This window comes from Psittacula echo (assembly GCF_963264785.1).
Source record: "Psittacula echo genome assembly, chromosome: 1".
Classification (NCBI taxonomy): domain Eukaryota; kingdom Metazoa; phylum Chordata; class Aves; order Psittaciformes; family Psittacidae; genus Psittacula; species Psittacula echo.
In genome coordinates, this window is record NC_137735.1 from 83207761 (window position 1) to 83496118 (window position 288358).

The following is a 288358-nucleotide window of genomic DNA, read 5'->3' on the forward strand; positions in this document are numbered from 1 at the left end:
AGGACACGGGTGGCCCTGGTAAACAGGTGGGATAAGGACACGGGTGGCAGTAGGACACTCCTTCTCAGGGACATGGGTGGCACAGGGACACAGGTTGTCAGGGATGAGGGTAGCAGAGGGACACGGGTGGAATACAGGCACAGGTGGCAGGGAGACGCAGGTTGTCAGGGATGAGGGTGGCAGAGGGACACGGGTGGAATACAGGCGCAGGTGGCAGGGAGACGCAGGTTGTCAGGGATGAGGGTGGCAGAGGGACGTGGGTGGGATACGGAGACAGCTGGCACAGGGACATAGGTTGTCAGGGATGCAGGCGTCAGAGGGCACGGTTGGGTGCAGACGTGGATGGCACTGTGATGGCGGTGCCAGGCCCATATCGCTTCCCTTGGTGCTGGCCTGCGTGGTGCTGCAGGGATGGCTGTTGGGCACAGGGGGTCCTGGGGTGTGATGAGATCCTGCCAGCCTGCATCGCTCCTGTCTTATGTCGCCCGTACGGCAAAACGGCCTCTACAGTGGCGTGACTGCAGGCGCCGTCCATGCTGAGGGCACCCGTCCCGCCGCTGCTGACTCGGGTGAGCTTGGGGGGAGGATGGGATCGGATCTTCCTGCCACTAACAGCGGCTCCAACTGTTGTCTGCCAGCAGAGCCCCGCCGCAGTCCGTGCGCCAGCAGGACCCGCTGCCGCAGGACCGGAGCCCTGAGACCGTTCCCCCACCGGTACGCTGGGACAGATGATGAGAGAAAATCTCTTTGCTGTGCTGGCACCTTTTCAGCTGGAGGCAGCAGCGCGTGTGGGAGCCCTGTGTTCCCACTTTGACACAGGTCTCCTCAGCAGCTGCTGAGCTGTAGTAAAACACTGCTCACATCTTGGGCTGGGCTTGCAGATGTGCGAGTGGGACGTAGTCGTGGCTGATGGAGCTCTGCAGCTGTGCAGTGAAAGGTTTTATCCCGGGTGGGTCAGTAGGGAAGGGTTTACTCTGGCTGGGCCAGCAGCGTCCTCCCTCCCTCCCTCCCTCCCTCCCCATTGCCTCGGCCAGTAAAGAGCCTGGAGGCTGCTTGCTCCCAGAGCGGATTCAGGTTGAGGTGCTCAGACTTTGCCCTCCACAGACACCGCAGAGGTAAGTTGAGCAGTGTTGAAGCAAGAGAGGCTGTGGGCTCAGTAGCCAGCACCTGGGAGATGGGATTTACTCTGTGATGAGCAGGAGAAAGGGAGGCTGTGCTCCCCTGAACCAAATGAGTTACTCCTGGTCTCTTTCCACATGCCAATAGAAGAGGATGTGCGTGAGGGAGTCCCCGCAGTCTGGCCCAGGATCCTGCTGCGAGGTGCCACTTTGGACACGAAGGTAACGTACTGCTCATCCAGCCGGTGCCTGCTTGTCAGTGCCGGCCAGGAAGAGAGCAGTCGCTTTCCCAGCTGAGCCGGTGCCCAAGGCCTGCTCTCCACCGGAGCTGGGACATTCCAGGCCCGTGAGACATGGCTGCTGGGTCACCCAGTGGTGGGGAAGCTCCCTTGTTGTGTCCATCAGCATCCCTGCTGCCTTGTGCCCCTGCGGCGCTGGCGGCAGCGCTGACCTGCACCATCCCTGCCCTGCCCGCAGGCCGGGTTGGAGCTCGAAGGGCTCAGACTGCTGCAGCGGTGGCGTTGCCCTGTGGCACTGGCATGTCCTGTCCCAGCCTGGGGCTGACCCTAACTGGCTCTCTCCCACTTGCACAGGGAATGGGAATTGTTGCGACCGGAAGACCGTGCTCCAGGAAGAGCCAACAAGGCCGTGCAGACCGAGGAAGGTGAGTGTAGGTGGGGCCCAGCTCTGTGCCGGGCTTGGATGGGCCCCTGGCTTGGGCCTGCTCACATTCCAGGCGGAACTCATGGCAACACTTCCTCAGCCGAAAGGGAGAGGAAACCCCGTGTGCCCATCGCGGAGAGGGTCCCGTGGCACAGTGCGAGATGTGGGCCCGTGTGGCAGTTTGTGTGGTTTGTGGTTCGGGTGGGCAGCGTGCAAGGAGCGTCTGTGGAGGTGGGAAGGGGCCGCCGGCCCGTGGAGCCCCAGCAGGCTCTTGTGAGAGCTTCCCCACGGATCTCTTGTGGCCAGCGTGGCAGCGCTCCCAACAGCTCTTGGGACCTAAGGCTGGTAAGGGCAGACTGGGAATGCGAAGGGCACGGCAAGGAGGAGAAAGCCACGGCCTGGGCTGGCAGGGTGCAGCGCAGGCCGAGGAAGCTCCTGGGCCAGTGCTGCCTGGTCCTCGGGTCTGATGCTCTTCGAGACTTGTGAAGACTCGGGACGGAGTCCTCGTGTCCCGCAGTCCCCAGGGTGGTTGATGGGCGAGGTTGCCCAGGGCCGGAGCTGTGAGCTGTTCAAGCTGGGAGGCTCTGCTAAGGGGTAGTCCCGTGCGGCAAGTTGCGGGTCCTGATTTCTTGCTCCCTCCCAGCAGCCATCACCCAGGGCTGCTCAGGCACCAGCCACACACAGGCAGCATCCACGACCACAGCATCAGTCGTTTCTGGGCAAGCGGCTTCCACCACCACCGGCTTTCCTGACACCACCCAGTCCAGAAGCAGGAGCGCGCCCGTCTTGCCAGGTGAGTCGGGGTGGACAGGGCTTCTGCAGGGGTGAAGGGCAGGGCTTGATTTAGGCAGCAGCTTTCCTGCCGCACCTGGCTGAGCTGCCTGGGCTCAGCAGCCCTGAGGGGCTGGTGCTGGGGCTGTGCAGAGCCTTGCCGTGCGAAGGAAGGGAAGGTGCCTCCGTCACTCGCTGCCCCAGTCCCCAGCCCTGGCGGGTGGAGGGCAATCTGAAATGCTGCTCCTTGCCCCCTCTGGATGCACTGGATGCATCGGCTCCTGCGGCTGCTGCCAACTCCCTAAAAGCCAGGCTCTTCCTCCTTTGCCGACCCCGGCTCACAGTGGTGTGCTGCTTTCCAGGGACTCCTGCGCCCTTCTGGGGCCAGCGCCCATCAGGCCTCGGACGAGACCCCGCTTCCTCTGGTATGGACGCAGTTGGTGCTTCAGGCTTGAGGAGCTGATGGGTGGTGGTGTCCCCTTGGGCTAGGGGATGGCGGAAGGGCCGGCTCGGGTGGTAGCTACTGGCCTCCAGGGATGCAAAACCTTCCATTCCCCCCGGGATAGGGATGGGGGTAGCCCCGGTGCCAGCTCAGAGTGCGGCTGCAGAGACCTGAGCAACAGTTGTGCTTCCAGGTTCGTCCACCTCTTCCAGCCGGGCAAGATCCAAGGACGGAGCCTGCAAGCGGCACAAGGCACGGATCCATCATTTCTGCAATAAGTAATGGCCAGTGCTGCTGGCCCCCACCTGTGCGGGCTGCGGTCCAGAGCAGCCCCGAGGCGGGACCAGAGTGATGGGGCCAGGCCCCGTTTCTGCTGCCAGCAAGAAGCCGTGCTGGGTGGCAGCGCCTGGGGTGGGACAGGGGGAACTCTTCCTACTGGAAGAGCTCCCCAGCCGGGGCTGATGAACCTCTGTGCGTCTGTGCAGCCTTTCCGTCCTGGCTTTCTTTTGCCACGTTTCCTAAGGTGTAAACTTTTGCTCCAGCCCTGGCAGTCTCTCCCCTCCCTTCTTATCCCCTTGCCCATGTTGGGGTGCTCTGGAGCCACTGGGGGACTCCCGAGCAGACTGGGGTCCTCCCCCTCCCCAAATCCCCATTGCTTTTCAGTTGTGGCTCATCCCCACCTGTTTGGGATTTACCAGCTCCCAGGACCTGCGGTGCTGTCTCCCCTGGTGCTGTGCAGTGGGAGTGGGGCAGAGGCTGCTGGAGCCAGGGGTCACCCGAGAGCTGCTCCCCCCTGCCCGTGGGGTCCTCACCACCCCCAGGAGGCCTTCGCTGCTGGGTCTTTTACGCCCTGAGCCCTGTAATTGTGTGTGTTGGCTGCAGTCTAAATTAGCCAAAACCCCACAAATATTGAAACCTTCTTTAAGGAAATCACACTTTGTTTTGATATTTGAGCTGTTACAGCACCTGCTTCCTTCTAAATTGCGATGTACATGGGTGGGACTAAACCTGTTCTCTTTGGTTTTTTCACTTCCCGAAGGAGGAGGACCGCAGAGATGCCAAGTGGCCTTTTAGGCCACCAGAGGCAAAACGTCGGCGTCTATGATGTTTACTGAAGATTTTTATTGTTCTATGTTTGGTCTATGGCTGTTGTAATATTCTTGTTATACTGTTGTTGTTTTGTTCTTATACTGTACTTGTTTTGTTGGTTTATTGTAGCTTCTGGTTGTTATACTGCTGTTCTGTTGTTAACACTAGTAAACTAGTATTTTTACCATAATTTTACTATCATTTTAGCGTATTTTTTTACTGTCAATATACAACTTCCACCCCCCCCTACTACATCCCCCACCCCCTGTTTTTATGTCCCCCACTTACAATAAACAGACTATGTTCACATCTGCCTTCTCTGTGTTTGATTCGTGGGCCGGGGCACAGGTGCCACTGTCCAGCACCCTTTGCTTGACCCATCACTAAGCATCCCCTCTGACTGCAGATGCTCCCCATGGTGCTGCAGCACTCAGTTTACAGAAGGTCAAGGACAGAGAAGTGCCTTGGCAACGGCAACCAGAGGGGTCTTTACGCTCTTGAGCAGAGGTGGATGGGCTGAACGAAACACCTAGGGTGCTCCCCAAGCTCAGGGGTGGCAGCGGCATCCTCCGTATGGCTGGGAGAAGGTAGGTGGGGAAGCTGGGGGGGCAAGGCGCAGGCAGGATGGGGCAGCCGCAGGCTGCACATGCCAGAGCTCCTGCCCTTGCATGACCTTTTCCTTTCAGTCACCTGAAATAGTTCAGGGGATCCTTCCCCTGACGGTGCACCTGGGCTGTCCCCACAGTGATGGCTGTGTCCCCCTTCTTCTCCCATCCCCGCCATCATTAGGTGTGTGTTTGTGGCTTCTGCAACCTATTGGCTCATTTGGCCAAGTCGGGTGATGCCACCTCGGGCTGGCACTGCCACCCCTGGTTTCCCCTGCTCCCTCGGTCCCCAGATAAGTCTGGGCTGGGGAAGTCCACCCGGGCCAATAGCCTCTTCCTGATAGGCATGCGCAGAGGCCGCAAGCTGCTGAACGCTGAAGGTGAGGAGGGGAACAGTGCCAGGGATGGGGTGTCCTGGGTGGCTGGGGTTTGGCACAGTCCCGTGCTGCTCCTGAGGGGGCTGCAGCCCCTCTCCCTTCCCAGCCGGGCTCCTCCGGGTCTCCGATGCTGCCTGCAGCAGGCTGCCACCTGCCCAGAGGTGCTGGGGACGGCTCCACAGCAGCAGGGGCCCCTCCGCCTGGCACGGGCACACTCACAGGGGCTTTGGCCTCACTGGGGAAACAAGAGGCAGCTTCTGGGACTCCCAGAGAAGGCAGCTCCCCCCAGCAGCACAGGAAAACAAAGTGCTGTGGAGCACCTTCAAGGTGCAAGTGACCGGTATCATTTTCCCATGTTTCTCGTCCCCCCACCCCTCCGAATTAGCATCACTGCATCTTTTGCTTTTTTAAGGAAAATGTAGTTTTGTGAAAATAGACGTGATTATAATACAATGTGATATTAAATAAAAACGTACCGTATCACCAACACTCTGGACGCTCTGCTGGCATCATTCACGTACCGCAGGGAACTGTCCTTCTCAAAACAAGTACCCCACTGAAATATGCAAAGAAAGTAACGCTGACAAGAACAGAAACCCTGTAGTACAAAGCTCTCTGTGGCTTAGAAAGGGATGTGCCTGAACTCGGAGAACACACCATCTCAAATGAAAATAGCTGCCATCTCTCCATCCCAGCTCTGCTTTCTAAATGCTCCAAGTCGGGAGCAGCCCACTGAAACAGCCAAAGAAAACTGTGACCAAGGCAGACACCAACCAAGCAAATAAATAAAGAAATGAGAGTAATAATAAAGAACGAAATCAGGCGGAGTCCCCAGCCAGTGTGCAGTCAGGGAGCAGCAACCACAGGAGCAGCTTCCAGCAGCCCGCTGGCTCCACAGGCAGAGGTATGGACCCCTTCAGGGTATCGCTCCTCCCTGCACGGGAATCCTGGTGCCAAACAGGACTGAGGCAGTGTGGGATGCTCCTAGGCACAGCTGCATATTCACAGGTTGACAGAACAAAGAACTCACTCCTCAGCCCAGAGACAGCAAAGAGGATTCACGGGAACAGGGAAGTGCAGATTCTCCGTGCAGGAAGTGAAGGAGTTGACACAACCTCCTTTGGACCAGAGAAATACCAGCGTGTGGAGGACAAGGGATCTCTTCCTCCAGGGCCGCGGCTTTGCTGGGAAAAGCCCTTCAGCAAACTTACAGCCAGAATATAAGTTCTAATTTAAAATATTCCCAGGCACCTGGTGCCCTGAGGGCTGCCAGGGGCAGGACGCGCTACTGTGGAGGTAGCTGTGTCCTAGAGCTGAGGCCTCACGCACCCCAGTGCCATGACGCTGTGTTCAGAGCCACTGCCCACACTGGGTGGGCACCCACGGCCGCGCTCTCAGCAGAGATCACAGCTCACAGACCCACTGAAGAGTTTTCTCTCTCTTCAACGTGCATTTTTCCCCTGTGAAAACACTCTAGAGTCAGCTTATTGCAGAGGGCTTCTCCTGAATTGGCAGTCTCTGTGGGCACTGCACAGGCAATCTTCACAGAACAACAAATCTCTTATTAACTTCTCTTACTGGACCCACGTGTTTTGAAGAGCTCTTTTCCTCTGAAGAAGATGCCTCTCTTCTCTTCACTCTGACCAGCTACAGGACTGCATCTCAGAACAGCCAGCAATGCCTGCTCTGGACACTGCCCGCCCAGGCTCAAGGCAGGAGGGTGGTAGAGCAGCAGGAGTTGGTGAGGAGTTGCTCTGCTCAACAGACCCACCTGGATTCAACTGAGTGCGAAAAAGAGAAAACAAGAGAAAAAGGCACAAGTTAGAGCTGGTGAAGGACATCACACCAACAGACACCTCAGTTAGAGAACCCTGCCTTCTCCCCAACAGCTGCCCCTCACCCTGCATGGCTCAACTCCCCTATGCAGCTGCAGATCCAGTTAGGAAGTTTCCAGGGGATTTAAACTGTCTTGTACCCATGACCCAGACGCTGCCTGAGCTCAGACATTCTGAAATGCCTTAACTTTGGGCCAAGGACAGGACAGCAGAAAAGCCCCACTGAGGACACCGTGAAAGATGCCGAAAAGGAAGCATCTCCTGAGAGCACAGACGAATGGCTCCTGTTGCATCCGCGTACGGCTCCCTGGGCCAGGGGGTCATAGTGGACTCCCAGCACACTCTGGGGCAGAAGGCAGGGCATTAAAACCAACCTAATAAGAACAAGGGCTGTGCAAGACCTTCCGAAGTTCAAGGAGACTCGCTAAGCTGGGAGGCTTCTGCAGCGGTGGCCATGATGAGAAATTCAGCATCTTGCAGGGCATCCATCAGATCTCGCCGCAGGAGAGGCAGAGATCAAAGTCTGATGCTCTGCAGTGGCACAAATAACAGAGAAGTTCATGATGGAGCAGGACACGGACAAGTCCTGGATCAAGTGGCATGCAGCAAACGACACGTGTTCCTAAGTCACCTGAGCATTTGGGAATGTTAACTGGACTCCACGGTCCCAAATAACAAGCTGTACGCTGCCCCTTTTGGAAAGAGCTTTTAGAAATCAGAAAGCGTCCTGGCCCTGGGCTCGGTTTCCTCTTCCCAAAATACCAATGGCAGGTCAGTTCCAGCAGCAGCCTTCTCTCCATGATCTCATCGCGCTGGGTTTAGGCATCTGGACAGGGACCATTTCTGACCTGGCAGGACAAACTTTCCCAAGAAGCTGCAAAGTTTAGCAGGGAAGAGGCTCTGTGCTTCTGAGGCCTTGGAGACCACTTGTCCCACTGCCTTCTCTTCCACACAGCTTTCACACACCAGCATCTTCCAAGCTCCCAGCTGTACATCCTATGCAAAGACAGAAAAGTTCTTTCACTGATGCTGAACTTGTCTTTAGCAGAAAGAGGTGCAAAAGTCATCAGAATAACATTTGCTTATTAGCGGGCTGAGATTCTGCATTGTTTTATTGTATTGTAAGAAGGAGCTGGAATTTACCGAGTTGCTGAATTGTGGACTGTGGGCAAGCTTTGAAGGTCAGGTTCTCACACCTGTGCTTAACCAATTCTGCATTAGTTGTTAAGGGCCTTAAAGATATGTATCCAATCACAATGTGCCAAGTTACTGTAAGCTACATTAAGCAATAGTATATAAAGAGTTAGTTTTCTATAATAAATGGCTTTTGTCTGATCACACTGATCTCCGACTGAGTCCATTCCTCGACAGAGGGGACCTTGGTTGCTAAAATCACTTACTTCTCGGCAAGTGAGATGACACCGTGACACCAAGTAGTCCTGGCAGTTCTGTGTACTCCTTGGCTTCTCAGCTGCTGCTTGTATTGTGCCAGAGATGCTCAGTGCTCTGTGTGCTGCTGTCCTTCTCTGGGTCCTGTGAGGGACCAGCAGAAGCAGAAGAACCGGTGCCAGACCTCCCAGGCAAGGAGTTATCTGTAGACACGAGCAAGGCTGGTTAGAGCAAGGGTACCCGTGGAGTGAAAAGTCTACAGAACTTCAAATTCAGCATTAGAATTACGGATTGGAGAATGCAGCCATGCTCAGAAATGAATGTAACTTGCGGTTTGTAGGTCATTTTTGTAAAGAAGAGTGGCTTTGGTGATGTATGGTGTCTTTAGAGGAAAAAAGACCTCCCTCTGCATCATACAGATACACGACCGCTCCCTCTGATTCTGGAGTAAAACATGTGAAGAAAGAAAAGTGAATGAAAAGTTGGCTCTTTTCTGTCCCAGCCACATGAATAAAACCCTGCAGGAATTCCTTTAGCTTTAATCTGCTTTCTGGGCTCAGACTTGGCTGCCTGCTTTAATAAAGAGTATGTGTCCAAGGCACAGAAAAACCCTTCTCCTCTTCATCAGACACTGTCAATTTAACTGAAAGAGGAGAGGGAAGGGCCAGTTCTTCTTTGGGAGGATTTAATGGGGGGGTTCTTGACAAATTTGTCAAGTAAGCAAATATCCAAAAGCTTTTGCCTTCCAAAAGCCAGAAATAAATTACCTACCCCCAGGCACACATTTCTTTTGGAGTTGATTCAATCGTTTATTCCAAGCCCAAAGGTTTTCGGAGTTCAGATTCTCTCTAACAAATGCTGAGGGGAAAACAAAGCTGATTTTTCTTCAAGGTAACTACAGAAATAAGCCGAACCAGCTCTATTTCAACATGTTAAGCAAGGGACAAATGCTTTTGCAAGAGCCAATCCAGACATACATCAAAATAGATCTGATCAAGGCTCAGGGCATATCGAATGCCTGGTGTGGTCAGACGGAATTCCAAAAGGCAGGTCAGTTACTAGCAAGAAAACCAACCTTCCCACTGGAAGGAAGAGGTAGAAGACAGACAGCATCGCGGTCCTTTTTCCTTCCTCAAACAGGTCTGCAATGATGGTAGGTGCTATTGGGGAATAACTGGCCATGCCAATGCCAACTAATCCTTGTGAAAGAAAGAATATCCAGTAATGCTGCAGGGAAAAGACACATCACAGGCCAAGATCGCCCGTGCGAGAAAGAACGTTTGCTGTTAGAGAGATGCAATTTAGTGAATGAAATGTACCAGAGGAAACAAGAATTAACTGCCTTTTGCATATCTGCATTCCCTCCACTCGCACCTGCTTCTGCTTCTTCCCACAGCACTGGGACAGCATCCCACTGCTGTCCTTTCTCCTTTCTGCACTGTAGTGATTCCTTAGACGGACACCCAGAGGGAATGACAGGATATGGTCAATAGAACACAAGCTTGCTGAACAAGCTGCAACACTGGAAGGTCATGGTCAACAAACATTCAGGACAAAACTAAGATCCCATCAACCGCAACAGTAACGGGGGGCTTCTCCATTGCCTAGGCTGGACTCCAGCATCCCATTAAGCTTTCCTGCACAAAGTCCATTTAATCCAGGCTTGGGGAGCAAGTGCTCATCGATAGCTTTTCCAAATGCAATTAGATAAAGACTAGTGACTCCTGCAAGACATACGCAGATTATTTTCATAGGACTACAAAAGCAACTTACCAATTCACTGATGAAGGAACTGCTTCATGTGACACCAGAGCAGAAGAAAATGCCAGCTCCAAGGACGATTTTCCTACCGTACCGGTCACCAAGGTACCCAAAGACGGGGGCAGCCAGCATGTTACACAGGGTGAAGACTGGAAATCCAAGAAGGATCAAAGACAACATGGGTCAAATTATTTTCCTTCTACGTACTCCTCACGCTTCAAGCAAACTCAGGTTATTTGGGGGGCAGAGGTTAAAGGCTGAGTTTGTAGAACTAGTAGGTAGATCGATATTTAGAAAAAGAGGAATGTAGATTAAAATATATATATATATATATATATACAAAAATAAAACATGTGGGAATTGCTCAAGTTCTGTATTTCTTGAGAAATTGCTTCATCTTTAACAATTTCACACAGTGTGGGATTCCTGAAGCACACAACTCCAGTCTTCCCTGAACCAAAGACATTCAGGCTTGCATTAGAGTCAGCCTGCCCACAAGTGGAAGTGAGCAGCACCACATGCAAGTAGGACCTAGAAGAAATAAGTAAGTAGCCTGCGGTTTAGGAACAGGCCGCGTAGATGCAAGGCAAAGCAAACTATCCAAACTGAAGAGATTTTATTACCTGTTTGCAGCAGACCTGTATCCCCATCACTGAGCTTGAAGTATTTCTGTATGTCTAACAGGATCCCTGCAACAAACACTCAATGACCCTGCTCATTCCTTGTTATTCCCCTCATTTGCCAACTCAGAGATTTATTTCAAGAACAGGCCTTGCAAGAGCTGCTGCACACAGATGTAAACCATGACTCTACCACAAGTACAGATACACAGAGAATTAAAAATCCTTACCCCTAGAGATAAAAGTCACAATCTTCCACTCCAGAAGTCTTACAAGAGTCACTTGAGCCACCGTTTCAGTTACAGCTGTTCTGTTTCTTTTGTACCATGAGTACAGAAGCACGGAAACAACTTCCAGTTCAAAGCTTAATTGACACAAGTGGAACAAAACAGTAGCAAAGTTTTGCAGCCAGCTATCACCATGCAGCTAATCCAAAACCAGTATTATTGTCCTTCAAATGTTAAGATGAATTGAAATTCCTTCCGTTAAGAATAACTGGTAAGAGTTTCAGTATATACAGTATTTCAACATATAATAAATAATATACAAATTAGTGCATGTTGGATATGTCAGGATGCAAATGGCTACCGCCTTCATTAGCCAAGGGTGGCTGAAATAGCCCATGGCCAGGGAAATACTATTGGAATTCACATAGTGGTCCCAGTTGGGTAATTCTGTTCATATCTCCATGACAATTTTGCAGAGATCGGATGAGATACAGATAACCGGATTTACACAGGAACATTTAGTGGTGACAATGACAGAGAAACATCACTAAAAGCAATCATTTCTACTGGTGATAAAAGGCTGACAGAAATCCCATCTTGATTTCTAACCATTCCATAGCTGTGGAGAAAGGTTGCAAGAGTTGTCCAAAGCCAGAAGTCTCTCAGAAGAGAGTCACACAAGCAACAAACGGATGGAAGATCCATGGGTCTGGCACTCATGGTTGCATGAATGCTGTGAGACAAAACAGTCATTTTCATCTCTACATCCTGCCAAGGCTGCAGATCTGCTGCCTCCCCTAGCTTCCATTTCTGCACTATAATCCTGGAAACAAAACACCAGAAGAAACTGCTGTAAATAAGCATAGTTCTACTCTGATACTGAGCCATATAAATTAAAAAAGAAACTTTTTCTCATGCAGCTTCAGTTTTGCCAAAATAGTCAAAATCAAAACATTTTTAAAAGGATGAAGCCACTCCTTAAGGAAACAACTTGTGTGTAACCTGTCTGCTTTGCTCCCTACAGCTGAATCTGCACACAACAGAGGATGTTAGCGGGAGGTCCCTGCTCTACAGTGCCACAGTGTATTTTACACTCCACTGCACAGACAAGCGGCTTGTTTTCTGCCTGAAGATGGATGCAAACTCTGTCAAAGCCTGGGAGCAAAACTGCCCGGAAACCACAAGCTCGGAACTGCCACCAGCTTCCTCTTTAACAAATACTCAAGCCTCTCCCTCACTTCCCTCTTCACTTACATTCAATAATGCGCTCATCCATATGGACAGCCAAGGCTTCGACACCATCCCCACCTCTGCTCTTGAGTGAGGTACCTGTCCCTGAAGGTACCTCACTCAAGAAACTGAGCTTATCAACGTAGGCACTTCACAAACCACCTGGAAAACTCTAAGCTCTTAGCTTGTACAGGAACTAAACAATAGTTCAAAGCTTGGAATGAGCCAACTTAATACTTCCTCCCAGCAAGCCTGTTCTTGCTTCAAGATAGTTTCAGCCTCTCCTGTCCCTTACCATTCACCCAGTCACTTGACAACAGAACTCCTGCACTGAAGTTTCTCACTAACAGGCCTGTAGTCTCATTCAGCATGCACTCCTACTTGTTTCCTTCCCTCTTACGTGTGTGGTTAAGAAGTATCCAAAACAAAATAAGCTTCAACTCCTAAACCCACCAGCCTCTCAATGTAGAGAAATATTCAGTCTTCAGTTTCTGAATGGTCTTAGTAGGAAAAAAAAAGAGTGAGTATACTGTCACTCCATATTAATTCCACATTTAACAATCCATCCATTGGGTTTTCTCCAAAGCTTTGAAACCTTTATGATTTCCAGGCCACTCGGAAGTAAAATATAGCAAGCTCACAACAAGTGTTTCCTCTTAATTTACAAATCAGATCCCTGAAAGCATGGTACATGCTAAGGGGAGATGCTAAACCTGAGAATTGACACAGACCACAGTTTACAGAGAATCCCAGACTTGTTTGGGTTGGAAGGAACCTTAAAGCTCGTGCACTTTCAACCCCCTGCCATGGGTAGGGACACTTTCCACTAGACCAGGTTGCTCCAAGCCCCATCCATGGGAGGGAAAACTCAGATTCCCCACCAGTTTACAAGCAGCAATGCCTTGCTCTTATGGCTGGGTTTTAAAATAAAATAATAAAAAAACCCCTAAAAATCACATTTTGGAAGAAGGATATTATTTATTAGAAAACAAGGTGTAAATTTAGTAGGTGACGCTTAAGGAAGTGGATCTTCATCCTCTTTACGCTCTTCATTGCAGAAATCACACCACTGTCAGGTCATGAGGAAGTGAAGCTTCCTCTAAACAAACTTGCACAAAGTCAACGTAGCTCTTGCCCTTTTAACAGGGAGACTGGCATCACTATTCTGTCTAAGGGTGGTGAGGCACCCGAATGGGTTGCCCAAGGAAGTTGTGAATGCTCCATCCCTGGCGGTGTTCAAAGCCAGGTTGGACAAAGCCTTGGGTGCCATGGTTTAGTGTGAGGGGTCCCTGCCCATGGCAGGGGGGTTGGAACTAGATGATCTTAAGGTCCTCTCCAACCCTAACAATTCTGGGATTCTATTCTTCACATAAAGGAATGCCATATCTAATCTAGTAGAGCCAAAGCAGGCCTGGTAAGTTGCAGTATACAGTAAGGGGAAGCATCTTAGTCAAATCTCTGTAGAATCCAGACACAAAAAGAGACCAGTTGCTCTCGATGCTAAAGTCTGTTTGGAAGAGACTAAGGTTTAAAAGCATGAATCGTAAGTATTTAAGAGATGTGATGCTTATAAGCATTCTACTAACCATTAGAAAATAAACCATCACTTATTGGTCTTTCTAGATTTATAATTGCACATTTAATTCAAAGGATGACCAAAAGACTAATGCAGATAAGTGAGAAAGATCAAAGTCGGGAAGCACAGCCTTAACTTTAGAAAACATTTGTGACTATGGCATAAGTAGAGCTGTTGAAAACTTACCTTTCTTTTTTGCTCAGAAGCAGAAAATGGGCTCTCACCTGGTACAAGGCACCAGTCCGTGAAGTTGATCAAATTTGTGTAGCACAGCACAGCAGCTATCAGGTAATCTCTCTTTGCCGGACTCTTCCTTGACACAGACACGACTGGACCTTGTCTCCCATGTGCTGCAGCAGCTCCGTAACTCTGCTCCTCGCGAGGTGGCTGGGACTGCAAGCTTGTGCTTTCATGCGCCCTGGGGTTGTGCTTTTTTCCCCGCGCACAAAGCTACCATAGATGAGGTATCGCCTTAGCTCGCCAAGCTATGAGTCAGTTTTGGTTTGGGGCTATGAGGAACTTCAATCACGACGCTCATTTCTGGCCATGAAGCCCAACCACTAAAAACTGAAAGGAAACGCTCCTTGCGGTCCCTGCTTTACAAGGACTTTACAGAGGCAAAAAGCTGCAGTCCTGTGTTTTTGCAAAAGTGCTGAAGTGCTATACCCTGAGGACAAGGAAAAGTAAATGGAAACAGCAGCAAAATATTCCATTGTGCATCCAAGATCCCCAAGGGCACGACTTTGCACGGATCTCACAGGAATTGCATACGCCAAATCAGTAATAAACTTCACTAATGTCTCAGTCAGCTGTCAGAGCTAAAAACGGCCTTCCTAGAGAAGAGGCGTTTGCTAGACAACGTACCCTGGACAGTCGTTTGCTTACACACACTACTTAAGCTACCTAGCCTTGTCCTTGTCACCCAACCAGTCACTTCTTCCTTTTACCACCACCTGCGTTGCACTGACCAGATCTACCCCAGAACAAAATCCTTTCCAGCAAGGTCCTGAGTTTTTAGGTCAAATCAGCAGTTTAAGCAGAAGACTTACACTCCAGACTATTTGCTCGTTTGGGTTTCTTTCAATGGAGGGAATACCAAACAAAAAAAAAACCTAACCAAAAAACCAACCCAGAATGTTACAGGGAGAGATGGAAACAAAACCATCCTTCTTCCTCCCTGCTGGAACTGCGCACATTCTACAGTTCTGAATCGAGCAACAGGATTTTTTCCCCTTTCTTCCCAAAAAAGGGGCCTGAAAGGAGAAGAAAGGAGGATGCAGGAAGTCATTCTTGCTCTTTCAGGGTGTGTAGATACCTTTATTCCTTGTCTTTAGTCGGGCCACTCAGATTTGAACAAGTACTCTTACTTGATTCTTCCAGCATTAGTTTCCCTATTATATTCAGTATTTTTTTAAACACAGAACTGGTCCCACGTCTTTTGAGCCATTGTGTGGATTGCAAACTTCAGAAGGTAATTTGGTTTCTTGCACCTTTTTTGGATGGTTTAAAGTGAGAATTGAAGAGAAAACTAATAGCTTCATAGGCAGCTAATAGCAATGAGCTCTGATTGCAGCGTCTGACTCATGCATGAAGACAAGAGCCTATGGTTGGAGTTTCTTTTAAGGAAGTGTGTTTCACACGTCAGACTACGCTGAAAACAACAATAGCACCTACTATTCTTGGCTATTTTGTCAAATGAACACTCAGCACTCTAGTATTTCATTCTACCTCCATTTCATGAACATTTAGTTGCTCCTGAACCAGCAGGCATGTTTAATTTCATCATGGGTAAGTCTATACAAATTTTATTTCCGGACAGGTCTTATTTTGAGCAACATCTTACCCCTCAGCTTTCTAAGGGACGATTTAGAGACAGATTGTGGGCATCTCTCCCCACTCCTGCTCATGGTAGCTCTACATGGAGAGATTCAGGCTGGCTGTGAGGAAAAACATCTTTACAAGGAGGCTGGTAAAATACTTGCACAGGCTGCCCAGAGAGGTGATAGATGCACCATCCCTGGAGATATTTAAGGCCAGGCTGGATGTGGTTCTGTGCAACCTTGTTAGAGGAGGGTGAAATTTTCAGGAACCATTCTAGCAGTGATTATATTTGAAAAGTTTGCAGTTTGCAAAGAAAGCCTTTGTACATAGGTTAAAATTTTGTAACTTTGCTGTTCTGTATTTTAGACACTATTCCAGTAGGTGATTGTGTTTAGAAATCATAAATCAATAGAGAAGCTTCATACACTGAATGCTGCAATTGTGCTGGTTTGTATCCTAGCTACTTTATAACTAAACGCTACAATGGTGACTTTAGGAATAGAAACAAATATAACCTTGTAAAGTAAAGGGAATGTAGAAAAGAATATAGTGAGAAACTCCAACTTAGCAGAACCAAAGATTAAGCCTGAACCACATACCAAGGGAAGATAAAAGAATGCTGCATCCACATAATGGTTGGGATTTGTCCAAAGAACAAGGTAAAAAGAGGACAGAGTGAGGAAGACTCCTTACTTCATCAGGACGACCACCAGAGGGGGCCGCGCAAGCTCAGGAGAGGCTGATGTCGTAAAGGACTGATGAAGTAATCCCCGATACCTATTGCGAAACTTCTAACGTATAAATTGCGAACACGATGTGACGGGGTTAGAACCAGATTTGGGTGCGTACCCCTGGTTCTCGGCGCCTTAATAAAGCACTTCATATAACCATTCCGATGGTTATGTGTTTGTCCTGACGCTAACAACCTGATCTAGTTGAAGATGTCCCTGTTCATCGCAGGGGGTTGGACTAGATGAGTTTCAAAGGACTCTTCCAACCCAAACTATTCCATGATTCCATGATAAGTCAGCTAGAGTCTGAACACATTTCAGAGGGCGTCAACTTACTATTAGGAAGCGACTTTTGCTCACTATTCAATATCATCACTACTGCCTTTTGCGCTGCTACAGACCACAGAAGCTTCACCGAGTCAATGGCACATTCTCTATGCATCCCACTGCTGTGTTAAACCAAGGAAGTCAAGAGGTGACTACACTCACAATACAGAGTGAGCACAACGTCGTAGGGATTGAAAACTTTACCTACACCCACAACGGTGGATAAATAAGTCTGAAAAGAATGTTTCAAATCACGTTGAAGAATTACAGGGGGGAGGCGCACGTGCGCGCTGCTTTAACTCCATTCCCAAAGCAAGAGCCGACGGGAACCGGCGGCTCCCGGTGCCGCGCCGCGCCGCGCCGCTGGGTGGCGCTCAAACACTGGCGGCCGGCACAGCCTCCGCGCGCGCGCGCACACACGCACCCCTCGGGCGCTCGGCCCCAGCAGCGCTCCGCCTCCCGCCTCAACCCGCCCGCCCACCGAAACGGAATGCCATGGGAAAGGAAACCCGACAGCAACAGGCGGCAGCGGAGCCTGAGCAGGGAGTGGGAGATTCAAACTCAGAGGTGTCCGCTGCTTGCGCAGGGAGCTTCGTTAGCAACAGGAACTGAAACAGCCCAAGCTGTGCTATCGGTTTCCATGCCTGTTCTCCTCGGAAGCTAGGAGAGCTGGCCTCTCTGTCCTTCGGCAGGAATGTGTTCCGTAGATGATGCCCAGACAACATCTCAAACCTCGTGAGGAACGCCCCACACGGCAGCTCATCAGAATTTAACTCTCACTCTGGGCAGCTTAAGCATCTCTTGGTCTAAATGTTCGCTGAGTTCCTGGGGCACGGCTTATGTTCTTCTGAACTCCTGACACCTACTGCCAGGCTTGATGTTTACAGCCAAAAGCAGATTTCTAACTATAGCTAGTTCCTGTACCCCTAAGGTGCTGTTTTGCTGACCCCTTGAACTGCTTCTGCCTTTAACATCTTTTTGGTTCTTTTAGCTCAAGCTTACTTTTGTTGGTGCGTCTGATAACTACAGGTCTTGCATTTTAGGATCGTGGATGCTCCTGCCACAATTATAAAAGAAAAGGGCTGTGAAAACCTGCCTGGCTTCAGCAAGAAAACTGTGGAATTAAATGGCTGTTTAACCTACGTTTTGACCTTTCTATCACACTGAAACATCCATCCCCAGAAGAACCCTTAGTTGACCACTGCAGACTTCACTTTTATACACCAGAGCCCTCTTCATTAAGAAGACAACATAAGAAATAAGGAATCATTTGTTATGAGTAATGCCAAGCAGACAGGTACTGGCAGAACAAAAACGGAGGCCTTTCCCTGTGGGGCCTTTTCCTTCCCAGCCTCGCTAGCTCCAGACTGACAGAAGATGCAAATGAACACAGTATTTTAATCACAACCAAGAATGCTAAGGTTAGGGTTAACTGAAACCTTGAGTCAATCGAGATTTAAATTAAGAAGAGTCTAGTTTAGTATTGAGAATGTCTTTACTTCCCAATCTGGCTGTCCTGCACAGGAAAAGAAAAGGTCAGACATTTCAAAGCTCTTACTTACCCTATCCCCAGGATGCTGACGTTTATGACAGTTACTGGGAAGTTCTTACAGGTATGAAGCAATTTAGGTAGGAAATTGGGATTAAAATATATCCATACTACCACGGATAGGTACCCAACTTAGGCAGAGGGCAGCTTCCACTCCAACAACAAGAGAACAAAGGCAGAAAGCAGCCAGAGTCACTCTGTCCCTGGGCATCTTCTGTTTGATTTTAATCAGGCAGTGATAAAGGAGTCTGTAGAAACCTTGGCCAGTCAAATGGATGCTTCTGATGAAACAAAACCAAAACAATCCAGGGACATGGACCAAAACCTGTAAAGTGTGGGAATGACAGCCTCAGTAACGTTGATAATCTGGGAGAGAAGAGTTGGGAAAAATTCCTTGCTCCGCTATGACTTTCCTTTCCTAAAACAAAGGGACTTCAGGTCCCCAGCTCTAAAGCAAATGGCACCATCAAATCCTTAAAAGAGAGAAAGAAAACAACAAACATTAAAACTCTGAGGCAGTGCTTCTGTAATTACTGTGTAATTCTGTCATTACACAGTGTTTCTGTAATACTTAACATCTGATTTTTGTTAAGGTGCAAGATGTTTTTGGGCTTCAGCCCTTGGTTCTTCAGGCTGTGTTTTGCACACAATATTCTCCACAAAATCTGCAACCACAGTAATAAAACCAGGATACAAATCACTGACATTTATTAATTACTTAGCAATCCTGAACTAAAAAGTAGGCACATCTTACACTTCTATCTAGTCATTTCATTCGGAAGCTCCTTCCACCCACTCTTTATACTACCTGTAATTTCTCCTGGTCTGAAGATAGCCTCAGAAGATCTTCCAAATGAAATTAAAAGGCGTATGAGCAAAATCTGGCCTTTTTTGCTGGCATTTGCACACTTGACACACTTTCAAGACAATAAAACAAGACAGAATCTCAGCCCGCTAATAAGCAAATGTTATTCTGATGACTTTTGCAGCCCTTTCTGCTTAAGGCAAGTTCAGCATCAGTGAAAGAACTTGTCTGCCTTCGTCCCTTTGAGCCAGCAACCAGAAGTCTCTACTCCACACTTCAAAGTAGCTTTTCAGATGCCTTTCATTAATAGTCAATACTTACTTTTAATCATGTTCCCTTGTTATGTATGACTGTGTCAAGAAAAATATATACAGAGCAGAAAGTAATGCTCGAATAATGTTACAACCCTTACCAAGAGGAGCATTAATGTCAGCTGGTATATTTACTTGAAAGAAAAATGTTAGGAGAAATTATTATGTGTAAATCCCTAAGAAGCTCAGAACTTCTTTTCAAAGCCTAAAACAGTTGCAGGACTTTAAGAAGCTTCAAGAACTGCAGTCATCCAGGTTTCCAAACAGTACAAAACCCATCTTCTCTGCCTCACAATGAGGCTTATGTCAATAGCATGTTTTCCAAATCCATTCAGATGCTTCCTTAAGAAAGAATTACAAAGTACTGAATAAGGATGGTGTAAGTCAAAGTGATGAATCTGATCAAGAAAAACCAAATAGAACTCAAGCCACCTGTGTTTTCACTGGCTCCATTCTGCCCCCCCCCCCTTTTCTCCCTCTCCGAGTCCATAGTGTACTCCTAACAGAGACACAAACCAGTCACACAGAGCAAGACATTAAGATCAGAACAAGCCAGCACTGTAGCAGGATCCCAGCAAGAACTTACCCGACGCCACAGGTCACAAACACCCCTGCCCTTAGGCACGCACCTCTTCCCAGCCACAAGCAAGATCTGTAACCCCACCCTAAACGCCCTGGGGCAGGGCTGGGGCGAGCCAGCAGCTGGGAGAAAAGAGGCGGGATGAGGAACGGCTCCGCTTTCTTTTTGTGTGAGGTCTGTAGCACTCCTGGCTGCTCGGGACTGGCTCAACAGGGCTTGCGTTTACTGAGCCTGACTTCGGAGAAGAGGTTTCTGTTCACCTTGTTCCAGGAGTGCTTTCTTCCTGGAGCAAAGTGCCTGGACTACAGCAGCGTGACTGCAGCCTACAAGGGGAGGAGAGGTCACAGCTGCTGCTTGTGCTCTTTGTCACACAGGAGGTGGGGTGATGGAGCAGTGCTGCTTTTGCTTTCACCCCAGGAAACTTTAAATAAACCGGCCCACAGCATGTAAAGTTCAGTTGTGCTGTGGCTCTAGCAGTCACGTTCTGCCCGTGCATCACTCCGGCCAGTGCGCTGCAAGCAGCTGCTGGGGGTTCTCCTTCATTGCCTGTGCAGGAGTGACATCTGTGCTCTCAGGAATGCTTTCACCCCAGGCAGAGCATCCTGCTGCGCTGTCACTAACATCTTCCCTGTTGGTGCACTCCCCGACGTGGCTGGACGCAAGCAGATTGATGATGAGGGCAGAAGGGTTCCTGAGGAAAGCTTTTCCTTGGAACAGCTGCAGCCCCTCTCGTGTTTTGGGGAACACCAGCATAGGATGTACAGCTGGGAGCTTGGAAGATGCTGGTGTGTGAAAGCTGTGTGGAAGAGAAGGCAGTGGGACAAGTGGTCTCCAGGGCCTCAGAAGCACAGAGCCTCTTCCCTGCTAAACTTTGCAGCTTCTTGGGAAAGTTTGTCCTGCCAGGTCAGAAATGGTCCCTGTCCAGATGCCTAAACCCAGCGAGATGAGATCATGGAGAGAAGGCTGCTGCTGGAACTGACCTGCCATTGGTATTTTGGGAAGAGGAAACCGAGCCCAGGGCCAGGACACTTTCTGATTTCTAAAAGCTCATTCCAAAAGGGAGGGTGCCCACCCAGTGTGGGCAGTGGCTCTGAAGGCAGCGTCATGGCACTGGGGTGCGTGAGGCCTCAGCTCTAGGACACAGCTACCTCCACAGTAGCGCGTCCTGCCCCTGGCAGCCCTCAGGGCACCAGGTGCCTGGGAATATTTTAAATTAGAACTTATATTCTGGCTGTAAGTTTGCTGAAGGGCTTTTCCCAGCAAAGCCCCGGCCCTGGAGGAAGAGATCCCTTGTCCTCCACACGCTGGTATTTCTCTGGTCCAAAGGAGGTTGTGTCAACTCCTTCACTTCCTGCACAGAGAATCTGCACTTCCCTGTTCCCGTGAATCCTCTTTGCTGTCTCTGGGCTGAGGAGTGAGTTCTTTGTTCTGTCAACCTGTGAATATGCAGCTGTGCCTAGGAGCATCCCACACTGCCTCAGTCCTGTTTGGCACCAGGATTCCCGTACAGGGAGGAGCGATACCCTGAAGGGGTCCATACCTCTGCCTGTGGAGCCAGCGGGCTGCTGGAAGCTGCTCCTGTGGTTGCTGCTCCCTGACTGCACACTGGCTGGGGACTCCGCCTGATTTCGTTCTTTATTATTACTCTCATTTCTTTATTTATTTGCTTGGTTGGTGTCTGCCTTGGTCACAGTTTTCTTTGGCTGTTTCAGTGGGCTCCTCCCGACTTGGAGCATTTAGAAAGCAGAGCTGGGATGGAGAGATGGCAGCTATTTTCATTTGAGATGGTGTGTTCTCTGAGTTCAGGCACATCCCTTTCTAAGCCACAGAGAGCTTTGTACTGCAGGGTTTCTGTTCTTGTCAGCGTTACTTTCTTTGCATATTTCAGTGGGATACTTGTTTTGAGAAGGACAGTTCCCTGCGGTACGTGAATGATGCCAGCAGAGCGTCCAGAGTGTTGGTGATACGGTACGTTTTTATTTAATATCACATTGTATTATAATCACGTCTATTTTCACAAAACTACATTTTCCTTAGAAAAGCAAAAGATGCAGTGATGCTAATTCGGAGGGGTGGGGGGCCGAGAAAGATGGGAAAATGATACCGGTCACTTGCACCTTGAAGGTGCTCCACAGCACTTTGTTTTCCTGTGCTGCTGGGGGGAGCTGCCTTCTCTGGGAGTCCCAGAAGCTGGCTCTTGTTTCCCCAGTGAGGCCAAAGCCCCTGTGAGTGTGCCCGTGCCAGGCGGAGGGGCCCCTGCTGCTGTGGAGCCGTCCCCAGCACCTCTGGGCAGGTGGCAGCCTGCTGCAGGCAGCATCGGAGACCCGGAGGAGCCCGGCTGGGAAGGGAGAGGGGCTGCAGCCCCCTCAGGAGCAGCACGGGACTGTGCCAAACCCCAGCCACCCAGGACACCCCATCCCTGGCACTGTTCCCCTCCTCACCTTCAGCGTTCAGCAGCTTGCGGCCTCTGCGCATGCCTATCAGGAAGAGGCTATTGGCCCGGGTGGACTTCCCCAGCCCAGACTTATCTGGGGACCGAGGGAGCAGGGGAAACCAGGGGTGGCAGTGCCAGCCCGAGGTGGCATCACCCGACTTGGCCAAATGAGCCAATAGGTTGCAGAAGCCACAAACACGCACCTAATGATGGCAGGGCTGGGAGAAGAAGGGGGACACAGCCATCACTGTGGGGACAGCCCAGGTGCACCGTCAGGGGAAGGATCCCCTGAACTATTTCAGGTGACTGAAAGGAAAAGGTCATGCAAGGGCAGGAGCTCTGGCATGTGCAGCCTGCGGCTGCCCCATCCTGCCTGCGCCTTGCCCCCCCAGCTTCCCCACCTACCTTCTCCCAGCCATACGGAGGATGCCGCTGCCACCCCTGAGCTTGGGGAGCACCCTAGGTGTTTCGTTCAGCCCATCCACCTCTGCTCAAGAGCGTAAAGACCCCTCTGGTTGCCGTTGCCAAGGCACTTCTCTGTCCTTGACCTTCTGTAAACTGAGTGCTGCAGCACCATGGGGAGCATCTGCAGTCAGAGGGGATGCTTAGTGATGGGTCAAGCAAAGGGTGCTGGAAAGTGGCACCTGTGCCCCGGCCCACGAATCAAACACAGAGAAGGCAGATGTGAACATAGTCTGTTTATTTTAAGTAGGGGACATAAAAACAGGGGGTGGGGAATGTAGTAGGGGGGGTGGAAGTTGTATATTGACAGTAAAAAAATACGCTAAAATGATAGTAGAATTATGGTAAAAATACTAGTTTACTAGTGTTAACAACAGAACAGCAGTATAACAACCAGAAGCTACAATAAACCAACAAAACAAGTACAGTATAAGAAAAAAACAACAGCAGTATAACAAGAATATTACAACAGCCGTAGACCAAACATAGAACAATAAAAATCTTCAGTAAACATCATAGACGCCGACGTTTTGCCTCTGGTGGCCTAAAAGGTCACTTGGCATCTCTGCGGTCCTCCTCCTTCGGGAAGTGAAAAAACCAAAGAGAACAGGTTTAGTCCCACCCATGTGCATGGCAATTTAGAAGGAAGCAGGTGCTGTAACAGCTCAAATATCAAAACAAAGTGTGATTTCCTTAAAGAACGTTTCAATATTTGTGGGGTTTTGGCTAATTTAGACTGCAGCCAGCACACACAATTACAGGGCTCAGGGAGTAAAAGACCCAGCAGCGAAGGCCTCCTGGGGGTGGTGAGGACCCCATGGGCAGGGGGGAGCAGCTCTCGGGTGACCCCTGGCTCCAGCAGCCTCTGCCCCACTCCCACTGCACAGCACCAGGGGAGACAGCACCGCAGGTCCTGGGAGCTGGTAAATCCCAAACAGGTGGGGATGAGCCACAAATGAAAAGCAATGGGGATTTGGGGAGGGGGAGGACCCCAGTCTGCTCGGGAGTCCCCCAGTGGCTCCAGAGCACCCCAACATGGGCAAGGGGATAAGAAAGGAGGGGAGAGACTGCCAGGGCTGGAGCAAAAGTTTACACCTTAGGAAATGTGGCAAAAGAAAGCCAGGACGGAAAGGCTGCACAGACGCACAGAGGTTCATCAGCCCCGGCTGGGGAGCTCTTCCAGTAGGAAGAGTTCCCCCTGTCCCACCCCAGGCGCTGCCACCCAGCACGGCTTCTTGCTGGCAGCAGAAACGGGGCCTGGCCCCATCACTCTGGTCCCGCCTCGGGGCTGCTCTGGACCGCAGCCCGCACAGGTGGGGGCCAGCAGCACTGGCCATTACTTATTGCAGAAATGATGGATCCGTGCCTTGTGCCGCTTGCAGGCTCCATCCTTGGATCTTGCCCGGCTGGAAGAGGTGGATGAACCTGGAAGCACAACCGTTGCTCAGGTCTCTGCAGCCGCACTCTGAGCTGGCACCGGGGCTACCCCCATCCCTATCCCGGGGGGAATGGAAGGTTTTGCATCCCTGGAGGCCAGTAGCTACCACCTGAGCCGGCCCTTCCGCCATCCCCTAGCCCAAGGGGACACCACCACCCATCAGCTCCTCAAGCCTGAAGCACCAACTGCGTCCATACCAGAGGAAGCGGGGTCTCGTCCGAGGCCTGATGGGCGCTGGCCCCAGAAGGGCGCAGGAGTCCCTGGAAAGCAGCACACCACTGTGAGCCGGGGTCGGCAAAGGAGGAAGAGCCTGGCTTTTAGGGAGTTGGCAGCAGCCGCAGGAGCCGATGCATCCAGTGCATCCAGAGGGGGCAAGGAGCAGCATTTCAGATTGCCCTCCACCCGCCAGGGCTGGGGACTGGGGCAGCGAGTGACGGAGGCACCTTCCCTTCCTTCGCACGGCAAGGCTCTGCACAGCCCCAGCACCAGCCCCTCAGGGCTGCTGAGCCCAGGCAGCTCAGCCAGGTGCGGCAGGAAAGCTGCTGCCTAAATCAAGCCCTGCCCTTCACCCCCACAGAAGCCCTGTCCACCCCGACTCACCTGGCAAGACGGGCGCGCTCCTGCTGCTGGACTGCGTGGTGTCAGGAAAGCCGGTGGTGGTGGAAGCCGCTTGCCCAGAAACGACTGATGCTGTGGTCGTGGATGCTGCCTGTGTGTGGCTGGTGCCTGAGCAGCCCTGGGTGATGGCTGCTGGGAGGGAGCAAGAAATCAGGACCCGCAACTTGCCGCACGGGACTACCCCTTAGCAGAGCCTCCCAGCTTGAACAGCTCCCAGCTCCGGCCCTGGGCAACCTCGCCCATCAACCACCCTGGGGACTGCGGGACACGAGGACTCCGACCCGAGTCTTCACAAGTCTCGAAGAGCATCAGACCCGAGGACCAGGCAGCACTGGCCCAGGAGCTTCCTCGGCCTGCGCTGCACCCTGCCAGCCCAGGCTGTGGCTTTCTCCTCCTTGCCGTGCCCTTCGCATTCCCAGTCTGCCCTTACCAGCCTTAGGTCCCAAGAGCTGTTGGGAGCGCTGCCACGCTGGCCACAAGAGATCCGTGGGGAAGCTCTCACAAGAGCCTGCTGGGGCTCCACGGGCCGGCGGCCCCTTCCCACCTCCACAGACGCTCCTTGCACGCTGCCCACCCGAACCACAAACCACACAAACTGCCACACGGGCCCACATCTCGCACTGTGCCACGGGACCCTCTCCGCGATGGGCACACGGGGTTTCCTCTCCCTTTCGGCTGAGGAAGTGTTGCCATGAGTTCCGCCTGGAATGTGAGCAGGCCCGCGCCAGGGGCCCATCCAAGCCCGGCACAGAGCTGGGCCCCACCTACACTCACCTTCCTCGGTCTGCACGGCCTTGTTGGCTCTTCCTGGAGCACGGTCTTCCGGTCGCAACAATTCCCATTCCCTGTGCAAGTGGGAGAGAGCCAGTTAGGGTCAGCCCCAGGCTGGGACAGGACATGCCAGTGCCACAGGGCAACGCCACCGCTGCAGCAGTCTGAGCCCTTCGAGCTCCAACCCGGCCTGCGGGCAGGGCAGGGATGGTGCAGGTCAGCGCTGCCGCCAGCGCCGCAGGGGCACAAGGCAGCAGGGATGCTGATGGACACAACAAGGGAGCTTCCCCACCACTGGGTGACCCAGCAGCCATGTCTCACGGGCCTGGAATGTCCCAGCTCCCGTGGAGAGCAGGCCTTGGGCACCGGCTCAGCTGGGAAAGCGACTGCTCTCTTCCTGGCCGGCACTGACAAGCAGGCACCGGCTGGATGAGCAGTACGTTACCTTCCTGTCCAAAGTGGCACCTCGCAGCAGGATCCTGGGCCAGACTGCGGGGACTCCCTCACGCACATCCTCTTCTATTGGCATGTGGAAAGAGACCAGGAGTAACTCATTTGGTTCAGGGGAGCACAGCCTCCCTTTCTCCTGCTCATCACAGAGTAAATCCCATCTCCCAGGTGCTGGCTACTGAGCCCACAGCCTCTCTTGCTTCAACACTGCTCAACTTACCTCTGCGGTGTCTGTGGAGGGCAAAGTCTGAGCACCTCAACCTGAATCCGCTCTGGGAGCAAGCAGCCTCCAGGCTCTTTACTGGCCGAGGCAATGGGGAGGGAGGGAGGGAGGACGCTGCTGGCCCAGCCAGAGTAAACCCTTCCCTGCTGACCCACCCGGGATAAAACCTTTCAGTGCACAGCTGCAGAGCTCCATCAGCCACGACTACGTCCCACTCGCACATCTGCAAGCCCAGCCCAAGACGTGAGCAGTGTTTTACTACAGCTCAGCAGCTGCTGAGGAGACCTGTGTCAAAGTGGGAACACAGGGCTCCCACACGCGCTGCTGCCTCCAGCTGAAAAGGTGCCAGCACAGCAAAGAGATTTTCTCTCATCATCTGTCCCAGCGTACCGGTGGGGGAACGGTCTCAGGGCTCCGGTCCTGCGGCAGCGGGTCCTGCTGGCGCACGGACTGCGGCGGGGCTCTGCTGGCAGACAACAGTTGGAGCCGCTGTTAGTGGCAGGAAGATCCGATCCCATCCTCCCCCCAAGCTCACCCGAGTCAGCAGCGGCGGGACGGGTGCCCTCAGCATGGACGGCGCCTGCAGTCACGCCACTGTAGAGGTCGTTTTGCCGTACGGGCGACATAAGACAGGAGCGATGCGGGCTGGCAGGATCTCATCACACCCCAGGACCCCCTGTGCCCAACAGCCATCCCTGCAGCACCACGCAGGCCAGCACCAAGGGAAGCGATATGGGCCTGGCACCCTCATCACAGTGCCATCCACGTCTGCACCCAACCGTGCCCTCTGACGCCTGCATCCCTGACAGCCTATGTCCCTGTGCCAGCTGTCTCCGTATCCCACCCACGTCCCTCTGCCACCCTCATCCCTGACAACCTGCGTCTCCCTGCCACCTGTGCCTGTATTCCACCCGTGTCCCTCTGCTACCCTCATCCCTGACAACCTGTGTCCCTGTGCCACCCATGTCCCTGAGAAGGAGTGTCCTACTGCCACCCGTGTCCTTATCCCACCTGTTTACCAGGGCCACCCGTGTCCTTATCCCACCTGTCTACCAGGGCCACCCGTGTCCTTATCCCACCTGTTTACCAGGGCCACCCGTGTCCTTATCCCACCCACATCCTACTCCCGTGCTCACCCGAGGCAGTTGCCGCGGGGAGGGGTGTTCAGACCTCGGCCGATCACAGTGGCCGGTCCGCCGTTACTGGCCCTTTTCCTCGTCAGGCGCCAAGCAACCTGGTCCCGAGTGGTTGGGAAGCGGGCGATCAGGCTGCGCCTGGGCCTGTACGAGGGCAGCCGCAGTCGGGGAGGGCGCTGGGGGAGCAGGAATCGCGCTGGAGAGCGCCGGGACGCAGGGCGCCTGGCGGGCGAGCGGGACCGCAGCGCACAGCAGGCACCCCCTGCGCCCAGCGCCGCTGCCAGCAGCAATCCCTGCAGCAGGCAGGCGACCGCCACCGACAGCGCCACTGCCAGCGCCGACGGCCAGCAACAAGGGCAGCGCCACGGGCCCGGCAGCGCCATCGCTCTCGATCGCTCTGCAGCAACGGCCACCGGCCCGGAGCGCGCTGCGGGAGCCGCGCGGCGTTACCTCGGCAGCCGCCGCCTTCTAGAGCTCGCGGCCCTGCTCCACCGGCCCCGCCGTTCCACCCGCCTCCTACTGACAGCCCTGTGCCACCCCAAATTAGCCTGCGTGACCCAAGTGGTTGGTGGCTCTGTGTAAGAAGCAGCTATTTGGCCATAGACAGAGCAGAATCCAAACAGCTCTGGGGGTACCACGCTTTTAGTATTACTGTTGGGGTGATCCAGAGCAGAGTTTCTGTCTCTCCACTGTCTTCAGCAGCACGTTTGTGCAGTCTTGCCCTCAAATTGCAACTGCTCAAAGGAGAGGCAAAGTGGAGGAAAACTAGTGAAATAAGAAGAAGAAACAGTAATAATAATAATAACTGTTGTTCAACCACGCAGCTGAGTTTGAACAAGGGAAGCAAGTACCCACAAGCAGAGGCTGCTGGAAAGCTACACCCTGTGGCCTGGCCCAGGAATCAAACACAGGGAAGACAGACGTGAACACAGGCTGTTTATTTTAAGTGTTATTATTTAATTGTTATATATATTATTATTTAATTGTTATTTTTAAGTTTTGCCCTTGGTGGTGCAAAAAGGCCACTTGGCCTCAGCATCCCGGGAAGCAAGGTAGTACAACATTCACACCCAACTGCCTTCACAAGAAGCGTTCACAGTCACATCCTACCTTCTGTCTTTAAACAAACTGGCATTCAGCCCTGTGCAGTGTTCCCAAGGGTGTTTCCACAGGCGTGTGCACCTCACCTGTTAGATGAATTGCATGTCTCTTGGAGGCACGGTGACACAGTGCCCTGGACAAGCTGAGCCCTGTAAAGAAACAGCGGTACCCACATTCCCACAGCTCCAGTAACAAAGGCCATGGCAGTCAGACCCAGTGAGGACCAGACAAAACTCCAGCTGAGAGGCAAAGAAGGAAATGAGAGATACTAGAAGTAGCAGGGTGTGACGAATAGGGCAGCCTACCTCATTTAGACTTCTTATAATCAAAATGCACTCCCTTGAAGATATGAACTTTGATGAGGCTTTATCTATGAACAGGGAAATCCTAATTAGTGTGAAGACTACCACCCACTGATTTCATGTTAAATTCCACTCCTGTTACCTGCAGATTTCATTGCCAGCTTTTGCTAAAACAATTGCTGTGAAATTTTGGATAGGAGAACTACGACAGCTGAGAGTGGGCAAAAAAGGTAGCAGATGAGTAGCTAAATGGAAGTGTTCTCTGGGCAAGTCTAAATGCCCCAAGATGGTTTTGTCTGTGTAACCGATACAAATGAGAGTAACATCTGGGTTTTCCGAACTGTTCAGATGCAGCAGCTGAAGCACTCCTTAACTCTGCCCGAGTCTAAAACCCAACTCTCAGTCTGCACAGCGAGTTAGCAGACAAAAGTTCTCCTTTTTCAAAACTGTCCAAATCTTGCCTCTTTCCTGCCCTGCTCTAGGAGAGAATTAACCTTTTACTGGCCTCTTTCTGCTTAGTAGTTTAGGAGAAAATCCCCTTTGAGGTCAATACGGAAGTCTGAAATCTTAAAACTAAGGTGCTGCAAATCACCAGGTGACCATCAAACTGGTGGATTCAGTAAGATATGAACCTAGTTCTTCATCTTCTAGAGATAAAGGGCTCTTGGACTTGATTTGAAGTGGAACCATCTGGGCTTCGGCAGTATGTCCTTATGCTTTGGAAATCCTTCGCTAAAGAAAAACTGAAATCTGTTTCTACTGCATTGCTGGAGGTTATAAGGAACATCTTTGCAGCAGAGCAACTTTGACAGTAGTCTAGTTGTTGAACTGTCAGAGATGTTCATTTATGACTCAGGAAACTTCCTTTTTTACTCACTTCAGCCTTTACTGCCTCCAAATTGTGATCCAACTACATCACTGGTGGACTTGCTGTTCCGGCTGCAAGCAGGATGCAAATCTGATTGTCAATTAGAATCCCCTACAAGAAGCACACTCCGCAGACAGCCACGGTCCCAGGAAAGCAAGTGTTTAAACCAAAAGCCTTTGAAGGGGAGCCCGGGGAGCAGCCTGTGGGCACCAGCAGTGCAGAGCCGGGTCTGGCGCAGCTGCACAGCGGCACCTGCTGTTCCCAAACCGGATCCCGCTCTCCCTCCCTGGCCCTGGCAAGGACTTTTCCAGGCTGCAGGATGACGCGAGAGGGAAATCTGCTGCAATCCGTATTTGACTTTGTCCCGCAGGGCAGCTGATGTTGACCTTTGATTTTTGTATGGTTAAAAACAAGAGGCCATCTGCCAGCCACAGGTTAGCTGCTCAAAACACACACGCAACTACTTTAGAAACCAGGTTCCAGTCCTACAGGCCTTGAGCTTATTCATCAGAGGCACAGCAGGCTCACAAACACCGCAGGAAGACTGCCTCAACCATGCTGATCTAACCTTCCTCGAGCACTAAGAATGGCAGAGAGAGTCACACTGCGAATTGTGCTCTTTTCCCAATCTAGTTTACCCTAACGTGTTAAAGCAAGAGGGAAGGGGAAACTTAGTAGAAAATAAAGCTGGATTTCAACAGGAGCACCCTCCCATCGTAACTCTGCCTCCTTCCCCCTCAAAAGAGGAGAATAACAGACACAAAGAAGTTTTTGATCTCCTGTGTAGCATTCCTGTAAAAGCGTTTATGGTGTTTCAAGCAACTTGTACACAACATGCGACACAAAGGAGCTGGGTGGGATGTGATGACCATATTCCCAAAAAGGGAATGGTCATTCTTCAGGGGAGGGCACCCTGGCTGCTAAAATCACTTACTTCTTGGCAAGTGAGATGACATCGTGACACCAAGTAGTCCTGGCAGTTCTGTGTACTCCTGGCTTCTCAGCTGCTGCTTGTATTGTGCCAGAGATGCTCAGTGCTCTGTGTGCTGCTGTCCTTCTCTGGGTCCTGTGAGGGACCAGCAGAAGCAGAAGAACCGGTGCTAGACCTCCCAGGCAAGGAGTTATCTGTAGACACAAGCAAGGCTGGTTAGAGCAAGGGTACCCGTGGAGTGAAAAGTCTACAGAACTTCAAATTCAGCATTAGAATTACGGATTGGAGAACGGCAGCCATGCTCAGAAATGAATGTAACTTGCGGTTTGTAGGTCATTTTTGTAAAGAAGAGTGGCTTTGGTGATGTATGGTGACTTCAAAGGAAAAAAGACCTATTAGATCCTCCCTCTGCATCATACAGATACACGACCGCTCCCTCTGATTCTAGAGTAAAACATGTGAAGAAAGAAAAGTGAACTGTAATATTCCAGCTACAAATGCAAGAATCATGCAAGTCATGCAGACATCAGCGTTACCTGCGTAACTTCAGACTCTTATTCCAGCAAACATTCTTCCCCCCTCATCGTGTACATGCTAGTTAATTTTATAGAGAACTTGGGAGGATCTGACAGGGTACTTCCAAAGCACTTGGTGTTCTCTGTGGAGAAACATCATGATGACGTGACAAGAACAGAAGATACCTTCACATTCCTCTATTTCAGGAGGTCTTGATGCATCCAAGTGTCTCCTCAGGTAAGAAGCACATCAGCGCCTGCCCTGGCTGCTCTACAGTTTAACCTGTGCCTCTTCCATTCTGCAAGAACTAGGCTAAAATCTTTCCCTTGTCCTGCAGGAACAAGGGAAAACACCAAACTCATGATCAAGTCCTCTAAAACACCAAGTTCATGACCAGTCAGGCAGTAGAAGGTCCTTCCACTGTTCACCTTTGGCATGACGAACATAAGTAATCCCAAGCCCAGGGATGGGTCTGATTTTACAGTGAATGGCTCAGCCACTCGAGTGACAGTGAGGAACTCACCCTGAAGGCCCACTGCCAGTCACGACAGACCTGCCATGCCAGCTGCCAGGACATAGCCAAGACCACCGTAAGCAACAAAAAGGAATAATCAGTAGGCACCAAGGAATTCTTGCTGCCCAAAATGACATCTTGCCAGCTAAGGAGAGCAGAGAGAACCCAGACCAGACAACCCATAAAGCAATTTATTATTGGCTCTTTTCTGTCCTAGCCACATGAATAAAACCCTGCAGGAATTCCTTTAGCTTTAATCTGCCTTCTGGGCTCAGACTTGGCTGCCTGCTTTAATAAAGAGTATGTGTCCAAGGCACAGAAAAACCCTTCTCCTCTTCATCAGACACTGTCAATTTGACTGAAAGAGGAGAGGGAAGGGCCAGTTCTTCCTTGGGACGATTTAATGGGGGGTTCTTGACAAATTTGTCAAGTAAGCAAATATCCAAAAGCTTTTGCCTTCCAAAAGCCAGAAATAAATTACCTACCCCCAGGCACATATTTCTTTTGGAGTTGATTCAATCGTTTATTCCAAGCCCAAAGGTTTTCGGAGTTCAGATTCTCTCTAACAAATGCTGAGGGGAAAAAAAAGCTGATTTTTCTTCAAGGTAACTACAGACATAAGCCTAACCAGCCCTATTTCAACATGCTAAGCAAGGGACAAATGCTTTTGCAAGAGCCAATCCAGACATACATCAAAATAGATCTGATCAAGGCTCAGGGCATATCGAATGCCTGGTGTGGTCAGACGGAATTCCAAAAGGCAGGTCAATTATTAGCAAGAAAACCAACCTTCCCACTGGAAGGAAGAGGAAGAAGACAGACAGCATCGTGGTCCTTTTTCATTCGCAGGAGCCAATGCATCCAGTGCATCCAGAGGGGGCAAGGAACGGCATCTCAGATTCCCCTCCACCCCCCAGGGCTGGGGACTGGGGCAGCGAGTGATGGAGGCACCTTTCCTTTGGTGATGACCAGGGCTGGTTTCCTTTTAGTGTCCTGAAAGTGCAGAGAAATTCAATTCAGAAGATCTTTAGAACTATGCATATTGAGGCATAAATTGTTCAAATAGCCAAACAACTATCCTGTATTAAACCCATCTCTCCTAACAGGTCAATCTCCCCAAAACACATAGAAAGAGATAGTAATTACTTTGCTTGTGAAACTGACTGGTGAAGGCTAACAATCTGATATGGATGTAATGCTGAAAAGATAAACAATAAAGCAGTGAAAAGAACACAAGCGGATCAGCCTACAAGGCAAGACAAAACTGGATGCTGAGAAGACAGACACTGAGTAAAGGGCTCCCCATTGAGAGAAACTGGCTCTCCCCATCACTTTGAGGTGGGATTGTCAGCTTGTATCTGTGCTGCATATAGACAGGCTCTCAGGTGTTGAGATTTTCATGACAAGGATAAAGTGACTACTTATAAAAGGACAAGTAAAACTTCCCTCTAAAATATAAACGAGATGAAATTAGGTCTTGTGGAAAGATGTTAGCAAAGAGTTGAACAACCTCCAAAGCAGTTCAGCTCTGCAATAGCTTTGCAGACCTCAGAATTAAATCTCTATGAATTTTGATACCCAGATTTCTGTGACTGACTTTTTAATAGAACACAGATTACCTTCAGATAATTTATTAAAGGAAACAGACATTGAAATGCATGTGAAATATCTAAAAGTTAGACAACCAACCTATAGCTAGTGTCACTGGGATGGATGGGGTAGGTATCCATGGGAACATTCTCCATTGAAACGTCTGTCAACAAGAGAGACTTCCTGTGCTTTAGGCTGCAGCGACTTCAAACTTCCTCAGACACTGGCAGCAAAGCTAAAAAGCCAAAGAGAGTCAATGTAAGTTTTGCAGAGAGGCAACGCTGAAGGTAAGCAACATTCCACCCACTTCCAACTCCTCCTGTGTGCATTGCAGTGCGGAGTGGTTATGTCCCAGTGGTCGTCTTTGTTCTGATTCAAAGCAGGCCATTTAAAAAGAATGCTAATCCCCATCCAGTCACAATTACATGACTTAAACACTTGCCCTCACATGGTCACAGTTTCTGTTTGCAGATCACTAGGAACTGGCACACTGTAAGGCACACACTGCAAGGCTTAAATCAAGAAACCTTCAGCCTCCCTGAAGCGTTTCCATTGCTGCACAGCAGCTCCCCTGTGGGCAAAGCCTTCAGCCCCCCAAACGCTGTCTCTGATGCACCCCAGCCTGGCCCAGCCCCTCGTCCACCCCCAGTTACAAGTGTCCTTCACGCTGGTACAATTTTATCAACCTAAACCCATAAGAATTCCCACAAGAATCCATTCGTTTTCAGTCAGCACAAACTGAGAACAACGCTGGTTTGTCTGCTTTTACCTGCCAGGTAAGTCACGCACTGGGTGTTCACCTCAAACTTGTCACAGTTCCTGTGCTTGTTAACCAGAGCTAGTAGTGTGTGTAAAACCCTCACAGTTCTTGCTACAGTGGTAGGAGAAGGGTGCCTGTACCCTAACAAGTGGGGTTAAAAACCGAATACTGTATTTAATGGTCAAGGCATATTTACGAAGCATTAGTATGTTCATTAGCAAGTTCTCAGGACACTTCACACGAAGGGTAAGGAAGCACAACTCTAACAGGAGATGCAAGATGTGTTCTTACCCTTCAGGAGGTGTCCCACTACTGCAAAGTTGAAGTTGGAGTTGAAATTCAACCCAACAAAATGGTCCATCTGCTTGCAGTGCCACTCGAGGGGTCTCCTGATCTCCATGAACACCTCTTCCGGGCTCTGACCAGGAAAAAGAAAACCCAAGAGCTGCTCATGATAGCTCAAGGTGTTCTTTTGACAAGTGACAGAGTAATTTTAAGAGCTTACACTGAAATACCAAGCACACCTTTGAACACAACACACCTGTACATTTCTGTTCCAGTTCAGAACGCAGTTACGTACATCGCAGTTTTACTCTTGGTAGTACCCAAGTGGAACAATTCCTAATGCAAATTGCTTCCCCAGTGTCCAGCAGGACGAGAGTTGTGGTTTTTTCCTGTATCAACAGATGGAAGTGCTCACACAAACCCAGTGTCAGTCAGAGCTGGTCGCTAACAGCTCACCTTGCCGTTGAATATTCGAAGGCTGTCCAGGGTGTGCAGATTCTGCTCAAGCAGGTCTGTACCTGCTGAGTACAGGTTTACTTCATCCAGCTGCAGCACTGCCATGGCTACCCAGAAGAGGGCCTTGTGCATCGGCAAGTCCTGAAGGGAAAGAGAGAAAGCCACGATTTTCAAGTCAAGAAATCCATCACTGAACATTAAATTCCTTAATCACATTCATTAATTTCATAGGCAGAGCCTGTTAAAAAAGGACAACCAATGTAATGCTTGTGAGGTGGGCCGATGCCAACCTCATGAAGTTTAACCATGCCAAGTGCAAGGGGTCCTACACCTGGGTCGGAGCAATCCCAGGCACAGCTACAGGTTGGGCAGAAAAGAGATTCAGAGCAGCCCTGCAGAGAAGGACTTGGGGGTGTCGGTCGATGAGAAAACGAACATGAGCCAGCTTCAGTGTGCGCTCGCAGCCCAGAAAGCCAACCGCATCCTGGGCTGCATCAAAAGTTGCGTGACCAGCAGGTCCAAGGAGGTGATCCTGCCCCTCTACTCTGCTCTCCTGAGACCTCACTTGGAGTATTGTGTGCAGTTCTGGTGTCCTCAACATAAAAAGGACATGGAACTCTTGGAACAAGTCCAGAGGAGGGCCACGAGGATGATCAGGGGACTGGAGCACCTCCCGTATGAAGATAGGCTGAGAAAGTTGGGGCTGTTCAGCCTGGAGAAGAGAAGGCTGCGTGGAGACCTCTTAGCAGCCTTTCAGTATCTGAAGGGGGCCTACAAGGATACTGGGGATGGACTATTCATCAGGGACTGTAGTGACAGGACAAGGGGTAACGGGTTCAAACTTAAACAGGGGAAGTTTAGACTGGATATAAGGAAGAAGTTCTTTACTGTGAGGGTGGTGAGGCACTGGAATGGGTTGCACAGGGAGGTTGTGAATGCTCCATCCTTGGCAGTGTTCAAGGACAGGCTGGATGAGGCCTTGGGCGGCATGCTTTAGTGGGAGGTGTTCCTGCCCATGGCAGGGGGGTTAGAACTAGATGATCTTAAGGTCCTTTCCAACCCTAACTATTCTATGATTCTATGAATCTTAAGGTCCTTTCCAACCCTAACTATTCTACGATTCTATAATTCTAACTTTGAAGGGAAAGCAGACACTAAGTTCACGGGTATTATACATGTGGAACAATCACAGCTTAAGGAGCATCTGCTACCTTCGAACGAGCTGTAAGGTTTTAAGGTTTTTCCCATTCAGCTTTTGAAGAGAGGCCAGAGACGATTTTTTGCTTTAAAGCTACAGTATTTGTCATTATGGCTTTTAATAACCCTGCCTTTCACCGAGATGAGGTATGTGTTCCTAGGGAAATGGTAGGACATTGCTAGTAGTCAATCCACCGAGCAAGGCCTCTTTCCACCAGAGTTCTGTTTATGGACACCACCTAAAGGGAGGTGAAAAGAAAGAAAACAAAATGTAGAAAGGTGAACAAACCACTAGAGAAAAAACAATCAGCAAGTTCCTAATCAACAACAGGAAGCCTGCATCAGCATCGATTCCAACAAAATAGGTACGTCAACACACGCACCTCATTGCCCGTCAAGTTCCACAGCTGTATCACAAACCATGAACGAGACAACCAGTGGGCTCCTTTCTGTTCCAGGACTGCTGATACAACACGGGACACTAGCACAGTAATCTTTTGTCCCAAGGTGAATTTGCAAGCCTCTTCAGTATTCATGACAACCGCTGCCACAGCCCTTAGGCATCCGGGACATCCTTTGCTCGCTTCATCCAGCTGTTTCGAAAAGTATGCCACTGGCCTTTTATAGGGTCCTAGTTTCTGAGCAACTATTCAATTTAGTCAATAAGGTATACAGATTAGTTACTACTGGATGAATATCCTCTACAATTTTGTTGATTGCTCTGAGATCTTGAACCAATCCGCAACTCTTCCCATCATATTTCTTTACTGTCCAGATAGGAGTATCATATTCCAATTCACATTCAATTAATAATCTATATTTTAAAATTTAACAATGATTTCTTTGATTCCCTTTGATCTTCTACTTTTAAGGGATATTGGTTTATTCTAGTTGGGCAGGCCCCCCTCTTTTTATTTCCACTATAACAGGCAAAGCATTTTTCGCCTCACCTGGACCTTCAGATGCCCAGACTCCCACAGATATACCCGATTAAGGATTTCTTCTATTTCAGGGAGGTCTTTCTGTTCACTTTTCTGTTGAATTAAAGATAAACTCAAAACTGTAATTAATTGATCGGTTTTAATTCTTAATTCCATTTTGCCTTCTTTAAATGTTGCTTCTCACCCCTTGTGTCTTGTAGGACCCAAACCACAAGATGCCCCCTGCTTCTTGTGGGTGTCCACCAGCAGCCAGATATACACCTTTACCTACCATCCGTGCTCTTTACCTCGCATAGGACATCTCCTTACGACTGATAGGTATCCCCTTTACCTGGTTCAAACATACCTGATGATTCACTAGGGACGGTCCTTGTCTGCCCCTGCGGTGATCTGAGTCAGTGGGGGAGTCCTCCCGAGAAACCTCAGGGGCTCCCAGAGGAGTCTCCAAGCTAACTGATAATTAGAAGGATGGTCACTCATTCAAAGGATGGAAAGAAATAATTCACTCATGTTAGTAAGACCACTAAATTCTGTTATCACACCACAGACTTACAACACAAACATTGTTCTCTCTCTTAGACCTAGAGTTAAAAGTATCTTAACCCTATGTTTTCCAGGCACTTGCTTTCCTTATATCAATAGAAGGTTAGAAATGTTTGCAGCACAACTTTCACAGAGAAGCCAGATAATTCATTCTCAAGGTCCGAGAGTAGAGTTCAGCAGGCACTTGCTCCAGATTTCCAGGGCTTTCCACACACAGGAAGGCCTGCTCTGAGGGCAAGCTGCTTCCAGTCTCTAGAAGAAGGGAGACAAGGGCAGTTCCCAAATGATGGAGCCCACATTCCCTGCAGGGACGTTCCCCACAGCGTTGCTGGTCCCTGCCTCTTCTGCTTCTCTCCTGCTCCAGCACTCGAGAGGTTATGCTTCCAAACCCCAAAAGCAGTGGAAACCGAGGCTGGAATTAAAGACAAGCAAACAAGCAGGCAGCCAAATTGGAAATGCAGCTTCAACAGCAGAGACAGGATGACTCTGTGCAGATCCTATAGTTACTGATAGAGCACTCAGGAAATAAATCCTACCTGGGTGAAAGAGAACTGGACAAGGCTGGCAGAGTTCAAACTAAATGGGACCACGTGGGCTCTTAAAATTTTCCATGCTAAAAATAACCAGTAGCACATGCTCTGCCTTATAGGAGGCATAGGAACGGGAGTTGACAAAACCCTAAAGAACTGGAGGCCACACCTTTAAAAATCAGTTATTGCACAGAAACACTTATTCGACCTACCCTTGCCATCAGGTGTGTTTTCCCTGAAAGCTGAACCGGTGCCCGTGTCCCCAGGCTGCAGGCCCCGGCACGGCACACTTTGAGCACCAACCAGGCTGTATAGCCTTCCTATATACCTCTCTCTTTGGTGGGGCAAGCAACCATCACCCAGAGGTGGGGGCCACCAAACATGACTCAGTAGCTGCAAGCACACAAAGACAGGAGCCAGGCAAGCAAAGTCTCATCTGGATGGCACTTTTGAAAAGAACTGAACAGGTAAGTGTCCCTATACTTCAATAATTAAAGGTAAGGGTTGTGCATCAATTGCTGCTGCTTCAAACACCAGTACTGCGAGACAAGAACAGCAGGAGACTCCCCTTAAGCAATACCACCTTTTCACAGCCCAGTTAACACAGGCTCCTCTGTGAATGAAAGCTACCAGTGAAGCCACTCCACAACCTTGAACTATTTAAGAACTCAGTCTTACGTCCAGAGGGGTAAATTATGACATAGGTAAAAGGCTGAAAAAGCTGGTTGTTGGAGAGCTAAAAAGTAGGACTGTGGAACAACAAGTGCTACCACCCCCAGGCTCTCTTATCTCCAAGATAAAAACCTGCTCTTGATGTTCCTAAAAGAGCTCACCCCCCACCTCTGCAGCTGAGGCTGCTTTGCTGATGGCCCAGGCTTTATTGGTATTTCATCTTATAGTCACTTCTTCTGTATCCTTCTCACACCCCAAGCACCAAACATTGGCCCAGCACAGCTCCACACTCCAGCAGCACCACTTCTGGGCCAAAGCAGAACCCCAAAGAGTTTCTATGTTATATTCAGTTTACAATGCAAGTATCAGCCTAGTTAAACTGCAGCAGGCTTTTTCCTGATGTTTTGGAAATCACCAAGGAGCACCTGTATACACTAACACCGACCACCAGCAACCCTCCCAACAGGCACTGATCACCCCTGAGCTCATCACTCCTGCTACACAACTCATCACAGGCTATCCTCAGTAGTTAACATTAACCCTATCAAGTTCCTTAATGCATGTTCTACCCTATTACCTTCCTACTCCAATCATTTCATCATTTATGGTTTCCTCCCTGTGAATCCTCTATTACAGACACCACTTTGCCAGAAAGGTGTCTCAGATGCAGAAGCAGACTTCAGAAACTGCTTTTGCACCACTTCACCAATAGCACCTTTATCTTTCTTGGCTGTTCCTCAGAATTTGGTGGAAGCTTGTTGCTGGCTTTTTTTATTTTGCCAGCTTTGGTGTCCTCTCCAGAAACAGTCAGCTCAAATGTTCTGCCTCAAACCATCCAAAAGGGTTTAGCCCACAAGCCAGAGGCCACACGGCCTTTCTGTTCTCACCCAGCTTTAAACTGCAGTGAAAGTCCTCTGATTGAGGCTAAGGCACTCTGTGCACAGGTACCCCTGACTGGGGAATCAACACCACTTCTAAAGCCAAGGGGGGCTGGAACTGATGATCTTTCAGGTCACAAACAACCCACTTAATATCACTTGTTGGGGCTCTTTCCAAACAGCTACCTCCTCAACACACCTTCCAGTCCAGACTCAACTCTTTTAAAAGCATCCTCTACGATACAGGCAAAGCAGAATTTCACAGAAACTACATCCAATGCTTAGCATTTTCCATTTGCTTCTCCACAGTGAAGCTCATGCAGCCCTTGCTATGGGCAGTAGTGGACTGTCCACTACAGGGCAGCTTGTAAATTGAAATTTCAAAGCAACCAGCTACGTCAAGTGCCCAATATCCAGATCAATTCCCACAAAACAGGCATGTACAACACTCTGGAGCAGAGACTAAAGAAAGCTAAGGCTTCCAATATTCTCTGCACGCAAGGCAAGAACCAGACTTGCATTTTCAAGGAGACAGATTGGCAAGGTTTAAATCACAACACGCTGATACCACTGTTAAGAACAGCGAGAAAAGAGGCAGCACCGACACCAAGCAGGTATCTGGAGAACAGCATCAAGACCTACTCACTAGATTTACTGTGCACAGCAATGAGAGCCTGATAAGCAGCTCCTCAAAACAAAAGCTGCACTAGACATAAACAGAAAGCAAGGAGTAGTGGTTTTCAGTTGGAAGTCTTGTGCCTGAGGCTTGGCTTGCTGAGAGCAAGTAGCAGAAGCACCCACAGAAGAAGAATAGCAAATATTAGTGGAAGAGGCACTTTATATTCCTCTGCACTAGGAAGGAACTGCAGAGGCTCCAGAGAGTCATCTGGACTGAATGAGCAGGGACATAACTGGTATGCACTGAACCAGCTTGCTAACAGAAGTTACACAACATACTTGAGACTGATGAGAGGCCTGTTTCACTTTGATCTGTATTACAGTAGCACCGACGAGCCCTTGCCCAAATTACACCAGGGGCTGTTCTCAGAGACAGAAAGGCTTCCCCTCAAGACTGCAGGCTGCCTCCCTGCCTCGGCTTTGGCAGCCCTTCCTTTAAAAAGCAAAGCCAAGGCAGATTAAGTCACCTTCCTATGGTCACATCAAGATGAAGGAAAGACATGAATGGCAAAGAGGTCCTCCAACTCGAGAGACAGGAGCCCATTCTCTCACCAGGCAAACAGAACACTATACTCCAACTTGGAATACTTTAGGGAAGTGACGTGCAGATTTCTTTCCTGCACCCCTGAACACCCAAATATTTTCCTTAACCCTGCATTTCAACAAGAAACGGAATACAAGTCCCAGCTAATAACAAACAAGGCCCTAAGGTTTATGGAGACACACACTCCAATCCTCATTCCATATTCCCAATTCCCAGATTCATCCCTGTGCAAAGCTAATGTCCCCAACACAAGAGGCACATGCAGATCATGAGCTTTTGCCAAGAACTGCTGCTGTTTATACATAGGAGTCAAAAATCAGCCACAGCACATGCTAAAAGTTTCTCATCCTCATTGCCAGGTGGCAGCAGAGGTCAAAGGCAACCGGCAGCTCTTCAGGTCTACCAGCAGTGATTTGTCTGCTGAGGGAAGGATTTTCAATGATCTTCCATGAAATACTCAGCTCTGCCTGCAGTAAGGTACACGACCCATAAATTCAGGGCCAGCTTCCAGCCAGGAGCAGCAAAGTGAAACAGAATCCATGTAGCGGACAATAAAACCCCACAGTAACACAGCTTAAGACAATCATCTACAGAAGCAGCCAGTGACACTCAAACTTGTCATCACCTTCAGCAAGCCCTACGAGAAGCAAACTCAACAGCCTTCATTTCAGGAAATATTAAGCACCTGCTGGATAAAACAGCTTCTTCCAAGTATCTGAAAGAAGCTGCCTGAAGTTAATCATCACTTCATGAAGTTTAACCAGCCATCTGCATTCACAGCACTGTAGTTAGAAAACAGGATTTAAAAAAGCCTGTCATTAGAACTGAAAGCTTACACAATCAAAAGTAATCAGTTGTTTTAACTTTTCCTACTGCTTCTAAAGGTTGCCTCGGACAGCTCATCTTATTACAGTCTCCCTGGACACTAGAAATATGTTAAATAACTGACATCAGGTAAGTGCACATGAAAGATGAGAGCCACGGATAAGTGCAGTTTGTTGCTTTGAAAGCATTATGCTCTTCAGCTAAACCAGCACACTCCACTGCTGCACAAGTATGCATGGACATACGCATGGACTGAGAGTCAGGCTTCTTTGGCCTGGAGAAGGCTCCTGGGACACGTTACTGCAGCCTTTAAGTACCTTGCCGACAAGGAATCTGGAGAGGGGTTAGAACTGGATGAGCTTTAAGGTCCCTGCCAACCCAAACCAGGCTGGAATTCTATGATTTAGTGCACTAGCAGCACATGCAAGCAAACCAATTAATCAAGAACTAAACTGTGCCATCAAGATACATGCAGAGAAGCTGTACTATCCTGTATCAGGAGCACAGGTACACAACATTAATAGATGACAGGTACCATACAGTGCACAGTATCTCCACCCTTTGCTCAGTTAGCTCTTTAAAGAATGAAGAGTTGAAGTGACTTGAACCAGGTCACACGGCAAGCCCTGGAGGAAGAGCAAACTCAGCTACATTGCTCCAACAGCTCCGGTCCATGTGCTTCCAAGAGAAAGCCATCCCTCCCTCACGAGTTGTACCACACTCCAGCACGCCACATGCTCCTCCTTGGCTACACCGCACACACACGCTGGGCTGCAGCTCAGTAGATCATTCACAGGACAGGAGAAAAGGAAAGTTACCATCTACCACTACTGCCTTCCCCAGCAATAAGCCATTTCCTTTCATCTGAGACAAAGTCCACAGAGGCTCTGATAACACTCAGCAGGCACAACCACCAACCCCACAGAGGCAGCACAAGACCTTGTGAACATGCAAAGCCAGAATTACTTCCATTCTGCAGCCCCTTACTTTCCTGTAGCAGACTGGCTGTGGTCAACCACAGCTTTTGCTGCTAATCCTTACTACTGCAGATAACTCTCAGTAAAGGGTGCCCTCACCAAGGTGCCTATGCATTTTGCATTCCCTGCTTCATGATACAACTTACCGGACTGTGTGTGATAAAGCGCTCAGCCAGGCATAGACCAAGCAGCCCCATTCTGGAACATGAGTAACTCGGATCTCACTCGCTTCAAGAAGGGGGAAGAAGAATGAAAAACAAAAGATAAAAGTCAAACAACAAGGCCTCTTTCAGGGAGCAAGGCTACTGAAACATTCCTTCCTCAACAGCAATACAAGTTAATTCCTTTGCTCTCGAATGTGTTCCATGCTGGCTTACAAACAAGCAGAAGTTACTGCACTATACGAAAAGCTTGCTAATAACAGTTTTTCTCAATCGTTACCATAACATAAGCAAGCCTTGCCCTACCAGACACACAAGAGACAACACAAGGCACCCTTAATCTTTACTACCTCGTCTGCCACTCTTACGTCATCTCCCGCTTTCCCTTCTAAGTAGCTACAGGAGAGTTCATAGCGAGAGCGAATCACATTTAACACCAATTCACACACTCCTCCGGCCTGCACAGCCGCTTCCCTCAGCAATGCCCAGACTTTGCTATTGGCAAGTGGGAAACAAGCAATAAAAACCACCTAAAACCAAACCTACCACACGTAAGACCCCAAAACTACCACAGGCCACTGAGGAGGCCTTGGCACCCCACTGCCTGCTACACCGCCCGGCGCACAGCACCCCTCAGCTGCTGGGATTCTGAGGCCCGCTTCCCGCCGCAGCCCGCCCCTCAGCCCTAGGACCCCGGTAACCAAGAGCCCCACCCCCGCCACGGGTGACCTACGGGCTGGACCGCGGCGGCGCTGACCTTGGACGTGGCGGAGCCGTGCGAGGGCCTGAGGAACGGCTGCCCACGGGGCTGACAACGCGGCAGCAGCACCCCGGTCCCCTCAGCCCCACACCGAGCGATGCCGCTGACAGCTCGCGGCCCGCTTCCCGCCACTGTCTGCGGGGCCTGGCAGCGCCCCGCCGCGGTACTCGCGGCCTGTCCAGCGCAACCCCACGCTCCCCACGCTCCCCGCGCCGGGGCCCGGAGCAGCTCCCGGCGGCACAGCATCCCCCGGCCCCGCTGCCACCGCCCCGCCCACGCGCAGCCCGGCCGGGCCTCCGGGCTGCGACTGGCAGCGGCTCCCGCCGCCCCGCCCTCCCGGCACGCCCCTCTCGCGAGAGGCGGAGACGGAGCTCTCGCGAGATCCCGTCTCTTCAGACGCTGTGCATGCGCCCTCTGCACTGCCCGGTGCCTCGGGGGGTGGTACCTGAGGTGAGCAGTGCGGGTGTGGCTCTGGTTCCCGTCTGTTCTTTCTTGTTCCGTGCCCTGGGGCGGGCTGTGGCCGCCTCCATTCCTTGCTCGCTCCGCGCTGCATTTGGTGGGGAACGCACGCCCGCTCCTCATGAGGCGAGCGGAGCGGAGCCGCTGAGGCCTAGTCAGCCCTGGTGGCAGCGGCCGCCCCTGTGGTGTCCCTCGTCTTCCGCCCAGGAGCAGCGGTAATAGAGGGTTCTCCGCTGCTGGCGTGGCGCGGCCCGGCCCGGCCCGGTCCGCGGTGTGGGGAGCGCTTCCTTCCTTTAGCCCTCCCGTCGGGGCGTTTTGCCCCGGTGTTCCTACGTTGTAGGGAGCTGCCTCCTCTCACTGGCAGGACCTGCTGTGTCCTGTGCATCGGCCAGGCCTTGGGCACCTGAGTCATCTCTTCAAAGGGTTAGGAACGGCTGTTTCATAGTTCTTAGAGGCTGCGTCTGAGCACCCTCATCCATTCCCAGCTGCTCAGCCCTGTTCTCTGCTGGGATCCTAAGGCTCGTCTGTGCCCCAGAGCCAAAGCGCTTGATTGTCTCTTTACACAGCCAAACGCTGCTGGCCTCCACCTTGCTGTTCAAAGAAGTAAACAGAGGTGAACCTGTGTTATACAAAGCTTTAGTCATGCTACGAATGCTTTGCTGGTGACGAAACACGTTAGTAAGCAAGTGCATTTGGCAGCAGGTAGAGCAGTGGAGGACTGGAGCTGCCAAGCCTGAGCCAGAGTGCAACATGAAAATCTGTGTTTGGGCAAGGTTACTGCTTAGCTGCAGTAGCACCAAGTTGGAATTAATGGAGACTTTTGTGTTCATTTTATTGTTAAATACTCGTGATGTTAGCCACACACACTCTGGTTTCTCCTTGTGTGCAGCAGAGAGGAGACTTAGTTTGTCACTGGACCTGTCTTTGTGGTAACAGAGATGGCTTTGAATTTACAAATGGAACAACTTAGGCTGCTTTTGTGTCTTTTGGAAAGTCAGAGGGGAAAGTCAGAGGGAAAAAATGGGCCAGAGAGAGATGGCTCAGCAAAAGGGCTTTGGGGCAAGAAGAGGTAGCAGGGAAGAGCAGAGCAAGAAGTGAGACCATAAACTTCCTTGCTCTTTCCAGTAACCGCCTCCTTCTGCAGAGCCCTGTGAGCTTGCCTGGCTGTGAGCAGCTTGCTCTACACTATGTAATGATGCAGCAAATCTGCTGTAAACACCTTAACAGCAGGACACCAGGCTGCCTGGAGTTAAGCCCACTCAGTTGTTTATTTACACATGTATGCAGCAAGCATCACGTTAGAGAGTGTCAATGAGTAATTTAGGAAAACCACAGTCATGTTTGAGCAGGATTGGCCTTCCAAAATTAGTAATTTGTGGAAGTATTTTTCTATGAAAAGCTCCTGATTTGCCTTAACATTTTTGTTTGGAGCAGGCAGAAATTACTAACAAATTCTGCTTAAAGACCAGAAATTGTGCCACACATGAAGCAGAAAAAATGCAACAATGCTCAGACTTTGCCCATTTGATGTCTTTAAAAGGAAGAGCTCAGAAGTTTCTGTTAGGAATTCTGCTGACAGCCTTACTTGACTGTTACAATCGGCAGTCGGGGTGTTGGTGGCTCCTGACTGTAGGCTGTTAGGAGATCTGGCCAAGGTCACAGGGGTTGCCTGTGTCAGACACAGGGTGACCATCAACATTTGAAGCTCTTGGGACAAACTTGGTGTCATGCTCCGTGTGCAGTGCGCAGCCAAGCTCTTGGAGCAGTCAAAGGCCATAAGCTTTACTACAGTGGAAAGAAAAACACATTCTATTGAGTACTAATAAAATGACAGTGATGTCAAATAAAACAAAGACTGCTATCAGAAAACAAAGACTGCTTCCAGGTCTGACAAGTCATGTTCTTACCGAAACAGTTCATGGGTCTGAAGTTTTCCTGAGTGAGGAACAGCTTTCTAACCTGCTAGTTCAAATTTCGTGGTCATTTATAAAGCAAATACATGTTCCCAGCAAGGAAAATTGGCAGCCTACAAAGGAAAAGGATGACTAAAATTGAGAAAAGAACACGTAAGGTATGTCAGCATCCTGGAGGCCAATTTATTCTTCGTTGTTGTAAATTAGAGGTGTAGCGATTAACATCTCAAAGAGAGCTGGCAGACTGAGGCGAGCAGAGGTGTACTTGCCCAGTTGCTTTGCAGGGGATTTGAGCTGTAATTTTTCTCTCTTTCAGGAACTGTGTGAGACCAGGAGTTCAAAACAAGGATGGGCCTGGCTGGAGGGGGAGCAGGGAGTCAGCCCTGGAGAACAAGTGCAGGCTTGGAAAGGACAGTGTCGTGGAATGGACTCAATCCATTCCTTCCTAGTGCAGAGGAATATAAAGTGCCTTTTCCACTAATATTTGCTATTCTTCTTCTGTGGGTGCTTCTGCTACTTGCTCTCAGCAAGCCAAGCCTCAGGCACAAAACTTCCAACTGAAAACCACTACTCCTTGCTTTCTGTTTATGTCTAGTGCAGCTTTTGTTTTGAGGAGCTGCTTATCAGGCTCTCATTGCTGTGCACAGTAAATCTAGTGAGTAGGTCTTGATGCTGTTCTCCAGATACCTGCTTGGTGTCGGTGCTGCCTCTTTTCTCGCTGTTCTTAACAGTGGTATCAGCGTGTTGTGATTTAAACCTTACCAATCTGTCTCCTTGAAAATGCAAATCTGGTTCTTGCCTTGCGTGCAGAGAATATTGGAAGCCTTAGCTTTCTTTAGTCTCTGCTCCAGAGTGTTGTACATGCCTGTTTTGTGGGAACTGATCTGGATATTGGGCACTTGACTTAGCTGGTTGCTTTGAAATTTCAATTTACAAGCTGCCCTGTAGTGGACAGTCCACTACTGCCCATAGCAAGGGCTGCATGAGCTTCACTGTGGAGAAGCAAATGGAAAATGCTAAGCATTGGATGTAGTTTCTGTGAAATTCTGCTTTGCCTGTATCGTAGAGGATGCTTTTAGAAGTAATGAGAAGACTAAATGCTTTTAAAAGAGTTGAGTCTGGACTGGAAGGTGTGTTGAGGAGGTAGCTGTTTGGAAAGAGCCCCAACAAGTGATATTAAGTGGGTTGTTTGTGACCTGAAAGATCATCAGTTCCAGCCCCCCTTGGCTTTAGAAGTGGTGTTGATTCCCCAGTCAGGGGTACCTGTGCACAGAGTGCCTTAGCCTCAATCAGAGGACTTTCACTGCAGTTTAAAGCTGGGTGAGAACAGAAAGGCCGTGTGGCCTCTGGCTTGTGGGCTAAACCCTTTTGGATGGTTTGAGGCAGAACATTTGAGCTGACTGTTTCTGGAGAGGACACCAAAGCTGGCAAAATAAAAAAAGCCAGCAACAAGCTTCCACCAAATTCTGAGGAACAGCCAAGAAAGATAAAGGTGCTATTGGTGAAGTGGTGCAAAAGCAGTTTCTGAAGTCTGCTTCTGCATCTGAGACACCTTTCTGGCAAAGTGGTGTCTGTAATAGAGGATTCACAGGGAGGAAACCATAAATGATGAAATGATTGGAGTAGGAAGGTAATAGGGTAGAACATGCATTAAGGAACTTGATAGGGTTAATGTTAACTACTGAGGATAGCCTGTGATGAGTTGTGTAGCAGGAGTGATGAGCTCAGGGGTGATCAGTGCCTGTTGGGAGGGTTGCTGGTGGTCGGTGTTAGTGTATACAGGTGCTCCTTGGTGATTTCCAAAACATCAGGAAAAAGCCTGCTGCAGTTTAACTAGGCTGATACTTGCATTGTAAACTGAATATAACATAGAAACTCTTTGGGGTTCTGCTTTGGCCCAGAAGTGGTGCTGCTGGAGTGTGGAGCTGTGCTGGGCCAATGTTTGGTGCTTGGGGTGTGAGAAGGATACAGAAGAAGTGACTATAAGATGAAATACCAATAAAGCCTGGGCCATCAGCAAAGCAGCCTCAGCTGCAGAGGTGGGGGGTGAGCTCTTTTAGGAACATCAAGAGCAGGTTTTTATCTTGGAGATAAGAGAGCCTGGGGGTGGTAGCACTTGTTGTTCCACAGTCCTACTTTTTAGCTCTCCAACAACCAGCTTTTTCAGCCTTTTACCTATGTCATAATTTACCTCTCTGGACGTAGGACTTAGTTCTTAAATAGTTCAAGGTTGTGGAGTGGCTTCACTGGTAGCTTTCATTCACAGAGGAGCCTGTGTTAACTGGGCTGTGAAAAGGTGGTATTGCTTAAGGGGAGTCTCCTGCTGTTCTTGTCTCGCCGTACTGGTGTTTGAAGCAGCAGCAATTGATGCACAACCCTTACCTTTAATTATTGAAGTATAGGGACACTTACCTGTTCAGTTCTTTTCAAAAGTGCCGTCCAGATGAGACTTTGCTTGCCTGGCTCCTGTCTTTGTGTGCTTGCAGCTACTGAGTCATGTTTGGTGGCCCCCACCTCTGGGTGATGGTTGCTTGCCCCACCAAAGAGAGAGGTATATAGGAAGGCTATACAGCCTGGTTGGTGCTCAAAGTGTGCCGTGCCGGAGCCTGCAGCCTGGGGACACGGGCACCGGTTCAGCTTTCAGGGAAAACACACCTGATGGCAAGGGTAGGTCGAATAAGTGTTTCTGTGCAATAACTGATTTTTAAAGGTGTGGCCTCCAGTTCTTTAGGGTTTTGTCAACTCCCGTTCCTATGCCTCCTATAAGGCAGAGCATGTGCTACTGGTTATTTTTAGCATGGAAAATTTTAAGAGCCCACGTGGTCCCATTTAGTTTGAACTCTGCCAGCCTTGTCCAGTTCTCTTTCACCCAGGTAGGATTTATTTCCTGAGTGCTCTATCAGTAACTATAGGATCTGCACAGAGTCATCCTGTCTCTGCTGTTGAAGCTGCATTTCCAATTTGGCTGCCTGCTTGTTTGCTTGTCTTTAATTCCAGCCTCGGTTTCCACTGCTTTTGGGGTTTGGAAGCATAACCTCTCGAGTGCTGGAGCAGGAGAGAAGCAGAAGAGGCAGGGACCAGCAACGCTGTGGGGAACGTCCCTGCAGGGAATGTGGGCTCCATCATTTGGGAACTGCCCTTGTCTCCCTTCTTCTAGAGACTGGAAGCAGCTTGCCCTCAGAGCAGGCCTTCCTGTGTGTGGAAAGCCCTGGAAATCTGGAGCAAGTGCCTGCTGAACTCTACTCTCGGACCTTGAGAATGAATTATCTGGCTTCTCTGTGAAAGTTGTGCTGCAAACATTTCTAACCTTCTATTGATATAAGGAAAGCAAGTGCCTGGAAAACATAGGGTTAAGATACTTTTAACTCTAGGTCTAAGAGAGAGAACAATGTTTGTGTTGTAAGTCTGTGGTGTGATAACAGAATTTAGTGGTCTTACTAACATGAGTGAATTATTTCTTTCCATCCTTTGAATGAGTGACCATCCTTCTAATTATCAGTTAGCTTGGAGACTCCTCTGGGAGCCCCTGAGATTTCTCGGGAGGACTCCCCCACTGACTCAGATCACCGCAGGGGCAGACAAGGACCGTCCCTAGGTATGTTTGGTATATCAGGTATGTTTGAACCAGGTAAAGGGGATACCATGGAATTAATCTGGTTTCCATGTATTTCAACCCTTTGCTCACAGCAGAGTCAGCCGGAGCAGGTAGCCCAAGGCTTTGTCCGATTGGATTTTGAGAATCTCCAAAAATGGAGACCCCACAACTTCTCCGTGCAACCTCTTTCTAGTGTTTGACCATGCACATAGTAAAAACATCTTTTTCTTATGTTCAGGTAGAATTTCATGTATTTCAATTTGTGCCCGTTGTCTCTTGTCCTTTCACTTTGCAGTAGTGAGGAGACTCTGGCTTTGTCTTCTTCATTCCCCCTGAGCAAGTTATTTATACACATTGGTAAAATTAATCCCTGAGCCTTCTTGAGAATAGAAAGTCCCAACTCCCTCAGTCTCATCAGGTGTTTCAATCCCTTAATCATTTTAGTGGCTGTTTGCTGGATTCACTCCACTATATCCATGTCTCATACTAGGAAACCCCAAACTGCACACCATATTCCAGATGTGGTCTGAATGATGAGTAGAGGGGAAGGATCACCTTCTCCAAACCTGCCAGAAACACTCCTGATTGTGAATCACCTTGCAATGACACTGGCAAGCTCCCTCACTTCTGATGGATGCATCCCATCAGATGGTTTATCCAGAGACAATAATATATTTTTATATTTATATTATAAGAGACAATATAAAAAAAGCTTTGCTAAAATCCAAACCCAACCCATTTACTAAAATCCATCTACTGGCTTCCCTTGGTCAACTAGATGGGAGACCTTGTCATAAAAGGAAATTTATTTGGTTAAGCAGGACTTCCTGCTCATGAACCCATGTTGGCTATGACCAATAACTGTGTTTCCCCTCAAGTGTTTTTCAGTAACTTCCATAATAACCTTCTCCATAATTTTACCAGGCACTGAAGTGAGACAGTACTATAATTACCGGAGTCATCCTTCTTACCATTCTTGAAAACTGGGACAACATTTGGAGCTTTCAGTTGACTGGGACCTCTCCAGACTTCCCAAAACGTTGAAAAGTAGTGGAGCCAACCAGCTCTCTCAGTCCCCTGGGATAAATCCCATTGGGCCCCATAGGTTTCTGCACATCCAGCTAGATGAGCAGCAAGTCTCAAACAAGTTCAGGGCTGGCTGACAGTTTATCATCCTGCACTCATGGCCTTCCAACACTGGGGTCTAGGGGACCCAGGGCCCATCACTGGTGTTCAAGACAGAGGCGCAGAAGGCATTAAACACCTCTGCTTTGTCTGTGTCCCTATTTTGTGAGGTGACTGACCCCCTCAAGCAATGGACTGATGTTATCTCTGATTCTGCTTTTGCTATTAGTATTTGAAAAAGCCCTTTTGGCCCTTCACAGTGCTGGCCACCTTGGATTCTAATTGAGCTTTGGTCACATGAATTTTCCTCCTGTGGTGGTGAACAGCATCTCTGTCCTCTTGTGTCACCTGCCCTTGCTTCCAGTGTCCACACACTTTCCATGCAAAGACAAGATGACATGCAAAGACAATGTCACTGGTGTGGGGATATTGCAGGGAGCATGTTGGCCCCACAAGAAACCAGTTATGCTTATAGCAGATAGCAACACTTTGCTATCCCCATGCTCTTTACACCAGTGATTGGAAGAGATTGCTGTAGCTAGAGCTCTCACTTCTGACTGTTCTGCAACATTTATGTGCCATTTTTGTAAGTCTGTCCTCATCACAAAGTGCCAAAATAAATGCAAATTTGACTACAGGTCCTCTGACTCTTCATCCAATACTGTGTCCCACTGGGAATACATAAGGTTGCTGAACATTCAGGAAGATCATCAGCATGAAAATTGAGTTCAAAAAATTTGAAAGACAGATTAAAGCAGTAATATTTTTGCATTCTCTCTTGTTCTTGCTTTCACTCGCCAGCCTCAGTATACATGCACACACATGCACTATTTCACGTACATAACCATTTTTCTCCCATTAATTTTTTTTCCCTGGGTTTTCTTTCTCTTGCCCTTGTCTTATTCCATTGCTTTGAGTCATATTTCTTACTAAAAAAAAAAAAAAATCAAAACCATAAAAAAATCATCCCTGAGCTGCTATTTAAGTCACCCTTATATACATCTAGTAATTAGTTGACAGTCAGGGATGCAGTATTGTTAACAGTTCTGTTAACACAAAACCTTGGATTAAAGTATTTGTAGGCCAGCCCTCTTATAGAAAAAACTCTTTTAAAAGTAATCTCCCTGGTTAATGCATAGATAATATTACAGTGTCAAATGTCCAGTCATCCTTTGAAAGCCTAATTTGCAGCAACTGTTCTCAGTTGGGATTACTTTCTTGGATAACTTTCACCAGCTGACAGGTAGATATTGACATGAAAAAAACCCACATGTACTAGCTACTTCGTCACCTGTAACCTAAACACATTACTTAATACGATAAGCTTGCATTAACATATGACAAAGGACATCTGGGGGTACTTGCAAGCTCAGTTTCAAGATGCACTCCATATGTGCTTTAAACATAAAAGAAGAGGTGGAATGGGAAGTGCAGGATAGAAAGGTGAATAAGTAGGTTGAAGGACAAGTGCATTTTATAACTACTGCTCCAAAACCTATGCCTTAAGCCCTGTACAAGGCTATTGCAACTAATGCGGTCTTTCTCAATGTATGTTTTAGGTAAATAGGTGGTCCTTCTCTTAAGGACTCCTTTAAATTATAGAAACCTACTGTGACTACAGTAGAAGTCATACACTCACAGATGAGTACAGCTGTTGCCTTGTTTATGAGTCCTGTATGTAGGTGCTGGAGGTGGGAAGGGTGAAGATGGAGGGGAGTGGTGTGTAGCATTGTCACTGTTTGAACCTGCAAACAGGAAAGCATCAGCCAGGGAAGGTCATGGAGCAGATGATCCTAAGTGAGACCATAAAGCACATGGGGGAAAACTGAAGGATCAGCCTCAATCAGCACAGGCTCATGAAGAACAGGTCCTGCTTGACCAACCTGATCTCCTTCTATGACAAGGTGACCTGCCTGGCTGATGGGGGAAAGGCTGTGGATATTTTGTATTTAGACATAAGTGAAGCATTTGATACTGTCTTCCACAGCATTCTCCTGGAGAAACGGGCTGCTCATGGCCTGGATAAGTGGATTCTTCACTGGATTGGAAACTGGCTGGATGGTGAGAATGGCGGTAAATGGCATCACACCTACATAGTTGGTGACCTGCCACTAGTGGTGTCCCTCGGGGCTCAGTGTTAGGGCCAGTGTTGTTTAGTATCTTCATTGATGATCTGCAGAGGGGATCGACTGCACCCCCAGTGAATCTGCAGATGACACCAAGTTGGGCAGGAGTGTTGATCAGCTGAAGAATAGGAAGGCTCTGCAGAGGAATCTGGATAGGCTGGATCAATGGGCTGAGGCCAGTGGTATGAGGTTCAACAAGGCAAAATGCCGGGTCCTGCATTTGGGCCCCATGCAACGCTCCAGGCTTGGAAAACAGTGTCTGGAAAATTGCAGAGCAGAAAAGGACCCGGGGGTGCTGACTGACAGCTACTGAACACAGAATCACAAAAGCCACCTAGTGCCCAGGCAGCCAAGAAGGCCAAAGACATCCTGACCTGTATCAGAAAGAGTGTGAGCAGCAGGGCCAGGGCAGTGATTATCCCCCTCTACTGGGCACTGGTGAGGCCGCACCTCGTTGAATTCTGGGCCCCTCACTACAAGAAAGACACTGAGGTACTGGAGTGGGTTCAGAAAAGGACGACAAAGCCAGTGAAGAGTCTGGAGAGTAAGTCTTATGAGGAACGGCTGAGGGAACTGGGGGGTTTAGTCTGGAGAAGGGAAGCCTCAGGGGGGTACCTTATCACTCTCTTCAACTACCTGAAAAGAGGTTGTAGTGAGGTGGGGGTCACTCTCTCCTCCCAAGTAACAAGCAACAGGACAAGAGGAAATGGCCTCAAGCTGTGCCCAGGGAGGCTTAGACTGGATATTAGGAAAAATTTCTTCACAGAGAGGGTAATCAGGTATTGGAACAGGCTGCCTAAAGTGGAAAAAGGCCCCTCAGTGATACGGTTTAGTGGTGGTCTTGGCAGCCCTGGGGTAATGGTTGGATTCAATGATCTTCTAGGTCTTTTCCAACCTGGATTTGATCCAGGATACCTTTCCCTCAGGAGAGTAGATCAAGGTTTTTAATGGCAGTAAGCTTTTAAGACTGGTTTATGGTTTAGCAAACTGTGGAATGTTGAGTAAAGTAAGAAATGTACCATAGCACAGACTGAGAGAGTCTATGCTTAGATGTACAGTAGATGGACTGTAGAGCTGGCTCCCTGCCCTCATCAGCTGTACAGTCTAGACAAGTGAGAAGCATTGAAAGTCATCTCCACCTATGTAGACTGCACAAATTCACTTTAATCTTCCTATTATGATCTTGCGTGCTGACAATGGCTTAAAGGGATTAGAGGCATCCTTAAACCACCAGCTGAACTGGCACCTCCTGGAATTTAAGTCACTTAACTCCACCTGGTACCTAATGTATCTAACATCTAGCTTGAATATGGGGGTACTGGGACAACTATTTAAAAATAAGGCTGTATCCTTTTATTTCTGTAGATTTTAACTTTAAACCAAGAAGTCTGTATAAACTGCACTTGTAAATCAACTGGAATGAAGACAGACACTCTCCCAAACTGCTTTAGATGAAATGGTGAGATTTCAGGAGAAATAGCCAAAGAAGAGAAGCCTCAAAAGGCTTCCACTTACACCATGTCTTTACTGCTCCTTAGGTCCTTTAATAAAGTAAAACACTAGAAGAACAACTTTGTAGCAAATTGTTTAACATTTCAGTGCATTTCACTGTAACAGCCCCTTCTTTAGGTTCTTCATGTGTTAAAGTACTCAAGTTTGTTCTTTTCCTATGTACTGTGCCTTAGTCTTTCTACACGTGAAAGACAGTCTTTAGCTTTACAACTATACCAGTTATGAAAACGAGATCTACACAAGTGTCATTGAAAGCTATTAACATGTTTAAAAATTAAAAGATGGCATCTTTTTAAATGCTCAATGTTGGTTTAACTGTATTATTCCAGTAAAGTTAATCTGAACATTGTCTTCAGGAACAGCAAGTACATGAGTACCGAATGATTCTTAAACCCTGACCAGGCAAGAATCAAAGCAGCATGAATGTAACTGAATGCACACACATACTATAACGACAGGGCAAAAATTCTGTAGAATAACAACTCAGGTGTAGGGCACTGGTGATACCCCAACACTAAGCTCAACAGTTATATACCAATCAATTAACAACGACCAGAACTTATGGGCATAATTTCTATCAAAACCAAAGTTCAAATCCTAGTGCAAGGGTTCTGTAATCTTTGCAATTGATGCAAACTGAAGCTTTCAAAAAATGTACCTAAAGTTAAATAGAACAGCTTCAGTGAATGTTATAGCTCCTTTATCAGTTTACTCCAGAGAAATTTTTTCTGTAGGTTTAGAATCCAAACTAAGAAACTTCCAAACACAAAGCAATGTGTACTACAGAACACAGACATACAGACATAATATGCACCGAAGTCCCCCATTTTTGTTGTTGTTCTACAGACAATCTTTACAAAAGATTAGTTTCATCATATGCATACTGTATTACAGGCATATTTCTACCACATGAATAAATACTTGTAATATATTAAAAAAATCAGAACGTAAATCTTGCCTTTGAAAAATTACCAATGTCCAGCGTCTTTAAGGCTCACTAAGCAATTTCAAATTTGTAATGGTATCTACATTTGAAAAATGCATTAATAAAATTTACAGATCTTAAAAAACAGTTCAACAATCTCTCTTAAATGTTTAATAGCCTCCCTCCTCCATAAACCTATGCTAGCTTTTCTTTCACCTCTCTCACACTTCCTGTTTTTTATAGTTGTCTTTACAAAAAGAACATCAAAAAGACACAAACAATATTCAGTTCAGCTGCTTTCAAAGTCAAGAAAATTCTATTAAATACTCAGGGTAGATTTGGTTGGCATCAAAGATAACAAAGATCTTTGGGTTCCAGGTATTATCCACACAGCTGTCGTACAAGTTCACAAAACTTCCATCTTTTGAAGGAGGCCTCATGTATTTTGAATCACCATTGATATAGTCACCAGTTAATACACGAGCAAGAAACATGACTTTATCTGGTCTGTGCAGATGAGGCTGCAGATTCACACCATGAATTTGAAAAGTATCTCCATGCTTCATGTTCTCTTTGCAGAAATGACTGGAATATGATGCATCTCGTGCAAAATAAGTCCCTTTTAAAAAAACAGAAAAAAAAAGTCTGATTATATTGTTATGACAGCTTAACTACTAGAGCATGAATATAGGTATTAGGATGATAAAAGATATCTGTTCTCTTATGTTCATGAGCTCTCATGTTCCTGAACCCTCACCCTCCTCCCCCCTGCACTCCCCAGATCCTTAGGTTATAGCAACATGACCAAATATTTCTAGTGGGAATGTTTTAGTAGAGAGATTGTCTTGTAATTAACGTTGCTTCTACTGCAACGCTGCTGTACACACTCCCTGGACCTACTGGCCAGTTTTGGTAATTACATTCCTTACTGCATCCCAACTTTCTTAAAATACACTAGATGTAAAAGCAGAGCTATATTAAACAGATCTTGAATAAACACAGTCAGTGCATCACAAAGAGCTTAATATGGGGAACACTTCACAATGTTCAACTTTTGAGATGCTGAACTGTTTTATCTGGCACAAATACTTACCTTTTCCATATACAGCAGCATGTATCCCATTTATTCTCCAGTCAAAGTTATGAATACATATTGCTTCAACAAATTCATTACTGGTGCCATGAAATAACATCTGCTCATTAATAGTTGGAACACCTCTTTTCTTCTTTAGTTGAGCTTTTTTCCTACAGAGAACACACAATATAGCATTACAAACATCAGTACAATCTAATTAAGTTACTACTCTGAAAACACTATGGAGGGGACAGACCTAAAATACTCTATACGTTCTACTTTCACTAAATGACTCTAGTTTTTAACAGATGATTCTGTTTTTAAAGTGATCAGAATTCTTAAGGGAAATGTTTTACTTCTGGATGCTGTGGACTATTTTCATAAGTAATTCAAGATTAGGAAAAAAAAGTCTTTATACCAATTTTATCAACATTCTTCACCTGGCATTAGTTTCAGTACAGTAATTTTATGCAGATACATTTTAAAAGAAAAGCATTTTTCTCCCACTTTGTTCCCTCCACCTACTCAAATAGCATGGTTGGAGGGCTAACAAATTTAGTGGATTATAAAGTATAACTACTCAGCCAAACCAACAAAAATATTTAAATTAAAATTACCTAAATGTCAAGGTAAAATTACTTCAATGTGATCATTTCGTAATAGTTTTCCAAATTTATCATTCGCATACGTTCTAAGAGGTAGTATTCAATCCTTTGTGTATTGAAGGATTACATGTATGTAAAATTTTTGAAGAACAAAGCCACATTGTATTGCAGGTGAAACCATATTAGAGTCTCATGGGCAGGCCACAGCACACCTTCAATTAAAAAACAGATATATTTTCTATCAATTTTTTTATGTGACTTTCTCTCATCTGGGTTTTCCTAAGATTCATGAAGAAGTTGACTCTGAATCTGTGTCTAAATCACTCAGCTGTTCATAGTTATGATCCCTTGACTGTCCAGACAAAAACAAGTCAGAGTGCATCATAGCATTGTTCTTGTCTGTGTAGCTGAATTTTCTTTCTATACAAGCTATAGTGCATGGGGCATTGTGCTACATACTTAGGTTTATCAGGCACATACTTATCAAATTAAGCTATCTGCTTATAACAGGAGTGCACACTTGAATTGGAAAAGCATTCACAGGACCTACAGTTTAGACGTAATCTGAAGAAATCCCATCAACCAGGTTCAGGAAAAGAGGCAGCAAAGATTCTTTATCATATTAATAGCATTACATTGCAATTATGCATTATTTATAAATAAGTACATTTCACAGAAGTAGAAATCTTACAGTACTTAGATTGAAAGAGATGTTTATTCTGCTTTGTTGTTCACCATTTTTTTTTCCCTCCTACAGTTTGCAAACTAAAATACCTATGTTTTGGCAACTTTTTTTTTTTCTTTTTTTTGGGTATGTGTCTTTTTTTCCCCCCTACAACTTCTTTCTAAACCAGAAGAATATCAGTAGAATCTCAAGGGCATCTCAGAGGTTTCACCAATAATCTCATTTGTGATGTTTTGTGTCAGAGGCAGAGAGATTCCAGGCATTCAAGTTCTGCTCTACTAGCAATTCAACAAAACCTAGAAGCTAAGATTCCCTGCACACACTACATGTGTGAGGCAAAATCTCTGAGCTAACAGCTAACAAACAATGCTGAATATCTGAAATTTTTCAGTCAACAGCCCTCTATTGCTGGCTGCTGATCTCTAACAATGTACAAAGGTAGCCAAGAATAAGTCCTCCTGAAATAGAGGAACAGAACAAACTTATAGAAAAAGTGAATAATAAATTGTCAAAAAATGTTCTGAAACAGTCCTTCACTATCTCTGACCAGTTGATTTCATAAAAACTATTTAAAATAGTCATTAATATGGGAACTACTACAACAGCTAAATGTGTTTTGACCACTACCATGTTGCAAATAATGATTCAAGTAATGCTCAGATTTAATCATTGATCTTATCAATGAAGCAAGACACTTTCTCAAAACTACAAAAGTCAAAAGTTTAAGTAGCAGTTGTTCCTCATAAGTAGCAGAATATACTGAGCACACTGGGAAGGTGTTTCTGCAGAATGCAGAAATGCCACAGTAGGACTTTTTATAGAATTGTAGGCTTAAATTATAGGTTTAAACCAACAATGATGTGTATGACTTTAATTAATGCAGTAAAACACAACAAGCTGTTCTAATTTGCTGACACGTAGGGAATAAGGAATGTTCAGCTAATGGGGGAAGAAAAAAATCAAGGGACTGGTGACAACTAAGGAGGCAGTAAATAAGACCAAGGATGCCAGCCTTCAAGATAGCAGAGACTGGACCAGAATAAAAGCAAGGACATACCAACTGCTAACTCAGCACTAGGACCTTGTGGGCATGTGCAAGCACTGGGGTCAATCAAGTAAACACAGTGAGGAAGACTAGTGGGGACCACCAGACTGCCAAGCAGCAAGAAAGCCTATGTGTAATTAGAATGCATATCTTATAATTAGTTCCTGAAATATCATGAATATGTAAATAAATTCATGAGAAAGCTGTAAATACTCATGAGTATGCTAATTATATAGTCACTACCAGTAAGTATTAGGCATGTTCACCTTTCCAAAATAAGTTGCATGTGTGCCCAGAGCTGCAGTAAAGAATGCCTGCTTTCTAAAACTCCAAATTGAGTGTTCGAGAGTTTCTTTGACCGACTCTCGTGGTAACAGAATCACAGACTCATTAGGGTTGGAAAGGATCTTAAAGATCATCTAGTTCCAATCCCCCTGCCATGGGCAGGGACAGCTCCCACTAGACTAGGTTGTTCCAAGGCCCATCCAACCTGGTCTTGAACACAGGGGTGGGGCTGCCACAGCTTCTCTGGGCAACCTGTGCCAGGGCCTTACCACCCTCACAGTAAACAACTTCTTCCTTATATCCAACCTAAATCTCCCCTGATTAAGTTTGAACCCATTACCTCTTGTCCAAGCACTAAAGTCCCTGATGAAGAGTTGCTCTCCAGTACGCATACCTGTAGGCCCCCTTCAGATACTGGAAGGCTGCTATGAGGTCTCCACGCAGCCTTCTCTTCTCCAGGCTGAACAGCCCCAACTTTCTCATCCTGTCTTTGTATGGGAGCTGCTCCAGCCCCCTTATCATCTTTATGGCCCTCACTCTGGACTTGCTCCAACAGTTCTATGTCCTTCTTATGATGGGGATACCAGAGCTGAACACAATACTCCAAGTGAGGTCTCACAAGAGCAGAGTAGAGGGGCAGGATCACTTCCTTTGACCTGCTGGTCACGCTCCTTTTGATGCAGCCCAGGATGCGGTTGGCTTTCTGGGCTGCGAGTGCACACTGAAGCCGGCTCATGTTCAGTTTCTCATTGACCAACACCCCCAAGTCCTCCTCAGGCTGCTCTGAATCACTTCTCTGCCAACCTGTAGCTGTGCCTGGGATTGCCCTGACCCACATGTAGGAATTGACTTGGCTTTTTACTGATTTGGAACAGAACTCAAAGAGTCTAAATATTCTAAAAAAACCTAGTCTTAGTACTTTCCACCAGCAGTGACAAGCTAATCCTGCAAAACAAAATTAAGTTAATCCACCAGTCAGATCTCTCATACAGCCAGTTCCACCAATACCTCCAGGTCCTTCTCCATGAGCAGCTTTCCAGCCACTTTTCCCCAAGCCTGTAGCACTGCATGGGGCTGTTGTTGCTCAAGTGCAGGACCAGGCACTTTACCATGTTGAACCTCATATAGTTTGCCTCAGCCATTAATCCAGCCTGTCCAGATCCCTTCGTAGAGCCTTCCTACTCTCAAGCAGATCAACACTCTGCCTAACTAGGTGTTGTCTGCAAACCTACCGAGAGGGCACTCGATCCCCTCGTCCAAGTCATCAATAAAGATAGTAAACAGAACTTGCCCCAGTACTGATCCACTTGTGACCAGCCACCAACTGGATTTAACTCCATTCACCACAACTCTTTGGACTCAGCCATCCAGCCAGTTTTTTACCCAGTGAAATATATACCCATCCGAGCCATGAACAGCCAGTTTCTACAGGAGAATGCTGTGGGAAACACTGTGAAAAGCTTTACTAAAGTCGAGGCAGACAACATCAAGCTCTGTCTCATCCACTACACAGGTTACCTTGTCCCAGAAGGAGATCAAGTTGGTTAAACAGGACCTGCCTTTCATAAACCAATGCTGACTGTGGCTGATCATCTGGTTGTCCTGTACATGCCACATGACGGTACTCAAGATCTGTTCCATAACCTTCCCCAGCACCAAGGTCAGACTGAGAGGCCTGTAGTTCCCCGGATCCTCCTTCCAGCCCTTTTTGTAGATAGGCATCACATTTGCTGACTTGCAGTAAACTGCAACCTCCCCAGGTAGCCAGGACTGCTGATAAGTGACTGCTCAGTGAGCACTTCCACCTGTACCCTTTGGCGGATCCCATCCACTTCCTTCTGTGCCCTTTGGTAGATCCTATATGGCCTCACAGACTTGTGTATGCCTAAGTGTAGCAGCTCGCTGACCCATTTCCTCTTGGATTATGGGGGCTTCATTCCACTCCTTGTCCCTGTCTTCAAGCTGGGTGCCCTAAGAACAACTGGTCTTACTAAAGCATTAAGTACCCGAGCCTTTTCCTCATCCTCTATCATTGTGTTTCCCCCCAGGACAGAAATTCTCCTTAGCCCTCCTTTTGTTGCTAATGTATTTAAAAAAAACCATTTTTTATTGTCTTTTATGGCAGTAGCCAGATTAAGTTCTAGTGGGGCTTTGGCCTTTCTAATTTTCTTCCTGCCTAAGTTATTTCCTCACTGTTTAACTTAGTTCAGTTGGTTTTAAGAGTGTAATACATCTTTAAAACAGATTGTGATATGAACTCCTTCTTAGGGGCCACACAAATAAAACTTTTGTCAAATATGACTGCTTAAGATTGATACTTAAGTGGAAGCAAAACTCAGCACTTCCTACTTCTTTCCAGGCCAGCACAATATAAAGAGGGAAAAGCAGAGAACTTAAAAAAGCTTTTGTAGCACATTAAAGAAAACATGAAAATGTGCTAATTGGACACTTAATTTTGTCCTTGGTTTCATGAAAGTTAAAAAATTTAACAAGCCACAAATATTTATTTGCTTTGTTAACTAAAAATTACAGTAATACAAGCCTGTCAAAGAATTATTTTACAAAAAGCACTGTTAAGTATCATAGGCATCTACCCACATGGACATCCTGAACATCTTTAATGCATCAGTCTTGTCTGTGCTACATCTACACCTAACGCATTACTACAAGTTTTCTTTACATTTCTGCACCTGCAGAAGCTACAGTCTTGAAAATGGAATTCTGAATACAGAGGAATGACAAATATGAAAATTTTAAAAATCTTAAGTTACACATATTTTCATTAATAATAAAAGCAATGAAACATATTTTTGCTGCATGCCTTCAAGATTTGCTCCATTAACAATACTAAGACTGTTGGTTTTAGAAATAATCTCACCTGCAAAAAAACTCCCACAAGTCTAGATTTTGTATTCTCTTAATTCTTTTAATTCGGTGGCTATCCATTGTTTTTCCAAAGAGACTAGAAACTTCATTATATTCATTTGTTTTCTTTTGCAATGGAATAAGCTGGAAAAAAAGAGGTTAGTACAATTTCAATTCAATGCATTATTTCATTATCATGTATTTTTCACCAACTTCCATACCAACTCTTACCTGATATGGCTCATCGGTATTTACATTCTCCCAGTGTGAAGGCATAGGGATAGCCTCATTTTCACAGATGAAACTTCAAACAAAACAAAATAAAACAAAAATAAAGTAAAAATACATCACTTCAAAGCCATGACACATTTTCTTCCTGTCAAACTCTTGCTCAAACCCAAAACCTTACACAAAACTACTTAGCTGAAACAAAGGCTGCTGTCAGCAGGTAAGGTCAAATGCAAGAGGTCTTAATTTGTATTCAAATTCTGGCTTAGTTTATTGTAAGTAAACCACCATAATAAGCAGCTTTAATACATCATCTACAGCAAAAGATATGAAGATAAATTGGAAGAGATGGTTAGAAAGTTCTGCAACCATACAACAAACCCCACCCCCACAAAAATACAAGAAAACAAAAAACCAGAAACCCAAAAGTTAATTGCCACATTATTGTTGACACTCTTCAGAAAATAGCCATCAAAAAAACCAGTTGACACTTCAAAAAAAAACATGCTTTCTTGAATGTCAGTGTAAAAAGGTTACTGTTACATTTCTCACTAGAAGTAACAATTTTCTTTTTGAAAATACAACCAGACTAGAATTCATAACTAAAATTATTTCTAAAGAAACTAGCTGCAGAAAAAAGCCCACATATTCCATATAGTCATTTTTACCTGTGGTGGTATCACTGCACAGATCAATTTAGTGTTTATTGAGTATCAGATTTACATCAGCACAGCTTTACATCTAATGATGGTAAGAAAATTACAATCTACTGCAATTAGACATATAAAACAACCTGGTTGTTATGATGCAAAATTCTTGTAATTTCAAAACATTTTAGAGTAAATGATTAAAACATAGAGGCAAGAAAATATAACTCCATCTTTTTTGCTGTTACAATAATACTAAGAAGTCATTATTAAAATGGAACAAACTACTAAGTATTTTGCTGCTGCTTCTCCACAACAATTGTGATTCAACAGGTATTTACAGGGACTCCAATGGCTAGATTTAGGCACAGCTTTAAGTACCTTGCTAAAAGTTATCAGTATTCAGTATGCCTTGCCTCTCCCACTGCAAGTTCCTTAATTTCTCCGGAGGTAAAAAAAAACCTACAACAACAACAACAAAAACCCAACACCCTAAAAATTCTTTTGGCATTCTTCTCTGAAATGTCTTCCTTATTCAGTTGACTAGCTCTCCCACCTTGGTTCACTTTTCAAATTGCTTGATGTGAGAAGTAAATACACAACAAATATAAAATATATTTTTGTTTCATTTTACTTAGAAGAATCACGAATAAAATTAAAGCATCTTCTTTTTATTTCCTTACCTGAAAGTACTGATAGAAAAGGGAGCTCGCTTTATTGGACGTTGCTTAAGGGTAGTTAGGTTGGTTTGTTTCATCGCTAAGCATAAAACAAGAGTTAGGATGAAAGTTTCTGGAATTCATCTATAGCATATGAAACATGTAAGTGTAATTTTAAATATAACAATACTACACCCAAAGTTGCTTGACAGGAAATCCCATTTCAACAATTAACAAATAAGCATTTTCGATAAATATTTCTAAATACTGGCTTTAGAATCATTGTCATTTACACAAGTTGGCAAAATGCACAAATATTACAGAAAATGTTTATTGTTAAAATACCCATCTAACATTCGGCCCCACTGAATCACTGGCAAAACTTCCACTGGCTTTAATACAACCAGGGTGCCAAAGCATGTTACTACGGTCCTTATAAGACACCATGACCTACAAACAGGAACATAAAAACAGTTCTTCAGCATTGTACTTAGTGCTTTTATTCCAGATGCAAAAAGAAGAGTTTTTTTAAACAGACATTTCAACACAGGTAAACGCAAAACTCACTGTATTGTTACATACTATTTTAACTCCCAGTACATCGTTGTTTTACCCAGTGCCCACTTTCTGTATTTGTAATACTATGATTTTCTTTGTCTTGGAAGAGGCTTATATTTAAGCATACCGCTGTTTCATAATTTAATCAGAAAATAAATAATCTATGAATGGAAAAGCTAAAAAGAAAACCCCAACCAAAACAAAAAAAAAACCCCACCCCAAACCACCCAACCTCAAACCCCAGAGTACAGATCAAATTATAGTTAATATAACCAAGCTCTTGTCAATCTGCTACAGTTTTCAAGCTTACAAGCAGTTGCACATTAAAGAAAAAAATGTTCAAACTCCCCAGTCCCACAGATGTATGGTAAGATAAGCAGCAGCAACATGATGGGAGTGCTACTAAACAAGACATGCTATTTTATTAATAAACTACATTACAAAATTGTAACAGGGAAGTTGCTTCTAAAAACTACTATGTACTTTCCAGTAAAGACAACATTTCCGATCACAAGAATCACAAGTTTTTGCATTAGGTACGAGGACATTAATTTGGTGAATGAACAAATAAACTGGTGTATCTGGCACTTTCTATTATTTAAATTTACTCTATGAAAAGATACACACCTGAAAAGTCTAGCGTGTAGTTAAATTTTGCAGTAGTAAAACAAACAGAACCATGTGGGTTTGTTCGGAAGCTCCTTTCAATATCTTCACTGCTAACAGAGCAATGACTGTTTGAATCAGTCTTCAAAATAAATGAAAAAGCACATTTAGACAAACAGCAATACGTAGTTTGATGCATGGAATGCATCACAGCTAGTGTAACTTCATAGGTATTTACCTGAAACATATGCCATTTACCACACTCAGCCAAATAAAACCAGCCCCACTGAGTATCAGAGGTATCCATCTCTTCAACTGAATTTTCCATCTTTGGAAAAAAAATCTTTTATTGTTCTTTGAAGCATTTCCTGAAACATTCACACACAAACACAAGAAAAGTTTTGATAGTATTTAAAAACTGCATTATTTGAGAAATTTATTTAAAAAATAAAGTGAATTTGCAATCTTAGAAAACAATCAAAAACCAGCAAGTGGAAGGCAGATTTGCTTTCTCTTCTTCAGAGAAAAATTCTCAGATTGCAACTTATCCAATATTATTATTTAAGTTAGTTAAACATTTTCAAAACTCTCTCAAACGTCTAAGTGTGCCAGTAAAGGCAAGAGCTATAGGCTCTAAAAGATCAGAGAGGTGCTAAATGCCACACTGATGAACACATGAGCAAGGCCATTCCTATATACAACATACATACCACCCACAAATGAGGTGTTGGGGTTACATCTGATAGCTTGATGAAAACATCTACTAGGAAAGCAACAGCAAACAAATCAGAGTGGATATCAGAAATTGTTAGGAAAAAAAACAACCAACCAAGCAAAAAAACCTAACACAAAGAATGTAACTAACTGTCCGAGTCCAGAGTTCCTCAACCGCATGCAGTTTGTTTCTCCCTAATGCACCCACTTAAAAATGACACAATAAAATTACCAGTACTCTGTACTTGTAACTACAGAGAAGGTTCACATCAAAAGCCAGCTGCATTCCACAAGCAATTACTACCATAGTTGGGTTTCTGCAGGATGGAAGATAGGATTGAGGAAAGGATATAGCAGATGTCTACAAAACCACAACAAAACCAAATAGAGAATAACAAATCACATTTTCTTCCAATATAAGGAGACACCTATCAAAGGTTGCACATGTTAAATTAATAACAAGTGAAACTTTTTCATAAAACTGATGGCAACCTATGGAACTTCTTTTAATGGTATGCTGTGGATGCTGCAAATTTATGGAAGTTTAAAAAGCAGCTAGACGAGTTCAAGCCTACCACAAGCTGGAATACCTCCAGAAGGACAGTCCTTGACAGATTTCAGCTCCTTCATTTATCAATAAAATCCTGAAAACTCTTAAAGTACTTGACTCTACTTGCACGTATCTCTTAACATGTCGACTTTGACTGTCACATATCCCCCCCAAGCAAAAATTTTAAGTAGGTTGAGAGGAATCTTTCAGAGAAAGAAGCTTGCCCCACTCCCAGAAAAGATCAGCACTTCATCCACTCTAACTGCTTAGCCAAGACTGGCACTCTTCCCAACCATTTCCTCAACTTAACTTTTGCTTCTGAGAAGTGGAACAATATGCTCCAGCCCAAATAAGTCAAATAATGTCCGCTTAATACCTCAAATGCTTCATTAACTGTTTCCTGGACACTTCAACCCAGAAAAAAAAGTAGAGACCTGAGGAAGGCAAATTCCGGAGACTGGAAGTTGGCACCAGGTGGCCAGTGCTACTGGGGCAGCAGTTGAAAGCAAAAGGCCCTTCTAGCCCCACCCTTCCCTCTTACTTTTAACAAGCTAGCCCTGTGTGGTAGTTTGAAAAACAACCCCAGAAACCTCTTCATGGTAACAGCTAGAGACTGTATTCTAATCATCAAAACTCCAAAGCACTACAAAAATCTAGTTGTTTAGAAAACAGTGAAATCAGAAGTGAACTTCCACAACACCTCTGAATTGCAGAATCTGAGGGCAAACATACTTCAGTACAAATGGAACCCTACACAATTCTACATACATGGATAGCTCCCTCACATTCAAGCAGAACTACACTAAAGGGACATCAGCTGCATGGAAAAATATTTTGAAAGAGGTAAGAAAACTCTTATTTCAGATAACATCTGTCCAACATCTCTTTTATTCATCACAGCAATACAAAGTCATTTGTCAAAGTCAAAATACATTTGCTAAGTGTTAAAGCACAACTGGCCAACAACTTTTGATAATAATCTTTCACCTTCAACTTGATTTTTCCTCTCCAATGAGTATTTGGCTATGTTCTCTCCTACAGAGAGAAGGCAGAGGTAGTCTACACTTTTTTTTTTTTTTAAGCTACAAGAAAAGTGAATCAGGTTTTGTCGGTAACATTTTGCGACCTCATGTTCCCGCTGAAACCTCAGCTCCATTGTAATGTTAGTTCAGGGCCTTGAATTTGATGAATCAAATCAGTAATGCCTTTTGAACAAGTTACAGACTGAGTGGGCATGTTTATCTGTGCCCTGACAACACACTTACACTTCTCTGGGGACAACACAGCCTCCAGAATAAACCATTTACTAAAGAGGCAGTTATTTCCATATTTCAAAAATGTTACACTCAATTCACATGTATTGCCCTAGTCACAAATTCTAGGGTAAGCAGGTAAATTCCAGGAGACTTAGAAGTATGGAAGAACAACCCAAAGGCATGAACATGTAAAGCGATAAAAACAAGAGAGCTGTTCTCAAAGGTGATGCAAATCCAAAATTTCTCAACTTTTCACTGAATTTAAAAATCCAACCCACAATATTTATAAGAAGCTTGTTTTGGTTTGGTTTTTGTTTGTTTCTTTGGCTTTTTGGAGGTTTTTTTTGTCCAAAAACTCTGAATGAATGCAGAGCAAGCAGAAAAATCTCAGATTTTTCTGGATGTCAGGATGTCAACTATGAAAGATGCAGCCATCAGAATTTTATTAGCAACGATTTTTTTCTGTTTTTTCTAGCAACATTTTTTCTGTTACTAACAGAAAGCCTCTCAACTCCCATTATCAGCACTGTTTCTACTTATTACCAGAGTTACCAGAGCAGCTCAAATTAAACACAATTACTTTGACAGCAAAAACATCCTCCTAAACAGAACAAATGTTTGTTACACGTTGTACCGTGACTGAAAGGCTTTACTATTACTGGTAATGCGTTGCCTCATTTTTCCAGAAGTACTTTAATGTTTGACTAATAAACATGCTGTATAGTGCACAGAATGGTTTGGGCTGGACCTTAAAGATCATCTTGTTCCAATCCCCCTGCCATGGGCAGGGACACCTTCCCCTAGACCAAGTTGCTCCAAGGCCCATCCAACCTGGCCTTGAACACTGCCAGGGATGGGGCAGCCACAGCCTCTCTGGGGAACCTGTGCCAGTGCCTCACCACCCCCATGGCAAAAAATACAGAAGCATTCCAATGGTCTATTTTGCTTGTTTTCTTGTGCTGTGTACTTCCTCCTGGCAGACTGCACTTTGTTGCTAAGACCCTTTTGCCTGCAAACATCAACTTTGTATAGTTCCCTGCTGGAAACACTAGCATTTCTAACGGACTCTGTCTCTTCCTCAGAGAACAAGGCATCTGAGCAGCAGGACTGGCTGAGGCAAACGTGCAGGAAAGTAGAGGAAACAAGAAGGAAGAACAGCATTAACACTAGCATGGGACACGACCTTAGACAATACCGTCTGTAACTGTATCACTACTTACCCTCTTTGTGCTGCAGGGGGCCACGGCTGCAGTCACCCCCTCTATCGACCCCCTCCAGAGCTGATCCCATTTGAGTTCAGGGACACGGCGGGGAGGTCAGTCTAATCACTGCACCAGCACCTCTCCATTTGGGCCGCAGGCGTCCCCAAAAGATGGTGGCCTACACCTCCCACCCCCTTCCCCAACCTGGCAGCGCTCCCGCCGGCGGGGATGAGAAAAGGGATGGGAGGGGATACGAGAGGAAGGAAGCGGAAGGGAAGCGGCCTGCTGGGCGCACGTAATACGGAGACGGGCTGAGGAGGAAAAAGAGGAAAGGAGCGGCCGTTTCCCCTCTCCCCCTCCCGCCCGCACTCACCGCATCGGCCACCCACCCCGAGTTCGCTCCCCACATACCGCCCGGAGAGCAGGCTGAAGGGGGCGGGGAGTGTGTGTGGGAACGGGAGGAGCACAGGTCGCGTCACTGCTCGGCCTCTGGGCGCTTCCGTGACCGGTGGCAGAAGGGGCGGGGCACCAACTGAACCGGTCGCGCTCGATAGGCTCGTTACAGAGCGGGATGAGGCGTGGGGTGCCTGTGAGCGTCGGAGTAGGAGGTGCCGAAGAGGGGGTGCGGGTTCTGTTGTGCCAAGGGGACCCGCCGGTCCACCTCTGTGGCATCTGGCGGCCCTGTGGCTGTGACTGTTTCCTGTCAGTCTCTTGGGCTTGGGCTCGGGCTCGGGCTCGGGTTCGGGCTCTGGCAGTCTTGTCGGTGCTGCACGGTGTAGGTAGCGTTTTCGCGATGAGAGGCTGTGGTGCAGCACCCTTCACTGCGCTGTACCCCGCAGTGGCTTTTAGTTCTTCTGATTGTTGGATGTTCTTCTGGATAGCAGTGGATTTTACCAAGGAATTTTTACAACCCATAGTTTTCCAGTGAAATAGACACATACTTGAGCCAGTCTATGCATTTTATTCTGTACCCATAGTATTTTAAAGAGCTGGTACCATGTTAGTGTCAGGCAGGGCAGCAGAAGTGACCATTCACAACAATCATGAAGTGTGATTCCTAATGCGAAGAGGGAATAAGAACTGCAGCCTTTTGCAGGCATTCATCAGCTGGGCCTTTGGGGCCTGCATGCAGCTTCATGCTGCAACTGAGATCTAGAAGAAGCAGCAGCTCTAGGACTGCTTAGTAAGAGAGGCCATGGTCATGAGTGCAGCTCACCCCAGACTTTTGGTGCACAGACTGTAGAATGAGAGCTGCAGAGTGGAAAAGCAGGCAGGATGCCTGCTTAAAGCAGTAAGCCAGTGGGCTCAAATTCAGAGGGAGTATCAGGAAGAACATGTATCCAGACTCTGGCTGTGCTAACCTTGCCTCTGAATACAGAGTTAGAAAAGGTTATTTTTCTGAGTTAAAAAGTTAAGCAGCCTGTAGTGAATCACTACGGGTATTTTACTGGCATGAACATGATGCTTCTGGAATACAGGCGTTTTCTGGAAGCAGGATTATCTTTCTCCAGTGACGGTATTTGTATCAATATTGTTGGAAAGCACATAAAGATTGTGAGGACTTATTATGCCTGTGTTGCCTTGCTTTATGAATCTATCACAGGGTAGAAGTAAGGGAGTATTCTGTTGCCACCTTAGCTATTGCAGAGCGTCTGTTGAACATTGTTTTTTGCTTGAAGAGATGCTGTCAATGCTTTATGTCTAATGTGGGCTTCTCTGAGTCATCTATTCCTGTTGTTAATACTGCCCATTGTGTATTTTTTAAATAATGGTCAGGCTTTTTGTAGAATTTGTGTAAGTATATCTGAAATTACAGTAGCACAACCATAATGGTTTTGGCTGGGATAGAGTTAAATTTCTCCCTAGCAGTTGCTACAGTGCACAGGTTTGGCCTCAGTCTGAGAGTGATGATCTTAACACACTTAAGATATGATAACATACTTTCATTAATGATAATGAAATATAATTCTGCTGGCATTAACTGAAAGTAAGCAGAAAACAATGTTTTAGTTATTGCTAAGTAGCGCTTACTTACAACAGCCATTTTTAAAAAGAGAAAAAAGAAAGACTCAACTACCCGGCAAGATCATGGAGCAGATCCTCCTGGAAACTATGATGAGGCAAATGGACAATAAAGAGGATTATCGGTGACAGCCAACATGGCTTCACTATGGACAAATCCTACCTGACAAATCTGGTGGCCTACGATGGGGCTACAGCATTGGTAGATAAGAGTGACTGACGTCATTTTACGGGGACATGTGCAAGGCATTCAACACTATCTTGCACAGCATCCTTGTCTCTAAATGGAGAGGCATGGATTTGATGGGTGGACCGCTCAGTGGATAAGGAATTGGCTGGATGGTTGCACTCAGAGAGTTGTAGTCAACAGCTTGATGTCCAAGTGGACACCAGTGACAAATGGTGTCCCTAAGGGGTTGTTAGTTGGTTGACAGGCTCAAGAGGTGGGCCAGCACAAACCTCATAAAGTTGAACAAGGCCATATGCAGAGTCCTGCATCTGGTTCAGGGCAATCCCAAGCACAACTACAGGATGGGCAGAGAAGAGATTCAGAGCAGCCCTGCAGAAAGGACTGGTGGGGTATTGGTTGATGAGAAACTGAACATGAGCTGGCAATATGCACTTGCAGCCCAGAAAGCCAACCACATGCTGAGCTTCATCAAAAGGAGTGTGGCCAGCTGGTTGAGCGTGGTGATCCTGCCCCTCTCCTCAGCTCTCATGAGGTCCCACCTGGAGTAGTGCATCCAGCTCTGGGTCCCCCAACACAAGAGGGATGTGGACCTCCTTGAGCAAGTCCAGAGGAGAGCCACAGTGATGATCACAGGGCTGGAGCACCTCTCCTATGGAGACTGGCTGGGAGAGTTGGTCTTCAGCCTGGAGAAAAGAAGGCTCCAGGGAGACCTTATAGCAGCTTTTCAATGCCCTACAGAGGGCCTACAAGAAATTTGGAGAGTGATTTTTTACAAGGGCGTGTAGCGACAGGACAAGGGGGAATGGTTTTAAACTGAAAGAGGGTAGATTTAGATTAGGCATTGGGAAAATACTGTTTACTATGAGGGTGGTGAGACACTGGCACAGGTTGCTCAGAGAAGTTGTGGCTGCCCCATCCCTGAAGTGTTCAAGGCCAGGTCGGATGGGGCTTTGAGCAACCTGATCTAGTGGAAGGTACCCCTGCCTATGGCAGGGGGGTTGGAACTAGATGATAACTTCCAACCCTAACCATAATTCTATGATTCTGTGATACCCATTTGGCACCTCTCATTACAAGCTCAAGTCTTCTGTCTCTTGTCCTTCCACCATGCACCACTGTGAAGTGCCTCGCATGGTCTTCTTGATATCTTCTGTAGGTATTGGGAGATTGCAGTTAATTCCTTCCACCCAAGACTTTTCTTCAGGCTGAACAAGTCCAGCTCCATCAATTTCTCCTCCAGGGAGAGTGTTCTCTTGCCCTCCAGGGCAAGTGTTCCATCCTCCTGACTGTCTTGGGCCTCATCTGCTGAACTTGCTCCAGTTCATCACTGCCTTTCTTGTGCTGATGGGTCCAAAACTGGATGCAGTATTCTAAAAGAGGTTTAACAAATGCTAGTAATCCTTTCCTTTGAACTACTGGCTAGGGTGCTGCTATTTTACAACCAAGGATGCAGTTGGCCTACACTGCCGCCAGGGCACGCTGCTGGCTCACATCCAGCTTTCCATCCACAGGATTGACTTCGAGAAGGGCTCCTCACCATCTGGTCATTTCCTAGCCTTTATTTTTGCCAAGGTTCTTTCAATTCTTCCAAGGTGCAGAACTTTGCTTTTGTCTTTATTCAGTTTCATAATGTTCCTCTGAGCCTATTTCTCCAGCTTGTCTATGTCCCTCTGAATATCTGCTCTTTGCCTTTGAAAGCATCAAGTAGGATAAGACAAGGAAGATAAACTGCCATTATACATTCTCTTAGAGGAAAAAGTTGTGATTTTTTAGTATTTGCCATTTCATAATAGATTAATTTTTAATAATATAATGATGCATTCATGCAATTGAATGATAATGTAAACGATAATGAAATATAATTCTGCTGGCATTAACTGAAAGTAAGCAGAAAACAAACAGAACAACTGTCCTGGGTTCAGCAGTAGCAGTCATTTTTTTCTCCTTCTTAGTAGCTGGTGCAGCGCTGTGGTTTTGAGTTTCGGCCTGGGAACAGCGCTGATAAAACCGATGTTTTTAGTTACTGCTCAGTAATGTTTAGTCTGACCAAGGACTTTCTGATGAGCCTCATGCTCTGCCAGGGAGGAGGGGAAGCCGGGAGCAAGCAGGGACAGGACACCTGACCCAAACTAGCCAAAGAGGTATTCCATACCGCAGCACGTCATGCCCAGGATATAACTGAGAGTTACCTGGAAAGGCTAGCTCACTGCTGGGTGGGGGCGAGGTATCGGTCAACGGGTCGTGATGTGTTGTATTCTCTTGCCTTGTTATTTCCTTTATCATTATTATTATTGGTGGTAGCAGTAGTGATTTGTGTTATACCTTAGTTACTAAACTGTTCTTATCTCAACCCGTGGGAATTACATTCTTTTGATTCTCTGCCCCGTCCCTCCGGGAGTGGGGGAAAGAAGAGGGGGGGGGAGTGAGAGAGAGACTGCGTGGCTGATTAATGGCTGACTGGGTTTAAACCACGACAACAACCAAAGAAGGAATACATTATAAACATTCTGTGCAAAAAACCCCCGCCAAAACATCTTGTGATATCCATAAACTTGTACACACAAAAATACTGTTGCCCAGAGGGAAGAGAAGAGAATGAGGAAATACTCTGCTTATTACAAAGCATCACATGTGGAGGCAATGGCTGTCCACCTCAAATCGGCATTGATCTTGAGATGTGGAGGAAGCTGTAGAAGCAATCATTATGCATTCTTTCCTTGAAAGTCTACATCATCCTGATTTGTTGTTCAAGGAGCTGTTATATGCGTTAGGTGATCTTTCTTAACCCAACTCTTCTGCATCCTTGTGCTGAGATGCCACAAACCTTAAAGAGAGATTAAAACACCCCCAGAAAACCCAGCTGAACTTCAGAAAGTGTAGAGGGGAGCAGATGATGAGAGCAGAAAGACTTAAAGTGATCCAAAGTCACCTCAGTGAGAGGAATGAACAGACCAAAAGCCTAAAAGGCAACCACAGCAGCTTTGAAGAGGTGAAGGAAGTGGAGAGGTTGAGAGAGTCTCAGAGATATGTTACGGAGCCTGAGGGACTAGAAAAGAGACTGAAAAAAACTCTGAGAAGACAGAGTAGTCTCAGAGATGGTAAGAAAATGGCATAAAGCCTGCAAATGTGAAGGATAAAAAAGACTAGCCTCAGAAAGGTGGAAAAAAGCAGGCAAGAAAGACACCCAGAGCACAGAGTAGCCTTGGAGAGGTGAAAAAAAAATAGCAAACAGAAGGAATGCTGAGAAAGCGGAGAGTAGTCTCACAGAGACCAAGAAAAAAGACGAAATGTTGAGTCCAATGAGAGCAGATGGTATGACTGGAGAGCCACAAAAGTGGAAGCCAAACTAGTATAACTGCACTGCAGGTAGAGTGTATAGGGCAGTGAAGAAACAAGCAGATAGGCTCAAAAAGCCTCTGAAGACAAGCAGAGTAGCTATCTGAGTGAGAGGGACCAATAGGGAGAAGTTTGAGGTGGGTTGAGAGGAGAGAGGAAGGAGCCTGTGGCAAAGCATGACCATGTCTCTTGACCTGTGGTCTTTAATAAAGAAGGCATTGAGCACTACTGGCTCAGGCATCAATCTCCAAGAAACGGAAATAAATAAACTCACTACCAGTTAGTTTGAACAGCTGGCCACAACTCTTCAAGCCCAATAGTCCAGACAGTTATTCGGCCACCTTATCTGTCATGTATCCAAACCGTACCTCAACCATTTTCTATGGGGGACTGTGGCAAAGAGCTTGCTTAAGTCCAGGTGAACAACACTCACTGCTCTCTGCTCATTCACACGAATAGTTGTCTCACTGTAGAAAGCTATGAGGGTGGATGGGCATAAGTTGCCCTAGGTAAATCTAAGCTATCTTTGCCCAATCAGTTTCTTATCCTTTGTACAACTGGAAGTAGTTTCTGTGAGGAATTACCCTGCAATCTTCCAGGGGCAGAGAGTAGGCTGACGAACCTGTAGTTCTCAGGGGGCTCTTTCTTGCCTTTAGGGGGAGATGGCTGGGGGGAGGGAGGGTGTGCTATATGCCTCTTCAAATCATCAGGAACCTCCCCTGCTCACTACAACCTCTCAAAGACACGAGCAGCTTTGTAGTGACTCTCGTCAGCTCCCTCAGCACCACTGGCTGCATGTCAGGTGGGCCCATGGACTGTTGCTTTCCATGCTTCTCACTAGGTTCAACTCCAGCTGAGCTTTGGGCTTTTCAGATTCCACCCCGCCATACCCACGCAATGGCTTTATTCCTCCAGAGCAGCCAAGCCCCACTTCTGTATTGCAGGTCTTAGGTTCTTGCCTCTGTAGGAATTCTTCAAAGATCCTGTTAATAAGGATGAGAGAGGATATTGGGGGGGATCTTTTCAGAGATGCAAAACCTTCAAGAACTTGGACTTCAACTGCAGTGGAGTCGGAATAGGTTTCTGTGAGTTATCTTTTGGAATGTTTGTTGTCCCCTTTTGGTTTTGGTGGTAGTTGGAGTTACAAAAGAAATAAGCTCAAGGAGGCACCTTTTAAAAAATCCTTTATTTTTATATTATCCTAGTAAAAATCTTTTATATAAAGGCGAATGTAAGTATTGCATAGAAGAAACACTGGTGCAAACACCACCTGGTGGGAATGGCATGTTGTTTCTTAGTGTCTACTATCTACTGCACAACAGATAGCTAGCCCGTAGGCAAACATCTCCAGGTTTCCTCATGCCAGCTACAGGATGAAGCTGCTTAACTCTATGGAACAGAAGTTACATCAGAATTACGTGTTCCCTATTCTATATTGCTCCCAAGAACCATCTGCTGGGAAAACACCATTTTCCTCCTTGCCTTTTCTACACTTGACATTGCCCTCAAAAGACCATGAGGATCAGTTCCTCTGACTTTTGCTTGCACCTTTCCTGTGAGATTGTATTATTTCATGCATACAAATGGGGGGTGGACAAAGGATAGGAGAGTTGGCCTAACGTGACCACAGTCCAGGAACTCAATGCATAACATATACAAGGCATCTTCTGTCATCCTGGAGAAATCTGTGCCATTGTTTTTATCATCTCACATGCTACTTAGCTATGGGCACTTCTTTTGGGTGCCATCCACCTGGGCTTCCTATAACTAACAGCCTTGGTACTACCAGGAGGGAACAGAATTCACTGCTATCACTTCAACAGCTTTCAAATAGAGCTTCTTCAAGCTGTTCTCCTACTATGTCTCTGCCTAAGTTCTGCTGTAGCTTCCAAGCATGAAGCACAGTGAGACAGTGAGTATGCTACAGTCTGAAGGAACACCCAGAGAAACAGCACTTTCAGACATTTGAACTGTGCTTTCATGAATTAGAGATACAGAGAGGTATGGATTTATACAAATCAATAGTTGTGTATATTAAAAATACTTTTACTCAGTATCTGTTTTTATTTAAAAACATGCTAAAAACTTATATTTAAATAATCAGTGTGACATTTGCGGAAAACACACAGACAGCCACCCACTAGCATAAGCAAAAAAAGTGCATACATACATGAGCCAAAGCAAGCTCCCTTTGACCAGTTTACAGGACAGTTAGTGCCTTCTCTAACAAACTGACTGACACAGACTCACACCTTCCAGAGCTGGTTTTTGTCACCTGGAAAATGGCATTACTTTCCTGCGCCTTTCAGGATGTCTGTCATCACCTCCCACATCAGAGAGTCAGGTAGAGACACAAATTAGTCCTGCTCTTCACTTCCTTCCTGTAGGTGGCTTCATGGAGATGAACATATGAAGCTTTTATAACTATCTCAATACTGTGCTTAAAATAGCAAAAGTAGTCATTAAAAAAAGATTTCAGGATCTATGCTGCTAGATCATGAAATGGAATGAAGCATTCTAGAAAAATAAGTTTGGATGGAAGGCAAAGTAGCTGAGTTTGCAACTACACAATTCATCTCTGAGTTACTCATAAACATTTTTTATTTCCTTATTAATTTCACTAATATATTTTTACCATTTTTTGTACAAAAACTGACTGCAGATTAAAATTTAAGATGTGGCAGGTACCACTGTGCGACCAAAAAGGACAGAGATGATGATCCTGCTCAGGCCTGCACTCTGCTCTTTTTGAACACCAGAGAAAGCTAGAGAAAGCTAAGCACCTCTGCCCAAAGAGAGAATGCAGTAGAGCCATCAGATGAAAATTGTCCTGTCTTTTCTTGCAAAAATGGGAATGCATTTTAGCAACTTCAGATACAGTCTTACACGTAGCAGCAAGTGCAGTGGGCATCAGAGCCCCTTCTTCAACATGGAACATCCATCTCCAGTAGGGCTCAGATGCTCCTGGTCCCAATTTTTGTGAGAAATGCAAGTAAAACTGGATTCAGTTTCTGTGCTTTCCCTCTGCTTCTTCCCTGATTCTTTCAAAGGCAATCCAATTGAAATAGCTGAACCCATATGGCATTGTCTGCTTCAGTAGGAAACAGCCCTGTGAAACTTTGGGCATTGTGCTCCTATGGGCAAGGGCCAAACTCTCAGAATAGTAATCTTCTTCAAATTAATCTCTGTCTCCCACACATTCACACTCCTCCCTGTCACACTGTTTTCACAGGAACTTAAAAAAGTGACACACAGGCCATGCAGAACACTGTTGCTGCGAGAAGCATGAAGGACCTACTAGGAAAATAAATGGGACTAAAAACTCCCAGATATGAGACAGCTGTTTCAGCCCACAAGGCTGAATGACACAATGCAAATGGTATCTTTTAAGAGTTTAAATATTCAACTGGACATTAAAAAAACTTGTTTACCAGAGGAGCAGTTTGACATGTTATGGCTCTGAAAGGCACAAAATCTCCATCCTCTGTTTTGGAAATTGCCCTTTTCCTGCATCATCTGGTCACTATTAATCAAACCATCTTTTCCAGCTCAGGGAGACAGCTGTCATCTGCCTGAGAAGACCCCTTCCATGAAGGGCACGTCATGACAATGTTGCCATCAAACTGTCATCCCCTTCCCTCATATCCCCCCATTGCCATGCCTTGGGCAAACTTTTTGAAACAGGCATCACAGTTGTGAAATCTGTTGCCAACTAGCCAGTAGGCCAGACTGCAGTCTCTTTCCTTCATGTCAGGGAGCAGTAATTTTCTTAGTTAGTACTTTTAGCTTTCATAGTAGCATGCTACCAAAGCAGCCAGACACTGCTTTGGGTGAGTAAAGGCATTGGAACTTTGCCTTACAGGAGTAGGAAGTTCACCATCTGGTGCAAAGGAAAGGCATTGCATTCCATCTGAGGATGTAACAAAGGTGGTTCCTTTGTTACAGTAAGGACATCAAGACCTTGGTAAAAGGTAGATGATGCCTCCCCATGGACTTAAAAAAAGTTATGTCTTTATTTGCTTGCACCGTCAACTTTGAAAAACATGCCCTCTAGAGATCGCACAGTGATTCCCAAATTAATGTACAATAAATGTGTAAAACCAAACCCAGTAAGAAGTTATAAGTCAGGCTACTAAATTCTAAGCTATATCCATCATAATAATCATCATCATTATCATAATAAAAAAGTATACACCATAAGGTACAAGAAGCTGCAAAGCAGCTCCAATTCCTAGGACTCTCAGAGTGGCTTTTCTGAGTCTTCCAGTAAATTAGGCAGGAGGGTTGAAAACTTAATGGAAGACTTGGAAGACTTCTGCCTTGAAGTTGAACACATGTAATTTTTGCACATACAGCATGGATTAGTAGAGCAAAACATTTTCTTAACGTTAAGAACCATTCTTACGATTTTGTGTAGAAAATCCATACTTTGGGGGAGTTTCCCCCATCTTTGGCAAATAAATGGCAAATGTGAAAGACAAAAATGAGTCAATAAGTTGTGGTAATAACTGGACAAATAACGACAAAGTGGATCAGCCAATGGGATGGATTCCTTCAGCAAGGCTAGGCTTGGTACTCTGCCAGTCCTTTTATTAATTTTTATGATGAGACAGAAGGGTTGATGTGATAATGTTTCAGAGGCTTTAGGCATCATATTTTTTGCCAGTCCTGTGAATCTGCTGGAAGAGTGTCATGGAGAAGGCCATGCCAAGAATCTGAAGGAAAACAAACAATAAAAGCTTCAGTATGGTGAGGCTGCCAAGTCTTCACTGCCACCTCTGTTTCATTCTCTAGCTGTAGTTTTAAAAGTCATTCTACACTAGCCATATTTCTCAAGTTTCAGTACTGATCAGTAAACTTGGATGTATGTTGTTCAGGCACATGGTGATGTCTGGAGATGCATCTGTCAGAGCACAGATGGAGGCAAAAAGCTCTCAGGGCTCTTTGTCATATGTGCAACAATTTTTCAGAATACACATACAAGTCACTCTTCCTTTTTACCCAACAACTCGTGCTTGTTTAGCCAGATAAGTGAAATGTGACTGAAATATCAGATTCAGGTATTCTCCCTGCAAAGTACAACAGTGATACAATAACCTCAAAACCTTAACAGATTACAACAGTGCTTCTGCATTTCTTCTTTAAAACACATTAACCTACTCAGTGGCTATGAATTTACTAATTTTGGCAACTTCTAGAACTTGCTTCCAAATTTAAAAAAACCCAGTTCCCTAAGGGGCAGTGTAACAAATGGCTAAACATGGGAACCCCAGAGTGGTGTTCTGAAGTCAAAAGGCAGGTAAGCAAAACCCCACTGTAGCATGCCTTCTTTGCAGGACTGACTGACCTGCTTCCTTTCTGAGGAGATGGCTTTACATGAACTCACAAAACAAATCTGTAATTTTTGAAATCATGATGAAACTCAAAGTGGTTGAGTACCACTTTTCACAGAGCAGAATCAACAATGCTGATGGCAAATCAAAGGCATGTTGACAAACATCATACCGGTATTACCTGCATTATGAGGATGCATATCCCGATCGAACCAAGGACATGCTTATTCTCATCGAACCAGGTCATAACTCTCTCATAACATCCCTGAAATGGTGAAAGAAGAAAATTGAAATCCCAAGGTCATATTTTTTTTCACATGCATTCTCTCTATTTTCTTCCTTCCTATGCCTCCCTAACCCTTGACCTGGACAAAAGCAAGCCTTACCGTTTTCCACACCAGTTCGGTAGAGTTCCGTCCACAGTCTTGGGAGTTTTCTGTACAACATCGGTCTGGGACAGTGTTTTCTCCCAGCACTGGGTACCAATCCGTAAAGTCATTCACACCACAGCATTTCATCTGTGGCAAAAATAAGGATTCATAAATTAAGTAGCACAATTCATGAATCAGGCACAAGCGCAAACTTTTACTGCTACTAAGCTACTGTATATTTTCAAAAGGGCTGCCAAAACAGTTTTGTATGTTAAACTGCTTTGTGCTCAGTGATCACTAAAATCAAATACTTAACAACATTTAGAAAAAAACCCAAACAGAAATAACAGTCCCATCCCAAGCTATGTTAGCCTTCTTGTCACAGATACATGAACCCAAACACCAAAACATTAGGTAATCTGCCCGCAAGTGCCGAACAGCAAAAGCCTAGCTGCCAAGGCTCCAGTTCTACCTATGCAGATTTTGCTGCTTCTCTGTTTCAGATCATTTCTGCGCCTGTGGTTGGCACAGAGAATCTCAGAGAGAGGTAAGCATCTTTCACCTTATAGAGTACACTTTGATACTGGATTTCACCATACTCGCTAGATGCTCAAGAGTACAAAATCAGAAATCAAAGTTTGATTTAGCCATCTTTTAGCCTTGGCACAAATACCAAAGTCAATAGACTGCAGCAACCTTTCTGGACAAATTGTGGGGTTTTGTTTGTTTCTTTGTTTCTTTTTGTTTGTATTTGGTTTTGGTTTTTGTGTGGGGTTTTTTTTTTGGCTTTGTTTTTGGTTTTTTTGTCTGGTTGGTTGTTTTTTGGGTTTGGGTTTTTTGGTTTGGGGTTTTGTTTGTCTGTTTGGTTTTGGGTTTTCATTGAGAAAATATGTTACCTCTGCTTGAATGATATTCCATGCATTTTTCAGTCCAACATTATTTTCTGAATTGTATAGCTTCATACCTTCCTTCAAATCTTTCTTTGCACTTTCACTGACCTGCATGATGTAGAAAATACATAAAGTCAATGCACTGCAGTTCAGAGGAAAGGACCAAATGGTACAGACTTGCATATAGAATGTATCCTTCTCACTTTCTTTCACCACAAACTTAACATGGGTAGAAGAGCTCCATCATAGCTTCAAGACTCTCACAAGTCAGTGAGACCTTTCAGCACCTGCCAAATCCTGGCTTCTCCCTCAGATTGCAAAATACTGGATTAATTCTCATGAGATAGGAGACCAAATAGCTTCCCCTCTACTAAGAGACCACCATACAGTCATCATCTGATCCAAACTAACTGAAAAGTCATCAGCAGAAATTTGCTGACATTAATTTTGCTAGAGAGAGCTGTTGGCAATACCACACAGCAGCCTCTCCTGCCTGTAACCTATGGCCTACTTTAATTTGCTGACATCATAAAACCAGAGTCCTAGCCTCTCAAGCTTAACATAGTTATTCCTTGCACAAGTTCAGGCAGGCTATAGTAAATGGCCAATACAAAATCAATTGAGAAAGAATATTATTATTGCTCTCCTTGTGGGGACAGGCTTGTAGAATTTATGATTTTCAAACATGCTCTTCTTTCTATAATGGAGAAAGTTGGAATGCTTAGCAGGAGATCTGAGATGTCCCATTTCTTGTATGAATATCAGTCTGAGCATGGAGTCCTGGATGCAGGATGGCTCTGACAGCAGTGAGCTGGCAGCAGGGAAAGGATTATGGGTCCTGCCATAAGTTTTTGACATCCCGTTCAAAATCATGAGTTCAGCCTAGCTCCCTGAGAGTGGCAGGCATCATGACAATGTGGGAAGAGATACAACTCTGGTAGTATCTCTGTTTTAAAATCAGTCTGGACATGCTCATACTGTAAGGCTCTGTCTTGTGTTTAGCAGAGTTCTCCAGTTCCCTGAGAATTTTTCCAGTCCTGCCTATCTGACAGGCCAGCCAGTTTTTCCTACTTAACTTAGTCTCTGCTGGATTGCAGATTCCCACAGATGGGCCTTATGAGAAGCTGCCTCTTGATCCCTGTCAAACTCTTTAGGACTGACCAGCCAAATGAGAGAGCTGGTGGCATCTGTAATAGCCTATGAATATTCCAGGCCCCTCTCCTCCAGTACTGTTCCAGGGTTGGCCCTAAGGAGCTAACAAGGCCTTAAGCAGGATGTCTCACAACTCAGGTCCACAAGATGATTAGCTTCTTGCAGAAGCTAATCACACAGCTGTGTTGAAGCCTATTTCAGCTGTTAGGAGAAGACTAAAAGGGAGGCCCTGGATTATGGTTTTATTTCAGGGAGGAAATTGTAAAGCTCAGAGGGTTCTTCTCTCCTGTTTGCTCTCTTCATCACTTCCTTTTCTCCCTGCAGAAGCAGCTTACAAAAAACAGCCCAGATCTCAAGGTTAAACCTTCACCAAAGTGAAGAGCAAGGAGAACCCACATATTTCCATCAAACGAAAACAAACTGAACCTGGTTTACGTGCTAGCACAGATAATTAATCTATATGGCATATTTGCTTACCTTGTCCATATAAACAAAGAACAAAATGAGTAGAATCAGCTCTGCCAGGAGAATTATCAGCAAAATGATGAAAAACTAGAACAAAGAAAAAACAGACAGCGTATACACACTTGCTAACTGGAGAGCAAACCTGGGGCTGCTAGAAATTCTGACTACTATTGGTCTTGTCCTCTAAACCTTTACTCTACTGCAAGGAGGAGTTCAAACTATTTAAACGTTTGCAAACTTGCAAAGTTTGATTTCAAACTATTCAGGCATATTGATACTTTATGCCACTGAAACTTCTGTAGGTTTCACCATGACAAAGCTCACTCGCATTCTCCAAGTCTTAGGCTTTGCCTTACTCCTGGTTTGCAAGTTTCAGCAATGCTTTTTTTTTTGACTGCTGTTAGAGCACACAGCCCTGATTGCCAGTTGATTTCCTTCATGCAGATTACAGAACAGATGCTAAACCCATTACCACAAAGACCAATGTGATATGCCTCAGGTAGGCTTTAACCACAGGTACTTAGTTGCCTGTTGAAATAGTTTTTATATTACTCAGCTCTTCTATTCCCAACTCTCTGTAGCTGAAGTATCTCTGCAGGGGCATCCCAAGTGTGAGCTTCAGTAGTTTCTCACTATTTTTCATGTCCACTAGTTTCCTTTATTTACTAGTGGACTGCCACATAAGTACAGCACCTCCACAAAGACAATGGGGGAGGTGTAACATGCAGTGCAGTGCACTCTCCAGTTGGAAACCTGTGATAGTCATGATAGGATAAAAAGACTTTTGCAGAACGTTGTAAGAATATTGTCCTGGTTTTGGCTGGGGTAGAATTTATTTTCTTCCTAACAGCTGGTGCAGTGCTGTGTTTTGGCTTCAGTCTGGGAACAATGCTGATAACACACTGATGTTTTAGTTGTTGCTCAGTAGCACATTGGTCAAGTAATTTTCAGTCTCTCACACTCTGCCAGTGAGGAGGGGCATAAGAAACTGGGAGGGAGCAGACCTAGAACAGCTGACCGAAACTAGCCAAAGTTTCCAAACCATAAAACATCATGATCAGTGTATAAAGTGGGGGGAAGTTAGCTGGAAGGGGCCAATTGCTGCTTGGGAACAGGCTGAGCATCAGTCACTGGGTGGTAAGCAATTGTACTGTGCATCACTTGGGGTTTTGGTTGGAAGGGGGGCTATCCTTTGTCTTTATTATTATTATTAGTAGTAGTAGTAGTATTGTTATGTTGTAATAGTATTAATATTATATTTTACTTTATTTAAATTATTAACCAGTCCTTGTCTCAACGTGCAGGTTTTTACCTTCTTTCCAGTTCTCCTCCCCATCCCACTGTGACAAGGGAAATGAGTGGGTGTCTGAATGGTACTTGGGCTGCTAACTGGGCTTAAACCATGACAAATATAAACATTCTCGAAAAAAACAAACCAAAATTACAGTTTGGGTGGATAAACAACATTACTATTCTCTGTTTGCTTTCTCATCTGTACAACATAGAAAACCAAGCAGCAGATAGCAAAAAGTAGGTGCCAGTTTGTCCTCCAGTTTAATTCTCTGAGGTGGTCTAAGGAATGCTCCCTACCTGTTTCACAACACCATGTAAGGGAGACTTTTACACAACGAAGACTCACATGCTCCTTTATGTCGCAGCACCTGTGATTCAAAACCTGTGATTGAATTGGAAGCAGTCTACTTTGAAAGTCCTCCTCTCACTTTCTGCCATAATACCTCTCTCCTTGGGGTGAGAAAAAGCATAACGAAGCCTCCTGCATGCATGCAAGAGGAGTGACCCACACCGTGTTTTCTGAGAGCAGTTCCCAATCTCTGTGCTTCAGTGCTGGACAAAGGATCAGATTTGGGGTTTTTTTCCCTGTTGTCAAGCCCTGGCAGAGACCATGACTCTTAACTTTGGGTCAGATGGTTTCCACCAACCTCTGACAAAGGCCTTAAATAAAAGCAAAGTAGAAAATAGCCATGAAAGGCTTCGAGTGGCATCCAAAAGTAACTGTGCTTAAGATTTTTCAGTAGATTCTTCTACCAGACATTTCAAAAAGGGTTATCCAGGTTGACCCTACCGTCATGTTTAACCATTCAGAGGTAACTGACAGCAGTAATTTTCTTTGCTATCTAACACATTATGGCACATAGTAACAAGGATACACTTGCTAATACACCAGTTATACTACTGTGATCAAAGCTGTGGGATGTCACATTGCAAGCATACAGAAGACTGAAAGCCAAGGGCAAAATTATAGTGATCCATAAGACTATTTTGCACTGGTCACTCAAATAAAACAGTCACAGGTCTTAGTGAAAAGACGTCATGATGTCTTACACTCAACAGGAGGCACTTGTTTTCCTTGATAGCACCTAGGCAGCCCAGAAAGCCCGTCACCATGATGACTGTACCAATGGCAATGACTAGGTTGGCAGCTGAAAGCGATGGAAAGCTGGGAGAAAACGTGGCGAAGTTTCCTTGTGACACTGACAGCCAGATGCCCACACCCAGCAGTCCACAGCCACATAACTGCAAAATATAAACAAAAGAAAGGTTTTACCATTAAAACAAATGGAACTGGGTCCTTCCCCACACTCTAAAAGGAAAGAATTTTTCAAGCAAATTCTCAGGTAACTGTTCTGCAGTAGTGCTTGCACTGGCTTGGTGATGAAACAAAGTGAAACTGAGTGGTTTTACTTAGGCTTGGTCATGTCACCTGCACTTACAGATCTTTTGAATAAAAGCCACTGGATGGCAGAATTCCCTTTTGAAAGACTCAGCACATGAAACCAGGGCTACCCACTGATCACCCAACAGCCCAACCCAATGCAATTTTTCTGTAGGAAAATAAAAAAACATTATTTGAAAGATTGTTCCATTTAGCTTATTTCTGCAGTCACCTACAATGTCTCAGAGTATCCAGTCCCATATTTCCTCATCAGAGGACAGGCAAGGAATTATTCTGGAGATTATTACAATTAGTAGTATCATTTCAATAAATATGTGTCATAAAATGCCCAGTCTCAGTGGCCAGGTTGGATTTTAATATGAGTTCTCAACACCTTTACTGTTGGTTATCAGTGTTAACTGTCCCAAAAATCAGATTTCTAGGTTTATAATCTTCAGGAAGCTCAACTTCTGCTACTCTGTCTGTGGGAGAACCTGAAGGAAATGCAAAGCTTCTAGATCAAATTCACTTTGATTCTCACTCTTAACAATATCATGTCTGGTTAAAGAAATAAGGTTTCCTACTCTAAATCACAGGGTCCGTCTTTAGAAAAAAGGCCAAGTGTTGCACTACACGGGGCCTAAAAGCTGGCCATATGGTAGTACTTGCTTAAAATGGCTGTTACACAAATTCCCAAAATCCATCCCTGTGATCACTGGCAGTGAAATCAATATTTGGAGTTAGCTGCACTTTCATTAAATTTGTGAGGTACTATTACAATCTCCTGCCAAATCTAGCCTCTAGTCAGAGGAGAAATTCATAGAATCATAGAATGGTTTGGGTTGGAAGGGATCATCTAGTTCCAACAGCCCTGGCTTAGGCAGGGGTACCTTAAACTAGGTCAGTTTACCCAAGGCTCTGACCAACCTGGCCTTGAACACTGCCAGGGATGGAGCATTCACAACTTCTCTGAGCAACCTGTGCCAGTGTCTCCCCACCCTCATAGTAAAGAATATTTTCCCAACGCCTAATCTAAATCTACCCTCTTTCAGTTTAAAACCATTCCCCCTTGTCCTGTCACTATGTGCCCTTGTAAAAAATCCCTGTAAAAAATTTCTTGTAGGCACCCTTTACGGTACTGAAAAGCTTCTATAAGGTCTCACTGGAGCCTTCTCTTCTCCAGGCTTAACAAGCCCAACTCCCCCAGCCATAGAAGAGGTGCTCCAGCCCTCTGATCATCAATGTGGCCCCTCCTCTGGACTTGCTCAAGCAGGTCCACGTCCCTCTTGTATTGCAGGCCCCAGATCTGGATGCACTACTCCAGGTGGGGTCTCACGGGAGCAGAGTAGAGGGGCAAGATCACCTCATTCAACTTGCTGGTCATGCTCCTTTTGATGCAGCCCAGGATACGGTTGGCTTTCTGGACTGCGAGTGCACACTGTCAGCTCATGTTCAGTTTCTCATCAACCAACACCCCTAAGTCCTTTTCCGCAGGGCTGCTCTGGATCACTTCTCTGCCCAATCTGTAGCTGTGCCTGGGATTGCCCTGCCCCAGGTGTAGGACCTTGCACTTGGCTTGGTTGAACTTCATGAGGCTGGCATTGGCCCATCTCCCAAGTGTGTCAAGGTCCCCCTGGATGGCATCCCATCCCTCCAGTGTATCAACTGAACCTCATAGCTTGGTGTGGTGAGGGCTTGCTGAGAGTCCACTCAATCCTACTGTCAAAGATGTTGAACAGGATCAGTTCCAATACCAACCCCTGACAGACACCATTTGTCGCTGGTCTCCACTTGAACATCAGGCTGTTGACCACAACTCTCTGAGTGCAATCATCCAGCCAGTTCCTTATCCTGAGTGGTCCATCTGTCAAATCCAGGCCTCTCCAATTTAGAGAGAAGGATGACGTGCAAAACAGTGTCAAATATCTTGCACAAGTCTAGGTAAATTCACATCACCTTCACTGGAAGGGTGAGTGGAGGTCAGCGCCATCCCACCCACCTCAGTGTTTTGCTCCAATTTACTTGGAGCACTGCAAGGGAAAACTGAAACAGTACCTAATCATTACTCACAGTGGTATCCCAAAGCTGCTGGTGCTCCCAGGTCAACAGTGAGGAACAAGAGTAATAAAAGTTCCTGCCATCTAGCAGGTTTGCCACACCAGGCCACCCCACTGTGCTTGCATAAACTTACAACTTTTACTCAAATGGAAACTCAAGGTCAGAGAACAGTATCTGCACTAAAACAGGGTTCAGTCCTGCCTTGTGAGGAACACCATTCTGGCACGATGAAGAGTAACAGACCTAACTTTTTTGGCAAATACCCCCACTCTGCCTGAGCTGATTTTACCAGCAAGGCAGATAGTTCAGGGTAAAACTGGCTTAGTTTTCACAGAATCATAGAATGGTTGGGTTGGAAAGGCCCTTAATAACATCCAGTTACAACCCCGTGCCATGGGCAGGAACACCTCACCCTAGGCCATGCCACCCAAGGCTCTGTCCAACCTGGCCTTGAACACTGCCAGGGATGGAGCATTCACAACTTAAGCAATCTATTCCAGTGCCTCACCAGCCTCACAGTAAAGAACTTCTTCCTTCAGTCTAACCTGGACTTCCCCTATTTAAGTTTAAACCCATTACCCCTTGTCCTTTTGCTGCTTCACAGAACAGAAAGAAAAACTAGAACAGCATCTTCTTGCATTCATGTCACCTTATCTATATGAGTCAGGCTTACGCTTTCATAAACATATGCAGCATTATTTTGTTTTACTTTCCTTGTGACCCTTCTGTCCCCTCTGAACCTCTATCCTAGGTTGCTTGAAGCTTTTGAAACTGCTTTGCATCCAGGGAGATTCACCAGTTTGGTGAAGAATTGAGACCAGGAATAGACCTTATGCAAGATGCTCACAAGCATTCCCATGGGAGGCAGAATAAAGCCTCTCCCAATGTACCAAGTTCACAAGAGCTAAAATCATGCAAAGCATAAAAATATAGGGTTGTGTAGCAAGAGAAAGAGAATAAGAGATGGAGATTACCTATACTGCATTGGTGGTTACTTCCAGGCCTCCTTGCACCTAAGCATTAGTTCAGCAGTCGGGAAAATAAACCCCCTACAACTATCTAAAACAAGCATATGCACTGGGAAAAACAAGAAATTTTCAACATTCTTGTAAGGAAGCTCGGAAGCACTTCTGCTTCCAAAACTCAATAACTCCACAGCATGTGCTGGAGAGTTTTGTGTCACTAGGTGTGAATAAATTTCACAACATGTGGTTCTTGTAGCAGATCTGGATGCAGCTGCAAAATCAGTGTGTGTAGCAGGAAAAAGTTAAACAGCTACTATTCTTATGAAAAGACTGGTACAAAACACACACACATGAATGTGGCAGGAAAAGGCTACAGGACTTTCATCTCTTCCCCCAGATCTGTCTTCTCCAATTAGTAGTCTTGATGTGATTTCTCATTGCCTTTCATGGTACGTGAATGAAGTCAATGTGAACTTGGAGCACTCTGGGGGAATGCAAAGCAGAGTCTCCTGATCTGCTGCAGGACCCAGTGGACATCACCACAGGTTTAAACTGTCTGCAGTTCATGCAATCAGCCACCCTGTTGCTCCTGCTTTAAATTGAAACTACTCTGTCCTTGAATTGCTGCAGTTCTGGTGACTCAAGCCCTCCCAGGGATCTACTCTCTGGCTCTGCTCATTTAACTGTTGGATGAGAGCTACCTTCAAGTGTAGAAAATCAGGAAAGTGACAAGCCCACTGGTGCTCCATGGGATAGACATGAAGACAGAAAAGGACCAGAGCAGAAGGAGGATCAAAGCTGGAGAGCAGAAATATGAACAGAACTCTACAGAGTCTCAATTTAGGAGACACTATATATACTTCCATATGTATTGAGAGATTAATTCTTCACTTGTGGTAGGCACTACAATATTTTGGCAAACTCAAGAGCAAAGCACCTTGCTGATTTGCTGAAGACTCCTCACTTAATGTACCTTCACCTTTCCACGGGGTGGAAAGCAGGGAAGATGCATTAAACACTTGATATGAAATGTTTGCAACAAAGGTCTTGTGAATTAGCAACACACCTGCGCTGTCCCTATGCAGACTACTATGCAGATACAACTTGAATGCCAAACACATGAACACACTGGGAGAAGAGTCCTTTACAATGTGAAATCAAGTAGTGTGTCAGCTGAGGCAGCAGATATGTCCACATTTGCTCTTTCTTCCTGTAATTCTAATGTCCTGCTGAAAACAACCATGGAATAACTCATTTCCAACTGCTGTAGAGAGTGGATCAGCATGCCACAATGCACAATGGGATTACAGTTCCCTTCAAAGTTTTCTGACAACAAGCATTAGTGTAGTACTAAAATTATACCAAAGTATCTGCACTGATCATGTCCTCACTGTAGCTGACTCCCAGGCCCACTGGGCAAGCTAAGGTAAATTCTCCTTTTCATACTTTTAACCTCCCAAAGTAAGACTTCTGCATTCCTAAACCATATAGAAAGTTCAGATTACATAAAAAAAAAATAATAAAGGTGATGGACGGGCTATTAAAGAACAAGGCTGATCTACGCAAACAGGATTATCTACAGTGACTGAAGATAGTAAATAGGAAGACCTGCTGCAGAATTGATTAAAGATCACATCCTGAAAACTTCCACAAGGTGGCATCCCATACAAATAGCACTATCAGTTTAAGTCAAGATTTTCTCCTCTCCAGAGCTACTTAATTTTTGTGTGTTCTTCTCTGTTTTCATCTCTGTCATTCTGAGTAGCAGCACTGTTGATGCTAAAACCTCTGCTTTAAATCCAGGCCAAATGCTTTTTTCAGTCATGCTTCTTCAAAAAAATCCCATATAATTCCACCGACTTGAGACTTACTTGCATACAACCGTACCAACTAAAGCTACCTAGATTCTAGCAATAAAATAGCTTTCCCTGACACTTTTTTCTCTACCAATCTATTTTTTTATAGAACATGAACACTGTAAAAATGCTCTCACAGCTCTTTATTCTTATAGGATCCACCTCCTTCTGTTTGATACAACTGCATCCTGGAGGGTGAAAGCTGCAAAAATGTATCAAGTCATCTTATCAATTTCTTAATAATATAATGAAATAATATATGCTGCTTGGTAATTAATTGTGTGAGATTGATGTCACTGATATTCCTCCCTCAGGCACATGGTTTAACAGCAGAATAAATTTCACTGCATTTTTCTTCTCAAAAAATGTTGGCTTATTTACCTCTCATGACTGGAAATTATCATCCTCCAAGCAACCATCAAATCTTGCCTTCCCCTCATGTTTATGTCATGAAGGTAACTGCAGAACACTATCATAAAGTCAGTCACATACATGGATACACACACTCTTACTTACAGGGTAATTTAGACAAGCTATGGCACACATATTTTCAGCTTGTGAGCAAACAAAAGGAACACCAACTTTCCTCACAGTTTCTCCCCCACTTTGCTATTTCACTTTCAATGCTTGAATTCTTAGGTACTTCAGCATCTGTTACCAATCATCACTGTGCCTAGGAAACAAACAGCATTCTAGAGAATATTAAAGAGTCTCAAATGCTTCAAGAGAAATTAGAACTCCTGATAAACGCAGAGACAGAGAAACCCCAAATCAAGTCTTGCCCTGACAAAGGGTATCATTAGAGCTGGAAAGAGGCTCTTTTCTTCTGGATTTTTGAGCATTATGTGAAGTAATACAGCAATACAAATTTTTACAATAGAGCATCGCATCCAGGTTTAGTTGCCTTAACCTAGAGAAGATATAGTAAGAGTATACAAGACCCCGGGAAGGACAACACAGATGGGCAGAGAGTTATGCCAAGACTGACATATGGTATAGAAGGAGATCGTCTAGGATTATCTAGCCTGGGAGGAATTATTAGACAGGATGTGAATGAAATATTCACAAATCTAGAGGTCGGTATGAAACCCAAACAGTCTGTCTCTTTAATCTTCTCCAATAATAGAAATGAGGGCAATATTAGCAAACATTATGTACTATGTATACTTCAGGTATATATACTGGTATATATACAGGCTTCATGCAACTGAGAACTAAATTGATAAGTTATGCCATAGGTAATTACAAGAATCAAGTATAGTGGCCACAATTGTAAGGGCTAGATGATTTTATTTATTGCTAACAGCATTTGTTGTTTGTTAGCATATACCCAAATAGTGACAACTCATGCTTCTCAGAGTAAGATATCATACTTCTCAGAGTAAGATATCATACTTCTCAGAGTATGCATGCAGAATGCAAAACTACTAAGCAGGAAACAAGTTGGTTTAGTCAGGTGAAGAAGGGAAAGAATATGCCATTCTTTAAGGATTATTAATAGAATAATACTGATAGATTTACCCTTGGAGAAAGTAATTGAACAGCATCAGGAAACAGGAATCTGATAAGGAACGCACTACCAAGAGGAAAAGGGATGGATGATGTTGACTTTTGCCATCATTCCATCCCATGGGCACAATGTGTGATGGAAAAGCTGCACAACTAAAGAGTGTAAGAGTTTAGTCTTTTCACAAAAGAGTGAAAGAGCGGAGGAAATATTTATACTTTACATTAGACTTTCTACAGCTGGTTAAACACCAGGGAAGCTCTTAACAGAGAATAATGAAATAGAACAGACATAGAGAAAACTAAATACTGAAACACAACCACTAGGGACAAAAAGAAGCAGCAGTCTCAGTTTGTACCTCCATTTTGAGTGACGTGCCCTGGGCCATCTGTGGCCCAGTTACAGAGAACAGAAAACTCCCCACCCTCTTCTGTGCTGTGTTAAAACAGGAAATCTTGCTCAAAGCAAAAATGATATGATGAAAAAATACATGGAACAGCTTAAATACGGTCCCCATTAAAATGGCCAAAAGCACAGGAGATTGGTTATGAGAAATTACTAACTGCACAACTGCAAAAATAAGTGTCAGTGATGGGAACTGATTTCAGGACAACTGCAGTGATAAAAAGACACTGTGAATTAGGCTTTGACAGGCTTCTATTTAAGCAATAAGTCAACAGAGAGATGACCTGAACCAAAAGGACAAGCATGAAGAAGCCATGTGTACAAGAAGAATGCATGACCTAAGCCTAGCACAGAAAGGTTTTTCAGTGTCCAGCTGGCTCTTAAAACCCTCCCTTCTGTTTGGGTCAGCAAAAGAAATCTGCCAGTGATATTTCCCCTCTGTATGGTAAGTCCTATAAGGTAAAGGTTACCTATTTTAGCTCTTCTATTCAACATAGAAAGATTTTCCACCATTTCTCCAACTGACTCTCAGACCAGTCAGTGTGCAGAGAAGATAATGGCCCTCATGAAGCAGCAGTCTTCTCACTCTGTCCTGGGTTGGTTTTGTTGTCTTTTTTTCCCCCCTTTCTCCTTCATTTATGGTCTCTTAATGAGCTCATGGATTTCCAACAGAATCAGGAAGCTTAGAAAACAGTTTGAAAGGCTGTTCTTTCTCACCATGCACGAATTTTTAAGGAAAACTTCTACTAGACATAAATCTAATTAGATTTTTCCAGAAGGATTATCACCACAAATAACAGGATTTTTCAAACTATCACAATGCATTAACTTTTCTGTTGAGAGCACAATATTAATCAAAGCAGGTGCGTGACTTATAGGGGAAAGGGAACTCAAAGGTCAAAAGTAGAGCCGTTCTATTCATTTACCGTCAGGCATGAGTAGTCATCTTCTGCTTTTGCAGTATTCTTCCCTGAGTTACAGATCAGAATGACTGTTCTGGAAGGAGGCAGGGATGGGAACTACATGGTTTCTACCACTTCAAAACAGAGATATACTTTCTGCAAGTTAAATTTTTGGATGCAACTTCCCATCTCTGGATTTGGATGGTTCACCCATCTCTGAAAAGGGCTGGTGCTTAAAGATTTTCAGGTAAGCCCAGGTACGTTTTTCTGCTCTGTCTAGATAATCCACAGGATTAATCAAACCTGGGGTTTAACAACTGGAAATCTTTGAGAAAACCTCTTGCAAAGCAAGATCATCTTCTAAATTTGATCCGAAATATATTAAGGACCCCCAAATTTGAGAAGCTCTTTAGCTATAGACCAGAAAATGAGAAAATAGTCTGGAAGCTGATAAATACACTTAATAATACTTACTTAATACCACTGCCATAACAATATGAAAAAAATTAAACTCATCTAAACATTCCTATGAATTGGACATTGATGCAAGACACAGGAATTATGTTGATGTCTCCTTTGAGTCTAGTGCTGTAACAGCTGTAATAAGAGCCTGTGTGTAATGGAAAGTACAGCACTGGAATCTATGCAAATGCTGAACCTCCTTACTTCATCTGCAAGAAAAAGCAGTTATTCTCTTTCTAGAGTCATACCCCAGCAGTACTGTTGGGATGGTCCTGAAAAAGTGAAATGAGGTATCAGAGACTGTGATTTTCAGTGGGACTAGTAGAGGCTGTGAGAAGCATTAAATTCTGAAACTTTCTCTAGTCTGGTCTTGGAATGTGTAAATTTGCAACCAGACACTTGAATGTTCTTGCCTGGTCACACTGGAGTCTTCAATAAAGGGTCAGTTTTGCAAAAGGAAGTTTTTAAGAGCTGGGTTTGCTTGGTTTCTCAAGGACATCTTAATCTCCTCTTTAGTTAGTTAAAGGGCAACTTGGATAGTTTATGTTTCCCATTAGGAGAAACTGTCACTGCAAAATTAGTACAGCACTAGAAGAAGTTACCAATAAGGTGTCAAAATCTCTATTCTTAGGGGGTTTCAGTGCTTTTCTAGATATGATCGTGGCTCACCTGACCTATCAGTAGCAATGCTACCCCTTGGTATGACTTGCAGAGATTCCTGCCAAGCATCAATTCTAAGATTTTATCATTTTCTCAGCTACCATGTTCTTTCTTATTTGTGAAAAATCCCAAAACCATACCATTTCTAATGAACACAACAAATCTATTACCTTTGGAAACCTTATGGGGAAAGGTCTTATGCCCGTGCTGGGGAATGAGCACACCTGGGTGTTTCTCTCCAATGCCTGTACACGAGTATACTCCACACAGGGAACAAACGGGAGGCATTTCAGTTACATCATCAGTTACATGACATCACTGCAACCACAGAGATAGTGGGATAACTCACACAGCTGGAGTATTGTGATGGATGGGTACAGGCTCTTTAGGCAGGGAAGACATGGAGGGAATGTTGCACCTTATGTGAGAGTGGAAATGCATAGAGTTCTGCCTTGGGATAGGTGAGGAATAAGTCAAGAGTTACAAGTCGTATTAGTAGGCAGACCAATACAGGTGATGTAGTAGGTATCTGCTACAGACCTCATGATGAGGAAGAAGTATATGATGCCTTCATACAACTGGATGAAACCTCATGTTCACAGGCCTTTGTCCTTGTGAAGGATTTCAACCACCACAATGTCTGCTGGAAGGACAACACAGCAGGGCACAGGCAATTTAAGAGATTTCTGGAATGCACTAATAACAATTTCCTGACACAGGCAATTGACAAGTCAATAAGAAGAGGTGCTTTGTTGGACCTGCTGCTTCCAAACAAGGAAGAACTGGCTGGGGACATGAAAATCAGAGGCAGTCTTGACTGTAGTGACCATGAAATGTAGAATTCAGGATCCCATGAGGAGGTAGCAGAAAGCAGGACCACAGTTCCAGACTTCAGGACAGCAGGCTTTAATTTCTTCAGAGATCAACGTAGTACAAGTGTCAATGCTATGCAAGACAGGAAGTGATAAGTATCCCAGTCCCCGCTTCTGCCAGAAATCCTACCCTCCTACCAGCTTGGGGCTACTTGCCCCAGATGTCACTTCTCTCTTTCGGTCACATGGTCTATTGTGATCTGCTAGCAGGACTAGCCACCCCAACAGCTTTACCCAGAAATACATCATACCTGGACAGCCTTCTCCCATACATGCACAGGAAACATTAATTTGGTTTGGCCACCATTTCAACAGAGCATCACCATTTTATGGCAGGGAGATGAAATGCCACTGCTCTGTGATTGACTGCTGGCTGTTTCTTGACACCATCATACCCACGTGTTCTCAGGCAAGTCTTGTGATCAGGTGCTTTCCTCTTTTGCACCCGAAGGTGCTCAGATACAAAAATGGCAAACTGCCAGCACATCTACATAATCAGCATTGAAATAAAGACTGACCAGAACATGCATGTCTCATTTTGCTTTGGGAAGGTGATTGTGAACCTGCCTCTTCAGCCCCAGAAGCCTCTGATATTTTAGGAGACTATGCCAAAATGTTAGTTGTAAAAAATAACAGGGACCCCTCTTGTATGTGAATTATTACAAAGCTCAGGCTGGCAATGGTCTCCCTGGTTGTCAAGGCATTCCTGTAGTGTATTGTGTGTTGAAAGTATATTCCATACCCTGTTTAGAAGGGCTTTTGAAAAAGATTCTGGAAATCACTAAGCCATATGCTAAAAGTACTTCTAAAGATATTGCAAACACCGTGGTTGGATATGTTTTCAAGGTTGTCATGGGTAAGTTGGAAATTCCTTAAAATTGGGATTGGGACTTGCCTATATTAAAATAAAAAGCCTTAAAAGAAACAAAGCTATGTCACACCCCCAGAGAGAAGGTCCACCCTAGCTCTTTAAAAGAAAAAGGAAAGACTGCTAGACAACAATCTGACCAGTAGAAGAAGACGACAAAGAAAAAGCCAGGCCAAATGGTGCAAAACAAACAAAAAACCCAGAGAAAGAGGTCCTGATCTAATGCTAGAAAGAAAATCTATTTTTAAAGGGATGGCTTGTATCACAGCTGCTCAGAAAAATGCACCAAATCCAAACTGTATTTATCTGAAGTGTCCCAAACACAGAACAGCATTGAGAAAAGCCTTTTTTATTGAGGTGCCTCCACCTTCTGTTCTTGTTGAGTTTGCACTTCTGGACTTTTTCATAGCTGGGAATAGAGAAGATTACATAGGTCTGAATAACACCCTACTGTATCTTTGCTGCCAGACTGTAAAAGCTGACAGGTCCAAACTCAGAGCTGATGAGCCCATGTTTCTCATGAATAACCCACTGGCTTCTACTTTCAGCTAGTTGGATGTAACATTGGGCATAAACTAACAAACCAGAGCAACCATTGCTACCCCTACTGTGCTTTCATTGAGTTGCTTCTCAATTAGAGCTGACTTGCTGTCAAAGCACTTCTCCACAGGGCTGTTCTGCTAAGCAGCAGCAAACAGTCAGGTTGGATGACATCAATAATCAGGGGTTCAGGCAATGCTCAGCTCTGATGGCCTAGAGTATGAATTACTGGGACCTCTCTACAGTGATCTGTTCTTTAAAGACAAGCTTTCGATGAATGACGTGGGTGTAAAAATTAAGCTGACATGCAGCAAAGACAGCTTTTGTTTGATGAGCTTGCTGGCATCAAACCCTGCAAGCTGGTTATTATGTTGCTTAGTTATTTGTGAAAAAGGTTGGGTAGTGCTTGGAGCATGTCTGGCGCATGCTGAGGCATTACTTAATAGCCAATACTAAATAGTCAGTGGACGAGGTGGGCATGAAAGTGTTCAGCATACTGGCCAGCAATTGTGTCAGCAATTAGGAAAATTTGTTTCTGAGACAGCTTCCCAAGCTTGTTATTGGCTACATAGATAATGATGCTTTTAGCAGCAATTATGCTAAGAACCCTTTCAACTTTAAACTTTAAGATACAAATTTTACGTTCCTGTATGTGGATGGTGAACAGACGGCATTGAAACCACTGCAACCTGATTTTGAAATGGCTGCTGTGTGAGGGAATACATGCAGCTTGTTTAAATGATCAGCAGGCATATGAAAGACCATTGCCTACTGGTTGACAGGAAAGAGTTTGCCTATGGCTACACACTGCCATTGACCTGTCTCCACACCAAAAATGCACTGATCACTATTCCCTGATTAAAACAGGAAACCTGACAGCAGAAGTACACTTTGCAGGGGCCTTGATCACCATTAATATGGTCATGTACAGTATACTTGACAACATGATAAAAATAAAGCAGCAGAAACACATGTTCTTCAACCAGATGCAAGTACGGACACTGAGCAGCTCTCTTGGGTTTTTTTTCCCTTGCAGATTCTTACAGCAGAGAAGCATTTGTAGGCATTTACCTTCATTACTGGTTTGCTAGGGCCCCTGTTTCTCTCAAAACAGCAAGCATGCTTGTAAATATGCATCCACATAACCAGCCTGGAGAGCATCAGCTAGCAATTCTCCTGGCAGACCAGAACCATGCAGAGGTTTTTGACTTGTATGGCTATCCTTGAAACAGTGCTCTCTGTCTTGAAATCACCATGTCCTGTTTAAAACACAACTCTACAGATACTGCTTCCTAGAGGAAACAACTGCAGTGTCCCCTCTCCAAGGCCTGCAGATACTGTTCTGTTGTTTTCCTACATCACCATAACAATGGATTACATTTTGAACTGCTTTTAAAACTGCATTCTAACAATCTAGTATAAGATGACCAGATGGTGATGTGCTTTGTAAAATATGAAGTTTTCCCCATGACCAGAGCTACTCCAACTATTTTTCAGAAGATACAGACCTGCATCTTTTGTAATGAGTTTCATTACATAAACAGATTCTGTAAATAAAACTTGTAACTTAACCATAAGGCTCTTTGTGTTCGTAAACCCTACCCCAACATGGTTTTTAAATGGACACTATAGATAGCAAAGTTTAAAGATTCTATGAATTGTGATTCTTTTCAACAGTAAACTTAACAGGATGAGTCACTGGACTTTAGGTATCTTTTTCTTTTTAGGTGGTGTGCATCTTGCTTCTTGGTCCTCCTCAACCACTTTTAGTTGTTGCAAAATATTCTGGTTTGCTGCATGACCCATGACAGAAGATGGGACATTTCACCACAGCCATGGATTCAATAAAAACATTCCAGGTGTTCTCAGAATAGAAAGCATACAAATCTGAAAAACACATCAAACTAATTCAAACAAGCTCAACCCCGTGATGAGATCTCCATTATATGCAAAACTTCCCTGGTTGTCCCAAGAAGAAATACACTTGTGTTGCCCTAGCTGACCTAGGAGCTCGTGTGCATTCTTCCACTAGAGTGGATGCACATTATCCAGCAATTCCTCAGCAATGTGGCTGGGGTCCTCAGGAGTCTCTAGGGGGTTACCAACTCCTGACTTGTCTTCTTCCAGAAATTCAAGTGTCATCTTCCCCCTCTCCCGACTTCTCTGCTTCACATGTGCCAGGTACTTCTGAAGAGCTGCAGTAGACACCTTAGCTTTTCTGTAGGCTGCCAAGTCTTGTTTCTGGAAAATGTCCCTCATTTCAGCATGTGATGGGGCACTGTGACAAAGGACACCGAAAAGGCTGAGGTACTTAATGTCTGCTTTGTCTCATTCTTTACTGGTAAGACCAGGTCCCTGAGGCCAGAGAGAAAAATCTTGAGAAGCATCACACTATGGAGCACTTAAATAAACTGGACTTTCGTTAAGTCCATAGAGCCTGACAGGATGCATCCAGGAGTGCTGAGTGAGACAGCTGATGTAATTTCAAGGCCACTCTTGATTACTTTTGAAATGTCATGGCAACTGGGAGAGGTTACTGAAAAGACTGAAAGAAAATGTCACTCCTGTCTTCAAGAAGGAAGATCTAGGGAACCACACGCCAGTCAGCCTCACTTCAGTCACTGGGAAAGTGATGGAGCAACTTACCCTGGAAATCATTTCCTAATACATGAAGGATAAGAAAGTGATTGGAAGTAGTCCCCTTGGATTTACAAAGGGGAAATCATGCCTTCTAAAATGAGGTGACTAGCTTGGTGGATGAGGGGAGAGCTGCCAATGATGTTTAACTCTGCTTTAGTAAGGATTTTGACACTTTCTCCCATAATACCCTCATTAACAAGCTGGAAAAGTATGGGTTAGATATGTAGACAAGGAGGTAGACTGAAAGCTGGCTGAACAGCTGGGCCCAGAGGTTTGTGATCAGTGGCCCAAAATCCAGCTGGACACTAGTCATTAGTGATGTACCACAGGGGCCAATACTGCTAAACTTCTTTATTAATGACCTGGACAATGGGACAGAGTGTACCCTCATGAAGTCTGTATATAAACTAGGAGTGCCTAATACACTAAATGGCAGAGCTGCCATTTATAGAGACCTGGACTGGTGAAAAATTGGGCAGAGAAGAATCTCATGAAGCTCAACAAAGTGGACTGCAATGTCCTGCACCTGGACAGCAGGGATAATGTTATGTGCCAGAGACAGGCTGGGAGCTGACAGGATGGAAAGCAGCTCTGCAGTGAAGGGTCTGGAGTCCTGGTGGACAAGCAGCTGACCACAAGCCAGCAATACAACCTTATAGCAAAGAAGGCCAACAGCATCCAGGGCTGCATTAGGAAGAGCGTTTCCAGCAGATCTGAGGGATGTGATCCTTTCCCCCTACTCAGCACGGGTGAGGATACAACTGGAGTGTTGTGTTCAGCTCTGGGCTTCCCAATACAAGACAGACATAGGCGAATATGAATAAGGGAATGGAGCACATGAGAAGAGGCTGAGAGAGCTGAGACTCTTTATCCTCAAGAAGAGAAGGATCGAGAGGATTTTACTGATCTGTATAAATACCTGATGAAAGGTATTGAAGAAGAGGGCACTCAACTCTTCTCAGGAGTGCTCAGTGATATGACAAGAGCCAATGGGTACAAACTAATCCATTAAAGTCTATGCAAGACAAAGCTGCTTTACTTTTTTTTTTTTTACCTCTGGGGGTGGTCAAACTCTGGAGTAGTGTTCCCAGAGAGGCTGTGGCACCACCTGCGGGGATATTAAAAACCTGACCAGACACTGTCCAGGGTAATCTGACACTGCATGAGCAGGGGGAGGGGGGGACCAGATGATGTCAACAGGTCCCTTCCTACCACACCTATTCTGTGATTCTGCTAAGATCCACTTTCAGATCTCAATCAATAACTCTATTCCAGCTGTATTCTCTACGATGCACACACACACTCCCCTTGTTTTCCCCAGTACCCAATGTCTATGTGAACAGGTAAAGAATAAGCCATCACTCACAGCTTGTGTCCAACACATCACAGCCCTGTTTTGCTAATGATTGTTGTTAATTATGTGACGATAAACATCTTGTTCGTGAAATTCCTAGGTGATAAACTGTCAGTAGTTAAAACATAAGTGTGGAAAAAAGTATCAGTAGAAAGGGACTTGGAGAAACTGGAACAAAAGGATAAACTTAAATGAAGCATACACCTGCAAAATTATATTCCAAAGTACAGACTTTCTACAAGATGGTTTGGGAAAAGTTAATGTAAAAAAGCAAAATGTCAAAGCAAATGAGACATTACTTTGGACTACAGTAATTCTTTCCACAAAACTTCTCAGCTATTTTGAGTGACATGCACCAAGGAAAACACAACAAAATTGTCCCTGCCTGCAACTCTGAAAGGTCAAATTTAGTCGTGCTAATGTCAGCATTATCTTCTTTTTTTTATATATATAACACACAGTGCCCAACATGCAATAGGTAAGAAATCAGACTGAACATTTGAAGGGGATTCAGAAATTATGTACAAAGAAAGATTAAAATGTCTACAACATCATTAAGTCATAGTTAAACTCTGAGGGCAGGGAGGAGAATGGAGGCAGAGCTTGCAAACATTGTTAGGTCTCTAAGAAAAAAGAAATAAAATTAAAAATTACATATCACTACAGAGGCTCCTGAAATCAGGACTGGCAGGACCCTAGTCATTCATCTGCTGGATGGAAAAATATGCAAAGAGCAAATGGAGTTCAAAATATCACAGGTAAAATATATAAAACCCAGAGAATAACTAATGCAGAAGAAGGAATTAGCTAGTCACTCTACAGAGGGGACCTGATCGAATGGGTATTTAACATATAATTCATAAAGGCTATATAATTCATACAGGCTATGTAATTTGTAAAGCCCATAAAGGACTTGGGGTTCCTACAGAAACACTAACCATATGCATATTATTAGAATGTGCAGTTATGCTGTCCTTGATAACAGACTTGATGACAATTGTTAGTTTAAAATACAGTAACTAAGCATTATACATAATCTTCATATTAAACCATTTTCTCATTACTAAGCAATTCATCATAATGAATGAAAATCCATCTGCCTAACAAAGCAGTTCTGAGCATTAAGCCCTATACCCTAAACACACATAACTGTAAAGATATCTTTCTGAAATGTAAATTTGGGGACTAAATTCAGTCGCTCTTTAATTCTTTCAAATGAGCTTTCAGACTGTACAGATTTCAAACTGTAAACAGGCATAAAATTGCAATGACATCATTTAATGCACACTTTTCAAAGCTACTTGTCAGAAGATGTAAATTTAGGTCTTTTCCCTAAATATGAGTAATTGAAAAAAATAAGTCATTAAAATCAAATTAAACCTGCAGAACAGAGTAAGAACAGAATTTTGTTCTTCCAGTTCTTGGAATAATTAGAATATCGTTGAGTTTACCTTTACACTAATTTTAGAGCAGTGGCATTAAAGCCTTTTGAAAACAGAAATATATGGCTATTTATACAATAAATTCCTATGTTACATATTTGCACAAATACAGGGGCATGTATCTGCAGTACTTTCTTCTCAGATGTATGTCCCTACCTATTTATTCACAGACACTTCTGCCCCAGAGGAAGCACTGTCAGATTCTGGTCAGTCCACCATCAAACATACATTTACAATGTTTAGCACCCACTGGTGTAAGTTCATGAAATCTAGGCACCTCTGCTGGTCACGTGTTATTAATCTGTCTTTTTTCCTGAGCCAGTTCTCGTGAAGCCTCTTTATCCTCTTTGTTTATTTTAATCACAGCTGCTTAATTCTGCTCTATCTCTTAATACCAAATAAAAGCAGTAGTAACAAATAATAATAATAATAGAAAAACCCCCAGATATTTCAAGGACTGGGGAGGAGAGGGACAACAGTCAGCAACCCTCACTGAAATTTGTCTAAAATAACTGAGGACCTTTCCAGCCCCAAATAAGTTCCCATGACTTAAAATACTCTCTTGAAGATATACCACAGGTCATAACCAAGAACACAGCATCTCAAACACTTAGTGTTCTCCATTAGCTCTAAAGATGCTAACAGGGGCTTAAACTACATTCTGCAAATCCAGTTGTTATCATTCTCTTTCAGCTGTTGGAGACGCTTCTGAGAAAAGATGCAAGGAATCAGTGTGAAAAAACTACCTACAGGTGTCATTTGTAAACCAATCACTGTATGTGTGTGAAGTAAGTCTTTTCCTGAATTCTGGTCAGCTGGACCATCATAAGCATTTTTCTCTTGGTCAATTTGTATGTCAAAAGAGCACAGAACTCCAGGGGATTCACTCCCCTCTGTAATCCATGAATCTGGCACCACTGATAGCCGACTAAGGAGTAAAGCTGACTTCTAGATTTACTTATTTTATGTCAGTTAGTAGCATGGCTTCTGGTTCCCAGTGATGACCTTGTATTGTTTAAGCCTTCAGTAGAACTAGCATGCCAACACAAAAACACAACCATCAACAGGAACAAAGGCAAGAAAACAAGTTGTCTGCCCTCAGCACTATCTGCTGTTCTAGGTATTTTGTGATAAAAAATAGCAGTGATAATAAAGGGATGAATGGTTTTGTTCAGCATTCATTAGGAAAAGAACAATTAGCAACTATATTAGATCTATCAGGAAAAAACCAAAAAGAAATCAAATTATTGCAACTGACTAATTCAGTGCAGATTTAATTTTTCTTTGATAGTATTCAAAGCTATCCTAACTCTTTCTGTTAGTATGTTCTGTTCTGATGCCACTACCTGGCAAATAACATCTCCCAGTGGACTGGGAATCTTCCTACATATTCTTAAATACTCTGGCAAGAAGACTTCAATGAAAAAGATGTTATGTGTTATCCATCCTTTGCCTGGTTCATCTGTATCTCATTATTTTCAAAGACTTAAAAAGCTGAGGCAAGTGAAACCTTTCAACAGCAGTTTGCCAGAAATACTACAAGGCTGAACCTGATTCTCTTCAGAGAGACTGCTAATAAGGACTGGAATTATAAAGGGACCAGATAAATAAAAAGGGATAGGACAGCAGCCATGTGCTACAGTGAGGAGAGTTCAAAGCATCACAGAGTAGGCAGATGACTCATCAGTTAACTGAATCTCACTTTTCCCTTCTGTCCAGAGTTTCATGTTAGGGAAATGAAAAACAGGTAATCATGCTGGCTCAGGAAGAAACATGAAAATTCAGCCAGTTACCAGTGGACAAATACCTCTGCTATCCCAAAGCAGAGGACAGGGGCATTAGACCTCTTAAATGCATGCTGCAAACTGTTTTTGAGTCCTGCATTGCTTCCAAGAAAAAACATTTTAAAAGCATTCACTGCCTTGTGTGAGAGTGAGGACTGCTTAATGTGGAAGCAAGAAAAAAAAGAAACACTCCAATTCCTATCCAGAATGCTTTAACATGTTCCCACCAAACCCACTACAAGAAGGAACCTGCAGAGAAACAGATACTGCAATGCTTTCATTAAAGGAGCACTGCGGTCAGGACAGGTTTGATCCTGCTCAGCATTGATTAACTTCCATGGTCCACCTACCATCAGAGCAAATTCATCTTCCCATTATATCTGCCTGTATATTTAAAGATACTCCTTAGTATTCCTGGAAGTAAGGCTCATCAAAGACTAACCTTGAAACATTTAGGAATTAACTCATTAAAGAGAACTGTGCCATGAAACTTCTTAAGGTTCCAATTACAGAATCACAGAATCCCGAGGGTTGCAAGGGACCTCAAAAGATCATCTAGTCCAACCCCCCTGCAAGAGCAGGGTAACCTAGAGTACATCACACAGGAACTTGTCCAGCCGGGCCTTGAATATCTCCAACGTAGGAGACTCCACAACCCCCCTGGGCAACCTGTTCCAGTGCTCTGTCACTCTCACAGTAAAGAAGTTTTTCCTGATGTTCACATGGAACCTCCTATGCTCCAGTTTACACCCATTACCCCTTGTCCTATCACTGGACATCACTGAGAAAAGCCTAATTCTATCACATTAAAATAGGCAGAACTGAAGCAAGATAGACAGTACTGCAAAAAGGATGAGAAAGACATGGGGCTGCCTCATCACCATTATGGTATTTTTTTCATATACCATGATGAAACAATCTTCATATCAGAAAAGCTAGGCAAGAAGTCACATATAAAAGCTGTGATGTTGTCTTGGTATCTGAAATGTTGGAAAAAAGAGACTGGGTCAAAATAGTGTCTAGCAACCAGCTCTAAATCTCAGCAATGATTATCAACTCTTGCCATTACTGTAACTAACAAGGAAGTATTCATGATGTGTATACATTTAGTCTTCAGAAAAGCACTGCTAATAAAACAAACAGCACAGTTTGTGATGCAGTGATTTCAGAAGAATAGAAGGAAGTAAACCTAAAAGAGGCAGTCCTAGAAACGTTGAGAGGAAGCTACTAGAACAGGAGGACAAAAAAGGCCATTTGAGAAGTGGAAGATAAGCTCTCTTTTTTTTTTTTTTTCCACAAGCCAGACTGAAGAAGAATTAAGTCAGCAAAGAACAATCCAAGGACTTAAGGATTCACAACTGATAAAATACTAACATGAAAGGATTCTGCAAGTAGTGTGTATGACAGTGACAACTGATGTCCTTGATACCCAGGGGAAAGTGCAAGGATTGGCTGGTTTATCTCTGTTTTAGATTGTCCTTTCCCTAATACATGTTCAGTCTGTTCACACAACCAATAGATGAAATATTTTAGATGGCAGGCATTCTTTGTTTTCTGTGCTTTTAACAATCTAACTGAATCTAGCATGAAGGAGCAAGAATGACTTCCCATTGGAGTCAAATTGTATTTTAGTCTTCCCAAAGACAAATGCAATGGATATAAATGTGCAGGAAAACACTAGAGTGACAGAAGTTTACATTCTCAAATACATCTTAAATAAAAATAACTTGCTGTACAATCTGTCAGGTAAAGTTACAGGTCTTGATTCCCACTGTAACACAAAAAATCACTGCATTCTGCAAGTTCTCCAGACTTGCCATACAGTCTTTTTTTGGAGGCTGGATTAGGTTCACAGAAAATAGCACCACAAGTAAGGAGACTAAGTGAGGCTGCTGTTGGCCCATTCTTTCCTCTTTCAGTGAACCTCTCTGTTCACAGCATAAGCTCAATAAAGACAAAAGCTGCTGTTTTGACAGCATTACATTTGAACATGCTGACAAGACTGCAGTGGTCACAGCTGGGAAGTACTAGGAACTACAGGAGGCAGTTCAGTCTCACTGTACATTCTCTGACAAATGTCTTTGTATTCACTTCTGCACAGGTCAAAATAGTACTGGAGCTTTTACACCAGCCAGACTGAGAGAATTAAGTGTGTTTTATTTTGCAACTCAACTAAAATTCAACAATCAACAGAGAAGGCGATTACCTAATAAGAACCAGTAGCATAAACCTATTTCCTGTAATTTTTGTTGACCCGAGTTACAAAGTGTTCTGAATGCTTTCTTGTTACTAGAAAGAGCAATAAATAAATTAACTAGTGGTAACTATGTTCAGGGAACTATATCCTCAACAATTCATACTCACTTGACTATGGCTTTGCACTCAAAATTATTTTGGTTTACTTTGCGCTTTTACCTGAAAACGGTTTCATAATGTGATTGCAGTTAAAAATGCCCTTGCAACCATCAATGAAGATAGCAAAAAGGACACTTCATTACAAAATATTGCAGATTATTTCTGCTCTGCCACTTTCACACGTGAAAGCCAAACTAAATGTATAAATACCAGAAGTGAAAGGTAAAATACAATGCCCTGCCTCATGGGCGTATTTCACTGCTTAAAAGGCTCAACTACAGTTAATAACACACTGATATTAGCAGCAGCATCGCTATTTGAGAAAATCACTATCTACTACATTATACACACACAGCAAAAGAAAAGCAATGTTCAAATTCCATAATGAGCAAAAATCTGTGCCCACAGGATTCATCTGGGTATGATACAGCAAGACGACTCTTAAGGGCTCAAGAATTCCATGCCAGCACTGACTCAGTGTAGTATTTCCTATGTCAGATTCTTTCCACATGCAAAAAAACCCAACAGTTCTTCAGACTGATTTATTTTAGCTTACAGGAGGAAATATATCCTCAACAACTCATACTTATTTGACTGTGGCCTTATTCTGCCACAGAAAATGTAATGAAACTTGGATTCCTATAGATTTGTGACTTATGATTGGATTCTTGGGCTTCTGATCATTTGTGAACTAATGTTTTTTTAATGCTTGCCCTTCTAGAGGGCAGGTAGAATAACTCGCTCATGTGTGGATTCTTGGACACATAATAAAAGTTACAGTTCATTCTGCAGCCTTTCTCTAAGGGAAGCGAAAAATAGCATAGTTTATTGCTGTGAAGGAAGTACACTTGTCTTTATTGGCTGCCTCAGTGTGCATGTAACAGAACTAGTGGATTCTCTGGAACGTAACAACTCATAACACCCACTATGTAGAATTGTATTTGTTTATGCAGCTCTACATAACAAAAGATAATAGAGCTGTCAACATCAGTTTTTGAACACTCAGTGTCTTACAGTGTATACCCTTCTATACTGTTACTGATCGACTGCATAGCACAAATTCAGGTGTCCAGAAATGGCAATTTCCAGAGTCAAAGGTTTGCTCATCTCTATCTTCTCCTCATTTTGTCTCTGGGCTGTCTTCCTAGTATTCCTTCTAAGCCTGGTATACCTGGAATGTCCTTTCCTACATGGGTTTGCCAAGTCATCAGACTGTGTGCATTACAGGAGATCTGGACAGACCTTGGGCTGTACTGAGACTGGTCATTTACTACACATAAATCTGAGAATTATCTGTGATCATGCACAGACAATACACTCAACAAAGCACAAAGATGAATCACAGAATAACAGAACAGTTGAGGTTGGAAGGGACCTCTGGAGGTGAGCTAGTCCAATCCCACTGCTCAGGCAGTGCCCCCTAGAGTCAGTTGCCCAGAACCATGTCCAGGCAGCTTTTGAATATCTCCAAGGATGGAGACTCCACAACCTCATTGGACAACTTGTCCAGTGCTTGGCCACACTCACAGTAAAAAAGTGTTTCCTGATATTATTTTTTTGTCCATTGCCTGTTGTACTGTTGCAGGGCACCACTGAAAAGAGCTTGGTTCAGTCTTCTTTGCACCCTCCCTTCAGGTATTTATATACACTGATTATATCCCTGAGCCTTCGTTTATTCAAGCTAAGCAGTACTGGCTCTCAGTCTTTCCTCATGTGAGATGCTTCATCGTCTTACCGATCCTTTGTTTGATTCTCTCCCGTATGTCATGTCTCTCTTGTACTGAGAAGCCCAGAACTCCAGGTGTAGCCTCACCAGTGCTGACTAAAGGGGAAGGGTCACCTTTCCTTGATCTGCTGGCAACACTCCTAATGCAGCCCACGGTACCGTTAGCCTTCTTTGCAGCAAAGGCACATTGCTGGGTCCTGTTCAACCTTGTGTCTACCAGGATTCCCAGGTCCTTTTCTGTCAAGCTGCTTTCTAGCCAGACAGCCCTCAGCATGTACTGGTGAATGGGGTTGTTCCTCCTCATGTGCAGAACTTTGCACTTCTTGTTGAACTTCATGAGGTTCCTATTAGCCCATGAAAATCATCTCCACATCATGATCATATTTTAGTTGAAGCAGAAGAAACTCACTTGAAGCTAAATTGAGGCTCTCTGTAGCTAAAGGCACAAACTGTTATATTTTGAGCTAAACTGTAAGGCCCACCAACTAAACTTGTTCTTCCTGCAAGGGCCCAGAGAGACAGGTCTGTCACTCATATAACAACGATTCTGATGGCTTATGCAACCCATGAAGAGTTCATAATCTGTCATGCATAAAAAGGCAGAAGACATAAAGAAGAGCTTCCAGGAGCCACATGTGTAAGCTTAAGCAACACATAAACAAAATCTCCAAATCTGTAAGAATCACAGCGTTTAAACAAACTCAGAAAAGCAGTTCTACTTATATTGGAGGGATGTTTCATTCAACCCATATGCTAGGATTGGTTACCTTCTCATGCAGTCAGAATATCCTGTTAGTACATATAAAACTTGATCTTCCTTTACTAGTTCTGTAGAATTCATAATAAAGCTGACTGAATCTGTGCAATGTAATCTGCCTGCATTAGACAGTTTGAATGAGTCTGTAAACTGAGTATTAAATAAAAACAAGAGCATAAAACAATATTATGTTAAAAAGACTGACAGATCTGCACTTTAGACACAAAGTCTAGCTTTGCTTACTGTGAGCAGCGCATGGATTGCAGCAATGACAGCTGGAGACAGACCTCACCACTCTTACCTAGATGTGGAAAAGGAACATTCTGCTATTTCTACTAGGAACCTTTTGAAATGGCCTCTGTTCTCAAAAATGCTTTTCTAATAAGTCTGGGTCAATGCAGATTGATTTAAATCACAACTATTTAAACCACCAACTTCAATCATAATTTAAATCAAAAGCAAGAAACTTTGAATAAGTAATGAATTTTAACTCTGCATTGCTTTTGTATTTTTCACTCAGGTTCCTTCTGTAGATGTTTAATGCGTATTTTTGTCAGGCCAGACGAGAATCTATGTTTATACACTTAGTCATTTTTAGGTGTTGCTTTTATTATGTCAGAAAGTCCCTTCTCCCCACCCCCACCCCCCCCCCTTTTTTTTTTTTTTTGTTTTATTCATGGTAACTGAATTTTGGTAGAAATTGGAATTCAACCAAAAGCCACAATACAACATTTCAACTTATACACTATTACACAGTACTATGTCGAGTGTGCTGTATGAATAAGAAACCAGGAGAACTGTCAAACCATGGTTTTCATTTTAAATGGATTTAACAGTGGCAGCATTACTTGCAGTTAATGAGCTGAACATTTCTGATGACAAAAATCTTTCAACATATAGAAACTGTAGCTATTATATAGACTAATACCTCACTGTTTTTATGTGTTCAGGAATAGAAAGCGAATTGGTCTGCTTTTTCAGCTACCAGTTTTTCAGTACTGAATGTTAAGAACTAAATGAATAACTTGAAATGAAAGCTACTGCTGTCAAAAACTGGTTTAGGCTTTCAGTCAGCTTTGCTTCCAGCTGCAAAAACTTCTACTAGCTTTTTTACTTGCCTTCTTTGCGGAAACTGACAGCAAGTATGCACTCCTTGAATATTTTAATTTAACTTGTATTTTCAGTGATTATAGCCATAAAATGGGTTGTCAAAATTTCAGTTTAGCTTTTCAAAAGGAGTTAAATGGGCTTAAGTTAAAATATCTCTTTCTTAATCCTCTAGCTTAGAATGCAGATCGTTAACAACTAGCAAAAAAATGGAGAGGACTCTCTTGCCAAAGCATGAAGGAATTATAGACTGGTTTGGGTTGGAAAGGACCTTAACATCGTTCAGTTCCAACCCCTGCCATGGGCCGGGACACCACATACTAGACCATGTCACTCAAGATGCTGTCCAACCTGGCCTTGAACGCTGCCAAGGATGGAGCATTTACCACTTCTTTGAGCAACCTGTGTCTCACCACCCTCAAAAGTAAACAACTTCTTCCTTATATCTAACCTGAACTTTCCCTCTTCAAGTTTAAACCCAATCCCCCTTGTCCTATTGCTACAGTCCCTAACGAAGAGTCCATTCCCGGCATCCTTGTAGGCCCCCTTCAGATACTGGAAGGCTGCTATGAGGTCTCCAAGCACCTTCTCTTTTCCAGGCTGAACAGCCCCAACTGTCTCACCCTATCTTCATATGGGAGGTGCTCCAGCCCTTGATCATCCTCATGGCCCTCCTCTGGGCTTGTTCCAACAGTTCCATGTCCTTTTTATGTTGAGGACACCAGAACTGCACACAATACTCCAAGTGAGGTCTCAGGAGAGCAGAGTAGAGGGGCAGGATCACCTCCTTCGACCTGCTGGTCACGCTCCTTTTGATGCAGCCCAGGATGCGGTTGGCTTTCTGGGCTGCGAGCGCACACTGAAGCCAGCTCATGTTCATTTTCTCATCGACCAACACCCCCAAGTCCTTCTCTGCAGGGCTGCTCTGAATCACTTCTCGCCCACTTGTATCTGTGAAACCTAGCAATTCTCTATGTTACCATTATTCTTTCAAGTTCTTCTCCTTTTCAAAAACCAAAAAATTATTTTAACTTCCTTTATTTTAGAAAAGCTCATCTCCTTTTGTAGTTGTGTTGGAAGGGCATAAAGATAGCTGATCAGATGCTAGGATTTACACTGTAGTAACAATGGAACAATATCTCTTCATATCGTGGTCAAAATAGCAGCATGAAATGTGTATCACATGCAAATTCACTCAGCTATAACAAAAGAGTTAAAATACTTCCATAAAAAGCAGCAACCTGGGAAGGAGAGTAAAGCCATTAGTACATGCTGGTTCTGCAGACACCATGGTCTATTAGGCTCCTCTTTCGCTGTCAGAAGAACACTGTTTCAGTTTGCTCACAGATTTTTGTCCCAGATATAACTGTGATGATTTTGCAGTTCTACCTCACGAGTTACTGTTTGTCCTTAAAACCGCAGCCAAACCAAATGCTCTCAAACACCGTAGCATTTCCACAAATTAGCATTCAGTTAGTCCACCAGTCAAGTTCTTCCTTCTTCCCCATACTGCAAACCTCGTTGCTATTTTAATTTTTTAATTTTGGTTTTTAATATATCCATCCCAGATCCTGCATTAACCAAAAAGAGTTGCTCCCCATATGCAAATAATATTTTACATGCAAAAACACAGCTCATTTTGATCACACAGCCTCTGAACCTGAAAAACCTAGCAGTCGGGACTACTTCGGTGAGATTTCGTGAGGGACTACAAAGCTTATATTTTGTAGTGAGAACAAAAGTAATTAAATAATTTTTTTGCTTTTTTAGAATTCTTGCATTTTTATCATTTTACTAGTTAGGGTATCTCACTTGCTTAATTTATACATTTGATATTAGGCAACTGGTTCTGGGCATAGGAAGCAGTATAAAAGCTGTGGTTACAGGTATGTTCAGGAACAGAAGGGGAAGAAAATTAAAAACTCCAACTGATGGTTCCATCATGCCATTATTAACCAACCGAACACTGCAAACTGCACTGGCTCAACATGTGTAAAAAGAAAAAAGGGGCATACAGGCAAAAGACCTTGTGGGTTTTTTCAAATTACAAAAAAATTGCATAAATAAATCTTTGAGACTTGGTTTACCAACACAGCAGTGCATAACTGAAAATGACACTCATTTGTTTCACAGCATTAATGGAAGGTGCAAATGAAATTTCCTGTGGTTTATCAATGTGAAGGGGTAAATTTTCTTCACAATTTTTTTGTGAATGTTTCTTGGAAGCACCTATTATTGGACACTGAGATGCACGACTCCTTTCCCCACACAAAAGACAATCAGAATCTGGGATATGTCCAGTACATTTTAAGACACTAAATTAAACATCTGTGATGTCCTCTAATACTTTTCTTCCCCTTGTCTATTTCTGTAAAAGGAGGTAGGGTAAGGCTTCCACCACCCTTAGCACTGAGAGCAATTTCCCTTTACACAGTTTAAAATAGAAATACAAACCTTGCCAGAATGATTTGAAAGCATTGGCAGATGGATGAAATATTTCTGAATCTGCATTGTGTAACATTTGGCAGCGAGCATGACTACTGAACAGCTGACTTTTTTGCAATGACATTGTTAATTATAACTTCCTTGCCAAACAACCATCATAACTGTGCATTTTCAATATTCTTTCATTAAGCAGTTCATGCATGTCTGCTAAACTAATCATATAAGTAAGGTAGCTGTCCTGTCCCATGCCTACCAAAAACATCAGCTTGATCCAGCCATACTACCATCTGACTGCAAGAGCTACTATATGCGGAAGACAGAAGGTGGTATGTTCCACCCGTCTCATCAGCCATGGGGCAACATGCATTCTCAACATTATTCCTGGCCTGCCAAGACCACCAACAATGCAGGACAGTAATTCATGCCTACTGACTGGTTTGCATAAAACTCACCTGCAGGCTGAAATTGACATTTTGGACATTTTCCATTTAATGATTTTTTAAACATTTTAATCAGCATAAACATTTCATAAGGCCATGTATGCCTACAGACAATATATTAACTGAGCCCAGTTTTGCACTGTGCAAAATTAACTCAATGAAAAGCCAGCACTTGTTTCAAGAGACAGAAAAGCTGACAGAAGTCATCATGTCCCTAATCCTTCCTGCCTTGAGACTCAATATTGTGATTGGTGATACTTCTTACTACAAGCCAAATATTAAATAGATGAGTAAGTGTCTGCAATACTAAATTCCAACAAAACACTCAAATCTTCTCTGTTCTAAATCCCCTGATACACAGCAGTCAAGTTAGCTGATTCCTTTGACTTCCTTGTTTAACTCATCCAAACTCTCAGCAGTTCTGCTGACTTCTGGAACCCAGTTCCTGGTGTTTGATACTATTTGCTTCACACACAAATTCCTGAGAGCTGTCCTTCGTACTTTGGCTTGAATCTGATAGTCTCCCTTCACTTCCATGCTAATTCCCTCCTAGGTGAGAGGCAGCACTCACCTGATTTCAGAAAATTAGAGCAGCATCTTGCACAGTAAGAGGGCACAGGACACGCAGATTCCTGCCATCGATAAGCCAGGCACTATTGCTCTTACATCTTCCCAAACTACTTATGCACCACAAAGAAGCATCTACCTTCTATTTCCAGAGGAGTAGAGGAAACAATAAGAAGCACAGATACAGTGGCAGGACTCAAGGAATGCCAGTTTTTTACCAAACCATTGGCATTGACCAAAATAACAAGAAATTACCATTATACATTGTGATCAAGACTCCAGGGCCACTTCTCACAGATAAGGTTTGCATGCATCTCTGAATAAAAAGACCATCCACATAGCAAAAAGCAGGAAAAGGGCGAAAAGAATCTACAGTGATTATAGTGACTTCCTGTTTGTTGTTTTAGTGAGGTTTTTTATGTGAAAAAGTGGAAAACTGGAAATTCTGAAATACCTCAAAGTGACAATCCAGGACAAAGGAGAGGGCAGGAGTGCTAAAGGAGCACTTGATTTACACAGTTTGTTGAATAGACTCTCACTTCTGAAACTGAAATTTCCTTACAGATATTTTAAAGGCATGAATAATGGATCATATGGAAGCTGCTACACTGTTCATTTCTGAAAAGAAGCCTCTGTGAAATGGACAACACTTTTTAAGAGGCTGAACTGATAGAACTTATGCTGAATTAAGACACTACACTGATGGCTAATTACATCCCTTACACCACTGTACATATCAGCATGATCTTGACTTCCCATGTTCAAAGGATTTGCCTAGGATAGTTACATTGCCCTAGCCATATTGTGGGCTTAAACTGTAGGTTTAAACTAACAATAGTGTGTGTGCCTTTAAACTAACATAGTAGAATACAGCAAACTGTTCGAACTTGCTGATACTTAGGGAATAAGGAATGTTCCGCTGACAGGGGAAGGAACATCATGGGACTGATAACAACTAAGGAGACAGTAAGTAAGTCCAAGAATGCTAGCCTTCAAGATAGCAGCGTGGCACCCAGCATGGAGTTAGACTGGAACAGAACAGGAGCAAGGACATACCAACTGCTAACTCAGCACTAGGACCTTGTGAGCACGCGCAAGCACTGAGGTCATTCAGTAAACACAGTGGGGAAGGCTATCTGTGACCACCAGAGATCCCCACTCAGCAAGAAAGCGCATGTGTAATTGCAAATATTATAACTAGTTCCTGAAAAAAGAATCTCATGAATATGTAAATAATTTCCTGGAAAAGCTGTAAATATGCATGAGTATGCTAAATATATGGCTGCTTTGGCAAGTAATAGGTGCGCTCACCTTTATGAAACAATTTGCATGTGCGCCCAGTGCTGCAATAATGAATGCTGCTTCCTAAAATTCCAAATTGAGTCTTAGAGAGTTTCTTCAAACAACTTTTACGGTAACATTATAAATTGTGTACTTTATTATCATGATGATAAACTTTATCATCAAGATTCCTCCTTCTGTGGGGCTGAGAAGAACCATACTACACTCTAACAATGGTTTTGCTGTGGTTTTTATTTGCTATTTTGAAATTACATTCACCTGCTGTTGCAAATGCCTTGAAAAACACTAAAGAAAAGCAGCAGGATAGTTCTAAACAGCATTCTTATTTCTTGGGTTCTTGGGAATGCATGAGTTTATCTCTGAAACCCAGTGTTTCAGTTTACAAAGGTGGAATGGAGGAATCCCAGAATGACTGGAATGCATAAATGAATGAATGAATGAATGAATGGCGAATGAAAACACTCTGTTGCTGTTATAGACACACACCCAACTGCAAAGAAAAAGCTATTTAGTCTTAGCAGTCATTTATTTTGTTTTTCTCTGGGAATATTTTAGAAAACAGACCTAAAAGAACTCTGATTCCAGCCCATTGGGAAAAGTAAGAGACAGACAATATTTAATTCTGTCAATGTTGTAGCATTTTTATACAACAGAAAACAGTCCTAAAATGAGAAAGCAGAGAGTAGTCTCAGAGAGACCAAGAAAGAAGCAGAGGAATCTAATGAGAACAGATGGTATGACTGGAGAGCCACAGAAGTAGATGCCAAACTAGAATAACCCCACTGCATGTACAGTATGTAGGGCAGTGAAGAAACAAGCAGATAGGCTCAAAAAGCCTTTGAAGACAAGCAGAGTAGCTATCTGAGTGAGAGGGACCAATAGGGAGGAGTTTGAGGTGGGTTGAGAGGAGAGAGGAAGGAGCCTGTGGCAAAGCATGACCATGTCTCTTGACCTGTGGTCTTTAATAAAGAAGGCATTGAGCACTACTGGCTCAGGCATCAATCTCCAAGAAATGGAAATAAATAAACTCACTACCAGTTAGTTTGAACAGCTGGCCACAACTCTTCAAGTCCAGACAGTTATTCACCCACCTTATCTGTCATGTATCCAAACCGTACCTCAACCATTTTCTATGGGGGACTGTGGCAAGGAGACGAACAACACTCACTGCTCTCCTCTCATTCACATGAATAGTTGTCTCACTGTAGAAAGCTATGAGGGTGGATGAGCATAAGTTGCCCTAGGTAAATCTAAGCTATCTTTGCCCAATCAGTTTCTTATCCTTTGTACAACTGGAAGTAGTTTCTGTGAGGAATTACCCTGCAATCTTCCAGGGGCAGAGAGTAGGCTGACGAACCTGTAGTTCTCAGAGGGCTCTTTCTTGCCTTTAGGGGGAGATGGCTGGGGGGAGGGAAGGTGTGCTATATGCCTCTTCAAATCATCAGGAACCTCCCCTGCTCACTACAACCTCTCAAAGACACGAGCAGCTTTGTAGTGACTCTCGTCAGCTCCCTCAGCACCACTGGCTGCATGTCAGGTGGGCCCATGGACTGTTGCTTTCCATGCTTCTCACTAGGTTCAACTCCAGCTGAGCTTTGGGCTTTTCAGATTCCACCCCGCCATACCCACGCAATGGCTTTATTCCTCCAGAGCAGCCAAGCCCCACTTCTGTATTGCAGGTCTTAGGTTCTTGCCTCTGTAGGAATTCTGCAAAGATCCTGTTAATCTCCTGTTTGTCTCTGTATGGCAGTCTCTGCATATCCCTAACATCTCCTTTTGTGGTAACTTTGTTACTCAACTATAACCACAACCCTGACATCCAACTGCATGTTGCTCTCAGGCACTCTGTTGTCCAAGGCCAGTATGGCATCCGCTTTCAGGAGCTCTGTCGTTGAAGACTCCTGTAAGTCAGAGTAGTTGCTCCAGGTGGTGACTTGGAATGTGTCCTATTGTACAGAGTCCATTGCTGCACAACTCTAGAAAGCCTCATGCTGTCTTGAGCAGAATTTTTAGCCCTCTTTGTATAGATTTAGAATTAGAGTATCTCAAGTTAGAGGGGACTCATAAGGATCATCATGTCCAACTCCCAGCTCCTGACAGGACTAGCTAAAACTAAACTATGTGACTAAACATGTCTACCAGATGCACCTTGAAGCATTGTGCTGTGACCACTTTCCTGGGGATCCTGTTCCAGTGACCAACAACCCTCTCAGTGAGGAACCTTTTCCTAACGTCCAAGCTTAACTGCCCCAACGCAGCTTTGTGTCCTGCCACTGGTCACCAGAGAGAGGAGGTCAATACCTTCCCTTCGAGTGTCCCCCTTAAGGAAGCTGTAGACTTTGATGAGTTACCCCCTCAACCTTTTCTTCTCCGAGCTGAACAAACCAAGTGACCTCAGCTGATCCTCATAAGTCTTGTCCTCAAAGCCTTTCACCATCTTGGTCACCCTCCCCTGGACACACTCTTAATAGTTTGATGTCCTTCTTATACTGAGGCATCCAAAACTGCAACCAGTACTTGAGGTCAGGCTGCACCAGCGCACTGTAGGACAATCAAGTCCCTTCAACAGCAAGCTATGCTGTGCTTGAGGCACCCCACGACGCAGCTGGCCCTTTCGGCTGCCAGGGCACACTGCTGAATCATATTCAACTTGCCATCAATCCAAACCTCACGTCTTTCTTAGTCATGTTGGCATTCTTGCTCTGGCCACTTTTAAGCAACACAAAAAGAACAACATAACTGCTGCAAAGAAACGCAACTCAAATGTCATGGTGGAGGCTATATAGCACTTACATCAAGCACATGGCATTCTTAGACTCCTGACATGTCATACGACCTCAGACTACTGAGTTCATAATCTGAGCTAGATGTATTGCCTTCTTTGACCTGTAAAACTAGAAGATCTTTGTAATAACTCTATCAGCATGTTAACTTCCTCAAAAATTTAATCTATTGCCCCCAAGCTGTACAAAACCAAAGTACAGATGTGAATAGGCACATATGTGGCAGATCATTCAGTCAAGTACAGTCACCTTTGCTTTATTCCTTATTTCCTTCTCTGCACCCCATGCAAGAAGAAAATACAAGATACTTTTTAGTACACTGGTTATACAATGATAGCACTGTCTAGGCAAGCTAACTCTGGAACTGGGGACATGAAGCACCTACGTCCCAGATTCAGAAGAGGCAGCTGACAAGCTAGACCAACTTTAGAAATGAGCCAGAAGGGCTGCGCTGTGTTATAAGTGGACTTCATGGCTCAGACCAGCACCAACTCAGAGGTCTTTTGGGTCTACTTTATTGACCAGGGTAGCTAGCTTGCTGTCGAAAAATTATTAAGGAAAACTTGCTAAACGTTGAGCCACATTTTTGTGCAGTAATAACTTTATTTTTCTGCCTTGCCACTCTGAACTAAACATTTTCCATGGTGTTTTCCAAAGCCATTTTAAAGATTTCTCCATTCATTCTCAGCCTGTATTTTTTTGCCTGTAACCTCTGCAAAACAGATAAAAACTAAAAAATGGCCACTAAGAATTTAAGCTGAACACCTGGCACAACATAAAACACTGAAGGCACATGGGAGGTCAGAAATGAAGCAGGGCTAGTGACCATAAATGAAATATACTTATTTATGCATCACTTGCTTTATGCCTGACAAGGATTAGATCTGTCCAAGTACATTTATAAGGAGGCAGATCAGGATTAATTTCTGGCTAAATGAATCCTTTCTTGGTGACAAGCAGTACATGGTGATGCGTCTGCTGCAGCAAAACTTTCTGAAGGCTATTTCCTCCATAAATTTCAAAGAAGTTTTTAGAGCAGGATGGTTTCTTAGTTAATTTTGTAACAGTCCTGGTAAGAAGGTGAAATGTTTGAAGAACATTAAATATTTCTTTGATAAAGGTGGCAGTGGCTCCCACTTAACATCAATGCAGTCATTTCACTCAATTTTACAATGGCAAAAAGACTTAAGGAATACTTTTGTTAGGAAAAGACTAGTGTTCTTAATAAATACAGATTGTAAATCACTTTACAAACAGTGTTTAGGCAAGCTTTAAGATTAAATTAAGGCTTATCTCACTGAATGCAGAGATCAGACATGTTTTGCGCAGAGGGAAGCTGGCAGAAGTTCATTTTAGGAAGGTACTACATTCAAATCCAGTATTCTAAACTTATTTCTGAACCAGTCTTTTTGATCTTATTGTCACTGCCATATATGCATGCATGTGAAAATCTGTCATGTATACCTCCGTCTAGGCCTGGAAAACGCTATGCAGATGACAAAGACTTCAAAACATTCCATTCATATGTACCTAAATTTCCTCATAAAGAAAAAGAAATTGATCCATTGATTCCTGAATAGCAAGGAACTACAGGTAGAACATTTAGCTGTGACTATAATGGGAAAATTAAGTGGTAAAAGAGGCTGAGCATAAACTGCTTTCTTAAATAGAAAGGATGACATTCTGGCTGCAGTGAAATCAATAGCATAGCATCTGCTGACTTCAGCAGCGTCACAGAAAGAAGAGATGGACGCCAGCCTTCCTGATCCTCTTCATACTAAATTTCAGATAATGCAAAGATACATAACACGAACCTCCAAGAAATTAGACTAGAAGGAGGGGCAAGGACTCTAGCTTACCATTGGCAGCAGGATCAAGGCAATCCCATTGCCCCATTTCTGAACACACAGCTAGGTTCTCACCGCATTAACTGAACTGCTTTTTTTCAACAAAGAGATTATCTGCTGCTCACCACTTTTGAGAAAACAGCCATAAAAAAAGATACAGAAAATCACTCTTACACACCCAGCTTTGAAAATGTAGTTATCTGTTTTCTTCACATTTTAGAGACTGGTGAGCTGAAGGATGTTGCCCCTTGGAGGACTTTTTTTCTAAGCTGGAAAAGGAATCATGGGGTCCAAAATCTTGCTCTAATCTCTACTTAGCATGTTCCTGCCACCTACCAAAAGGGAAAAGCTACGCATTACCTTTTTCGTACTACAATTAACAGCTGGACAAAAGCAAAAGCAGCTAAACCCAGATATTTCAAGTGCAGAGACACAGCCAAAAGAGCAGAGAAGTGCTGATCTACATAACATGGGTTTGCTGTAATATGAGTGCTTAGTGCCACTCAGAGAATTTCAAGCACTTCTGAAGTATGAAGCATTACTATGTATCAGCTCAGATGTGTTAAATAAATTGACAGCTTAAATACAACAGAAAATGACCACATATTCCTATAGTTTCTACCTTTGCAACAGTAATGTAGAAAGAATGAACTTTATGCTAATGCAACTGACAGAAGAGGGAGCCAACTGTTCCACTGGAAAGTGTAACTGAAAGGACAAAATCATACATCTGATCTAAATTTGTTCCTTTTAGGCCTTGTCTTAGTTTATTTCTTCAACCCAGCCCATCAAGCATCCTGCCCCAACCTCATCCCCAGAAGCATTTTTACTTGTGTAACTTCTTCCTTTCAGGGCAGCTGATACTCTTCCATTCCCAATGTGGCTGTTTAGAATATACAGGGAATCAAATTAAAATAGATACTCACATCAATAGTTTGGATTTTCTGGCCCTAAGTGCATGCCCTGCCTAGAGGTGCTAAGATTGGTACAAGATTTAAGAGGATCTTATTTGCAGTTTCCTAATTTTAGATCTTCTCTGTAGACTATACAAGCAGCCGAGGGGTGGACGGTCTTTGGTCATGCCCTACGTAGGCTGCATTTCCAAGTGACCCAAACCTATGGCTCTTCCACATGCACAAAACAGATCCAGAAAGATATTAAAAGCAAACTCTCTTTTTTTAATGCCAGCTAGATAGGAGAATGAGATGTTCTACATTCCAATGTCTACATGGAGAATCAATGAATGAAGAGAAACTAGAAAGAACAGCCTCTTGTTCATTTAGTAAGCATTACAGATGCTTCCAGGCAAATTACATTAACTTTTTCCTCCCTTAATGACTGACTTACATATACAAGAAGAAAACAGAGGAAGTCTACCATCTGAGATTTCCATGTTACCGATACCCATAAATCGCAACTCATACATAATGCCAATACCATATTTATTATAATATTCAATTTCACAGTATGGATTTGGGGATAAAAAAGAGGATCCAGAATCTTCACCAATTCTCACAATGCCTTTCTACTCTTTACAATAGGAATTACAGCACATGTATATAAATTCCACCTATCTCTATTGTGAACACTTTCAACATTCAACAATTTACAGAAAAAACACAATAGCTTCATAAAGGGAACACAATCTTCCATGTCAAAATACTGGCTGCTGTTGGCATTTTTGCTAAGCCGGACTTCAGTTTTTTAAATACTGGGCATTTGGAAGTTTGTTTGAAATTAAAAAAAACCCGTGAAGGTAAGCAGCTCCTTGGTAAATCAAGCATGATGTGCTAGTGGATGTATAAAAAGAGAATAGTGTGACTCTCAAGACCTAGATTCTATCCTCAACATGGTGCTGGTCTGCTGGAGGGCCTGCAAGGAGTGATTTCACTGCTTGTGACTTGGTGTCTCCATTAATAAAATTGGCCTAAGGCTATTCAGCTTATCTGAAAAGTGATTTTTGATCTCTGAACCTTTACAAAAATCAGTCCTGCTCATTTCCTGATTTTGTATTTGTACAATAAGAACCTAACTAGGACTCAAGAGTTCTACAACAATGAAAACCAAAGCAAGTATGATGATAATAATCACCAGGAACAGATTTAATGAAGACAGTCATTGCTACTTGATCGTCAAAAAGCAAACCCCAAGCATCTGAAATCCAGCAGTCCTTGTGTAGATATACCTTAAGGTACAGCACTAAAAGTGAAACATGCTTTTTACAGAATCAATCCATCCTACAGAATCAATTCATTCCCTTCTTATAAGTAGCAAACTTGTGATCTTTTTTGTGATCTTCATCCACACAGCCATCATGACCAAACCTGCTTACTTGCTCCACACAATGAAAAGTGAAGCTGTCAATATAGGTATTGGGCTGACCAATTCCTACAGATCCTCACCAAATCTTTACACTTAGCAGGAGATATAAATTTGATGGCTAACAACTATTTGCTGCTAACAACCTGTGTGGATTTGAAATTGTGACCTGCTGCACAATGCTTTATATCTGTCAGATGAGCAGTTCCTTTCTTCCAGTGTCTCATATGTAGAAGAAAATATTATGGTGGTATTCCTTCATCATAGTATTTCTTTTCTTGCATCTTAACCATATTACTTCTTTTCTTGAATCTTAACCATATTACATAGACATACATCACCCTTTGCTACCATACCCTCAGCCAGATGGCTGTCTCTAGAAAAATGCTCTGGAGACAGCTAGCCAAGACATATATTGATAATAGACAATTTTATGTGCAAATATTAAAGGAATATTAAAGGAAAAAACACAACTAAGTAATATGTGGATATTTTTAAGTCTTTAAATACTAGCAGAGGACTAAAAAGCTGACTTATTACTTAGTCAGCTTATTACTGGTCTTCATTTTGCATTACTGGATGAAAAGCCCTTAGAACATACCATAAAGAGATGTTACACTCCCTTAATACAGTATACTTCTTGCAGTCTATGTAACAGCAGTTATCTCAAGAATCCTTGCAGACCCAAGGACTGCATATTTGGAGTAGAAGGCACAACAAATTCATGCATGCCTTCCAGTATCTGAAGGGGGCCTACAAGGATGCTGGGGATGGATTATTCATCAGGGACTGTAGTGACAGGACAAGGGGTAACGGGATTAACCTGAAACAGGGGAAGTTTAGATTGGATATAAGGAAGATATTCTTTACTGTGAGGGTGGTGAGGCACTGGAATGGGTTGCCCAGGGAGGTTGTGAATGCTCCATCCTTGGCAGTGTTCAAGGCCAGGTTGGATGAGGCCTTGGGCGGCATGCTTTAGTGGGAGGTGTTCCTGCCCATGGCAGGGGGGTTGGAACTAGATGATCTTAAGGTCCTTTCCAACCCTAACTATTCTATGATTCTATGATTCTATGCTATATCACAACGAATGTACATGAATGAATTCTTACTCATTAAGAATCTACAAACCAAAAAAACAGTCCTTTATCTATCAAGTTTCAGTATTTTGCATTCTGTTACAGTGTTATTTATTCAACTCATATTATTTCATTATTCAACTCATTTCTAAGACAAATAGTAGCAGTCTTCTCAGGCTCTTCATACTTGCTGCATCTCTTTGAAGCGAAGGACAGGGCAAACTTTCTCCTTCAAAGTATCATTGAAAAGAAGCAGGATTCTCCCTGTCTACCAAGTGAGAATCTTTTATCCATCCCATTCCTAGTACAGATAAAGCTCGAGCATTAGATGGCACAGCAGAAAGACCAACGTATCATCTCACTATGACACATTCTTGGTCATACATGAACAGTTATAACTGTAATGCCAATAACCTCTGCATTCACCACTCCAAAAGACTCAAAGACAATACAGCGGTTTTGAGTACAAACAAGTGATCGCTACAAACTCTTAAAGATCAGCAGCTTAAAAAAACAAACCAGAAAGCCTGTTATTAGGTTAACCCATACCAAATTGTATCACAGATTGTTTCCTGATTTTTTTTTTTATGAAGTAAAGCTGCTTGGCTTCATTTGCTGACACTCACTGAAAATTTAGAGGACTTTTACAAGGAACTGGATAGTTTATATCAAGGTCATGTGACTCCCTCCCTGCTAAAGCCCATATATCAAAGCATGCAGCTGCTAGCCTGAGAGCAGAGCACAGCATCTATTTTCACATAAGAATTCATGTGTTGCTTGGCAGAATTCTGTTCTATATTCAGTGGGTGACATAAACCACAGCAATGAACCCTGGAAGCTAAATCTCTCTCTCCCTTCTGCACTGCACTCGGAGGTGAATGCCAGCAAAACGAAACCTGTCCTGTGCCAGGGAAGCGTATGCTGAACAAGCATTCTCTCTGCCTTTCTTGGTCCTTTACTCCAACAAAGATAGGCTGTACTCAGCTTCATTAATAATTAAAATTAGATACACATAGATTATGCTCATGCAAACTTATGGAGAGGTTAAGCCAATCAAAGTGAGAAATAATCCTCTAGCAATACATGTTTCAAAATGCTATACTAAAAAACACTGCTCTGTGCTAACATACTGTGCGCTACTGATTAAGAACTCTGTCTGAAATGCAAAATTTTAAAAAGATTAAACCCAATTTCTTTCTCACTTTTAAACTGGCACGAGCCAAAGACCATCAAAAAAAAAAAAAAAAGAATTTAAATTATGCTGCAGGAAGAGTAAGACAGAGCTCTCTGGCAGGAGCAGTGTACACTCAATCTCAGAGCAGATTTCAATCCCCAAGAAAAGAGAGGTTTTGGGTTTTCCTCATTATTTACTATAAAAATTACACCCATCTCATAAAAATGTAGCTTTATAACTGGGATACTGCCAGGGATCTTAGGCTTAACATTCAATCTAGTAATCAAACTGATAGATTAAAGGAGAAGACAGAAATTAATTAAAGTGAACTACAATAAAGACAAATGGGAAGCTATTCACAGTGATTATTCCTTTCTAATGCAGAAAACCAGAATGGGTTAACTGGCTTGGCAGATGTTCTTACATGGACAGATCTCATTGGTCAGACGGTAAATTGATACCTGCATTAAGAAGTTACTGTTTTTATTTCTTTTTCATTAAGCAAGTCTTTCTTTCTTTAAATTAAGCTAATTCTATGCTTCTGATGAGTAATGCCAATGAATGTGAAGTTAGAATAACACAACAAATTTAGAAAGGAGTGATGAAATACAGCTGAGAGGTCTACCCAGAAAGTGGAAGGCTTACTGAAAAAAAAAGAGAAAGGAAGACCTCATTTACCCATTAGTCAATAGAAACAGAATTAGGAATCCAGTTTGACCAGGCTGCTGCAGAGGGTTTACATTTAAGATGTATTTTGTCCTACAGAGGTGAAAAAAAAGTGGAAATAACAGCAACTTCTATCACAGAAGTAGCAGACAATAAGTGCTGGAAAACTGCCGAGCTATGATGACCTCAGTGACCCGAGGGTGAAGCAATTCTGTCATTTTGCAAAATGGGGTGAGGAACCAAGGATCATGAGTTAATAACTGAGCTTTAATCCTGGACACATTTTGAAACATTTGGGGTTTTTTTTCTTAGAATGATAGTGCTATTTTTTCATAGATGACAGACAAAAAAAGCCAGCAACGAAACAAACCCTAAACTAAGAATCCAGGATGTAAAAAACCCTGAAGTACTAGAAGGATTGGGAGTGCGCGGTCTTTTGGTCATATTATATCTTCCTTGTATGATCCATGCTTCACAGCACACAATTACCTTTTAGCCAGACTTCAAGTGCTCACCCAACATGTTCCCTGCCAAGCAGCCAACCTCTTCACTAATCCCACAGCTTGCTCTCATCACCAAGGAGGTGAAAAAGGGACAAAGACACAATGGCAAAGGACTCTGTACCAGACTGTCTCCTATATCCTTAGCCCCCAGGGGTCTCACCCTTATCTCAGCATGGTAGGCACTGTTAATTCAAAAAAGGGAGGGGATAAGAGAAAAAAGCAGCTTTCAATCAGAAACAGCTTGCACAAGCCATTCCTTTCAACTCTGTCACAGGATTGTCTTTCACTTCCCAAAGCCCAGTTCTGATGGTCCTGAAGTTAGCGCTGATGTTTTAATGGATTTGTGGCTGCACTGTCACATATGAAAAGTCACCAGCTGACTCCGACATTTCAGCTTCTCATCTGTCTCTGCTGTTGGAACGAGGCCACCCGGCTGCCCATTTAACACTCTCAGTGGAAAATACTCGGCTGAAGCACTCCTTCACCTGAAGTTTCCTGTCTTTCCAGGGTTATAATGCTGCCCAACAACTACAAACCCCACTCCATATTTTGCCAGGGCTCTGACTGTTCACTCCCGAGCAGTGTAAGTGTATATACCAATGACTGCAGTTAAACATTTTTAACAGTTGTATAGGCCACTTTGTAAAAATTCAGTCCAATTTATTTCTTTTTGCACTACCAAACAGCTGCCTTTCAGCACAGATGCTTTAGAAGTGCTTAAGTATAGGATTTAAATGACACACAGATTATTCACCATGAGCAGCAATGACACTAAGAAAGCATACGAGTCCTTTTTTCTTCCATAAAGTAAGTAAAAAGGACATGCTTCAATAAAGAGAGCTTTCCCAGTTAAATTACTATGCATTATTAATGCTCATCTCAGCTTTTTATGTACACATCCAACCATTAGATTACATACATGGGTTATCAGCAAGAAATGGAGAATCACTCCTACAGGTAATTGGAATTACAGGAGAGCCTAGCCAAGAAGATACATAAAGCCAGACAACTACAGCTCGCCCCTCCTTCAATGTTCTCATGTTCGTGTTTGGAGTTTGCCTGCAATACAGAATATAGTTTGTGCATAAGCCAGGATTTATATAATTCTACACTAAAAATCACACTAGGAATATGAACACATACTATCTGCACACAAAGCCGTTTCTTTCATGCAAACAACCTTCCTTTCTTAAAAAAAAAAATTGTGAGTTTTACATTTGATTTTCTACCTAGTCTTTTTTTCATTCCTTTCGAATAAGAAAGTGGTACTAACAATTTGATAAACAATAAATTTATATGCCACTTTGAAAGAGAAGTAAATTTAAGGTATACTGTCTACCTGTGCATCTGACTTGGACTAAGGCAGAAATGCTGTTTTCCTCTCAATATACATAAGCAGCACTGGCACAGCAAGTACAAATAAGTGTTCAGCAATTATACCAAAATACCATGTAATTTGTACCAAACCCTACCAGTGAACTCTGGCTGATAGGACTGTAAAAGGAAACAGTGTCATGCAGAGAGTTAAAAATTGAAGAAGAAAGGAGAGAAAGAGAAGCTAAAGGAAAGACTGAGAATAGACAAAGCTCTTCTCTCAGGCTGCAAGGGCTTGACGTAAGAAAAGAACAACTAAGTCTGGCTGCTTCATGGCAGTAAGCATACTAAGTTGTGAACAAAATGGTTAACTACAGATGACAGCACAAGGATGCAGGTACAGGGAAACAGATAATTCTAAAACTTACATCTTTTAGACATGCCAGAGCTCAGTGCCTGAAAGGGGAGAAGCAGCTGAGAAAATGGTGAAGGAGTCTGGGGGCTTGGAGGAAAGATGAGAGACACAAGAGTTGTGAAATTAACTTCAGTCACAACCCAGCAATCACACCTCCTTTCCCAGCTTTTCAAAAAAGAAATGAAAGACAACTGGAGGATGAAATGAAAATAGTCAATGTGTTTAAACCATCAAGCCAATGAATCCAACAGTGAGGATGCTGGATGCAGCTATAGTGCATAGTTTTCTTGTTAAACTTTATGAGGAGAAAAAAGAATGATGTGTGTTTGATGTTTCCAGTTAGAAGATGTAACCTCAAGGCATGCCAGCCTATCTGTATTATTTCCTGGAGAAGCAACCTCCAGGAAATAATGGGAAAAGAAAGATGTTGACCCCTTCTTTTCTCTTTCCACGTTCTCAGACTCTTCCCAACCCCCTTCTCTTCTTACTCTTATTTTCCCTCCTCTTTTCTTTTAAACCATCCATCCCCTGCAGTCCTCCTGCTATCTCATTATTCTTTTTTTCTTACTGCTCTGTGGCAGTCAACTTCTTCCATTTCCCTTCTTCAATACTACACTACAAGCATGTTGCTTCACTCCTCTGTCCCCTCAACACACATTATGTGACTGGTTTGCACAAAAGAGAATGAAACTGCATTTTACTAGTAACTAGCTAATACATGGAAACATGAGCTGCCAACAGTTCTCAGAAAGGGCAGAAGAGATACCACATGCCAGGTCAAGGAGAGGGGAAGGAATTGCCATTAGGGACTTAACAACTGTGCAATGGACAGAAAGGCAGGCTGTGGCAACATCATCCCTCCCGTGTCCCTCATCATAGACCTGGATTACCTTACTGAATACATCCGTGCTCTTGCCATAGTTACAGTGAGTACTCTTTAGCTGCATGTAGGCAAATGTGTCACAACAGCTGCACTGGTAGAATAACCAGAACATATTGTCAGTGTTTAGCAAGGCTGAAATTAAACTAACTTGGACTACCAGAGCTGAAGCAAGTTCTGCACACATACTAAATCATGAAAACTATTTAATTCTGAAGTGTGACATACCATAGAGGGATATTTTCTCTTCTGTTTTATGTTCTCTATAGGGCAGAGCAGTAATGGCAGTTTTAAAAAGCAAACTAATCAGACCTGAGCTATACTGTCAACCCTGCCAACCCTTTCACCCTCACCCTTCCATTGTCTTTCCTCTAATCAGAATCCTGTGCTTATTCTGGAAGGAACTAGATAATTTTTCATGTTATCTTTGATGGAAATGTTTTGAGATACTAAAATTGAAACATCCTGCAATGGCAAAGTCAAGAAATAGCCACTGTAAGGCAGAGCAGTGTGATACTTCCTGTAATTACTAGAGGAAGAATTTAAAATGTTTAATTCCACACTACAAATTCATAAATAATACCATTTTAAAAGTATCTTAAAGTGGGTGACTAAAATATAAGCCTTTTTTTAGACACACAAGATGGATTTGTTTCTACCCCATCACTGTCGTTTCGTCATAAAAAACTAACTATTAATACAGAAAGCAAGCTTCACTTACATAATACTAACTGTTTTTACAGTACCCACTTTTGCAATGAGCATTTGACAAAGCTACTGAAAAGGAGTAACATTCCCAATGCAGCTGCACCCATTCAGAGTACCTTTTTTAATTACTTCAGGTTCGCTGGAAATCAACTAGAGTTGAATGTAGAATTCCTACATAAATTCTTTGTGCTATGAGAAGCTTATTGTGTAACTATAATCACATAAATTTGTGGAATGGAAAGTCCTATCTAATTTCCTTGGCTATATTTAATGTAAGGCTCTCTTGCCAAACATCTACTGACAACCTCTATATTTTCAATATGTAAATACACAGTAGAAGCCACTTCTGTAGAGGCAGAAGGTTTTAGGTTGTTTTGTTATATTGAGCTTTCATTGGAAATGATTCATTAACTAGCAAAAACCCACCATGCCCACAAAGACATAGTCTGAAACCTTTAGCTCTCTGAACAATCTTTTATACACAGATGACGTAAAATGAGAACTTCCCATAGCAGTAGGACAGAAGGGAGCAAAACATCTGGAAAGCTGCTGTATACTATAATGACTCACTTAAAAAGTATATGCCACAAATATTAAAAACACAGGTTTTTTGGTGTTTGTTGTTTTTTTTTTTTTGAAGATGCTATATAAATACATTTGATATGCTTCTCTCTCTTCGGTCTTTTCTATCACCATTCTATGGCACTAAAAGCTGGACAAAATTAAGTTGAAAAAAGCCTAAGATGACATTCTAGTGAGAGCTATTAAAAAGGAATAAGAAGTTCATATGGAACCTATTATAGCTAATTATTTCCTCAGGTTTGTAATTCTAACCTGCAAAGAACACATTTACAGTTCATGAACATGATTAAAAATCACAGAATCGTTACGGTTTGAAGGCACCTCTGGAGATAATCCAGTCGAACCCCCTTGCCAAGGCAGGGCCACCTAGAGCAGGTTAAACAGGAAGGTCTCCAGGTGGGTTTTGAATGTCTCCAGAGAGTGAGACTCCCCAACGCCCCTGGCCAGCCTGTTTCAGTGTTCTGCCACACTCAAGTAAAGGAGTTTTTCCTCATGTTGAAGTGAAACTTCTTGTGTTTGACACCATCCTTCTGGGACTCGCCTTTGAGATACTTGATACACATTAAGACCCCCCCTCTCAGTCTTCACTTCTCTAGACTAAACAGACCCACCTCCCGCAATCTGTCCTCATACGAGAGGTGCTCCAGACCTTTGATCATCCTTGTAGCCCTCCACTGGACCTTCTCCGGTAGATCCTTGTCTTTCATGTACTAAGGAGCCCAGCATTGGACACAATATATCAGATGTGGCCTCACCAGGGTTGAGTAGAGGGGCTGGATCACATCCCTCGACCTGCTGGCCACTCTTCCCAATGCACCCCATGATACAATTTGCCCTCCTGACTGCAAGGGCACACTGCCAGCTCATAGTCAACTTGACATCCACCAATACTTCCAAGTTCTTCTCAGATGAACTACTCTCTAGTATGTCTGCCCCCAACCTACACTGGCACTTGGGGTTCTCCCTTCCCATGTGCAGTACCCTACACTTGCCTCTGTTGAGCCCCATTAGGTTTCTTTCCACCAAATTCTCCAGCTTATCAAGGTCCAACTGAATGGCAGCACAGCCTTCAGGTGTATCAGCCACTCCCCCCAGCTTCATATGATCAGCTAACTTGCTGAGGGTACATTCTATCCCTTTGTTCAGGTCTTCGATAAACAAGTTGAATAAGACTGAACCCAGTACTGACCCCTGGGGAACATTACTGACTACAGACCTCCAACTGGATTCTACTCCACTGATCACAACCCTCGGAACTCTGCCATTCAGCCAGTTCTCAATCCACCTTACTGTCCATTTATCTGACCCACATTTCCTAAGCTTACCTATGAGGATGTTATGGGAGACAGTGTCAAAAGACTTGCTGAAGTCAAGGTAGATAATGTACGCTCCTCCCCCTTGTCAACCCATCTTGCCATGTCATCATAAAAGGCTATTAGATTGGTAAAGCAAGATTCACCCTTGATGAATTCATGCTGACTACTCCCAGTGACCTTTTCTTCTACATGCTTCCAGAATGACCAGTTCCACCATCTTTCCAGGGATGGAGGTGAGGCTGACTGGCCAGTAGTTTCCCACATCCTCTTTCTTACCCTTTTTGCAGATGGGAGTGACACTGGCCTTCCTCCAATCATTGGGCACATCACCTGTTCTCCACGAGTTTTTAGAGATGATGGAGAGCGGCAGAACAACAACATCTGCCAGCTCCCTCAGTGCCCTTGGGTGCATCCCATTTGGGCCCATAGATTTATGGGTGTTAAGTCTATCCCTACCTGAACTCTCTACAACCAGCGGGAAGTCCTCCTTTCTCCAGCCTTCATCTCTAACCTCTGAGGTCTGGGACTCCTGAGGGCCTGTCCTAATGGTAAAGAATGACGTAAAGGAAGCATTCAGTAATTCCACCTTGCATCCAATGCATAAACTACAACCACCTGGATGGAATCCACTTGCAAGGCAAGCAGTAGAAACTACAGACAACCATACTATATCTACTGCTTTCATATTTGAGAATCAGAAAGAATGGAGGAAAACATAAATCAGAATAAAACAACAATTAACTATTTCAATGCCTACCTTCTGACGAGCTTCAGCCTATCATCTCAAAAATATACCAAAAAAAATAGTATTTATAGAGAAGACAAACATATTTGTGCTGAATATAAAGCACTAGTGTATTCAGTTATGTATCTGGGAGGAAGATCAGTCAGAATAAACTATATCTTGGTCCATTACACTCAGTGAATTATAGACCTCAACAAGATTTCTTTTTATTCTAAGGAAGTATGTTTGCTATAATTAATTATATTTTTAAATGCATTTGGCTCCTGTTCTAAGATCTAACAAATTAGATTTCGAAATAAAATTACTCACAAAAACCCCTCACTATGTCTATCGATAGGTGGATTTTCAGAATACTTGGGCCATTCCAGCTGTTACCTCTGGATAATGTTACTGCAATGCCAACTGTGAAGTGAATGCCTCCTTCCAAAAAACAAAAACAAACAAACAAAATATACCCCCGTAGTTTATTTTAGTTTGTTTTATTTGCCTTGCTTGCAATGTAGACTGCTTTCACAATTGTTATACCTCAGAATCCCCTGTGCAAAAGGGATTTCTAGGGTACCAGCCTATCTCCATATGTTGAACCACAGCTGGACAGACTGCATTGTACCTAAAAAAATCTTGACACTTTCTACGTGACAGTGACAAGGGATATTTACATGGAAAAGTAAAGACACTCATAGAACAAGTAGCTGAGCCCCTTCCATTCTGGTGGCAGAATAAATGATGATCATAACATTAAACAAATACCACTAATTTGAAAGCTTCCATAAACCATTAAGATTTTATTTGCCTTCAATTAAAAAAAAAAAAAAAAAAAAAAAAGAAAAAAAGTCTGTTGGAGTAATTGTGGGTTTTCTCTAACCTGCAGCTGAAACAAATGGTAAGACTTACAAAAGACAGATTTCACACTCTGTCAACTTATCAGCCAGCCAATTCTATTGGGAAGAAACAAAAGGTTTTAAAGTTCTTTTAATTTTTTTTTGAGTGCATTATTAGCAAGAGGAGCTGTAAGGAAAGCACTGAAGCAACAATCTTTGAAGATACTCACCTGACAAGTAGGGATGAAGAAAAAGCAAAGCATTCAATGGGGTTTTTTTTGCCTCAGTCGTAAATAATACTGATAGACTTTGGGCTTACCAGTCCTCTGAGGTGAACAACCACGACTGTGGGAACAGTGACTTTTAATTAGTGGACACTGAAATTCTAAGGGACCAGCCATTTTAGCTGAATATACATAAATCTATGGGGCTTGATAGGATTCCGCCCAGAGTACTGAAGGAGCTAGTAGATGTTACAGCAGAACCTGTGTTGATCGTCTGCCAAAGGTCTGGGGACGTCCCTGCTGACTGGAAGGTAGCCAATGTTATTCCAACCTACAAGAAGGGCATGAGGAAACTACAGACCTGCTAGTCTAATCTCTTTATCTGGAGTAATTATGGAGAAGATCATACGGGGTGCTACTGAAAGGCATTTAAAGGGTAATGCAATCAGCAGGCACAGTCAACATGGATTCACAGAGGGCAAGTTCTGTCTAACTAATTTGATATCCTTCTATGATAAAGTCACCCAGCTAGTGGGTGAAAGGAAAGCAGCAGATGTAGTCTTTATGTATTTTAGTAAGGCTTTTGATACTGCCCCTCGTAGCATTCTTCAAGACAAGCTGTCCAGCTGTGATATGAGCAGCACTGAGCGAAAAACTGGCTGAAGGGCACAGCTCAGAGGGTTGTAGGAAGTCGGGCTCCATCTGCCTGGCAAATGGTCACCAGCAGTGTTCCTCAGGGTTCAATTCTAGGGCCAGTTCTGTTCAATGTTTATCAAGAATGAGGGTGCAGTTGAATGCATCATTAGCAAGTTTGCTGATGAAATCAAATTGAGAGCTGCTGTTGACTCTCTTGAGTGACAAGAGGCCTTGCAGAGGGATCTGGTAGATTGGAGAATTAGGCAATCATCAATTTAACAAGAAAAAAAATCTGAATTCTGCATCTGGGATGGAGTAACATGAAATAGAAGTTGGGAGAGGAGAGGCTTGCAAGCAGCCCTCCAGAGGGGCCTGTGGGTGCTGGGTTGACAACAGGGTCAATCAATATGAAGCAGCAGTGTGCACTGGCAGCCAAGAGGGCAAACCACATCCTGTAGTGCATCAAACACAGCATAACCAGCCAGTCAAAAGAGGTGATCATCCTCTATATTTAGTATTGGTACGGCTTCACTAAAGAATATTGTATGCAGTTCTGGGCCCCACGACTTAAGAAAGATGTGAAGGGCCTTGAATGTGTCCAGAGGAAGGCAACAAAACTGGTGGAAGGGCTGAAAAGCATGTCCTGCGTGGAGCGGCTAAGGACTGTGGGTTTGTCTAGCATGAGGAGAAGGAGGCTGAGAGGCAACCTCATTTTTCCCTACAATTTCTTGAGGAGAAGTGTAGAGGAAGGTGCTGGTCTCATCTCCATGGTACCCTGGGACAGGATGCATGGGAACGGTTCAAATCCGTGTCAGGGGAGGTTCAGGCTTGACATTAGGAAGCATTTCTTCATTAAGAAAGTTGTCAGACACTTGAACAGGCTTCCTAAAGAGATGGTCAGTGCTCCATTCCTGTCCGTGTCTAAGAAGCGTTTGGACAATGCCCTTAATATTTTGCTTTAACTTTTGGTCAGCCCTTAAGTAGTTAAGCAGCTGGACTCGTTGATCATTGTAGGTTCCTTCCAACTAGAACTTTTCTATTCTTTTCCAAATCAGCCAATGAAATAACTCTCCTTTGGAAACAAAGAAATAGCATATTAAGTGAAATGTATGGTGCTGCTTCCTAGCACCCACACATGTGAAGATCACTGATCTGTAGCATCATAACTAGCTGTGTTGTGAGTGCTTGAGAAATAGGAAGGGAAAGTCTGTGCTTTCATGCATCCAGAAGAACATGCAAGGCATAGGGAGGTGCCAATGGAAGCAAACTACCCACAGCAATCACACCTTTGCAGAATTTCATAGACAGGAATGGTATCACCAGACTATATTTCTATACTGTTACCTTGGGATCACTGAATTCTGCATCAACATGAAGAGTTGCCATAGCTCTACTCCTTATACAGGTATGTCCTTGCATGACAAAAACCATCTGTTTCAAAATCAGGACAAGAAGAATTGTGTAGTGCACTCACTGGAGTCCTAAGTTTGCTTCTTTTCCCATTTGTACCTATCAGTTGTGCCACATTTCTCCTTTTTGAAGTTACCCCTGACAAGAAGAAGCAATAATACATCTGAAAGAGATGTAGTGGAAGATGCACTGCATTTCCACAGGGTTACTAATATGTCTGCTGATCATAACTCCCAGGCTACTATGCCTCACGTCCAGGCAGCTCCATGTTTCCTGAGTGCACTTGGAGCATGTAATGACCTGAAAAGCTGGAAGTCTCCAAATACAGAAAAGCACTGAAAGACTCATAACTTCAAAAGCAATTGAGCTCAGGCCTAAGTGTCATATGCCTTTACAGTGTTTCATAACAGAGTTTAACTTCACTTTTACAAGTTAGTCAGGCATAGGATTAAAACCTCCTTTTTCATGGATGATTCTTCTAGATAGCAAAGCTAGTCTATAAACTATGTAAGCTAGAAGTAATGTATGGTATGAAAGGTGTCAAAACTGCCATTCCAAATAGATCACTTGCATGCTGAATAACACAAGTCTGCGTGTAAATTATGTCACACTTTTCTTATCCAAATCAGAAGCACTACCATTTAAGTCATTTATTATCAGCCCATTAGCTTGCCTTGATTAACAATGTGTATGCTCATCATTTTACAAGTGATTTTACATTGATTATGCAGTCAGTGAAAGATTATTCAGACTTGGTATTTACAGGTCTGACAAACAGAAACCAGCAAAATGTTAGAGACAGACTCTGAAAAGAAAGGAACAGATTAACAGCAATAATCAATGGATGGGTACTCAATTTGATGATAAAGTGAAATATAGTCAATATTTCTGAATTCCAGAAATAAATACACGTATAAAGTTCACATGCTTTTGCCCAAGATCCTTTCTTTTCCCCACCAAAAACAACCTCAAAAAACAACATAACAAAACCAACAAACCCCTCCTTTTTAGTAAGGTTGCATGTTCTAAAACTAAATGATTAACAGATACAATGATAACAATAAAACATAGGGATGATCCTGGCCTGGGAAGAACCCAGAATAACTCTAGATATAGTGTACTTGCTTCATCTTCTCAACTATTAACCATTTAACATTGCTAAGGCTTTTAATTTCAAACTCCCACACCAGGAATTCAAACAGAAATCATTTTGGTAATTTAAACTTTTACAGTCCTGCAGCAACAGTGTGTTTAAACAACTAAGTCTGAGTACCTCCATAACATGGGTACCACTGCACCTTCCCATAAAAAAATCAGAACAGAGCATTCAGTCCAGGTAAAATGCCACAGAAGTCAACTGAGCTCCCCGAAACAGGGCTCTTGTAATTCACTTCTCAGTTCTCTGTCCTAACCAGTAAAGAATGAACATAATGCAATTTATTTGAACATTATCTCCAAAGGCACTGTCCTGAGTTACACAGGACAATCATGCTCATCTTGAAGGTTTTGAGGCAGTAAGCTTTATTAAAACTCAATGGATATATTGGCAGGTTACAATTAACTCTTCCAAAATATAACTTGATAAGTAATGACTATTTTTCAAAAGCAGACAACAGTGAAAAAAAGAGACATAAAACTAGCTTTTAAAATAAGTAAAATGAGGAAGAGGGAAGATACAACACTTTGCAGATTTCTGGGCAGTCTGCTCTCTGAAGAAGGTGCACAAAATCTGTTTTTTCAATTATTATCACAAGGCAATTTCACACAATAAAATTACCCTGATTAACTACCCTAATGTTAAATAACCTAATCTGTATGTTGCAAATCTGGCGCACTCAGTTAGCTGATCCTCCATTCTCCATGAAATTAAATGCTAAACAACCTCAGTAATTCCTTTTTCATCCTCTGCAGTGCTTCAGGTCTCATGCTAGTTGAACACACACAAAAAAGAGGAGAGCAGAAACACAGAAGAAATGAAGAGTAAAGGATGGACTTTTAAATATGCAGATGGTGTCAAAAAATGGCAAAAGACACACCTGAGGAATAGATGGATCTTTTAAGCCCCTGCTCACTGATGACAGACAAATGTACCCAAGAACATCAAAGAATGGCAATTTTCAAACAGAGTAAACCGAAAACTTCCTGACAAGTTTCTTACTTAGACTCCTTCCACTTTTTTAAAAAAAAATACAAATTATAAGTAAAAAGCAGGAATCCTTTCAGCTGATTCACTGAATCATTCCCCACAGCTTTCTCAAGTACAGCAGGAAGAAATGAAGCCATGTTCCATTCAAAACACCTGCATTCACAAACCATGTTTTCATACAATTCTTATCTCACTTTCATGCATTTTTTGATGTCCACGCACAACTTGCCCTTTTTAAGTGTGTTTACTCTTTGTCACTTCTTATTCTTAGTTCAGAAGTTTTGCTGAGGCAATGGTTTAGTTTATAATTAAACAGTAACAAATCTCTGGGTCAACAGCATACACAGAAAGATGCACGTTCCCCTCAAAAAGATGACTAATTTTCCATAAGGAATTGACCTCCCCTTCCTCCCATACCTATCAAAAGTGTCAGTGACTTCTTTCTAGATAGGTTAACTCTATTGGAATTACCAATAAACTTTCTCCTTACTTTCTCTCTTTTGTACTAACACAGAAGTACAAAATAGGAATTACATCCCTGAAAGGAAAGCAATCATTATTGACTGGCACACTTCGGATCCTGCTCTGTGCTTCCCCACATAGAATTAGAGCTGGGAAGCTAGAAGGCCTGGCAGAATGGCTCTCTAGGCAAGTTCTTACCCATGGGCTGTATGCTAGACACTCCACAACTAGACAGGCAAGACAAAATTAAGGAAAACAAAGGTCTTTCCGTTTTGCAGAAATGGAAGCAAGACAAAAAGAGACTAAAATGTGTCCCATTATGCAGCAGAATCAAGAACTCAGTAAGTATTTCCAAGCCCCACCAAAATTATTCTTGACCTCTTCCAACACAATTCAAACCTGAAATAAAATTCAGTACTACAGAAAGAGGTTGCACATCAAATGTGAAGGTCATGCTGAAATCTCACTTTATCTGGGGGACATGAGACAACTCATTTCATGGCAGACTTCCCAAACTTCACTGCTTCTAGAAATAGTGACATCCCATGGAAAGGACTGGGATATCAGATGATGTCCTAGAAGCAAAAGCAGATGAAATAGCAAAGCAATAAATGTATTTTCATTGATACGGTTCACACACTCAGAGGGAACACACTGCATAGATACTGAAAACACATAATCAGCTAATGAAAAGCATTTTCTCTGAGCAGGATGCTTTCCAAAATTTTCCTAGGAAACAGGTATCCTCAGCTGTTTAGAGTCACTGAGTAGGCTGTCACTGCAGCAGCCTTTAACAAGCATGTACAACATACCATAAGAATATCACAATTTACAGCATAAGAGCAATATTGCAACTGCTGATCTGGGATGCAATGCCTGCTTTCTATAACCTTCAATACTTCAAGCTCCATACCTAGGGAAATAACGTAGCAATGAGACAGATTTAGCATTTTAAAATAATCCTAGTATTTCCAGCTTACAGTCCCATTTGGCTGGCAGAATGCCACCAGAGTATGCAATTTAATACAGTCATAGCTGTCACAAGATATATTAGACTGCTCTGTCCATGGGCTGTCTTCTATATATAACTGATAAAAGCTTGCATAATTAAGGTTGCATTTAAGAGTCTCAGCTATGTAACTAACAGGTCTTTGCAGTAAGCTTTCATCATATATGGAACACAAGCTTTTCTCACAACAGTAAATTTTTCTCCAGAAATACCTCAAATGCTTTGATGTACTTCCAATAATCTTTAATATTAACAAGGGATCTAATTTTAAAGCCTGGTGCAATTCCTTTCAACTTTTAAAATTAAACTGCAGATTTTTTTTTCATATTGAACTGAAACATAATTTCATATGAGTGTTAAAACACGGAAAGGTCTGTATATTATTATTACACACCAGTTTGTGAAACAACTGCAGAGTCCCAAGACTCATCAAAAAGTCCCTCTCACTTCATACACAGCACAAAAAGAAGCTGTCAAAAGCAGGAATACTTGGAAAGCTGCCAGTAAGAAGTAGATTTTGTGCAGAGTTGTTGTACTATTACTTCCAAAGGAAACCAAGCACATCTAAACATGACACAAGACTTTCTCTTCCTTCCTAGGCAGTAAGCAAGGTATCACATGAACAAAATTTGAGATGACAAATATAGGAGGTACGACATTTTGAAACAGTCCACAGGATGACTTATTAGTCATCTTTTGCTTATAATTCAGAGGGCTTTCTCCATCAAATGAACTTTAATTTTAGCGCATCAGTTATGCACTTGTATACTGTTCCACAGAATAAACAGAAAGCTGTTCCAAAGCACGGAAGCTAAACAGAGTGAATTCATTTATAACTAACTTTGGAACAGTACAATTTGTTTCCTGCTTGGCACAGGACAATGAAAATAAGTTAGGTATTAAACACTCAGTACGTCTTTTACAAATCAGTGGAATCTCAGCACTTAGCAGAAGAAATAGGCCATATATTTGGTGGTCAAGTAGTTCACCAAAGACATTTATTTTCTTTCAAACAGCTGTGCATGGTCTGAGGTATGCCACAGCTTTACCACTACCTAAGATGCTTTTGAATTTCCTTTCAGCATTATTTGTTCCTCATATTTTTCTAAGAAGTTGACAATAAGTAGTAAAATACCCTGAAAATAAGCACTGGGTCTCCTAACAAATTTCTACAACTACTGGAACAGAATTCAGTTCACCAGTTCTGCTTTATGGTGCATTAGTTATGTACAGGCTTCACTTACTTTCAGAGGATTTCAGGACAATTTCTGGACTGGCTCTATTTTGCTCATTTTTAAATAATGTTTGGAGTGGTCTATTAACCTCAGACAAGCGTAGGCCATTATAACCCTATACATATTTAAAGTAGTTGGGAAATTGAGGGAATTGGATTCTCCATTATGCAACTATATTTATTGTCCAAGAGCCAATAAGACAGAGAAAGTCTCACCTCCTTTCACTTTCTCCCCATGCCCCCCAGGATAAATATGCAGTTTGAGTCTACAGTAATAATCCCTACATGAAAATTGTGACTGTTGTCCAAACCCTTTATTATCACATCCTATGGCATAAATTCCTAGCATCACAGAAAGTAAAATACTTGATCCTTAGAATAATACTAGAAATGCACACAATATGCTCTGTACCTTATAGCTCACAACTAACACTTAAGCATGCTGAGACTTTAAAAAATTATTACAATGAGACATATGTTGTGAGCACCTAGGTAACCTCATCTGTAGGTTGTATAATTTGCATTTATTTATCAATCTAGACACTTATATGGCTCCCTCACTGTATTACTAAGGCATTTCACAGGCAGTAATAAATTTCTCCAGGAAATACCCTTGCAAAATAAGCATGATTATCTCTAGTTGAGATGTGAAGAACTGATATACATAAGAACAGAGTGCCCTGCTAAAGGCCACATTGAAAATCTATGCAACAAGCATAATCAGACCAGAAGGGTCCCAAAATCGCAGGTTGGCTGCGACTCCTCCCATGCTGTCCTTCCTCCTGTGCTGTCTTGCTGAACAGAAAGCCAAAACGAAGCAGTAACATGACCTTTTGCTTCTCAAGTCTGAGACAATATTATTACCTATGACAGAAATAATCTTAAAAAATTAAGAAAGCTAAGATTTTCTGTATCATGCCATCCAAATACCTTAGTATGCATTTATCCCTAATATTCTTAACAAAATGCTTATATTATAATTGTCCCGCCAATCACTACTGCTGCATGTGGTAGCTGTGTCAGAGCTTAATAATAGTGGCTGTTTTCATCATGCATAAATAATTCTGCAGTAGCTATATTGCGTTTATAGCATTTAGAAGCAAAGACGACATCAGTACCATTCCGGAGTTTTTGAGAGTCCTTGTTCTCAATGATCAACTTTTACTAACTTTAAATCCAAGATGGGCATATCTCAAACCTGGCTGCTTCCTAGAAAATCTATGGAAGTGATTTGAGGAAACGCTAAGGATGAGAGGGATTCAAATCTAACAAAGAAGCTGTATGCTCAAAATAATCCCTTTGGGGGGGGGAGGTACCAATTAGTATAGTAAAAGAAATATGTTTGCCTATAAAGTATTGTTTACTGATAGCCTCTGTCTGATATTCACAGTACTATAAATACTGATCTTTGTCAATTTTCATCCTAGACCACTAGAGAAAAAAACAATGTTCATCTTAGACATCCCCACCACAAACAGCTTGGTAACACTGGGAATGACACTAGTAAGCAAGAGTATTTATCGCTTGGTTTTGATGGGCATTTTGTTTCTCTGGGCATATAAAACAGAGACTTCATGGGGTTTTAGTGCTGCTAGAACTGGAAGTCTAGCAGGAAGCTTACTGGTGTGACTTGACTATGAAAGCAAAGTAAACAGAAGCAGAGATTCAGGCTCAGAAAAGAGTTTCCCTGAATCAGTAGTTCTATGATCCATAGGGGTAATTTGCTTACTCTGTAACACTGTCCACTCACAAGGTTCACATGGTCATTTCTGACTATCAATATCCATACTACAGTACAGACCTAAAAATCTAGCACTTTGCTGCAGCCTGTGATAGTTTTTTTTATATTTTTCATCTTTTGTACAAAAGTCATTTAGTTTGTTTCAGTCTACCAGAGTGTTTTACACATGTGGAGGGCAATCTCTGGATGGGTGTTCAACAAGCATTTCTGCACCATGCACATATCACATGTTGCCTGCCTGAATAAGTCTGATAGAGAAAGTGCCTGAAGTGGGTTCACTCTGTCCATACAAAATCTGTCATCAGAATGGCTGCAGAAACAGTACCAAACAGATGTCTAATATAACTTGGAGGATGAAGAAATCTGCGTGTGATTTAAAAATCTGTGAGCTTTCAGCTTTCTTTCCCCCATATGCATCTTTTAATGAAGGAACGTGGATCATCCTTTAAGTTTTTATAGTACTCCATACATCCGTTTGGTGCAATAGTGGATCACTTCTACCATTTTACTTACACTCCCCAGCAAACCTTAAAAGGCTGCAAAAAGGAACAATGCTGAATTTTTTATGTAGACAGTGTCACAGGAGTGATGTAATGTCTACAGAGTAGAACTTTATTAATGGGCATATAAAGACACTGTCACCTGAACTTCTAAGCAGCTTTTCACCTCCGGAGAGGACACCAGAACCAAGAAACTGCACTGCAAGAAAACTAGCAATTACGTGAAGAGTACAACAGCAATAGTGGAAATTTTTCTCTTAGATCAAGATAGAACCCTTTCACTTTTTTCCCCAAGTGTTAACACACAACATTAATGAATTTTTTACAGTTCCTGGCATCAATCAATACTAGGAGTAACAAGCAAGCTGTTTTTCCTCCAGCTGAATGAGAATGAAGAAAGAAATTCCGACAGTGAAAAAAAGTAGTAAAATGCTGATGATATCCTAACATAACTCTACATTTATACATTTGACAGAGAAAATTCTTTAATCTTCATAACAAAATAACTGAGTTGCTGTGCATCATAACTTCAATCTAATACCAAAGTCATAGTACACATATATGCACACACTTCTGTACAGCAAAACTGAGCAACTAACTCATACAGTGATAAAGTAACTTCAATTTGTAATATTTTCACAAAGTGCAGGTGTGTAGATACATAGCTGGGCAAAATGACTTTGGAATCAGGCCAAACCTAAAATTAAATGCTTTGTGACAGCTGTCACTATTTGTCTGTCACGCATCAGAGAACATCAGGCCATACTATGACATCAGCTAAAGAATATACATCCTCTTGTCTAGCTACTGTCTAGTTCAGTGCTTTCATGACAACTCTTGTGCACATTTCTTATGCCTTTAATTCATACCTAGCAAGAGATTATAAGTTAAATTCCATCTGCACCACTTCCTTTCTTCTTTCATATCAGGAGTATAAATACTTACAGGGACTCAGTCAACTTTAAGCTTTGCCAGGTAAAATGCAACAGTACAACTCAGAAGCAATCTTCAGTTACTCAGCACCGACTCCAGAGGCCTTCTACTACCTCTGTGGATTTGTAATTACCATTGTTCCTCTACCCACAGAAGATCCACAACCACCTTCAGAGAAAGTGATATATAACAGCACATTCTCATTTCTTGCACCTTAAACTTTCTTCAATGTGCAAACTAGGCAACTTAAAAAAACAAACAAACAAACCCCTGAATGGAAAATTTGTACATATATCAAATTAATCTACCAAATCACTTCTGACAGTCACAGAAATCAAACCACCATACAGGAGGAGTGGATACTGTCCATTAGACTGAGCAACTTGCTTTGTTAGTAGCCAGGGTGCTACTACGCCAATGTTAGGAGAGCTTGCAAATACATTAATATAGGTATAACAAACACAACTGTTAATATAGGTATAGCAAACACAACTGACTGTATTTGTCCACAACAGAGTTGCAAAAATGGTGAATAGGAGGAATTCAGGGCAAACTGTGAAGTTACCACAGAATACGAAACATTACATCCTACAAAGTCTCAACGTGACCAAAGATTTTATACTTTAAAACAAATGAGGCAGCAGACACTTGGAGACCGGCATCTTAAAAACTGCATTTGGAGGACGAATAAGCAGCATACCTGTTCTAAACAGATAGCTCAGCCTGATGTTTTTTATCCCTCTTTCTATAGTAATCAATTTTAAAAGTTTAAGAACCTATACTGCAAAATTTGTTCAAATTAGCTTGGAAATGGACATGGACTTTAGCTGTAATTGCTTGTGTTTGTGCCAAGTACTGCTGCTATAGCACATTTCTCTTGTTAATGCCTTTAAACTATGAAAACACTGCAATTACTCTGCATCGATTTTAAACACAGGCTTAGCACAATAACATTTCCAATTTGTAAGCAAAACAACAGCACTATAAATCAAACCATTAAAGTCACTGTTGGAGCCAAACATGAGCAAATTAATAGAGAACAAGTATGGAGATCTGTCTTTAGATTTCTATACATTAAAACTGTGGTCTTCAGCACCCTTTACATTGTGTTTTATGTTGTTCACACGGCACAGGAAGAGAACTGCTGAATGAAAGTAGCTTTTTTGCTGTGACTCTCACTGTTAGTCAGCATACACAGAATTGAAGGTGATTTGCAGGTTCTTCATTCTGCAAGGTTAAGAAGTGCAGATACAGGAAGCCATTTGCTTGACATCACAAGCCTTTTACACACAGCCTTATAGTGCAAATAGTATTAAAATCTTCAATCTCCAACCACCATGCTATGAAAGTATGACAGAAGAGCATGCTGCTGAAGAAGCAGATGATAATTACTTGATACAAGATTTGATTAATCTTTCTGTGTAATGGAACAAAGCACTTCATAACAGCACAGATCAAGCCTCCAGTTCACCGTCAGGCAAACAAAACTAGAGAAATACATTATATTTAGTAGTTTCTGGGTTAAAAAACTAGAGATATTTTATTATTAAACTTGTGATGCTTACAATTGCATACATTCAACAAACAGGCAATAAAGAAAAAAAAAAAAGACTCCCACTAAAATTAGGCTCTGACATTTGTCATCTGTACCTGAGCAGATGTGTCCAGCAGACAAATGAAAGGCTTATTTTTAATCCTGCCAGCTTCTAAAATGACACCATGGTTCTAAGACATGTGCTAGGTTTCCTGATTTTCGCTTCATTCATAACAGAGTTGTTAACAATTCCCTTGTCCATGAGATACACAGCTGATCCAACATCACACTGGATCTGCCTGGATATTCCACATGCACTGAAAGGTTGCAGAGGTGCTCTGGACAGCAAGGGCCGTGGCTAATGCACAGCCATGGCTGGAGGCAGGTGCATCTGCTCAGCCAAAACCCTGCTCTGAGAGAAGAATGCATAGAACTCCTTTCTGATTCCCAAAAGGGGAGTTTTGAAGTGTATACTGAAGGCATACTGTAGAGGGAGGATCTTCTTCAGTGGTCCTAGCAAATGGACAGAGAAAGCTGTCCTCCAGAAATGCAGAAGCCAAGGTCCCACCAAACAAAAAAACCAAAACAAACCAGACCAAAAAAAAAAAAAAAAAGAAAAACCAACCTGAAAAACCAACCCAAAGCAACAACAACAACAAAAAGGCCCATTTCCTCTGACCAACATTTTAGTACCAGAATAAGAATCTGCTGTTGCTGCACTCTAACTAGACAATGACTGCAAGGCACTTAATTTTCCAATTAATTAGATCCTAACTCTAAATGTAACTGATATGTCAACACAGGCAAATGAAACAACTCTCAACATAAAAGCAAAGAGTTGTTTCTACCACTCAGCATTGGATGATGGATTCTATCTTTCTGTAAAGAATTACTTCTGTGAGAGGCAATGCCACTGCAGCTCAGCACTCATGCAGTGGCATATTTATTATATAAGATACCTTCACATCATTCCACACTTTTATTGGTAAGACATCCCCACAAAATCCACTACCGTTCTACTTTGGCTGTAGAAACTCCTTTATCATGTTTTGAACATGTATGGTTCTCCTAAGCATTCACTGACACCTTTATCTTCCAAACGCTATTTGCTGACTTCTTTGCCAAACATACTGCATGGAATCTATTCCACACATAAAGCTAGATGCCAGGAGTTCTTCTAAAAGCCCTCACAAAAACAGCAGTCAACTTCCCCCAGTTAGATTGACTGCCACCAACCAAGACTTAAAGCACTAAGAACCTAACACACATTAGTGAACTTGCTACCTGCCCTTAAGTTCACTTTTTGTCTGGGCATCAATCATTACACTCAATCAAATTTCTTAACTATAGTCTCCAAGGGGCAAGGATTGCCTGCTTTGTGTTCATTTGTAGTGACCACTAATAAAATGGGGGACTTGGTGGGTTCTACTAAACCTGATTGAATTAATAAACCTGGCAGAGAGTTACAGGAAAGCAAAAGCAGGTGGTAGCTGGGAAGTACACATAACATCAGAGAAATTCTTCCCTAGCTTTTTTTGTTCTGTGAACACACACACACACACACACACACGTGCACACACATACACAGAGTTAGCAAGCACTATCAAGAATTGTTGTAAGCCTTTTTGTAATGTTAGACTCATTTTTCCTAATCTATCTAAATTACTAGCTTTAGGTAGGAAACTTTGACTAGTCTACTTCTAAAATGCTAGCTGGAAAGTTGCAAACTCACTAGCAACTGAAGCTTTACAAACAAAGATACTCACAAACCCTTCACTTGAGCTATGCAGCTATTAAAGGACAATGTCAATGCGATGTACAATACTTCAGAATACCTGGGTATTCCTATAATTCCACTACCTTGCTCATCTATCATTCCTAATCTTCCTTTAAAAGAAAAACATAACAACTGGATACCAGAAACTGAGTCATGACTGGGGGAGACAGTTTTCATGTAAGTTTAAATGAGGTTCTTAAAGTCACTTAATAAATGTTTTTTGCTTTATCAATTTAGTGCATGAGCCATGAAACCAAGGCACCATCCAGACTTTCAGCATTTGAACCATAAATGCAAACATGCAGGCATGGGAAGGAGCCAGATGGCTCCAGAGATGACAGGCTGGTCAAGGGATATTCCGTCTTTCACCTTGTATCTAGGTCAACAGTTTGAAACAGACCGAAAAACATTACCAGTCTCCATGTTGCCCACAGCAGCTGGCAGCTTTTCTAATGTCTAATCAGCAATATAGGGGATGAACAGAGATGACTTCAGCCAGTTCACTCTGTCAGGGTGGGATGTATAGGTGTAGGACACTTGCTTGACAGAACCCAACTCCTTTGTTCTGCAGCCAAAAACATGCTTACACTAAGGTTAACTTTGCACCAATACTGAAGGCCTCAAAACAGAAGAACAGAAGGGAATTGCTATTTCAAGAAGGTAGAAAAAAATAGCTCAGCCCCTTACCCTGGCAATACCATCTTATTCATATGTTTTTCAAACTCCAGCACACAGCACCCAAGACACATGAAAGGCTGATTCAAGTAATCTCTTTTTTAAACTCTTTCTGAAATTGTCTAAAAGCTCATCCTCCTCTGAAGTTTTTTAAATAGCAGGAAACATTACTTTAGCCTTGTGTAATGGCTCAAGGACCATCACACACTGAATTTCAGCACATACATGGCTCTGACTCCTCTCTGTGCACACACTGGATAGAGGAAGGGTTACACAATGGTTCTTACAAACCCATCTGATTAGAAGCCCCTCTCTGGGCACATATCACAGCAGTCTACAAATGAGTTTGAAAGAGAGCAAATTCCACAAGAAACCATTCCTACAACTCTTAGGCAAAAGTTTATTTCTTCTCTGCTTCACTACCAATTTTGAAACACCCCTTGTTGCAGAGTAGCCAGTGACCAAATTTCACAACCCTACAAGCTGCAAAACTGCAGCTTCTGAATTTATTGGAGCACTACACACCACAGAGCACAGAGTTGGGGGCTGAGGTGGCAGGGGAGGAGGGGAAACGGGTAGAAGCTGGGAACTAACTCACAGCTGGGAGAACAGAAAACAACAGAACAGCAGCAACTTTCCAGAGCCTGCTATTCTAACACACAATGTGCTGACTTTTCATGTAGATCTAGCTCGTATCTTCCAGATATCAGATTCAGCAACTCCCCAAAATATGCTAGCTTGCTCCTTTCTGCACCTGAGCACTGGATTACCCAGCAGCCTGCTTCTGGCCACACGATTAAATCCGAGGCAGTGGCTGAACACGAAATTTATCAGAGCTATGATGCAGCTATCCTGAAGCATATGCATTAGATGCTGGGCAACTGAGTTCTTTCCTAATAATAAGTCTTCCAGAGGAGCAGTAATAGATACATCTTACTCAAAAAAGTACCCAGTGAACAACTGTGGCTTGTAACATGTTTTATCTTCCTGTTAACTCATGTATAGTCGAAGGTGCATACAATCAGAGATAGCTGTTAAAGCAGCTTATGATATAGCTGAATATAAAACCCCATTAAGAAATGTATTTAAAATTCAATCTCTGTTTAAAAACTAATTTCAAGATGCTGCTAACATGCATGACAGACAAGCACTGTATCTGGTATTCAGTACTCTCTATGCTATACACCTCTACCCTCTTGTATTCTCTTAGATCAGCATGGAAGGCAAGTTTGCTCTTTTTGTGAAACAGAGTTCAAAAGTAGCACAGCATAGGTAATGGCTAGGTTCCTGTAAGAAACTCTGGTGTGTGGGGAGAAAGGGAAAACAAGTTCTACCTTACTGGCATTACTGTTTGTCTGCAGTAGCACCCATTATAGGCAAAGCACTGTTCTAAAGCACAAGGAGGCATAACTTGAGCCCCCAAAACATGAAACCAACACTGCAATTTCAAATCACAGAGCAACTAATAAGAACTTGGAAGTATTTCAAGAGAGTGCTGCAGTTACTTGATAAAATCTGCTTCGGAGTATATTGCTTTGCTGTCTCTTTCACAGCTAAAACTCCCTCTTCACCATTACACACAGGAACAATTTTACTGTATTCTAGAGTTATTAATTCACTTTTTTGTATTAACTCCCTTCACTCTGTACACCCTTTTCAACACTCTCAATAAATGGATCCATTTGAGCACTACAGCAAAGTGCTGAGTCATCGCTCAACTCCTACTGAAAAATAAAAGGTGAGCACAATCAGTCCTTCAACTTACCTTATAAGTCTTCCAGTTGTTAAGTTACTACAAGAGAAGCCTCTTTCACTTCCAACTTCCTGCCAATTCCTGTTATTACAATGGCCTGACTACTTGCTTTACAAATGCACACTTCCCCTTTTACTCTTTACTCCCTTTGTTTACAGTAAAAATTAACAGCCAGGTCCCTCTAAAATTCATGTTTAAGAGCATTTTTTAAAATAAAATACTACAAAACCACAATGATTTTTTTTTTATTAAGTAATGTAGTCTACGTTCTTTTTCTGTCTTTATTTTCTTCATTTCCCCACTATACCTTCTGAGTCATGTTTTCAAGCTTTTCTCCTAAATTGCAAGGGCTAATGTTTTGTCTAGTTTTTTGGCTTGGTTTCTTTTCAGTGAGTATTCATATTTATAATACTGTGACTCTGGGATCAAGGTTGTAAGAGAACTCTTGAAAGATTGGAGACTCAAAGTCACAATTCTGGCAATACTGAAATCTTCCCAATTCTAACTGCTAAGTTGCTACCTTACAATTTGCTGGTAAAGTCATCCATCCATCTTACTGGTTTCAAATAGAGCTTTAATTCAGTCAAGGAAAGTAAAATTAGATGCTTTGTATCTACCCATACAGTGGTAGCACACACACTTCATAGTAAAAATGAGCTACTACACAAAAAGAAGATATTTCTTTTGGATCAAGAAGGCAGAACAGCAAAACCAAATGCTGATGAAACAAACAGCTCAGAATGAGCACGCATTACTGCAAGGGTTTAACAGAACTTGGTGTTGGGGTTTTTTTCCCATAACTTAGAGAGACTCTTTGTTGCTTAATTTAGTAAGAACACTATGAGCAGGCTCAAACACCAACCACCAACCTACCACTATTTGTAAAAATCCATCTTTGTCTATTCCCTGCACCTCTGCTCACTGAGCCAAGATACACTGTAAGCATTACAACACAATATATCCTTCTAAAAGCTTAAAACTTAACATTTGCACAACTCAAAACAAGTGGAAAGTTATCTTTTGTGGTCACGTTCGACTGCCCAGTAATGGGGTAACTAAGGAATCATAAAAAACCAAAACTGGAGTCTGTGTAGCTGAAGCAGTGAAAATACATTGGTTTGCCTTTCATCCACAGGAAATAAACCCATCATCTGCTAGGAGGGCTTCTCCCCATAAGGAGAACATAGTGAGATAAAACCACTCAGCAGTCAAAAAATACAGACCTGTGCATTCTGTCCAGGGTTTGTTTTTTGACAATAAAAAGAGCACTAAGAAAAATGTGCTGAGCTCTCTTAATTTAGCACAAGTACTGCAGCGAATAAAGAATTATTCTCTTCCTCAGGCTACGCTATTGCAAATGTCAGTTGTGCTCACATAGGAATGGTGGAGCATGAGAAGCCAGTGGGGGAGAGATCTTATACCTACCTGACTTTCGGCCCATGTGCAGGCCAGTTGCTATGGTTTGCATGAAATGACTTGTGAAAAAAATTTGTATTTTGTATTTGGTTGCTGAAAGACAAGCAATCAGCAAGTCTGCAGGGAATGACTGAATGAAAAATCTACTTTCTCAGGGCTAATTTTTGCATAAACTAGCATCATAAAAGGTAACTACACTCCAGAACACTGACACAAACAGCAGATGCATTTATGGAAGTGTTCCCCAACATCACAAACAAATAATAAGATCTCCACAGTAGCTGGAAGAGTGATTTTGCAAGCAGGTGGTTTGGAGAACAGTCTAGCATTCTCTTCTCAGGACCTTTCCAATTCCTTTTAAAGGAGCAACACTAATCTAAAGCTAAGAGCCCTTTCCTCCCTGCTTTCAAAGATAGACGACAAAGCACAGAAAGTTGACTCACCTAAGCTGCTTTAAAAGTCCTGAACCATTTCCTTTAGTGGCAGAGGAGCTTCACTGACCATAGCAATCACCAGTTACATGAGATACTCTCTTCCAGTACCATTCCATCCTGCACGCTCATGCAACCTTTAGTAGGAAATGAACGAAAAGGCCAAGGTAGGACTATCTGTATTCCCCAAATTATCTTAAATGTAAGCTCTAGAACAAAGTACTATTTCCCGTTTTGCATCCATAGACACTTACACATATCTTCCACAACTCACCCCAAGCCAAGCGGAACTGGGTACCAGGAACCTAGTCCTAGAGGCCAAGCAAAGAGAATGAGTCTCAGCTTGTCCCGTGGTAGGCAAAACGAGTACTGATGATCACACAGTGTTTTGCCTGAAGAGTTCCTTCCATTGTTCCCAATCAGCCACTTGCTTGAACACCAGATTTCAGAACCTGCTAATCTCACCTCTGCTTTACCCAGTTTAGAATCATCGAATAGTTAGGGTTGGAAAGGACCTTAAGATCATCTAGTTCCAACCCCCCTGCCATGGGCAAGGACATCTCTCACTAAACCGTGTCATCCAAGACTCCATCCAGCCTGGCCTTGAACACTGCCAGGGATGGAGCATTCACAACTTCTTTGGGCAACCTATCCCAGTGCCTCACCACCCTTACATTAAAGAACTTCTTCCTTATATCTAACCTAATATTCCCTATATTCTTTGGCCTAGAGGCTCATGAAGTCCCATCTCTTCTGCATTTCTTGTTCCTCCCTATATCTTGTGAATTATGGGACTGTGAGAATGAAGACCTTTGGCCCACTGCAGGAGAGGATCTGGTTCCAGACCATCTTAAGAACCTGAACATACACAAGTCCATGGGACCTGATGAAATCCATCTGCGGGTCCTGAAGGAGCTGGTCAATGAAGTTGCTAAGCCACTGGCCATCATATTTGAAAAATCATGGCAGTCAGGTGAAGTTCCCGACGACTGGATAAAGGGAAATATAACCCCCATTTTCAAGAAGGAGAAAATGGATGACCTGGGGAATTACAGATCAGTCAGTCTCATCTCTGTGCCTGGCAAAATCTTGGAGCAGATTCTCCTGGAAGGCATGCTAAGGCACATGAAAAACAAGGAGGTGCTTGGTGACAGCCAGCATAGCTTCACGAAAGGGAAATCCTGCCTGACCAATTTGGTGGCCTTCTATGATGGGGCTACAGAACTGATGGACAGGGGTAGAGCAGTTGATGTCATCTACCTGGACTTGTGCAAAGAGTTTGACACTGTCCCGCATTCCATCCTTGTCTCTAAATTGGAGAGACATCAATTTGATGGGTGGACCACTCAGTGGATAAAGAACTGGCTGGATGGCTGCATGCAAAGAGTTGTGGTCAACAGCTCAATGTCCAGCTGGAGACCAGTAATGAGTGGTGTCCCTCAGGGATCGGTGTTGGGACCGGTCTTGTTCAAAATCTTTGTTGGTGACATGGACAGTGGGATTGAGTGTGCCCTCAGCAAGTTTGCCAATGACACCAAGCTGTGTGGTTCGGTTGATACACCGGAGGGAAGGGATGCCATCCAGAGGGACCTTGACACGCTTGTGAGGTGGGCTGATGCCAACTTTATGAAGTCTAACCATGACAAGTGCAAGATCCTACACCTGGGTCGGAGCAATCCCAGGCACAGCTGCAGGTTGGGCAGAGAAGAGATTCAGAGCAGCCCTGCAGAGAAGGACTTGGGGGTGTTGGTCGATGAGAAACTGAACATGAGCTGGCAGTGCATGCCTGCAGCCCAGAAAGCCAACTGCATCCTGGGCTGCATCAAAAGGAGCGTGACCAGCAGGTCGAAGGAGGTGATCCTGCCCCTCTACTCTGCTCTCCTGAGACCTCACTTGGAGTATTGTGTGCAGTTCTGGTGTCCTCAACATAAAAAGGACATGGAACTGTTGGAACAAGTCCAGAGGAGGGCCACGAGGATGATCTGGGGACTGGAGCACCTCCCGTATGAAGATAGGCTGAGAAAGTTGGGGCTGTTCAGCCTGGAGAAGAGAAGGCTGCGTGGAGGCCTTATAGCAGCCTTCCAGTATTTGAAGGGTGCCTATAGGGATGCTGGAGAGGGACTACTCATTAGGGACTGTAGTGACAGGACAAGGGGTAATGGGTTAAAACTCAAACAGGGGAAGTTTAGACTGGATATAAGGAAGAAGTTCTTTACTGTGAGGGTGGTGAGGCACTGGAATGGGCTGCCCAAGGAAGTTGTGAATGCTCCATCCCTGGCGGTGTTCAAGTCCAGATTGGACAGAGCCTTGGGTGACATGGTTTAGTGTGAGGTGTCCCTGCCCATGGCAGTGGGGTTGGAACTCGAAGATCTCAAAGTCCTTTCCAACCCTAACTATTCTATGATTCTATGATTCTAATTAACTCAACCACCTCCAGAACGAATTCTGCTCCTCATTCACCAGCAAAAGTTCTTCCTATCACCCCATCACTCCCTCTGCTTGCATACTTTTTTCCCTTTACCTGACTCATTTTCCAAGTGTGTAAGCTCCTAAAACAGACCCTGCCTATAACTGCAGCTACAAAACATCTTGCACAACCAGACCCAGGTTTCTATTAGTCTCTAGACATTGCTCTGACACTTACATTAAAGCTTTTTTCTCCAGCTATACTATTTGGTCAAATAAAGATATCTCTTTCTACAAACCTCAGCACACTAGTAAGAGGACAATAATAAGGGCAGTAAAAGCAACAGCAGTAGCACTGTGTAAGAGCCACATAATCAGCACAAGCAGGGAAAATAATTAACGGTAATACCATGTCTGGGACATGAATTGAAAAGCAGTCTGCCCACTTGGGCACAATGTGGAATTTAAGAAGGCAGCACATAATTACCAGAGCTGGCCTTGGCTAGGATACCAGGATTAGCACTCCAACACTTCTGAAAAGTGGCCAGGAAGGCTGTTTTGCCTCTCATCCAAAGAAAATAAACCTATCACATGCTAGATGGCCCCCAAACTCTATGTGAGGTATCTTTTTTTGTTTAAGAAAACTGTCTTTACTGATCCACCTCAGTGACTTGCAGTATTAATGCATCCCTTAGCAGTTGGCCAGACCAGTATCAACTCAAAAAACCAAGTGCTCTTCCCTGGTTCATCAAGAACACACTCTTTGCTATCCCGATTTTTCTGTAGATTTCTCAGACAGTTACACAGAGACATTAAAGGAAACAGTGACCTAATTCTGACACTGTGGTTTCATAATGTAAAGGTAACCTAGTTCTTCTGTAGTCCCAAAACTCCTCTGCCTGATAGATGACCTTCCCTCTAGAGTATTTAATATTACTTTCGGCAGTAAGAGGACTGAATAGAATATGCAAACTGGAAATTAAAAAGCCTTACTTTTCCTTGAGATCAATTAGGATAACATGCACAAGCACAGAAAAAAAAGTATGAAACATATTAATGTGCAGCTCTGCATCCTAAGATACAGGCAATCAAATCTCTTGCTTCAGTAAGAAGTGAGATCAGGGATCTCATTGAAAAATTGTTTCCCCACCACACATTACAACACTGCCAAATTGCTTTGATGCATAGAAGTTTATTTTAATTTTCTTCAGCAACAACATGTATGGGCCCTAAATGGGGTCATGAAAGGTCTTGGTACAACAATTACAATTAACAGTTAGCAAGTGATGTCTTTGCAAAGAGTTACCAAGTGATTCAGAGTTATCGGGTATCTTTGGCTACGCAAGTGAGTGTAGCCAAAGACATCTGCCAAATAAGAATATGACAGATTCCTACCATATTATTCATCTGACCAAAAAAAATCTCAGCCACCAAGAAACAATTTCAGCAGAAAACTGCACTGAAAAGCAAAACATAGACAAATCAGCCAGGATACAGATCAGCTTAGTATGGCTTACCCTTATGCATGACATGAAAACATAGAGAAGGGTAAGATGGGGAATAGTGATAGACTTTTCAGGGAACAGGCTACCTGTACGGGCTCATTAACCACAGGTGGTGTAATGGAGAAGAGCTTCATTGCAGCACGACACTGCACATGAAGAATCAGGATTCTCAGAAGAACTACATTACTTCAATAAGGAAGTGCAACAGAGGAAGGTTAAGTTTCACCTTCCATCACTCCTGCATTACTATGAACACAAGTAAAAAAGGGGTAACTTCTCTTAGACTAACATTTTACCACTATTACACTTCTGTACACAGAATCTTCACATACACACACTCAACCATGTAGCTATTTACAACCATCATTAAATTAACTGGATTATTTCATAAAAATGCTAAAAATAACACTAAAAATACTTTAATAAAATTATGGCTATCTACCTTTTTGGGATGCTTTCTAGCCAGAATGCTTGGTCAGCATTCACTCTTCACTTTTGCAATCTTCATCACTTTAGAAGGCCACATGTGTGCATGACAGCCTCATGTTACAGTATCTGTGAATTTCATTGCACAAAACCCGATGCACTGTCTTTTAAAAGTACTACTTGTGACTTCCCAAGACTTCTTTCCAATTACAACAGTGGCATACACTCCTGTGTAGTGTAAAGCAGTAAGGTAGAGTCCTCTACCCTGGCCTCCATCAAACAAAATGTTTTTTGAAGTAGAAAGACTGAATGTGCTTCACTTAAGCGAACACTTAAGTCAGCTTGAACAACTCAGCTACTAAAACCAACAGGATGAAACTCCCAAAATCCTCCTGGCTAACACTTCAGTGAGCAGCACCCTCGCTGCAAGGTATACACCATATCTTTTCTCCCTCCTTTGCAAGTACTCTCCAGTAATGTGGTCAGTTTAAATGTGGTAAAGAGCTCCAGTAATGTGGTCAGTTTAAATGTGGTAAAGAGCTACAATGTAATTAAAAACTGTTCTCATTAGTCACCCTCCAAGAATACAACAGCTCGATCTTACTTTTTCTGAGGAGTATGTCCTTCATTTCATAGTAAACAGCAGCCAGTCAATTTCTACAGCAGAGAGGATGGATTGCAGATTCCCTGCAGACAGTCAGAGAGACCATTCCCCAGGCCTGGGAACCCTAGCTTTGGGATCAAGATGGACGCTACTAATCAACGTGTGAAGTTCATCTATCTTCTGGAAGGATTCACAGAATGTGATTCCTATTTCCTTCACATTTCAAGAGTTCTCACCATATTTACATCAACTGCTCTACAATTATTTTTGGAACACAACAACTACAAACTAGTGGGACACTAGCAGGATTATGGCTTTGTAAAGGAACAGATTTGCTGATTCCCCATTCCTGCAATTCATTTCCTCCTCTCCAGCTGGAAAAGGTAGAGAGACAACACAGAGACAAATAATTTTTTTCAAGAGGTATTTACTTTCTGCACTCTACAGGCCATTCTTAGTTCAGCATCACTTCAGAATGAAGACATTGTGGACTACTGGAAGTGACTGCAGAATTACTGGCTTCAAAAGCTTGTAACACCCTAGAAAGACCATTATCATCCAAAGGTCTTGAACATTGAAATTTTAAACCACTAAAATTTCCCATTGTTTTGCATTGAGCTTGGCTTTCTTCCAAAAGGCAATATAGAAAACCAGTAGGGATGTCCAATGTTACAATACCTCTCTATTTTTGTTTTTTGTGCATCAGTCAAGTTTTGTCTCAAGGCTACAGTTCAGTGATAACTATGGCAGTGTTCCTGTCCTGTTGCCTTGCACTGACTGTGGAAAGTCCCCATGAAGTCATGAATAAATGGAGCTCTTTATGCTTTGCCATGGGATCACATGGGTGTATCGGTCCAGAATAAGCAGGAATCTCTTTTACAGAACTCCACTATTCTGATAATAGAAGAATGAACTCATTTAAGCAGGTCTTCCCAATTCAGTACCTTTGAATAAGAACTGCTAAATAAAAGCTCATGTCATTTGTCAGCTGAATTGTATTTTCTATCCCTACTGCTATATTTGAATGACTAGGCTCTAAAAACAACTTTCAAAAGTCTCTTCCTAACTAATAACTTAAACAGAGATAACCTGGAGTCATGCGACTTAACAGCAACTAAATCAAGACGAGAGTTTTTGCTTAATGCCAAAGGCATTTAAATTAAGTCTCCCATTAAATGACAGCTAACTGGGAGTCCGCAAATGGAAACATCCTTGTCATTAATCACTCAGACACAAGGACATTATACTGAATATTGAATCTAAGATCCATTTGCTTTAGCCATCAAGAAAGTAACAATTTAGAAGCTCTTGTAATCATGTTTACCTGTCTGATCTGAAGCATCTACATTAGAACAAGTTCAAACATAGCCTTTCTGTCAAGTATGAGGGAAGCTTTTGGGAAACCTGTCAGATACAGCATCCATAGCATAGATCTTCATAGCAGACATCTTGTAGCATAGATAAATAATTCGGCAAGATAACCACTGTCCATGCAGTCAACAGTGTTTTCAAGACACAAAAAACTCCATCACGAGCTGTTGAGAGCAAGCTTAACAAATCCTCAGGCACTAGCATCTGGCCAGTCACTGAAGAGAGTACCAGGCATTCAGGAGTTTGAAAACTGGACATCGACCCATTCTTCTTTCAGAGAGCTGACTTCACCAGCAGCAAAGCCCAGGCAGTGATAAAAGCTTTCAAAAATCCCACTTTTCATTATGCCTATTTGAGTTCATGACTGAAGTTACTGGCTTGGTGGGTTTTTGGTTGTCCATTTTGTTGGAGTTTTTTGCACTTGAAGGCTCAGGTATAATTTTCTAAAAATGGATCTCAGATAGGACTAGAGTACAAGGCTTGATTTTCCAAGTACTTGCACAAGTGTTATAAAGTAAAAACTTTACTAAAAACCATACAGTCTATTAAAAAGGCATATTTTAACGGGCTCAACTATTGGCAAGTACTCTAAACCAATTTAAGTTAGGCATATTCATAACCAAGAGCAGCCAGTCCACTGTTTTACCCTGGAGAACCAAAAACATTTGCATTCTCTTCTTGCTCCTTCTTCCTGGAGTGACAGGCAAAAGGCTGTGTCTACTTGGTCTCAAAGAGCTGAGCTATGCCTTATTTTTAGAACAATCTCAAACTGTTTTTCTTAACCATTTCTAGATTAAAGCAACAGGACACCTAATTAAAGCAAAACAAGCACCACTAATACTACCTAATCCTTCAGAGGAATCAGGATCATAGATGGTTTGTGTTGAAAGGAACCTTAGAGCTCATGGAGTTCCAATCCCTTCCATGGGCAGAGACATCTTCCACTAGACCAGGTTGCTCAAAGCCCCATCCAACCCGGCCTTGAACACTTCCAGGGATGGGGCATCCACAACTTCTCTGGTCAACCTGTGCCAGTGCCTCACCAAGCTCATAGTAAAGATTTTTTTCCTAATATCTAATCTGAATGAACCCTTTCCATCTTAAAGTCACTCCCCCTTGTTCTGTCCCTATATGCCCTTGTCAAAAGTCCCTCTCCAGATTTCTTGTGGGCCCCTTTAGTATTAGAAGACTGTTATAAGGTCCCCCTGGAGCTTTCTCTCCAGGCTGAATAAGCCAAACTCAACCTGTCTCCAGAGCAGAGGTGCTCCAGCCCTCTAATCATCTTCGTGGTGCTCCCCTGGACTTGCTGAAGCAGGTCCACATGCGTCTTGTGTTAGGGGACCCAGAGCCAAACAAAATACTCCAGGTGGGGCCTCACAATAGCAGAGTAAAGGGGGGGGTAATAATTCAGGGTCCATAAAGCATGGTGATGACACTGTCATGTTTCTGTGACAAGCTCTGTACTCCTAAAGTTTTTCCTTTCAAGCATATGTTCCTGGTTCTGCACACTGCCTTTTGTTTCAGCACTGCTGTACTTATTCTAGCCATAAAGCAGATCTTAAGTCTATATAATCCTAAGCAGCCATAATTCAAATATCCTCTGTTTCCTCTTCATGCCATTGTGTTTGAACGTTTTCTTTGCTAAACCTGCCCACAACACATCCTGTAACACTGATAACCTTGAGTTGACTACTGAGAAAATACATCACTGACCAGACATAAATCTGCACTGATACTGCAGCAGAAAGAGCCACTGCTGAAATGAATGTCACATCAGGTTGCAGTATCAGAAAAACAGACTGAAGTAGGAGACGCTATGGGGCAGAAGCAATGAAAGAAGCCTCCCTCTCTCCCTCAAGCTGCAATGAAGAAAAAAAATTATACCAGAGATTGTCATTAAAGTTGTATTGTAATTACAGCTTCTAGAATATTTTCTCAATAAGTTCAGGGCAGAAAGAAGGTTCTTTAAAAGCTGCTGAGCTTCTTTCAAGATAAAACAGAGAAAAATCTACTAATTATCCACCTAAAAATCTGAAGTCACATTGGAGAACTGTGTGCATGCAGGCACAGTGCTATCAGGTTTATAAAAGCAGTGCCTCACACAAGTACAAATGAACCCACTCAGCTTTCTCTGCTGAAGGCTGGGAAAGAAAGCATATAAGCCAGCAGCTGTTCTTCCTAAGAAACTTGACCATAATCTCATCAGGATCTTTGATTTCCCCACTCAGTTACTCAAATTCTGGACCACTGAAGGGCAGGTATAACAGTATTACCAGCAAGGCTGGGCATGCAGAACAGATGGGCAGGTGTATAGCTAAATTTGGGGCAGCAACAAGTTGTGTGCTGTGGATTCTAACAAAAGAAAGGATGAAAAGACTAGGGGGAGCAGAGGAGAAAAACTGAAGGACACTTTTATCCTCCACATTTTTCTCATATTTCTTTACGATGCATGCAGTAAAGCTTTAAAAGACAAAAAAACTTCTATGTATATGCTCCCACAAATAAGAGAACATATAATTACAACAGTGTTGTTTTCCTCCTTTTATATTCATTTCATGCAAATCCTTCTTGAATATGTTTGTTGGAGAACTCTTTATAGATCCAGAATCAGGATCTGTGGTTGTAGTTCTCTTGAATAATAAGGAAACAGAAACCATCCAGTTCCAAACAAGAAATACTTTCTCCTTTCCATTGCTCTGGCTCCATGCCCCTATCTTCCTGCTGTGCCATCATTCTATCTGTTCTTTCATGCTCCTGAGAGCCTCCCAAGATGCAGGAACTGGGACAGCCAATACCTACGGAAGAGTTAAACACAGAACCACAGAACAAGGTGGGATACCACCAAGAAATACCTACATCAGGCATACAGGAGATAAAGAGAGCCTTAAGGCAGAACAAATTTTTCCCACCTTTTGTCTGTCATCTTCAGATAAAGAATAGGGAATGCTGCAAAGAAGTAATAGTTTCATGAGAAGGACATCCCAGGGTGGGAAGCACAGACAGAGAGAAAAAAAATCAAAATAAAAAATAATCAGTGGTTAAGAACCAGAAAAATTAGAAATAGCAATTCAAGTATCAGTGAAATTTCTGATAATGTGTCTAATAATACCACACAGAAGAATATTCATCCTTAACATTATAATTTGAATTTATCAGAGAGGCATGTAATTCAGTGGCTCTTCAGCCTGTGAAATTCAGGAAGTATTCAAGCTTTTCAAAAGTATGTGCTGCTCCAATCAGAACATACCATTTGGAATAGGTTGTGAGCAACTCATTAAATCAGTTGTTTATTATTCACAGTACAGGAATGTGAATTCTATTGGCAAAATGAATCAATCAGACAGCAAAGAGCTATTCCCTTGAGCCTGTATTAATCAGCCTGACAAGCTGTCACTAAGGATTGGGTCATACTCATAACACAGCATTCAAACAGTGGGGAAAAAAGTCCCCAAGACTGCTCAAATAGGGAACAGTTCACCCATTTAAATGTGTCCCCAGAGGTTTATGTCAACCATTTATTACTGCTCAGACACAGCTGCAGAAGCTTTTAAGTGAAAAACCTGCATTCCAAAACTGTGTGTGTTGTGGAAACATGCTGCTGTGGATCCCAGCTACTTCTGAGAGGACAAGCAAGACAAAGTATCCTGGAAGAAACACTGCTGGGCTGTAACATAGCCCTCTGAAGAAAGCATATTCAGGAACTTGAATTAAAACTAGGGCACATGTCAGAACAGATACAGTGTTGGGAATCACAGAGAGTTGTTATGTAGTCTGCACTTCAATAAAATACATAAAAACCCTAACACCTCTATTTCTACAGACTATTTTTCCTACAGACACATTGTTTTCAAGGTTAAGCTGTTCCCTGAACTCCCTTCAACGTAAGTCTAAAATATAAATTGTCATTTTAAAAAATGCCACGCATGAGAATACACACACAAAAAATTAGCTTTTTTATTTAAAAGCAAAACCACAACCCCCAGCCCTGGTAAAAATCATGAACTCCTAAAATCTCATGATTTGGAGATATACACCCCGTAAAAGAAACTAAACATAACAGAGGAAACAAGCACTAGCTGGACTGCAGGAGTCCTGATCAGACCAGAAATAAAAGCACTGCGGAAGAAAAAAAAAGCAGTCAACAGTTCAGGTAAACATTGTGAAGCAGCGTAACACGTATAGCAATGCATAAAATCAATACACTGTACTAAAGAACACAATAATGCATTGCAGCTGCTTGGATGTGGGAGTGATAAGATCAATGTTTTTGCTCTCGTCAGCACTTGCGCCAACTGTACATTCAAGCTGGATGGAGCTGAAAACTAAGTATGATTTCAGTGACACAGTTACAGGATGGCCTACAAAAACTGCTGAATGGCTCAAAGAAACAGAATTGTTTTAGCTGAAGTGTACTTCAGAGGAAGTTACAAGGGCAAAGCAGTCAGATCCACTCTCAGAGGGAAAAACAATAAAAGAATGAAACTGTTTAATTTCATCAATGTGGTATGAGCGTAAATGCTCAAAGTGAGGAAGAAAACATTTATGTCCACACAATAAAGGCTCTTCATCTCACTAATATACAGAGTGCTGTGCATGGTGCTGCTCTAAATTTGATCTTAAAAGCCACACCACAGTACACCAGGATAATATAAATATTAGTATAAGCATTTAAATCCAGCCCCAGGCTGCATTGGCAGGACTACATCCAGCAAATCAAGGAATGTGATTATTTCACTCTATTCAGCACTTGTTAGACCATACTTGGACTACTGTGTCCAAGTTTGGTCACCCCAGCTCAAGAAATTGGAGACCATCCATCAGAATGCCACCAAGACAAACAATGGACACAGGTTGTTTCAGGGAAATTTTTGGTGTGGCTGTAAGAAAAAATTAGTATAAATAGAATGAGTTGAGAACAATTAAACATTAGAATAGATTACCAAGAGAAATGGTGGAATCTCTCTTGCTATAAATACTCAAGGTTGAGCTTGACAGTGCCTTGGGTAATATAACCTAAAGCCTTGCTTTCAAAAGAAGGTTGGACCAGATGTTCTCTAAAGGCTTTTATCTACCTAGAATTTTTCTATAATTCTATGGTCTAAACATAGGCTATGCTAAGCACTGCTAAATACTACTTTTGCACTAACCTCATTTTAAATTAAAATTTAACTGATTTTTCTGCTCTATTCTCTTTAAAATAAATTTTAAAACCCCAAACAAACAAACAAAACAAAAAACCCCAACAAAACCAAACCACAAACCACACAAAAAACCTCCAAACAACAATAACAACAAGCAGAAAGGGGGACAGATCACTGTTTTTCAGAATATCTGCCAGCATCCATTGTAATTATCAAGCAGTAAGCTTACAAGGAAGCACCCTTCCACAGAATACATAATTAAACAAGTGAACATACTGCCAGAGAATTTAAGAAGTCCACAGGATAAACAACTCAAAGGAGTTCCATGATTTTTTTTCCATTTCTTTAGTGTCTATTAAGCATTCTTGATCATCTACTTTCAAAAACAGGATATACTAACTTTTGGTCTGATCCATTATACTCAGTTTTACATTTGAGCCTCATGAATGGGAGATAAATCAAACAAATAGAAGTCAAACACAGCAGTCTTAACTATCCTAACTTATAACCCCACTACAGTTTATTTGGATCATCAATTTAAATGCTCACAGCAGAATGATAGAAACCTTACCACTAACATCTAAAAAATCATAAATCACAAGAATGATTTATTCCAATTAAGTCATAAATGGAAGAACAGGCTGTAAACAAAACAAGGAGAAAATCTAACAATAGTGCCAGCGTCCATTCCTACCTAAAGAAAGTGTTAAAATTACCAAGACAATGGTATTCCAACCTGTCAAAGTAACAGATAGCTCTATCACACTAAGGTCATATATTGTAGCCACCTCCACAGGTCATTTTAATGAGCATTTTGATAACACCTAAAAAACCCCTAAACACACAAAAATAACAAAACAGGATGAAGGAAAACACTACCTATCTGCATTTTTAAGTACATCCCATGAGACACGAAACCAGCATTGCACTGAAAGACGTATAAACCAACCATCCTCCCAGATGCTGACAGTGGAAAAAAAGAACCCACCAGAGAGGTCTTTTTACATTCCACATGCTGAAAAAGGCATTAGAGCAAACATTTGACAGTAGAAGACAAACATACAGCTTGGGGAGTATGGAAAATAAGAGGATTTGTTACTGACAGACATGCAACAGTAAAGTTTTTTCTCTTCTTATCTCTACCTTCTGTAAGTGTTAAATACAGCATTGGTTGGTTTATCATTTACAGAATTATTTTATTAGCTGGCCTGGTGTCATTCAAAAAAAAAAAAAAGAAAAAGAAACATCCCATAGTAAACTGTTCATCTTGACTGTCATCAGGGTCTCAAGAAGAGAACTTCAGTTTTCTTAGTGACACTTTGCAAGTGTGGGGGAGGTTTAGGATTTATTTTATATGTTATGAGAAAACTTAAAATCTTTTAGGTGCTTCTGGAAGTCAGTGACATACTAAACCTCAGGAGTACACAGCCAAGTAAAAGGGTGATCTACAAATCCTAAATCTGGAAAGAGCTTTGTGCCCGTGGACCATGCTGCACAAGTATATTGAGTTTATAGGCGGCTTGCCTACATCAAGTCCTGTCACAAAGCATGGCACATAACAGATGGTCTGTTGCTTAAGACACTTTAGAGATCCAGATTCAATTTCAGTTTAACTTTGTACAAGTCCCTTAGTAGGACATATCTACACCATGGATATAGTCAGATTTAAGCTGACTCTACCCAGGCTAATCTGGAAATGAAAGTGCAGGGAAGACAGCTGCAAAGACACCCAAGCTCAAAATAGATGATCGGGTTTCTGGGCTCATGGGCAATGCCAGGCAAACTCAACACAAGCCTACCTTCTGAACTACACTGAACTGAACTTCCTAGTTCTGGTCTCCAGTAGTTCTCAACTCTCTACCCTGTGTTCCGCTGCAGACACTCTATTTGTTTTGGTGGCTCAACTTTCCATCTGTATAAGGAGAATAAAAGCACAGCCCATACTTACAAGGTGTCAGGAGGATAAATATATTAAGTGTTCCTAAGGCACTCTGGAATTATGGCCACAGATGTAATGTCAGTTCCTTGGTTTAACATGCTTTGCATCACATGTGCAGCATGGCAGAAACATGTACACAGCAACTAATGCATCTCTGCTAATGACTGGTAATTCGTTAAGCTGATGAATCCCTACAGTTTATAGTCATCTCTTCATAATCTTATCTTCATTCACAGATCATGACTGTCTTACTTCATCTTCTTCACCATGAAAAAAAAAGTAATTAAAAGCCATTAAAACCTACTTATTTTAGAAACAAAAAAGCCCCCAAACCTCATCAGTCACAACTCCTTAAAATCAATAATCTGTAAGAAACAAACTATTAGCATACGAGTTTCTGCTGGTTTTAATTCCTTGCAGCAACTCTTAATACGTGTCATACACTTTTAACAATCAACAGTAATGTGATCATTTCCTACTGCAGACCTATAATTTGTACCTACAGCAGTAGATATTGTACCAGAATGCACATAAAACAAAATTATGAAGAATTCCACAAAAGAAATAAAAGAAAATGCAAATTCAATCTCTGATGCCTCATGACTTGCCACGGTTATAAGGAAATAAAGATATACAGACACTAGTTTACTGTACTTTCAAAACTATGTATCCCTGATGCATTGATTATAAACAGGACAAGGGGTTTTCATTCAGGAGAGTTAGGAGACAGGCAAAAGGACAGGAGTATCAAATGCAGCTTGCAAAGAGGACCAAGAAGATTCAAGAAGGATCCATGGGTACGGAATTTCTTCCCCACTAAAACAGAAGTGGTATTTGCAAACATTATTGATTCTTTTGACACTGAAGAGTTAATTCTCATTTACCCCATTTAACAACAAAGCACAGCAAATACAAGAAAGCAAAGGAAGGAATAAAAGAAATGGCAGGCTAGTCATTCTGTGCTTCAGCTTGTACCCCCTTCCAAGGTATACAAGAGGCAACCAGCAGTTCTGTGTTCCCACACAGCACAGAGGCTCTGGGTGAGATATAAGAGAGCCGGTATGTTAATTGTGACACTAAACACTTAAAAGATGGGTTCCAATTAGTTGCTAAGATTGTAGGGACTTGGTTATATCTTCAGGACAACAACAAACATTGTCTGGATGTATTGTAACCCTGTGAAAACCTACCCGCATTACCTGGGCAGTGACAAAGCTATTGGCCATGGTGCCAAGTTTTGAGAGACATTACTGAAGATAAGCTGCAGACAAGTTGAAATTCAAACTGGCAGCAGGTCCCAAGAATATTCACAATCCTGCTACACTGAATGGAGTAGTTAAATGAAAAAGGTTTGGACAGCCATGTAATCTTTGGCCCAGCTCAAGAAAAGCAAGACGAAAGAAGAATGATCATCCCAGCCAAATTTCCAAACACTTGGATGTCCAGTTATCTCTGCTGAATATAGTCAGCAACTTAAGTTATTCCTAAGCAGTAAGGGACTGAGCTGAATGGAGATGTGAGTTGATTTAAATCTAATTCATTTCAGAAAGTTGTGAAAATGCCCTGAATTCAGTGCTCACAGTCATTTCTGTAAAGTGGTATTAAAATTATTTTTTGTGACAAGTCCCCAGCAATTTCAGTAAATATTAACTCTTTAATAACACACCTACAGCCATACTAGGTTCCTTTATTTTGTTTGGAAGATGTGGTCATTTATTTCTGCAAGATATTTAAAACAAAGCATAAGATATCCTGCAGAATTCCTCCTTTGATTCACAGTTTCCATGACTTGCTGAAAGGTTAGGTAACTTCATAAATTATATGGGATAAACACAAAGGACCTACTAAGTATAGTATACCATCTTATCTGTGGCGACCTGGGAAGAACATTCTTATTTTCTGTACAGCAAAACCCCCATTAAGTGAACTGTATTTTCCACAATTTGACTAGCATCCTCTCGTCTTTTCTACCCAGGTCTTGTTCTGTGTCAGCAGCATTTAAATAAGAAAATTAAATACCTCCTTGGACAGCCACATAATGGACTTACAAGCTCATCCTCTGCTCAGATGAGGAAGATTATATCCCTTTGGATCAGCCTCTCGCAGACTTAACTTACCTGGAAGGTAGCAGGAACAGACAAAGGCTGCATGCCAACCAAGGCACAGTCAAGCAGCTTAATGAAATGTTCTGGATGGGTCTAAGAGGCCATAGGTAAGTAAGAAACATTGCTGTTATAAAGCTTATTCAAAGTTAACAATAATTGTACCCCATGATTACAGCCATCACTTTATAAAAGTTGGTATCAGCATTGTTTTTAAAAGTTAGGGGGATTGAAACACAGAAGGCTGAAGACAATTGCTTCAGGTAACATAGCTGAAAGATACAAGGAATAGAACCTGAGCTGTATGCTTAAAAAAAGATTTAACTCTAGGAATACGGAGGGGCAGGGAGTGCTGGAGAGAAGTAATTTGTTTTCCAATTTGAAATTCTTATTCCACTTCTCACATTCAATTACGATATACCTCCTCATTTACAAATAATTAAACTATGTCCAGCAGGCTTCATTACAACAGATGAATAAAACATACCTGCTTTTTGAGTCATTAATCAACTCATTATTTATCCAAAATAGCACAAACAAATGGCTTTCACACCTGCCTACAGCTAGAGTAAAAACACACACTGAAGGAAAGCAAAAATAATAATAAAAAAATAATAATAATATTAAAAAATAGTCAACATCTCCCCTCCCCCACAAACTGCATAGAATATAATACGGTGTTAGCAAAGAGCAGTTAGTGAGAGGAATGCTGTGAAAAATGCCATATCGGATGTCTTCCCTATCAAGCTGAAACATCTTAGACCCTAAAACTAGTTATGTGGCCCTCACCACCTCGATTAATCAGTCTAACTCAGCCCCAAAGCAAACCTTGCTATTTCAAAGTAAAACTAGTCTCAGGCCTCAAGCAATGTTTGAATATTCTCCAATGTCATCACACAGGTTTTAAAATGGATCTTATTTACATCACATTCATTAGGATATCACTCTCTTTGAACTAAATATTACCTTTCCTTCCACTCCCAGACAAAACACTGACATGCTAAAAGGTTGGTTAGTTGAGCGGGGGTGGTTGGTTGGTTTGGTTTGAATAGTCTTACTTTCACAGGATTGTATTGCAACTTTGACCTCACTGCTGGTTTATGTCATTAGAGTCAAAGTACAACAGAAGTAAATATTGCTATTATGTCAAGAGATCACATCCCGTGGTTACTCACTGTCTCTCCCAGTCATTAGGGTTTCTGTCAGAAAATGGGAAATATCAGATAATGCAGCCGGGGGAGGACAATAAAAAAGAGAATTTGAATGTGTTTCCTGTTCTAAGCTGTCTGTACTTAGCAATTTTGTTCTCATTTCAGGGACAAACTGTCCACCCCTCTTAAACCTCAGAGATTAACTTTCAGTTATTCATAGGGACAAAGCCTCTTCACAACATTTCATTGTCCGTCCAACAGGTTCAGTTAAGCATTAAAACTTTGTACTTCAAACTAAACAGTGCACTACAGTATATGTTCCAGTTTGGCATATATAAATATGGCTTATCTTATATAAAACATTCTAAAATTCTTAGCTGCTTTACAGCAGCCAGACGCAGAGAATGGATATGCTGTCTTTCTTTTAGTCTGATCGAGTCTTTACTAAAAAGTGACCTGCACAGCTACTTTATGCTCTCTGATAAACACACAACATTGTTTTTAAGTCACAGGAAAAAATATTGATTACTCCCACTATAAGACTGAATTAGACAAATTGTTACTGCAGAAAAATCTTCTTCAGGAGCAACAAACTTTATCCATTATTTTAATAACAGATTATCAGTAAAAAAATTTGCTATATTTGACTTTCTGCTGCTACTTCTGGACTAGCAAGTTTCCAGCCCATCTTTTTCCCTTATAGCCTTATGTTGTAGTGAAAGTAAAGCGCTCCCAATCTATTACAAAATTTACTTTGGAACTGAAGAATAAATACCTGAATTGTAAATTTTACTTCATTTAACTTAGATAAACAAAAATGTTTGCTTCTAATCATACCATTAATAGGGATTATTCGTATCAGATTTTTTTGGTAGTATTTTAAATAGAAAAGATTTAACAAGTAGACCACATTAAGGATCTTCTTGACATAAGGAAAGCCTCTTCCTGAAACACAGAAGATGAAAGGTTTAATAATCTTGCCATATATTCCCCTTAACAAAATGCATTTTATATTAAAGTTAAGCAATGCCAAAATCTAACAAGATGCGTATTATGAATGTTCCACTTTGTCAATTCATTAACCTCAGTTAAATTTAACCATGACCACCATCTACTTGTAAAATTCTCTACTCAAGTTTTGATAACTTATTCCTGTCTCTTCAAAATTTCCCTTTTACAACCCTATGAAATTCTCATTTCATGAGTAAAATTTCTTTTAAAAATTTAAATTTTATAAAATCTCCATTTTATAGCCAGTAAGATTTTCTGATACAGTTTGTGACAATAATTATTGTGATCCTTTTCTCTAATAAAACAATTAAGTAAAACCTACCCTAGAAAGACGTAAACCCTTATGTTTATATTTGGTGATTACCTTTTTGACAATTAACCTGCTATCTGTAGAAGCAAAAATTAGTATTCTATTTCTTCTGCAGAGCTATATTAGCTACTCTGCAATCTCCATATGTTTGCACATAAATATTCTTGAAGGTAAACTAAATCAACTAACATTGATAGTTACCTAGTTCTTTGCAAAACGTATTATGCACTTAGGATGAATTCAGTGTAATTCATCATCCTAGCCATACAATTAAATACTATAAGCTTCTTTAACCCTCAGCTCAGACTTTCCTAATCTCTAAAAGAAAGCAATGCCAGATGGCCAAGAACAACTAAGGATCAGAGGGCCACAGAGAAATACCTGAAGCTCTTAGTGATATGCTGGAGAAACACCTTCTATTTCAACTTACCTCTGGGCCCTGCTTAGATCAATTTGCTTTGCAGAACTCATATGCAATCCTTCCACAGTAACTAATATACATGCTACTAATTTTCAAAACCTGTATTTTGTTGTCATTAATCTAATTCACAGAAGCTGAATTCTTGCTGGGCAGAAACAATGCACCACCTCTTTATCGTAGTAATCACAGCAACAATATGTTTGCTACATAACAACAGAGAGAATCTACTAACCACTGCGCTTCTCCATCACCTTCAAACATATATGTGTGTATACGTGTGTATACATATAAATTAAAATTTATATATTCTATATTAAAATAATATGTATATGAGATACATATGTAATTGGTCTTTATATAAGCTGGCTACCAGGCTGAAAGCATAGTACAGCTCACTGCCCCATGAGAGACAGATTAGGTCCCAGCCTTTTTCTCTGCACCAAGAAGCAAATAATGGAAAAGGATTCCTCTTTTTCTATAGAAGAGCATCTTTCTTTGGGGCAACACTAAGAATTGTTCAATACAATAATGCCCAGCTTTCTGGGATGCCAAAGGATACCACCTGTCTCTATTTTCAGAGGAAGCATCTCAGAAACACCATTTTATTATGGCAGAACAACCATACTGCAGGCTCAGAACAATGTAGCTTTGTGGAAAGCAAGCTGGTCAACAGATTCCCTATTGCAGCTGTACAGCTGCTAGACTGGCACCTGTTAAAAGACTCCTTGAAACACAGTTTTTCCACCTCTGTTTCCAGTTGCCTAAACCAGATTCTGGGTAAAACAAAACTAAATAAAACGCTTCTTGCCTTTGTCAGAAGGTAACAGTGTGGCAGTGGTCTCCTTGCCTCTGGAAGAGCAGGAGTCCCATTCTGCTTTGAATTACAGTTTCAGAAAATTTCATGCTTAAAAAGAGCCTTCTCTTTTTAAAAACAAATCACTTCGCATTACAAAGATGTTACTGCTCAAGAGCAGGCCACAAGTTCATGTTTTCGGACATTGGTTTCTTAACAAAAATGCAGAAGAAAGCAATGAGAAGAGGCAAACCTGAGAATGGGGAAAACTGGTTAAGAAGAAATACAGGACTGAAATAGCAGGGAGTGTTCAGGACAGAGTAAGAGTAGAGGGCACTGGCAAGAGCTGTGTGTGGAGCCCACGGCAGGGCTAGCAGAAGACTTCAGGGCAGGAGCGAGAGATACTGTTAAGTGCACAGTGTCAGCAAGGAGCACATACAGAGCCAAACATCCAAAATGCGTTTCTAGTTCAACCATAGCAGAACTAATGTAGATTACAGTTATGAAGCCAGAGGCGGCAAACTACAAAACAGCTGCCTGTAAGCGTGCTTCATTCTAGCTTGAGTTTCCATAAGTAAAAAGAGGTGATAATGTTATTCATGTGAATGGCTCAAGAAAATAAAATAGCCTGGTTCAAAAAAAAAAAGTAATGAGAATTTAGCAAGACTACAGTCCCCTGTCAGATTGCATGGGAACATCAAGGCTGGCTTGCAAAATTGAGTATAAGCCAGCTAAAGCGAAGAAAGAGGAACTTCTGAACAATTTAAACATGTCTGGTAGATCAAATTTCTGTTGAAAACTACTTTGAAAAGTACCTGACATCTTGCATTTAGGATTTTTCTGTAATCTCTTAGATTCACCATTTCACAGTATCATTTTCATTCTGTATAGCCTGGTTCATATGAAAAGCATTTTTAGAATATTAGACAGAGATGTGGTGACAAAGGTTAGTAACAGAAAGAAAAGTCATATAAGCCTCACAACAAAAGACACGGTGTGGAAGGTGCAAAGTGGATTAAGAGGTAAGAGTTCAAGAAGCACTGGGCACTAGAGAACTGTTCCAGATGGTAGGCTAGTTTTAACCTAAGAAGCAATGTGCTCGTTTAAAGTCCAGTGGGAGCTGAGCAAACAGAGATGAGCACACAGATGAGGTCTGAAGTATTTTTGCGAGTTCAAGGAACGGAAAACCAGACTCTGAAGGTCTGATGCATAGTCAAGAAAATTGCTGAATGGGAGGGAGATAAAAGCAAAGAAAGACATTGTCACTAAGGAGGTGAAGGGTAAGAGATACTTAATGACAAAGGACATGAGTAATCAGATAAAAGCTGTTCCAAAGCTAATCACAACATACAGCATATGAAAAAAATACTTTCAAAATGTCAAAGTAATGCACCAATTTGATACAAATCCAGTGTGTTCAAAATGAGTTCTTCTAGGAACAGTTAAGGCAACTTTCTGGTGCAGAAAAAATAAAGAAAAAAAAATGACAAATGAGCTTCAATCAAGGATTCTTCAGTGATATTTCTACTTTCCCATTTAAGTAAGACACCTGCAAGTTCAGTGATTGTAGCATTTAAGTCTATTACTGAAAAAACTTGCTGTTGCATGAGTACCAAATCTCCCATTAACTCATGCTCTTAAAGGTTTTTTCACTAAGTGGGTCAAGATAAACAAAGAAGCTGCTAGTAAGACTCCTAATTTGAACAATGATCTCTCTGCACCAGAGGTAGACATCTGAACTAGACTGTTAATGCCCCTTTCTCCAAAATAAATCCAGGGATGGCATTTTAATTTATATATGAAGCTTACTGCGTGTTTCTGGATCATGATCATGACTGATTTTGTTCAAATGCCCAAGCTATGCAACCATCAGGAAAGCAGTGATCTTTGATTTCAAACTAAGCAAACCATTTCACATTGAGCTATATTCATGCATACTCAGGGTTTCAATTAGCCTGTGATTTCCTCAACAATATTACTCACTCAAGGATGCTCAGCTGTCAGATGACTTAACTTTTCCTTCCTCCCATACACATGACAATACTTTGCTCAAAGTAGCCATTATGCTTTTAACTTGCTTGCTGAGGAATTGTTACAACTCCTCATACCTGTTGGCTGATAGAGGAAAATCAGTTTTGATCCCTCACAAGCAAGTGCAAATCTCTAACTTCACACACCAATGTGGACAACTGCAGCTGAAACTGAATTCAGATTAATTCACCATTTCAGTCATCTCACATTTACGCTGATAACTTCAGAGTTTCGAACATACCTGCTTACATGTTTTGTTTGGGTTTTTGGGGTTTTTTGTGGGGTTTGTTTTGTTTTGTTTTTTTAACTGGAGAAATGTGACAGAACTTTCTCCAAATGAAAAAGCAGTTTGTCAAATGAAGTTTACAAAAAACAAATAAGATTCATGATGACAATGAGAATGTACTTAAAATTTAAATTAACCTGCAGCTTAATGCAACACAATGTATTACAACAGAATGCAAAAATCCTGCCACTGCAGGATCTTAATGCTACAGTAATTGTTCTCTTCCTTAAAGGGGAACAATTCTGCCCTTTCTTAGATAATCTATTTCAAAATACATTTTAGAAAAGCAAGTTTGAGGAATTAGTAGCCAAACTACAGTAATCAGGTAGTAATAAATACATAGAAAGCATGTACATTTTCCTAATAGACACAAGTTTAACACTGAAAATATTCAAAGCAGGTATGAGAGAAATGGAGTGGAGGGGGGGAGTTACAGTACTGCTTCAAAGATGCACTGTACACATAATGCAGCAGTACAGGACACACTAACAAATGAAGGGAACTGAAAAGGCAGTACTCACCCAAAATATTAAATTGAAAAGGAACATCATGTATTTCAAACAACACAGGCAGCCTCTTGCCATGTTGCACTTCTTAAATTCTAAAAGGAAAACAAAGGATAGATCCAGGTAAAAGACCACGTATTTGCTGCCTTTGGGTGCACTGTATTTGTCACTTTTTACGCCAGTCCCAATGCCGGTCCCAGTTCCGAGCCCAGTGCGGCTCTGTGTACGTGATCCAGTTGTACCATAGAAAGCTCCAGCAGTAAAACCTCGACCAAACTGCCTCCCTGAGGTAGAAGGTTTAGCAAAATCTGAGTCTTTGCTATCCAAAGATGGACTCCGGTGAATTGAAGAATCCTCACTACTTGACTTCTCCATGATCTCTCTTTTCACAGTTGTCAGATTTAATGTATAGCATCTCTCAGCATTAAATGCAGTGCCTTGCAAATGCCATAGTATAATAACAGCTCTCTGTGTTTTGCTTCTTTTTCTTCGTACATAAATCAGATAACCACTGCAGAATTTATTCACTGCATCGTTGCTGGCTTTATTTTTTATAACGATGTAGTCTTCACTCTGTCTATCTGTAGCATGGATTTATACATTAATATCCCATGCAAGAGCATACTCATGATTTATCTTGATGAATCAGTTATGCAGAACTTTGATTTTTATTCAAAAGAGCCATAAGCTCTTTCCACTCTTAATCTACAGCCCTCTAATCTATAGGCAGCAGATGGTCCTTGCATCCATTTCCAAAAATCTTCTGCAGTACACCTGGGAGACTCCTCCAGCTAGAGCACTTTCCTTGCTCTCAGCTTCCCTCTCTGTGTCTGACTCTCTCTCTCACATGCTGCCTTTTTCCCTTCCACCCATTTGCAGTATCTCATTCAGTAACCAGCTATCAGACAGCACTCTGTGTTTCAGTGCTGTTGCCGTGAAATCATCGGCAACTGCAACCACTGGGCATTTCCCACAGAAATCCCTGACCTAAGTATCGAGTAATAAATCCACCCTCCTGCTTGCCCCTCCCCTTTGCTTTCCATTGGGCCAGTTAGCAGCAGCCTTCTCCCGCAGGGCACGCCTCCATGACATAATATCTTTAATAGGATTAGAATTACTCTTGACTATACAAGTGCACAACAGAAAATCTCTTTAAATGTCAAGTACTGTTTATGAGCAAGGACTGTGAGGTACTGATACTCCTTTAATCCAATAAAACACTGGAAAAGTGTGTATTAGATAGGCAGGTGCTAACCTCTCCTTGGCTCATTAAATTAACAGTGACTTACATTTTTTTTCTGGCTTAAACAAATGCTATGGGACAAGTAACTGCAATAGATTAGCACCCAGGATACACTGAATAGGCACATGTCTCAGTTATACATGCACCTAATATGACACCATCAACTCTGATATAATTAACCACAACCAGAAAAGCAGAGCTGCTGTCTCTTATGGGGTCATCGCTCTATTCTTAACACTCTTGAAACAAAAGGATATCTGAAACTGCAGCTATTCACATTCTATGTAACTAATATGTCAGAGGTCATTCTCATGTATGGCAATAAGCCATTTTATATCACTGGTAGTCTGTGCATTAGAAACACTGACCCAAACATGACATTTCTTTTCCAGATAGTAGCACAACGTACTTGCTAGGACTCTGAAATGGAGAAGGCACAACTTTCCACATGTACCTGTGTGCACAAGTGCCTAGAGGGAAGGAAACAAAATACTTCAAGTCATGCCTGGTGCTTCCAAATTTGTCATTTTGTCATAAGCATAAAAGTTGCACACTGATGGTGCTAAGGGATACAGGAGATTTAAAATGCAGGTTATTCTTTTCTTTTTGTAGATTAAAAAAAAACATATTAGGAGACCACTATGAAAGAAATATGGCTATCAGGAAAAGCAAAACTTATGCACAATTTTCAACTGACCCTTTCACATGCACATTATAATGCACTGTTAATTATTTTATCAGGTATCTTTGAGAAAAGATAATATAAGATTTATTTAATCTTAGGTATCTATGTCCAAAAGCCCCTTAAAATTCTGTAATTTTTATGTAACATTAGAATCAAAACCTTAAGCAGTGCTGTACCTTTCTTGACAGGTTTTTTTTCCTGAGAAAAGATCCCTCCATCATAAAGTCCTTCCTGCCATGAAATACCCAATGCTTGTACATGTTGTATCTTTCTCTCTTCTCTTCTACTCTAGAATACTATATTAACAATAGGCAGGCCCAAGTCTGTACCAACAGTGTTTGCTCACTTCGCTTTTCAAAAGTAATTTCAGAACTGCCTGCATCAAATGTGTCCATCAGAAAGGCAACTGCAAGACGACCACTCAGCAGTGCGTATAATAGCAGTAGTAAAGGCTACACACAAAATACAAAAGTGAAAAAAGAGAAATTAGCAGTGAACAAAGTAGAGTGGGGCACTTCTGTACAAATCTATGGTGCACAAACTTCAATGTAAGCAGTCATCAAGAACCAACTTTCTCGGAAAGAAACCTGGAAGAGACTTGTAGGCCACAGCCAGGTACCTGCCTCGTACACTGGAGCATGCAGGGTATTCAAACACAACGCAAATGCCCACGTACAGTTTTACAAGTCTGAAAAAACTCTTCTGTTTGCAGTTCACTTACTGGCAGAGTAAAGTTGTGCCACTGCGACTGTACACTGTAGTTAGATACTTTCAGTGGTTTTTACTTAATCACACAAAATTGAGCTCTCTGACAAGTAATTATAAGAATGTTCTAGCATTTGAAAGCATTTTTTTCCTGTTGCACCAATGTGTTTGGTTTACTTTGATGTAGAATAACTACAGCAAACTAAAAAAAAAGAAAAAAGGTGTGCACTTGTGAAAACTAATGAAATACAAGTATCTGCCTTAATTTCCCTTATGAAGTTTCATGACAATAATAATTAATCTGCCCTTCTCAAGGATAAAAACCTGAAACAGAATCATAGCACAGTTAGGGTTGGAAAGGGCCTTAAGATCATCTAGCTCCAACCCCCTGCCATGGGCAGGGACACCTCACACTAAACCATGCCACCCAAGGCTCTGTTCAACCTGGCCTTGAACACTGCCACGGATGGAGCATTCACAACGCCCTTGGGCAACCCATTCCAGTGCCTCACCACCTTCACAGTAAAGGACTTCTTCCTTTTATCTAACCTAAACTTCCCCTGTTTAAGTTTAAACCCATTCCCACTTGTATATAGTATTTTGTAATAAACAAAAAAGTCTCCACAAATTCAGTCAGAGTTTGTAAACAGTGTAAACATTTCTATCGGTGATAAAAAAAAAAAAAAAGAAAAAAAAAATAGAAAAAAAAAAAAAAAAAGGCAACACAACTGTCCCCTGTCCTTCCAAGCTTTATTTTTCAAGTTTTCATTAGCAGACCTTATTGAGGTTTTTTCCAGCTTTCTGTTTTTGCCTTCACATACTACAAAAGATTAGTTTTCCTTGCCATTGCCTGTAATGTATCTTCATTAATAGTTCTCCATGACTGGTCTACATCATAGTTTATACTTCAGAACAAACAACCAGACACACAAGCTGGAGCCTGAAGCCAATAGTCAGCTTCAAAATACGAGCCTTAGCATTAAGAAGCAGGGCAAACACAATTCCAGATCAGCGTCCCCTCTCACTGTGTACAAAGGAAACATATGACTCTCTTACAGTTATGTTCTTGCCACCAGAGAGACTTTACAAGCTCTGCTAACCTTCCACCACTTGAATTTGTGGCCACAGAGCAACTTTTACAGATTAAATGTCACTTCCTCCCGCTGGAACTCTAACTCAGTATTTATATAGCTCAGTTAATAAATCACACAGAACTGCTAATTTGTTGAAAATAATAAGCAGTGAAAAAGCTGTATCCAGTTCATCCAGCTGTATTTTGACTGGCCATTGCACTTACCGCTGCTTCCCATCCAAGACTTCAGTGGTATGTGATGCTACAAGGCCATTCAAGAGCACCTTACAGTGGTCCCACTTGACAGTGTAACCTCAGCACAAGAACAAAAGCATTCTGCTTCACTACAGATCTCACCTGTTAAGTAATTAGGGTATGAAAAACAATCAGAAGCTCACTCTGTACTTCATTAATCTTTGATTACTGAATCACAGAATTTTGCATCTGAAAGATGCATCCACATCAAGAAAATAATTTCAATCCCACACACAAATGCCTGGGACAAGGTAATGAACAACAGTCCATCGCATCTGAAAGGCTCAGCCATGTATTAAGGGCAAGAATTTAGGCCACTTTCAGATACTAGGTATGAAAATGGATGTCACAATGAGTGTAGCAGAAAAATGGAAAGGAAGGGTATTTGTAATAAGGCCCAAACATACAGACTGGTTCTCCTACCAAAACTGATTCCCTTGGTTCCCTTCCGGGAACAGTACACCATAGTCCTCAAAATATAGAGCCAACAACTTAATTTTTTATTGGACATCACAAAATATTTAATATTTTTCTTAGCCCTTAGTTTTATCTCAGCAGAACTTCAGTGCCAATTATGCCCAGCTACAGTGCTCCTGATCCCCTCTGCTTGTTTCCCTGTTTAGCTGGTTTTGCACAACTGGCTTGTGAAACCATGCTGCAAAACAGAGCAAAACCTGACCAAGTTTATACACATATTTATAACCATGTATTTATACAGACATAATACAGATACAAAATGTATTTCAGTAGTATATAAAAATTATACTTATTTTCCCCTTGTAAATGTTCCAAATCATTTTACAAGACATTCCTTTTAAATGATCTTGCTGATCCAGTGAGAGGGAGAAGAACTACAGCATGCAAGAACAGGAAGAAACACTGAAGGCTGAGAAAAAATATCTTAGGCTTTTTTATGTTTCCCTATGATTCCTGAACATGAAATATGAAACTCTTAAGAGTTTTTAAAAAAGGAAAAAAAAATCCAATCACTACAATATATGAGCCATTTTACAACTTATTATATATTTTACCGTGCAATTTCTATTATGTAGGATAGTGCTACTGTTACCATTTTAAATATGGGGAACTTGAGGACCGAGACATTTGCTGAGGATGAATATGAAATTGCTGGCAGAGAAGCAAACCAAATCTGTGCCTCACATAGCCTCAGCTATATACTAGGTGAGGCCATTCTCAAATTAATTGCTTTCAGAAATCATGAGTTTTAGTAACCCTGCCACATGAGTTCAGAACAATACTGAGCCCTGCAGAGAGCCAAACAAATGCATACACTATCAAGTGTTCAAGGGACATGGTTCTTAAACTCATTCTTTTCTTTTGAATGATATTAACCAAGAACTCAATTATACAAACCTTCCTCAGGGTACACTAATCAGACAAAGAGCCCAGACTGCTAAGTATACACTCACTGACTATATCTTTCCAGTCACTGCTCCAAACCCTGGAAAGCCATGAGAAGGAGATATGGAACAAGAATTGCAAAGAATAGCTTGTAACTCTGGCATACAGTTGTATACAGATGAAAACTCAGATTTAAAAAAAAACCCACACAACTGATTTTGGGATAGCTTAAAGGGAAAAGAATGTCTAAAAAAAATCGAACTGAAATTAATATCACATAAGAGATGAAACCATGAAGTTCTCACTTTCATGCTCCTGGTTCTACAACAAAGAGCCTACACTCCAGCAAGTAAAAATACTTGGAGTTCCCAGGGCTCCCAAGGTTCCAGGCTTTGTAACCAAAAATCTGGGTGGTCTTAAGGTTCTAACCCACATGCTGGGGACTTCCAAACTCCCAGCTTGCATCTTGTAAATCCAAAGCATTCCGCCCATCACAGGATTGGACAGAAACAAGATAGGTTTCCTGAACAATTTTGTATCTCATTTTAATAGCCTCAATTCTTACTAGTTTATACTTACATGTACCAATAAGAACAGTTTATCCTTCCAATACAGGTCCTCACTGAATGGATTATCAAGAAAAAAAGATCCTGTTTTATATGAGACTTCCCAATGCCGAAGTCATTTAGTTCCTGGGATTTCTATTAAAAATCATTTGCAGTGCCTGTGTGGCTAAGACTTCTCATTTAGGATTACACACTACAGACAGAATGAGATTCTGTCTCAGAATTGTACAAAGGAATTAGTTATAAATTATATATCAGGGACCTTAACCCACTGTAATCAGATGCTGATGATTACATGATATGTTAATGCACAAGAGACATGGAAGATGAGTGTCAAAGTGCAGTATTGGGTCCTAAAGCTAAGAAATTGTGATTATATCACACCTTCATACCACTTGTCCTTCAGGGGCCTTAAGGCTGAGCAGAAAGAATGTCTCAGTTTCCAAAGCAAAAGAAAAACGTAACTTTATAAAAAAGAGAAATCCTATGATATTTTCAACCTTAAGAACTAAAATCCAGAATCTGAAAAGCCCTAGAAGTCAGACACTTTTTGTGCTTGGCATTGTATATATGGAGATCAAGTCAACCCACACAACAGACCACAGGTAGAAAACAAGACATCAATAGCTGGCTTAGAATAGAATAACTATATTGGACATTTTTTAAAAGTCCAAGAACTACCTTACCATTTCTCCCACTAGCAGGTGGGAGAAAATAGAAAATATGAGAGGCAAGAGAACAGAATGTGCCCAAACAGATGTTTCTATCAATACCTCACCTTTATGAAAGTGAAGTCATTCAGATTCATCAGACCTCTCTTCTTCATTCCTATTCTGTTTTTCCATTTCAGATCCAAAACATAGTCTCTGAAAAGTTCAACATTTCACAGCCTAACAGGAAAACCCTTGTAGTTTTAATTTGCACCTGTAGAAGGAAAGGGAGTTTTCTCACTACAGCAGCATGAGGTTAACATTGGTTACCTGTAAAATCATCAATAAGACCATCTTCAAGTCATAGACTCCTTGTAAAGTGGCCAACATAAGCCAAACTAATCCTTAGCAATCAATGATGAAAATAAATGTGCAGTACCGACTGCTGTCCCCTCCCAATACACGAAAAAAAGAATATTCAGAGAAGTGCTTTTTACTGCACGCACAGAGAAAACAAAAGATCAAGGGAGTAGAAAGCTGTCAACCATGGTCAGGAAGGCAGCAACATCATATCCCTGATAGCCCCCATGGGATGAAATATCACAAATCAGATATCCAAAAGCACACTTTAATAATTAAAAACTAAAAAAAGAGAGCAGGAGTAAGGAAGTGCAAAGGGCTCTTATTTACCACCTATATTTTGCAGAGGTAAGGTGCATACCACTTATATTTTGCAGATGTAAGGTGCATACCACCTATATTTTGCAGAGGTAAGGTGCATGATCTGAGTGTTTCTCTTCCACTTGTACTTTAAATGACAATTCAGATTTTTATGTCTTCCATATTGACTACAAATTAAAGAAAGCTAGCAAACAGCAGGTTTTTGCCTATCATGCAAGATGGCATCCCTTCTTCTTAGATGGTGTAGAAAGACTTCATTAATGCAAGAGCTCTTCTAACCATATCCAGTGTGTACCAGTCAGTCCCTTGAATGAAATCAGATGGATATTCTGTGACCTCTGTTCTAAAGAGGCTGTTTTTCATCAGCAATCTGCTGCTCTGAATTAACTGACAGCTGGTATCTATGTATTAGCAGAACTATTAAACTTTAAAAATAAAAACCCAACCAAACAAAAAAAAAAAAAACCAAAAAAACCCCAAAAAACCCCATACAACTCCAAAAAACCCCAAAAATGCTAATAAATTTTTAAAAAACCCTTTAAAATGGCTCCATGAAAAGAAAGAACCAAGAGAATGATGTGAGCATCCATTTTTAAAAGGCAGCATACATCTCTGAAACCTGCTCAGTTATGTCATGAAAGAACACTTCTAGGCACATTCCTTTCACAATTGAGGGAATTCCTTCATTGCTAAAACATTCATTTTTTGGCACTTGAGCATAAACAGGTGTGACTCCATGAATGAGGACATTTAAAACCACTATGTCAGGGCTGGCAGAAACCCAGAAGCCTACAATGGACAGCAAACTTACACCATTATTTTTGGCTCCCTTCTTCATTAACTCACCACCAGCCCAGCCTCCAATTTAAGACATCACTGAAAGAGGCAGCCTGATTGTCTTACTGGAGAGCCAACACCTCAGAAAAGTGAGAGTTATCAAAGGGCTCTTTACCAGGAGCATTTCCAAGCAAAACTTACTTAATCCCAGATTCCACCTCCGGGTGAAAAATAAACAGCTTTCATAAGGAGATTCAAACTGCCAAATGGATTAAGTACCTGCCCAGAGTCAGTAGCATTACAGCTGAACAATGTCAGCAGAGTAGGTTGAGTTCAAACCACAGCACAAGCTTTTCTTCCACTTGGGGCCCCAGCGTGACCCATGTCTGGAAACAAGGGTGGGATCTAGGCTCTACAGCCTCTTCAGTCCCCAGCCTACTCCTGACCCTCCTAAGGTCTACCAACTGTGGCAACAAGCTACATTGCCTAACAATTTCCCACACATACAGGCTTTTGTCTTTCAAGGGAGACATTCCCGAGTTCATGAGAAACAGTTTTTGAATGATTCAAGAGAACTCAAATGTATCTGAAGTGCCATTAACAGCACTTCTCAAGTTCTGATCATACTACTGCCTAACAGCCACATTTTATCCTGCTGGTTTGGGCTGAACTCTTTCTACGGCTTCTAACAAACTTCAACATCTAGCCAAAGAAAAGTCTACAGGCTCCTTCCTGTCTTGAAACTCTTTGGATTTCTAAAAACAATGCTATCTGAGCATCTACTCTTGCAATAAAGCTTATCTATCCTCACTTCTTGCATGCTGTGTAGTAACAATGTGGGACATGATTAACCTCAACATTTAAAATATGATGTGCCTGTAACGTAACTGTCATGCAATTAATGCTTTTTGCTTTGCCAACAACAACATAATAAGATACAAATCCCAAGAGGAGGCAGATATGTTAGCCACCTTGCTCATCTCACAGGAATGAGGCTAAATGGTTCTCATCTATTCTTCCTGAGATACAAGGACGTGTGTAAAAATGAAACCAAGGTAAATCTCTTACTATAATCCAGCAGGTTTATGTAATGGTGCTGCTATTCATGAGCTTTGTGTTCGTTGTCAGCTCCTATTACAAGTGTGTGAGAGATTTAAAATTACAAAGGAAGAAAGGAAAGGAAAAAGAATCAGAGTACAGTTTGACATGACCCTGTCTGTCAAGCCACAAAAACCCATGCAGCAATTCAAATACCTCATTTACAGTGGGAGCTACTTAACTTTCTACAGTATATTAATAAGTTTTCGTAAAGGCAGAAGCATAACAGCAAAACATAGTTTTATGACCTTATCTGCATTAAGGAGGACTCATTTACACTTGGTAAGAATCTTGCGTGCTAGCAGCAATACCAGGCATTCAGAGCCTAATACGGGGTGTAAAGAATGGATGCAAGCATGTTTGACTCTTTCCCAAAAGCCAAGCCCACATGCACTTGAGTTTTGAAAAAGTTTATGCATACCATCAGTGTCTCTTGGAGATGAGAAAACCAAGACACTCTTGATCAGCAGCCAGAAACTAAGAACCTGGCAAAAAATTCTTCATAGTGGTATCTGACAGAGAGACAAAAAAGTGTTTTTTGGAGGGGAAAACTACTTGTGTCATTCAATCTGCTCTGATCTACTTAAGCATGTAATAAGTATGCGGTAGATACAGTTTGTAGTATCAATTGGCCTTTAGAAGCAGCACTTTGTTAATTCATCACAGGCAGATATTTTCCATTTACAAATTAATTGGGATGCTGCTTTTGTTTCAGAAGCAACCAACATGATGCTTCGTGCTATCCTCTGCAGATTGGTTCAGAAGAATCTATCAAATACATGGCCATAAATGCTTAGTAAATGATGTATAAATGGATGGGTTTTTAAACAACATGAATCAAAGTAAAGGCTTCCAAAATGCAATACCAAGTAAGGGTAGATAGTGCTAGCTTTGGTCCAAATATGTCTTGTAGGAGTCAAATCTGATGCCCGTAGCAATTATACGCATATGATCTTCCTCTGTTCTCTCCTAAATGTCCTAAAATCTGGACTAATTTCAAACCTAACCTAATTTTACTGAAACAGCCTTCCAGACTTCTTCATTCCAGAAGAACAAGTTAATAGTAAATCTGCAATAACACAACCTATGTGGTAAAGTTGTGTTTGCTTTTGTTGTTGTTTTAACCCTCTAATCTCAGATCTATACAGGTTTGGGCACTCTGCTTTCTGAATTTTATCTAGCCTATAGGTTCTCCTTCTATGAGCATGTTTTTCCAATATGCTCATTTCTTATGTCACACTAGTCCCTCTTCCACCAAGCATCTGGCCAGAAGAATCATAGAATCATAGAATAGTTAGGGTTGGAAAGGACCTTAAGATCATCTAGTTCCAACCCCCCTGCCATGGGCAGGGACACCCCACACTAAACCATGTCACCCAAGGCCTCATCCAACCTGGCCTTGAACACCGCCAAGGATGGAGCAACATAAAATTCTATCAGGCCACCCAGACACTTTTCAGAAGAGTTTTATAAACTCATCATCCTGTACCATATCTGTAACCCAACTTTTCTCCCCCACCTCCTTCTGTGCCATTGATTTTATTACAGGACACTTCTGTATAGTACTTCTAAACACTAATAGTGTTTCTATTCCAATAGCATGGAAAGTGTTATATTAAATGGTTATAGTAATGGGGTTACTACCTTCTACTGCAAGCTGAAGCAAGATAATTTGGCAGATACAATAATGAAAAGATTGTATGTTTGTCTCTTTTGAAGAAACGCTATACTCAGATACACAGCTTTAAAGATTCTTACAAGCAAGTCCTGATGCATAAACTACACTCTAAAATCCTATGTTTCTTGCATTCCAAGGATTGCTAAATTAAGTCACCTCAGTTCCCTGTGTTTTCTTCTTTTAAGTCAACTTGAATGCCTTCTGCTGTTTACACTGAAAACAAAGTTTCAGAAATTTTAACTATTGTGAGCAATTTGTCCTGAGACTGAAAATAAAGAAGAAAACTCTCCTCACTCCCTAACAGCTGTACCACTGGAACTCTGCAGGTTTGAAGGAAACAAAAAGCAATAAATGATTCATCAACAGACTCAGAAGTTATGGATCTCTAAACATACAAAGCAAGCAGAGCTGATGAACTGGAAGGTGCAGTTTCTCTTTGTACAAAGAGTATTTTTCCAAACAGAATGATGCTTTGCCCCTGCCCTGTAATTTGATGCCAGGTTTATGTATTATGCTGCAAAAAAAGACTAAGAAAGTGTCTTGATAATTTCAAAGATTATTCCAGTTTAGTGCCTCCCAAAGACTGCCTATTGCTGTTCTGTAGCACTTTTAGGTCCATTTATATAGGTGTCTCAGTTTTGTCCCTACCTAATAGATCTGCTATGTTTATACAGTCTCTCTCATATACTGATGATCTCTGAGTCTAAAAGACTACATCATTACAAGCTGTAGGTGGGAAGGGGGGAGTAATGAATTCTTTCCTATGAATGCTGGAGAGAGTCCAGCGCAGGGCAACTAAGATGATTAAGGGAGTGGAGCATCTCCCTTATGAGGAAAGGCTGAGGGAGCTGGGTCTCTATAGTTTGGAGAAGAGGAGACTGTGGGGGGACCTTATTAGTGTATATAAATATATAAAGGGGGAGTGTCATGAGGATGGAGCCAGGCTCTTCTCAATGGCAAACAATGATAGGACAAGGGGTAATGGGTATAAACTGGAACACAAGAGGTTCCACTTAAACTTGAGAAGAAACTTCTTCTCAGTGAGGGTGACAGAACACTGGAACAGGCTGCCCAGGGAGGTTGTGGAGTCTCCTTCTCTGGAGACATTCAAAACCCGCCTGGACACATTCCTATGTAACCTCATCTAGGTGTTCCTGCTCCGGCAAGGGGATTGGACTAGATGATCTTTTGAGGTCCCTTCCAATCTCTAACATACTGTGATACTGTGATACTGTAATTGTTCCCTAACAAATTGTTCCCAGGCACCAGAGCCTTCAAAATGTCTATCACAGAACTATCTTCATACATTTTAAACATCCTTCATATTTAAGGTCCAGTTATTTTTATTTTAATATAAAGAACAAATACTGAAGAGCCAAAGAATCCAGAACAGATTTCTAAACAGTGTCCTACATTCTCAAGTAGTTAAAAAAAACCCAGACTACTTAAGGCCTGACATGGTACACTACTAGGTTACTGCTGCAAAGTTCTGTCAACCAGATTCCCTCTCAGATGTCATAGGCTGGTCACCAGTAGTTCTTATGCACAATCTGTAAACCTCATTTTTAAAGCAACCAGGGACCTTTCGAAATGAAAAGTCAAAGCACATTATTGATGCACAATTCTCAATACTAGGAAATCTTAAACCACTGACTTCTATTATAGAAGAGAAAAGATACATGCTTAGGGACAGAATTCCAAATGAAGATACCCTCAAGAGATGGCACATGCTATTTTGAAATAAAACTGTCAGCTCATAAAATGTTAATATTAGGGATTTAGGAAGACACTGTGGTCAGGACAGATGCCCTGCCTAACAGCTAAATGACTCTCATTTTCCAGAAAGCTAATTAATGTCTTCCAATAACTAAAAGGCAGTTACAGATGATGGTGGCACTTTGTTCACAAGGATGCGTGTTGACACAAAAAGCAATAGAAATAAGTTCCTCAAGGGAAAATTTGTTCTGAATATAAGGGGGAAAAAAAAAAAGCCTTTGGTAGAAGAAGAATTAAACACTGGAATAGATTGCTTACAGAGATGGTAGAAACTCCCTCACTACAGCTTTCCTACAATACTGTTTCCTTTTTATAGCCCCAGTGAGGAAGAGAGTCCACGAAACTTGGCACAAAACCAATCATTAGAGAACAGGGGAGAGAAAATAAAGGGAAGAAGAAGAAAGAAATATCGTTTTGCTCCCTCAAACCATAGTTGAAGGCATCTCAGATGCTACTGTAATAAGAGTGAATAAAACATTTTGGACAGGAGTCTGACTTTAGCAGCTCTTGTTCCCTTAAGTGCTAAAAGAGCATATGAACAATGTTTATTTGTCTGATTAATAAAACTTTTCATTAAAATACTGAATAAATTACTACTTTCAATGGAAAATGGCAATTTACCAAGCAAAACGGTGCTACAACTGGCCACATCCCCAAACGATTGCTTTATTGTTAGAGCCCTTAACTGTTACAGTCTTGTCCTTGGGCTGAGCCCACCCAGATGTTTCATTCTATAACAGACATACATGGTGTTTATTTTCCTTCGGATTTTAAAGGATTATTATTCACATTATCTCTAACTTCCTTGTCACAAGCTCTTCAAATGGCAAGCATAAGCTTGTCTCTGGAGACATTCAAAACCCGCCTAGACACTCCTGTGTAACCTCATCTAGGGGTTCCTGCTCCGGCAGGGGGATTGGACTAGATGATCTTTTCAGGTCCTTTCCAATCTCTAACATACTGTGATACTGTGATACTGTGAAAACACTTCCTCTGCAGTGTTCTGTTGTATCTTTTACTATTATATTATAAAAAAGATAAAATATGAAGAAAACAAACATGGGTTTGTTCCTTGGGTGCTAATAATGCTGAAGAGCTGTTTGGAGGGAACTCCTGAAAGAATTGAAATCTTTTTAACCTCCAAACTTCCAGTATTCACGTGACTATGAAACACAATTAATTTTGATTATCAAGTTAAAGAATCCTATGCACATACCTTTACAGTGCTGTACATGTCTTTCATTCTTACAAAATCAAACAAATTTTCAAACCCTGACATAATTCATCTTTTCAAGGCTAATATGGGTAGCCATGCAGGTTGACAACAGCTTCTTCTCACAGCAAGTAAGCATATTCTATGTTAAACTAGCATTGGCTCACAGGAAAAACAACTCGCTACAGTCCAAAATAAAAACCCATGGCATAGTTCTTACAGAATTAAAAAAAAGTAAAAAACGAGCAACTCTTCTGTTGCTAATAGGATCGGGTCTCCCTGAGATGTTTAGCAGTCTCATTTCAGCATGTCAGTACATGTAAGTGAACACTCAAAGCTGTTACAAGAGTCAGAGAAGGGGGTGAACACGGAAAAGTTAGCGGAGCTTCCTTTTCAAGCTCTAAAAGAAATACAGTCAGTGATAACCCTAAGTCATTCAGTGATCAATTCTAGTTTATCCTGGTGGCCTCTCTGCCTCCGCACTTCCTGAACAAAGAACAACCAAACAAAAAAAATCTAATTCTTTGCTATAAAGGAATTTGCAACATGGCAACAGCAACGGCTTCTTACCACTCTCTCCCCAGATCACTCTGGATTTCTATAGAAATAAGATTTATGCAACCAGACTATCAACTTCAGTGAAATCTGAGGGAAGGGAAGGGAGCACGCACGGTGCCATGAGTCCTGGAAACTCAACACATAGCAACATGTATTTGGGGTATCAATAGCAGCAAGATGGAACAGTCTGCAAAACTGACCCGGAGCCTGTGTGAAGAACAGGTAGGCACATTACACTGGGCTTGCAGTCTGCGTGCTGTGTTCTTATCCTGCATGGCCCTGTGAAAGGGATGTAAGGGAGATCTTGGAGTCTGGGTGGATGGAACATGGAAAAGGCATGAGAAATCTTTAATGAGGTCAACCATAAAAGTCCAAAAGAAAATCAGAACTGAATTATTCTGCTTTGGCAGAATTTTAAATGATAAAGGAATTGGAGCTGGATGGTCATATCTTCACCCCTGCAGCAAGAAGAGTAACCTCAAGTACATACCACCAACAGTAACAGAAAGTGAATATTCACAAGTCAGGTCATGGTAGTTTGCCAGCTGCACTCATGAACCTTAGGTATGTGCAAAAGGCCCTGGCTGTCTTTTCCAGTGCAGAGCGTTCTACAAGGAAATTTATGGACTCCCATCATAAAGGGGCCATGACTTGACTGAGCAGCAGAATATTCATGTATCAATGACCATCATTTTTATTTTATGCCTATCAGGATTAAGTAAATATGATTTTCTTTTTTGCACACAACTGAACTTGATTCTTAAGATCAGGCACAGGTGTCCCTGGAATCATAATAGCAAGCAGGATAAATTACATGCCTTATCTGAGAGCCAGGCCTCTGAAGCTGAGACAGCTAAAGACATTAGAGGGAGTTTGACTGACGTTGTCAGCTGAACAGCAGTCAACACAAATGCAATAATCAAAGCAGCATGGCTAAGAGGAAATGCCGTAGAAGCTCACTTTAAAGGCTTCCCTCATGCAGTCATTGAAAAAAGGATCCCAAAATGCTCAAAAATTTTCATCATTCCACACACAGCTTTTGCAGCTCTCAGGCAATGCTCAACAACATTCACAGTAGGTTCCGGGGGGTTTTTTGGGTTGGTTTTTTTTTTTTTTGGTTGGTTTTGTTTGGTGGTGAGGGTTTTTTTACTACAACTGTTACATTCTACAAATGCACAAAACCAGGCAAGAAAACAAAGCAATACGCTACACCTTAACAGCACTGAGTCATCCAGTACATAAGAAAAATACTAAGATAAAACTGAAGACAGAAAGTACAAGGGATAGTGCAAGCTATTTTATATATAAAGCTAAAGTCATACTATGATCCAGTTGTATATGCGTATTTCTATAATTCAACCTTGTTTGTGACAGAGTGTGCATGTGAAAAAACAGACCATCTTCACTCATTTCTCTGTCTTCCGTGTTCCCTGCAATATATCCAGTACTGAGAAATCTCTTTCCTGATCTAGTGTAAACAGCAGCAATAGAAAGTGTTTAAAAGCTCAACCAAGGCAGAGCTTTATCTTTAGGCTTTAAGCATACATATCAGAAGGTCTTCCTCCTTTTTTGCATGTATTTACCTTTTCCTGGCTTAGTAAAATCTCAGCCTTCTGAACTGACTAAACTCCTACAGCTGGCTTGCTCCTGTCTGCCCTTCCCTTTCATCCCTTTTGTGCTCCTTTCCCTCAGGCATAACAACAGTGTTTGCATCCTACATCTTTGCTTTTTTTTCTCTTGTATGTATTTGCATTTCCACGAAATTCTAGGTCTGAATTCCTATTTATTTTCTCTTACCTGGCCTGTTTGTGGAAGATTTTCTCTCTGTTGCTCTGCTTAGCATCTCTTTCCACCTTTAAGACTTACACATCAGCTTTTCCTCACTGCATGCTGATGATCCTGTCTGCAACTTACCTGTCTTCAGTTTCTCTAACACTAGGGTAAAAATAGGAGACTTTGGTCAAATGTCTCCTCCTCCATGTGTTAGCCACTTCAATAAGCTGCTTTTCACTTTGCTTAGTTGTTGCTTGATTGCCAAGGTTAGTGCTTTTCTGGTACCTGGCACAGTCCAATGACTCCAGTGGCAACAGAAAATAATAACTAAAGTGGAAGAGGAAGGGACCAACAAAAATCACCTAGTCCAGCTGCCTGACCACTTCAGGGCTGACCAAAAGTTAAAGCAAATTATTAAGGGCATTGTCCAAATGCTTCTTAAACACTGACAGGCCTGGGACACCAGCCGCCACTCTAGAAAGCTTGTTCCAGTGTTTGACCACCTTCTCAGTAAAGAAATGTTTCCCAATGTCAAGTCTGAACCTCCCCTGACACAGATTTGAACCATGCCCATGCATCCTGTCACTGGATAGCATGGAGATGAGACCAGCACCACTTCCCTTCCTCAGGAAGCTCTAAAGGGCATTGAGGTTGGCTCTCAACCTCCTTTTCCTCATGCCAGATAAACCCAGAGTCCCTAGTTGCTACACACAGGACATGCCTTCCAGCCATTCCATCAGTTTGAGGGCCCTTCTCTGGACATATTTAAAGCCCTTCACATGCTTCTTAAGTCGTGGGGCCCAGAACTGCATACAATACTCTTAAGTGAAGCTGTACCAATGCTAAATATAGTGGAATGATCACCTTCTTTTGACTGGCTGGTTATGCTGTGTTTGATGCACTACAGGATGTGGTTTGCCCTCGTCTGCCAGGGCACACTGCTGCCTCATATTGATCGAGCCTGCTGTTGACCCAGCAACTCACAGGTCCCTCTGCAGGACTGCTTGCCAGCAAAAAGTTACTTTTCCCAGGGATTTGTTCCTTATGAGATGTCTTTAAGAACTATTTACTCTTCAGTGAAACACTGCATTATCAACATGCTTGCTACAATATCTCACACCCTGCACGCTGCAGACCAAGGCAAATCAAATATGCTAATTTTCAATTCCACCCAGCCTTTTTTTTTGAGGGGAGGAGCCTTGCACTTGTAGCGTCTTGGAAAAGAAACAGAGAGGGAAAGTATCCTCCTGTGTATTTAAGAACAACATGAAGACTCAGCACAGGGAGGTGAACATAGATTGTGGGTGGAGGTTGAAAATTTCTCAAGGTACTTAGAGGAGACTAGGGAAAACTAAGAATTCTAACTGAAGTTACCATTCTGTAATAGCTTTCAAGCCAGGGGGACCTGCACACCAAGTCTGTGGAGAACAAGGTCTTTGTACTGCTCTGTATACAGACGTTTACTCAACATCATTCTTTCATCACTAACACCGCAGTCTCTTTCTAGGTTGCAGGATTTTGACTACTTAAAGCCATTGCAAATCCAAACTCCTGAGTTGCCCCGCCCTTCCCAGGTACTGGCATTCAAATCTGATCAGTAAGACATTCCAAGAAGCTGAGCTGACCACAAACTACCGCTATGAATAAAGCACCATCAGTATGGCCAGGGCAGCTCCTCAAGGTACTCGCAGTCAGAGGAAAGCATGCTTAAAGGAAAAGGAGGGCAGGGCTGGACCACAGCAATCCCGATTTAAGGTCAGCTTCAAAAGCAGTGTATTCAAAAGATACATACACAGCCTATATATATCTCTCCATTCTTGAAGATGTACCCTGAGGATATTCTTGTACAGCCAGACGTGCTTATTATCCCATTTCATGGATAGCAAAGAGATGCCAAGGCAACTGCCAAAGCTCACACCCGAAACCTCTGGCAGGAGCAGGATGCTGAATCTAGGCTTGTCATGATTCAAGCCTCCAACAACTGGGCCCTGTCACTTGAAGCTATCTCTGCAGCAAAGAGCTGGAATCATTAAGACACAAAGGAAGTGCTGTTCTAAAGATGGGAAGCAAATATCCGTACGAGAAAAGTTCATTTCCCAAAGTCAGCCGCAGTCATTTTTAACCACTGGCAAAAACCACAGTTGACAGAATCACAGGCAAAAATTAATTTGGAACTGGTGCCTACAGAACAGTCCTTGCCTAATATTATAGGATCCTGAAATACAGAGTAACTATTTTTTTCTTTTTTTATTAACCCCGTAAGTCCCTTTTTTCTGATGAGGAAGAAAACAACAGTTTAACAGCCAACTGATGATCACCAGAATACATTCTGAGATTTGGAGGGTTTGCTGCTTTGTTCTTGAGAAGACAACTTCTGGCAAAACCAAAAGCAGCACATGATGAATGATTTCCTATTAAGGTCACAGCGAAGAATGAAGAGACTACAAATGCGTGTATATCAAGTCATTCTATGCCTCATAAGGTATCTGGTTTGAGGTTTTTTATATGTCTATATCTAATAAGAAAAAGACAGGTTCTCTCCTTTAGCTTAAATAAAAATAATAGTACAGTGAAGGTATCTCAATACCAACAGACCCTCTGAACTTCCACCTCTTAGAAACCTAGCAAGCTTTTACATTCTCATTGTCACCTTTGTCAGCTTCTGATGATTCCCATGCTGCTCTATCTATAGTAGTGGAGACAGTGCTTTACCAGAGGCTTTAGATGGTATAAGGAAGCAGGTTATGCAGAAAGCATCTATTTCCAGCACAGGAATGCAGCCTGTAACTATCCCATGACAGGAACCTCTGCTCAAATAGAAAGTGTAAGACCAAGCGTATCAAACGCCAGAAGCACTGCATCCTTAGATACCAGTGGGAAACCGGGAAGGCGAGAAGGGGGGGGTGGGAGTGGGGGAAATGAATAAGCACTTAAGTCTTAAAGAGGAAAGGAAACAGTAAGGCAGATCCTTATGTTTTGTAACAGAGGCTGGAAAGGACCTCACAGCCTTAGACTGAAAGACTTCTTATATAAAATAGCAGAAAAAAAGTCATAGAGAAAAAAATTAGAAAGAAGAGGAAGAAGAAGGAAGAAGAAGGAAAAAAAAAAAAGAGAAAAAAACAGGAAAAGGAAGAAAAAAAAGAAGAAAGAAGAAAAAAGGAAATATTAGAAAGAATTAAAAAGTAAAAAGAGGATAAAAAAGGAAAAATATGAAAAAAAGGATAAAAAAGAAATAAGACAAAAAATACAAAGACAAGAAAAATTAAAAATAAACATGAAAAAGGAAAAAAGAAGAAATAAATTCTCTTTCTCCACACATTGTTCCTCATGTGGGTGCTAGAACACAGGTCCTGGTGAACACCACCATGAAAAATGCTAACTATTTAAGGAAATAATTAACAATTATAGGTTGTTCCTCTTATGGAAGGAGCAAGTAATCATGAAATTACTCTGAGGCTGCAGAAGCGTTCAACAGGTTGGTCTTAGATACTAAAGGAAAATAGGGAGGAACACATAACATTATTAGGAAGTTATATGAATCAACCTCATGAGCAAAGAAGGGACATTCAAAACAACATCACTTTACACTTTATCCTCACGCACAGCGACATTTCAGGCAAAATGTTCCCTAAAACAAAACAACAACAAAAAAAAGGTACTTACAATCATATTATACAGTCAAGGAGAAAACATCACAAGTGAAGAAAAGCCAACCATTTCATAGATACCAGAATCAATCCCAACAGCAGGCTATATTTGCAGTGATGAAAATATCAACAAATTTATTCATAACTATATTTATAAAATGTGATTTGTCTTTACAGGGGCTAAATACCAGGGACATGTTCATGTACCTTCATGTCTGCTTTCCACTTTAAGATGGTGGTTTGTCAAATACTGTACAGAAGGAGTTCTAAAGCTCACCAGAATCGTGTGCAAAACCCAGGTTCTTATACTGAAAGCCCTCAGAAATACCAGTGGCACAGATCAACAACAAACAAGAACATAAATATGAAAAAATGTGTAGAGCACAGACATGTGACAAGGCCAGAGGAGAAGGTGACTAAAATAAAAACCACAGATACCCAAGTCACCACTGAAACTTGATAGTAGAGACAAACTTGTCTTTGAGGGAAGGTGAACTTCCTCCAAGAAAGAACTCACTCCTTACAGGAGTGCCTGTGAGACCCAACTGCCTTTTTAAATATCCCACTGCACAGCTAATAGCTGCAAAGCCCAATGGCAAAGCGACCAACACAGAGGACAAGCACTTAGCAAACAGAAATGGAATAGGCACCATCAGCAAAAAGGGCAGAGATGAGTGCCATGAATCTAGAACTGGCTGCCTACAGACCACGATAGCAGCACAACACATTACGGAAGAGCTGAGTGGGATTAATGTTTGTTTTTTAAAAACATGAGAAATAATAAGCCAAGATCCACATTAAAAGGACGTTACAATTGCTAATTCACCCACTTAAACACTGGGAACCATTATCAGCCCACTGCTGGTCCATTCATACAATTACAGGTTTACTTTCTGTGAAAATAAAAGTGGCTTCCACACTCCAGGAGCACAACCAGCTTGCTCTAGGGAGAAAGCAGTAGCGTGTGCAACCTGATCATCTAACATGTGAGGATACAGGACCTGCAACAGAGAAGGCCTGGACTGCAAAACAGGAATATTGTTCTGCAAGTCAAGACAGTCAACTCCAACATTTACCACAGAGGGTTTTTTTGCAATACATAGCAAAAATCCTCACATAGTTATGTTCCTACTAATCACGTTCCTTCTTTCTTAGTTGTGTTACTTGAGACCAAGTTTGGTCTGCAGGCAAAATGGCCAAGCACTTACAATTACAGTGGGACCTGCACTGTGAACATGGGCTGTGATTTAACACCAAGTGTCCTAAAAAATACAGGGTCTGAAACTGGGCAGCCAGTTGTGTCTAACTCCCATGCATGACAGTGGAGAAAAGGCAACCCTCCACTTTCCATCAAATGAGTGCTCTGAAAAATAAGTCCTAAAATTTTATGAAGCACTGCAATGTCATCACAATAATGTCATTACAGGCTGTCTTCAAAGCAGAGATAAATTTGCATGCACCAATTACAACTGAACAATGAGTAAAAAGCAAAACAGGTGCTCCTTGGCTGTATGTTACAGCACACTCCCCTTGAAGACAATGAGATGCCATCTCAGGGAATGGAAAAGTGGCATCACACTGAACGCACATAAGGCAACAGAACAAGTCACGTACCTTAATCCCACTGCTCCCGTAACTTTCACAGAATCAGACTCACAGCCAAGTAAGGCTCAACAATTCATTTACTATATTCTTCTCTCCAAAAGCAGTATCAACAGATACAGACATCTGCTCAGCAGGAAGCTGTGTCCCAGTTCCAGTTCTGCCAGATGCTGCATGCCACACTCACAGCTGGGGAATGGTAGAGATGTACTGTAACTGCTCCCCTAGAGACCAGCAGAGGAAGAAATGCGCTACCTCTCACAGCTCTGTGGGAAACATCTCATGTCTGCCAGACCCCACAAAAATTGCACAAATACCTACTCACTACCCAGGGCTGTACTCTCCATCTGTGTAGCTTGCACAATCCATGTTCCTACAAGCCTCCAACGCTGGAGGTTCTGTACCTTCTTCACTTAATCTGTGCCAAGGCTGTGTTTTCCCCCAGTGTTAGAACCGCTCCCTTTGAATTTTACTTCATATCACTGCTTAACTTCTGCAACCTCAGTAATGTTCTTTCAGTTTCTTCCTCAATAAACCTTAATAAACCAGTGTAGTTTATTCCTATTACAGGTTTTATTGTATTTTCTTTTAACACCTTCTTATGTGAAAACAATATTGTTGTGCTTGTACAAAGTCTATTTGTAGCTTAGCCCTCCCTTGTAGTCTGTTCTGAAACACATGCCATAATTTTCTGGTCATATAAGTTCAAAAGGAATTCAGTCTCCTGGGTTTCTTTCTGCCCCAGCACTTCTGCTGACATTGCCAAGTAAGGACCAAAACCCTCTGCTCACTAAGGCCTGGAAGGTAGCTCATTTCCCACAGCCCACCAGAAAGCTATCAGTTGGCAACAGCTGGCAGAACTTCCCACCTGGGATGGATGAAAGCCAGTGATACAGATATAGAGAGACTATTACAGACTATTACACAGATGTCATCCAGCCTCTTGGTGTAAGATGGCTAGCAAGAAAAGGTGAGCGGCAACACTCTACAACTTGAAGAATTTAAGAGCAATTCAGGGAACTATCTTCAAGCCTGAATTTCAAGCTTCTAACCAAGAATCTCATCTTGGGCAGCGTGACCCAGAAATGCTCTTTCAACCATCAAGACATATGATTACTCATAATCAGCATTACTTCCACATCTATTCTACCACAACCATTTCTTACTTCAGTACGTGGCTATCAAGGTCACGCGGGAAACAGCTGAAGCAAGCTTTAAACACAACAATCTTATCACAGTATATATTAAAAGGGAAAGTTGCCTTATCCCCTAGGACCTCATCTAAATGCTCATCAGTCTCCTCACATCAGCAGGCTTTTAAAAGAGAGATTCCCTGATGGAGAGGGACCACCCATCAGCTATTCGCTCTCACAGCTGCTCTTGTGCAAAGGTCCCTAAGATTTATTTCATTATGAAAAACTTGGAGTTTACCTTAATTTTTCCAGAAGACAGATAGATGATATTTATGGTTTTAGCTACAGATCACAAAATGAGGGAATAAAAATCTCTCAATTTAACATGTAACAACAAAAATTAAGTTCAACATTCAGAAACTGTACCAACTGTTCCTGAAAAAAACATCCATATTTCCTCTAAGGATGGGATATGATGGCAACTGTAACTGAGATTGATCAAAGCTGTTTGTCTTTTATGGTCTTCATTTGCAAAGGACCGAATATAACTGGATTACTGGTAATATAGTACAGCTCAGAATAAAAGGAAATTAATTTTCTTTGCCTGGAAAAGGCTTTTAGCTTTTTTTGTGTAATTACACCAAAGTGCAAGCCAATTCCAGGGCTACAAGCGAGCAGCCATGAGGAATAAAACACGAACAAAGCTTCAGTAGGACTTTTGGAAAATAATCCTGGCATGTTCAGAATGAGCAACACCACTTTCACCTCCTCTGATGAAAGTTCACACTGCTCAGCTCTACAAAAGCATTTGAAACAGGAGGGAGGAAGGGAATCACAGCAGGATTGAGAGGGAATATGTATTGCCTCTGACGAATGGCACAATGCCCAGGCAGCTGCTGCATGAATGCCAAAAGTGGGACCTTTGTTGCTTCAGCTGGATCCCTCTTGAAGTTTTGAATTACAGATACCTCACTTTATGGGATTCTGCTGCAACATAGCAATGCAGGGACTGCTTGCCACATGTGTCTTTTTCATTCTGAAATTCAAACCCTGATGGGAAACTGGCCTCTGCAACAGCCTTGCACAGCAGCTAAAAAATACATTTCAGCACTTTTACACCAGACCTTGCAGGAATTAACATTATCCCAGATTTCTGTTCATCTTTCAAATGCAAAAAGCTACATCAATATCATAGCTGACTTTCAACAGCCATCTTTTAAAAACAAAGACTGGAAAAACTAAGGTGGGCAGAGTAACTGCAAGAAAATAAATCCTTTAGAATACTGCGCACAACTTGGAGGGTGATTGCTTCACTTTAAATGAGAGCCATGTCATTGTCCTCAAACACAGTGCAAAAAAGAATGAATCATGAATATCTCAAGTTCGAAGGGACCCATAAGGATCATCAAGTCCAGCTCCTTGCTCCTCGCAGGACTAGTTAGAAGCTCATGAACCCATACTGGCTATGACCAGTGGCTGCATTGTCTCTCGATGCTTTAAGTAAATCAGGTATACCTGCAAGTATAAGGCATACATACATTTAATTAAAATGAAATTTCTAAAAATTCCAAGTTATGAAAATTTCCAAGATAAAAAAATTGTTAAGCTAATAAAGTATTTTTAATTAGATAAATATATTCAAGTGTTCCAGGTTTGCCGCCAAATGAAGTATAGAACTGGAGAATGTCATCTTTGACAGCAGCAATATTTTCTGAGAAGCTGCTGTTTTCATTCCAGCCTAATCAACTACTTCTGTTTCATCACCACCTGTTCTGGTTTTGGCTGGGATAGAGTGAATTTTCTTTATAGTAGCTGGTATAGGGCTACTATGCTTTGGACTTGTGCTGGAAACAGTGTTGATAAAACAGGGATGTTTCAGTTATTGCTGAGCAGTGCTTACATAGTGTTGAGGCCTTTTCTGCTTCTCACAGCTCCCCATCAGTGCATAGGCTGAAGGTGTACAGGAAGATGAGAGAGGATACATTTGGGACAGCTGACCCCAGCTGACCCAAGGGATACTGCATACCATCTGATGTCATGCTCAGCATATAAAGCTGGAAAAACAAGGAAAGGAAGGTCATTCAGAGTGATGGAGTTTGTCTTTCCAAGTAACCATTACACGAGATGAAGCCTTGCTTCCTTGGAGATGGATGAATACCTGCCTCCCAATGGGAAGCAGTGACTGAATTCCTTGTTTTGTTTTGCTTGTGTGTGTGGCTTTTGCTTTACCTATTAAACTGTCATTATCTCAGTCCTCCAGTTTTCTCGCTGTAACCTTTCCAATTCTCTCCCCCATCCCACCACAGGGGAATGAGCAAGCAGCATGGTGGTGCTAAGTTGCCAGCTGGGGTTAACACATAACATCACCTCACATGAAGCTGCAAGCTAACAAAACAAACAAACAAATCAATCAAAAAAAAAAAAAAGTATATATGAACAGGGAAAAAGAAGCTTGGTTTCTTCCTATCTAAAAAAATCCCCTTAATTTAATATACAGGAAGAAGTTCCATATTTATACTTTAACACATTGACTAACAAATGCAGTTCAACATACTATAGATGCTTCACCCTAATATTAATTTTAAATGCAAATCATGCTTTTAAAAACATTTTTCTTTAAGCCTCTAGCACAATTACTGTAGTGTTATGTAACCATATAACAAATTTGTATAGTTTTAACTCATTTGCAGATGCCAAGCCATATCCAATTTTGCATAATCCTAAATTAAATATTACACCAGCAAACAAGTAATTTTTGAGTTTTTAACATAATGCAAACCACATGGAAATTAAAATTCTCGGCTATTCAGTATATGATGAGAAGTAGCAAAACCCATTTTCCTATTCTCCCCTCTCCCAGACAAAACTAACACCAAAGTTAACATCCAATCTGTTTTTCCCCAGAGTAACAACTAAATTAATAATGCAAAACAATATTAAATCAGATCATTTCCCTTTTATTTAGATTATCATAAAGCTGGCAATTTCAAACTGCACTACAAAAATAAAAGTACTTTGCTTAACATGCTTTGGACTTCTGGACCTCTCTAATATAGCAGAGTGATAAAATTTTTCACTATTTGCTAAAAATGTATAATTCTGCTGTGGAGCTATGGTTCTTCCATCCTTAAATTTCTCACAGAATTCCAAAGTGGTGGAATTACATTAAAAAAAACCTGGAAAACCCCAAAAAAACAATAAAAGTTATCTTTATGTAATAATTTATTTCCAAATTGAAGCAATTTAAAAGATACAATGACACTACTATTCTATTACTGAAAATGTCTTTTGATGTTTAGCCAAATCTGAGTTTCTATTGTTATGAGTGAGGAAAACATGGAAATAATTTTCCAAGCTTTCTTTAAGCAGCACAAATGAGAGAGGGGAAAAAAAAGAAAAAAAAAGAAAAAAGTGCAGCAGCTCATTTTTCCTTCTCCATAGGTCACCCCACCAGGTCACTCTATTGCAATTGTCAAGCTTTGTACAGTTCTTTCACTTGTTTTAACAAAATTGGAATAGAATTTATCATACAAGAATGCAGCACAGTTCCACAAAAGCCTTTTAGTTCACACACCTCACCTAAATCACCTGAAGACAAGAAAATTTACCTTTCGCTGTTGCTGCTGACCAGTAGTTTTCTGGAAGGCTGGGATAACAGAGCACCAGTATGTATGTTTATATCAACACCCCTCTGTGCTGGCAACTGCTAGAGATAAATAGTTTAAGTATATTTTTACAAAGAATCTTAGAATGTTCAGAATTAGCTGATGTGAAGCTGATAAGATAAACCTATCCCAACTCAAACTAGACAAGGTCACCTCAAACATCAAGTGCCTGAGCTCTTATCAAAAATTTCTAGAATGACTGGACTTGGTTTGTCAGTACCATGCTGACCTGGAAAGTGCATAGCATCAGCTATTTATCTATTACTTCCTCCCGCCCCCCACTCTACTTTTTTCATTTCTCTTTTATGTTCATGATGAGTGAGAAATAGCTGAAGGGGTCACTATTTGCGATGCACTGTAGACTTCTCTTGTTAACACTGTACTTGCACTCAGGGTCCTTATGTAAGGGCATCATGCAAGAAGTCATGGAGTAGAATAAAATCGCTATAATACCAAGGAAGCATCCACTTCCCCTCTCCTCTTCAGCTCCATTGCTTCTTCTGCCTGGGACAACACCAAACCCAGCTTTACACAAATGCCACACAGCTGTAGGATACTAACAGATAACCAATGTGCATTATGACCTAAGGGGACGGGACAAAGCACTGCAAAAGGAAGGACTCCTGAGTGATACTGCTTCTCAATTTGACAAAGGCTTGACACATGGCTTCAAATGAGCCATCTCTCAGCATCATTTCTTTGCCTTGTCAACTGACTGTCCAAGCTCTTTCGTTCCTGAAGGTTACCTCTCCAGGCTGTTCTTCAGAGCAGATGTAACTTGGGTTTGTTGTTTTGTTGGGGTTTTTTTTTTTGGTTGTTTGTGTTTTGGGGTTTTTTTATTCCTTAAATCTTTTTCATAGTTTACAAATATTTTTCAGCTGGACAACAACAGAGATCTCCACAAATTTCAACATTTGTATGAACTGTTTCATCATGCAAGGATGCTTGAAAGAAAGAAAGTAAAAACAATACAATTTCTCCAAAGAAAGCAACTCCCAGTTCCAGTGTTATGGTCTATGACTTGACAGCATTTCATCTTCTTGTACAGGGTTGTTCTATTCTATTTTTTTTAATACAGTAGCATAGTTTTATCTTAAACAATAGACTTAAGTAAAATTCAGTCATTCATTTTCTTATATGGTGCTGCATCATCAGCACCCTATAATTATTTCAGCGTATGAACGCAGTAGTTCAGAATAAAAGTCTTAAATTTATGCAATCTTACAGCACCTTTGGCATAAATTATATGCTCCTAGATAGTTTGCATGATAATTCAGCCTTTACAAAACCTGCCAGCTCTTGAAAAATGCCTGGTATTATAGAGTACCCAGCAGAAGATTTGTTACATTTATAATATTCCTATTATTGCCAGTACTATGCAATTAAATTCAGTATAAATTATCACAATAAAAAAAATAAGATCCAGCTAAGTCCAAGCTGCCATCCAACCAGAGCAAAGAGATCTTACCTTAAACCAGATAGAATCTGTACTTATTATTGTGTCTTACTTCTTGTATATACTTGCCTACCTGCTGTAGTCTCATTTCCAAAAAATACACAATTACAATACCTTCCTTTCTACATACAGGTGTCTAACTGCCAAGGTTGACTAGAAACCTGAAATCCCCACAGTGGTGTTTGTAAGAAGACCATGACTTCCCATGCTCAGGACCCCCATCAGCTACAGGCATCCCACCCTTTCAATAAAGAAAGTTCCAACTCTCAACAGCTGAGGTATGCGATAAGGCTTTCCATCCGACTCAGGCACAGAACTATGGAGAAAGGGGGGTGTCCTCGTTTAGCAGCAGCAGCAGTCATTTTTTCTCCTTCTTAGTAGCTGGTGCAGCGCTGTGGTTTTGACTTTCAGCCTGGGGATAATACTGATAAAACCGATGTTTTCAGTTGCTGCTCAGTAATGTTTACTCTGACCAAGGACTTTGTGAGTCTCATGCTCTGCCAGGGAGGAGGGGAAGCCGGGAGGAAGCAGGGACAGGACACCTGACCCAAACTAGCCAAAGAGGTATTCCTTACCACAGCACAGCATGCCCAGGATGTAGAACTGAGAGTTCCCGGAAGGGCTAGAACACTGCTGGGTTGGGGGGCGAGGTATCGGTATCGGTTGGTGGGCGGTGAGGTGCTGTATTCTCTTCCCTTGTTATTTCCTTTATCGTTATTATTACTGGTGGTAGCAGTAGTGATTTGTGTTATACCTTAGTTACTAAACTGTTCTTATCTCAACCCAACTGGGAGTTACATTCTTTTGATTCTCCTTCCCATCCCTCCGGGAGCAGGGGGAAGAAAAGGCGGGGAGTGAGCGAGCGAGACTGCGGGGCTGACAGAGTTTAAACCACGGCAGGGGGAATCCTCATACATTAAGACTACAGATAATGCACAGCTTTCTACACTCGTGCTTCAACTACACCTCTGAGACAAGACATCATGCAGCCACACCACAGCTAAAAGCTGGAGCATCCACAGAACTCTCTCAAACCAAGCCATAACCCATTTTGTTCTTGCCCCAGCACAGTGCTGTACAATATCCTGACTAACTTGCTGACCGACTCACACAGCAATCCTTAAGAGGGCTGAAAAGTCACAAAAAGACATCAGAAATTTAAGATAATATCCATGATGAATATGAAATACCTAGCACTCCTCAGGTGTTCTACCAAGTTTTTAATGTGGATAACAAATAGATTATTTGGGGTTTTTTAAGAAATTAACCATCAAAAATGTCAAGCAGGAACTCTTTAAATAAACACAGAAACACTTTACCAGTGTAATGGGGGTTGGTAGTGGTCCAAAGAATAACAATACTAACCTTTGAAATTTGTTTGCTTAAAGTTCTGAAATTCATATTTAAGGTCCATTTATAAAACTTTCAGTTATCCACAATCTTGTTAAGAAATCTTTTAATATTTTGGAAAAAAAATAAAAATCCAAACACTTCCAGGTGAGATTCAAGCAGTAAACCTTGACAGAAACAATGACTCTTGCAGGAAACAAAGAAATTACTGCTGCAATAATACTATTTTAAGGTTAAAACCTAGAAATAAAAATTTCCCTTAAGACATGCAAGGATAAAGTGACACTATGCACCTTTAAAAAAAGGTAGCAAAGTTTTATTTCAACACATCCTCCTTTACCCAAATGGCACTGATGCATCACCATACCCTTAGTTGGCTATTCCTAGACATATACAAAGAATACTAAAGAAAGCACCCAGCTTCCTGAGAGTGAGCAGAAATGCAGCAGAGTAAGAAATTTTAGACAGAGCTATTTACAGATATTTTCCTGTGAGAAAGGAATGGTAAGAATGTAGCCTGAACATTAACAAATCCGCTAGAATATCACTCTGCCTGGTGGAGTCAGCAAGTTTGGAGGGGGATTCAGTGGGGCTGGAAATTCAAACTTTAGCTTGTAATCAGAAAAATCCTACTTTAGAAATTTGAACCAGCAGCTAGAAACACGTAATATAATATAGAACTCTCCTGAAAAAGTACAAAGCTAGAGGGATCTTATCCTGTGTATGTGAAACGTATGACTCTTTAGCTAAAAAATAAAAATAATAAAAAAACCCTAATGATACTGAAGCTCTTTAGTATTCTGCAGGGACCTATTAATAAGTGAGCGACATGGACAAAAATCTGCATTTCCTTCCTCTTCTTTCCTTGGGAATGGTGCTGCAGGTCATGTGTGAAATTCCTCCATTCGGATGTTGACAGAGCAGAAGTTAAACCGACGTAAAATACCAGTGACATAGTCTATTCTATTCCATTACATTCTAAAGAGCTACTCATGGAAAATAAATTAGAGTAACTGAAATTTAAAAGGAAATTATTCAAAATGTGTATTCAGATTGTTTATGAAACAATTATTCAGAATGTTTATGCAACAGTTTAAATGAACTGGTTACTAGATACTAATGCCGTACTGTCAAGCAGGAAGGCACATGCAGTGAACTTCTACAGGGAGATCTACTTCACATCCTGCAAATAGCCAAGAATTTCTCAGCCTTTGACATCAGAAGTTCAGTACAATGCAGGAAAAATTAACTACTTCCCTGTTGCTTTATCATAGCAGAGACATGAAAGATCTATTTCATATTATTCTCCCAAAACACCTCCACAGCTCTAAGGAACATCATTATATAGCACTGATTTTCCACAGTACCAGTGGTTCTTCAGAGAACACTGACAAATACATCACACTACACAGAATCTGCTATGTGGTTCAGCCAAGAAGCAGCTCACATGCAAGTCAGTGTAGGCTTCTTGAAGAAAAAAATATTATTTATTAAACAAGCAAATACATAATGAAAACGAAGGAACAGATTTGGGGATTATTAGGGAATATTTATTTGGCAGGAGAAAGCAGACAGGACTTGGTGAGACTTGTAACAGGTAAGTCCATAAAAAACACTGTTAGTAGAACAAACTAGTTAAGTCCACATCCTCAAAGCAAGTTGGCAATCAATTTTTAACATCTGTTTTCAGACCAGTGCTCGCAGAGTTTAAGTGCACTGTTTCAAGTGATCTCCCCACAACCTTTAGGTCAAGAAACACAAGGTAAAAATGCACTTTCAGGATTGCTTACTGTGAACATCAGCCATAGCTAATGCAATTTTCAACCAACAGCATTCAACATCAGGTGTAAGAGGGCTGAGCACTCTGTCCTAAATGGAGCATATCAAAATCACATATGAACAAGTCACAGACTGCTGAAGAAAGCAGCTCCTTTCTGACTAGTACAATTAAAAAAAAAGGGTCAAAAAAAGTCACAAAGCCATATTTATTAAAAAAAAAAAAAATCACATTTCCCTTAACTCAAAATGTGCTGAGCATTCCTCGTGATGTAATGGGAGACAATACCTGCAGCCCTCTGGTCTTCTTAGAGTCTTATAAGGGTTTTCACCTCTTTGACATACAGAATCAAAGGTAAGCATGAAAAGTAGTCACTTGTAGTGTTCATTTCAGCCTTTAAATCAGCAAACACTCTTGTAGTGTAGGACATCGTTCCTGAATAATTAAAATGCAGAAAAGATACATACACTCCTCATCAGCGGGGAATTCTAAAAGCCTTGAAGAGGAGGAACACTCTCTTAAACGTCACACAATGAAAGCATACTGCATCCAACAAACACTCACTCTCCCTAGATCACCTGGCAAGATTCTGCTTTCACACTGATACACAGATACACCGCTGTCCATCACTCACAGGGACCTTGACAGGCTGCAAAAGTGGGCTGATAGGAACCCCGCAAAAACTGACAATGGCGAATGTGAAGTCTTGCACCTGAAGAGGAATAACCCCAAACACCAATATATGCTAGGGGCAGACCAACTGCAAAACACTTTTGCAGAAACAAACTCAAGAGTCTTTGGTGGACAAAGGGTGATCAAGCAAGTGCCCTTGAGGCAAAGAAGGCAACAGTATCCAGGACTATATGAAAAGCAACATCAGCAGCAGCATAAGGAAGGTGACCATTTCCCTCTACTCAGCACTGGTGAGGTTCTACCTGGAGTACAATGTCATATGCTGGGCTCCCCAGTGCAAGACAGACATGAACACACTGAAGTGACTCAAGTAAAGGGCCACAAAGATGATTAAGGTACTGGAATACTTTCCAGTGGAGATATAAAAACCTTGACTGGACACAGACCTGCACAACCTGCTCTAGATGATCTGCTTTAAGGAAGGGGATTGGACTAAAGGATCTCCAGAGGTCCTTTCCAACCTCACTGATTCTATGTAGATACGAAAAACAAGACAGCAAGACAGAGCCAAGGTACAAATAAGTTAGAACTCCAAGCTGACCCTGGAGTCCAAATTAAACTGCACTGCCAGGCCTGCAGGAATCCAGCAGAGAATCTAATTGCAGGAGACTAAGGAAAGAGCAAAGGCATCGCCAGAGTTTTGTTGGGAAGACAAGGTAAGTACAAAATGGATATGAAGCAGAAATTAAGTTAGTGGGCAGAAAGAACTTCACAAAAGCAATTGACTCAAAACACACACATTTACACAAACCTAAAAATCAGCTTTAAAAATAACACAATCGACTGATACATAAGGAATATTAAAATGGACAGTGGTTTCATACCTGCAAATTGTTCTTTTAGGATAAAAGATATCCTAAGATAGGATACAACTGTGACAGCCAACGAATGAAGTGACAGTAAAACTACCAAAAGGAATAAATATGCAGGCATCCAGTGTTAAATCAAATACTGATTAGGCTAACTACAGTGCAAAGGCATCTGAAAAGCAGAGCATGGGAACAAAAAGGCGTAACCATTTTCTGACAGCAAGTCTACAAATCTCACCCTTCAATGTTTCTGCATCTTATGTGTGCCTCTTTCCAAGGAATTCAGCCTTCCAGCAGTTAAGGATTTAAGCACTGCTTTGGCTGCAGATCACCTAACAATAATACACATGCAAAGCACACAAATGACATTCCCCTTAGCACACAAGGGGCTGTGGTGCTAATGGGAAATGTGGCATTTGGAGACAATGATGAAATTCTAACAGCTGCAGCAGACTGGAGGGTGGAGAAGGAAGGAGAAAAAAAAGAGGGGGGGGGGGGGAGAGAGAGAGATACGGGAGTACTGGAGCCAAAATAACAGCTGGATCAAAACCACTTAAGACAACGTATATTTGGAGTTCCCACACCCTTTTCATCCCACTTATATTTCACCAGTTAAGTGAAAAAAGTAGTAGTGCATAAATAAATTACCTAGAATAGTTCTCATCCTTCCTCTCAGGTCATCACTCATCACATCATGGATCTTCTTTATGCAAGCATGAAAACACACTGATGAAGAGCACTACAGAAAACCCTTTAGCAAAAAAAATAGATGAAAATTTGACCAGAAAGCCAAGCATCAACCACTGTCACATACTACACAAAGAGGTTCTGCAGCTACCCAATAGCTGAGAATTCTTGAGTAAGACTCATACAAAAAGAGACATGAGGAAAAAAAATAATAATTTCTTCTGCCCTGTGTGTAAATGATTTGTACACAAAGACTGGTGCCTACTTATTCACCTTCCTGTAGATGCTGATGGTGTAATTATGTTCATAAGCAAACACTCACATGGGAGCTCAGAGAGGCAACAGCAGGTGCGAGAACCCCAGTAACACCTTGAGCAGCTACTCCCAGGGCCATAACAGGAGAATGATAATCCCCTCAAAGGCCTTTATGCACACATATAAACACATATGAGCAAAAAGGCACAGGGACTTCCAAAAACTCAGTCGAGAAAACAGAGCTCCAGCCCTCTGCTAGGGGTATTCCAGGAGAACCATCGGCACCATTAACCAGGTGTGATGCCAATCAGGTAAGTCAACTGGAAAAGCTCTCAGGGTTACCTTACAGATTAAGCAAAGTTACTGCCCAGGAGCATGGGACACATTATGGGATGCAGAGCAAGATCATTCTGGGTTTGTACAAGAATTATTGTAAAATGTTTAGGGTAGGAAACAAAAAGGCAGAGGAAGGAAGGGATCCAGGTAATACATATGTATGCCTCATACATGCCAGGTTGCACTGGGAGACACAGAGCTGCAGCAGCCACATCTCTATCAGGTTATCAGATCTGTCAGTCCCCTAATAATGACCAGGCTTCCTAGGTATCCATACAGAAAGCAGCAGAAACAAGTACACATGCACTGCACATCAAGCAGTGACTATTATGGGTTCACACACTTCCTGCAGTAGACAGTCATCAAGAAATCACAGGCAAATGGCAAGTTTCACTTCTTCTGCCTTGTGAAGAAAAAAAGCGAAAAAACATCTCTTACCTTGACAAGGAGACAATTCAAATGTTTGTGTCACCTACAAATTCCCATGTGTACGCCAATTTGACAACATATTTAAGTAGGAACAGAGAAAACCATCATCTGCTGGTGGAAGAGTAGGAATGGGTAGAAGATGAAAGCGTCAGCTCCAAGGCTACTTTGAATGAGATCAAGCATGCAATACTAGGTAGCCTCAGTGAATAACCACAATTCCTTAGATGCACCAGTACATGTGCCCAGTGTTACCGCCTGTTGTCAATTTTTTATTTGTATTTTCTGTAATACTGTATTTTCTGAAACTCCATTTTTTCTTAATTCTAGTTTACATTAGCAAAGGTAGGAGAGAGGGAAGGGAATGGAGATTCTGGTTCTGGTCTCCAGGGCTGTGAAAAATAAGCTTGTAAGAGTAAACATTAATGGCAAATAAAACAAATGCAAAATAGCTTTAAAATAAAAAAAAGACACGTGGCAAACAGAAGAGACAAAGCTTTTGATGTGCTTCCTACACGCTTACTTCCCACCACTGTTTCCCTCACTTTGTACTAACACCAGTCGCGCTTCCACCATACTGCTGGTGCATCTGCATTTCTAATGTAGAGGGACAAACAATCTAAGTAAACAAAACATGTAAAAGAAACTAACCTTTTTAAAGGCATTCTACACATGATACAAAAGCAAAAAAGAGCCTGGCTTGGGTTTTTAATTCTATCCCTTATTTTCATATTATACTTACTATATGCACTTCAGAGTGGACAAAGAAAGCGTAAAGAAAGCAATCTGACAGAAGGCCATCCGTAAACACATTACTGGTAATTATTTTTTGATTTTACATTTACTGTCTGTTAAATTGTTTCTTCTCATGCATACTTATAGACTAAGAAAAACAGGCTGCAACTGGAGTAGCAGCAGCCACATTTGTTCTTTGTTCTGAAAGGACCAGCATTAGAGTAACACATGCATGTTTTTCCTGCCACTTTTTTTTTTTTTAATTACATTTAATTATATTTTCAGACTATGCTGTCCTGTCCTTTCTATATATACGCTTATGCTATACGAACAGACACAACATCCCTCTGTGTTGCTCTGCATCTTGGAAAACTGCATGCTCCTGATCAAACAATGAGCTGGTGGGAAAGGGAACTGATCTTAACTCACTAAAGAAAGAGTTCAGTGAGACATGAAGATGCACAGTGGGATTTTTTTTTCCAATCTAAGGATGTCAAAATAAGGCTCCAAACGAGCCACTGTCTCACACAATACAGTTTTGTGCAGTGCTCGTTTGTTTTTTTGTAGGGAAATTTTTCTTTCCATCTTATTAATGCAAACTATACACCAAAATAATTTATGTCATATCAGGAGACAAAAACAAGAGACACAGGCAGAGAGTATGCCTCAGCTCAGCCTGAATATGAAAAGGAAATTCACTGAAATGGACAGACACAGAGATTTCAGCAGTGCAGAGGCAGCAGCTGTTGCTCGGACAGTAATTAGACTGGGCTGAGAACCTGAGGACAGGAAACGATAAAGCAGTGAACACAAGGCAAAGGGAGACAGAGTCCTTTCTGAATCAGAAGGTTATTACAAGCTTGGGGGGGGGGGAGGAAGCGAGGAGGAGGAAATAAAGAACAGTAATTTTTGCAAGAATCTAGAATGGTTTGAGTTGGAAAGGACCTTAAAGATCATCTAGTTCCAACCCCCCTGCCACGGGCGGGGACACCTTTAGTATCTTATTTGTAGAGACAAAAGCTTGCTCAAAAGCTGTTAAACAAATAGCGGTGATGACGCATTGCATGAAACAAAGGCAGAAAATGTCGAAGTTAGTTTCTTCTACTCCTTTGCTTCATGTGGACATGTGTTTTCTGCATACTGGCTACACAAAGTTACAATAGAGAAATTCAATCCCTAGTAACTGGCTGTATGAGAGTGTATTTAATTGTCAATTTGAATACATCTTACAAGCAGTATGCTATCTAGCAGATAGGAATACTGAAGCAGAGGCTGATAAAACTACTGTACCAACATCAGCAAGCGGTTTGAAGAACCAAGAACAGAATTACACACACACACAGAGATTATATCCTTTCACACTGGGTTACAGCTGCCTTATATAGCCAACAAACGTCTCATCAACCCAGGCTCCTAGTAAGGCTCTTTGAAGACTGCTGACCATTCTTCTCCCTCTTCCTTCACTCCCAGTTTCTGGAGTTTTCTGATGTAACAGGCACTTTCAAGACACCCAAGTGAGAGTCAGTTGACCACCATCTGGAAGGCAATCAGAAGTTCACTCTAGCAAATAAATATGAATCAGAACATGAATCCCATTCCTGCTTTACAACAGGATAGGAATGTACAGCTGTTACTACATCTCATTTCAGAGGCAACAGAAACTTGACATTCATAACCATCACAAGCACATTCTGAAACTCTGCCCTACTCAGGTCCTCACTGGCAATCAGCCAGGCCCTTGGTGGTGAGGACCACTATGCATAAAACATATCAGACTGGTATATTGCCTTTTGTCATTTCTGGATTAAGTTCAGGAACTGCAACACTTCATCTCAATCCAACTGCCCTCCTACTGCAAATGGAGAAGGAGCTGTAGTCTTACAGAGATGTAGCCAACAGATAAGAACACACCCCAACCTACACTGCATTCCTCTGATTATAGTGACTCTGGGTTACAGAATATGTGATGACACTCCACAGCAGACAAATAAATGTTCACTAAGAAGAAATAGCCCTAAACAATAATTCCTTGCTGCCTCACCTTTCAAATCAAGGAGGTGCTGCTTAGCACTTATGTATTAGTGAAATTCTTGGTAAAAGATGCAATACCCTAGGTCTTGCACATATTTTATTATTAAAAGCAAGATTATAAAAAACAGGAATAAAAGCAGCAGCTAGGTGAATAGTGAATAAACTTTTCATTAGAATTTACACTTTCAAATGAAGGCATGTGGTTTAACAGTTCAAGTAAGAAACCACAGCATGCTAGCTGTAGGAGATTTTTGGCTTCTCAGGTCCAGCAGGGTCTTACTTGACAGGCAGCTATATCAGATCACTTAGTGCTACCAATGTTTTGGGATCCCACATCCAGAAGGGGAATGGCAATAAACACTTTTCTTTATAACACACTTTGGGATCCTCAGTTCTACACATCAGCAAAGCTTCTGTCCTTCTGCTAATTATGAACCGAAGCTCAGTTAGTCTATAGAGAAGAGTGAGGAAAAATTAGGCGAAAATGGGGGGGACACCACATTAAATGTTTAAGAGCTTTCTCTCTCAGCTCTTTGACCACAACATTTACATTGGCTTTTTTTGTTTTCAATAATGTTTTGGCAGTGCCCTATTCCAGCTGTAGTGAGCAAGAAGCTGATGCAGCAGCTTTATTGCTGACAAACAGTTAGAAGTTTTGAGCCAATGAAAACAGCAATGTATGTGTCCACTGTATGCTGGAGAACCAGCCACACCGCAATTATGGAAATGAACCCTTCGGCCAGAGGGTAGGACTTATATAAGGAAGAGAAACACTGCAGTTTAAGTTAAGAGCTCAGCAACATCCCCAGTTTATTGCTGGACATTATTTTCACTACAGACTTTTTCCACTTCTGCAGCTACCCTTAAGTTATTTCATCTCCACTGAGCTTCAGTTCAGTTCTGGTTTTAGTTCAATAGAAAATTCATTTACGAAGCACACCTTGGACCCCTTGGTGTCAACAATACTTACTGTGCAAGGGTATCTCCCAAAGCTCTGTTCATTTTAACACAGAATTGAGATGCTGGACTGTAGCTGACACACAGGACTTGAGATGTGGACTGTAACCAACACACATCAAAGCAACTATGACTGCACCAGGCCACATCACCTCACATCGTCTGAACAGCTACAATCTATTATTATCTCAAGGATCTCCACTCAGAACTGTATTCTGCAGAGCAGATCCAGCCTCCCACATGCCAAACAGTCTTCAAGCCACAGCCTTTGCCCGCAATACCCTTTAACAATGCTTAAACAAGAAAATGACAGAAGCTTAAAGCAAGGCTAGAGCATTAAGGAGCACTAAGTGACTGAACGGGCAGAGTGCAACACTGACCACAAAGCACTACTTTAGCAAGTACTGCCACCAATAGGCCAACGAAGGCCTAGGGTCTTTTCTTGCCAGTATAGACATGCTGTTTGCTTCAATACAGCCCTTAAATTCACATAGACTGCGAACTTACACTGTGCAAAATTCAACTTGCTACTGTGCAACTCTCCACTTAAATAACTGATTTAAACTGCAGCTCCCACAGGAAGCTTACTGATACACCTCTACAAAGAAAGAGACTTACAGTATAATAAATGAGCTGCAATATCAAGCTCCTATAAGGAAGGCTATTAATGAATATCCATACTGCATTTACAGCATTATGCTTTTTATTATTTCCTTCAACTCTTAGCATTCCAATTTGCTTTTTGTGGTACCGAATGGCTGCTATTCCTGAATTTCTTGCCTCCACTTCTTGCACGCAAACTGGTGCTTGTATTTGCTCACTAATCCAGCTGGGCTTGTATTCTGTTACTCAGAGGTGCTTTTATCTGCTTAGCACTTCCCTCACTCTCTTGTTACACCTAAAGTGGACAAACCTGCAAGCTTTCACAGCCTTACTTACTCGGACAAGCTATTACAGTACTAACTATAGACAACAAAACCCTTTCTTGTATACTGCATTATGATGCAATGACAAAGCATCCTGATAGGTCACCATATAGGAAATAAGAAGACCAGAATGAATTAATGAGCTCACCGCAGGAAAAGTCAAGACTGATAAAATATACTAAGCAGTAAACATGGGCATCTTCTTACCATTTGCAAAGCTCACAAAACATAATAGCTACAGGTTTAACATTTCTTATGCAGATGTCTATGTTACTGCTGTTCCTGAAGAGCACATTAGCAGCAGTCACTAACAGCAGGGCTTTAAAGTAGGGAACACATCCATCTTAAATCTTTAGTAAAGAAACACAGGTAATAGAATTTTCCCTAATTTGCTTTTCCCAGCTTTCCATCCACAATAAACAGAAAGTTGATTTCCGCAAATCTATTGTCCTTTACCCTTGAAGTTTATCTACTGTCTAGAATTGTTTTCAAGCTCTTAGGGTTTGCCTAGCTGGATAGGAGGTTGTTAAATGAGCTAGCTATCTCATTTGAAGCACAATACTTCTGGACTTTCTCCTAACAGTGAGGCGATAGAGTGTTTAAATCAGTACAAATCAGGGTGTCACAGTTCTGCATACTTACACAATTAAAGGAAGAGATGCCCAGCAGGCAGGGAAGAGAAAAGAACAGGGACAACGCTTTGGGTTCAGTTCACATCCACTCCAGGTGAATCATGTACAGATCACTGGAAAGCAGAGAAAAAGTGTCTATACTGAATCAGCTATTCCTCTACACACTCTTTACTCTTGGTAACCAGGCATCCAAAAATTTAAAAAAAATCGCACTTACAAGTTAGATAACTAATTTCTTCCTCATCAAAAGCCAGTATCATCACGCTGCCAAGAATATGCCTTTTTGTTAAGAGGGAAGTTCTCAATAAACCTGTCCATCAGTAGAGATTAACTATTTGGGATTTGAGGGATTTCTATATTGTCAGTCTTCAAGGCTGCACTGAAACCTCACAATTTCTCCTACAGGCTCAGCTCATGCAGTCCTGCAGTGGCATAGGTTCAGATATGTTTTTTCAAGTGTTTCAGATTCCAGAAATCATTGTTTCAAAGCACTCTCTGTGAGCTCAAAACCAGAAAATAACCCCCCTTATTTCACCACAGAAACAAAAAGAATCTCTAAGCTGCTCATCACATCAGGGAGCGTTGACTAATACTTTAAAAAAGTAACTAGCACAGCATATTAAAAAACCTTTCCATCTTCAAAGCAAAGCCATGTTTTACGTAAGAAAATCTATTGTCTAGAAGATACATTGAAAAGTAATATAAAGTTTGTCTAAACTATTGTCCAGGCAAAACCTATTTCCTGACCAACCCTTCCAATCTATATCTCAAATACACGCAGCCTCATACTCGGTCAGGGGACAGAACGATGAGGCTGTAGGTCCCAGATCATTAGAAACTACCATGACTAGCAGCTGCACTGGATTTCTTAATGAGCTGAGATCAGACTGTTGAAGAATCATAGCTGAAGCCACAGATGGTTTAGTATGCTCTGACAGCCACTACTACCTCTGTAGAGACTATTTTTAAAATGTTGGAACTTGCTGGAAATTTTTTCTATTAACTTCAGTATCTCTGATCTGTACCTCCCTCCAAACACACACTATGAGGTTGCAACCTATACAAATTACAGATACCACCACTTACTGCTACTCATCTTGTCCCAGTAAAAAGCCAGATGGAGGACTAAGCAAAACCAAATGAAAGATAAGAACAGCTGAGAGTAAGATTATATCCAGAAATACACAATTTAGGTGAAGCCTTTGAGTTCCTGGCAAAGTGCCCATGAGAATGTTGCATCAGGCAACTTGAATACTTCTGACTTACAGATATTTGCAGAAAGACACCAATCATGAAGTGCTGCAGGGTCAAATTAATGGGACTAAATAATTCAAACAACTGAAGAAAAAAACCAACACTGGACTTCAAATTTTACAAATGCTGTGAGTTTTCCTAGCTACAACTGAGTTATTCATGATGCTGAAAACAGTTTGAACTCGTAAGTATTTACTGATTCCCAAATCAATTGTTTATTCAGCATAAATCTTTCATAAAATAAATGAAGAAATTAGAAAGTTTTAATTTGTGGAAATGAAGCAGTTCTGATTTCTTTTGATAGCCTCAGACATATAGACTAGTAAGAGATTACACAGATTTGCTGAAAAGCTCAACCTTACATGTTCTACAAAAAGGGACGAAAAACGGGAGGCTGGAGGGGAGGGAAGGCAACCTCATACGAAACAGCATCCACTGTACTTGCAAAAGTTCATTGATGTTTTCTTTTTTGTCCTCTCTCCCCTCTCCCCCCCACCCCCCTTTTTTTTTTAAATCCTCTCCAAACAGCCACTTTGCTGAGAGGCTCAAAGAACCTACAATCTGTATGTGAACACAGAAAAAAAACCAAAACTATGTACAGCTTGTGACAGACTCTGCCTAGACCTGATCACAGCTCAATTTCAACAGTTTCTACATGAGCATGGTAGGGTGTTAATCTCATCTTCTGTGTCAAGTTTTTCTGGATTTTAGTAAGGCTTTTGATACTGTCCCTCACAGCATCCTTCTAGACAAGCTCATTGGTGAGATGATCAGTGCGCCGAGTGAAGAACTGGCTGAAGGGCAGAGCTCAAAGGGTCGTAGTGAATGGGGCTACATCTGTCTGGCAACTTGTCACCAGCAGTGTTCCTCAGGGCTTACTTCTAGGGCCAGTTCTGTTCAGTATATTTATCAACGATCCAGATGCATCAGAAAGTTTGATGATGAAACCAAATGGGGAGGTGCTGTTGACTCTCTTGAGGGACAAGGGGCCTTGCAGAGGGATATGAATAGATTGGAGCATTGGTCAATCATCAGTGGCATGAAATTTAACAAGAACAAATGCCAGATTCTAGCATCTGGGAGGTTTAGACTGGAGATTAGAAAGTTTTTCTTTACTCAGACAGCGTTCAGACACTGGCTCAAGCTTCCTAGAGAAGTGGCCAATGCCCTATGCCTGTTAGTTTTTAACAGGCATTTGCACAATGCCCTTAATGATATGCTAGATGATCACTGTTGGTCATTTCCAACTTCAATATTCTACTGTTGGGTTTTTAACTTTTGTCTGTTAAGTTTCTTCCAAAGCTTCTGAAACCCAAAGTCCCTGGCAATATATAATCAATACACTGTAAAGTTGTACTATCCCCCTTTTAGCTCCTTACCACACTGTTAGCTAGAACTCCTTATATGCTGTTAGCTCCAGAATAAGTTTTGGATCAAACAGTCCTGTAAGAATGCTATTAGAACAATACATTGGATACTTAAGCAAAACCAAAGTAAGAATTTGCCAGGAACAGCAGGCAACTAGAGGCTATACTGAACAGAACTATTTTTTACTTGCATCTCATTGTACTGCACTGCTCTTCATTGCTGGCCTCAATCACGTCTTGCCACAATGATGCATGAATTTGTCACCTCAAAATTAGACTGCTCTGAAATGGTGTGATCCTGTACAGGCCCTGCATCTGACAAGGAATGCTGAGGCTCATTTATGAGGTGGCATTGTGCCAGTTGAGCACATCGGGCTCATGTTGGTTTTATAAGTTTAGAAAGTCAAAGTTCTGATTTTAATCACTACAGCCAAATTGCTTGAGAATTACCAAAGAGACTGAGACCTGCTGGCAACTGCTCATGTAACAACTTGGCTTTGGAGACAAACTAAAAGAAACTACCAAAGAGCGTTCTCAAAGACAGGTTTTGTGTTTAGTTTTTTCATGTCCACTGAGAGCAGCACAGTTTAAATTCATCTGGACATACAAGGACACTCTTTCTCACTCATTCCAACCTTTCCCAAGCTCAAGGAAAAGGACGGGCTGGACGTTAGGGGTGACTGACAAAAACAAATCCTACAGGATTACTTTAGGAACAGAGTCACATAGTGCAGATGTGCTGATTCACAGGATCACCAAGTAGCAGGTAATACCTGAATGGTTTAGACACCAGCATTACCACTAATGATTTCCAACATTGTTACATATGGGAAAAACACCCAGCAACCATAACTTATGTGCTCACACTTATATGTGAAGAGTACATGTGTGAGGAGTTCATGAACTGTACAACTCGTGTTAAAAACAATTCTTCTTGCAAACACATTTCTTTTGTTTTGTTTTGGTGGGCTTTGTCTGTTGGTTGCATTCTTTTATATTTTACACCCATTGTATATAACCCAGAGTAAAAATCACTACAACTGGATTGTGGGAAGCTGTAACTGATCACAAGTCAAAGCTGAACAAAAATAATAAAATGTGTGTAGTTTTGCCTCATTCTTAGAGAATGACCTTATCATGCAACAAATAAACCTACTGTATTTTCCGTTTTCCAAAAAAAATCCTCCATAAAAATTAAACGTAATATTATGTCTCTTGGAATGTATCAGGATTTATTGCCTGTAAAAAGACAGCTAAAGGCTGTACCAGATGCTTCTTCACTAGAAAACTGAGAGAAACTAGAGCAAGACAGAGGAGGCTTTTGTCATTGCTAATGCTTCCATGTTTGTTCTCAGGAGCTTGACACCCTTAGAGAGGAAGAGGCCATTACATTAGTTCCTCACCGACTTCACTAACTTACGAGGAGAATTTAACCTGCTTGGATCACCAGCCAAATCAATGCAGTGGTGCTGTTACAGATAGCAGTCCAATTCATTTTATACTAAAAGCAGCACAGGGGCAAGCAGTACGTAGTTGCTGCTGCAAAAATCTTCCACTGAGAGAGTATTTCTGAACTCCTGATCTTCTCAGAGATAGTAGGGTAATGCAGGAAAGATCAAGTATTTCACTCCTATGACTTGCTCATACACAGCCATGCCATACTGAATGAAAGAGGAAAAATGGTTATTGGCTGTTCTGCTGTTCCCATCCTACCCAGACAGGCTGCAATGGAGTACAGTAAGATAACCAACATCTTCCTCACAGTGCGCAGAGAAAAGAATCAAGGTAGAAGAAGCCTACCACAGGACTTTTTCACAAGCTTGATTTGTTTCACTCCTGAAAGCCCTGGTCTAGTCTGCTTTATGCACATGGTACAGTGGTGTGCTAGTAAGCAAAGCTCAAACAGGATCAAAATAAAAGCCAGTAGTGGAGGAGAGGTAAATGGTAATGAACAGCACAATTTTCTATGTCAAAAACATCAAAGCTTTATATTTTTGGAAAAGGACTGTTTCCTTTAAATTGTCACATACTAGAGAAAGCTATAATGGACTATCAGAATCTAAATTTCTGTGAGAACTTTTCTCCCAAAAGCACAAAGTAAATGCTTCCAGAATATTACATAACCAGGCAAAAAAAAAATGAAGCAAGCTACTAACAGAGGCTAGTCTTCCAATCACTCATATTTTAAATATGAAAGGAGCAAGGGGAAAATACCAAAGATCATTTGTCTACTAGAGCCTTTAAATATGAAACCTTAATGTTAGAATATAGAAAGTGCCTACTACAAAGTTATTTCTTTGACAAGAACCACATCTGAAGAAGGATGGCCTATTAAGCAGCAAGCTCAAATACAGCCTGCTCTCAAATGTCAACAGAAAAGCACTGTCTTTCCACCAGATCTATTCCTTACATACAGCCACAGATTCATATGTTAAATATAATGATAAAAATAGCCAATGAATGTTTATCAGTCCTTTTTGTCCTACGAAGCCAATGCAGTTCAGAGAGGGAGCAGAAGTTTAGCCTTCACTGTAAGTCATCAAAATAATTTACAGCTGGTTTAATTTCTGCACATCAAGAAACAATGAGATTGCATGGTAACAGTTCAGAGCATAATCAAAATCCAAAAATTAGGCCTCACAGGAAGAAAATTTGGCCCTCAGCAACTTCTCTTCTATTGTTTGTAAGTAAAGCCTACTATAATCTCTCAATTTGCAAGGCCAGCTGCTATGAACAAAATAAAATGCTATAGTTCTGTTCATTTTAAATTGGTTCCTTCCTGTAATCCAGAACCAATACGAAAGAAAAGTGCTCTACTGCTGCATTCCTTTTAGAGTCACTTTTATGGAAATCCAGCTCTTACAAAAGTAGTACTCTGGCACTGTAACAAAGCCAAGAAGCACCGAACTCCATATGAAAAAATTAAGCAAGCATCAACCATTTTCAAAATCTGTTCTATCAATCAGCACAAGCTGGTGAGAATGCTTATGTTATGTCCAAAATTGCCAAGGAAGTGTCAGAGATTACAGATATTCTCTGCACCATAAAAAGGAAGTGATGAGAGAAACTAAGCAAAGGCACAAAAACTGCAGCACAGGATATCACAAGAAAAGTAGATTGTCCTGGGTTCAGCAGCAGCAGTCAGTTTTTCTCCTTCTTAGTAGCTGTTGCAGCACTGTGGTTTTGACTTTCAGCCTGGGAACAGGGCTGATAACACTGATGTTTAGATTGACCAAGGACTTTGTGAGTCTCATGCTCTGCTAGGGAGGAGGAGAAGGTGGGAGGAAGCAGGAACAGGACACCTGACCCAATCTAGCCAAAGAGGTATTCCATACCACAGCACGTCATGCCCAGGATGTAGAACTGAGAGTCCCCGGAAGGGCTAGAATGCTGCGGGGTGGGGGTGAGGTACCGGTTGGTGAGCGGTTGTATTCTCTTCCTTGTTATTTCCTTTATCATTATTACTATTGGTGGTAGCAGTAGTGATTTGTGTTATACCTTAGTTAGTAAACTGTTCTTATCTCAACCCGTGGGAGCTGCATTCTTTCGATTCTCCTCCCCATCCCTCCAGAAGCGGAGGGAAGAAAGGTGGGGGGGGAAGTGGACTGCGTGGTTCTGATTTACGGCCTGGGCTTAAACCACGACATAGATAAAGTCATTCCATCATCAGAGACTCCTGCTCAGGCCTTTCTCTGCTCAAAACTGGGAAAACTGCAATCTATGTTTTCACATAAGTGTTAGCATCACAAGTCTAACCACACAGTCCACTGTCTGAAACCAGTTTTTATTTTTTTCCCTTTTTGCTCTGAAATAATAAATTACATTATTTTTTCTCTTATTGCTTGTACCTACAGCTTAGACATTTCAATTCTTTCCACCTGTGAAAGCTAAAGAAAAGCTTTTGATAAAAATAGACAAGACTTTCTTATAACTGCACAACTCTAGAAGCTTAGCTTGAAAGAGAAAACATTATGTCCTTACTGTCACTACAGAACTGCTAGAGTGCAATATATCCCTAAGAGAGGCATGGGTTACTTTTCAGATCACATAATTTATGGAGAGGGGAAAAAATCATGTGACACCAAGTCAAGGAAAAATCAGATTAATCTCTTATACTAATCGTAAAAGACAAAGAGTTTCTTTCTTAAAGGCATACTGATACTATTTTGTTCCTGTTCCAAACACCATCCAATTTTCAAGTGCAAATAAACATTTGATCACTCAGCTGCTGAAAAATATTGTTCAACACTTGCAGTATAATGTAGTCAAAACAGGAAGAGGAAAAAATAAAACCCAGAAAGATACATAAGCAACCAACTCACAAGACAGAACAGATTGTTACTTTATAACCAGAATAGATGAGTATCATATCTCTGATAATACACACTTAAAGCAATTTACAATTAATACCATGTTTCACTATGTATTTCACCACGTTTTCTTAATAAAAAGTTTAATGTTTCCAGTTTTAGGTTTAAGCCAAGAAAAACTCCTGTGGCAATTTTCAAGGGAGCTCTGAAAATAGTAAGTTTTAACTGCTTTAACCTTTCCTTTCTAAAGAAGTCTTCGCACTGGATTATGTTTTCTAATTGCTGAGAAGGTAGAGTAACATCTGGAAGGACATGAGTTGCTATTTTGAAGCTCTTCTAGGGAAAAAAATATTACTTCAAAGCAAGAATAAGGAAAGGTTAACTCAAGTGTTTTGGAATTTCATTTAAAATTAATGCCAATAAAAATTATAAAATTAATTGGAAGTGCTAGAAAATAACCTTTTACTTTCTTGAGAAAAATAAATAAAGATTTAATACATTCACATCTCTGGCATCTCTCTCCTGGTTTCTGCAACAAGGTGGCTCAAACATTCATCTGATCACACAAGAAGCATAAGCAGTATGTCTTCATAAGCTACTAAAATGCTAAAATATTTTTCCTCCCCGACTTACCAGTCTTAACTGCATGATAGAGCTATAAAGGCACAAAGAAAACTAGAAAGTTAAAAGCTAGATTTTTAGTCTTGAAAAGGACTGAAGGAAATAAACCCAATTAATAGCTAAAAATAAACATTGTTTCATATGCAGTTAGCAAAATTCCTTTCTTCTGGTAATGAAAAACTAAAGCTCCTAAAGTTGGCCTTTTGAAATAACTGAAGTGTTTCAACCGCCCTCTAGTGTTAAAATTAATGCAAGGGCTAGCCAAGAGTAAGACTGATACTTGCATATACAGCTGTAAAGCTAAAAATTAAGAAGTAGAAAGAACAGTGGGCCAATTTTGTCTTGAAAATGAAGGTTTCTCAAGCATTCTTTTTAAAGTGCCATTCTGCCCCACAACAGTTGGCTACATGAAATTATGGAAGTTTTTTTTACTCAGCTTCAGCCCTGTATTTCTGTGAAAACTTAAAACAGAAACTAAGGAAAAGTTCTGCTTGACACTGAAGAAGGAAATTATAAGAATTTTAAGAGAAAAATGAATCGATCATCCACTTCTGTAGCCCAAGCTCTAAGATAAGCAAACATTAAAACTAAAAGCAGAACTTCATAATTCACTTTGCATAAAATAAGCTGTTTATATATAAGCAATTAAGATGAAAAATTCTCATTTTTCTTCCTCAGGGCCCACATATGAATTTTAAATTGAGTTTAACTCAACGCAGAACAAGGAAAACTAAGAGGGAAACCTTCTCTGAAGGTCATAAAGTCCTTTACCAGCAAATTAAATTAAATCCTGAGCACCATTAACAAAATAAGGAATAAAGTTAATACGCCAAAAAGACTAAGCACCTCAGAATATAAAGTGCTGAAAGAAGAAAGATAAATGTTCTAATACATGAACTATATAATGGGCTAAAATATGAAAATGCAGATCAAGGATTTAGTGACTGGGAGTTAAAAAAGCACCACCACTTTTGAATTGCTACATCAAATTCAGCCAGTGTTACTGCTGAAGGAATCAGTGCCCAGTCTAAAGCTGGATATAATGCACATAGCTGAATGGAAATCAACAGATCCATTATTCATGGCTGCGTTTGTTGTATGCAAAGCAGAGGTTTTACTCTGAGCTAGTACTGACCAAGTTTGCTGCAGAGCCAGTAACACTGTGATCACACTAGAACAGTGCTGTTCCTGATCTATCTAATCCAGCTGGGGGATAAGAATGATTATCTCAGTTGTAATACTGTTATAGTACATCAACTCCTCTTTCAGGACTTGGATAATACCTCCATACAATACCAGTTGTACTACTTCAGTTAACAGTTAACTGAGGATTTGCTGAACACAGTGTCTGATATTACATGTGCATTAATGTATTTCCAAGATCAGGGACTGTCTTTACAACAATCTACCAGCAGGCCTGTCACATCATTAAAACCTGTATCACATCTAATCAAGACATGTGGTTTTCAGGAAAGTCAGTTGACTGGTTTGGAATGAATGACCTTCTAGCTCTTAAACCAGGGAAGGAGAGGCTGGCAGTTCTTTGATGGGAACCTCCTTGAAGCACAAGAACAGTCTGTTCCAATACTCAGGAAAATAAGTATACACATAGGAGGTTGGCTTGGCTAAACAAGGAACATAGGACTGAGCTCTAATGCAAACAGGACAGTCACAAAAAATAGAAACATGGGCAGGTTACAGAGAAGGAATACAGAAACCTTGCTTGGCACATAGAGAGTGCTGCTAGGAAAGCCAAATCTCACTTGAAATTGGCAAGGGACGTCAAGGGCAACAAGAAAAGCTACATCACTAGCAAAAATGTAAATGACGAAAACACAGACCTGCTGGGGGATGGATGATATAGTGCCAGCAGATACAGGTAAGGCTGAGGTTCTTAGGATCTTCTTTGCCTTAACTTTTTCCAGGAAGGTCTTGGGCCCCTGCATCTAGAGAGGGTTCAAGGAGAATAAGCACTATCAGTAGCTGAAGAAAATCGAGTGAGGCATCTCTTAAAGAATCTCAACCCATACAGGTCCTCAAGGTCCTTCTCTGAAGAGGTGATTTCGAGATGGTCAGCCCACAGCATGTACTGGTGCATGAAGCGGGTATTCCTAGAACACATTTCTGGGCATATGCAGAAGCTGTTGGTGAGTGAGAACAGTCAACAGATGTACCAGTGACAAATCGTGCCCAACCAACTTGATTGCCTTTTATGATAAAATAACTGGATTTGTGGACAATGGGACAACACTGGATGTCGTTTACCTCAGGCAAGTCTTTAAAAGTCTCTCACAGTGCTCTTGTTATCCAAGTTATGGATACATTACATATGGACATATTACAGTCTGGATGAGTTGACAGATAGATAGGTAAAAACTGATCAGAAAGACAGGCTTAAAGAATAGTGGTTGAAGTGTCACACTGTATGCTGAATGCCAGCAACAAGTACAGTACCACAGAGGTCTACCTCAAGGCATGTCCTGTTTAACGTTGTTATCAATGACCTAGAGAAGGTGACACACTACCCTTTCATCGAGCTTGCAAATGACAGCAAAGTAGGGGATACAGTCAGTATGGTCCAGAGCAGGGACCTAGAGGTCCTAGACAGGCCAGAGGAACAGCCCATCAGCAAAGGACTTCTGCTGAGAAAGATTTGTGGGTCCTAGTGAACATTAGGCTAAACAGGAGTCAGAATTATGCTTTGACAGCAATGAAGGCTAAAAGCTTACCAGGCTGTATCTATAGGGGCATACAGAGTAGGCAATGGAAGTGATCATTCTCCTTTACTCAAGACTGTACTAAATCCAGTTTTGGGCCTTCTGTACAAGAAAGATATTGATAAACTTCAGCAAGTCACACTGCAAAGACCACCAAGATGCTCAGGGAGCTAAAGCACTGGACCTATGAGGAAAGGCTGAAGAAACTGGGCTTGTTTAGCCTGTGAAATCTTTGGGGGAACATAATAGCAGACTTTCAGTTCCTGAGAGGTTACTGAGAACACAGAGCCACGCTATTTATCAAGTGACAGGAGAATGAGAGACAATAAATTGAAGTTGCCACAGGACACTGAAAACATCACTGCTCTGAAGTAGTGGAACGTGTCTGAGAGATCATGGAATCAATACCCATGTAGATTTTCAAGAGTCACCTGGAGAAAGTCAGCATTGATACTGCTTTGACTAGGAGCTGGGCTAGACAATCCCTGGAGGTCCCTTCCAACATGAATGATTCTGCAAGTGATGTCACCTTATAACCCTAACCAAAAGGGAGTCAGGGGTATCACAGATTCAATGCCCTTTGTGATAGTAACATCACAAACATCAAAATTACACAAAATTAAATTTGTTTAATTTTGGGTGCTCACCACTCTGGGGCAAATGCATTTATAAATGCTTTTAAAATGGTATTTGAAATGGCATTAACATCTGGCATATGCCTAAACCAGGGTTTCCTGTCCTGCATTCACAAGGAGTGCTGGCATGTTTGTAGCATTGAGGAATATTTGGGCTGCTCACCTGCAGCTTATGTGTTTAGTTGGCAGCACTTGTTTCAAGAAAATTTAAATCAGTGTGCCCACTCCCTCTGTATGCTTCCTTCAGTGCAAACATACTGATACAGGTACCAAGAGGCATAAGGTTATATAGAGACAAGCTTTTAACCAGGCTGGAAGCAAGTCTGGAAAGTTTCCATGACACAGATGGTGTGCCCTTAGCCTGTGTCTCACCTCTGTAGCACCATTATCCTTACTGTATCTGCTCCATGAGAACCATCATTAGCATGAAGGCTAACAGTTGTAGAACAGTGTCAAGTATCTCACCACAGTAGCCAGCGATGGGATCAACATTTAATGCCATTAATCTAGATTAAACCTTCATGTAAATCAAGACTAGACTCGCTGACACAAGTTCTGAGAGCAGCGATAACCCAGCAAGGCCAAACTAAATTGCTGCCTGGAATGCAGAGTCTGATGTAATACTTGGCTTCGAGTTGCTCCCATGACTCTCAGTTACACATACAGAAACAGTCTCCCACATTGCACAGCTACTTTTGTTCAGCAGTTTTGTGAAATCTGTCAAAAAATTCAATGCTGTTAACACCAGTATCAGCAGTAGGCACCACATCACAGTAAGCACCCTGGACCTCTGAAGCACAGTTAAATATTTAGGACAAAAGATAAACACAGTTTTAAACCAGAGAATTATGTTTATAAATATTTCATAGAAATGTCAAAGTCTTTAAAATAGAGGAGACCAGAGTTCATCAAGTACAGAAGTTTTAAAATCACTTTGCTCAGCTACATACTTTTGTGGCAGTGCTGCTGCTTTACGCACATTCTCAGCATAATATAATTCTGCTGCAAGGGCATGCTCAGATACCACAACCAACACATGTACCATCCTTTGGGAATGTGAGTCAGTACAGCATCTAACCTGGCATCCAACCACTTTTATAAAACAACTCATCTAACCAAGGGCTATTTCCCATCGTTTTTGTTGACGTTCCCACAACTGTGGGCAGACTAATTCTCTAGGGGCATGCAGCCTGTTTCCTTTCTCTCTTCTTCCTGAAACTCCCACAATGCATTCCCATTACATGACAGAAGTTACTGAAACAGAAGGAAACCACCTCAATTTTTGCTGAATAATAAACATGCGTCCAGTTGCATGCAACAGCTTTCCTGGTACATGGTGATACATTGATGTGCCATGTTCTTACAGCACCAGAAGTTCCCTGGTCCCTTCACAGGAAGCTTTTGGGCACTGTGGTCAGATCAGGGCTGACACACCATGATGCACAGCCTGCTGGTGCTTCACTTAAGAAAATATTAGACCATGTGCAGTCTTAAAACACCAAGTGCTATGTTCTCACAGGAATGGACAAAGAATCTCATAGCTGTCAGTAAAGAGAGAACTTGTTCCCACTTGAAAATCTCTAATTGAACTTAATAGGTAAAGAATAGACTTAACAGCTGAAACCAAACATTTAATATACCTCTCCAAGTAGAATCTCTTTAGTATTATATTTAGGTATTTATTACCTAACTGTGCCCCCAACTGTTTTAAATGCACTAAATTCACAACCTCACTATCAACCTTGATGATGACTTCTACAATCTATAATGATGATATGCCATATGAAAAGAAGTACAAAGTTTTCTTTCATTATTTTTCCCAGCTTGGAGTTTCAGTGAACCTCTCCTTGTACATGACAGAAAGCAAAGGTTTTCTTTTACGAATCTTGGAAGACTGTCAAAAGACAGGACAGCATGTATAACAACACCACATGTTTCCAATTTTGAATATTTCATATGTTTGTTCTGATTTGGTATCCATGGAATTATGGCAATGCAAAATAGAACTGTACAAACTGAATTAGCAGATGTTATTGTGAAACAAGAGTACACGTATGTACCTATAGCTTTCTGTAAATTGTGTGCAGAGAACAAAAAGTGGATGAAATCACTAAACAGTTCCAGTATTTCCAGTATTCTCAATGAAAACATTGAGAATTAGTCTCTCTCTTTTACACACCTTACCTTAAGAGAGAAAATGTCTGTGCCCATATTACTTTATTTCTTTTCATTCATCTAAGGTTCATCAGCCTAATTTAATATATTTCACATTGCATAGCTCTGGATGCTTTAACAAACAGGAATTTGTCTGAGCTTGGCTGGATGCCCTCAACTGCACCCTCACCCACCAGTTGTAGATGACTGGTACTAGCCAACTGCAAACCACTGTTCCTGAACAAGCAACAATTGTTATAAAAAACAACATAACGCACCACAACACTGAGTTTAGTCTATGTATTGTTCTGTGCTGCTATCAAAGGAACCACTCGCAGGAAAATACAAAAGCAGGAAACATTAAAAAAGTACATTCCTTGGCTCCAGCTCTTTGCCAGCTTAAGTCTTCATTGCACAGTGCATCATGCAAATAAATAAAAGATGCACTGCAGGCAGATTTAAAGCAAAACCAAACCAAACCCCAAACCAACCAATACCATCCTCCATTTAAAAAAAAAAAGACAAAAAAAACCAACGAAAACCATCAAACTGAAAAAACCCACCAAAATAAAAACAAAACAAAAACCCCCCCAAAAAACCACAAAAAAAGCCAATAAATTGACAAAACACTTGTGAGCTGTATGAAGTCCTAAGAGAGGTCAGTGCTGCCCCTGAGATTTTATTTGAGCCATTAGCTTTGAAAGCCACGCATACAGAAATGTTAGTAAATGTCAAAGGTAAGCAATAGTACTATTGCACAGCCATACTCACGTTCCACCTTTGGGTTTTTTTTTTGTTGATTTTTTTTTAATTAACAAGCTCATAATAACAAAATACAAGGCACGATACCTGTTTTGCTAATGTACTGATTTTCTTAATCAAAACTGCAAAATATACTCAATTCACTCCTGGAGTCCTCTTCCCATCTTGCACATCTCTGAAATGACCCGAACAGCACCAAGTATCATAGGGGTGGCTGGACAAAGAGCCAATTTTTCTGTGTGAGGTTCCCCATACAAAAAACAACTCTTAGCACATCTTTACTTTCTAGTAGGTGAACAGAACTTAGAACCACAAGCCACGAAAAACAAACCAAACCAGTTTAATAATGCATATTTTAAGAAATGCTGCCCACAATGCCTTAAGTTTAAATACATAGCAACCATTGAAAAAATTAACAAAACAGTGCAAAATACACGTCTCAACATGCACCCTTCACTAACTTCTTCCGTCTGTCTCTTTATTCTTTCTAATATGTACAAGGCACGGCAGAAAGGAAATGCCTTCAGAGAATCATGTTAAACATTAAACATTAATTAGATACATAAACACTATTTAGGCTAAAAACAAATCCCTGGAGACAATATGAAGTAATGGTTAAACTTTATCTTTTTAAAAGTGTGTTTATAAAAAAAAAAAAGCGAATACATTTTAAAATCAAAACCATTTAAAAAAAATTACACCTGAAGCTACCCAGTTTTCTGGTTTCACTTTAAATTGCAGAAACAATTTTAAAAGATTACAAAAATTAATACAACAAAAAAATATATGTCATGATATCAGTTTTGCCCAGTACTGGAATTAAGATACCTATTATTTTCAGTAGCGTTGTATGACAAGTCCATCACCCTTCAGCTTGTTTGGATTGAGAACAATCCAAAATAAGTACAGTGTCAACACTGTGTGTGAACACTCATATGAGAGACGGAGCCCCTGCAAAGTCCAATTGTGCTTTGAGCTTACTTTCTACCCAAATTCAATCTAACTTTTCTGTCAAGGTAAGTTCATGCTTTTGCAACCACTCCACACAAATCTGTGTCATCTGTCCTGTTCACAATCACAGGCACTGAATTCTGTTTCTGTTATTAGCCACACACAGTTCACTCTCCATACCCACAGCATCTCCTGTCATTTTTACCACTACTACTAGCAATTCAAGTAGTACTACTACAAACAATATACTATTACTACATTCAAGCCTGATTTAATGTGCATCCCTGGAACAGAAGGTAAAAATAAACACACAAACACAAACCAAATGCTAGCAACATCGGGTTCAAATTTTATCAATCCTGCATAGCATCAAATAGGCCAGTTCAAAATGTTTGCTGTTTAACCTCTTACTGGTGAGTTAAGTTGCGGAATTTCTTCATAAGCCTCTGAAACCCACTATTAAGGGAAAATTAAAGGAAATACAATAGGCTTTCCATCTCTTACATACTGAGCTTTATAAAGCAATAGTGCATTCATGCCATACTTTACCTATTAATAATACTGCTTTGTGTTATCTGTCCCCAGATGTCGCACATCACATCCTACCTAGCTGACCATTTATTTCTTAATTCCTCCATTTTCCTTCTTAAACATTCATTTAAAACAGGAAAAATTCTACAATACTAGGTCAATCAATCTCCATGTCAGTCTGAGGGCAATATAGAGACAGGCAGTGAAGGAACTGGCAGGATAAAAAGATAAAACAGCTTAGTGAAGTTTAGTCAAAAACAGCACTGGGCTGAGAACAAGCTAACAGTGATGCAGTGGGAAGAGTGATTAATTACCTTGATAGGAGGGAAATAACTAGGAATAATGGCTATTCTTGTTACCTACATACACTCAACTTTTTTTCAAAAGCACTGAACTGTCAGCCCAAGCCATGGGCTTGGCACAAAAACCTTGGCAATAACTTCTACATAATGATACACTATACAAAAAGTATAAGGTGTGTCACAAAAAGACTTCTGTGCTGCTGCCTGAGGGGCACTCAGCTGTCTGAAAATCTTCAACAACTGAACCAAAGTGCCAGGAAACAAAATTAATAGGAAGCAATTTGATATTGGCTCTACAGAGGGCCGGAAAGTTTAATATTTTCCCCTCACTGCCATTTATAACCTCTGCAATATTCTACAAATGCTTCTGCTGAGTGACAGAGGTATCCCTTTAAAAATGATGGGGTGGAGATCAGGGCTTCTAACAAAGAAAGTAGGTGGGTACTCCAGGAGCTGCACTATATCCACATGGAGCTACAGCTATGTGACCTCATTTCTCTCCTACAATGAAAGATTATAAAGGCAATAATTTTTTGCAAAAAGAATAGAAAGAAAGAAGAATCCAATGATAATGAAACTTTTGGTACTCGAATAAGTTCATTTTCTTGGTTCCTTAAGATAACTACACCTAACCACACACAGCCTTTCTGCAGGGGAGCAGCATGAGCATGATGTAGAGCAAACATGAACAGCTGGATCAAGAATTTAAATACAGGAGCCAAAAAAAAATCCAGAATTCAAAGTGGGTTTGAATTGACTCTACAGAGCAGAAAATGCTTAAGGTCTGATAATAGACTGAAAACTACTGCTTTTAAGAAATTGAATTTAGTTCACAGCTGTCCAGCTGTGAATAGGCTAGCATTTGAACTATTCACATATTCATAGTGATAAGAACATATTACTATTGAAATGTGGCCCTTCCACTTCATCACAGAGATGCAGACAATATGTTGCATGCAGCAAAACAGGCCTCATGGACCAGTTAGGACCAGAGAGAAGCACTCCCCAGTTGCCTTCAGAGGCAGCCATGCTCAAGAACTGCTGTATGGAAGGAAGCTGGAGACCATAGCTCCGCAGGAGCTTGGTGACAAAGAAAGAACACCACTCTAAGGAAGAGCAGAAAATGGTGCTCTATCAGCCATCATATTCCTCCATGCCCCCTCTCACATGACAGACCAGTGAAAGACAGCCTTACCTTATCATTCATAAGGGGATCTGATTATACATGTCACTAAAGACTAAAGTGAAAATTTTCCTCTGTATTAAAATACTTATATAAAAATCTACTTGTGGGAGAAGGCCACAAATCTGATATTTCAAGAGAACAGAAGTACTAAGAAAACATGTTTCCTTGGTGACAGTGGTTAGCACCAAAGAGAACTTCTTAATTAATAATGGGGGCATATATTCCAGGCTCAAGCAACCTAAAAAGAGCTAGAGATTAACTCTTAACAACATTTCTGGGACAAATAATTTTCTTTTCCCCTTTACAAATTTATGTTTCACCAGTGGGATGCTCTCCTATATGGAGATTTAAGTTTATGGCACATTAAAGCTTAGCTATATAATATTACTTAGCAACTTTCAGTACAGATCATTTACAATTGTGCCTCAAGGCCTCAGAATCCAGTTTAAAACAGAGATCCCTGTAAAAGAAATTACACTGATCTGGCCAAAGGCCAACCCCAGGCTGATGCCCAGAGGAACTTTCTTTTATTCATGCTACCTTAGCAGGACTTCTAATAATGTTCCTGAAGACCTGATCTAACATTATCCATTTAATTGGACAAGCTCTTCATATGGCCAAGAACAGAGACTGATGCCAAGAAGTCACCCAAATCAGACACATACTAGGTGTTGGCCCAAATGTGGAACACCCCAGCATGTTACACACCTATTATAAATACGTATCTTTGACACAACCGGGTCATCATGTTCTTTCTGTAAGAGAGCCAAATAAGCTAACTAAATCTGTTCTCATAATTCTCTTTCTCACCTTTCTTGTCTGATCTCATACTTCTACAGCATTTCCCAAGCCCTCCTCTGCAATTCACTCTTTTGGGCACAATACAAAGAATAAAAACAGACCTGCCCCAATGAGGTATTCAGGGTCACCCTAGAAGATCTCACAGTCCACAACATGGATAAGGCATAGTGCCAACATGCCCCCATACAATAGCACCTCAAACATTTAAACATCATTATTCGATACATCCCATACGTTAAAATACCCACCTTCTTTAAAATCATTGCCTGCCAAAAACATACCAAAGCACATCACACGTCCCTTTTGAATCCATGACACAACAGTGAAAACAATTAGGGCTCACAGTGCTTTATGGACATTAAAGAAAAAAATAATCACAGTAAGTGGTGGATTTAAGATATAACTGAAGACCGTCTCCACTAATCAGTCTAGGTCTGACTTCTCTAATAAGCAGCTTCCTACAATAGCTTTTGCAATACAATGCATTTAATTTTCAGTGATGCGCAGGAGCTTTTCACTCAACTTCAGCACCACTCACGAGCAAGGCATTCAATCATTTTATTTTCACAACAAAACTATTGTTCAGATATTCGAAATTCAAGTCTGACAAGCTTTTTAATATGCATAAGTATGAGTATGTTTCATGGAAAGCAAAAAGCACATTTCCCATTCTGCTAAGCATGACAAAGTCCTACCTTCCTAGCAGAAACAGACACCTTTGAAAAGAAAATCCCTGAAATACAGTAAAGGCTATCTGAAATCGAGTAGCTAACACTGATCAGTAAGGTAAAGAAAGTGAGGTAATTTCTAGGCCTCTGTTAAAGATGGGATACTAATTTTTCAATCTGCTTTTTCAAACAGATTTTAATAACATAATAGAAAAGGGAGAAAACTGCACATTACCATGCATGCAAAAAAAATCTTTTAAATGTCCTGTTTATCTTCTCTCTCCAAGGGATATGGGTTCTTTTGTACTCCTTGATGATGTGCACATCAGCATTCTGGGAATCAAACCTATGCCCATTTATCCATGTAATATGATCATTTAGTATAATTAGCATATGGTATTTTGACACTGTCATGGACTTGGACCAGATCTGAAATGTTAATATTTGCCTAACAGTACATCTTAGTGCCCAGTACTACATAATGGTGTAACTGAAGACACTGACTTGATGTGCTTTCTCTTCTGGGGGCAGAGTTAAAGCTGCTGTGGGAATTCTCACTTTCATAACATAAGGCAGTTTAAACATTATAGATAATGTTACACTAATTTCTGCAGTATCATATTTTAAAGGAGTGGAAGCAAGATCAAAGTGCTCACAATACAGTAATCATTTCAGGTAGCACAAGGATGAACAGAAAGAAAACTCCTGAAACAATTTCAAGCTTCCCCAACTATCTTTTCCCTAGTATACTCCACCAACCAAGGGTAGAGCCCAGCTTCCCTAAGACATAGGAATCAACAGAGCACCATTTGGTATGATTCACAGCACAGCCCACATGCAAAAAGTAATAAAAAAAAAATATTGCAAGATGTAAACACACAGCAACTTATAGGAGAGACATTTTATGCCTAAGCTGAGGCTTTTTACAACTGTCTTAAATCTACAGGATGAAATTTCATAGGTTCTTTATCTTACATACTGTAACATTTTGCCTCATCTACTGCAAATACAAATGTTACCTATATTAATGCCTAACCACCCCAACTATCTCTTTGTTCTTTTTCTTGGAACAGAAATATCCAGACGCTATTCAGGTCCACTAGCAAATGCACAGGTTATAAGCTATCTGAACACCTCTTACTAATACATCTTATTACTAATTTTTAGTCTCAGGAACATACAGGTCCAACAAGTGAAATTTTCCACAGCAGTTATACAACAGAACTACTGCCTTGACACTGAAAAATCCCTCTCAGTATACTTCTCTGTTTCCATTACATAAACGCTATCCCCAGATCAATGTGTCTTTGCCGTATCCCCAGGACTGAGCCATTGTGTGGCATCTCCTGAGTATTTGCATATAGCAAAGAGAATTACTGACCTCCTTTGCTACATTTCCTTGGGTACCTACAGCAGCGCTTGGGAGACAACTCCATGAACCACTCCATTACTTTGGATTCTCTGAGCATTTGTGGCAAGAAAATAACAGATCACAAGAAGGTTTTGTAAGAGCTCAGTGTTGGCCCAATTTGTCTCCCCATAACATCAACGTAAACAGGCAGCATTAAAGCTCCGACTGACTGAGTCCAAGTATCCTTCAGAAAAATCTTACTTACTTGAGGTAACTGGATGTACACCAATGGAAAAGTCACAGATCAAACCTGTAGAGATGAAGAAGACCAAAGTGAACTTTGTTGCTTTTTGGACCCATCTCCCATCACAAACATAATCACCTCAAGAAGACAGAAAGGAGAGACTGGAGTGTCAGAGGAAATAAGAAATCTATGTCAAATTCTACCTGCTTCTCAACAAAATAAGTTAAGCCTACACACTGGTCTCTAGGGCATAATATACTGATTCTATTTGGACTTGAATTTAAATAACGGCAATAGGTAACATATTCAAACAAAAAGAAACTAAAGCGAAAATAGAGATTACAAGGGAAAGTAAAACTTGCATGTAAATTAAATCAGAAATACTAGTCAGAAGAATCCAATGCTTCTTCCCCTTTGCATTTAGGTCCCCAGTCACCACCAAGACACCAGAAGACCGGTTTACAGCCATAAAAACAGAAATAAGTAAGACCTTTCCTGCTGAACTCTCCAGCACTACTCCCAGTTTCTGACTGGTCTCATCTTTGCATCTAGTGCAACAAATTCCTGCCGGAGTGAAAATCACACAAAAACAACTAACATAAAGGTACCCCACTTTCTCCAATTCAGGTTGGTACTTCCAGGGCTGTAACAGCACCAGGGTGCCACAAAAGTAGCAAACTGACAAGACTGAGAACTAGGACTTCCTCCAAGAGGAGAGACACAGAACAGTACCAAATCCAGCGTCTAAAAGTCTATCAAATTGCAAAAATTGCAGCTGCAGACAAAACTTAGAGGCTGAGTATTAAAAAAAAAAAAAAAAAAAAAAGGCAATTATTCACCAAACTCTGTCAACAGAAATGCTTCCATTATTCCATTGCGGCTGTTGGTTTCTAAATTAATGCTTTCTCTTAGCCCGCCTCACTGCATCAAGACTCTGAAATAATGTTTTCAGAGCCCAGAAGGCGCACAAAGTACTCAATCAGACCCATGAGAAAATAATTAATCTTCAAATCGTTCTTACATTTCCAATAGAAGGCATTTCTAAAGGTCAATAAGGAAACCTGATTTCAAGAATTATGTTTTTAAAACTAAACACTACACCTTTCAGAACAGTAAACGTGGAGCTAAGTTGTTGCCTTCATTTTCAATCTTTTTACATCCAGTCTTAAGAATTAATTTACCTCAAACCATTGCCTATGTTGCCAAGAGGAAGTCTTGTGGATTTGGCAGTTCACATAGTCTATTTACGATACCTTCTAGAGCACATGGACACCTCAACATATCATACACATCAGTTCTATGCATCTTCCATAAAGTGAACTAATACTATATGAACACTACACTCACTAATGATGTCAGCTTGTATGCACGCAGGCAACCAGCCAACCAAGCTAGCTCCTTAGAAACACAAGAGACAACATTTTCAGCAACTGAATTCATCATATTGAAGTCAAATGTGGCTTAGCAAAAGATTAAAGTATTTTTAAAAATCAAAAATTAAATAATCCAAGTTTCCCCACAGTTCCACTGCATAGATATTAGTTAATCAAACTGATGGCACACACAGTACACTGTCAACTATATATAAAGATGAACTTCATTCACCATTGATGTAAGCCTGTTATGAACACAGCATGACCTGTAGCAAAGGCAGAGATTGTCTTCAAATCACGTTATCCAGTGCCAGGTAGTGGTCCTAGCCATATCAGAGGGATGCGGCTTGGCCTGACGTAAGCCAGGTTTATACAGTAAAATTAAGAAAGGAAAATCAAATGGTCACAAGAAAACTGCTACAGAAAAGAGTTCTTCCTATCGACCAGGGCAAATGCTGACAACAAACTCAAAGAAACAGCATCTTCTGGCAGACCAGAACTGAGACAAAAAATTTCACAGGCAGATGCAATTCAAGAGCACAATTTATATCCCCCAAGATTCACTACAGGGCTCAGGCAGGTACAAGGTTGTGGCCACAAATAATGGCGCAAATCTTGCAGAAACTTGCTTCTTTCACCATGTTGTCTGCGTGTGTGGTGGGCTGACCCTGGCCGGACACTAGGTGCCCACTAAAGCCACTCTACCACTCCCCTCCTCAGCTGGACAGGGGAGAAAAAAATATTACAAAAGGATCATGGGTTGAGATATGGACAAGGAGAGATCACTCACCAGTTGCCATCATGGGCAAAACAGGCTTGACTTGGGGAAATTAGTTTAATTCATTACCAACTAAGCCAGGGTAGGATAATGAGAAATAAAACCAAATCTTAAAAACAGCTTCACCACCAACCCCTCCCTTCTTCCTGGGCTTTACTCTCTAATTCTCTATCTCCTTCCTCCCTAGCAGCACAACGGGAAAGGTAATGGGATTACAATCAGTTCATCAAACATTGTTTCTGCTGCTGCTGCTTCCTCCGCAGGGGGAGGATGCATCACACTCTTCCCCTGCTCCAGCGTGGGATCTTTCCCACAGGAGACAGCTCTTCACAAACTTCTCTAACATGAGTCCTTCCCACAGGCCACAAACTGCTCCAGCGTGGATCCCTTCCATGGGGTGCAGTCCTTCAGGAACAGGCTGCTCCAGCGTGGGTGCCTGCCATGGGGTGCAGCTCTTCAGAAACAGACTGCTTCAGCATGGGTCCCTTCCATGCGTGCAGTCCTTCAGGAACAGACTGCTCCAGCATGGGTCCCTGCCACAAGTGGAGATCTGCTTCACCATGGACCTCCACAGGCTGCTGGGGCACAGCCTGTCTCACTGTGGTCCGCATCACGGTCTGCAGGGGAATCTCTGCTCCGGTGCCCAGAGTACCTCCTCCCTCCTTCTGCACTGACCTTGCTGTCTGCATAGCTGTTCCTCTCACATATTCTCACTCCTCTCTCCAGCTGCAGTTACTGCTGCACAACAACTTTTCCCCTTTCTTAAACACATTATCCCAGAGGCACTACCGCCATCACTGATGGGCTCAGCTTCGGCCAGTGGCAGGCCTGTCTTGAAGCCAGCTGACATTGGCTCTAACAGACAAGGGGAAAGCTTCTGGTAGCTTCTCACAGAAACCACCTCTGTAGTGCCAACACGCACACCAAAACTTTGCCAGAAACCCAATGCAACATGAGTGGGGAACCGCACTCAACAGCCAGGCAGTCTGTCCAATCGACTGTTTAGAGCAGAAGCAGTTCAGGAGACAGGGCTGCCTTCCAAACCAGAAGTTTTATAACATGAAGGCTAGCAATACCTAGAAGAAAATGTAGATCTTTTCTCTCCTGACTGGTCTCCTGATAACTGCCAGGTACATTACCACACTTGGTCCTCTAAAATAAAGCATACTTATCTTTCAGTTCCTCAAATCACGTCCCAAGAGCAAGCAAGCAAGCAAGCAAGTCTGCTTTTGTAAATGGATGCCTTGCACTAATGCCATCAGCACGAGGTAAATGCCTACTTTGGCTGTCACTGGCAAGTTCAAGTTTGCTGTGGGGTTATTTTGCACTTGAAGCACGGGATTTAAATCCCATGAAGCATTTAAATCTGCATCTCTAACCACTTTTCAGATTTGTGAAACAGTAACAGGGCTGTCTAGTGATCAAAGCAGAAACAGCCTGATAGCTATCTTCTTCTACTGACTTAAGGACATCAAGCGAAGAACACAACCTCTAAATGTCTCTTAAGAGTAAAGGAGAGGGATGCCTTAGCACCTCCAAAAGACAAATGACTTAAGATGATTTTGAGAAATTACACTGAAGTTCAAAAAACAGAGGAATTAAATACTCTTTCCTAAAGCCGAAAGAATGGTGGAGATTCCTGCATGAAGCAACATTTCTCTCTAAAGCTCTTTAAAAAGCAGTTCAGAAAAATCAGTTCCATATCTAAATTACTTTAAGTGGGTTTGTTTCCCTTGTTGGGGTTTAATGTAAAAACAGCAAGGAAAAAATGGACTACAGGCCACAAAACAGAATGTGTGGTTCTCTTATCACAGAATAACTTCCTCAGCTCTTCAAAGAGGAAGTGATGGAGAAGAGAATGAGAAGGAAGAGTTGGAGAAGAGAAAGAAGCGAGGTGGAGACTACATAGCTGGGAAAATCATGCTATAATGAGACATAAGCAGGATGTTTTGCTTTCATAAAAGCAATTGCTTGAGGGTCCCTGGAAAGTAGGAAACTTGAACTGGCAGAGTAAGAAAAGGAAAGCATAAGAGCAAAAAAAAAAAAGAAAGAACCTTACAAAGGTGATTTTTTCAGGAAAAACTGACATTTACAAAAGGTATCTTGAGGAATTATTTTACGAATGAAAAGGAAAGGGTTTCTTGTATAACTCTTGGCAGCTATTTTGTGGTGACTATCCAGCAGGAAAGGGTGGAACAACATGGAACTTGGAAGACTGAAAGCTATGCTGATGAATTTACACTGATGTGGGAACTTAAGACTCTGCCCTCATTTCCTCCTCCCAGCTCTCCCTAGAAGATCCCTCCTCTGCTTCACAGTCTTTTTCACTTTGTCTTCTATATTGGATAAAGAACACTTCCAAAAAGTACCTGTTCACAATGACTTCTTCCTCTCTTTCATATCCCTCTACAGACCACTGGTCCCAGCAACTACTCTACCATGGCTTACTGTCTACGACCACATTCACCTGAAATACTGTCCTGCATCTTCCCTGTTACTCACCTGAAAAAGGAGAAGCTTCACAGTGTAGAATCCAGCCTGTATTCCATCCCAAGTGGTTTTGAGGGGTAAAAGTGGGAAATTTTTCCAGAGTTGTAGTTCTTTCCCCTTGTTCTTCATCTTTTATGGTACCAAATAGCCCAAAAATAGTTGTCTACATGATTTATATCCTCCCCACAGCTGCTCTGCTGCTGTCAGTAGTGTCCCAGGTGCTATGAAGTGCAAGTCTTGCCTGTCCTGCTGCTTTCACCATTGCTGGGTGTGGAATAATGGGGGAAATTAAGGAGTACCCCATCCCCCAAATCCTCAAAGTTGTGTTACAATGTCAAAGAAACTTTAGGGTAAAATGTAGCTGCTACTTCTGTGATGGAATGCGGTTAATATGCACATAATCTACCCTACAATAGTTCCCCAGGCAACCTTGGCATATGCAGAGATAAACTTGATGGAGAGTAGAGCAGAGTGAAGACACCACAACCAAGCTCTGGTTTACTCTCTGCACGTGTAGGAACGTGAAGATCCCATGCACTGATAAACTGCCTAGCAGCTGACAAGGGTTGGAAAGTGAGAGAATTTTACACCAAAATATGTATGAATTAGAGCCACTCAAGCTCTACAGATACATGCTCAAGCTCCGTGTTTCATTTAAGCTCCATAATCATATATTTAAGCTATATATAGTTAAAATTCCAAAGGTATTTAGGCAAGAGATTAAGACTTGTATTACTGTGAAAGAGCCTGAACAGATACAAGAGCCTCTTAAAGGGTCAGGAGACCCGAGAAATAACAGTTATTTACAACGAGAACTGATAGCTGGAGAGGCTTTGGCCTTGTAGGCAGACTGAGAAAATCAAGACTGAGGAAAAACATGATCGAGAAAAACGGAATTGAAGAAAGTAAGACTGAGAAAAGTAAGATTAACAAACCTCTAATCAAGAAACACTATCCCTGAAGTCTGCTACATCCTGACAAAACCTAAGCAATCATCAAAATATGTTTTTCACAACTGAAAAAAACATGATGAAGTGTCCTTTAGTGAACTTTCCTCACTATAATCCCATTTTAATACCAAAAATCACACCCATAGGTCAAAAGACCCCTGTCCAGGTCAGGAAACCCTCCCCTGAGCTTGCATTTAATTAATTTAATTATGTAGTCCTTACACAAATTAGTTGACCAATTGGTAGAAGGTGGGAAGCTTATGTGGAGTTACTGATTCAAATTAGATCATATAAATACGTGAAACTGGGGAAGGAAAATGAGAGGGAAGATCCCATTATAACTGCCGGGATTGGTTGATGGGCTGAACCCATCTTCTATTGGGTAAGAGCTGTACTCTGTTCACATTTACTGACAGATTTTTAGTCGGCTTTATGTATTATTTTCATGCTTGTTCTTGCAGTTTGTGTATTAAAGTCACCTTCAATCTTCAAATCTTAAAATTGTCATGAAATTAGAAAATAAAAATTCTCAATTAAGACGTATTTTGTGTGAATTTCCAGAGACTCAAACTGACTTAAAATTGGCTTAAAAGCTTACTCAAAAACTTTGTTTAACTTGGTGGTAAATCTGCTATTGTATACACTGAACAGAATGGTCAAATCACTTTCCGATACAGTGTGCTGTATGGTGGAACCCCTGCAGAGGACTCTGACAGGCTAATCAGACTCAAGGATCTGTTCAACGGTCTCAGGAAGGACTCAGGTCTTTCCAGGGGCTGTAACAAACCCATCAAACTTACAGGTGAAGGGGTGAAATCTTGTCTCTTATGGGGGAGTGGGGTGGTAAACCCCTCGCTGGGGTGAAGACCTCCCTTAACGCATGACACTGGTAAACAGATCAGTAAGAGCCTTCTTAATACTCAAGAACCACTGTTACTTGGCAAAGCTTTGTGAGACAGCACTTGGAGAGATCCAAATGCTCTGCTGTGTGAAAGAGAACCACTATTTATATTTGGAAGGTTTCCTTTACAGGTTTTCAAGCCAGCCATTTAGGTTTTTATTTTACAAAGAGACATGCTCCTGTCTGCTTGTTAGTGCAGGCATCTTCTTTTGCCAGACTCATTATCTCATTCTCCTGATGGTATTTTGTCCACATGTATATTAATACATATAAACAATACTCTGCACACAGCCCTCCAGTGGAAATGCCATACTAGACATTCTTAGAACATTGTTTTCAATTCTTCACAACTTCATCTGCACTTTCTTCAAATAAAGCACAGGAACAACCTTCATTTGCTACAGTCTTAACATGAAATGCAATGCAAAGCTGATTTTGGGGTAAGTACATATTTGAGAAATCAAAGAACTGTTCACAATAAAGTTAGTTGAACATCCTGGGCAGAACCACCTTACGATGAACTGCTTGCAGTTATGGCTAAAAAACCAGCACTAGACAAAGAGAAAGGAAAATACACTTTCAAAAGCAAGCCCTCTGCTCTCTGGGATTTGAGTTGATGCCTGTTCCCTAGGTCAGAGTCAGAAGATTTTGAGCTAAGTCTCCTTCAAACTTGCTGGATGTGACATTTCAGTGCTCTGTTCAGTGTACCACCTCATCTTTCCTTTTCAGTCCTTCCTCCCAGGGGAAGGCCACAGACTTCCTCACCCTTACCCTACTGCCTTCTCAAGACTTCTGCATTTTCACTTACACCCCCCTGAGCTCCTTCTCCAGTCTAGCCCTGCGTCCTCCCAAGACATGCCACATAAGGATAATACAACAACAGTGATCCTATACCTGCATGAGGTTGATATACTCCATCATATCCTTATTGCGAATATACACAGACCAGTCCAAGCAATTGTAAACCAGTGAAGACTGTCCACAGTAAAGGCAGGTCTACTTTAACAGTATCCATGTCAAAACTAAAGCTCAGTTAACAGAGTCTAGCTGATTCTAGAGACGTGCAGTGACTTGGCCTCAGAAGTATTATCAGCTTTTCACTAGTTAATGCAGTTTGTTTCCTCTTTTGCATTTATAACAGGGATCATGGAAATAAACACCCTAGCTATTAGTCACTTCCACCTTCAGAAATATCAGGCATTCGAACAGCATGACAGAGGTTGCATAAGAATGTTGACAGCAAAAGGAAAAAGCACTTTCAAAAAAACTTAAATAAAAAGGTCAAAGGAGGTGATCCTGCCCCTCTGCTCTCATGAGACCCCACCTGGAGCACTGTGTGCAGTTCTGGTGTCCTCAACATAAGAAGGACATGGAACTCTTGGAGCAAGTCCAGAGCAGGGCCATGAGGATGATCAGGGGATCAAGCACCTCTCATATAAAGACAGGCTGAGAAAGTTGGGGCTGTTCAGCCTGGAGAAGAGAAGGCTGCGTGGAGACCTCATAGCAGCCTTCCAGTATCTGAAGGGGCCTATAAAGATGCAGGGGAGGGATTCTTCATTAGGGACTGTAGCAACAGGACAACAAGTAATGGGTTTAAACTTCAACAGGGGAAATTCAGGTTAGATATAAAGAAGTTCTTTACTGTGAGGGTGGTGAGGCAGTGGCACAGGCTGCCCAGAGAGGTGGTAAATGCTCCATCCCTGGCAGTGTTCAAGGTCAGGTTGGACAGAGCCTTGGGCAACATGGTCTGGTGTTAGGTGTCCCTGCGCATGGCAGGGGCATTGCAACTAGACAATCTTAAGATCTTTTCCAACCCAAACCATTCTATGATTCTATGATTCCTTGGTATACTAATTGCAGCCCTTTTAACATAGCCCTGCACAATGTCAGCTGTCTTTGCTTCCAAGGCATACTGCTGGCTCATGCCCAGCTTCTTTAAAGTGTTCTCATCTCTCTTTTATGCATTGATAAATGTAGTGACATTCTTGCAATGTAAAAAATTAATGGGACATCAGTCACTTGCAAACAGCACAATTCTGAAATGACAAAAATTAAAATCTGAGATAGGTTTTCAATTGTGAAAACCAAATGCAACAGTAATATTAACATACTGCTTCTAAAACAAGCAGTCTCTTCGGATCAAGGCCCAACTACCTCCATACCAGCTCTCGCAGAGTAATATTGAGAATCTTGGATTCTCTAGTGCAAACTTGATGGTTTCACATGTGCCACAAATGTGAAAGTAACTCCTCCAACCAGCGCTGCAGCCTCAGTGTTGTTCTGCTATTTTATCTGGTGCTGTTCCCTTTTTTCACGTTTTCATTGCAATATTTTAGTCTGTGTATTTGGAGGGGGAGGGTTTAAACACTAAAAATAGACACTTGTGTTGGAAATACCCTCACGGACAGGCTGAGGTTTGGCATGCTTTGGAAGAAAATAACTTAAAATAGCAAAGAAAGCAAAGACTGTGGGATATGCATCTCAGATGGCTATTTTCTGTTAAAATAACCACAATAATAACTAAGATAACACCAACAGTCCCTGTTAACCCTCTACTGTCCTCAATAGAGATTAACAGGATCATTCTAACCTCAGAGCAGAGCTTTGTCTGAATAATGCAAATGATGTTGCATTAGCTATGTTCTGACCCCAAGGTCTTCTCATGCAGCTTTATTCATGAGAGTGAGCTTTAAAGAAAGTGCAGATGCCCGAAACCAAATTCACCATATGTTCTGCAGCCCTATTATAGCAGAAGCCTTGTCTGTAGGATTTGCAATTTGAACGTTAGAGGTCTAAAAATACAAAAGGGAAAGATCTGGAGGCAGAAGCTACATTAGCTACATCAGTTTTCATTCTTGGAGCTCAGAAAAAATGCAAAAGGGAAGCAAAGGGCATAGAACTATGACTGATTCTTTTTTCCTTGGTGTTATCAACCACATGCACATCACATTGATAATTAATCTTTCGGGATTTTTTAAATTACTGAGTGCTCACTTTGGCCCCACATTCTACACCAACACAACTCATATGAACACAGTTCTTCAGCTGCTATTATCCTTTGTCATTATATGCCCTGGCTATAAAGAACTTCATCTATCAACAAATAAACCATTAAAACTACCTTGGCACCTGTAACTAAGATCTTTGCTACATTAACATGTTAAGATTTGACATCCACAGGTAAAGTTTAGGCCCATTTAGGAGTAACAGCGCAAACAAATTGCACAATTTGACTCTCATGGCTGTTCTGGAGAACATTCCAGTCAAATCCCAGGTGATTCACCCCAGAGTACTAAGGTAAGTTCATGCAGTCAGGTAAGAAAATTAGATGCCCCATTCCTAGCCCTGTGGTCCAAACCACAAAACTACACAGAGTAAAAGCACATAACATATCAGTTGATAAAAGAAATAAGTAGAGAAACACAGCTTTATTCACCCTTGCAGTCTAGTTTTTCGCCCAACACCGCATCCCCATACCACATCCCTTCTCTGCCAATCAGAAACCTCTGGAGCTGAAGGCCTTTTTGAGAGGCAGAGCTCACAGAGCTGCCACCTCCCATCAGGAGCACAGTGACAAGCAGATACCCAAGATTCCGAAAAAGTTTCCAAAAGCTTGAACAGGAAGAGGCAATGCCAGAGTCAAGTTCTACGTAAGGAGGAAGGCAGGAACTGTTGACACCACCTCTGCGGAGCGCTGCCAAAGACAGCTGTCAGCCCTCCGGCCAGCCGTGGGCTTCCTCCCGCACTGCCCCTGGACCACAGCTTCCCTGCTGCCACCCAGGCTTCCCTCCCGCGGTCTTCTCCGCACTCCCAATAGCTCCGCTCGGCGCCCTCGCGCCCTGCTGCAGCTTCGGGAGGTGTGCAAGGGGGAAAGAAAGGAAACCCCCGCTTGCCAGCAGCGCTGCTCCAGGAGTACTTTCCCCGGCAGCGAAAACCGCTCCAAGCCGAAGACATCTGCTCCCATCAGAGATGGGCAACGCGGGCTCTTCGGCGGAGCGCAGGACCGCGAACGCAGACGCCCCTGGGCTCGTCCCGTCTCTCTGAACTAACTTTCCTGTTTCCGCAAGAATTACACAGACGCAGGGGGGCGGGGGGTTATTGTTTCCATCACACGCTCCACGCTCCTCGCTCCTACAAGCCACCCGCACCCCTCTCGCACCGGCACCCCTCCGGGACCCAGCCGCTCCCCGGTGCTCCAACCGCCAGGCTGGTGCCCCTGAACCCTGCGACTGCCAGTCCCTGGCACCACCGCCACCGGCTGCCTCCCTGAGCCCCGCTCCTTCCAAGTCACAAGGCCGGGAAGCGCCCGCAACTCCCCGCCGCCCCCCGCGGCGCCGGGTCTCACCCGCACGTCCCTGGACCGGGCCGGGCCGCGCCGTGCTGGATGAGGCCGAGTGGTGGGGGAGCTGCAGCGGCACGGCAGAACACGGCTCCAGCTCCTGCCAGCGGAAACAGGGGGAGGGGCTCGGACCAGCGCTACTGAGCGGGGTGGAGCTGGGGGCGCTGCCCAGGGGAGACTCCAGCCCCGCGGAGGAGGGACGGGAGAGCGGCCAGCCGGGTCCTCCGGCGCGCCTGACGCCGCTCGGAGCCGGCCCGGCTGAGCCCGGCGAGAGAGGCTACCGCCATTCTGCGCCGAATCCCCTTTCTAAAAGCTCTGCCCTGAGTCTGCTCGCCCGAGGCCCGCCCCGCTCCCTCTGCCGCCCGCGCACTCCCCGGGCCCCTCCTGGAACGCTCTGGGTTGGACGGCAGTAGCATCCCCCGCCTGCTGCCTCCCAGAGCTGGCGGGCTGAGCTGGGGGCATCTACATCCTCCACCCCTCAGCGGCCTCCCCTGCCCGAAGGGGCCTGGGGTTAAACGCAGGCTGGGGCAGTAGCCGCGCTAAGCCGTGAGCCGGCGGGCTGGTATGGATGCAACCCGCAGACGCCTAGACCGATGCTGCAAATCGTAAATGCATGGCTAAGCTGCTCCGTGGTCCCAGCCTGCTTCTGCCAGCATATTGCTGTGGCTTCTAGCACGGAGGATGAGCTTGTCTGAGTGCTCTGCAGGAGACTGTTGTCTGCACAGTGTGAAAGAAAGCCATGGTCCTACAGAAAGTCCCCGTCTGCCTTCCCGTGGGTGTCAGTAGAAGCACAACAAAAGTTAATGGAGCCAACTTCAAACCATCCAGCAGAGGTGTCTCTCGAGTCTTAGCACAACTAGCGATGGCTCTGGCGTGTACCATTAAGCAAAGTGCTGCGTGAGGGCGAGGTGGCCCAGAATTGGGGCAGAGATACCTACAGGAATAGACCAGTGCAGTTATGGACATGGGCCTCCTGGGAGGATTGTATTTTACAGTGTATGAAGAGCAACTCAAGGCTCTGTGATAAATATTTCTGCAGAAGGAAGAGCTGTTTCACATTCCTAGGTCCCCTGTGTATTCTCATTTCCTTCTCTGGTGCAGGTGCTGTTGTCATGCTTCTCAATTCAAGGGCATGTTCACATCAGATGTATTCTGTCATACCTTCCATTCTATTTTATGTGGATTTTTATAAACTGCTTGGTTCAACAGACTGTAAGCATCCTGGTGGTAGTGCTGCCAACACAATTGCTGCATGTTTCTTCTCCCCTTCCCCCCCCCCCAGAAGAGAAGTATGTGCATCAACTTTCTGTTCTTTAAATAAAGAACAACTTTTGTGTACAGAAGCACACAAATGTTGCTGTGTGTTAACCTTAAAGCAAGCAATGAAGGAAATCTGTCTTCCAATGCAGCAGGAGATAAAGAGATCTGTGGAGAGAATTTGTTTCTTTGGTTCTAGGCTCTGAAAAAGGTCCATCTCCTGGATGTTGTAGCTCTACTGCAGTAACTCCCATTGTACCCAAAGACTGAAGAATCTTCATTCCAGAATTGTTGAAAATCTTGAAATAACTCAGGCTCAAACGTTGGAGATAAAGAACCACTTTCTCAAAAATAAGTAGTGCGGAAAGCCAGGAGATAATAAAGACAACTTTGACATTTTGGTGGTGGCGTTTGTTTGTTTTCACAGAGACGGCGTGATGCTGGGTTCTTTACCTGTTGGCATAAGCGCAAGCAGCTTTGTATCCAGGTATACGGGGTTTCTCTAGTTCAAATCAATATGAAAGATGAATAGGAGAAGCCAAGTCATCATTCGGAGTCTTCCTTGGAAAGAAAGTAAAAAATGCTTGGAAAGAAGATAAAAAATATATGGGAGCTTTGCATGAATCTATGGCATCTGACCAGCAAACATAAAGGCTACCTACAGCTTTTGAAAACCACTTAGAGGAGGTGTATTTTTGGCATCTAGAAATGGACACGCAGTTCTCCAGTGTGATTCACTGGATATACCCCCTCTACTGTAACAGACAGACTGCTCTGGGTTCCAGCCACCAATTTCAGATGAAATAATAGCATGGCAACAGTCCTGAGTACTGTAGCGAAATTGGGGAGGCTGAAAATGAAAGTGATTTCATTTTCTTTTCTAGATCGTCCATCTAGACTCCATAGTTTTGCTGTATTCAGGTTCTTCCCATCCTTATTGCTATATTGCCCATTTGAAGGAGGTGAGATGGATATTTGATGATGCACTGCTTATTTTCTTCAAGATAAGCACCAGTATTCTGTGGTTCATTTAAAAAGCCAACAATGCTATGGATCACAGATCTGACAGCTTGAGTAGCTGCTGAATCAGCATATTAAATTACCCAAATGCAGGCAAAACATTACTGCCAGCATAGTAGATCTGGATCTGGTGTCCAAGAGGAGGATTATCCAAAAACCCAGACCTTTGCAAGGTGTGGGACACACCATGATGGGAGGCAAAGCTGCTCTTGGGGTCTTGAATGTACTGATAGGCTTCAGGTGCCTTGACTAGCTTTACCTGGGGGTTCCATCTGTGCACCCACTGCTCCTTAGCCAAGCTTTATCTATGCTCAGGTCTGGGAACTATCTTGTAGGTCTGTATGTAGTCCTAAATTGACTTCAGCCCTGACTCCATTACAACATCTGTGTCTGATAGTGACTGTACTTTGCAACCCTTGCTCTGCTCGCCTGCTTAGATGCTATGGGACTATAAGACAGTCTGTAAGGTTACTGACAGAATTGTGGTCAACCTAAGCTTATAGATAGCCTTCCCTTGTAGAGTAGCCCTGCTCTTGCTGTTCTGTTACAAGCATGCCTATTGTCTGCTACCTTCCTACTTGGCTTTGATGTAGACTGTACTTGCAGTGATTCATGAAGCAACATGACTCCTTGGCAGCTTCTTGGAGGCTCAGCACAGGCTCTCTGCCTCTGCAATAGCTTTAGAGCAAGTTTGAGGGTGTTATTGCCTGTCTGAATCAGTTCTTACTCTTTGCTGTCACCACTCAAGTTCTTCAGCTCCTGCATCTGGTCCAAGATGCACAACTGAGGGCTGATAAACTGAAGCATGTGGGTTAGAAAAGAAAGGAGCCACACTTGAATGGAAACTTTTGAGCTGCTTTCTTATAAAGAAAGCATGGATATTTAGAATCTTGTTTTGTATCTTCTAATGTCTCAGTGTTATGGTTGTAAAATGATCAGGAGAATCAGTTTTTGCTGGTTTGTCCTTTGATTTTACAGGAAGTTCTTACAGGCTACAGTTAATATTTCTAGTATTTCTGCCTTAACAGAAATAACACTTGTAAGACACTCTGATATCCTCCTTTATTGTTGGTTGTCTAGAGTTCAATTTAGCTCTTCCTCTTGAAACTAGGCTAGCTCTTTTTTAACATACGCTGCTTTTGGGTGTTTGCTTTCTTTAATTTCAGCAAAATTGCAACTGGCTCTTAGTTCTGATGTACTGGCTGGTTTCTTCTAGTGAAATTCCAGAAAAGGAAGCCTTGGGGACAGAGATCTACAGTCCTTCCAGTCTTTGCATGGATCTCACCCAGTCTGCAAGAGGACAGAGCCTTTCAATCCAGATCAAAATTTCCCATACTCCTTTTGTCTCACAGCTTTATTAAGTCTTCCTCATCTGGTAACCTCTATAAAAGTGAACTCTCCCAGATCGATACATGAATTTTCTGTTGGTTTCTCTGATGAATTTGAAAGGTAGGTACATGTTTCTTGCTGACCCTGGTTATTGACACCAAGGAGCTGTGAACTCAAAGATCAAGAGCAGAAAGGAACAGTGCCAGAGATAAGAATTCATTGTACTAAATGTAAAACAAACAAAAAAATACCTGCATGAGTGTCCCTAAATCAGCTGTCCTAAGATTTCATCTGTTCTTCAGCCTGTTGGTTTGTATTCGTCACTTTGATAACATCTTAAAATTGTGCTAATGTGGTCTTATTCGTGATCAGCTGATGTACTAAGTAGACTTCTAGGGCTCATCTCCTCTGGGGACTACTCTGTGGGGTCTGCTGTACTGGTGTAAAGCTGCAGTGGATGCATTCAAGGCGCCAGGCTTATGTTTGTAGAAAAGTACTAACACATATCACAAGCAATTTTCTATCGCTGGGGACTAGACACTGCCCTTTCTCTGTACAAGCTTAATATCAAAACATATTTGTTTTCTGTGTTGACAAAAATGCTTTTCCCAGGAGTCAGTCTTTTTTCTCATCAATGAGATTTTATTTGATCTGTTATCTGCTCTACACATGGTTCAGAGATCAAGCAGGAAATTGCGTAGGACTGAAATAGGCAGGTGCATGCATCAGTAATGGACTGTAGTTCATACCAAAATGGCCAAGTGTGGGGGCTGCTGGTTTACAGAGGAGTAGTTAATTCAGTCCCAGATGATCATCTGTAGCTACCAACAACACACAGTGGGTGAGTGGGACTGTGCTTGCATGAGGTTTTCATGTGTAGCACAGAACAGAACAAGATGCTGTTTTCTAGGTGTTCAAAGTATTTGACTTGTCTTTCTCCAAGCTTCACTCATTCTGGTTACCAGCCATACAGATCTTATGGAAAGCTGTTGTCATCTGTGTTCTGCGTTGCTGTTTTGAAGTCAGTTCTTGAAGGCATTTGTCTCAGGGAGAGTAGCCATGGGAACTTTGTGCACAGGAAGGTGCAGATTTTGCTTAATAGGTGTAAAAGGTGCTTCTGTACCTTACTACTTTTGGGTCCTGCACAGAGGTGAACAGCACTAGCCCTGCACAGTCCTTAAAAGCAGATTGGGGGGAGGGGGGGGAATACTTTGTTATATGTAAAAAATAAAAGGAGCCCTTTTCCAATAACAAGATCCAAACCATCTTTGGCCAGCTCTTGACTTCATGGCATCATCTTTGCTATCCTCCTTACCCACATCCTTTCCTTCCCATGCTGCAAAGAACAAGTTATGACCTGCAGGCCATGAGCAGCCAAGTGCAGTGTGCATTGCGGAAGCAGTATCATGTCAGCTGCTCCACAGTAATGTCTGGGGAAGACTCATCCCTCTGAAGGACATGCAAATAGAAATCTAAATTGGACAGTTAAACCAGATCAACTGGCATGCAATAGCTTAATGAGGAAATGAGTAAATTATTCCCTGTTCCACATCAAATTGATTTGTCCAAGCCCACATGGATTCCAGTGGTGCAGGACTATGTGTTTTAAGGCTAGTCCTGGTGCAGATTGTGTTTACCCTGGCACAAACATTGGAGGTCCCTGCTGACTGGAAACTAGCCAACATTATTCCAACCTACAAGGGGTGTGTGAAAACTCAGGAAACTACAGACCTGTTAGTCTAACCTTAGTACCTGGAATAATTATGAAGAAGATCATATCAGGTGCTACTGAAAGGCATTTATAGAGGCAATCAGCAGGCACAGTCAACATGGGTTCACAAAGGGAGAGTCCTGACTAATTGGATATCCTCTGATAAAGTCATCCTAGAGCGCAAAGGGAAGGCAGTGGATGTAGTTTTTCTAGATTTTACCAAGGCTTTTGATACTGTAGGATGAGCAGGTTCACAGTGTGATGAGTGAAGGGCATAGCTCAGAGGGTGGTAGGAAATGGGGCTATATCTGCCTAGCGACTGGTCACCAGTAGTGCTCCTCAGGGTTCAATTCCAGGGTGCAGCTGAATGCATCAAGTTTGCTGATGAAATCAAACTAGGAGCTGCTGTTGACCCTCTTGAGGAACAAGAGGGATCTGAATAGACTGGAGTATTGTGCAATCATCAATTTAACAAGACATTTAACAAGAACAAATGCTGGATTCTGCACCTGGGATGAAGTACAGCCTGGAAGAGGAGTGGCTAGCAAGCACCTCTGTAGAGAGCTGCTATGGGTCTTGGTTGACAACAAGCTCAATCAATATGAGGCAGCAGTGTGCCCTGGCAGACAAGAGGGCAAATCACATCCTGGAGCGCATTAAACACAGCATAACCAGCCAGTCAAAAGAGGTGATCATTCTACTACATTTATCGTTGGTACAGCCTCACTGAAGACTATTGTATGCAGTTCTAGGGCCCACAGATTAAGATGTTAAGGTCTTTGAATGAGTCCAGAGGAGGGCAATAAGGTTGGTGAAAGGTCTGGAAGGCATGTCCTGTGAGGAGCGGCTGAGGACTTTGGGTTTGACTAGTTTGGAGACAAGGAGGCTGAGGAGTGACCTCACTCACTCTCTAGAGCTTCCTGAGGAGGGGGAGAGGGAGGTGCTGGTCTCTTCTCCCTGGGATCCAGTGACAAGATGTATTGCAGTGGTTCAAAGCGGTGTCAGAGGAGGTTCAGGCTTGACATTAAGAAGCATTTCTTTACAGAGAGGGTGGTCAAACACTGGAACAAGCTGATGCCCCATGCCTGTCAGTGTTTGAGAGATGTTTGGACAATGCCCTTAAAATATGCTTAAATTTTGATCAGCCCTGAAGTGATCAGGCAGTTGGACTATATGATCACTGTAGGTCGCTTCCAATTGGAACTATTCTATTTTAAACTACATGTACACAAAGCTTATTCAGTAGGGCTTTGCAAGTAGACTATATTCTGGTCTTCTGCTTGAAATCTCTTTAGAAATGGAGATTTTTAGGATTCCTTACATGCTAGGCTAAATAAACATCCTTTGTACGGCCTGACATCACCTCTTCCATCAACAACTAAACTGTATGTTTGTTTCATATTCTGAAGGGAAGGAATGCCATCCAGAGGGACCGTGACACACTTGAGAAGTGGGCCAATGCCAACCTTATGAAGTTCAACCAATCCAAGTGCAAGATCCTACACCTGGGTTCAGGCACAGCTACAGGTTGGGCAGAGAAATGATTCAGAGCAGCCCTGTGGCGAAGGATTTGGGGATGTTGGTCAATGAGAAACTGAACATGAGCTGGCTTCAGTGTGAGCTTAGAGCCCAGAAAGCCGACCGCATCCTGGGCTGCATCAAAAGGAGGTCCAGCAGGTCGAAAGAGGTGATCCTGCCCTTCTCTCTGCTCTCGTGAGAACCCACTTGCAGTATTGTGTGCAGTTCTGGTATCTTCAACATAAAAAGGACATGGAACTGTTGGAACAAGTCCAGAGGAGGGCCACGAGGATGATCAGGGGACTGGAGCACCTCTCATATAAAGACAGGCTGAGAAAGTTAGGGCTGTTCAGCCTGGAGAAGAGAAGGCTGCATGGAGAAGCCTTCCAGCATATAATGGGGGGCTACAAAGATGCTGGAGAGGGACTGTAGTGATAGGACAAGGGGTGGTGGGTTCCAACTTAAAACAGGGGAAGTTCAGATTAGATATAAGGAAGAAGTTTTTACTGTGAGGGTGATGAGGCACTGGAATGGGTTGCCCAAAGTGGTAAATGATCCATCCCTGGCAGTGTTCAAGGCCAGGTTGGATGGAGTCTTGGGTGACATGGTTTAGTGCGAGATGTCCCTGCCCATGGCAGGGGGGTTGGAACTACATGATTTTAAGGTACTTTCTGAGTGTTTTTCATTAATAAGAGAATGGGGAATATTCAAAAATACTTGTGAAAAGGCCCTTAAGACCTTTAAGTACTCAAAGGATCCATAAAACATTCTCCAGGAGTGGAAGATTTAAACTTTGAAGGGAGTTGAGATTTGAACGTGCATGAAACAAAATCATCAATCTGTGAGAAGACTCCTGGAATACCATGTAAATAAGTAAAACTTACAATTTCAAATACAGAAATGAAACATTTTACACGATAGGGAGATGGTTAGGAAGCTGGATCAGGTATGTAAATCTGCAGCCTTCTACTTATGCTGTGGGAAGAGTTCTACACTATTTTTAAGGAATCCATCAGAGCCCTTTAACCAGCAGACTAGAAGCTGTAGAAGGGAGTACCAACAAGCTCATGAGTTCTTGAAAGCAGCCAGATTGTATCTGTGTGTGGCTGAAGCCCTTACCTTCTGGCATTCTAACTCCTGATTTCTGATGATCCCTCAGATTCCTCAGGTACCCATGAGTACTCTACGCCAAGAATGCAAGGATGGAAACATCTGCAGTAAATGAGAGATGTTTCCTAAGGTGGTATGATGCATTATGGAAAGAGATGTAACACCATATAGCCAAATCTGTGCCATAGGACTGTGTCTGGCCACCCAATAAATTGCCTGTTCAGTGCCTGCCACCATGCAACCCACCTCTTTCCCTCAGAGTAACATACATGACTAGATCTTCCCCCACATCAGCAGCATTGTGGGGAACAAGATTGCATCTCAGTGACTCTTAAGTAAACAACCTGAGGATGTAGGAAGGCAGCTAGGATGGCTAAGGCCTCCTTAGAATTATATCTGGCAAGAGGGGTCAAGGACAGCAGAAAGAGCTTTTTCAAATACATAGCTGATAAAACTAACACCAGAGGCAAGGTTGGCCCACTGGTGAATGGGATGGGTGCCCTGGTGACAGAAGATACAGAGATGGCAGAGTTATTGAATGCCTTCTTTGTCTCAGTCTACTCTGCCGGAGGCAGTCCTGAAGAGCCCTGTACTCCTGAGACCTCAGATGAAGTCAGGTCACTGGAGCAGTTTGCCTTAGTCGACGAGGAATGGGTTAGGGACCAGTTGAGCAATCTGGACATCCATAAATCCATGGGTCCAGATGGGATGCACCCGCGGGTGCTGAGGGAAGTGGCGGAAGTCATTGCTAGACCACTCTCCATCATCTTTACCAAGTCTTGGGAAACGGGAGAGGTGCCTGAGGACTGGAGGAAAGCAAATGTCACTCCAGTCTTCAAAAAGGGCAAGAAGGAGGAGGACCCAGGTAACTATAGACCGGTCAGCCTCACCTCCATCCCTGGGAAAGTGATGGAACACCTTATCCTTGATGCCATCTTAAGGCATGTCAAGGATAAGAGGGTTATGAGGGGCAGTCAACATGGCTTTACCAAGGGGAAGTCATGCTTGACCAACCTCATAGCCTTTTATGAGGAAATAACATTGTGGATGGATGATGGCAGAGCGGTGGATGTGGTCTACCTTGACTTCAGCAAAGCATTTGACACAGTCTCCCACAGCATCCTCATAGCTAAACTGAGGAAGTGTGGCCTGGATGATCAGGTAGTGAGGTGGACTGCAAACTGGCTGAAGGACAGAAGCCAGAGAGTTGTAGTCTATGGGGCGGAGTCCAGTTGGAGGCCTGTATCTAGTGGAGTGCCTCAAGGGTCAGTACTGGGACCAGTATTATTTAATATATTCATCAATGATTTAGATGAGGGAATTGAGTGTACTATCAGCAAGTTTGCTGATGACACTAAGCTGGGAGGAGTGGCTGACACGCCAGAAGGCTGTGCTGCCATCCAGAGAGACCTGGACAGGCTGGAGAGTTGGGCAGGGAGAAACTTGATGAAATATAACAAGGGAAAGTGTAGAGTCCTGCATCTGGGCAGGAACAACCCCAGGTTCCAATATAGGTTGGGGAACGACCTGTTAGAGAGTAGTGTAGGGGAGAGGGACCTGGGGGTCCTAGTGGATGGCAGGATGACCATGAGCCAACACTGTGCCCTTGTGGCCAAGAAGGCCAATGGCATCCTAGGGTGTATTAGAAGGGGGATGGTCAGTAGGTCGAGAGAGGTCCTCCTTCCCCTCTACTCTGCCCTGGTGAGACCGCATCTGGAATATTGTGTCCAGTTCTGGGCCCCTCAGTTCAAGAAGGACAGGGACCTGCTGGAGAGAGTCCAGCGCAGGGCAACTAAGATGATTAAGGGAGTGGAGCATCTCCCTTATGAGGAAAGGCTGAGGGAGCTGGGTCTCTATAGTTTGGAGAAGAGGAGACTGCGGGGGGACCTTATTAGTGTATATAAATATATAAAGGGGGAGTGTCATGAGGATGGAGCCAGGCTCTTCTCAATGGCAAACAATGATAGGACAAGGGGTAATGGGTATAAACTGGAACACAAGAGGTTCCACTTAAACTTGAGAAGAAACTTCTTCTCAGTGAGGGTGACGGAACACTGGAACAGGCTGCTCAGGGAGGTTGTGGAGTCTCCTTCTCTGGAGACATTCAAAACCCGCCTGGACACATTCCTATGTAACCTCATCTAGGTGTTCCTGCTCTGGCAGGGGGATTGGACTAGATGATCTTTTGAGGTCCCTTCCAATCTCTAACCTACTGTGATACTGTGATACTGTAACCTCAGTTTACAAGTAAAGAAAGCAGAGAGGCTCTGTTTGACTGCCTTGGAAACATGGCACACTGACCTTTTTTCACTATTCTTTCTCATCCTTTTCCTGAAATTTGATGGCCAAATGGTATTTTTTGCAATACTTGCACGCTCACTGTCTGAAACTAACAGGTGGAAGAATGTGATCTCAGTAAACAATTATTTTGCTGGTGCACAAGAAAAGAGCAGAGTCTAGCTCCCTGAGCAGTCTACCTGTACAGGGAGAACAAGCAAAAGCAGCACGAATCATTTTAGTCATGATTTAACACACCCAATATTCTAAGTGTAACTTCATTTAGAAGGCAAAAGAAAACTCGGTCTCTCACTGTCATGCATGGAAGAGAGGGAAATAGTATCCAGCCTCTAAAAGGAGGAAGGTTGAAGGAGCTTGTGACTGCACACCTGCTAAGGCGGACTGCTAGACAGGCAGATATGTGTTATATGTGCAACCTCTATACACATGCATGTGCCCACCCACGTCTAACTGACATCAATATAGACGTATGGCAAGCATGTCTGTGCTTGACGTTGTATTGGCCTACAAATGAATGTGTGTGTGTATATATATATGTATATATATGCACACCCTCAGACCAGATGTAGCATGAACATTTTCAACCTGAACCTGTTCATATGTTCTCAAATTGTGGAAGCTGCTGCCATTGTCCTACCTGTACACTGAGGTGCATACCACTCCTTTCATGTGTATGATCACACCCTACATGTGCTCTGTGGGAAATACATTGCAGAGAATGCTGTTTGTGGTGACATCCTTAAGCGTTATGTGCCTGTTTGACTCCACGTCTTTTTCCCATTTGCACAAACCTGCAGATACGAACTTATTTGACTCTGTCAATCACACAACAGCTCAGAGGTGCTTTTCTGAAAATACACAATATATGCAGTTTATTTTTCAGTTTGGTATGAGAGGCCAGGGGTTGTTCAAGCCCAGGCTTTTTTCTTAGGCATGCATCCCACGGATGACTCAGGGCTGAGAGTCTCTAGTCCTTCACCAGCCGGTAGATGTGATGCTGGGCACCATGGTCACTAGTTGACACCTCAAAAACATATGCTATGCACAGCAAGGTCTCCTGTGTGTCCCTGTTTGTGACAACCTAGACAGAAAAGGAGAAGAAACTGAAATGGCAACTGCTGTTTTTCTGCTTACATATTCCAACATATTTCATGTAGAGCAAAAGGTCAGTAATAGGCAAAGAACAGGAATGATACACAGCTCAGCCACCACAACACCCAGTCTGTGTGCCCACACACCCAAGCAGAGCACTTTTGCATCAGGACTACAGTGCAGTGAAGAGACAGGGAGGTGAGCAGAGTCCACTGTGGAGAAAAGAATGCTGTGACCAAGCAGTGCCCGCATAAATGGGAGTGGGTCCACTAGGTCCTCTACTCCCCACCCCCAGTGTTGCAGATTTCAGCAGACAGAAGGTGTTTCACAGAAAATCTCTTTTTGCTTTGTTTGTTGGGTATAGAGAAGCCACCTCCTGTGGTACAACCATTCTTGCTCAGGTATATGTTGATATATCACAGCCATGAACAGTTTTCTTTGCCTCCATGTGCTCCTGCTTGTCAGTGAGACAAGGACAGACTACGAGCATTATAGAATATAACTCATTATACCGGAGATGTATAGGTTTGACTCCATTATGCCTCCCATTCCATATGCTGTAGATGTCAGAAGAAGGATGGCTGGCTGCTACATTTGTGCATTCTTTCAGAAGCTCCTTTTTTCCATTTCTTCTTCTATGGTCCCTCAGGAACCTTAGCTTCTCTGAAATGTGATTCAGTGTCGGCAGCATGATGATGGAACAGTGTTGTCTAAGTTTCAAAAGCATGCACTGCCTATACTACATGGCAGGGACAAGCAAAATAATGCACCCAGAGCTCCTAGCTCAGCTTTGCCCTGTCACTGCACAACTTTGCACATTCTTGTCATCTGAGTTTGTGTCATAGCTAAAGCTTCAAGCAGTCCTCTCCTGCCGGAGGTGATATATTTTTATCAGCAGTAGCACCAACTCAACTGCAGAAGAAAAACATACCAGGTGGAGGCTTGAACTGTACCAAAGTCCAACCATTCTTGTGAAAACAGGAATAAAAAAACCAGCCATTATCAAACTTGCTTATTAATTTTAGCAGCCTGGGTTTGGTCTATTCTTTTTTCTTTTCTTACTTCATGAGCATACTTTGCAGCCAAACTAACTCTTCTCCTTTCTTCTGCAGGCCATTGTGAGTTATACACATCCAGGTATGTTAAAGCACCAGAGCCTTTTCTGAAAAATGGGCTCTGAAATCTTGAAGGGCTAGATCCAGAGCAATGTGCAAAGCAAGATCATGCTTGTGAGACATGGGGTATCGAAGATCATGAAAGGGTCCAGAAAAAACATAACTAGACTTGTCTCAGGAGTTGGTAGTGGGGACTGAGGACTACCAGTGTGCCTTACCTAAGCAAGACCATTTTTCAGCTACTCAGTACAGACTGGGGGGTAGAAAATTCTCAGCCTGCTGCTCAGGGAGCAGGACTGCAAGGCCATATTAAAGGCTGTGCCAGCATGCATGAGACATGCCTCTCTGTGACATGGGATAGAGGAAGGACATGAAATTACTCAAAATGTAAAGCTCCAGAGGAAGTATAAATGTGTAACAACTTTGTTCATAGAATTTATAGCAAGTGCTGGAGTGACTGAGGGATATTATTAACCTTGTGTTTTACAGCTGCAGTACCTGAATCACAGAGCAGTAAAATGAGTTGTCTGAAGTCCCAAAGGATTTCCAGAGAATGGAATGAAGACCGCTTGATTTCCATTCTTTCATACAGCCACTAGCATATCTTCTACTTACCCAACCACACCTCCTCTGGGTGAAGATCTGTGATGCATGTTGTAGAGGCAAGCACAGAACTCAGCCCAAGGAAAATGCATCTTTTAAGCTGTCTTTGCTCTCTTCCCAAATTTGGGCAACATCTGAGCCTGGAAAGGCTCCTGCTATAACACAGACACTAATGCAAATCTAGTTGCTATAGCCTTTTAGTACTGCCCTATCTAGAGGCTGCAGTAAAGGCTTCAGAGGCTTCATGGAGGGGTCACAGAGCTTCCTGCAACATGGCCCTTTATGTGCTTCCATATTTTTTCCTGGATCAGGATAGTCCTGAGGAAGCAACTTTCCCTTCTCACACCCCACTCCAACCTGGTCAGTGAAGAACTCTTCCCATGGCAAAATTATGTAGCCATGGGAAAACAAGAGCACTTAAAAAAGTGCTCTTGTTATTTTTTTACCTGCAAAAAGGACCGGGGCACAGAAAGGACCAACATTTGTCCAATAATGGAATGAGCATTTCCTTCACTGACTTCTGTATCTTTTTCCTTTCTCTCTGCCTCATGAGTTCTCCCTTTATCTTTCTTTTTATCTCCATCTTAACTTGGGTCTCGCAAATTCTTCTGCTGCTTCTCTGCATGAGTTACTACCTCTAGAGCTCCATAGAAGGTCTTGAGATGCAATGCACATGAGCGATACTAAATTCAATTAGATGCTGAGCTGTAAAAGGCAATCTGCTTTGACTCACAACAGTGAACTCCTGCATGAGGCTTACAGGTTTCCAAGCTCCAACGAAAACAGTTGAAAGTCCCACCTGTAAGATAGTAAAGTTCTCCAGCACACTGTTCATCATATACTTCTCAGGAAGGTGCTTGAGTTTATGAATGAAGTTTATCATGTATTCGCAGAGAGGGGAACGGTGAATGCGATAGGAATAGTATCCATTTTCATAGCGTGCATACTCTGTCTGCAATGCAAAACATGAAAGGGGCACATGGGGCTAATGATGTCACATTAAATAGCATTAATTATACTGACCGCTAACACAAGAATACCTGGTGTTCTGCATATAGCTGCTCCTCCTGCACCTAAAGGCCCCTCAAGAAAGAGAGCAGCAGGAAGCAGGTCAGAGCAGCTCTCTTAGCAGCTGAATATGGCATCAGAAAGAATTTCTTTCAGTGCCAGATACAGGCATAATTATGCAGCTCCACTGTTACACAGTGCTGCAAGTGTACAAGCACTAGGATAAGCTTCATAAAACCTTAAGACTATAGTCTGTAAATTATTAGTCTATTAATTAATGATGATAGTGTATAAATGACCTGTTTAAAAACACTGATGAGAGTGAGATCTTGCTGATTTGTTTTCACGTTTCTGGACTACAGAACAAGTGTCAGGGTTTCCTATAGCTTTTCTTTGCTCCCAAAAAATCCCCAGACAATCACCATAGCTGAGGCTTACATATTCATATATCTTCAAAACTGAGATTTAGGAAAAAAGTAATAGCAAACACTGCCAGTGTCCTGAGAAAAAGCCATGCTGCAGGCTGGTGCAATCTTATGCCTGCATGTCTCAGAAATAATAATCTATGGCATTGATCTTCCTGACAACAAGAATTGGAAATATTTTGCCTTGAGATATACACAGGATGCAAATACTTGAAGTGACAAAACAACAGCCAGAGAGAACCTTGCACCCAGGCGTCTGCTCCCTACCTCCACTTTCTCCACCACCTGCTTTCCAAAGGAACACACTTTGGTGGAACAGGTAATGACCATGTTTTCTCGGCTCTCATATTGGCTGGAAACGCCATAGAAAGATCTGGATTCATCTTCAATATTGGTGTTCAAATCAGCCTGCCAAAACAAAACAAAAGAAAACAAAAAAAACAAAATAAAAAAAAAAAACAATCAAAACAAAAAACCCACACAAAATAAAACAAACAAATCCAACAACCATCAAGAAAAATAGATGGTTATCAATAGATGGTTGTGGGTTTTTTCGCCATTACCTTGCATAGCCAGATTGTGAAGTATTGGAGTGTCCAAAGCTCCTTAAGCAGACCAACATGCATCAAGCAAGCAGGGGAATCTGAAGAGTATGCACTAAAATCCAGTTCCCGCTTCAGAAAAATGTTGGTGGGGGTTTGCATACACCTTGTGGGAATCTGGTGGAATATCCTCTTAACAATTAAAAGCATATGACAGTCCTTTTCCTTAGGTGGTATTAACCATAACTGGTTACCAGTGTATCGAGATAATTACCAGTATATTTACCAGTATATGGAGGTACTCACAAAGCATGTGGAGAGCAGACAGAAAGGCACTGTAGAGATAGAGCAATGCAACCAACGGCTAGGTTGGGCTGCTTCACTAAGGAGGAAAAATAAGGGTACAGTAACTCAAGTAAAGCTTCTCCACCCTGGATATGTAGGTAAGGGGAAAGAGCCAGAACAGAAAAGAGAAATGTGTGAGCACACGCACACAGTTTAGACTCAGGAGCTATGATATGAAGAATATAAGTAAACAGGATGCAATGTAAGGAATGTCGGTTGCTGATGGATCCAGCCTAGTTCCACCTGAATACAAACCCATCTCCATTAGCAGTCCCAGTTTTCACATGCGGGTGCCTATGGCTGGCCAATTGAAGCCTCATGATGGGACCTAACTCCTAAAAATCCTGGTTGTGTGAAGTTTCCACCAGGGGTCACTCAAAACACACTTATTTGAAGAGGAGTTCCCTTAAGCTCCTTAACTGGCGTGTAGGAATGCCCAGCTCGGCTTCCTTGCTTTCAGAACTAAAACGTTACAGCTTCTCTGTTCTCCACAAGCCCAAGCGCTACCTTACATTCGCAGAAAAGCGGAAAATGATCAGTTCCCGTAGGCTACTTCAGACTATTTTATTCTTCCTGCTTAACTCAGGGAAACGGGAAACTGAAGAAAGTGTATTCCTGTTACTGCGGATACAGTGTGAATAGGACTATATTAGGTGCTATTGCAGCATGGTTTTCTTAGCCAGTGTCAGTGAAGGTTTTTTATTCAAGATCTAGAGCAACACTTAGGACAAGAAATGCAACACTTGGAACTGGACCACCTCAATAATGAATCTCTCTTTTCTTTGCCACGCAAAATAACTTGCTTCTTTGCCACGAGATAAACAGTTAGCCAATTTCTCATAAGTAGCAACTTCACAAGACGCTTAAGTCAATCTAGAAAGTTGCCAGTCCAGCCTTCTGCCCATCTGTAGCCGCACAAGCTTACTGCTGCCTTGTGCCACTGTTAGCAATCGTACGACTGACTCTAGCCAGATGAGAGAGCTGATACCAGCCAGAAGAATTTTTTTTGGGGGGGGAGTTTGGTGAGTTATTTTTCAGTCAGAAAAGGAAAGCTCGCTTGAATCTCCACTAAGCTGCAGAGGCTGGAAGAGGCGAGAACACATACAAAAGTTGAGGGTACAAAGACTACCTATTTTGATAGCAACATGTACTCAGGTTGGCTTGCACCTCAAAGTTATAGTTTGGTAACACCAGGCTGGTCCTGCCACCAAGAGGAGCAGTCTTACTGTCCCAGAGCAGTTTGTGCCTCCCCATTCCTCTCCTGTACTGACACAAATGTTTCCCTAGCTGTGTAACAAGACTCCCTGAGGAATTGCTCAGCTAGTCCTCAACATCAGTTCCCTGATCTGATTCCGAAGCACTTGGGTGTGTTCAGACAAAGAACGTGTGTTGAAAGGATAGGTTACAACAGGGAAAGCAGAAAGCAGGACTACTTCTAGAGAATGCTGGGTTTGAGTAACTACAGCAGTAACTACTAGAAGCCATGCTTTGCTGTAATTCCTTTCAAATTAAAAGTTTTGCCCCTAGACAGCTAGGCTGGGCCATCTCCCTACCACAACACTCACCAGCAGCTCACATCAGACAACAGTGATGCCAAAAGTGCTAGCAGGAGAAGCAGCCATGTAATAATCTGCAGTATTTCCATTCAATCCAGTTCCCATGGCTGCTAACTTGCCAAAAATTCAGGTGTGTGAAGGAGGTAGCAAAGGAAACAAACCATGTCCCCATTTATTTCAGAAAAATCAGTTCTTTTTCCACTTGGCACAACACTGGGACATTCCTGCCATTGTGTTATTGTGCACACATATTTCCACATACAGAAAAACTACCACCTGCGTTAGATAAATGATACCATAGATAAATACCAATAAAATCCAATGACTATATTTTTTTAAGTACAAACTCAGAAGCAAGTGAAAGGCAGATTTCGGATAGGTTTTTCATGAAGTACAACGGGCAATGTATCTCCTGGGGTATCTCCTAGACTAGCAGTTACAGCATTCAGATAATCCTAGTAGGACGAAGATGAAATCTGGGCAAGATGACAGAATGCATCAACACTAGCAGCATCCGGGATGGACATACAGCTTTCACTCTGCTCACACTGCTCTCAAAGGAGAGCATAACAGCACAGTATTTAAACACATCGTCATGAATCACTCTTCAAAATGACTGTGTTGTTTTGTGTAATTTCTAAAAAAAAATCCTTAAAAGTTGGATCATCTTCATCAGAGATTATGAATGAAAGAAAGTCTATTTGTCAGAATGGCTTGTTTTCTTCTGTGTGACTCCCCCGTTCAAGTATAATCCTTCCCTCTGAAGTAGTGGCAGATCTTCAGCCCTTGTATATATGCTTGGCTCTACATGTGTAATACATTCATACCAGTTTACACCAGCTGTGTACTTGTCCCTTTGTTTTCCTAAATTTGCCATCTCCTGCATATTATATATTTAAGAGCATCCTCTGATTTATCAGGAGATAAAGCAGTCTAGTCTCATGTTTGCTTCTCCTCAGAGGGTAGCTTCACAAAACAATTTATCTAGCTGAATTGGTTCCTGACTTCTCTAAACAATTTCTCCCTTTTTGCCCCCATAGTTTTCTGTCTCCTCACTGAGCTAAAACGAGATTTGGGTGGATTAGGGTGTTAAAATATATCAGTAAAACTATTTGGATTTAAAGCTTCTTTAAAAATCATTTTACATCACTCACATTTGCACCACTGAGGTAGTGCTAACTTTTGCACAAGACTTGGAAACAATAGCAGCAGGAAGACTGGAAGCTTTTACATTTTCATGACCACCTAAATGACTCTAATGCAGTTTGTCTTCACTGGAGTACCATATGTGGTCAAATCCAGGCTAGCTTTAACTTGGTAGCACAGGTAATAATAGCAATAAAGCACAGGCATTACAGACTTAAGAGCAATTCAGGTTGCCAAGTGAATTATTTTGGTCCTAGAATCATAGAATATTTTGGGTTGGAAAGGACCTTAAGATCATCCAGTTTCAACCCCCTGTCATGGGCAGGGACGCTTCACACTAGATTGTGTAGCCCACGGCCCTGTCCAGCCTGGCCTTGAACGCTATCAGGGATGGAGCATTCACATCATGCTGAAGTCCTTTGCAGTCAAATTTTCCCCACTATAGTTAATGCAGCTATTTTGTTTGTACCACAAATGTACAAGTATTAGAGAGTATCAATGCTACTCTATTCTGGTTTAGGTTTTTACTGAGTTACTGTAATTCTCATTTACATGTCAATGCAATAAACTGTATTGTTTATTTGACCCATACTCCAGCTGTCTGAATAAAGATTAATTCTTTCCCATCTCCAAAGAGGAAATAACTAGGAGTCCTTCATAATATTGTTCAGCTATTTCCCTTGGGGATGATAAACACAATGTATGGACCCAATTCCACTTTTACAAAGAACTTGTGTAACTGAGTAAAAAGAACAAAGGGTCAAGGCTACAGGAGCTTGGTCAGACCACTGCTACATACACATAGCAGAAGTTTGCACTGCAGAACCAGAAAAACATGTTCAGGGTGTCACTACTAGAGTTAAGATTACAGTTTCCTAAAAACCAAAGCACCAGTTATCTAATCTGTTAGATTTCCCTGCTATGAAGATTATTATCTTGATCGGAGACAAAGCAGAAAATTTAGGAAGAACACTGTTATCTGCCATAGCCAAATTACCTTGTAAATGCCAACTGGACACTGAGGTAAATTGCTAATGGAAGCAGTTAAACTTCCCAGAATTGCAGCAGGACAAAATCATACTGCACATCACGGGGTCTGTAATGGTTAAGAGAGTTACTGCTTTTAACTTAACATCTAAAAATGGTGCTGCCTCCTTGTCTAGATTCTTAGGCACTCCTCACAATACCTAGGCCATCAAGACTAGAAACCACATTGCTGCTTTGGGGAAAGGACTCTTCCTTTCTTCACTTTCACAGTTTTTTTCTTTAAAGAAAACCTTGTGTCAAAGCACACTCAATCCTGGGGTGAGCACCTGAGGTGAGCAGAGAGGTCTGCTTTACTCTGTCCACTACATTCCATCCCTCAAAGATGCAAGAGAATAATAGTGACTATGACTTAAAGGAAATTCATCTTCCCAGCACTTCATCAAGTAGGAAGGCTAATCTTCACTTTATAGTCTGGGAATGCATGAACCTGTTGAATACATAACTGAATGTGATTCTGACTTGGAGACTAGAACCTAGGTGCCTAGGCTCATCACTGGCAAATACACTGATATGTTCAATAACAAGTGAGATAACTCTTCAATATGTTCCTTACCCCAGCCTAGACTGCCAAAGGAGACATAGTCAGGATTTAGGAAAGTCCATAGTCAATGTACTGAGTCACTTCACTCCCCAGGCTCCTACTAGCCAATCCTAGCAGCAGGATGAGACTGCAGCAGGGGCAGCAGCAGCATTCAGCTGGTTGGGTGGTGTGCAGCATTCAAAACCAGCTGTTCTCCATCTCTTCAAGGGAAAGGTGTAAGATCAAACAGATGAGGCATATTACAAGCTAAATCTGAGTTATGAGCCGCCAACTGGACGATACTACTTTATCTGACAATCAGGGTCTTGCTTTCTGCTCAAGAAGTTCTAGATGTGAAAACCTGAGCACACTCTAGCGTAAGAGCAATCTGATATGCCTGGGATGCATTTAACTTACTGTGCAAGCTCAGCACAGATTACATATTTGTCTATACCTTGCCTGATGACTTCCAGACATGCTGAAACTACAATCACTCAGGTATCTGTGATCTAGCACATCTTGGAGAGCTGATCTGCTTGTTTTTGGGGAAACAGCTGAGAATTCCTCCTTTCCAAGGAAGTAAGCAGAACTTTTAAATACTTACAAGCAAGATTTCTAGACAGAAGAGAAGGGATTTGTTCAGGGAAGGGCAAGTAACCCTCAATGAGCTAGTACTACTCTTTGGGTTTTTTTAAAATCATATTGGTTATCTGAATCTCTTAACAGCTTTGCTGAGAACAGCTCTGCCCAGCTCGAGTGTTATCACTCAACTTCTCAACCCCAACAAGGAAACACAGAAAAGTTGTCATTGTGCACTGTCCTAACCATATATTAAGCCACAGTTTGTCTGATCTTTGGTGGGAATGAGTTTCACAACTGCTGACCAAGAAAGGCCTCATTCCTACTAGGATGAGGCTGTGAATCAAAATTTCTCTGAAACTCTTCACAGAGGGAAATGTGACCTTCAAGATTCAGTCTTCAGCTTATCTGAGGCTTTGAAAAGCAGTGATTGGTCACAAGTCCAAATGGCATTAAGTGCCATAAGAAACCATAGCTTGCTGGTATCTTGCACACAGGTCCTACATGGTTAATTGGAAAGCATATGCTGAACAATTATTTCAAAACAGTCAAAAACTTGTGGCTCTGCAGCTTCAGCCTTCCAGAAAGAGGGAAAGGGAGAGTTTCTAAGCTAGTCAAAGATAGCAGAAAACCTTGCCAACAGTATGGGTAGCCGCAACTTAGCTAGCTCCTGCCCCCCCGCCCCGGATTGTGCTATTTTGACACTCAGCAGACAAATTCCCACAGCAATTCAGTCTTTCAATCTGCTTTTTGCTGATGGCAATCTCTATATTGTTTAACACTGTGGGCAATAAATTTGGTGAAAGAAATGCCATTGACAGAGTTTGCTTCCATAAGGTAGCAAGTGGTAGGAGGTTATGCTGGTGTCTGCAGGTGAAATTAATGGGCTGTCAGATCCATTCTCAGTAAAAATGTGCAGAAGTATAACATCTCTGTTGCTAGCTGCCCAGAAGGAGTGCCAAGGAAAGAATGGACATGGAGATCAAATTAAATCTCCTTGCTCTCCAAGCAGTTTCTGCCAGGTCAGGATTGAAGGCAGGATGCCAAAACGAATTTGCACTGCTGCTGTTTTGACTGAATTTGCTTGGGACAGAAGAACCCAAGCATAGGACAGCAGTCCCCTTCCACAAAAGTATAATTCATTTACTCAAAGAAAACAGTGAGTTAACTGGTTCAGTTTGCCTATCGCCAAGGAGAAGAAATTAGCACATACATTCATCATTTGCAGGAAAGGTCCTGCAAATTCCCCTGATCCACCCCTCTGCAGATGAAGTACTACCTGTCCCGAATTCCTGGTTTGTCATTTTCCTTCTGTCTTCTACCTAGAGTCTCACGACTTCTGAAAGCTTTAAGATGCAAGTGCACCATTCTACTAATGTGCAAAGCCCTGAAAACACCACTTCCCCACACTATTAATAACGATGCATATAGGAGTAGTTCATGGGGAGAGCCAAGTAACAGGTGGTAGAGATAATATTACACTGGAAAAGAGCAGAGCTGATACTGCCCATGTGTTGGGAGGCTAACATCTCATATTCATTGTTGTGTGCTAGAATGCACTTGGAGCACATAGAAATGTCACACAGATGTCATACGCAACCTCTTAGCTATTGTATAGATAATATAAAGCACCATTGAACAAACAGGAACACCTCTTTCTCAGTCACACTAGATCCTAAGTGCTATCAGTGATGTCAGGAAAACCCAATCCTGTCGTTTAGCATTAGGTGTCTGGTGCACAAGAGATCATCTGGTACATTCAGTGCTTAGTGCAGTAATGGCAGGCTCCTGCCTCAGGTTCTTCAAGCCTAAAACTACAAATAAACAAATCCAGTTTATTCAATTACTTGATTTTTTTAAGTCTTTGTCACCTGCAAGCACCACTTCAATTTAGAACCTTTGAAAACTCAATCATATCTTCAAGTCCCAAAACACCCCTTCAGGTATTTAACTCTACTTACCAAATTTAAGGGTTACTGTTAATTTCTTTTTGGATGCTACTTTTATCCTAAAAATCATGCTATAAATTCAACAGTGCATTTGTATAGCTCTTTAGACACCAACACCTCTTCAGACTTCCAACAGTGCATTTGTATAGCTGTCCAGATCAGTCAGGCAGCAAAATGAAAAAGCAATCTTGCATATACTGTTAACAGAGGTATGAAAATGCAGATGGGCATAAAAATCTCAGCTGAAATCTAGTTTTCCTGTGCTAAAACTGTGGGGTTTCTGGGTTTTTTTAAATCACATTGCCTTATCTGTGGTGGAGGGGTTGCACTACACACATCTATTGCAATACACCATACTCCAGAAGTCCCATGATGCATGTAGCACATTGCATGACAGGCATAGCTCACATGCTTTGTTTAAATGTGAGACTGCATTACCATAATATTTCAGGCATGTTGAATACAAAGTTTTGCAAAAAAATTACAGTTTTTCCTTTAAAATGTCCAAATTTTATGGAGCAGAAGTGGTTGTTTTTTTGGTGTTTTTTTAACTGCTTTGGTTATATTGCCTTAGAGATCCTAGCTGAAATCTTGTCACAAGATTAATCTAAGTACTCATGTGAAACTCAGCATAAGTCATAGAAGTGCCCCAATCCTTTCTCGTCTAGAATATGGCATCAGGACTGGTGTTTTTATCCCCTACTGCTGTCTACACTGAGAAACAAATACAAGACCAGACAATTGACTTCTTAAAAGCCTTAGAAGCTTCCATTCAATCAATGACTTCACTAAGTATGCTTAGCTTAATTCTAAGTGACAGCCTGTAGTGTTTCCACCAATAAAACCTGATGTTAACTTCAGATGGCATTCAAAAATGCAAGGGTATCAAAGAAAAAAAAAAAAAAGGGGTAAAAATATTATTAAACCAAACCCAGAAATATCACTTTCATTCTAAGTATACAGGTGCAGAGCCACAGAACATCATATATATGTTAGAATAAAAGTGTTTCAAATCCTATGTCACATCTCTTTATACAAGCCAAATTTCAGTGAGTTGATACCCTCTGAACAGCAGTCACCTCATGTGTGCCAGAAAGAGTCCAACTTCACGACATCCCACCATGTAAATCCTTCAGAAGCTTAACTTACATTGGTCTAACATTATGCATAGGCCACATTTACCCTTCCGATATTAAAAAACAAACACACACAATCCCCAAACCCAAACCCACAAGCACAAAAGAACACTAACGGTTTTTATAAATAAAATCACAGTTGCATTAGATCACAATTTCATTATGATTTCCCTCTCCTTAAGTCAAGAAATCAAAAGTGTTTTATTCTTTCCACCTAACCTCTCCCTCTAAGCCCTTCTTTTTGGTTCCAAAAACTTCTGAAATACTACAGAATGATACCAACACAAGAGCCGGTGGCTCTTTACCTGACATGAGGAGTTTCCTGGGATCCCTCATCCATGGCAGGAAGCAGCTCTTGCAACTCATACTTCTCCAAGGACCATTCTTAGAAGCTATCCCCTCTTACTCTTTTTGTCACATCAGCCTTCTGTTTTGCTTTCCAAACAATTATTAGTACAGCAATCACTACCCAGATTTTGTCAAAGGATACCCTTCTCAACAAGATGCTTGCTGTCTCTCTGAAGTATTTCTCTTCCACTTGGAACAGGCCTGGTCTTTTTTTTTTTTTTTCACCTTCCCAAGCAAGACTTTGTTGTACTCTAAAACAGGCTAAACCCATGAGGGGCCAGCTCAGTAGCACAGTCTGTGGCTAGTAAAATTACGTGTCTCCAAGAATCACCAGCAACTAATACTCAAAGCACCAGACATTTGAAAAGGAGACTCCCAGCCAACATTCTCTAACTCAGTTCTGGAAAGGCTAAGGTTTGGGACAGCTGGGAAGCTGCATCTCAAGGCGCTTAAGTTAACTCTTCCCTATCCTGGAAACACCAGTGAAGAGGCTTTCTAGTGCCAGTTTGCGTGAAGAGTATGAGATATGAGAGCTCATTTCTCATCATCTCACTCCTTACCTGGAGTTGAATTATAAGAGGCAAACTCAAGGTGACAGGCTCCAAATCCCATTACACGCTCCCCCAGCCATCTAGCATTCAACCCCAAGCGGTTATTATTTTTAATCTTGTAGTACCTATGATAATATTGATCGCCAGAACTACTTTCTTTGTACCCTGAAGCACAATAGCACAGTTTTTTGCAAATTTCAGCTAACTCACAAAAATCTAAATTGAGTGAGTAGGCTTTTGCCAGGCTGCTTTCTGCCAATTTACCAAAAGTCATTTCAGTAATATATTATCACTATAATCCAATTTCATCATATGTCTCATCTTTTGTCTGTCCTTGTGCCTGCAGTAAATATGCCTATATAAATGCTTGGATAACACAAAATGCAGCTACTGAGATAAGAGAAGAGATGGAAAAATGTTGTCTCTGACTGAGAAGTTACTCAACACAGAGAAGTGAACACAATGTGAAAGATACATCTTGCCCCAGGCCAGAATGGGTGCCTTGTGGAGTCAGGGAAAGACCTCACTTACAGTTGTGGGCAGCTGTGCAGGCAACTTACTACAGTTGTGACTGTAATAACTTCCCTGCACAGGGAAAATTCTGGGAGGTGGCAGTCTTCTAACAGCTAGCAAGGCCACCACTTTTCAAGTGGGAACTTCATAGCAAATTGTTACTCTACAAAGAGTCCTTCCCTTACCCAGAATTTGACAAGGAAGAAGGCATTAGCTGGCCCCTTTTCAAAGAGCTCCTTCAGGCCCCCTTTTTTCTCAGGGAACTTGTCATAGATCTGCCGAATATCCACTGCCTCGAGGTAGGGGTCATTGTAGGTGGCACTTGACTGCCCAATGTGCACAAACAGGTGTTTGTTATACTGCAAGAAGAGGAAAAACATGAAATTAGGAAATTGCTCAGTACCTACTGAACATTCATGGTTCTTCACAGAAGACTCCTAGAAGTTACTGAAGATCTGAGAGCATTTTCTAAAAGAGCATAAGTATTAGCAGAAGTATTGCTGCTAATAGCAGCTCATGCTGGTTTTTCTTTCCTATCAATACATTCACACTTACTGCTTCTTCTGAAATATTTTTGCTCTTATATTCACTCCTAAATCATTGCCTCATGCTGCTGCTATATAGTCTGAAACAACTTGAGACACAGAACGTTACCTGTCGCAGGTTACCCAGTCTCAATGCTCCTGTCCTACAAAGAGCTGCCTGAAATCCCACAGCAAGGTACAGGGCAAATACTACCATCTCTTCTGAACTCTCCTATCTCAGACAGAGGAAATGTAACTGGCGTATCACAAGTGTACATCTCAAGATGCAGTATCACAATGTTCAGTGATACTGCATCTTACTACCGTTTTATAGATGACAGCATGGAAACACATTAATGCAAATTCATCCCAGCTGCCCCCAAATTTAACTTCCCAGCACAACAGAGAAATACACGGCTTCATGTGATCTTACCATCATGTGATTCTGAGTCTATCCTCCTAGGCTGAACAGCGCAGCTAGAATAGACGGGCAGGGGCTGTACCACTGTGTGGCACAACCTCAGTGCCTTAAGGTATGTAAACATCCATGATCCTGGAAAGGTAGGCCAGAAGCACATGGCACAGAACTGGCTGTATCGCTATAGGCAATTCTATTCTCTAAGAGAAGGATATCTTGTTTTTCCCAAAGATTGCTTTCTGTTCCAGTAGAGCAATGAAGCAAGTATTTCCATACATATATAATGGTATAACATATCCACAATGAACAGGAGCTACCTGAAGACCAAAAATTAATGGAGGGGTGGAAGTCAGGTGTGTATCTTACTGTGTCTTGGTCTTGTTGTTGTTCCAAGAATGCAGAGAATTCTAACATCCAAAGTTTGGAGCTAGCAACCCTTCGTCCTTGCCAAGCTGGTGATGACGAGGAAGGCGAGAGGCCAGTAGGAGACTCAAACCCTAAGCACACAGGATTTATATAACAAAATTTAGAAAGAGAAAGGTTGGCAATATCTTTCCAGTAGAGCACCTGTTGTCAAAACTGACTCATTACATTTTCTTATGCCTTCATTCATCATGCAAAAATACCATTCACAAGGGCTTCACTCTACCTGTGCTCTAAATGGCTTCTCAATGACACTCTGCTAAGACAGCACTGTCAGGGCTGGCAATGTAAAAGACAACCTACCCGGTTTTGATACCAGAGAAAGCCCATTCAGCAACTTTAAGAGGATCTAGACTGAGCCCTAAATAAGCAGTGAAATAAACTGCTTTAGTATCAGAATGAAGCATCACCATTAACATAACCATTAACCTCTCAAAACGGGGAAACTGAGAAGGGAAAGACATTTGTTGTTCCACTTAATGAGAAATTAGAAAGGCAATCATGGAAAACAGTGTTCTAGTACATGCACAATGGTGGAAGAACTGTAGAGATATGTAAACTTTCATTTTCTGCTGAGCCAGAAGAAATCCCAAAACAACCAGCCTAAACCAGGAAAAAAAGTTTTGTTTTCTTAATAAAGCAAAATTACAAAGCTTGAGCTCTCTCAGTAAAAGCATAAGAACAGGTAATAAATAAGGGGAGATAATATAGATTCATTTTGGCCTCACTGAAATATTTCAATAGGTTAAAATATTTTTTAATTAATTTCTAAACTTTAAGTGTTGGCTATTCTTGAACTTGGAATTTAATTTCAAAACAAGGAACTACATTTCCTTACCTACCTGGTAATGGTAATGGAGGCTGTACAGCATATGGTTGTTGAGAAAAAGGTTTCACACTACAGAAGTACACAAAGCGAGATGGTTAACAAAAGAGAAAACAAGTAGTTCTTGGCTAACTGTTTACATAGATCATATCAAGTACTTCTCCTGAGAGAAAAAGTGGCATAAGCATCTTTAGGAAATTATCTTTCCTTGTGGGCAAGAAATGGTCATGGAGAAAGAGTCAAAATCAGTAAGAGACGAGGACTGGACTGAGTAAGATTTCCCTGCATGTGTTCAGTGGGCTCTTCCTACAGCCTTGTTATTCAGAGATCCTGTCAGCCTGTGAATACACGGGTGAAAACTGATTTATCCTTTCTTTTCAACCACAAATAGATTTAAATTTCTGCAAGTGGATATACCTCAGGGCTGGGTGCCTCTCAGACTTTCATGCCCAGATTCAGAGATGTTCAACACCCGTAAGTGAACCCAGCTTTCAAGACAGCTCAGCTCCATTTTAACAACACTGTAAGAAAAATCAGGATCTGGAGACATCATCTGACATCAGAGATGGGAGATACTTCAGACTTCTTAAAGAACCTCTCACATTATGCTTCCTCGTTCACTTTCAAGCTAAAAGCATAAAATCTATTTTTATTTCTTCTAGGATGGTTTACATTCTTTTACTAGCCATTTTTCCTCACAAGATATTTTAATAGTATCTGTTGCCTGATCTGCTCCACAAGCACTAGCAATAACACCACAAGACAGCAGGAACACATAGCTTGGGTGAAGAACATAAACCCTTCCAGCTGCTTGTCCTTAAGTTGGCTTTAATTGCTCCTCTTAGGTTCTGTGATAAAAAGTGTGTCTCCATACAAAGCACAGAAGAACAATGGCAGACCTGAATACTACTCTGACACAACTACACCCAGGGCCACCACTGGTGAAGGATCAGCCCACCAAAGGGTCATCTCTTTGGTGTCAGTAATGCAGTCAGAGAAGCAGAGCCCGTGCAAAGGCCCCTTCCAGGGCTGCCAAAGGAGAGCCATTAGCTATATTGTCCAGGTGTGAAACAAAACTAGTGAGCCAACCTAGGAGGCTTACAATCACTACAAACTGAGGGGGTTATTGCTTTGATGGCATAGGACACATTAGTGAATGCAAGGGAAGAGCACTTTGGGATCGCACAAGATTTCTTATGTTGACATTTATGGCTGCTTGAGTCATGGGACATATTAAAGAGGTGCAATTTGTGTTGAAAGTACCATATGAAGACACAAGGTTTTATCTATTTGAGATTCTCTTATGTCTCTCAGAGGCATCCCTGCACATGGCAGAGGAGTTGGAATTAGATGATCTTAAGGTCCTTTCCAACCCTAACTATTCTATGCCTATGGGCCTCAAGTCTCAGATCCAGTCAAGGAATCTTGTCTTAGCATTTTATAAATCTTGTAAGAGCTAACTGGTGTTCCTCAGGAAGCATAGAGGAAGCAGCAGAAGCATCTGCTTTGGATGTTCATATGAAGGAATACTCACTCTTGGGAAGATCCAGCTTGGCTTGGCAAAGCTCCTTGCCAAAACTGCAAGAGAAAACATACAGGCAAAAGTCACCACTCTTAGGAAATGTTGTGGTTTAACTCCAGCTGGTAACTAAGTACTACACAGCCACTCACTCACTCCCCTTCCCCCTCAGTGGGATGGGGAGGAGAATCAGAAAAAAGGTAAAAAAATCTTGCGTTGAAGTAAGAAAAGTTTAATTAAACTACTAAAGTATTAAAGTACAATATAATACTAATAATGAAAAGGGAAATAATGAAAAGAGAGAGTGAAAACAAACAAACAAAAACCAAACACACACAAACAAAAAACAAATCACAGCAGGGGAAAAAAAAAAAATAAGAAAAAAGAAAAGAAAAGAAAAAAAACCCCAAACAAACAATAGTGCTGCACCACACAATGGCTCACTGACTGACTGATACTCAACCAGTCCCTGAGCAGCAATCAGTCCCTTCTGGTTAACTCCCCCCAGTTTCTATACTGGGCATTACATGCTGTGGTATGGAATACCCCCCCTTTGGCTAGTTTGAGTCAGGTGTTCTGTCTCTGCTTCCTCCTGGCTTCTTGTGCCCCTCCTCACTTGCAGAGCATAAGACTGAAATCTTTGATCAGGGTAAGCATTGCACAGCAACAACTAAAAACTGTGTTATCAGCACTGATCTCACACTAAAGCTGAAACACAGCACTGCACCAGCTACTCGGAAGAAAATTAACTCTATACCAAGACAGGACAGAAATTAAAAGCAAGGCTTGCTTCCTTCTCAGGAAAGAAACTGCAAGCTCATGGAGTTTTAAAAATGTGACTGAATTTTATATCTGCTTTCAATGTTCTCAGTTTCTTCCTTGTGGAGGTGCTGATTGGTCATAGTTTTCTTTCTACACACTACTATCATTGACATACAAGCAACTGAACTAATAGTGGTTTTAATGTTAAACACTATGTATGCACTTTGTGCCTCTGTCTTCAAAGCTTTAATGATGCTCACCCTCTTAGAGGGACTAGTTTCCCCAGCAGGGCTCCACACGAGTATTTCAGCAGAAATCAATGCTCAGCAAAAGCTCATTAGGCCCAGCTCATAGGTTAAGGGATGCTGACAGGCCTCATCTATTAAGGATTTTATGTAAAGGTCATCAATTTGTGACCTAAGCACTTGGGAGGAGCTTGGAAAGGATAAACTTGAGGAAGGGTCATGATGGCTCAATTTAATCCAACAAGATCCTGGACTAAGAAAGTGATACAGATATCTAAAGATATTTCAGGCAGCTAAAAACCCAAAGGATCCGATTGTTCTCTCACTTGTGTATATAATGAAACTATATTCAGTGGGAGCAAAGAATCAGACTCAAAATATTGAAGCCACATGACAAATTTTTGCCATGTGCTTTGTGGCCTATTCTTTCTAATACTCTCAGGATTTTCATGAGCAGATGCCAACATCCTTTCAACTACTCAAGCGTCTTCAGCCCAACTCTGCTGAGACACTGATTCACTCACCCCAGAAACAGCAGGGTAGGCAGGTCGTGGGAGACCAGGCAAGGCCATTTTACTATGGAAGGCAGTTGCAGAGATAATCTGGGCAGATGACATTGTAGCCATACTCTGCATGGCTTTATCTTTAGCTGCCTGATCCTATGGGCAAGAGTAAAAAGAGAACAGAAGAAACCCAGAATTATTATAATGATAAACAAATTGCCCAGTCTAATGCTGCACAACCAGGATTCTCATCAGCTTCTTTGCAGGGAACAAGCACTTGGGCAGCAGGCTTACCAATAACTATCCTAAGAACAAGTCTTTCACCCACTACTATAGCTTCCGATGTGATTAACCACCCTTTCTGAAATGCTGGGATCACTGGTTAGAGACTGCTAAGCATTTATCCTTTCTGTCTGAAGGCTTTCAGCTGCAGAGCGGAAATGTTTTGTTAAGGAAAGTACAACCCTAATTGACTTTTGTTTTTAATAAATGGTAAGAATATTCAAAAGGAAAGACTCTTGCTTAACAAAAAAATCCTCTAAAAACAAATTCACAAAAGAAGTTTGTCACCATCACTGCAAACAGGCTACCTGCTGTTTCGGACTACATTAGACTCGGGTAGAGTTGACCATTTTATTCCCATCCCTGGAGAAACAAAAAATCTTAAGATGCTCCCAGGGTACATATGCAAGGACATTCCATCTTGTTTAACAGTGCTGTGGAACTCCACACATTTTTACAGGTAATGATGGCACAGCAACTAAGTGGTATGATATATGTTTAAAACAAATAGCATTCTTAATTTCTTCTTCCAAGGAATAAATATACGAACAGAAGTGCTTCCCCAAATTCTTCCTTTCCTCCTGCATCCTCTACAAATAATCTTCATCCTTCAAGCACTCCAGGTTTATCTGTCACATTATAATTACAATGGTGATGCCACAGATGAATTCATGACTTGAAGAAACCGCTGAAAGAGATAACCTCTGGCTGTCTTCAGGGATTCTCACCTCCTAGTTGCATTCATTGAAATGCAGTAAGTTCTCACCCTCGGGTCTCCATTCTTTCTAACCCCTCCACTTTCTGCAAGGTTTTCTAAAGTTCAGAGCCCAGTGGTTCTGATGTGTCTAGCACAGAAACATTTGGAGGAGGCATAACAAAAGCTCCAGAATAAATCACAATCTTTAAGTGGAATGATCAGTAGGGGAAACTTACAAATCTTTTCCAAAGACTCCCTGACTCCTGTTGGTACCATTTAAGTGAATGGAAGGGAAACATTTTGACTGTTGAGAAAGCGCCCAAGATCCTCCAAAGATATGAGAAAGTTTTTTCAGAATCCAGTTTATATGATGTTTTAGAGAATGATATAAGGATTACCCACAACATTTTTTAAGGTAAGGATTCTTTTGGGTTTTGTTGGGTTTGTTTTTTTTTTCTTGACATTGCCATTTTCTTGCAGTTGCCATTGCAGAAAAAGATTTTTTTTCTCCCCTTACTTTCTCGCTGGAAAAATCATGTTTGTCTACCTGAGTTTATGGGAAAGAAGCATTTACCTGTGCAAGTATTAAAGTAGACAAAAAACTTTAAGCAAGCATTTGCAATTTTGTATTTTATTTTTCTCAAAATGCAGAATAATAATAAGGATAATAGTATCACCACTATTTCCCTCTTTTTCCTTAGTACACGTTATCTGTTAGCCACCCAGGACATAGAAAACTACTGACTTCTGGGAACAGACTTTTCTCAAAGCTTTATCCTACTTTCCCACCTCTATATGTTATAGGGAAATATATCTGTTAGAGAAGATATGCCAATTTGTCTGAAAATAGTCGTATTATGATAACTGCTCTGAAAAGTCAGCATGTAGCTGCTCTGATCTCTAGGATATAAATATGAAAACATATACTTGCTATGGAAAATGAACAGTGGTAGTAGAACACGCTGCTATCAGCAGGAACCTGGGAGAAAGGCAGCAGCTTTTGTGATTTCATTTACTTGCTCTATGAAAATGACTAGCAAAAGCAAAGAAGTAAATGAGTTGAATCAGTGCTATAGACTTGCCTCTGCAGGCAGAAAGGAACAGTCTGGTACTGGGGAATGGTTCACTGCAGGCAGCTGGGCAGAGCTCACAGCATGGCCTGGGGTGATGTAAACGGAGAACAACCAATGGCTCCATAGAGCTCCCTGAGACACCTTCATTCCCTGAGAACAAAAACAGCCAGCTCCTGTGTGCTAAGTGGAAACAGGCTCGACTGACTGGCTTTTCAATCATGCCAAATCCCAGAGCTGTAACATGCAAGGAATGGAATCAAAGTTACAGATATAAGTAGCAGTAAATCTTTTAACACCGCAGGCAGTTGTTGTTTCCTACTTGCTCTAACTCGCCTCTCAAGTGAGCCTCCACCTGAACTGACCACTTAACAGCACCACAGGTTTCAGGCTTAGGCAGCCCTACCTAGAAGCACAATTAGATAGTTGTAATTTGTGGCTCCTTCTCTTTATCAGAGCAACTGGAAACACAACAGGCTAATGACAGACACAACACCATTTTCTAAAATGGAGCTGGGGATGGGATGTGGAGGGTGCAGTCATGACTTAGAGGTAATCACTAGTTGCAATAGAGATGCATGAACTTCAGCACTGGTCAATACTGAGTGCTAACAGTTCACTCACAGACAGTCCACTTCTCTTACTGCCCAGTAAGGAGTTGCCCAGCCAGCAAAGAGGAAGCACATACTAACAGCTATCCACTCAACAGTTAGGGATGGACTGGGCTGTCAAGATCCTCACCATCACCTGAAGCATGAAGCAAACACACTTCTTTCTAGATCATTTATTACCATAGCAAATCGGGAAGGTCAGCATGCACCTTCCTTCTCTGGCTGTTTCAGTAATACATAACAAGGACCAGGCCTCAAATCCTGCTCAGCAAGCCCTTTCTGAATGGCTCATATTCTAACAGGGGACACCCTCTTGTGCAATTATCATCCATAAACTCAACCTTCTTGATATTTCTTGCAATTCAGTCTAAGAACATAAACCATCTCTCTGCTTCAAATCAGTGTAAATAAATGTCAAGAGGCATCAGTTCATTACTGTGATCTCAGAGCTCTTCCTATAGAAAAAACACAGATTTGCTCAAGCTAGTAGTCAACCAAATTTTCCATCTCATTAGCTCAAGTCTCTTCAAATCAGGTCTGAATTAATCAAGGTGCAAAGTCTATTCAGCTGGCACCATTTTACCTGAGAAAAAGCCAAATGGCTTTATTGTTTCCTCTCAATGTTTATGCCAACTAGGAACACTTTCTCACAGACAACTCCACATCACTGCCACTAGTAGAGGTGGAACTAGCACTGTAGTAACTGTAAGGCTACCTTTTCCCAGGGCTGCCACAAAACCAGGGACTGATTACTGGTCAGTATTTGTAACAACAAACCCCTTCTTCTCAGGTAAACACTCTTAGCATACTCCCAAGTCTAAGGGTCTTTCAGACTTGGATGACAGCAGCTTTACTACAACTCAGCAGTTAATCTCATCCTTTCTTAAAGCTATTCAAACAGCGACTGGATGAGGGAAGAACAGCTGACTCAGGGGGCTTGTGTGGTGTGTTAAAGGATACCCATCATACCTTGAGCTTGGCTTGGATCTCTCTAGCTTTCCGCCTTGCCAGGACCTGGATGTGACTAGATACCTGCATTGAAAAGACAAAATCCATCTTCATTTCAGAGGAGTACTTGGTAGCTGCTTGCAGAAGTAAACATACTTTAGGCACCCTTTGCAATAGGGAGCTATTTAGGACTGGGGGGAGAGGGAGCTGGAGATAGGAATGAGATGCTTTTCTAAATATAACTTAAGTGTCATTAAATGAGGTGGGGGATCAGCAAAAGTCCCATTTAAGACATTTTCCAATTCAGTGGCTTTATCAAGTCAGAGACCTCGTCTAAACTGAAGAGCCCATCCTTAAATCGGGGGACTGACAGGTCTGATCTCTTTGTTCCCCATCTTAGCCTCTTCTTGAGAGAAGGGAAAACCTTGTTCTATATCCCTTGCCACTACATAATGACTTTCAGAACTTCCCCATATCTAACGTGGACCAAAACGCATGACAAAATAATTCAGGTTGGAAGGAACTTCTGGATGTCATTCACCAACTCCCTGCCCAAAGCAGGCCTAGGCTGCTCTGTGCTTTGTCCAGCATAGCCTGGACTATCATTCCCAAATTAAAAAGATTCCTTTCACATCCTGTGCCCTGGGTATTTTCACAATCACCACAGCTGTCTATCTGTTTGGGCTGAACAAGATTCTTCATATAGAGGACTACTGATATTCACTGAAACATTCATTAGTAAACCAAACAAATGAAATCACACACCATTTAATAGCAGAAAAAAATTCTCTTTCAATGTAGTTGGGAGACAGGAGCATTACGATCCTACTGTAAAATGCCTGAGCTGACTCTTCCCACCATTCTTATTAACCAGCGCAGCACAACCACCTCTTTCCAGCAACTCCAGAAGGTAATAACAAGTGAACAGCAAGGTATTTGTTCTCATAAGCCCTCATCGTGTCTAGTGGACCCACAAAACTAATGTTTACAGGGAAAACTTTACAGTTACCTGTTTCCTTGTGCGTGTTTTCCCTGTTCTCAGCTTAATATAGCGGGCAATCAGCTCATTTCGGCCTGGAACAGAGAAATAATGCAAATACAAGTTTAGAAAGCTATGACCTCTCGGAAAGATGCATTATGGAATTAGCTGTCTATAGTCACCAGCAGTAGGGTGATACTCCTGTCAGTCACAGTATTTTCTGTCTTTGAAAGGTACACATTAGGTCACATGGTCTGAGTTTTAGGAGCAGAACCTTGGACTGCAAATTCTATTTCCCAGCTTGCATCTCTATAGCTTAAAAGTATCAATAAAAAGGAGAACCATGTGCTTTGCTTAATAATTATATTTCCACAGTGTGTAGAATCTGTAAACATGGATCAAAATTGCCAGTTCAAAGGAGAAAAAGGAAAGCCTCTCACCCTACAACATTCAGAACAGGAAAAAGGAAGATCCAGGAAATTACAGGCCAGTCAGCCTCACCTCAGTCCCTGGGAGGTAATGGAACATGTAATCCTGGGAACCATTTCCAGATACATGAAGGACAAGAAGGCAATTGGAAGTGGTCCACAGAAATTTACAAACTGGAAATAATACTTAACCGACCTGGTAGTTTCTGCAGTGAGGTGGATGAGTACAGAGCTGTATATATTGTGACTCTAGTAAGGCTTTTGACTTTGCTTTTCATAATATCCTCATAGGCAACCCTGACAAAGTATGGGTTAGCTAAGCGGACAAGCAGGTGTATTGAAAATTGACTCAGTGGATGGGGTCCTGGTTGAGAACAAGCAGACAGTGAGCCAGCAATGAACCCAAAGGCAAAGAAGACCAACATCATCTCAGGTTATTGCCAACAGGTCAAGGGAGGTGATCCTTCATCTCTACTCAGCACTGCTGAGGCAACATCTGGAGTATTGTGTCCAGTTCTGGGCTCCTCAGCACAAAGAAAGATGTGGAAATACTGGATTGAGTCCAGCAAAAGGTCCACAAAAATTATTAAGAGACAGGAGAAACCTTCATACGAGTAGAAGCTGAGAGAGCTGAGACTGTTCAGCCTGGAGAAAACTCAGTGGGAGTTTTTAATCTATGCATATAAATACCTGATGGGAGGCAATGAAGAAGAGAAAACAAGCCTCCTCTCAGCAGTGCCAAGTGATAGGACAAGAAACAAATAGGCACAGACATGAAATTCCATCTGAAAACAAAGCAGAGCAGAGAGAAAACAATTTTTTTCTTGCTGGAAAGGCAGTACAGGCTGCCCAGAGAGGTTGTAGAGTTTCCATCCTTGAAGAATACTGAAAACCTGACTGGATACAATCCTCGGCAACCTGCTGTAGCTGACACTGCTTGAGCCATAGGGCCAGACTAGACAATTTAAAGAGATCCCTTCCAACCTAAATGAGTCTGTCATTCCGTGAACCTAAGTACAAGAAAATGAACAAAAATGAGGAAGTACATGGAAACAACTATACAGAATTTATCAGGGTGACATGATATAGGAAATGAAGACAAGTAGCTTTATGTGCGATGTGAGAGGAGAGACCAGTGCAGAGATGCAAAGTAAAGATGGTCATCGTGACAGATGAGGGAAAAGGTGTTACGAACAACATGAATTAAATGGATAACAAAACCTGAAGCTACAAGGTCACTGGTACAGAATTTTAAATTGCTTGGAATGAAAACGGAAAACTGCAGAAGACTCAGGTCCAGGATTAAAAAAAAACATCAGGAAGAGAAGCAGAAAAGGCTGAACTACCAACAACTTTAGCAGTGAATAGGAAAAGTGAGCTTAGACCTTACTGACAGCTAGCACCACAGAACTGTTTGAATGGACACCAAGACATGAGGCACGCTATACAGGCTGCAGACACTGGCTCCCATACATCAAATCTAAGACACTCAGATTTTGTTCTTTTCCTGGAGATGAAGGAATAAAGAGCAAAACCAGAAAAGCAGCAGCTACACATCTGAACTCTGGGCTGATTCAAAGCAGAAACCATGATAGAAAGAACAGTCCCAGCAAAATATAATATTTGTGGTGACCACACTAGTAGCAATACAGAACCTTTATGAAAAATTGGGAGTGGGAAGTGCAAGGCTGTGAGACATCTTATATGGCTGCAAATGTTTGAGGAGTTAAGTCAGAATAAACTGGAAAGCAATGCCACAGCTCTTGTGAAATCTATTTATAACAAAATTGTAATATCCCAATTATTTTCTGTGGAATGTTTATGGGCTGAATAGAGAACTTGTGTATTAGGGCATTATAGACATCAAAAATGCAAGCAGTGAAAATAGATGCAAAATTTATTCCACTAGTTTAATATTCTATGAAAAGGTTGACACTTGTTTGTAGTTTAAAACCCCTGTACAACCCAACCCTGAAAAAAGCTGGATGCAATGAAAGACTGTGCTAGAAATTGAACACCCAACCCTTTAGAGAAGGGCTGGCAAAGCTACTAATTCCACCTATTTCTGAAACAGAAGAATGTAAATGTCAATGACCAGATTTAGTTCATATTCATGAAACAAAACCAAAGCTTACACAGAGATAGGAAAGCATTTTACATTTACAGATCTTAATCTTTTCCTAATACTGTCATTACAGAAGCTCTCCTCATTCCCCTGGGAGAAGAGATCAGGTCTGTAGCTGAGAAAACAGCTCCAGCTTCTTTACACACAAATTAGAAAACACACTGTGCCAGTAACACAATGCCCAGCACGTAACCACTGACCTCTTCAGTTACACAGTTTCAGCATTAGCACAGTGACATGCCCAGGAGTGTTTGATGAGAGTAGATGCTGTCATGATACCTTCTTCCTGTCTGCTTTTCCAACCAATGCAATCATTTTTACAAAGCCGACACCAATTACTAGCAACACATACACACACCACCTTTTTCTAGTCCCGGGAATAATATTTATGGCTTTTCAAAGCCTCCATCAGTTGGAAAAGGATCCAAGTTGAAAGGTAAGAAATAAGTGGAGTGATTCTTCTCGCACAGATGCCAGCATGTGCAAGATTTCAGGATGTTTTGACTCGTGTCAGAAGTAGGAAGTTTGCAGAACCAAACCAGGTGCTCAAACCCCATTGTCTATAAAGAAAAAGAATGAAAATTTATATACACCATAAGGACCCTTTGAGGGGCAAAGGGAATGAGTTAGTGGAAGCAAGAGGAAAAACTAGCCTTGAGAAGCAGTGGATGTGGTGAGTTTCAGGCAAACTTTTGAAGGGTGAATATTGGGATATACTGACAATTTGAACACACGGAAATTCCCAAAACATTGTCTCAACTAGGATCATCCTTGTAAAACGAATTACAAAGGATTCCCAAACAGATAATACATGTTATAGAGCAAGTTTTGCTTTGTTCTGATTCCATGAATGTCAAGAAATTATACAGACTGAGTAGTCTGACAGAGCACTATTCTGCTTCAGCAGCAGAATGCTGCAGGAGTAATCTGTGTAACAGGATGCCATGAACAGCTCTGTGCCAGTCACGGTCAGTTCCAGCCATCTCCAAAATGCATGAAAACAACGACTCATCAAAACCCTTGACCCAGTCAGAGGAGCTACCCCTATTCAAATAACTAACTAAATAGTATTTTGGAAAGGGCAATAGCCACTAGGGGCAGGAGACACACGAAGAGACACACAAAAGGAACCACAAAAAGGACACACATGCAGATGCACAGAAAAGAGAAATGCAAGACATATAAAAAGACACATTTGGACAAAATGAAGAAAAGGAGACACATGGTTGGGGACACTGCTGGGGACATGGCTGGAAAGGTGCTCTTGAAAAAAGGTGCTCCATGGCAGAAGAAGTACACTTTGATGCAACTGCAGCCCATGGAAGACACATGGCAGAGCAGGGACAACACTGAAAGGCCTGCACCCCATTGAGAACTCACATAGGAGCAGAGAAGCAACAACAAACAAGGGGCACCAGAGAAAACAAAACAAAAAACAAACAAACAAACAAAAAAACAAAACCCAAAACCCCAACAAACTAAAAAGCAAGGGGTAGCAGAAAGAAACCTTTACACAGTTATCCCCAACCTCCTGCACCATGCAGCACCTGAAAGGAATTAGGAGGAACTGAATATTACAGAGAATAAAACAAGGGAAGCTGAGACCAGGCAGTGGGGAGGAGAGGAAGTAAATTGTAGACAGTCCGGGAAAGTGAGAGGTGTTTCCCTAAGAGTGCATTTAACTGTTTGTCAACATCAGCAAAAATTCCAATGCTATCTCAGGCAATGCACTTCACTGGAGAAGACTAGAGGGAGGGGAGACTGTTGTACAAACTGTATGTATTAGAAGCTGGTATAGAAATACTCTAGAGAGAAATTCTCTAGAGTATTCAAATGTGGATCCTCAAAATGTCCAGCTTTAGAACTCACTTCCCACTTCCCTCCACCTCTCATACAGCTTTCTTCTTCCAGAAGCATGTCCCCACAGAGCCACGGAAAAAACAAGGTGGCAGGGTATATTAAGTTAATAGAGATACTAGTAGCAAAAAAGAAAAAACCCACATCACTCTACAAAGACATTAGCATCACAGGAATTATTAAATATAGAATTATACAAATCACCAAGGCAAATAAACTGCAGCAAGAATGTGTTAAATTACCAGGAATCAAAACTGCAAGAGAAACAAGTCCTAAACATCTTTTGGTTTCCTTATCAAGAGTTAGATGTAAGCAGGTATTACACAGATAGAAGCCTGTATGTTTGCAGCCTCTGGAAAACACTTTCTTTGTCTCACAACCCTGGCTGCAGGGTCAGCAGAGACCAGCACACTCCTCATTTGGCTGGAACAGGCAGAGCTGTCATAAACTGTCAGATGGTTCATTTTTTAGAGCTATGTAAAGTGTCCCTCGGTAATCTGATCATATGTTGTATTCTCAGAATAACTCCCGCTGAGGCTTGCCATGGTCACCAGAACCTGCCAACAGTTGTGCCCCCTCTGTCAAAACCACGCATTGGGTTTCATGAAGCTCTAGCCAACATACCAACTGCAGCACAGCACCTTTATCCTCCCTGCAGCCTTCCCCTTGGAAACATGGCATGAAAAAGAAGTAAAGAGATACTCGCATGTTCTTTAACTCTCACTCCTAACAGATACATTTCAAAGGGCATCAGTTTAGCTCCTGCTCCATCTTACACTGAATTGCAAAACTTTGCATTTGGTTACCCAGGAAGGTGTTGCTAAGAGAAATGAATCAAGAGGTTTTTTGATTCTCCATTCTACACCCGTGCACCTTTCCATATAGAAGTGTCTGCCTGTCAGGAAGGAGGACAATCAAGGGAATCTCAGAGCCATAGAAGGCATTTCTCAAAATGTTTTCTCATTGCGAGCTTCGTGCTCACTTTCTGTTAGTAGGGGTATATTACTGCTTGCGCGAGAGGCTTGCCTGGGGCTTAAAAAGATAAAGCATATCTAAGCCCAAAACTTCCTTGCACACCTGTTGCCAAACAAAACAGAACAAAAGTCTCTCTTCTGTGATGGGTGAGAGCAAAGAACTCAATGATTTCTGCAAAATCCTTCCAGTGAGAAACTGCATGAAAGTATCTGCTTCTTTGCAGCAATACCTTTTCTGTACCCAAAGCAAACATATGCACCTACATGTGAAATGCAGCAAAGATATGAGAACTACAGGAGCGACTATCCAGCTGTATTCAATGAAAGGCTAGTGAAAGCAAGGTCAAGGAAGACATCTAAACTATCATCTCAATTTCTTTGTATCACCTAATGATAACTCCTGGGGCACAGCTATTTGCTAAACTTGCTAAGCATTTAGTTAACTGTTGATCACAATTAACATAAACATAATGAACTGTGTGCATCAGGCAGCATGACAAATAAATTTAGACTAAGGAGGGAACTGAAGGACACCTCAGCAGTCCGCCAAATGTCAATGTTTCTCTATGCATACAAAGCAAAACTAACTGCCAAGCAAGCCTTACTAGAATAACATTTAAGGCAAAAGCAGTGTGTGTTACGCTTGCATGCACATATGGGACTTAGTGCTCTGGGGTCTGCTCCAATCCATACCTACCTGCACAGCCTTACTTTCCATCTCCACTTACACTGCTTCCTCCTCCCAGCTACACTAAATGCCTTCCTGAGCATTACCCATGCCAGAAGGTGCATGTGAAAAGAAAATCCATTCTTTCTGATGGCTAATCCCATCTTCTCATCAAGATGCACGGACACTCAAGTCTTACTGATGTAATCCTTAATATCTGTTTTAACGCTACCTTTATGAGACTTTCCCTTCATCACAAACTGTCTTTTCTTACCAAACCCTTTGTTGAGAAAATTCTGCTAGCCTCCCAGTTTCCCAACCCAGGTTTTTCAAGAGAGGAGAAAAATGCCATACACGACCTTTCCTTCTTTGGCCTCAGTTTCCCTCATCCTGTCCTATCTTCCTTTACTTTTGTCAATCATTAATTGACATTAATTCTTTTTTGATTATTACCATGCTTGCTTTCAGCCTTAAAATCTCTTTTGCAGGAAACCTGTTTGTGAAGTTTTATACTTGGCCTCTATCCTATGGGTCCTTCTCCCCCTCTTTCTGAGCTTTGTCTTGGTATACAACTTACATAATACAGTGATGATGTTCAGCACCAAAAGCTACTTTTACTAATAATTCCGCCACCAGAGCTGAGGCTGTCATCAAAGTCAATAAAAATTCTGCATCAAACATCTCCCTATTTATCCCTATCTTTCCACTTCTCCTTGGGACCCTCCTCCACCATTAATGTCTAAACTCTGTAGTTTGCTCTTCATTTGTCTTCAGTCTTTGTTGGTATCTATAAATTAAACATACAGAGCAAGTAATACAGCATGGTATACTGTTTCACCCATTTATCTGGGCTCCAGCTGTGGCAAATGCCTGTGGGAAGTAGCCCCAACAGCAGTAGGCAGTCTCGAGAGCAGCATATTTATTTTCACTTCGGAGCTGGAGACAACTTTTTAAGTGATATATTAAAAATTACGAAGTTCACTCTAACCAAGCTCCTTTTGTGGTTTTTTTTCAACTACTTGTATTTTTATTCCCAACTTCTACACTGAATCCAGAGAACTGTATTCAGGAGGCAATAAAAGAACTTAATACACCACTATGACCATCATACTGGGATCACACACAGCCCATGAAAGATGGGAAAGATAGAAAAACATAGCACATTTTATTGCACTAAACTATCCTATAAAGGCATTTCTCCCTTCACCAATGCAAAACTGCAGTATATTCAGCTGTGAGCAGAAAGTTTCTTCACTGATCATTCATTCCATGCTTGAATTTGCTCAGTATTAACCTTCTACAAGAAGGTTCCCTGAGCTCATGCAGTCCCTAAAATAAGGGATTTTGAGATGAAGACTCAAAGAAAGCTGAAACAGTACTTCTGAAAAACAGTATCAAAACAATCAGATCCCTGAAAACACGATACTGAAGTGATTAGCACCACTGCATTGTCAGCTCTTCCCATACATACCTATTTTCATCATTTGACTGTGCAAGTGCTGAACTCCTTCCTCTTCTGAAATGACAAAGAAGTTGAAGCTTTATTTGCTAGGCAGAATGTGCCACTCAACCACCTCACATGGGGAAACGGAAGTCTGGTGATCAGTCTGTCTGAGGTCATAAACTCAGTTGTCTCATTTACTAACTGGTCTAAATACTGACACCCCACCTAGTGTAAAAGGCATTTTGCTGGGAACGTTAGTGTTTGATTCTTTTCCACTCTATAACCTAAAATTCACAGCTAGAAACCCAAAGAGTGCTATTCCCATTTAGAAACTGCTGGTTTTTGATGGCCATTTTGATACTTCATGTAAGGTGCATGACTGGGGGATAATTGCAGATGCTGCAGGTTTTGGGAAGCTTCTTACTGATGCCAAAGAAAGAGTGGAGATAAATGAAAAGTTAGTTGCCACAGGTGTAGTTACAGCAACAAAGTCTTGATCAGCAAAACAATTTGAAAAGATGGTTCTCCTCAGATGGTCAGTCCTCTTCCTGCAATATTCCATTAACTCCTCTACGCAGCTGGAAAAAGGTTGGGGTGGGACAACGCACTACTCTAATTACCAAAAATTAAAAAATAAGCCCTTCCCCACTTAGATTTTGTTGTTGGTTTTGATTTGTTTTTTCCCAATCAGCTTATTTTTAATTGGATTGGTGAACTAGGTCATTTTGTGGCTACATTAACCACGGCATTGGCACAGCAGAGCAAACAAAGGATCAGGGCAGAAATGTTTAAACCAGTTTTGCCACCAGAGAAACTGTAGCCTGGAACTGTACTCCACCTAACTGCTCACTCCCATACCTACTGGTAAGAAGATGGGCAAGGCTCCTCCTGTGTTTGCACTATTTGTCTGAAGGCTAGACAGTGCCTCCTAATTACTGCCCCAAAGGCACGTGGAGTTACTGAGCTTTTACTAAAGTACAACAATGTATGCATGCAGAAATCCCTCTCCATCAGCCTACAATGGGAAGCTCCAGGCTATGCAGCTCTTGACCACCCCTCAGCCTCTAATACAGATTTTCAGTGCATAAATTGAATGTCCTCATCAGCTGTGTCTTCCCACATTATCACCTCAGGCCACAGAAATGTAAGATAATCCATCCAGTAAGTACTCCTCCATACACACATTAAGGGCTGCAACAGGAATGGAGCTGGGACTTGTTCTGGTACTTCCCAGAGTTAGACTGATGAGAATCTTACAGAAATTGTTTAAATTCAATTTGCCTGGGAAATCCCACAGTCACATCAAAGCAGCTCCATATAGTAATATGAGTCCTTCATATGCCATATCAAATAACACCCCAAACAGCCAATAATAATCCTACAATATGGAGAGGCATGTCAAACAACATCCTCCAGTTCCCCTGAGTCCAAGTTCTAAATTATAAACCCAGACATCTGCTAAATTCTTACTTAGGTCAAGCAATGTCTTGTCTGCTTGTTTCAGTAACTTCCAATAGCTGAAGGGTATCTGAAAGCAATGCTCAATAGCACTTCAGTGATACTGCCTCAAACAATAGCAAAAACTCCAGTATCCGTCCTCATTTTGCAGTCAGCTGCCTCTGCTGGCACCAACAGCACACTGTCTCTTGCAGATTTCTGCCCAAGTGTTAATCTATCTTGTGCATGCCCAGGTAACAGGCTGACCCAGTACTCAAAGCTTCAGCTATCACAGAAATCAGAGCTAAAAGGGGTCTGTGAGATTCAAGCAGCCACTAGCTGCATGACCAGCACAGAACTAATGCAATTCTCAATGTGTCTGGCCTAGTCTGGCTTAGTCCTGTGATGAGCTCTGACTGCTTCACTTGATATGTATTACACCAGGACCCAGTCCTAGCCAACTGGCTGAAAATTATGCAGCAACTTCAAGGAGGAGCAAAAGATGTTCTTGCGTTATATGAATACGCACTATTATTTATTCTTTACTATGCACTAGCAAAGATGCTAGTTGCTAGAACTATAACAAGTTGTTAAAGATGTCATACTTTGTAACAGGTGAAAAAAGAATGTGGACAGAGAAGCCTAGCAAAAACACAGGTTTCATAACTAAGTAGCTATCCAGGAACTAGTTTGGAAAATAAGTGAGTTCAGCCAAGTTCATAAAATTTCCTTACAGTGGCTGCTGATATTTTCACCCTGCTCTCTTTCTGCTCCTAACACTGAAACAATTCTGTTCTACATTCTTTAAACACCTGTTCCTTGACTGAGTTTACAGTATAAGTCTGATGGATAGCTGGGCAACCAGGATCCAGACACTGACAGGAGAGTAGGAAAAAGAGGATGACAGGACTATTTAAGCTGCAGGGATACCTAAAAATGCATATAGGTCCAGAAGGAAATTTACCTAGGTCCTTCAATACCTTCTAGACGAAAGCTGCTGTATCTAGAATTGCCAAATCATTTTCCTTATCTTAACCATAAAGGATCAGACTAGATATGAACAGCTTCAGTAGAGCTGCCTTTGCTTCCAGGCACAGGAACAGAGTAGATGTCTTTTGAAGGTCCCTCCCAACACCATTTTCTATGATTCTACAACTAAAGATCATGATGCAGTGATCATACACAGGAATGCTCATAACCCCCAATAAAGGTTGAAGGCAACATTGTGCTAATACTGTCACACTTAGAAATAGGCTTACATCTACAGCACTTGCAGTCAACAACATGGGTCATTCCTACCGGGTCATCTCAAAAGCAGTGGTTACACTCCTTCCACTCTGGTCCACAAACTCCTCTCTAAGCTCCTGAAAAGGGATTTGTAATTATTGCACAAATGACACTCGAGTTAAAAAGAGTGATTCCGAAAACATTTCACATGAAAAAGTTTTAACTGAAAGTGTAAATTCCTGTTCAAGAAGCTAGAGACAGAGCAAGACCATGCCTGCGTATGTGCATGCAGTGAGCCTCAGAGAATTTGGAGTAACCAGAAGATGGGTCACAAGTTCAAGGTGACAGCAATGTGGAACAGCTGCTGCTATGCACCCCTTCAGCAGCAGGTGTACCCAGGCCCCAGAGGTTTAAGTCAGCTCTGCCAGTGACCAACAGACTTACAAGACCATCTGTCTGGGCACAACCTGCACACAGCCTTCCAGTTTCGCTGCACAGATCTTCATCATATGCAGACAATACAGGGCTTGTTATGGATTAGGTAATGAGCAACTGTTTAAACCAATAGGCAGTCCTACTTCTCCTGTGCTCATTATTTGGATCCTAAATTCATGAGATTACTGCCTCTTCTTTTCGCTGTAATATATTCTCTTACCAAGCTGCTTTCCTTCACTTTTGGGGAACCCTTTAAGGCACAAGAACAGGGAATGGTTATGTTGTCTTGTACTGGTTTTGCTGAACAGTAGGACTATTATTATGAAGTTTTGTTAAGCTATATGCTCTCCAGCAATAAAGCATGCCTTTGAAAGAGACTTTAGAAGAGAGTTCATGTGATAGCTTTTGATTACTTGTACTGTAAATAAGAAAGAGCCTTTTGTCTTCTGTGAGGTCTCCACACAACCTGCATATTGACACTTTGCATCTCTCCCTAGGTACATGCACCTCCTTGCTTGAGAAATGCTATCACCCTTCTCTACCCAATGTCTGACTAACCAACAGAAGACAAATTCTGAGAAAGAGCTCCTAGTATTTACCCTAAAGTTTGCTCTTCTTGTTTCAGACCTGAGAATAGGCCTCTGTGTCCATCAGTTGAAGAAATTTATACATGTCACAATCCCACAGATAGTCAAAATCATAATATTAACAATTTTGAAAAAAAAAAAAAAAAATCAGACATTTACATTGAATAGCCATATCTGGTCACCACTTAATGCCCATGTTCTCTGTTTCTTGCATAAAATACACAAGAAGTACATCTAAACTAGAAGGCACCTCTTACACAAAACACATACATATGCATCATTCCTTGGGACTAGTTTTACAAACGTTCCTTATAGTTTTGTCTGATACAATTTTAAAAGTCCCCAACAACATCATTTTCATTCTAACTCCTTACAGAGGAGAGATCCCTCAGCACTGAGCACCATGCTGTCATGAAGCTTCTTCTGATGACCATCCTATATTCCTTCTTTCTCCCCCATTAATCTTAGTCATGCTCAGATGTTCCACATAAAATCCCTCTCCCTCTTAAATGTTAACACCCTTCAAATATTTTTAGACTGTTATTATGTGTCCCCCCACCCTCCACCTTTCAGTCATCGCTTAGCCAAGCTATGTATATTTAGCTACTTTAATCTTTCATCCTAAATCAGTCCCTTCAACTCCCAGAGCTCAATGTTAAGTCTGGTATGCTTGCTACTCTTCTCAGAACTCACTCTATGTTTTTGAGATCTTTCTGGTAATGTGTTCACAAAAACCCGTTCAGAAGATTGCTTTACATGCACTTGGTTTAAAGAAAAAATAAACCCAACCCAGTAGACATTGTTCATTTTCATTTTCCACGTCTGATTTTGTTCCCAGGTTTTGAATTCAATCTGAAATCTTAAATATAAATTAACAATTTGTATATTTAAGAGCAGATTAGCAACTAGAAATATCTGGATCCAATTGTGAAAGAACACAGTGTTTTTAAAAAAGTAAAAAAACCCACTAAGGCTTTTTTACTAAACTTTTCAGAAAACCACTGGAAATGTACAACATTACCCAGTATACCACTACAGAGCAAGTCTATCTTGGAGAATTACTAAATGTTTGAAATTTAGAAATCAGAAAGTTAGAGGAAGAGCCAAAAGAGTAATGCAGTGTAGCTGATGAAGGAAGTTACTTGAACGTGATGAAAGCTCTGTGGCTGCAGATACATACAGTGAGAAAAACACAATCCTACACAACACACTTGGGTTTAGGCCTGATAGATTAGAACAGGACTACAAGGTTGCTAAAAAATCAAAAGGGCCAAGAAAAATAAGTATGTGCCCTTTGTTAAAACAACAGAATAAAGCCCCCCCAAAATAGTCACAATAATTTTGAAAACATGTAATACATAATAAAACTGCTAATGATATTTCTGTTCAGTACTAAGCATGTCAAGGGAAGCTGCCCCAGCCACTACTAATTAATTCTATTAACTGCAACAGTAAGCAGTTTCCTGGCTGGTTGGCATTTCAAAAAGTGGTAAATTCCTCAGTATTCAGGAATTGCTTGGAACTCATGGAAGAATATTTCTTTTTTGTTTGCATGGAGAAAACACCAGTTAAACTAACGTACAGTTTAACTTGAAGAACCCTAACCTCAGCTTACAAAGGAGATGGAAGAAAAACTTTACATACTCCAGCAGAAGTTTAACCTGCTGCGAATGCCTCCAGAAATCAGTCTTCATCTAGTCAACAACAAAGGATTAGAACCACACAAAAGCAAAGTTACAAGCTGACTCAGTGAAATAAAACCTTGTTACTGAGCGAGCCCGACAACACCACACCTAACACTAGGAAAAGAGAGAAGGGAGAAGTCTGCATCCTGACCAGCTGTCCATGAATCTAAGTTTCATCTGTGTTCTAGTGTTTCAAATGAGATATTCAATTTTGTTACCAAAACTGTGGGATAAAAAAGGGCTGTTCTATGGTTCACTAGGTCACAATAACGGAAAACATAGGAACTGCAGAAGTACCTAACAGGTATCACAGCTGAAATCCAAATTTTGCAATTACCAGGGCCAGCCAGTTCAGTGTCAACTGAGCACATTCTCAGCATGTTCTAGTTGCTTTGACTGAAACAACATTAGGTGAGATGCTAAACCAGATCTACAATAAAGCATGTGGAGACTGACACCTTGAAGGTTTTCATATTTGTAATAGCTGCCGTGCTCCTCCCACCCCTCAAGGAGAGGTGTTTATGAACTGGGACAGGTAGTGCTTCCTTGGGTTTATTTTGTTGATTTCCA

The 288358-nt window shown here is 42.2% G+C and overlaps 4 protein-coding genes across 15 annotated transcripts; all 4 read right to left on the reverse strand.

The window, feature by feature from the left end:
• Window positions 1-32445: 32445 nt before the first annotated feature.
• LOC308220277 (neurofibromin-like) lies at window positions 32446-43617 on the reverse strand. 11 transcript variants are annotated; one of them, XM_080616105.1, is made up of 7 exons: window positions 43386-43617; window positions 42614-42695; window positions 37167-37269; window positions 34683-36118; window positions 34233-34359; window positions 33281-34082; window positions 32446-32584 (listed from the first exon to the last, which is right to left on the reverse strand). In XM_080616105.1, the coding sequence occupies exons 4-6, from the start codon at window positions 34878-34880 to the stop codon at window positions 33910-33912; spliced, it is 498 nt and encodes a 165-aa protein (XP_080472231.1). In that variant the 5' UTR covers window positions 34881-36118; window positions 37167-37269; window positions 42614-42695; window positions 43386-43617; the 3' UTR covers window positions 32446-32584; window positions 33281-33909. The 11 variants fall into 11 exon arrangements, with proteins under 11 accessions (XP_080472231.1, XP_080472229.1, XP_080472230.1 ...); XM_080616103.1 differs by having other exon boundaries at window positions 34683-36472; XM_080616104.1 differs by having other exon boundaries at window positions 37167-37273; window positions 43362-43617.
• A 10413-nt stretch (window positions 43618-54030) lies between these two features.
• On the reverse strand, window positions 54031-68353 carry PARP11 (poly(ADP-ribose) polymerase family member 11). Its single transcript, XM_080628072.1, has 8 exons — window positions 68042-68353; window positions 64540-64669; window positions 64323-64443; window positions 63162-63237; window positions 61835-61907; window positions 61617-61747; window positions 56137-56288; window positions 54031-55662 (listed from the first exon to the last, which is right to left on the reverse strand). The coding sequence occupies exons 2-8, from the start codon at window positions 64627-64629 to the stop codon at window positions 55349-55351; spliced, it is 957 nt and encodes a 318-aa protein (XP_080484198.1). The 5' UTR covers window positions 64630-64669; window positions 68042-68353; the 3' UTR covers window positions 54031-55348.
• Window positions 68354-78186: 9833 nt separating this feature from the next.
• Window positions 78187-203446, reverse strand: TSPAN9 (tetraspanin 9; the record flags this gene model as incomplete). 2 transcript variants are annotated; one of them, XM_080621093.1, is made up of 8 exons in its annotated part: window positions 78187-78286; window positions 79086-79169; window positions 79291-79422; window positions 80172-80273; window positions 81795-81869; window positions 84126-84317; window positions 170519-170598; window positions 203376-203446. In XM_080621093.1, the coding sequence occupies 8 exons, from the start codon at window positions 203413-203415 to the stop codon at window positions 78215-78217; spliced, it is 777 nt and encodes a 258-aa protein (XP_080477219.1). In that variant the 3' UTR covers window positions 78187-78214. The 2 variants fall into 2 exon arrangements, with proteins under 2 accessions (XP_080477219.1, XP_080477218.1); XM_080621092.1 differs by lacking the exon at window positions 203376-203446 and having other exon boundaries at window positions 170519-170878.
• A 48161-nt stretch (window positions 203447-251607) lies between these two features.
• On the reverse strand, window positions 251608-270482 carry TEAD4 (TEA domain transcription factor 4; the record flags this gene model as incomplete). Its single annotated transcript, XM_080628719.1, has 8 exons — window positions 270357-270482; window positions 268841-268884; window positions 267323-267378; window positions 266424-266554; window positions 265301-265474; window positions 255151-255291; window positions 254250-254402; window positions 251608-251721 (listed from the first exon to the last, which is right to left on the reverse strand). Exons 1-8 carry the CDS (start codon window positions 270465-270467, stop codon window positions 251608-251610), a joined length of 924 nt encoding a protein of 307 aa, XP_080484845.1. The 5' UTR covers window positions 270468-270482.
• Window positions 270483-288358: the final 17876 nt, after the last annotated feature.

Bases quoted from the DNA above. Each gene is read 5' to 3' on its own strand.
- PARP11 (XM_080628072.1), bottom strand. From the start codon at position 64,629: ATGGAAAATTCAGTTGAAGAGATGGATACCTCTGATACTCAGTGGGGC. The intron at 64,444-64,539 runs GTAAATACCTAT...TTTATTTTGAAG, and splicing joins GTAAATGGCATATGTTTCAG to ACTGATTCAAACAGTCATTG. The intron at 55,663-56,136 runs GTAAGTATTTGT...TTTTTTTAAAAG, and splicing joins TGCTGCTGTATATGGAAAAG to GGACTTATTTTGCACGAGAT.
- LOC308220277 (XM_080616106.1), bottom strand. From the start codon at position 34,880: ATGTTCAGTGATGGATTTCTTGACTTGAAAATCGTGGCTTTCTCTCTT. The intron at 34,360-34,682 runs GTGAGCTGTTAG...TTTCCTGGTCAG, and splicing joins TTCGAATATTCAACGGCAAG to AGCCCGGAAGAGGTGTTCAT. The intron at 34,083-34,232 runs GTAAGAACACAT...CCCACTTGTTAG, and splicing joins AGTGGGACACCTCCTGAAGG to GGTACAGGCACCCTTCTCCT.